Here is a 288,358-nt window from a genome sequence, read left to right as displayed (position 1 = left end):
TTCGTCCGATTCGTAAATCTTTGACTCACAGCAGAACGGCCATAAGGTGCCCGAGGCAGCAATAGACGCATGGAGACAAGTCTGCTGGAGGACGATGTATTGAATCGGGACGAAATTTGAGTGTTCCATCGTCATTAGGAGGCCCTGAACGTTACAATTCACTATCAGTTTTTCATCCCATTCGATAATCTAGACTCACAGCAGAACGGCCATAAGGTGCCCGAGGCAGCAATAGACCCATGGAGTCAAGTCGGCTGGAAGACGATGTATTGAATCGGGACGCAATTTGAGAGATGCATCGTCATTAGGTGGCCCTGAACGTTACAATTCACTATCAGTTTTTCATCCCATTCTATAATCTTGACTCACAGCAGAACGGCCATAAGGTGCCCGAGGCAGCAATAGTCCCATGGAGTCAAGTCGGCTGGGGACGATGTATTGAATCGGGACGCAATTTGAGTGATCCATCGTCATTAGGTGGCCCTGAACGTTACAATTCACTATCAGTTTTTCGTCCCATTCGATAATCTAGATTCACAGCAGAACGGCCATAAGGTGCCCGAGGCAGCAATAGACCCATGAAGTCAAGTCTGCTGGAGGACGATGTATTGAATCGGGACGCAATTTGCGTGGCCCATCGTCATTAGGTGGCCCTGAATGTTACAATTCACTATCAGTTTTTCGTCCGATTCGAAAATCTTTGACTCACAGCAGAACGGCCATTAGGTCCCCGAGGCAGCAATAGACCCATGGAGACAAGTCTACTGGATGACGATGTATTGAATCGGGACGCAATTTGAGTGATCCATCGTCATTAGGAGGCCCTGAACGTTACAATTCACTATCAGTTTTTCGTCCCATTCGATAATCTAGACTCACAGCAGAACGGCCATAAGGTGCCCGAGGCAGCAATAGACCCATGGAGTCAAGTCGGCTGGAGGACGATGTATTGAATCGGGACGCAATTTGAGTGATCCATCGTCATTAGGAGGCCCTGAACGTTACAATTCACTATCAGTTTTTCGTCCCATTCGATAATCTAGACTCACAGCAGAACGGCCATAAGGTGCCCGAGGCAGCAATAGACCCATGGAGTCAAGTCGGCTGGAGGACGATGTATTGAAGCGGGACGCAATTTGAGAGATCCATCGTCATTAGGTGGCCCTGAACGTTACAATTCACTATCAGTTTTTCGTCCCATTCGATAATCTAGACTCACAGCAGAACGGCCATAAGGTGCCCGAGGCAGCAATAGACCCATGGAGACAAGTCTGCTGGAGAACGATGTATTGAATCGGGACGCAATTTGAGTGATCCATCGTCATTAGGTGGCCCTGAACGTTACAATTCACTATCAGTTTTTCATCCCATTCTATAATCTAGACTCACAGCAGAACGGCCATAAGGTGCCCGAGGCAGCAATGGTCCCATGGAGTCAAATCGGCTAGTGGACGATGTACTGAATCGGGACGCAATTTGTGTGGTCCATCGTCATTAGGTGGCCCTGAATGTTACAAATCACTATCAGTTTTTCGTCCGATTCGAAAATCTTTGACTCACAGCAGAACGGTCATAAGGTGCCCAAGGCAGCAATCGACCCATGGAGACAAGTCTGCTGGAGGACGATGTATTGAATCGGGACGCAATTTGAGTGATCCATCGTCATTAGGAGGCCCTGAACGTTACAATTCACTATCAGTTTTTCATCCCATTCTATAATCTTGACTCACAGCAGAACGGCCATAAGGTGCCCGAGGCAGCAATAGTCCCATGGAGTCAAGTCGGCTGGGGACGATGTATTGAATCGGGACGCAATTTGAGTGATCCATCGTCATTAGGTGGCCCTGAACGTTACAATTCACTATCAGTATTTCGTCCCATTCGATAATCTAGATTCACAGCAGAACGGCCATAAGGTGCCCGAGGCAGCAATAGACCCATGGAGTCAACTCGGCTGGAGGACGATGTATTGAATCGGGACGCAATTTGCGTGGCCCATCGTCATTAGGTGGCCCTGAATGTTACAATTCACTATCAGTTTTTCGTCCGATTCGAAAACCTTGACTCACAGCAGAACGGCCATTGGGTGCCCGAGGCAGCAGTCGACCCATGGATACAAGTCTACTGGAGGACGATGTATTGAATCGGGACGCAATTTGAGTGATCCATCGTCATTAGGAGGCCCTGAACGTTACAATTCACTATCAGTTTTTCGTCCCATTCGATAATCTAGACTCACAGCAAAACGGCCATTAGGTGCCCGAGGCAGCAATAGACCCATGAAGTGAAGTCTGCTGGAGGACGATGTATTGAATCAGGACGCAATTTGAGTGATCCATCATCATTAGGTGGCCCTGAACGTTACAATTCACTATCAGTTTTTCGTCCCATTCGATAATCTAGACTCACAGCAGAACGGCCATAAGGTGCCCGAGGCAGCAATAGACCCATGGAGACTAGTCGGCTGGGGACGATGTATTGAAACGGGACACAATTTGAGTGATCCATCGTCATTAGGTGGCCCTGAATGTTACAATTCACTATCAGTTTTTCGTCCGAGTCGAAAATCTTTGACTCACAGCAGAACGGCCATTAGGTGCCCGAGGCAGCAATCGACCCATGGAGACAAGTCTGCTGGAGGACGATGTATTGAATCGGGACGCAATTTGAGTGATCCATCGTCATTAGGAGGCCCTGAACGTTACAATTCACTATCAGTTTTTCATCCCATTCTATAATCTAGACTCAAAGCAGAACGGACATAAGGTGCCCGAGGCAGCAATAGTCCCATGGAGTCAAGTCGGCTAGTGGACGATGTATTGAATCGGGACGCAATTTGAATGATGCATCGTCATTAGGAGGCCCTGAACGTTACAATTCACTATCAGTTTTTTGTCCCATTCGAGAATCTAGACTCACAGCAGAACGGCCATAAGGTGCCCGAGGCAGCAATAGACCCATGGAGTCAACTCGGCTGGAGGACGATGTATTGAATCGGGACGCAATTTGCGTGGTCCATCGTCATTAGGTGGCCCTGAATGTTACAATTCACAATCAGTTTTTCGTCCGAGTCGAAAATCTTTGACTCACAGCAGAACGGCCATTAGGTGCCCGAGGCAGCAATCGACCCATGGAGACAAGTCGGCTGGGGACGATGTATTGAATCGGGACGCAATTTGAGTGATCCATCGTCATTAGGTGGCCCTTAACGTTACAATTCACTATCAGTTTTTCGTCCCATTCGATAATCTAGATTCACAGCAGAACGGCCATAAGGTGCCCGAGGCAGCAATAGACCCATGGAATCAAGTCGGCTGGAGGACGATGTATTGAATCGGGGCGCAATTTGAGTGATCCATCGTCATTAGGTGGCCCTGAACGTTACAATTCACTATCCGTTTTTCGTCCCATTCGATAATCTAGACTCACAGCAGAACGGCCATAAGGTGCCCGAGGCAGCAATAGACCCATGGAGTCAAGTCGGCTGGAGGACGATGTATTGAATCGGGACGCAATTTGAGTGATCCATCGTCATTAGGTGGCCCTGAACGTTACAATTCACTATAAGTTTTTCGTCCGATTCGTAAATCTTTGACTCACAGCAGAACGGCCATAAGGTGCCCGAGGCAGCAATAGACGCATGGAGACAAGTCTGCTGGAGGACGATGTATTGAATCGGGACGAAATTTGAGTGTTCCATCGTCATTAGGAGGCCCTGAACGTTACAATTCACTATCAGTTTTTCATCCCATTCGATAATCTAGACTCACAGCAGAACGGCCATAAGGTGCCCGAGGCAGCAATAGACCCATGGAGTCAAGTCGGCTGGAGGACGATGTATTGAATCGGGACGCAATTTGAGAGATCCATCGTCATTAGGTGGCCCTGAACGTTACAATTCACTATCAGTTTTTCATCCCATTCTATAATCTTGACTCACAGCAGAACGGCCATAAGGTGCCCGAGGCAGCAATAGTCCCATGGAGTCAAGTCGGCTGGGGACGATGTATTGAATCGGGACGCAATTTGAGTGATCCACCGTCATTAGGTGGCCCTGAACGTTACAATTCACTATCAGTTTTTCGTCCCATTCGATAATCTAGATTCACAGCAGAACGGCCATAAGGTGCCCGAGGCAGCAATAGACCCATGAAGTCAAGTCTGCTGGAGGACGATGTATTGAATCGGGACGCAATTTGCGTGGCCCATCGTCATTAGGTGGCCCTGAATGTTACAATTCACTATCAGTTTTTCGTCCGATTCGAAAATCTTTGACTCACAGCAGAACGGCCATTAGGTCCCCGAGGCAGCAATAGACCCATGGAGACAAGTCTACTGGATGACGATGTATTGAATCGGGACGCAATTTGAGTGATCCATCGTCATTAGGAGGCCCTGAACGTTACAATTCACTATCAGTTTTTCGTCCCATTCGATAATCTAGACTCACAGCAGAACGGCCATAAGGTGCCCGAGGCAGCAATAGACCCATGGAGTCAAGTCGGCTGGAGGACGATGTATTGAATCGGGACGCAATTTGAGTGATCCATCGTCATTAGGAGGCCCTGAACGTTACAATTCACTATCAGTTTTTCGTCCCATTCGATAATCTAGACTCACAGCAGAACGGCCATAAGGTGCCCGAGGCAGCAATAGACCCATGGAGACATTTCTGCTGGAGGACGATGTATTGAATCGGGACGCAATTTGAGTGATCCATCGTCATTAGGTGGCCCTGAACGTTACAATTCACTATCAGTTTTTCATCCCATTCTATAATCTAGACTCACAGCAGAACGGCCATAAGGTGCCCGAGGCAGCAATGGTCCCATGGAGTCAAGTCGGCTGGGGACGATGTATTCAATCGGGACGCAATTTGAGTGATCCATCGTCATTAGGTGGCCCTGAACGTTACAATTCACTATCAGTTTTTCGTCCCATTCGATAATCTAGATTCACAGCAGAACGGCCATAAGGTGCCCGAGGCAGCAATAGACCCATGAAGTCAAGTCTGCTGGAGGACGATGTATTGAATCGGGACGCAATTTGCGTGGCCCATCGTCATTAGGTGGCCCTGAATGTTACAATTCACTATCAGTTTTTCGTCCGATTCGAAAATCTTTGACTCACAGCAGAACGGCCATTAGGTCCCCGAGGCAGCAATAGACCCATGGAGACAAGTCTACTGGATGACGATGTATTGAATCGGGACGCAATTTGAGTGATCCATCGTCATTAGGAGGCCCTGAACGTTACAATTCACTATCAGTTTTTCGTCCCATTCGATAATCTAGACTCACAGCAGAACGGCCATAAGGTGCCCGAGGCAGCAATAGACCCATGGAGTCAAGTCGGCTGGAGGACGATGTATTGAATCGGGACGCAATTTGAGTGATCCATCGTCATTAGGAGGCCCTGAACGTTACAATTCACTATCAGTTTTTCGTCCCATTCGATAATCTAGACTCACAGCAGAACGGCCATAAGGTGCCCGAGGCAGCAATAGACCCATGGAGTCAAGTCGGCTGGAGGACGATGTATTGAAGCGGGACGCAATTTGAGAGATCCATCGTCATTAGGTGGCCCTGAACGTTACAATTCACTATCAGTTTTTCGTCCCATTCGATAATCTAGACTCACAGCAGAACGGCCATAAGGTGCCCGAGGCAGCAATAGACCCATGGAGACAAGTCTGCTGGAGAACGATGTATTGAATCGGGACGCAATTTGAGTGATCCATCGTCATTAGGTGGCCCTGAACGTTACAATTCACTATCAGTTTTTCATCCCATTCTATAATCTAAACTCACAGCAGAACGGCCATAAGGTGCCCGAGGCAGCAATGGTCCCATGGAGTCAAATCGGCTAGTGGACGATGTACTGAATCGGGACGCAATTTGTGTGGTCCATCGTCATTAGGTGGCCCTGAATGTTACAAATCACTATCAGTTTTTCGTCCGATTCGAAAATCTTTGACTCACAGCAGAACGGTCATAAGGTGCCCAAGGCAGCAATCGACCCATGGAGACAAGTCTGCTGGAGGACGATGTATTGAATCGGGACGCAATTTGAGTGATCCATCGTCATTAGGAGGCCCTGAACGTTACAATTCACTATCAGTTTTTCATCCCATTCTATAATCTTGACTCACAGCAGAACGGCCATAAGGTGCCCGAGGCAGCAATAGTCCCATGGAGTCAAGTCGGCTGGGGACGATGTATTGAATCGGGACGCAATTTGAGTGATCCATCGTCATTAGGTGGCCCTGAACGTTACAATTCACTATCAGTATTTCGTCCCATTCGATAATCTAGATTCACAGCAGAACGGCCATAAGGTGCCCGAGGCAGCAATAGACCCATGGAGTCAACTCGGCTGGAGGACGATGTATTGAATCGGGACGCAATTTGCGTGGCCCATCGTCATTAGGTGGCCCTGAATGTTACAATTCACTATCAGTTTTTCGTCCGATTCGAAAACCTTGACTCACAGCAGAACGGCCATTGGGTGCCCGAGGCAGCAGTCGACCCATGGATACAAGTCTACTGGAGGACGATGTATTGAATCGGGACGCAATTTGAGTGATCCATCGTCATTAGGAGGCCCTGAACGTTACAATTCACTATCAGTTTTTCGTCCCATTCGATAATCTAGACTCACAGCAAAACGGCCATTAGGTGCCCGAGGCAGCAATAGACCCATGAAGTGAAGTCTGCTGGAGGACGATGTATTGAATCAGGACGCAATTTGAGTGATCCATCATCATTAGGTGGCCCTGAACGTTACAATTCACTATCAGTTTTTCGTCCCATTCGATAATCTAGACTCACAGCAGAACGGCCATAAGGTGCCCGAGGCAGCAATAGACCCATGGAGACTAGTCGGCTGGGGACGATGTATTAAAACGGGACACAATTTGAGTGATCCATCGTCATTAGGTGGCCCTGAATGTTACAATTCACTATCAGTTTTTCGTCCGAGTCGAAAATCTTTGACTCACAGCAGAACGGCCATTAGGTGCCCGAGGCAGCAATCGACCCATGGAGACAAGTCTGCTGGAGGACGATGTATTGAATCGGGACGCAATTTGAGTGATCCATCGTCATTAGGAGGCCCTGAACGTTACAATTCACTATCAGTTTTTCATCCCATTCTATAATCTAGACTCAAAGCAGAACGGACATAAGGTGCCCGAGGCAGCAATAGTCCCATGGAGTCAAGTCGGCTAGTGGACGATGTATTGAATCGGGACGCAATTTGAATGATGCATCGTCATTAGGAGGCCCTGAACGTTACAATTCACTATCAGTTTTTTGTCCCATTCGAGAATCTAGACTCACAGCAGAACGGCCATAAGGTGCCCGAGGCAGCAATAGACCCATGGAGTCAACTCGGCTGGAGGACGATGTATTGAATCGGGACGCAATTTGCGTGGTCCATCGTCTTTAGGTGGCCCTGAATGTTACAATTCACTATCACTTTTTCGTCCGAGTCGAAAATCTTTGACACACAGCAGAACGGCCATTAGGTGCCCGAGGCAGCAATCGACCCATGGAGACAAGTCTTCAGGAGGACGTTGTATTGAATCGGGACGCAATTTGAGTGATCCATCGTCATTAGGAGGCCCTGAACGTTACAATTCACTATCAGTTTTTCGTCCCGTTCGTTAATCTTGACTCACAGCAGAACGGCCATAAGGTGCCCGAGTCAGCAATAGACCCATGGAGACAAGTCGGCTGGGTACGATGTATTGAATCGGGACGCAATTTGAGTGATCCATCGTCATTAGGTGGCCCTGAACGTTACAATTCACTATCAGTTTTTCGTCCCATTCGATAATCTAGATTCACAGCAGAACGGCCTTAAGGTGCCCGAGGCAGCAATAGACCCATGGAGTCAACTCGGCTGGAGGACGATGTATTGAATCGGGACGCAATTTGCGTGGTCCATCGTCATTAGGTGGCCCTGAATGTTACAATTCACTATCACTTTTTCGTCCGAGTCGAAAATATATGACTCACAGCAGAACGGCCATTAGGTGCCCGAGGCAGCAATCGACCCATGGAGACAAGTCTGCTGGAGGACGATGTACTGAATCGGGACGCAATTTGAGTGATCCATCAACATTAGGAGGTCCTGAAAGTTACAATTCACTATCAGTTTTTCGTCCCATTCGATAATCTAGACTCACAGCAAACCGGCCATAAGGTGCCCGAGGCAGCAATAGACCCATGGAGTCAAGTCGGCTGGAGGACGATGTATTGAATCGGGACGTAATTTGAGAGATCCATCGTCATTAGGAGGCCCTGAACGTTACAATTCACTATCAGTTTTTCGTCCCATTCGATAATCTAGACTTACAGCAGAACGGCCATAAGGTGCCCGAGGCAGCAATAGACCCATGGAGTCAAGTCGGCTGGAGGACGATGTATTGAATCGGGACGCAATTTGAGTGATCCATCGTCATTAGGTGGCCCTGAACGTTACAATTCACTATCAGTTTTTCGTCCGATTCGTAAATCTTTGACTCACAAAAGAACGGCCATTAGGTGCCCGAGGCAGCAATAGACGCATGGAGACAAGTCTGCTGGAGGATTATGTATTGAATCGGGACGCAATTTGAGTGTTCCATCGTCATTAGGAGGCCCTGAACGTTACAATTCACTATCAGTTTTTCGTCCGATTCGAAAATCTTTGAGTCACAGCAGGCCTGCCATAAGGTGCCCGAGGCAGCAATAGACCCATGGAGACAAGTCTGCTGGAGGACGATGTATTGAATCGGGACGCAATTTGAGTGATCCATCGTCATTAGGTGGCACCCAACGTTACAATTCACTATCAGTCTTTCATCCCATTCGATAATCTAGACTCACAGCAGAACGGCCATAAGGTGCCCGAGGCAGCAATAGTCCCATGGAGTCAAGTCGGCTAGTGGACGATGTATTGAATCGGGACGCAATTTGTGTGGTCCATCGTCATTAGGTGGCCCTGAATGTTACAAATCACTATCAGTTTTTCGTCCGATTCGAAAATCTTTGACTCACACCAGAACGGCCATTAGGTGCCCGAGGCAGCAATCGACCCATGGAGACAAGTCTGCTGGAGGACGATGTATTGAATCGGGACGCAATTTGAGTGATCCATCGTCAATAGGAGGCCCTGAACGTTACAATTCACTATCAGTTTTTCGTCCCATTCGATAATCTAGACTCACAGCAGAACGGCCATAAGGTGCCCGAGGCAGCAATAGACCCATGGAGACAAGTCTGCTGGAGGACGATGTATTGAATCGGGACGCAATTTGAATGATCCATCGTCATTAGGAGGCCCTGAACGTTACAATTCACTATCAGTTTTTTGTCCCATTCGAGAATCTAGACTCACAGCAGAACGGCCATAAGGTGCCCGAGGCAGCAATAGACCCATGGAGACATGTCTGCTGGAGGACGATGTATTGAATCGGGACGCAATTTGAGTGATCCATCGTCATTAGGTGGCCCTGAACGTTACAATTCACTATCAGTTTTTCATCCCATTCCATAATCTTGACTCACAGCAGAACGGCCATAAGGTGCCCGAGGCAGCAATAGTCCCATGGAGTCAAGTCGGCTGGGGACGATGTATTGAATCGGGACGCAATTTGAGTGATCCATCGTCATTAGGTGGCCCTGAACGTTACAATTCACTATCAGTTTTTCGTCCCATTCGATAATCTAGACTCACAGCAGAACGGCCATAAGGTGCCCGAGGCAGCAATAGACCCATGGAGTCAAGTCGGCTGGAGGACGATGTATTGAATCGGGACGCAATTTGAGTGATCCATCGTCATTAGGTGGCCCTGAAAGTTACAATTCACTATCAGTTTTTCGTCCGATTCGAAAATCTTTGACTCACAGCAGAACGGCCATAAGGTGCCCGAGGCAGCAATAGACCCATGAAGTGAAGTCTGCTGGAGGACGATGTATTGAATCAGGACGCAATTTGAGTGATCCATCGTCATTAGGTGGCCCTGAACGTTACAATTCACTATCAGTTTTTCGTCCATTCGATAATCTAGATTCACAGCTAAACGGCCATAAGGTGCCCGAGGCAGCAATAGACCCATGGAGTCAAGTCGGCTAGTGGACGATGTATTGAATCGGGACGCAATTTGTCTGGTCCATCGTCAGTAGGTGGCCCTGAATGTTACAAATCACTATCAGTTTTTCGTCCGATTCGAAAATCTTTGACTCACAGCAGAACGGCCATTAGGTGCCCGAGGCAGCAATCGACCCATGGAGACAAGTCTGCTGGAGGACGATGTATTGAATCGGGACGCAATTTGAGTGTTCCATCGTCATTAGGAGGCCCTGAACGTTACAATTCACTATCAGTTTTTCGTCCCATTCGATAATCTAGACTCACAGCAGAACGGCCATAAGGTGCCCGAGGCAGCAATAGACCCATGGAGACAAGTCTGCTGGAGGACGATGTATTGAATCGGGACGCAATTTGAGTGATCCATCGTCATTAGGTGGCCCTGAACGTTACAATTCACTATCAGTTTTTCATCCCATTCTATAATCTAGACTTACAGCAGAACGGCCATAAGGTGCCCGAGGCAGCAATGGTCCCATGGAGTCGAGTCGGCTAGTGGACGATGTACTGAATCGGGACGCAATTTGTGTGGTCCATCGTCATTAGGTGGCCCTGAATGTTACAAATCACTATCAGTTTTTCGTCCGATTCGAAAATCTTTGACTCACAGCAGAACGGTCATAAGGTGCCCAAGGCAGCAATCGACCCATGGAGACAAGTCTGCTGGAGGACGATGTATTGAATCGGGACGCAATTTGAGTGATCCATCGTCATTAGGAGGCCCTGAACGTTACAATTCACTATCAGTTTTTCGTCCCGTTCGATAATCTAGACTCACAGCAGAACGGCCATAAGGTGCCCGAGTCAGCAATAGACCCATGGAGACAAGTCGGCTGGGGACGATGTATTGAATCGGGACGCAATTTGAGTGATCCATCGTCATTAGGTGGCCCTGAACGTTACAATTCACTATCAGTTTTTCGTCCCATTCGATAATCTAGATTCACAGCACAACGGCCATAAGGTGCCCGAGGCAGCAATAGACCCATGGAGTCAACTCGGCTGGAGGACGATGTATTGAATCGGGACGCAATTTGCGTGGTCCATCGTCTTTAGGTGGCCCTGAATGTTACAATTCACTATCACTTTTTCGTCCGAGTCGAAAATCTTTGACACACAGCAGAACGGCCATTAGGTGCCCGAGGCAGCAATCGACCCATGGAGACAAGTCTTCAGGAGGACGTTGTATTGAATCGGGACGCAATTTGAGTGATCCATCGTCATTAGGAGGCCCTGAACGTTACAATTCACTATCAGTTTTTCGTCCCGTTCGTTAATCTTGACTCACAGCAGAACGGCCATAAGGTGCCCGAGTCAGCAATAGACCCATGGAGACAAGTCGGCTGGGTACGATGTATTGAATCGGGACGCAATTTGAGTGATCCATCGTCATTAGGTGGCCCTGAACGTTACAATTCACTATCAGTTTTTCGTCCCATTCGATAATCTAGATTCACAGCAGAACGGCCTTAAGGTGCCCGAGGCAGCAATAGACCCATGGAGTCAACTCGGCTGGAGGACGATGTATTGAATCGGGACGCAATTTGCGTGGTCCATCGTCATTAGGTGGCCCTGAATGTTACAATTCACTATCACTTTTTCGTCCGAGTCGAAAATATATGACTCACAGCAGAACGGCCATTAGGTGCCCGAGGCAGCAATCGACCCATGGAGACAAGTCTGCTGGAGGACGATGTACTGAATCGGGACGCAATTTGAGTGATCCATCAACATTAGGAGGTCCTGAAAGTTACAATTCACTATCAGTTTTTCGTCCCATTCGATAATCTAGACTCATAGCAAACCGGCCATAAGGTGCCCGAGGCAGCAATAGACCCATGGAGTCAAGTCGGCTGGAGGACGATGTATTGAATCGGGACGTAATTTGAGAGATCCATCGTCATTAGGAGGCCCTGAACGTTACAATTCACTATCAGTTTTTCGTCCCATTCGATAATCTAGACTTACAGCAGAACGGCCATAAGGTGCCCGAGGCAGCAATAGACCCATGGAGTCAAGTCGGCTGGAGGACGATGTATTGAATCGGGACGCAATTTGAGTGATCCATCGTCATTAGGTGGCCCTGAACGTTACAATTCACTATCAGTTTTTCGTCCGATTCGTAAATCTTTGACTCACAAAAGAACGGCCATTAGGTGCCCGAGGCAGCAATAGACGCATGGAGACAAGTCTGCTGGAGGATTATGTATTGAATCGGGACGCAATTTGAGTGTTCCATCGTCATTAGGAGGCCCTGAACGTTACAATTCACTATCAGTTTTTCGTCCGATTCGAAAATCTTTGAGTCACAGCAGGCCTGCCATAAGGTGCCCGAGGCAGCAATAGACCCATGGAGACAAGTCTGCTGGAGGACGATGTATTGAATCGGGACGCAATTTGAGTGATCCATCGTCATTAGGTGGCACCCAACGTTACAATTCACTATCAGTTTTTCATCCCATTCGATAATCTAGACTCACAGCAGAACGGCCATAAGGTGCCCGAGGCAGCAATAGTCCCATGGAGTCAAGTCGGCTAGTGGACGATGTATTGAATCGGGACGCAATTTGTGTGGTCCATCGTCATTAGGTGGCCCTGAATGTTACAAATCACTATCAGTTTTTCGTCCGATTCGAAAATCTTTGACTCACACCAGAACGGCCATTAGGTGCCCGAGGCAGCAATCGACCCATGGAGACAAGTCTGCTGGAGGACGATGTATTGAATCGGGACGCAATTTGAGTGATCCATCGTCAATAGGAGGCCCTGAACGTTACAATTCACTATCAGTTTTTCGTCCCATTCGATAATCTAGACTCACAGCAGAACGGCCATAAGGTGCCCGAGGCAGCAATAGACCCATGGAGACAAGTCTGCTGGAGGACGATGTATTGAATCGGGACGCAATTTGAATGATCCATCGTCATTAGGAGGCCCTGAACGTTACAATTCACTATCAGTTTTTTGTCCCATTCGAGAATCTAGACTCACAGCAGAACGGCCATAAGGTGCCCGAGGCAGCAATAGACCCATGGAGACATGTCTGCTGGAGGACGATGTATTGAATCGGGACGCAATTTGAGTGATCCATCGTCATTAGGTGGCCCTGAACGTTACAATTCACTATCAGTTTTTCATCCCATTCCATAATCTTGACTCACAGCAGAACGGCCATAAGGTGCCCGAGGCAGCAATAGTCCCATGGAGTCAAGTCGGCTGGGGACGATGTATTGAATCGGGACGCAATTTGAGTGATCCATCGTCATTAGGTGGCCCTGAACGTTACAATTCACTATCAGTTTTTCGTCCCATTCGATAATCTAGACTCACAGCAGAACGGCCATAAGGTGCCCGAGGCAGCAATAGACCCATGGAGTCAAGTCGGCTGGAGGACGATGTATTGAATCGGGACGCAATTTGAGTGATCCATCGTCATTAGGTGGCCCTGAAAGTTACAATTCACTATCAGTTTTTCGTCCGATTCGAAAATCTTTGACTCACAGCAGAACGGCCATAAGGTGCCCGAGGCAGCAATAGACCCATGGAGACAAGTCTGCTGGAGGACGATGTATTGAATCGGGACGCAATTTGAGTGATCCATCGTCATTAGGTGGCACCCAACGTTACAATTCACTATCAGTCTTTCATCCCATTCGATAATCTAGACTCACAGCAGAACGGCCATAAGGTGCCCGAGGCAGCAATAGTCCCATGGAGTCAAGTCGGCTAGTGGACGATGTATTGAATCGGGACGCAATTTGTGTGGTCCATCGTCATTAGGTGGCCCTGAATGTTACAAATCACTATCAGTTTTTCGTCCGATTCGAAAATCTTTGACTCACACCAGAACGGCCATTAGGTGCCCGAGGCAGCAATCGACCCATGGAGACAAGTCTGCTGGAGGACGATGTATTGAATCGGGACGCAATTTGAGTGATCCATCGTCAATAGGAGGCCCTGAACGTTACAATTCACTATCAGTTTTTCGTCCCATTCGATAATCTAGACTCACAGCAGAACGGCCATAAGGTGCCCGAGGCAGCAATAGACCCATGGAGACAAGTCTGCTGGAGGACGATGTATTGAATCGGGACGCAATTTGAATGATCCATCGTCATTAGGAGGCCCTGAACGTTACAATTCACTATCAGTTTTTTGTCCCATTCGAGAATCTAGACTCACAGCAGAACGGCCATAAGGTGCCCGAGGCAGCAATAGACCCATGGAGACATGTCTGCTGGAGGACGATGTATTGAATCGGGACGCAATTTGAGTGATCCATCGTCATTAGGTGGCCCTGAACGTTACAATTCACTATCAGTTTTTCATCCCATTCCATAATCTTGACTCACAGCAGAACGGCCATAAGGTGCCCGAGGCAGCAATAGTCCCATGGAGTCAAGTCGGCTGGGGACGATGTATTGAATCGGGACGCAATTTGAGTGATCCATCGTCATTAGGTGGCCCTGAACGTTACAATTCACTATCAGTTTTTCGTCCCATTCGATAATCTAGACTCACAGCAGAACGGCCATAAGGTGCCCGAGGCAGCAATAGACCCATGGAGTCAAGTCGGCTGGAGGACGATGTATTGAATCGGGACGCAATTTGAGTGATCCATCGTCATTAGGTGGCCCTGAAAGTTACAATTCACTATCAGTTTTTCGTCCGATTCGAAAATCTTTGACTCACAGCAGAACGGCCATAAGGTGCCCGAGGCAGCAATAGACCCATGAAGTGAAGTCTGCTGGAGGACGATGTATTGAATCAGGACGCAATTTGAGTGATCCATCGTCATTAGGTGGCCCTGAACGTTACAATTCACTATCAGTTTTTCGTCCATTCGATAATCTAGATTCACAGCTAAACGGCCATAAGGTGCCCGAGGCAGCAATAGACCCATGGAGTCAAGTCGGCTAGTGGACGATGTATTGAATCGGGACGCAATTTGTCTGGTCCATCGTCAGTAGGTGGCCCTGAATGTTACAAATCACTATCAGTTTTTCGTCCGATTCGAAAATCTTTGACTCACAGCAGAACGGCCATTAGGTGCCCGAGGCAGCAATCGACCCATGGAGACAAGTCTGCTGGAGGACGATGTATTGAATCGGGACGCAATTTGAGTGTTCCATCGTCATTAGGAGGCCCTGAACGTTACAATTCACTATCAGTTTTTCGTCCCATTCGATAATCTAGACTCACAGCAGAACGGCCATAAGGTGCCCGAGGCAGCAATAGACCCATGGAGACAAGTCTGCTGGAGGACGATGTATTGAATCGGGACGCAATTTGAGTGATCCATCGTCATTAGGTGGCCCTGAACGTTACAATTCACTATCAGTTTTTCATCCCATTCTATAATCTAGACTTACAGCAGAACGGCCATAAGGTGCCCGAGGCAGCAATGGTCCCATGGAGTCGAGTCGGCTAGTGGACGATGTACTGAATCGGGACGCAATTTGTGTGGTCCATCGTCATTAGGTGGCCCTGAATGTTACAAATCACTATCAGTTTTTCGTCCGATTCGAAAATCTTTGACTCACAGCAGAACGGTCATAAGGTGCCCAAGGCAGCAATCGACCCATGGAGACAAGTCTGCTGGAGGACGATGTATTGAATCGGGACGCAATTTGAGTGATCCATCGTCATTAGGAGGCCCTGAACGTTACAATTCACTATCAGTTTTTCGTCCCGTTCGATAATCTAGACTCACAGCAGAACGGCCATAAGGTGCCCGAGTCAGCAATAGACCCATGGAGACAAGTCGGCTGGGGACGATGTATTGAATCGGGACGCAATTTGAGTGATCCATCGTCATTAGGTGGCCCTGAACGTTACAATTCACTATCAGTTTTTCGTCCCATTCGATAATCTAGATTCACAGCACAACGGCCATAAGGTGCCCGAGGCAGCAATAGACCCATGGAGTCAACTCGGCTGGAGGACGATGTATTGAATCGGGACGCAATTTGCGTGGTCCATCGTCTTTAGGTGGCCCTGAATGTTACAATTCACTATCACTTTTTCGTCCGAGTCGAAAATCTTTGACACACAGCAGAACGGCCATTAGGTGCCCGAGGCAGCAATCGACCCATGGAGACAAGTCTTCAGGAGGACGTTGTATTGAATCGGGACGCAATTTGAGTGATCCATCGTCATTAGGAGGCCCTGAACGTTACAATTCACTATCAGTTTTTCGTCCCGTTCGTTAATCTTGACTCACAGCAGAACGGCCATAAGGTGCCCGAGTCAGCAATAGACCCATGGAGACAAGTCGGCTGGGTACGATGTATTGAATCGGGACGCAATTTGAGTGATCCATCGTCATTAGGTGGCCCTGAACGTTACAATTCACTATCAGTTTTTCGTCCCATTCGATAATCTAGATTCACAGCAGAACGGCCTTAAGGTGCCCGAGGCAGCAATAGACCCATGGAGTCAACTCGGCTGGAGGACGATGTATTGAATCGGGACGCAATTTGCGTGGTCCATCGTCATTAGGTGGCCCTGAATGTTACAATTCACTATCACTTTTTCGTCCGAGTCGAAAATATATGACTCACAGCAGAACGGCCATTAGGTGCCCGAGGCAGCAATCGACCAATGGAGACAAGTCTGCTGGAGGACGATGTACTGAATCGGGACGCAATTTGAGTGATCCATCAACATTAGGAGGTCCTGAAAGTTACAATTCACTATCAGTTTTTCGTCCCATTCGATAATCTAGACTCATAGCAAACCGGCCATAAGGTGCCCGAGGCAGCAATAGACCCATGGAGTCAAGTCGGCTGGAGGACGATGTATTGAATCGGGACGTAATTTGAGAGATCCATCGTCATTAGGAGGCCCTGAACGTTACAATTCACTATCAGTTTTTCGTCCCATTCGATAATCTAGACTTACAGCAGAACGGCCATAAGGTGCCCGAGGCAGCAATAGACCCATGGAGTCAAGTCGGCTGGAGGACGATGTATTGAATCGGGACGCAATTTGAGTGATCCATCGTCATTAGGTGGCCCTGAACGTTACAATTCACTATCAGTTTTTCGTCCGATTCGTAAATCTTTGACTCACAAAAGAACGGCCATTAGGTGCCCGAGGCAGCAATAGACGCATGGAGACAAGTCTGCTGGAGGATTATGTATTGAATCGGGACGCAATTTGAGTGTTCCATCGTCATTAGGAGGCCCTGAACGTTACAATTCACTATCAGTTTTTCGTCCGATTCGAAAATCTTTGAGTCACAGCAGGCCTGCCATAAGGTGCCCGAGGCAGCAATAGACCCATGGAGACAAGTCTGCTGGAGGACGATGTATTGAATCGGGACGCAATTTGAGTGATCCATCGTCATTAGGTGGCACCCAACGTTACAATTCACTATCAGTTTTTCATCCCATTCGATAATCTAGACTCACAGCAGAACGGCCATAAGGTGCCCGAGGCAGCAATAGTCCCATGGAGTCAAGTCGGCTAGTGGACGATGTATTGAATCGGGACGCAATTTGTGTGGTCCATCGTCATTAGGTGGCCCTGAATGTTACAAATCACTATCAGTTTTTCGTCCGATTCGAAAATCTTTGACTCACACCAGAACGGCCATTAGGTGCCCGAGGCAGCAATCGACCCATGGAGACAAGTCTGCTGGAGGACGATGTATTGAATCGGGACGCAATTTGAGTGATCCATCGTCAATAGGAGGCCCTGAACGTTACAATTCACTATCAGTTTTTCGTCCCATTCGATAATCTAGACTCACAGCAGAACGGCCATAAGGTGCCCGAGGCAGCAATAGACCCATGGAGACAAGTCTGCTGGAGGACGATGTATTGAATCGGGACGCAATTTGAATGATCCATCGTCATTAGGAGGCCCTGAACGTTACAATTCACTATCAGTTTTTTGTCCCATTCGAGAATCTAGACTCACAGCAGAACGGCCATAAGGTGCCCGAGGCAGCAATAGACCCATGGAGACATGTCTGCTGGAGGACGATGTATTGAATCGGGACGCAATTTGAGTGATCCATCGTCATTAGGTGGCCCTGAACGTTACAATTCACTATCAGTTTTTCATCCCATTCCATAATCTTGACTCACAGCAGAACGGCCATAAGGTGCCCGAGGCAGCAATAGTCCCATGGAGTCAAGTCGGCTGGGGACGATGTATTGAATCGGGACGCAATTTGAGTGATCCATCGTCATTAGGTGGCCCTGAACGTTACAATTCACTATCAGTTTTTCGTCCCATTCGATAATCTAGACTCACAGCAGAACGGCCATAAGGTGCCCGAGGCAGCAATAGACCCATGGAGTCAAGTCGGCTGGAGGACGATGTATTGAATCGGGACGCAATTTGAGTGATCCATCGTCATTAGGTGGCCCTGAAAGTTACAATTCACTATCAGTTTTTCGTCCGATTCGAAAATCTTTGACTCACAGCAGAACGGCCATAAGGTGCCCGAGGCAGCAATAGACCCATGAAGTGAAGTCTGCTGGAGGACGATGTATTGAATCAGGACGCAATTTGAGTGATCCATCGTCATTAGGTGGCCCTGAACGTTACAATTCACTATCAGTTTTTCGTCCATTCGATAATCTAGATTCACAGCTAAACGGCCATAAGGTGCCCGAGGCAGCAATAGACCCATGGAGTCAAGTCGGCTAGTGGACGATGTATTGAATCGGGACGCAATTTGTCTGGTCCATCGTCAGTAGGTGGCCCTGAATGTTACAAATCACTATCAGTTTTTCGTCCGATTCGAAAATCTTTGACTCACAGCAGAACGGCCATTAGGTGCCCGAGGCAGCAATCGACCCATGGAGACAAGTCTGCTGGAGGACGATGTATTGAATCGGGACGCAATTTGAGTGTTCCATCGTCATTAGGAGGCCCTGAACGTTACAATTCACTATCAGTTTTTCGTCCCATTCGATAATCTAGACTCACAGCAGAACGGCCATAAGGTGCCCGAGGCAGCAATAGACCCATGGAGACAAGTCTGCTGGAGGACGATGTATTGAATCGGGACGCAATTTGAGTGATCCATCGTCATTAGGTGGCCCTGAACGTTACAATTCACTATCAGTTTTTCATCCCATTCTATAATCTAGACTTACAGCAGAACGGCCATAAGGTGCCCGAGGCAGCAATGGTCCCATGGAGTCGAGTCGGCTAGTGGACGATGTACTGAATCGGGACGCAATTTGTGTGGTCCATCGTCATTAGGTGGCCCTGAATGTTACAAATCACTATCAGTTTTTCGTCCGATTCGAAAATCTTTGACTCACAGCAGAACGGTCATAAGGTGCCCAAGGCAGCAATCGACCCATGGAGACAAGTCTGCTGGAGGACGATGTATTGAATCGGGACGCAATTTGAGTGATCCATCGTCATTAGGTGGCCCTGAACGTTACAATTCACTATCAGTTTTTCGTCCCATTCGATAATCTAGACGCACAGCAGAACGGCCATAAGGTGCCCGAGGCAGCAATAGACCCATGGAGTCAAGTCGGCTGGAGGACGATGTATTGAATCGGGACGCAATTTGAGTGATCCATCGTCATTAGGTGGCCCTGAACGTTACAATTCACTATCAGTTTTTCGTCCCATTCGATAATCTAGACTCACAGCAGAACGGCCATAAGGTGCCCGAGGCAGCAATAGACTCATGGAGACAAGTCCGCTGGAGGACGATGTATTGAATCGGGACGTAATTTGAGTGATCCATCGTCATTAGGAGGCCCTGAACGTTACAATTCACTACCAGATTTTCGTCCCATTCGATAATCTAGACTCACAGCAGAACGGCCATAAGGTGCCCGAGGCAGCAATAGACCCATGGAGTCAAGTCGGCTGGAGAACGATGTATTGAATCGGGACACAATTTGAGTGATCCATCGTCATTAGGTGGCCCTGAACGTTACAATTCACTATCAGTTTTTCGACCCATTCGATAATCTAGACTCACAGCAGAACGGCCATAAGGTGCCCGAGGCAGCAATAGACCCATGGAGTCAAGTCGGCTGGAGGACGATGTATTGAATCGGGACGCAATTTGAGTGATCCATCGTCATTAGGTGGCCCTGAACGTTACAATTCACTATCAGTTTTTCGTCCGATTCGTAAATGTTTGACTCACAGCAGAACGGCCATTAGGTGCCCGAGGCAGCAATAGACGCATGGAGACAAGTCTGCTGGAGGACTATGTATTGAATCGGGACGCAATTTGAGTGTTCCATCGTCATTAGGAGGCCCTGAACGTTACAATTCACTATCAGTTTTTCGTCCGATTTGAAAATCTTTGAGTCACAGCAGGCCTGCCATAAGGTGCCCGAGGCAGCAATAGACCCATGGAGACAAGTCTGCTGGAGGACGATGTATTGAATCGGGACACAATTTGAGTGATCCATCGTCATTAGGTGGCCCTGAACGTTACAATTCACTATCAGTTTTTCGTCCCATTCGATAATCTAGACTCACAGCAGAACGGCCATAAGGTGCCCGAGGCAGCAATAGACCCATGGAGTCAAGTCGGCTGGAGGACGATGTATTGAATCGGGACGCAATTTGGTCATTAGGTGGCCCTGAAAGTTACAATTCACTATCAGTTTTTCGTCCGATTCGAAAATCTTTGACTCACAGCAGAACGGCCATAAGGTGCCCGAGGCAGCAATAGACCCATGAAGTCAAGTCTGCTGGAGGACGATGTATTGAATCAGGACGCAATTTGAGTGATCCATCGTCATTAGGTGGCCCTGAACGTTACAATTCACTATCAGTTTTTCGTCCATTCGATAATCTAGACTCACAGCAGAACGGCCATAAGGTGTCCGAGGCAGCAATAGACCCATGGAGACAAGTCGGCTGGGGACGATGTATTGAATCGGGACGCAATTTGAGTGATCCATCGTCATTAGGTGGCCCTGAACGTTGCAATTCACTATCAATTTTTCGTCCCATTCGATAATCTAGTATCACAGCTAAACGGCCATAAGGTGCCCGAGGCAGCAATAGACCCATGGAGTCAAGTTGGCTAGTGGACGATGTATTGAATCGGGACGCAATTTGTCTGGTCCATCGTCAGTACGTGGCCCTGAATGTTACAAATCACTATCAGTTTTTCGTCCGATTCGAAAATCTTTGACTCACAGCAGAACGGCCATAAGGTGCCCGAGGCAGCAATAGACCCATGGAGTCAAGTCGGCTGGAGGACGATGTATTGAATCGGGACGCAATTTGAGAGATCCATCGTCATTAGGTGGCCCTGAACGTTACAATTCACTATCAGTTTTTCGTCCCATTCGATAATCTAGACTCACAGCAGAACGGCCATAAGGTGCCCGAGGCAGCAATAGACCCATGGAGACAAGTCTGCTGGAGGACGATGTATTGAATCGGGACGCAATTTGAATGATCCATCGTCATTAGGATGCCCTAAACATTACAATTCACTATCAGTTTTTTGTCCCATTCGAGAATCGATACTCACAGCAGAACGGCCATAAGGTGCCCGAGGCAGCAATAGACCCATGGAGTCAAGTCGTCTGGAGGACGATGTATTGAATCGGGACGCAATTTGAGTGTTCCATCGTCATTAGGAGCCCTGAACGTTACAATTCACTATCAGTTTTTCGTCCGATTCGAAAATCTTTGAGTCACAGCAGGCCTGCCATAAGGTGCCCGAGGCAGCAATAGACCCATGGAGACAAGTCTGCTGGAGGACGATGTATTGAATCGGGACGCAATTTGAGTGATCCATCGTCATTAGGTGGCCCTGAACGTTACAATTCACTATCAGTTTTTCGTCCCATTCGATAATCTAGACTCACAGCAGAACGGCCATAAGGTGCCCGAGGCAGCAATAGACCCATGGAGTCAAGTCGGCTGGAGGACGATGTATTGAATCGGGACGCAATTTGAGTGATCTATCGTCATTAGGTTGCCCTGAACGTTACAATTCACTATCAGTTTTTCGTCCAAATCGTAAATCTTTGACTCACAGCAGAACGGCCATTAGGTGCCCGAGGCAGCAATAGACGCATGGAGACAAGTCTGCTGGAGGACTATGTATTGAATCGGGACGCAATTTGAGTGTTCCATCGTCATTAGGAGGCCCTGAACGTTACAATTCACTATCAGTTTTTCGTCCGATTCGAAAATCTTTGAGTCACAGCAGGCCTGCCATAAGGTGCCCGAGGCAGCAATAGACCCATGGAGACAAGTCTGCTGGAGGACGATGTATTGAATCGGGACGCAATTTGAGTGATCCATCGTCATTAGGTGGCCCTGAACGTTACAATTCACTATCAGTTTTTCATCCCATTCTATAATCTTGACTCACAGCAGAACGGCCATAAGGTGCCCGAGGCAGCAATAGTCCCATGGAGTCAAGTCGGCTGGGGACGATGTATTGAATCGGGACGCAATTTGAGTGATCCATCGTCATTAGGTGGCCCTGAACGTTACAATTCACTATCAGTATTTCGTCCCATTCGATAATCTAGATTCACAGCAGAACGGCCATAAGGTGCCCGAGGCAGCAATAGACCCATGGAGTCAACTCGGCTGGAGGACGATGTATTGAATAGGGACGCAATTTGCGTGGCCCATCGTCATTAGGTGGCCCTGAATGTTACAATTCACTATCAGTTTTTCGTCCGATTCGAAAACCTTGACTGACAGCAGAACGGCCATTGGGTGCCCGAGGCAGCAGTCGACCCATGGAGACAAGTCTACTGGAGGACGATGTATTGAATCGGGACGCAATTTGAGTGATCCATCGCCATTAGGAGGCCCTGAACGTTACAATTCACTATCAGTTTTTCGTCCCATTCGATAATCTAGACTCACAGCAGAACGGCCATAAGGTGCCCGAGGCAGCAATAGACCCACGGAGTCAAGTCGGCTGGAGGACGATGTATTGAATCGGGACGCAATTTGAGTGATCCATCGTCATTAGGAGGCCCTGAACGTTACAATTCACTATCAGTTTTTCGTCCCATTCGATAATCTAGACTCACAGCAGAACGGCCATAAGGTGCCCGAGGCAGCAATAGACCCATGGAGTCAAGTCGGCTGGAGGACGATGTATTGAATCGGGACGCAATTTGAGAGATCCATCGTCATTAGGTGGCCCTGAACGTTACAATTCACTATCAGTTTTTCGTCCCATTCGATAATCTAGACTCACAGCAGAACGGCCATAAGGTGCCCGAGGCAGCAATAGACCCATGGAGACAAGTCTGCTGGAGGACGATGTATTGAATCGGGACGCAATTTGAGTGATCCATCGTCATTAGGTGGCCCTGAACGTTACAATTCACTATCAGTTTTTCATCCCATTCTATAATCTAGACTCACAGCAGAACGGCCATAAGGTGCCCGAAGCAGCAATAGTCCCATTGTGTCAAGTCGGCTAGTACTTAATCGGGACGCAATTTGTGTGGTCCATCGTCATTAGGTGGCCCTGAATGTTACAAATCACTATCAGTTTTTCGTCCGATTCGAAAATCTTTGACTCACAGCAGAACGGCCATAAGGTGCACAAGGCAGCAATCGACCCATAGAGACAAGTCTGCTGGAGGACGATGTATTGAATCGGGACGCAATTTGAGTGATCCATCGTCATTAGGTGGCCCTGAAAGTTACAATTCACTATCAGTTTTTCGTCCGATTCGAAAATCTTTGACACACAGCAAAACGGCCATTAGGTGCCCGAGACAGCAATAGACCCATGAAGTGATGTCTGCTGGAGGACGATGTATTGAATCAGGACGCAATTTGAGTGATCCATCACCATTAGGTGGCCCTGAACGTTACAATTCACTATCAGTTTTTCGTCCCATTCGATAATCTAGACTCACAGCAGAACGGCCATAAGGTGCCCGAGGCAGCAATAGACCCATGGAGACTAGTCGGCTGGGGACGATGTATTGAAACGGGACGCAATTTGAGTGATCCATCGTCATTAGGTGGCCCTGAATGTTACAATTCACTATCAGTTTTTCGTCCGAGTCGAAAATCTTTGACTCACAGCAGAACGGCCATTAGGTGCCCGAGGCAGCAATCGACCCATGGAGACAAGTCTGCTGGAGGACGATGTATTGAATCGGGACGCAATTTGAGTGATCCATCGTCATTAGGAGGCCCTGAACGTTACAATTCACTGTCAGTTTTTCGTCCCGTTCGATAATCTAGACTCACAACAGAACGGCCATAAGGTGCCCGAGTCAGCAATAGACCCATGGAGACAAGTCGGCTGGGGACGGTGTATTGAATCGGGACGCAATTTGAGTGATCCATCGTCATTAGGTGGCCCTGAACGTTACAATTCACTATCAGTTTTTCGTCCCATTCGATAATCTAGATTCACAGCAGAACGGCCTTAAGGTGCCCGAGGCAGCAATAGACCCATGGAGTCAACTCGGCTGGAGGACGATGTATTGAATCGGGACGCAATTTGCGTGGTCCATCGTCATTAGGTGGCCCTGAATGTTACAATTCACTATCACTTTTTCGTCCGAGTCGAAAATCTTTGACTCACAGCAGAACGGCCATAAGGTGCCCGAGGCAGCATTAGACCCATGGAGTCAAGTGGGCTGGAGGACGATGTATTGAATCGGGACGCAATTTGAGTGATCCATCGTCATTAGGAGGCCCTGAACGTTACAATTCACTATCAGTTTTTCGTCCCATTCGATAATCTAGACGCACAGCAGAACGGCCATAAGGTGCCAGAGGCAGCAATAGACCCATGGAGTCAAGTCGGCTGGAGGACGATGTATTGAATCGGGACGCAATTTGAGTGATCCATCGTCATTAGGTGGCCCTGAACGTTACAATTCACTATCAGTTTTTCGTCCCATTCGATAATCTAGACTCACAGCAGAACGGCCATAAGGTGCCCGAGGCAGCAATAGACCCATGGAGACAAGTCCGCTGGAGGACGATGTTTTGAATCGGGACGTAATTTGAGAGATCCATCGTCATTAGGAGGCCCTGAACGTTACAATTCACTATCAGTTTTTCGTCCCATTCGATAATCTAGACTCACAGCAGAACGGCCATAAGGTGCCCGAGGCAGCAATAGACCCATGGAGTCAAGTCGGCTGGAGGACGATGTATTGAATCGGACGCAATTTGAGAGATCCATCGTCATTAGGTGGCCCTGAACGTTACTATTCACTATCAGTTTTTCGTCCCATTCGATAATCTAGACTCACAGCAGAACGGCCATAAGGTGCCCGAGGCAGCAATAGACCCATGGAGACAAGTCTGCTGGAGGACGATGTATTGAATCGGGACGCAATTTGAATGATCCATCGTCATTAGGAGGCCCTGAACGTTACAATTCACTATCAGTTTTTTGTTCCATTCGAGAATCTAGACTCACAGCAGAACGGCCTTAAGGTGCCCGAGGCAGCAATAGACCCATGGAGTCAAGTCGGCTGGAGGACGATGTATTCAATCGGGACGCAATTTGAGTGTTCCATCGTCATTAGGAGGCCCTGAACGTTATAATTCACTATCAGTTTTTCATCCCATTCTATAATCTTGACTCACAGCCGAACGGCCATAAGGTGCCCGAGGCAGCAATTGACCCATGGGGACAAGTCCGCTGGAGGACGATGTATTGAATCGGGACGCAATTTGAGTGATCCATCGTCATTAGGTGGCCCTGAACGTTACAATTCACTATCAGTTTTTCGTCCCGTTCGATAATCTAGACTCACAGCAGAACGGCCATAAGGTGCCCGAGTCAGCAATAGACCCATGGAGACAAGTCGGCTGGGGACGATGTATTGAATCGGGACGCAATTTGAGTGATCCATCGTCATTAGGTGGCCCTGAACGTTACAATTCACTATCAGTTTTTCGTCCCATTCGATAATCTAGATTCACAGCAGAACGGCCTTAAGGTGCCCGAGGCAGCAATAGACCCATGGAGTCAACTCGGCTGGAGGACGATGTATTGAATCGGGACGCAATTTGCGTGGTCCATCGTCATTAGGTGGCCCTGAATGTTACAATTCACTATCACTTTTTCGTCCGAGTCGAAAATCTTTGACTCACAGCAGAACGGCCATAAGGTGCCCGAGGCAGCAATAGACCCATGGAGTCAAGTCGGCTGGAGGACGATGTATTGAATCGGGACGCAATTTGAGTGATCCATCGTCATTAGGAGGCCCTGAACGTTACAATTCACTATCAGTTTTTCGTCCCATTCGATAATCTAGACGCACAGCAGAACGGCCATAAGGTGCCAGAGGCAGCAATAGACCCATGGAGTCAAGTCGGCTGGAGGACGATGTATTGAATCGGGACGCAATTTGAGTGATCCATCGTCATTAGGTGGCCCTGAACGTTACAATTCACTATCAGTTTTTCGTCCCATTCGATAATCTAGACTCACAGCAGAACGGCCATAAGGTGCCCGAGGCAGCAATAGACCCATGGAGTCAAGTCGGCTGGAGGACGATGTATTGAATCGGGACGCAATTTGAGTGATCCATCGTCATTAGGAGGCCCTGAACGTTACAATTCACTATCAGTTTTTCGTCCCATTCGATAATCTAGACGCACAGCAGAACGGCCATAAGGTGCCAGAGGCAGCAATAGACCCATGGAGTCAAGTCGGCTGGAGGACGATGTATTGAATCGGGACGCAATTTGAGTGATCCATCGTCATTAGGTGGCCCTGAACGTTACAATTCACTATCAGTTTTTCGTCCCATTCGATAATCTAGACTCACAGCAGAACGGCCATAAGGTGCCCGAGGCAGCAATAGACCCATGGAGACAAATCCGCTGGAGGACGATGTTTTGAATCGGGACGTAATTTGAGAGATCCATCGTCATTAGGAGGCCCTGAACGTTACAATTCACTATCAGTTTTTCGTCCCATTCGATAATCTAGACTCACAGCAGAACGGCCATAAGGTGCCCGAGGCAGCAATAGACCCATGGAGTCAAGTCGGCTTGAGGACGATGTATTGAATCGGACGCAATTTGAGAGATCCATCGTCATTAGGTGGCCCTGAAAGTTACTATTCACTATCAGTTTTTCGTCCCATTCGATAATCTAGACTCACAGCAGAAGGGCCATAAGGTGCCCGAGGCAGCAATAGACCCATGGAGACAAGTCTGCTGGAGGACGATGTATTGAATCGGGACGCAATTTGAGTGTTCCATCGTCATTAGGAGGCCCTGAACGTTACAATTCACTATCAGTTTTTCATCCCATTCTATAATCTTGACTCACAGCAGAACGGCCATAAGGTGCCCGAGGCAGCAATTGACCCATGGGGACAAGTCCGCTGGAGGACGATGTATTGCATCGGGACGCAATTTGAGTGATCCATCGTCATTAGGTGGCCCTGAACGTTACAATTCACTATCAGTTTTTCGTCCCGTTCGATAATCTAGACTCACAGCAGAACGGCCATAAGGTGCCCGAGTCAGCAATAGACCCATGGAGACAAGTCGGCTGGGGACGATGTATTGAATCGGGACGCAATTTGAGTGATCCATCGTCATTAGGTGGCCCTGAACGTTACAATTCACTATCAGTTTTTCGTCCCATTCGATAATCTAGATTCACAGCAGAACGGCCTTAAGGTGCCCGAGGCAGCAATAGACCCATGGAGTCAACTCGGCTGGAGGACGATGTATTGAATCGCGACGCAATTTGCGTGGTCCATCGTCATTAGGTGGCCCTGAATGTTACAATTCACTATCACTTTTTCGTCCGAGTCGAAAATCTTTGACTCACAGCAGAACGGCCATAAGGTGCCCGAGGCAGCAATAGACCCATGGAGTCAAGTCGGCTGGAGGACGATGTATTGAATCGGGACGCAATTTGAGTGATCCATCGTCATTAGGAGGCCCTGAACGTTACAATTCACTATCACTTTTTCGTCCCATTCGATAATCTAGACGCACAGCAGAACGGCCATAAGGTGCCAGAGGCAGCAATAGACCCATGGACTCAAGTCGGCTGGAGGACGATGTATTGAATCGGGACGCAATTTGAGTGATCCATCGTCATTAGGTGGCCCTGAACGTTACAATTCACTATCAGTTTTTCGTCCCATTCGATAATCTAGACTCACAGCAGAACGGCCATAAGGTGCCCGAGGCAGCAATAGACCCATGGAGACAAGTACGCTGGAGGACGATGTTTTGAATCGGGACGCAATTTGAGTGATCCATCGTCATTAGGAGGCCCTGAACGTTACAATTCACTATCAGTTTTTCGTCCCATTCGATAATCTAGACTCACAGCAGAACGGCCATAAGGTGCCGGAGGCAGCAATAGACCCATGGAGACAAGTCTGCTAGAGGACGATGTATTGAATCGGGACGCAATTTGAGTGTTCCATCGTCATTAGGAGGCCCTGAATGTTACAATTCACTATCACTTTTTCGTCCGAGTCGAAAATCTTTGACTCACAGCAGAACGGCCATAAGGTGCCCGAGGCAGCAATAGTCCCATGGAGTCAAGTCGGCTAGTGGACGATGTATTGAATCGGGACGCAATTTGTCTGGTCCATCGTCAGTAGGTGGCCCTGAATGTTACAAATCACTATCAGTTTTTCGTCCGATTCGAAAATCTTTGACTCACAGCAGAACGGCCATTAGGTGCCCGAGGCAGCAATCGACCCATGGAGACAAGTCTGCTAGAGGACGATGTATTGAATCGGGACGCAATTTGAGTGTTCCATCGTCATTAGGAGGCCCTGAACGTTACAATTCACTATCAGTTTTTCGTCCCATTCGAAAATCTAGACTCACAGCAGAACGGCCATAAGGTGCCCGAGGCAGCAATAGACCCATGGAGTCAAGTCGGCTGGAGGACGATGTATTGAATCGGGACTTAATTTGAGAGATCCATCGTCATTAGGTGGCCCTGAACGTTACAATTCACTATCAGTTTTTCGTCCCATTCAATAATCTAGACTCACAGCAGAACGGCCATAAGGTGCCGGAGGCAGCAATAGACCCATGGAGACAAGTCTGCTGGAGGACGATGTATTGAATCGGGACGCAATTTGAATGATCCATCGTCATTAGGAGGCCCTGAACATTACAATTCACTATCAGTTTTTTGTCCCATTCGAGAATCGAGACTCACAGCAGAACGGCCATAAGGTGCCCGAGGCAGCAATAGTCCCATGGAGTCAAGTCGTCTGGGGACGATGTATTGAATCGGGACGCAATTTGCGTGGCCCATCGTCATTAGGTGGCCCTGAATGTTACAATTCACTATCAGTTTTTCGTCCGATTCGAAAATCTTTGACTCACAGCAGAACGGCCATTAGGTGCCCGAGGCAGCAATCGACCCATGGAGACAAGTCTGCTGGAGGACGATGTATTGAATCGGGACGCAATTTGAGTGATCCATCGTCATTAGGTGACCCTGAACGTTACAATTCACTATCAGTTTTTCGTCCCATTCGATAATCTAGACGCACAGCAGAACGGCCATAAGGTGCCCGAGGCAGCAATAGACCCATGGAGACAAGTCTGCTGGAGGATGATGTATTGAATCGGGACGCAATTTGAGTGATCCATCGTCATTAGGAGGCCCTGAACGTTACAATTCACTATCAGTTTTTCGTCCCATTCGATAATCTAGACTCACTGCAGAACGGCCATAAGGTGCCCGAGGCTGGAGGACGATGTATTGAATCGGGACGCAATTTGAGTGATCCATCGTCATTAGGTAACCCTGAACGTTACAATTCACTATCAGTTTTTCGTCCCATTCGATAATCTAGACTCACAGCAGAACGGCCATAAGGTGCCCGAGGCAGCAATAGACCCATGGAGACAAGTCCGCTGGAGGACGATGTATTGAATCGGGACGCAATTTGAGTGATCCATCGTCATTAGGAGGCCCTGAAAGTTACAATTCACTACCAGTTTTTTGTCCCATTCGACAATCTAGACTCACAGCAGAACGGCCATAAGGTGCCCGAGGCAGCAATAGACCCATGGAGTCAAGTCGGCTGGAGGACGATGTATTGAATCGGGACGCAATTTGAGTGATCCATCGTCATTAGGTGGCCTTGAACGTTACAATTCACTATCAGTTTTTCGTCCGATTCGTAAATCTTTGACTCACAGCAGAACGGCCATAAGGTGCCCGAGGCAGCAATAGACGCATGGAAACAAGTCTGCTGGAGGACGATGTATTAAATCGGTACGCAATTTGAGTGTTCCATCGTCATTAGGAGGCCTTGAACGTTACAATTCACTATCAGTTTTTCGTCCGATTCGAAAATCTTTGAGTCACAGCAGGCCTGCCATAAGGTGCCCGAGGCAGCAATAGACCCATGGAGACAAGTCTGCTGGAGGACGATGTATTGAATCGGGACGCAATTTGAGTGTTCCATCGTCATTAGGTGGCCCTGAACGTTACAATTCACTATCAGTTTTTCATCCCATTCTATAATCTTGACTCAGAGCAGAACGGCCATAAGGTGCCCGAGGCAGCAATTGACCCATGGGGACAAGTCCGCTGGAGGACGATGTATTGAATCGGGACGCAATTTGAGTGATCCATCGTCATTAGGTGGCCCTGAACGTTACAATTCACTATCAGTTTTTCGTCCCGTTCGATAATCTAGACTCACAGCAGAACGGCCATAAGGTGCCCGAGGCAGCAATAGACCCATGGAGTCAAGTCGGCTGGAGGACGATGTATTGAATCGGACGCAATTTGAGAGATCCATCGTCATTAGGTGGCCCTGAACTTTACTATTCACTATCAGTTTTTCGTCCCATTCGATAATCTAGACTCACAGCAGAACGGCCATAAGGTGCCCGAGGCAGCAATAGACCCATGGAGACAAGTCTGCTGGAGGACGATGTATTGAATCGGGACGCAATTTGAATGATCCATCGTCATTAGGAGGCCCTGAACGTTACAATTCACTATCAGTTTTTTGTTCCATTCTATAAACTTGACTCAGAGCAGAACGGCCATAAGGTGCCCGAGGCAGCAATTGACCCATGGGGACAAGTCCGCTGGAGGACGATGTATTGAATCGGGACGCAATTTGAGTGATCCATCGTCATTAGGTGGCCCTGAACGTTACAATTCACTATCAGTTTTTCGTCCCGTTCGATAATCTAGACTCACAGCAGAACGGCCATAAGGTGCCCGAGTCAGCAATAGACCCATGGAGACAAGTCGGCTGGGGACGATGTATTGAATCGGGACGCAATTTGAGTGATCCATCGTCATTAGGTGGCCCTGAACGTTACAATTCACTATCAGTTTTTCGTCCCATTCGATAATCTAGATTCACAGCAGAACGGCCTTAAGGTGCCCGAGGCAGCAATAGACCCATGGAGTCAACTCGGCTGGAGGACGATGTATTGAATCGGGACGCAATTTGCGTGGTCCATCGTCATTAGGTGGCCCTGAATGTTACAATTCACTATCACTTTTTCGTCCGAGTCGAAAATCTTTGACTCACAGCAGAACGGCCATAAGGTGCCCGAGGCAGCAATAGACCCATGGAGTCAAGTCGGCTGGAGGACGATGTATTGAATCGGGACGCAATTTGAGTGATCCATCGTCATTAGGAGGCCCTGAACGTTACAATTCACTATCAGTTTTTCGTCCCATTCGATAATCTAGACGCACAGCAGAACGGCCATAAGGTGCCAGAGGCAGCAATAGACCCATGGAGTCAAGTCGGCTGGAGGACGATGTATTGAATCGGGACGCAATTTGAGTGATCCATCGTCATTAGGTGGCCCTGAACGTTACAATTCACTATCAGTTTTTCGTCCCATTCGATAATCTAGACTCACAGCAGAACGGCCATAAGGTGCCCGAGGCAGCAATAGACCCATGGAGACAAGTCCGCTGGAGGACGATGTTTTGAATCGGGACGTAATTTGAGAGATCCATCGTCATTAGGAGGCCCTGAACGTTACAATTCACTATCAGTTTTTCGTCCCATTCGATAATCTAGACTCACAGCAGAACGGCCATAAGGTGCCCGAGGCAGCAATAGACCCATGGAGTCAAGTCGGCTGGAGGACGATGTATTGAATCGGGACACAATTTGAGTGATCCATCGTCATTAGGTGGCCCTGAACGTTACAATTCACTATCAGTTTTTCGTCCCATTCGATAATCTAGACTCACAGCAGAACGGCCAGAAGGTGCCCGAGGCAGCAATAGACCCATGGAGTCAAGTCGGCTGGAGGACGATGTATTGAATCGGGACGCAATTTGAGAGATCCATCGTTATTAGGTGGCCCTGAACGTTACGATTCACTATCAGTTTTTCGTCCCATTCGATAATCTAGACTCACAGCAGAACTGCCATAAGGTGCCCGAGGCAGCAATAGACCCATGGAGGCATGTCTGCTGGAGGACGATGTATTGAATCGGGACGCAATTTGAGTGATCCATCGTCATTAGGTGGCCCTGAACGTTACAATTCACTATCAGTTTTTCATCCCATTCTATAATCTTGACTCACAGCAGAACGGCCATAAGGTGCCCGAGGCAGCAATAGTCCCATGGAGTCAAGTCGGCTGGGGACGATGTATTGAATCAGGACGCAATTTGAGTGATCCATCGTCATTAGGTGGCCCTGAACGTTACAATTCACTATCAGTTTTCCGTCCCATTCGATAATCTAGACTCACAGCAGAACGGCGATAAGGTGCCCGAGGTAGCAATAGACCCATGGAGACAAGTCGGCTGGGGACGATGTATTGAATCGGGACACAATTTGAGTGATCCATCGTCATTAGGTGGCCCTGAACGTTGCAATTCACTATCAATTTTTCGTCCCATTCGATAATCTAGATTCACAGCTAAACGGCCATAAGGTGCCCGAGGCAGCAATAGACCCATGGAGTCAACTCGGCTGGAGGACGATGTATTGAATCGGGACGGAATTTGCGTGGTCCATCGTCATTAGGTGGCCCTGAATGTAACAATTCAATATCAGTTTTTCGTCCGATTCGAAAATCTTTGACTCACAGCAGAACGGCAATTAGGTGCCCGAGGCAGCAATCGACCCATGGAGACAAGTCTGCTGGAGGACGATGTATTGAATCGGGACGCGTTTTGAGAGATCCATCGTCATTAGGAGGCCCTGAACGTTACAATTCACTATCAGATTTTCGTCCCATTCGATAATCTAGACTCACAGCAGAACGGCCATAAGGTGCCCGAGGCAGCAATAGACCCATGGAGTCAAGTCGGCTGGAGGACGATGTATTGAATCGGGACACAATTTGAGTGATCCATCGTCATTAGGAGGCCCTGAACGTTACAATTCACTATCAGTTTTTCGTCCCATTCGATAATCTAGACTCACAGCAGAACGGCCATAAGGTGCCCGAGGCAGCAATAGACCGATGGAGCCAAGTCGGCTGGAGGACGATGTATTGAATCGGGACGCAATTTGTGTGATCCATCGTCATTAGGTGACCCTGAACGTTACAATTCACTATCAGTTTTTCGTCCCATTCGATAAACTAGACTCACAGCAGAACGGCCATAAGGTGCCCGAGGCAGCAATAGACCCATGGAGTCAAGTCGGCTGGAGGACGATGTATTGAATCGGGACGCAATTTGAGTGTTCCATCGTCATTAGGAGCCCTGAACGTTACAATTCACTATCAGTTTTTCGTCCGATTCGAAAACCTTTGAGTCACAGCAGGCCTGCCATAAGGTGCCCGAGGCAGCAATAGACCCATGGAGACAAGTCTGCTGGAGGACGATGTATTGAATCGGAACGCAATTTGAGTGATCCATCGTCATTAGGTGGCCCTGAACGTTACAATTCACTATGTTTTTCATCCCATTCTATAATCTTGACTCACAGCAGAACGGCCATAAGGTGCCCGAGGCAGCAATAGTCCCATGGAGTCAAGTCGTCTGGGGACGATGTATTGAATCGGGACGCAATTTCAGTGATCCATCGTCATTAGGTGGCCCTGAACGTTACAATTCACTATCAGTTTTTCGTCCCATTCGATAATCTAGATTCACAGCAGAACGGCCATAAGGTGCCCGAGGCAGCAATAGACCCATGGAGTCAACTCGGCTGGAGGACGATGTATTGAATCGGGACGCAATTTGCGTGGCCCATCGTCATTAGGTGGCCCTGAATGTTACAATTCACTATCAGTTTTTCGTCCGATTCGAAAATCTTTGACTCACAGCAGAACGGCCATTAGGTGCCCGAGGCAGCAATCGACCCATGGAGACAAGTCTGCTGGAGGACGATGTATTGAATCGGGACGCAATTTGAGTGATCCATCGTCATTAGGTAACCCTGAACGTTACAATTCACTATCAGTTTTTCGTCCCATTCGATAATCTAGACTCACAGCAGAACGGCCATAAGGTGCCCGAGGCAGCAATAGACCCATGGAGACAAGTCCGCTGGAGGACGATGTATTGAATCGGGACGCAATTTGAGTGATCCATCGTCATTAGGAGGCCCTGAAAGTTTACAATTCACTACCAGTTTTTTGTCCCATTCGACAATCTAGACTCACAGCAGAACGGCCATAAGGTGCCCGAGGCAGCAATAGACCCATGGAGTCAAGTCGGCTGGAGGACGATGTATTGAATCGGGACGCAATTTGAGTGATCCATCGTCATTAGGTGGCCTTGAACGTTACAATTCACTATCAGTTGTTCGTCCGATTCGTAAATCTTTGACTCACAGCAGAACGGCCATAAGGTGCCCGAGGCAGCAAAAGACGCATGGAAACAAGTCTGCTGGAGGACGATGTATTAAATCGGGACGCAATTTGGGTGTTCCATCGTCATTAGGAGGCCTTGAACGTTACAATTCACTATCAGTTTTTCGTCCGATTCGAAAATCTTTGAGTCACAGCAGGCCTGCCATAAGGTGCCCGAGGCAGCAATAGACCCATGGAGTCAACTCGGCTGGAGGTCGATGTATTGAATCGGGACGCAATTTGCGTGGCCCATCGTCATTAGGTGGCCCTGAATGTTACAATTCACTATCAGTTTTTCGTCCGATTCGAAAATCTTTGACTCACAGCAGAACGGCCATTAGGTGCCCGAGGCAGCAATCGACCCATGGAGACAAGTCTGCTGGAGGACGATGTATTGAATCGGGACGCAATTTGAGTGATCCATCGTCATTAGGTAACCCTGAACGTTACAATTCACTATCAGTTTTTCGTCCCATTCGATAATCTAGACTCACAGCAGAACGGCCATAAGGTGCCCGAGGCAGCAATAGACCCATGGAGACAAGTCCGCTGGAGGACGATGTATTGAATCGGGACGCAATTTGAGTGATCCATCGTCATTAGGAGGCCCTGAAAGTTTACAATTCACTACCAGTTTTTTGTCCCATTCGACAATCTAGACTCACAGCAGAACGGCCATAAGGTGCCCGAGGCAGCAATAGACCCATGGAGTCAACTCGGCTGGAGGACGATGTATTGAATCGGGACGCAATTTGCGTGGTCCATCGTCATTAGGTGGCCCTGAATGTTACAATTCACTATCACTTTTTCGTCCGAGTCGAAAATCTTTGACTCACAGCAGAACGGCCATAAGGTGCCCGAGGCAGCAATAGACCCATGGAGTCAAGTCGGCTGGAGGACGATGTATTGAATCAGGACGCAATTTGAGTGATCCATCGTCATTAGGTGGCCCTGAACGTTACAATTCACTATCAGTTTTTCGTCCCATTCGATAATCTAGACTCACAGCAGAACGGCCATAAGGTGCCCGAGGTAGCAATAGATCCATGGAGACAAGTCGGCTGGGGACGATGTATTGAATCGGGACGCAATTTGAGTGATCCATCGTCATTAGGTGGCCCTGAACGTTGCAATTCACTATCAATTTTTCGTCCCATTCGATAATCTAGATTCACAGCTAAACGGCCATAAGGTGCACGAGGCAGCAATAGACCCATGGAGTCAACTCGGCTGGAGGACGATGTATTGAATCGGGACGCAATTTGCGTGGTCCATCGTCATTAGGTGGCCCTGGATGTAACAATTCAATATCAGTTTTTCGTCCGATTCGAAAATCTTTGACTCACAGCAGAACGGCCATTAGGTGCCCGAGGCAGCAATCGACCCATGGAGACAAGTCTGCTGGAGGACGATGTATTGAATCGGGACGCAATTTGAGTGATCCATCGTCATTAGGTAACCCTGAACGTTACAATTCACTATCAGTTTTTCGTCCCATTCGATAATCTAGACTCACAGCAGAACGGCCATAAGGTGCCCGAGGCAGCAATAGACCCATGGAGACAAGTCCGCTGGAGGACGATGTATTGAATCGGGACGCAATTTGAGTGATCCATCGTCATTAGGAGGCCCTGAAAGTTTACAATTCACTACCAGTTTTTTGTCCCATTCGACAATCTAGACTCACAGCAGAACGGCCATAAGGTGCCCGAGGCAGCAATAGACCCATGGAGTCAAGTCGGCTGGAGGACGATGTATTGAATCGGGACGCAATTTGAGTGATCCATCGTCATTAGGTGGCCTTGAACGTTACAATTCACTATCAGTTGTTCGTCCGATTCGTAAATCTTTGACTCACAGCAGAACGGCCATAAGGTGCCCGAGGCAGCAAAAGACGCATGGAAACAAGTCTGCTGGAGGACGATGTATTAAATCGGGACGCAATTTGGGTGTTCCATCGTCATTAGGAGGCCTTGAACGTTACAATTCACTATCAGTTTTTCGTCCGATTCGAAAATCTTTGAGTCACAGCAGGCCTGCCATAAGGTGCCCGAGGCAGCAATAGACCCATGGAGTCAACTCGGCTGGAGGACGATGTATTGAATCGGGACGCAATTTGCGTGGCCCATCGTCATTAGGTGGCCCTGAATGTTACAATTCACTATCAGTTTTTCGTCCGATTCGAAAATCTTTGACTCACAGCAGAACGGCCATTAGGTGCCCGAGGCAGCAATCGACCCATGGAGACAAGTCTGCTGGAGGACGATGTATTGAATCGGGACGCAATTTGAGTGATCCATCGTCATTAGGTAACCCTGAACGTTACAATTCACTATCAGTTTTTCGTCCCATTCGATAATCTAGACTCACAGCAGAACGGCCATAAGGTGCCCGAGGCAGCAATAGACCCATGGAGACAAGTCCGCTGGAGGACGATGTATTGAATCGGGACGCAATTTGAGTGATCCATCGTCATTAGGAGGCCCTGAAAGTTTACAATTCACTACCAGTTTTTTGTCCCATTCGACAATCTAGACTCACAGCAGAACGGCCATAAGGTGCCCGAGGCAGCAATAGACCCATGGAGTCAACTCGGCTGGAGGACGATGTATTGAATCGGGACGCAATTTGCGTGGTCCATCGTCATTAGGTGGCCCTGAATGTTACAATTCACTATCACTTTTTCGTCCGAGTCGAAAATCTTTGACTCACAGCAGAACGGCCATAAGGTGCCCGAGGCAGCAATAGACCCATGGAGTCAAGTCGGCTGGAGGACGATGTATTGAATCAGGACGCAATTTGAGTGATCCATCGTCATTAGGAGGCCCTGAACGTTACAATTCACTATCAGATTTTCGTCCCATTCGATAATCTAGACTCACAGCAGAACGGCCATAAGGTGCCCGAGGCAGCAATAGACCCATGGAGTCAAGTCGGCTGGAGGACGATGTATTGAATCGGGACACAATTTGAGTGATCCATCGTCATTAGGAGGCCCTGAACGTTACAATTCACTATCAGTTTTTCGTCCCATTCGATAATCTAGACTCACAGCAGAACGGCCATAAGGTGCCCGAGGCAGCAATAGACCGATGGAGCCAAGTCGGCTGGAGGACGATGTATTGAATCGGGACGCAATTTGTGTGATCCATCGTCAATAGGTGACCCTGAACGTTACAATTCACTATCAGTTTTTCGTCCCATTCGATAATCTAGACTCACAGCAGAACGGCCATAAGGTGCCCGAGGCAGCAATTGACCCATGGGGACAAGTCCGCTGGAGGACGATGTATTGAATCGGGACGCAATTTGAGTGATCCATCGTCATTAGGAGGCCCTGAAAGTTACAATTCACTATCAGTTTTTTGTCCCATTCGATAATCTAGACTCACAGCAGAACGGCCATAAGGTGCCCGAGGCAGCAATAGTCCCATGGAGTCAAGTCGGCTAGTGGACGATGTATTGAATCGGGACGCAATTCGTCTGGTCCATCGTCAGTAGGTGGCCCTGAATGTTACAAATCACTATCAGTTTTTCGTCCGATTCGAAAATCTTTGACTCACAGCAGAACGGCCATTAGGTGCCCGAGGCAGCAATCGACCCATGGAGACAAGTCTGCTAGAGGACGATGTATTGAATCGGGACGCAATTTGAGTGTTCCATCGTCATTAGGAGGCCCTGAACGTTACAATTCACTATCAGTTTTTCGTCCCATTCGATAATCTAGACTCACAGCAGAACGGCCATAAGGTGCCCGAGGCAGCAATAGACGCATGGAGTCAAGTCGGCTGGAGGACGATGTATTGAATCGGGACGCAATTTGAGAGATCCATCGTCATTAGGTGGCCCTGAATGTTACAATTCACTATCAGTTTTTCGTCCCATTCGATAATCTAGACTCACAGCAGAACGGCCATAAGGTGCCCGAGGCAGCAATAGACCCATGGAGACAAGTCTGCTGGAGGACGATGTATTGAATCGGGAAGCAATTTGAATGATCCATCGTCATTAGGAGGCCCTGAACATTACAATTCACTATCAGTTTTTTGTCCCATTCGAGAATCGAGACTCACAGCAGAACGGCCATAAGGTGCCCGAGGCAGCAATAGACCCATGGAGTCAAGTCGGCTGGAGGACGATGTATTGAATCGGGACGCAATTTGAGTGTTCCATCGTCATTAGGAGCCCTGAACGTTACAATTCACTATCAGTTTTTCGTCCGATTCGAAAATCTTTGACTCACAGCAGAACGGCCATTAGGTGCCCGAGGCAGCAATCGACCCATGGAGACAAGTCTGCTGGAGGACGATGTATTGAATCGGGACGCAATTTGAGTGATCCATCGTCATTAGGTGACCCTGAACGTTACAATTCACTATCAGTTTTTCGTCCCATTCGATAATCTAGACGCACAGCAGAACGGCCATAAGGTGCCCGAGGCAGCAATCGACCCATGGAGACAAGTCTGCTGGAGGATGATGTATTGAATCGGGACGCAATTTGAGTGATCCATCGTCATTAGGAGGCCCTGAACGTTACAATTCACTATCAGTTTTTCGTCCGATTCGAAAATCTTTGACTCACAGCAGAACGGCCATAAGGTGCCCGAGGCAGCAATAGACCCATGGAGTCAAGTCGGCTGGAGTACGATGTATTGAATCGGGACGCAATTTGAGTGATCCATCGTCATTAGGAGGCCCTGAACGTTACAATTCACTATCAGTTTTTCGTCCCATTCGATAATCTAGACTCACTGCAGAACGGCCATAAGGTGCCCGAGGCTGGAGGACGATGTATTGAATCGGGACGCAATTTGAGTGATCCATCGTCATTAGGTAACCATGAACGTTACAATTCACTATCAGTTTTTCGTCCCATTCGATAATCTAGACTCACAGCAGAACGGCCATAAGGTGCCCGAGGCAGCAATAGACCCATGGAGACAAGTCCGCTGGAGGACGATGTATTGAATCGGGACGCAATTTGAGTGATCCATCGTCATTAGGAGGCCCTGAAAGTTACAATTCACTACCAGTTTTTTGTCCCATTCGATAATCTAGACTCACAGCAGAACGGCCATAAGGTGCCCGAGGCAGCAATAGACCCATGGAGTCAAGTCGGCTGGAGGACGATGTATTGAATCGGGACGCAATTTGAGTGATCCATCGTCATTAGGTGGCCTTGAACGTTACAATTCACTATCAGTTTTTCGTCCGATTCGTAAATCTTTGACTCACAGCAGAACGGCCATAAGGTGCCCGAGGCAGCAATAGACGCATGGAAACAAGTCTGCTGGAGGACGATGTATTAAATCGGGACGCAATTTGAGTGTTCCATCGTCATTAGGAGGCCTTGAACGTTACAATTCACTATCAGTTTTTCGTCCGATTCGAAAATCTTTGAGTCACAGCAGGCCTGCCATAAGGTGCCCGAGGCAGCAATAGACCCATGGAGACAAGTCTGCTGGAGGACGATGTATTGAATCGGGACGCAATTTGCGTGGTCCATCGTCATTAGGTGGCCCTGAATGTTACAATTCACTATCAGTTTTTCGTCCGAGTCGAAAATCTTTGACTCACAGCAGAACGGCCATTAGGTGCCCGAGGCAGCAATCGACCCATGGAGACAAGTCTGCTATAGGACGATGTATTGAATCGGGACGCAATTTGAGTGATCCATCGTCATTAGGTGGCCCTATCAGTTTTTCGTCCCATTCGATAATCTAGATTCACAGCAGAACGGCCATAAGGTGCCCGAGGCAGCAATAGACCCATGGAGACATGTCTGCTGGAGGACGATGTATTGAATCGGGACGCAATTTGAGTGATCCATCGTCATTAGGTGGCCCTGAACGTTACAATTCACTATCAGTTTTTCATCCCATTCTATAATCTTGACTCACAGCAGAACGGCCATAAGGTGCCCGAGGCAGCAATAGTCCCATGGAGTCAAGTCGGCTGGGGACGATGTATTGAATCGGGACGCAATTTTAGTGATCCATCGTCATTAGGTGGCCCTGAACGTTACAATTCACTATCAGTTTTTCGTCCCATTCGATAATCTAGATTCACAGCAGAACGGCCATAAGGTGCCCGAGGCAGCAATAGACCCATGGAGTCAACTCGGCTGGAGGACGATGTATTGAATCGGGACGCAATTTGCGTGGCCCATCGTCATTAGGTGGCCCTGAATGTTACAATTCACTATCAGGTTTTCGTCCGATTCGAAAATCTTTGACTCACAGCAGAACGGCCATTAGGTGCCCGAGGCAGCAATCGACCCATGGAGACAAGTCTGCTGGAGGACGATGTATTGAATCGGGATGCAATTTGAGTGATCCATCGTCATTAGGAGGCCCTGAACGTTACAATTCACTATCAGTTTTTCGTCCCATTCGATAATCTAGACTCACAGCAGAACGGCCATAAGGTGCCCGAGGCAGCAATAGACCCATGGAGTCAAGTCGGCTGGAGGACGATGTATTGAATCGGGACGCAATTTGAGTGATCCATCGTCATTAGGTGGCCCTGTAAGTTACAATTCACTATCAGTTTTTCGTCCGATTCGAAAATCTTTGACTCACAGCAGAACGGCCATAAGGTGCCCGAGGCAGCAATAGACCCATGAAGTCAAGTCTGCTGGAGGACGATGTATTGAATCAGGACGCAATTTGAGTGATCCATCGTCATTAGGTGGCCCTGAACGTTGCAATTCACTATCAATTTTTCGTCCCATTCGATAATCTAGATTCACAGCTAAACGGCCATAAGGTGCCCGAGGCAGCACTAGACCCATGGAGTCAACTCGGCTGGAGGACGATGTATTGAATCGGGACGCAATTTGCGTGGTCCATCGTCATTAGGTGGCCCTGAATGTAACAATTCAATATCAGTTTTTCGTCCGATTCGAAAATCTTTGACTCACAGCAGAACGGCAATTAGGTGCCCGAGGCAGCAATCGACCCATGGAGACAAGTCTGCTGGAGGACGATGTATTGAATCGGGACGCGTTTTGAGAGATCCATCGTCATTAGGAGGCCCTGAACGTTACAATTCACTATCAGATTTTCGTCCCATTCGATAATCTAGACTCACAGCAGAACGGCCATAAGGTGCCCGAGGCAGCAATAGACCCATGGAGTCAAGTCGGCATGAGGACGATGTATTGAATCGGGACACAATTTGAGTGATCCATCGTCATTAGGAGGCCCTGAACGTTACAATTCACTATCAGTTTTTCGTCCCATTCGATAATCTAGACTCACAGCAGATCGGCCATAAGGTGCCCGAGGCAGCAATAGACCGATGGAGCCAAGTCGGCTGGAGGACGATGTATTGAATCGGGACGCAATTTGTGTGATCCATCGTCATTAGGTGACCCTGAACGTTACAATTCACTATCAGTTTTTCGTCCCATTCGATAATCTAGACTCACAGCAGAACGGCCATAAGGTGCCCGAGGCAGCAATAGTCCCATGGAGTCAAGTCGGCTAGTGGACGATGTATTGGATCGGGACGCAATTTGTCTGGTCCATCGTCAGTAGGTGGCCCTGAATGTTTCAAATCACTATCAGTTTTTCGTCCGATTCGAAAATCTTTGACTCACAGCAGAACGGCCATTAGGTGCCCGAGGCAGCAATCGACCCATGGAGACAAGTCTGCTAGAGGACGATGTATTGAATCGGGACGCAATTTGAGTGTTCCATCGTCATTAGGAGGCCCTGAACGTTACAATTCACTATCAGTTTTTCGTCCCATTCGATAATCTAGACTCACAGCAGAACGGCCATAAGGTGCCCGCGGCAGCAATAGACCCATGGAGTCAAGTCGGCTGGAGGACGATGTATTGAATCGGGACGCAATTTGAGAGATCCATCGTCATTAGGTGGCCCTGAACGTTACAATTCACTATCAGTTTTTCGTCCCATTCGATAATCTAGACTCACAGCAGAACGGCCATAAGGTGCCCGAGGCAGCAATAGACCCATGGAGACAAGTCTGCTGGAGGACGATGTATTGAATCGGGACGCAATTTGAATGATCCATCGTCATTAGGAGGCCCTGAACATTACAATTCACTATCAGTTTTTTGTCCCATTCGAGAATCGAGACTCACAGCAGAACGGCCATAAGGTGCCCGAGGCAGCAATAGACCCATGGAGTCAAGTCAGCTGGAGGACGATGTATTGAATCGGGACGCAATTTGAATGTTCCATCGTCATTAGGAGCCCTGAACGTTACAATTCACTATCAGTTTTTCGTCCGATTCGAAAACCTTTGAGTCACAGCAGGCCTGCCATAAGGTGCCCGAGGCAGCAATAGACCCATGGAGACAAGTCTGCTGGAGGACGATGTATTGAATCGGGACGCAATTTGAGTGATCCATCGTCATTAGGTGGCCCTGAATGTTACAATTCACTATCAGTTTTTCGTCCGATTCGAAAATCTTTGACTCACAGCAGAACGGCCATTAGGTGCCCGAGGCAGCAATCGACCCATGGAGACAAGTCTGCTGGAGGACGATGTATTGAATCGGGACGCAATTTGAGTGATCCATCGTCATTAGGTGACCCTGAACGTTACAATTCACTATCAGTTTTTCGTCCCATTCGATAATCTAGACGCACAGCAGAACGGCCATAAGGTGCCCGAGGCAGCAATAGACCCATGGAGACAAGTCTGCTGGAGGATGATGTATTGAATCGGGACGCAATTTGAGTGATCCATCGTCATTAGGAGGCCCTGAACGTTACAATTCACTATCAGTTTTTCGTCCCATTCGATAATCTAGACTCACAGCAGAACGGTCATAAGTTGCCCGAGGCAGCAATCGACCCATGGAGACAAGTCTGCTGGAGGACGATGTATTGAATCGGGACGCAATTTGAGTGATCCATCGTCATTAGGTGGCCCTGAAAGTTACAATTCACTATCAGTTTTTCGTCCGATTCGAAAATCTTTGACTCACAGCAGAACGGCCATTAGGTGCCCGAGGCAGCAATCGACCCATGGAGACAAGTCTGCTGGAGGACGATATATTGAATCGGGACGCAATTTGAGTGATCCATCGTCATTAGGAGGCCCTGAACGTTACAATTCACTATCAGTTTTTCGTCCCATTCGATAATCTAGACTCACAGCAGAACGGCCATAAGGTGCCCGAGGCAGCAATAGACCCATGGAGTCAAGTCGGCTGGAGGACGATGTATTGAATCGGGACGCAATTTGAGTGATCCATCGTCATTAGGTGGCCCTGTAAGTTACAATTCACTATCAGTTTTTCGTCCGATTCGAAAATCTTTGACTCACAGCAGAATGGCCATAAGGTGCCCGAGGCAGCAATAGACCCATGAAGTCAAGTCTGCTGGAGGACGATGTATTGAATCAGGACGCAATTTGAGTGATCCATCGTCATTAGGTGGCCCTGAACGTTGCAATTCACTATCAATTTTTCGTCCCATTCGATAATCTAGATTCACAGCTAAACGGCCATAAGGTGCCCGAGGCAGCACTAGACCCATGGAGTCAACTCGGCTGGAGGACGATGTATTGAATCGGGACGCAATTTGCGTGGTCCATCGTCATTAGGTGGCCCTGATTGTAACAATTCAATATCAGTTTTTCGTCCGATTCGAAAATCTTTGACTCACAGCAGAACGGCAATTAGGTGCCCGAGGCAGCAATCGACCCATGGAGATAAGTCTGCTGGAGGACGATGTATTGAATCGGGACGCGTTTTGAGAGATCCATCGTCATTAGGAGGCCCTGAACGTTACAATTCACTATCAGATTTTCGTCCCATTCGATAATCTAGACTCACAGCAGAACGGCCATAAGGTGCCCGAGGCAGCAATAGACCCATGGAGTCAAGTCGGCATGAGGACGATGTATTGAATCGGGACACAATTTGAGTGATCCATCGTCATTAGGAGGCCCTGAACGTTACAATTCACTATCAGTTTTTCGTCCCATTCGATAATCTAGACTCACAGCAGATCGGCCATAAGGTGCCCGAGGCAGCAATAGACCGATGGAGCCAAGTCGGCTGGAGGACGATGTATTGAATCGGGACGCAATTTGTGTGATCCATCGTCATTAGGTGACCCTGAACGTTACAATTCACTATCAGTTTTTCGTCCCATTCGATAATCTAGACTCACAGCAGAACGGCCATAAGGTGCCCGAGGCAGCAATTGACCCATGGGGACAAGTCCGCTGGAGGACGATGTATTGAATCGGGACGCAATTTGAGTGATCCATCGTCATTAGGAGGCCCTGAACGTTACAATTCACTATCAGTTTTTCGTCCCATTCGATAATCTAGACTCACAGCAGAACGGCCATAAGGTGCCCGCGGCAGCAATAGACCCATGGAGTCAAGTCGGCTGGAGGACGATGTATTGAATCGGGACGCAATTTGAGAGATCCATCGTCATTAGGTGGCCCTGAACGTTACAATTCACTATCAGTTTTTCGTCCCATTCGATAATCTAGACTCACAGCAGAACGGCCATAAGGTGCCCGAGGCAGCAATAGACCCATGGAGACAAGTCTGCTGGAGGACGATGTATTGAATCGGGACGCAATTTGAATGATCCATCGTCATTAGGAGGCCCTGAACATTACAATTCACTATCAGTTTTTTGTCCCATTCGAGAATCGAGACTCACAGCAGAACGGCCATAAGGTGCCCGAGGCAGCAATAGACCCATGGAGTCAAGTCGGCTGGAGGACGATGTATTGAATCGGGACGCAATTTGAATGTTCCATCGTCATTAGGAGCCCTGAACGTTACAATTCACTATCAGTTTTTCGTCCGATTCGAAAACCTTTGAGTCACAGCAGGCCTGCCATAAGGTGCCCGAGGCAGCAATAGACCCATGGAGACAAGTCTGCTGGAGGACGATGTATTGAATCGGGACGCAATTTGAGTGATCCATCGTCATTAGGTGGCCCTGAATGTTACAATTCACTATCAGTTTTTCGTGCGATTCGAAAATCTTTGACTCACAGCAGAACGGCCATTAGGTGCCCGAGGCAGCAATCGACCCATGGAGACAAGTCTGCTGGAGGACGATGTATTGAATCGGGACGCAATTTGAGTGATCCATCGTCATTAGGTGACCCTGAACGTTACAATTCACTATCAGTTTTTCGTCCGATTCGAAAATCTTTGACTCACAGCAGAACGGCCATAAGGTGCCCGAGGCAGCAATAGACCCATGGAGTCAAGTCGGCTGGAGTACGATGTATTGAATCGGGACGCAATTTGAGTGATCCATCGTCATTAGGAGGCCCTGAACGTTACAATTCACTATCAGTTTTTCGTCCCATTCGATAATCTAGACTCACTGCAGAACGGCCATAAGGTGCCCGAGGCTGGAGGACGATGTATTGAATCGGGACGCAATTTGAGTGATCCATCGTCATTAGGTAGCCCTGAACGTTACAATTCACTATCAGTTTTTCGTCCCATTCGATAATCTAGACTCACAGCAGAACGGCCATAAGGTGCCCGAGGCAGCAATAGACCCATGGAGACAAGTCCGCTGGAGGACGATGTATTGAATCGGGACGCAATTTGAGTGATCCATCGTCATTAGGAGGCCCTGAAAGTTACAATTCACTATCAGTTTTTTGTCCCATTCGATAATCTAGACTCACAGCAGAACGGCCATAAGGTGCCCGAGGCAGCAATAGACCCATGGAGTCAAGTCGGCTGGAGGACGATGTATTGAATCGGGACGCAATTTGAGTGATCCATCGTCATTAGGTGGCCTTGAACGTTACAATTCACTATCAGTTTTTCGTCCGATTCGTAAATCTTTGACTCACAGCAGAACGGCCATAAGGTGCCCGAGGCAGCAATAGACGCATGGAGACAAGTCTGCTGGAGGACGATGTATTAATTCGGGACGCAATTTGAGTGTTCCATCGTCATTACGAGGCCTTGAACGTTACAATTCACTATCAGTTTTTCGTCCGATTCGAAAATCTTTGAGTCACAGCAGGCCTGCCATAAGGTGCCCGAGGCAGCAATAGACCCATGGAGACAAGTCTGCTGGAGGACGATGTATTGAATCGGGACGCAATTTGAGTGATCCATCGTCATTAGGTGGCCCTGAACGTTACAATTCACTATCAGTTTTTCATCCCATTCAATAATCTAGACTCACAGCAGAACGGCCATAAGGTGCCCGAGGCAGCAATAGTCCCATGGAGTCAAGTCGGCTAGTGGACGATGTACTGAATCGGGACGCAATTTGTGTGGTCCATCGTCATTAGGTGGCCCTGAATGTTACAAATGAATATCAGTTTTTCGTCCGATTCGAAAAAGTTTGACTCACTGCAGAACGGCCATAAGGTGCCCGAGGCAGCATTCGACCCATGGAGACAAGTCTGCTGGAGGACGATGTATTGAATCGGGACGCAATTTGAGTGATCCATCGTCATTAGGTGCCCTGAAAAAGACAATTCACTATCAGTTTTTCGTCCGATTCGAAAATCTTTGACTCACAGCAGAACGGCCATTAGGTGCCCGAGGCAGCAATCGACCCATGGAGACAAGTCTGCTATAGGACGATGTATTGAATCGGGACGCAATTTGAGTGATCCATCGTCATTAGGTGGCCCTGAACGTTACAATTCACTATCAGTTTTTCGTCCGATTCGAAAATCTTTGACTCACAGCAGAACGGTCATTAGGTGCCCGAGGCAGCAATAGACCCATGGAGACAAGTCTGCTGGAGGACGATGTATTGAATCGGGAGGCAATTTGAGTGTTCCATCGTCATTAGGACGCCCTGAACGTTACAATTCACTATCAGTTTTTCGTCCGATTCGATAATCTTTGACTCACAGCACTACTGCCATAAGGTGCCCGAGGCAGCAATAGACCCATGGAGACAAGTCTGCTGGAGGACGATGTATTGAATCGGGACGCAATTTGAGTGATCCATCGTCATTAGGTGGCCCTGAACGTTACAATTCACTATCAGTTTTTCATCCCATTCGATAATCTAGACTCACAGCAGAACGGCCATAAGGTGCCCGAGGCAGCAATAGTCCCATGGAGTCAAGTCGGCTAATGGACGATGTACTGAATCGGGACGCAATTTGTGTGGTCCATCGTCATTAGGTGGCACTGAATGTTACAAATCACTATCAGGTTTTTCATCCGATTCGAAAATCTTTGACTCACAGCAGAACGGCCATAAGGTGCCCGAGGCAGCAATCGACCCATGGAGACAAGTCTGCTGGAGGACGATGTATTGAATCGGGACGCAATTTGAGTGATCCATCGTCATTAGGTGGCCCTGAAAGTTACAATTCACTATCAGTTTTTCGTCCCATTCGATAATCTAGACTCACAGCAGAACGGCCATAAGGTGCCCGAGGCAGCAATAGACCCATGGAGACAAGTCGGCTGGAGGACGATGTATTGAATCGGGACGCAATTTGAGTGACCCATCGGCATTAGGTGGCCCTGAACGTTACAATTCACTACCAGTTTTTCGTCCCATTCGATAATCTAGATTCACAGCAGAACGGCCATAAGGTGCCCGAGGCAGCAATAGACCCATGGAGTCAACTCGGCTGGAGGACGATGTATTGAATCGGGACGCAATTTGAGTGATCCATCGTCATTAGGTGGCCCTGAATGTTACAATTCACTATCAGTTTTTCGTCCGATTCGAAAGTCTTTGACTCACAGCAGAACGGCCATTAGGTGCCCGAGGCAGCAATAGACCAATGGAGACAAGTCCGCTGGAGGACGATGTATTGAATCGGGATGCAATTTGAGTGTCCCATCGTCATTAGGAGGCCCTGAACGTTCCAATTTACTATCAGTTTTTCGTCCGATTCGAAAATCTTTGACTCACAGCAGAACGGCCATAAGGTGCCCGAGGCAGCAATAGACCCATGGAGACAAGTCGGCTGGAGGACGATGTATTGAATCGGGACGCAATTTGAGTGATCCATCGTCATTAGGTTGCCCTGAAAGTTACAATTCACTATCAGTTTTTCGTCCGATTCGAAAATCTTTGACTCACAGCAGAACGGCCAACAGGTGCCCGAGGCAACAATAGACCCATGGAAACAAGTCTGCTGGAGGACGATGTATTGAATCGGGACGCAATTTGAGTGATCCATCGTCATTAGGAGGCCCTGAACGTTACAATTCACTATCAGTTTTTCGTCCCATTCGATAATCTAGACTCACAGCAGAACGGCCATAAGGTGCCCGAGGCAGCAATAGACCCATGGAGTCAGGTCGCCTGGAGGACGATGTACTGAATCGGGACGCAATTTGTGTGGTCCATCGTAATTAGGTGGCCCTGAATGTTACAATTCACTATCAGTTTTTCGTCCGATTCGAAAATCTTTGACTCACAGCAGAACGGCCATAAGGTGCCCGAGGCAGCAATAGACCCATGGAGACAAGTCTGCTGGAGGACGATGTATTGAATCGGGACGCAATTTGAGTGTTCCATCGTCATTAGGAGGCCCTGAACGTTACAATTCACTATCAGTTTTTCGTCCGATTCGAAAATCTTTGAGTCACAGCAGGCCTGCCATAAGGTGCCCGAGGCAGCAATAGACCCATGGAGATAAGTCTGCTGGAGGACGATGTATTGAATCGGGACGCAATTTGAGTGATCCATCGTCATTAGGTGGCCCTGAACGTTACAATTCACTATCAGTTTTTCATCCCATTCTATAATCTAGACTCACAGCAGAACGGCCATAAGGTGCCCGAGACAGCAGTAGTCCCCTGGAGTCAAGTCGGCTAGTGGACGATGTACTGAATCGGGACGCAATTTTTGTGGTCCATCGTCATTAGGTGGCCCTGAATGTTACAAATCACTATCAGTTTTTCGTCCGATTCGAAAATCTTTGACTCACAGCAGAACGGCCATAATGTGCCCGAGGCAGCAACCGACCCATGTAAACAAGTCTGCTGGAGGACGATATATTGAATCGGGACGCAATTTGAGTTATCCATCGTCATTAGGTGGCCCTGAACGTTACAATTCACTATCAGTTTTTCGTCCCATTCGATAATCTAGACTCACAGCAGAACGGCCATAAGGTGCCTGACGCAGCAATAGACCCATGGAGTCAGGTCGCCTGGAGGACGATGTACTGAATCGGGACGCAATTTGTGTGGTCCATCGTCATTAGGTGGCCCTGAATGTTACAATTCACTATCAGTTTTTCGTCCGATTCGAAAATCTTTGACTCACAGCAGAACGGCCATAAGGTGCCCGAGGCAGCAATAGACCCATGGTGACAAGTCTGCTGGAGGACGATGTATTGAATCGGGACGCAATTTGAGTGTTCCATCGTCATTAGGAGGCCCTGAACGTTACAATTCACTATCAGTTTTTCGTCCGATTCGAAAATCTTTGAGTCACAGCAGGCCTGCCATAAGGTGCCCGAGGCAGCAATAACCCATGGAGATAAGTCTGCTGGAGGACGATGTATTGAATCGGGACGCAATTTGAGTGATCCATCGTCATTAGGTGGCCCTGAACGTTACAATTCACTATCAGTTTTTCATCCCATTCTATAATCTAGACTCACAGCAGAACGGCCATAAGGTGCCCGAGACAGCAGTAGTCCCCTGGAGTCAAGTCGGCTAGTGGACGATGTACTGAATCGGGACGCAATTTTTGTGGTCCATCGTCATTAGGTGGCCCTGAATGTTACAAATCACTATCAGTTTTTCGTCCGATTCGAAAATCTTTGACTCACAGCAGAACGGCCATAATGTGCCCGAGGCAGCAACCGACCCATGTAAACAAGTCTGCTGGAGGACGATGTATTGAATCGGGACGCAATTTGAGTGATCCATCGTCATTAGGTGGCCCTGAACGTTACAATTCACTACCAGTTTTTCGTCCCATTCGATAATCTAGATTCACAGCAGAACGGCCATAAGGTGCCCGAGGCAGCAATAGACCCATGGAGACAAGTCGGCTGGAGGACGATGTATTGAATCGGGAAGCAATTTGAGTGATCCATCGTCATTAGGTGGCCCTGAATGTTACAAATCACTATCAGTTTTTCGTCCGATTCGAAAATCTTTGAGTCACAGCTGAACGGCCATAAGGTGCCCGAGGCTGCAATAGACCCATGGAGACAGTCTGCTGGAGGACAACGTATTGAATCGGGACGCAATTTGAGTGATCCATCGTCATTAGGTGGCCCTGAACGTTACAATTCACTATCAGTTCTTCGTCCGATTCCAAAATCTTTGACTCACAGCAGAACGGCCATTAGGTGCCAAGGCAGCAATAGCCCCATGGAGACATGTCGGCTGGAGGACGATGTATTGAATCGGGAAGCAATTTGAGTGATCCATCGTCATTAGGTGGCCCTGAACGTTACAATTCACTATCAGTTTTTCGTCCGATTCGAAAATCTTTGACTCACAGCAGAACGGCCATAAGGTGCCCGAGGCAGCAATAGACCCATGGAGACAAGTCTGCTGGAGGACGATGTATTGAATCGTACGCAATTTGAGTGTTCCATCGTCATTAGGAGGCCCTGAAAGTTACAATTCACTATCAGTTTTTCGTCCGATTCGAAAATCTTTGACTCACAGCAGAACGGCCATAAGGTGCCCGAGGCAGCAATAGACCCATGGAGTCAAGTCGGCTGGAGGACGATGTATTGAATCGGGACGCAATTTGAGTGATCCATCGTCATTAGGTGGCCCTGAACGTTACAATTCACTACCAGTTTTTCGTCCCATTCGATAATCTAGATTCATAGCAGAACGGCCATAAGGTGCTTGAGGCAGCAATAGACCCATGGAGTCAACTCGGCTGGAGGACGATGTATTGAATCGGGACGCAATTTGCGTGGTCCATCGTCATTAGGTGGTCCTCAATGTTACAATTCACTTTCAGTTTTTCGTCCGATTCGAAAGTCTTTGACTCACAGCAGAACGGCCATTAGGTGCCAGAGGCAGCAATAGACCAATGGAGACAAGTCCGCTGGAGGACGATGTATTGAATCGGGACGCAATTTGAGTGTTCCATCGTCATTAGGAGGCCCTGAACGTTCCAATTAACTATCAGTTTTTCGTCCGATTCAAAAATCTTTGACTCACAGCAGAACGGCCATAAGGTGCCCGAGGCAGCAATAGACCCATGGAGACAAGTCGGCTGGAGGACGATGTATTGAATCGGGACGCAATTTGAGTGATCCATCGTCATTAGGTGGCCCTGAATGTTACAATTCACTATCAGTTTTTCGTCCGATTCGAAAATCTTTGACTCACAGCAGAACGGCCATAAGGTGCCCGAGGCAGCAATAGACCCATGGAGACAAGTCTGCTGGAGGACGATGTATTGAACCGGGACGCAATTTGAGTGTTCCATCGTCATTAGGAGGCCCTGAACGTTACAATTCACTATCAGTTTTTCGTCCGATTCGAAAATCTTTGAGTCACAGCAGGCCTGCCATAAGGTCCGATTCAAAAATCTTTGACTCACAGCAGAACGGCCATAAGGTGCCCGAGGCAGCAATAGACCCATGGAGACAAGTCGGCTGGGGACGATGTATTGAATCGGGACGCAATTTGAGTGATCCATCGTCATTAGGTGGCCCTGAATGTTACAATTCACTATCAGTTTTTCATCCCATTCGATAATCTAGACTCACAGCAGAACGGCCATATGGTGCCCGAGACAGCAATTGTCCCATGGAGTCAAGTCGGCTAGTGGACGATGTACTGAATCGGGACGCAATTTGTGTGGTCCATCGTCATTAGGTGGCCCTGAATGTTACAATTCGTCCGATTCGAAAATCTTTGACTCACAGCAGAACGGCCATAATGTGCCCGAGGCAGCAATCGACCCATGGAGACAAGTCTGCTGGAGGACGATGTATTGAATCAAGACGCAATTTGAGTGATCCATCGTAATTAGGTGGCCCTCAACGTTACAATTCACTATCAGTTTTTCGTCCGATTCGAAAATCTTTGAGTCACAGCTGAACGGCCATAAGGTGCCCGAGGCTGCAATAGACCCATGGAGACAGTCTGCTGGAGGACAACGTATTGAATCGGGACGCAATTTGAGTGATCCATCGTCATTAGGTGGCCCTGAACGTTACAATTCACTATCAGTTCTTCGTCCGATTCCAAAATCTTTGACTCACAGCAGAACGGCCATTAGGTGCCAAGGCAGCAATAGCCCCATGGAGACATGTCGGCTGGAGGACGATGTATTGAATCGGGAAGCAATTTGAGTGATCCATCGTCATTAGGTGGCCCTGAACGTTACAATTCACTATCAGTTTTTCGTCCGATTCGAAAATCTTTGACTCACAGCAGAACGGCCATAAGGTGCCCGAGGCAGCAATAGACCCATGGAGACAAGTCTGCTGGAGGACGATGTATTGAATCGTACGCAATTTGAGTGTTCCATCGTCATTAGGAGGCCCTGAAAGTTACAATTCACTATCAGTTTTTCGTCCGATTCGAAAATCTTTGACTCACAGCAGAACGGCCATAAGGTGCCCGAGGCAGCAATAGACCCATGGAGTCAAGTCGGCTGGAGGACGATGTATTGAATCGGGACGCAATTTGAGTGATCCATCGTCATTAGGTGGCCCTGAACGTTACAATTCACTACCAGTTTTTCGTCCCATTCGATAATCTAGATTCATAGCAGAACGGCCATAAGGTGCTTGAGGCAGCAATAGACCCATGGAGTCAACTCGGCTGGAGGACGATGTATTGAATCGGGACGCAATTTGCGTGGTCCATCGTCATTAGGTGGTCCTCAATGTTACAATTCACTTTCAGTTTTTCGTCCGATTCGAAAGTCTTTGACTCACAGCAGAACGGCCATTAGGTGCCAGAGGCAGCAATAGACCAATGGGGACAAGTCCGCTGGAGGACGATGTATTGAATCGGGACGCAATTTGAGTGTTCCATCGTCATTAGGAGGCCCTGAACGTTCCAATTAACTATCAGTTTTTCGTCCGATTCAAAAATCTTTGACTCACAGCAGAACGGCCATAAGGTGCCCGAGGCAGCAATAGACCCATGGAGACAAGTCGGCTGGAGGACGATGTATTGAATCGGGACGCAATTTGAGTGATCCATCGTCATTAGGTTGCCCTGAAAGTTACAATTCACTATCAGTTTTTCGTCCGATTCGAAAATCTTTGACTCACAGCAGAACGGCCATAAGGTGCCCGAGGCAACAATAGACCCATGGAAACAAGTCTGCTGGAGGACGATATATTGAATCGGGACGCAGTTTGAGTGATCCATCGTCATTAGGTGGCCCTGAACGTTACAATTCACTATCAGTTTTTCGTCCCATTCGATAATCTAGACTCACAGCAGAACGGCCATAAGGTGCCTGAGGCAGCAATAGACCCATGGAGTCAGGTCAACTGGAGGACGATGTACTGAATCGCGACGCAATTTGTGTGGTCCATCGACATTAGGTGGCCCTGAATGTTACAATTCACTATCAGTTTTTCGTCCGATTCGAAAATCTTTGACTCACAGCAGAACGGCCATAAGGTGCCCGAGGCAGCAATAGACCCATGGAGACAAGTCTGCTGGAGGACGATGTATTGAACCGGGACGCAATTTGAGTGTTCCATCGTCATTAGGAGGCCCTGAACGTTACAATTCACTATCAGTTTTTCGTCCGATTCGAAAATCTTTGAGTCACAGCAGGCCTGCCATAAGGTCCGATTCAAAAATCTTTGACTCACAGCAGAACGGCCATAAGGTGCCCGAGGCAGCAATAGACCCATGGAGACAAGTCGGCTGGGGACGATGTATTGAATCGGGACGCAATTTGAGTGATCCATCGTCATTAGGTGGCCCTGAATGTTACAATTCACTATCAGTTTTTCATCCCATTCGATAATCTAGACTCACAGCAGAACGGCCATATGGTGCCCGAGACAGCAATTGTCCCATGGAGTCAAGTCGGCTAGTGGACGATGTACTGAATCGGGACGCAATTTGTGTGGTCCATCGTCATTAGGTGGCCCTGAATGTTACAATTCGTCCGATTCGAAAATCTTTGACTCACAGCAGAACGGCCATAATGTGCCCGAGGCAGCAATCGACCCATGGAGACAAGTCTGCTGGAGGACGATGTATTGAATCAAGACGCAATTTGAGTGATCCATCGTAATTAGGTGGCCCTCAACGTTACAATTCACTATCAGTTTTTCGTCCCATTCGATAATCTAGACTCACAGCAGAACGGCCATAAGGTGCCCGAGGCAGCAATAGACCCATGGAGACAAGTCGGCTGGGGACGATGTATTGAATCGGGACGCAATTTGAGTGATCCATCGTCATTAGGTGGCCCTGAACGTTACAATTCACTATCAGTTTTTCGTCCCATTCGATAATCTAGATTCACAGCAGAACGGCCATTAGTTGCCAAGGCAGCAATAGACCCATGGAGACATGTTGGCTGGAGGACGATGTATTGAATCGGGAAGCAATTTGAATGATCCATCGTCATTAGGTGGCCCTGAACGTTACAATTCACTATCAGTTTTTCGTCCGATTCGAAAATCTTTGACTCACAGCAGAACGGCCATAAGGTGCCCGAGGCAGCAATAGACCCATGGAGACAAGTCTGCTGGAGGACGATGTATTGAATCGGGACGCAATTTGAGTGTTCCATCGTCATTAGGAGGCCCTGAAAGTTACAATTCACTATCAGTTTTTCGTCCGATTCGAAAATCTTTGAGTCACAGCAGAACGGCCATAAGGTGCCCGAGGCAGCAATAGACCCATGGAGACAAGTGTGCTGGAGGACGATGTATTGAATCGGGACGCAATTTGAGTGATCCATCGTCATTAGGTGGCCCTGAACGTTACAATTCACTATCAGTTTTTCATCCCATTCGATAATCTAGACTCACAGCAGAACGGCCATAAGGTGCCCGAGGCAGCAATAGTCCCATGGAGTCAAGTCGGCTAGTGGACGATGTACTGAATCGGGACGCAATTTGTGTTGTCCATCGTCATTAGGTGGCACTGAATGTTACAAATCACTATCAGGTTTTTCGTCCGATTCGAAAATCTTTGACTCACAGCAGAACGGCCGTAAGGTGCCCGAGGCAGCAATCGACCCATGGAGACAAGTCTGCTGGAGGACGATGTATTGAATCGGGACGCAATTTGAGTGATCCATCGTCATTAGGTGGCCCTGAACGTTAGAATTCACTACCAGTTTTTCGTCCCATTCTATAATCTAGATTCACAGCAGACCGGCCATAAGGTGCCCGAGGCAGCAATAGACCCATGGAGTCAACTCGGCTGGAGGACGATGTATTGAATCGGGACGCAATTTGCGTGGTCCATCGTCATTAGATGGCCCTGAATGTTACAATTCACTATCAGTTTTTCGTCCGATTCGAAAGTCTTTGACTCACAGCAGAACGGCGGTTAGGTGCCCGAGGCAGCAATAGACCAATGGAGACAAGTCCACTGGAGGACGATGTATTGAATCGGGACGCAATTTGAGTGTTCCATCGTCATTAGGAGGCCCTGAACGTTCCAATTTACTATCAGTTTTTCGTCCGATTCGAAAATCTTTGACTCACAGCAGAACGGCCATAAGGTGCCCGAGGCAGCAATAGACCCATGGAGACAAGTCGGCTGGAGGACGATGTATTGAATCGGGACGCAATTTGAGTGATCCATCGTCATTAGGTTGCCCTGAAAGTTACAATTCACTATCAGTTTTTCGTCCGATTCGAAAATCTTTGACTCACAGCTGAACGGCCATAAAGTGCCCGAGGCAACAATAGACCCATGGAAACAAGTCTGCTGGATGCCGATATATTGAATCGGGACGCAATTTGAGTGATCCATCGTCATTAGGTGGCCCTGAACTATCAGTTTTTCTTCCCATTCGATAATCTAGACTCGCAGCAGAACGGCCATAAGGTGCCTGAGGCAGCAATAGACCCATGGAGTCAGGTCGGCTGGAGGACGATGTACTGAATCGGGACGCAATTTGTGTGGTCCATCGTCATTAGGTGGCCCTGAATGTTACAATTCACTATCAGTTTTTCGTCCGATTCGAAAATCTGTGACTCACAGCAGAACGGCCATAAGGTGCCCGAGGCAGCAATAGACCCATGGAGACAAGTCTGCTGGAGGACGATGTATTGAATCGGGACGCAATTTGAGTGTTCCATCGTCATTAGGAGGCCCTGAACGTTACAATTCACTATCAGTTTTTCGCCCGATTCGAAAATCTTTGAGTCACAGCAGGCCTGCCATAAGGTGCCCGAGGCAGCAATAGACCCATGGAGATAAGTCTGCTGGAGGACGATGTATTGAATCGGGACGCAATTTGAGTGATCCATCGTCATTAGGTGGCCCTGAACGTTACAATTCACTATCAGTTTTTCATCCCATTCTATAATCTAGACTCACAGCAGAACGGCCATAAGGTGCCCGAGACAGCAATAGTCCCATGGAGTCAAGTCGGCTAGTGGACGATGTACTGAATCGGGACGCAATTAGTGTGGTCCATCGTCATTAGGTGGCCCTGAATGTTACAAATCACTATCAGTTTTTCGTCCGATTCGAAAATCTTTGACTCACAGCAGAACGGCCATAATGTGCCCGAGGCAGCAACCGACCCATGTAAACAAGTCTGCTGGAGGACGATATATTGAATCGGGACGCAATTTGAGTTATCCATCGTCATTAGGTGGCCCTGAACGTTACAATTCACTATCAGTTTTTCGTCCCATTCGATAATCTAGACTCACAGCAGAACGGCCATAAGGTGCCTGAGGCAGCAATAGACCCATGGAGTCAGGTCGCCTGGAGGACGATGTACTGAATCGGGACGCAATTTGTGTGGTCCATCGTCATTAGGTGGCCCTGAATGTTACAATTCACTATCAGTTTTTCGTCCGATTCGAAAATCTTTGACTCACAGCAGAACGGCCATAAGGTGCCCGAGGCAGCAATAGACCCATGGTGACAAGTCTGCTGGAGGACGATGTATTGAATCGGGACGCAATTTGAGTGTTCCATCGTCATTAGGAGGCCCTGAACGTTACAATTCACTATCAGTTTTTCGTCCGATTCGAAAATCTTTGAGTCACAGCAGGCCTGCCATAAGGTGCCCGAGGCAGCAATAACCCATGGAGATAAGTCTGCTGGAGGACGATGTATTGAATCGGGACGCAATTTGAGTGATCCATCGTCATTAGGTGGCCCTGAACGTTACAATTCACTATCAGTTTTTCATCCCATTCTATAATCTAGACTCACAGCAGAACGGCCATAAGGTGCCCGAGACAGCAGTAGTCCCCTGGAGTCAAGTCGGCTAGTGGACGATGTACTGAATCGGGACGCAATTTTTGTGGTCCATCGTCATTAGGTGGCCCTGAATGTTACAAATCACTATCAGTTTTTCGTCCGATTCGAAAATCTTTGACTCACAGCAGAACGGCCATAAGGTGCCCGAGGCAGCAATAGACCCATGGAGACAAGTCTGCTGGAGGACGATGTATTGAATCGGGACGCAATTTGAGTGTTCCATCGTCATTAGGAGGCCCTGAACGTTACAATTCACTATCAGTTTTTCGCCCGATTCGAAAATCTTTGAGTCACAGCAGGCCTGCCATAAGGTGCCCGAGGCAGCAATAGACCCATGGAGATAAGTCTGCTGGAGGACGATGTGTTGAATCGGGACGCAATTTGAGTGATCCATCGTCATTAGGTGGCCCTGAACGTTACAATTCACTATCAGTTTTTCATCCCATTCTATAATCTAGACTCACAGCAGAACGGCCATAAGGTGCCCGAGACAGCAATAGTCCCATGGAGTCAAGTCGGCTAGTGGACGATGTACTGAATCGGGACGCAATTAGTGTGGTCCATCGTCATTAGGTGGCCCTGAATGTTACAAATCACTATCAGTTTTTCGTCCGATTCGAAAATCTTTGACTCACAGCAGAACGGCCATAATGTGCCCGAGGCAGCAACCGACCCATGTAAACAAGTCTGCTGGAGGACGATATATTGAATCGGGACGCAATTTGAGTTATCCATCGTCATTAGGTGGCCCTGAACGTTACAATTCACTATCAGTTTTTCGTCCCATTCGATAATCTAGACTCACAGCAGAACGGCCATAAGGTGCCTGAGGCAGCAATAGACCCATGGAGTCAGGTCGCCTGGAGGACGATGTACTGAATCGGGACGCAATTTGTGTGGTCCATCGTCATTAGGTGGCCCTGAATGTTACAATTCACTATCAGTTTTTCGTCCGATTCGAAAATCTTTGACTCACAGCAGAACGGCCATAAGGTGCCCGAGGCAGCAATAGACCCATGGTGACAAGTCTGCTGGAGGACGATGTATTGAATCGGGACGCAATTTGAGTGTTCCATCGTCATTAGGAGGCCCTGAACGTTACAATTCACTATCAGTTTTTCGTCCGATTCGAAAATCTTTGAGTCACAGCAGGCCTGCCATAAGGTGCCCGAGGCAGCAATAACCCATGGAGATAAGTCTGCTGGAGGACGATGTATTGAATCGGGACGCAATTTGAGTGATCCATCGTCATTAGGTGGCCCTGAACGTTACAATTCACTATCAGTTTTTCATCCCATTCTATAATCTAGACTCACAGCAGAACGGCCATAAGGTGCCCGAGACAGCAGTAGTCCCCTGGAGTCAAGTCGGCTAGTGGACGATGTACTGAATCGGGACGCAATTTTTGTGGTCCATCGTCATTAGGTGGCCCTGAATGTTACAAATCACTATCAGTTTTTCGTCCGATTCGAAAATCTTTGACTCACAGCAGAACGGCCATAATGTGCCCGAGGCAGCAACCGACCCATGTAAACAAGTCTGCTGGAGGACGATGTATTGAATCGGGACGCAATTTGAGTGATCCATCGTCATTAGGTGGCCCTGAACGTTACAATTCACTACCAGTTTTTCGTCCCATTCGATAATCTAGATTCACAGCAGAACGGCCATAAGGTGCCCGAGGCAGCAATAGACCCATGGAGACAAGTCGGCTGGAGGACGATGTATTGAATCGGGAAGCAATTTGAGTGATCCATCGTCATTAGGTGGCCCTGAATGTTACAAATCACTATCAGTTTTTCGTCCGATTCGAAAATCTTTGAGTCACAGCTGAACGGCCATAAGGTGCCCGAGGCTGCAATAGACCCATGGAGACAGTCTGCTGGAGGACAACGTATTGAATCGGGACGCAATTTGAGTGATCCATCGTCATTAGGTGGCCCTGAACGTTACAATTCACTATCAGTTCTTCGTCCGATTCCAAAATCTTTGACTCACAGCAGAACGGCCATTAGGTGCCAAGGCAGCAATAGCCCCATGGAGACATGTCGGCTGGAGGACGATGTATTGAATCGGGAAGCAATTTGAGTGATCCATCGTCATTAGGTGGCCCTGAACGTTACAATTCACTATCAGTTTTTCGTCCGATTCGAAAATCTTTGACTCACAGCAGAACGGCCATAAGGTGCCCGAGGCAGCAATAGACCCATGGAGACAAGTCTGCTGGAGGACGATGTATTGAATCGTACGCAATTTGAGTGTTCCATCGTCATTAGGAGGCCCTGAAAGTTACAATTCACTATCAGTTTTTCGTCCGATTCGAAAATCTTTGACTCACAGCAGAACGGCCATAAGGTGCCCGAGGCAGCAATAGACCCATGGAGTCAAGTCGGCTGGAGGACGATGTATTGAATCGGGACGCAATTTGAGTGATCCATCGTCATTAGGTGGCCCTGAACGTTACAATTCACTACCAGTTTTTCGTCCCATTCGATAATCTAGATTCATAGCAGAACGGCCATAAGGTGCTTGAGGCAGCAATAGACCCATGGAGTCAACTCGGCTGGAGGACGATGTATTAAATCGGGACGCAATTTGCGTGGTCCATCGTCATTAGGTGGTCCTCAATGTTACAATTCACTTTCAGTTTTTCGTCCGATTCGAAAGTCTTTGACTCACAGCAGAACGGCCATTAGGTGCCAGAGGCAGCAATAGACCAATGGAGACAAGTCCGCTGGAGGACGATGTATTGAATCGGGACGCAATTTGAGTGTTCCATCGTCATTAGGAGGCCCTGAACGTTCCAATTAACTATCAGTTTTTCGTCCGATTCAAAAATCTTTGACTCACAGCAGAACGGCCATAAGGTGCCCGAGGCAGCAATAGACCCATGGAGACAAGTCGGCTGGAGGACGATGTATTGAATCGGGACGCAATTTGAGTGATCCATCGTCATTAGGTTGCCCTGAAAGTTACAATTCACTATCAGTTTTTCGTCCGATTCGAAAATCTTTGACTCACAGCAGAACGGCCATAAGGTGCCCGAGGCAACAATAGACCCATGGAAACAAGTCTGCTGGAGGACGATATATTGAATCGGGTCGCAATTTGAGTGATCCATCGTCATTAGGTGGCCCTGAACGTTACAATTCACTATCAGTTTTTCGTCCCATTCGATAATCTAGACTCACAGCAGAACGGCCATAAGGTGCCTGAGGCAGCAATAGACCCATGGAGTCAGGTCAACTGGAGGACGATGTACTGAATCGCGACGCAATTTGTGTGGTCCATCGTCATTAGGTGGCCCTGAATGTTACAATTCACTATCAGTTTTTCGTCCGATTCGAAAATCTTTGACTCACAGCAGAACGGCCATAAGGTGCCCGAGGCAGCAATAGACCCATGGAGACAAGTCTGCTGGAGGACGATGTATTGAACCGGGACGCAATTTGAGTGTTCCATCGTCATTAGGAGGCCCTGAACGTTACAATTCACTATCAGTTTTTCGTCCGATTCGAAAATCTTTGAGTCACAGCAGGCCTGCCATAAGGTCCGATTCAAAAATCTTTGACTCACAGCAGAACGGCCATAAGGTGCCCGAGGCAGCAATAGACCCATGGAGACAAGTCGGCTGGGGACGATGTATTGAATCGGGACGCAATTTGAGTGATCCATCGTCATTAGGTGGGCCTGAATGTTACAATTCACTATCAGTTTTTCATCCCATTCGATAATCTAGACTCACAGCAGAACGGCCGTATGGTGCCCGAGACAGCAATTGTCCCATGGAGTCAAGTCGGCTAGTGGACGATGTACTGAATCGGGACGCAATTTGTGTGGTCCATCGTCATTAGGTGGCCCTGAATGTTACAATTCGTCCGATTCGAAAATCTTTGACTCACAGCAGAACGGCCATAATGTGCCCGAGGCAGCAATCGACCCATGGAGACAAGTCTGCTGGAGGACGATGTATTGAATCAAGACGCAATTTGAGTGATCCATCGTAATTAGGTGGCCCTCAACGTTACAATTCACTATCAGTTTTTCGTCCCATTCGATAATCTAGACTCACAGCAGAACGGCCATAGGTGCCCGAGGCAGCAATAGACCCATGGAGACAAGTCGGCTGGGGACGATGTATTGAATCGGGACGCAATTTGAGTGATCCATCGTCATTAGGTGGCCCTGAACGTTACAATTCACTATCAGTTTTTCGTCCCATTCGATAATCTAGATTCACAGCAGAACGGCCATTAGTTGCCAAGGCAGCAATAGACCCATGGAGACATGTCGGCTGGAGGACGATGTATTGAATCGGGAAGCAATTTGAATGATCCATCGTCATTAGGTGGCCCTGAACGTTACAATTCACTATCAGTTTTTCGTCCGATTCGAAAATCTTTGACTCACAGCAGAACGGCCATAAGGTGCCCGAGGCAGCAATAGACCCATGGAGACAAGTCTGCTGGAGGACGATGTATTGAATCGGGACGCAATTTGAGTGTTCCATCGTCATTAGGAGGCCCTGAAAGTTACAATTCACTATCAGTTTTTCGTCCGATTCGAAAATCTTTGAGTCACAGCAGAACGGCCATAAGGTGCCCGAGGCAGCAATAGACCCATGGAGACAAGTGTGCTGGAGGACGATGTATTGAATCGGGACGCAATTTGAGTGATCCATCGTCATTAGGTGGCCCTGAATGTTACAATTCACTATCAGTTTTTCATCCCATTCGATAATCTAGACTCACAGCAGAACGGCCATAAGGTGCCCCGAGGCAGCAATAGTCCCATGGAGTCAAGTCGGCTAGTGGACGATGTACTGAATCGGGACGCAATTTGTGTGGTCCATCGTCATTAGGTGGCACTGAATGTTACAAATCACTATCAGGTTTTTCGTCCGATTCGAAAATCTTTGACTCACAGCAGAACGGCCGTAAGGTGCCCGAGGCAGCAATCGACCCATGGAGACAAGTCTGCTGGAGGACGATGTATTGAATCGGGACGCAATTTGAGTGATCCATCGTCATTAGGTGGCCCTGAACGTTAGAATTCACTACCAGTTTTTCGTCCCATTCGATAATCTAGATTCACAGCAGACCGGCCATAAGGTGCCCGAGGCAGCAATAGACCCATGGAGTCAACTCGGCTGGAGGACGATGTATTGAATCGGGACGCAATTTGCGTGGTCCATCGTCATTAGATGGCCCTGAATGTTACAATTCACTATCAGTTTTTCGTCCGATTCGAAAGTCTTTGACTCACAGCAGAACGGCGGTTAGGTGCCCGAGGCAGCAATAGACCAATGGAGACAAGTCCACTGGAGGACGATGTATTGAATCGGGACGCAATTTGAGTGTTCCAATGTCATTAGGAGGCCCTGAACGTTCCAATTTACTATCAGTTTTTCGTCCGATTCGAAAATCTTTGACTCACAGCAGAACGGCCATAAGGTGCCCGAGGCAGCAATAGACCCATGGAGACAAGTCGGCTGGAGGACGATGTATTGAATCGGGACGCAATTTGAGTGATCCATCGTCATTAGGTTGCCCTGAAAGTTACAATTCACTATCAGTTTTTCGTCCGATTCGAAAATCTTTGACTCACAGCAGAACGGCCATAAAGTGCCCGAGGCAACAATAGACCCATGGAAACAAGTCTGCTGGATGCCGATATATTGAATCGGGACGCAATTTGAGTGATCCATCGTCATTAGGTGGCCCTGAACTATCAGTTTTTCTTCCCATTCGATAATCTAGACTCGCAGCAGAACGGCCATAAGGTGCCTGAGGCAGCAATAGACCCATGGAGTCAGGTCGGCTGGAGGACGATGTACTGAATCGGGACGCAATTTGTGTGGTCCATCGTCATTAGGTGGCCCTGAATGTTACAATTCACTATCAGTTTTTCGTCCGATTCGAAAATCTTTGACTCACAGCAGAACGGCCATAAGGTGCCCGAGGCAGCAATAGACCCATGGAGACAAGTCTGCTGGAGGACGATGTATTGAATCGGGACGCAATTTGAGTGTTCCATCGTCATTAGGAGGCCCTGAACGTTACAATTCACTATCAGTTTTTCGCCCGATTCGAAAATCTTTGAGTCACAGCAGGCCTGCCATAAGGTGCCCGAGGCAGCAATAGACCCATGGAGATAAGTCTGCTGGAGGACGATGTATTGAATCGGGACGCAATTTGAGTGATCCATCGTCATTAGGTGGCCCTGAACGTTACAATTCACTATCAGTTTTTCATCCCATTCTATAATCTAGACTCACAGCAGAACGGCCATAAGGTGCCCGAGACAGCAATAGTCCCATGGAGTCAAGTCGGCTAGTGGACGATGTACTGAATCGGGACGCAATTAGTGTGGTCCATCGTCATTAGGTGGCCCTGAATGTTACAAATCACTATCAGTTTTTCGTCCGATTCGAAAATCTTTGACTCACAGCAGAACGGCCATAATGTGTCCGAGGCAGCAATCGACCCATGGAGACAAGTCTGCTAGAGGACGATGTATTGAATCAGGACGCATTTTGAGTGATCCATCGTCATTAGGTGGCCCTCAACGTTACAATTCACTATCAGTTTTTCGTCCCATTCCATAATCTAGACTCACAGCAGAACGGCCATAAGGTGCCCGAGGCAGCAATAGACCCATGGAGACAAGTCGGCTGGGGACGATGTATTGAATCGGGACGCAATTTGAGTGATCCATCGTCATTAGGTGGCACTGAACGTTACAATTCACTATCAGTTTTTCGTCCCATTCGATAATCTAGATTCACAGCAGAACGGCCATAAGGTGCCCGAGGCAGCAATAGACCCATGGAGTCAACTCGGCTGGAGGACGATGTATTGAATCGGGACGCAATTTGCGTGGTCCATCGTCATTAGGTGGCCCTGAATGTTACAATTCACTATCAGTTTTTCGTCCGATTCGAAAATCTTTGACTCACAGCAGAAAGGCCATTAGGTGCCCGAGGCAGCAATCGACCCATGGAGACAAGTCGGCTGGAGGACGATGTATTGAATCGGGACGCAATTTGAGTGATCCATCGTCATTAGGAGACCCTGAACGTTACAATTCACTATCAGTTTTTCGTCCCATTCGATAATCTAGACTCACAGCAGGACGGCCATAAGGTGCCCGAGGCAGCAATAGACCCATGGAGTCAAGTCGGCTGGAGGACGATGTATTGAATCGGGACGCAATTTGAGTGATCCATCGTCATTAGGTGACCCTGAACGTTACAATTCACTATCAGTTTTTCGTCCCATTCGATAATCTAGACTCACAGCAGAACGGCCATAAGGTGCCCGAGGCAGCAATAGACCCATGGAGTCAGGTCGGCTGGAGGACGATGTACTGAATCGGGACGCAATTTGTGTGGTCCATCGTCATTAGGTGGCCCTGAATGTTACAATTCACTATCAGTTTTTTGTCCGATTCGAAAATCTTTGACTCACAGCAGAACGGCCATAAGGTGCCCGAGGCAGCAATAGACCCATGGAGACAAGTCTGCTGGAGGACGATGTATTGAATCGGGACGCAATTTGAGTGTTCCATCGTCATTAGGAGGCCCTGAACGTTACAATTCACTATCAGTTTTTCGTCCGATTCGAAAATCTTTGAGTCACAGCAGGGCTGCCATAAGGTGCCCGAGGCAGCAATAGACCCATGGAGACAAGTCGGCTGGAGGACGATGTATTGAATTGGGACGCAATTTGAGTGATCCATCGTCATTAGGAGGCCCTGAACGTTACAATTCACTATCAGTTTTTCGTCCCATTCGATAATCTAGACTCACAGCAGAACGGCCATAAGGTGCCCGAGGCAGCATTAGACCCATGGAGTCAGGTCGGCTGGAGGACGATGTACTGAATCGGGACGCAATTTGTGTGGTCCATCGTCATTAGGTGGCCCTGAATGTTACACTTCACTATCAGTTTTTTGTCCGATTCGAAAATCTTTGACTCACAGCAGAACGGCCATAAGGTGCCCGAAGCAGCAATAGACCCATGGAGACAAGTCTGCTGGAGGACGATGTATTGAATCGGGACGCAATTTGAGTGTTCCATCGTCATTAGGAGGCCCTGAACGTTACAATTCACTATCAGTTTTTCGTCCGATTCGAAAATCTTTGAGTCACAGCAGGCCTGCCATAAGGTGCCCGAGGCATCAATAGACCCATGGAGACAAGTCTGCTGGAGGACGATGTATTGAATCGGGACGCAATTTGAGTGATCCATCGTCATTAGGTGGCCCTGAACGTTACAATTAACTATCAGTTTTTCATCCCATTCTATAATCTAGACTCACAGCAGAACGGCCATAAGGTGCCCGAGACAGCAATAGTCCCATGGAGTCAAGTCGGCTAGTGGACGATGTACTGAATCGGGACGCAATTTGTGTGGTCCATCGTCATTAGGTGGCCCTGAATGTTACAAATCACTATCAGTTTTTCGTCCGATTCGAAAATCTTTGACTCACAGCAGAACGGCCATAAGGTGCCCGAGGCAGCAATCGACCCATGGAGACAAGTCTGCTGGAGGACGATGTATTGAATCGGGACGCAATTTGAGTGATCCATCGTCATTAGGTGGCCCTGAACGTTAGAATTCACTACCAGTTTTTCGTCCCATTCGATAATCTAGATTCACAGCAGAACGGCCATAAGGTGCCCGAGGCAGCAATAGACCCATGGAGTCAACTCGGCTGGAGGACGATGTATTGAATCGGGACGCAATTTGCGTGGTCCATCGTCATTAGGTGGCCCTGAATGTTACAATTCACTATCAGTTTTTCGTCCGATTCGAAAGTCTTTGACTCACAGCAGAACGGCGGTAAGGTGCCCGAGGCAGCAATAGACCAATGGGGACAAGTCCACTGGAGGACGATGTATTGAATCGGGACGCAATTTGAGTGTTCCATCGTCATTAGGAGGCCCTGAACGTTCCAATTTACTATCAGTTTTTCGTCCGATTCGAAAATCTTTGACTCACAGCAGAACGGCCATAAGGTGCCCGAGGCAGCAATAGACCCATGGAGACAAGTCGGCTGGAGGACGATGTATTGAATCGGGACGCAATTTGAGTGATCCATCGTCATTAGGAGACCCTGAACGTTACAATTCACTATCAGTTTTTCGTCCCATTCGATAATCTAGACTCACAGCAGAACGGCCATAAGGTGCCCGAGGCAGCAATAGACCCATGGAGTCAAGTCGGCTGGAGGACGATGTATTGAATCGGGACGCAATTTGAGTGATCCATCGTCATTAGGTGGCCCTGAACGTTACAATTCACTATCAGTTTTTCGTCCCATTCGATAATCTAGACTCACAGCAGAACGGCCATAAGGTGCCCGAGGCAGCAATAGACCCATGGAGTCAGGTCGGCTGGAGGACGATGTACTGTATCGGGACGCAATTTGTGTGGTCCATCGTCATTAGGTGGCCCTGAATGTTACAATTCACTATCAGTTTTTTGTCCGATTCGAAAATCTTTGACTCACAGCAGAACGGCCATAAGGTGCCCGAGGCAGCAATAGACCCATGGAGACAAGTCTGCTGGAGGACGATGTATTGAATCGGGACGCAATTTGAGTGTTCCATCGTCATTAGGAGGCCCTGAACGTTACAATTCACTATCAGTTTTTCGTCCGATTCGAAAATCTTTGAGTCACAGCAGGGCTGCCATAAGGTGCCCGAGGCAGCAATAGACCCATGGAGACAGTCTGCTGGAGGACGATGTATTGAATCGGGACGCAATTTGAGTGATCCATCGTCATTAGGTGGCCCTGAACGTTACAATTCACTATCAGTTTTTCATCCCATTCGATAATCTAGACTCACAGCAGAACGGCCATAAGGTGCCCCAGGCAGCAATAGCCCCATGGAGTCAAGTCGGCTAGTGGACGATGTACTGAATCGGGATGCAATTTGAGTGGTCCATCGTCATTAGGTGGCACTGAATGTTACAAATCACTATCAGGTTTTTCGTCCGATTCGAAAATCTTTGACTCACAGCAGAACGGCCATAAGGTGCCCGAGGCAGCAATAGACCCATGGAGACAAGTCGGCTGGAGGACGATGTATTGAATTGGGACGCAATTTGAGTGATCCATCGTCATTAGGAGGCCCTGAACGTTACAATTCACTATCAGTTTTTCGTCCCTTTCGATAATCTAGACTCACAGCAGAACGGCCATAAGGTGCCCGAGGCAGCATTAGACCCATGGAGTCAGGTCGGCTGGAGGACGATGTACTGAATCGGGACGCAATTTGTGTGGTCCATCGTCATTAGGTGGCCCTGAATGTTACACTTCACTATCAGTTTTTTGTCCGATTCGAAAATCTTTGACTCACAGCAGAACGGCCATAAGGTGCCCGAAGCAGCAATAGACCCATGGAGACAAGTCTGCTGGAGGACGATGTATTGAATCGGGACGCAATTTGAGTGTTCCATCGTCATTAGGAGGCCCTGAACGTTACAATTCACTATCAGTTTTTCGTCCGATTCGAAAATCTTTGAGTCACAGCAGGCCTGCCATAAGGTGCCCGAGGCATCAATAGACCCATGGAGACAAGTCTGCTGGAGGACGATGTATTGAATCGGGACGCAATTTGAGTGATCCATCGTCATTAGGTGGCCCTGAACGTTACAATTAACTATCAGTTTTTCATCCCATTCTATAATCTAGACTCACAGCAGAACGGCCATAAGGTGCCCGAGACAGCAATAGTCCCATGGAGTCAAGTCGGCTAGTGGACGATGTACTGAATCGGGACGCAATTTGTGTGGTCCATCGTCATTAGGTGGCCCTGAATGTTACAAATCACTATCAGTTTTTCGTCCGATTCGAAAATCTTTGACTCACAGCAGAACGGCCATAATGTGCCCGAGGCAGCAATCGACCCATGGAGACAAGTCTGCTGGAGGACGATGTATTGAATCAGGACGCAATTTGAGTGATCCATCGTCATTAGGTGGCCCTCAACGTTACAATTCACTACCAGTTTTCGTCGCATTCGATAATCTAGATTCAGAGCAGAACGGCCATAAGGTGCCCGAGGCAGCAATAGACCCATGGAGTCAACTCGGCTGGAGGACGATGTATTGAATCGGGACGCAATTTGCGTGGTCCATCGTCATTAGGTGGCCCTGAATGTTACAAATCACTATCAGTTTTTCGTCCGATTCGAAAGTCTTTGACTCACAGCAGAACGGCCATTAGGTGCCCGAGGCAGCAATAGACCAATGGAGACAAGTCCACTGGAGGACGATGTATTGAATCGGGACGCAATTTGAGTGTTCCATCGTCATTAGGAAGCCCTGAACGTTCCAATTTACTATCAGTTTTTCGTCCGATTTGAAAATCTTTGACTCACAGCAGAACGGCCATAAGGTGCCCGAGGCAGCAATAGACCCATGGAGACAAGTCGGCTGGAGGACGATGTATTGAATCGGGACGCAATTTGAGTGATCCATCGTCATTAGGTTGCCCTGAAAGTTACAATTCACTATCAGTTTTTCGTCCGATTCGAAAATCTTTGACTCACAGCAGAACGGCCATAAAGTGCCCGAGGCAACAATAGACCCATGGAAACAAGTCTGCTGGAGGCCGATATATTGAATCGGGACGCAATTTGAGTGATCCATCGTCATTAGGTGGCCCTGAACGTTACAATTCACTATCAGTTTTTCTTCCCATTCGATAATCTAGACTCACAGCAGAACGGCCATAAGGTGCCTGAGGCAGCAATAGACCCATGGAGTCAGGTCGGCTGGAGGACGATGTACTGAATCGGGACGCAATTTGTGTGGTCCATCGTCATTAGGTGGCCCTGAATGTTACAATTCACTATCAGTTTTTCGTCCGATTCGAAAATCTTTGACTCACAGCAGAACGGCCATAAGGTGCCCGAAGCAGCAATAGACCCATGGAAACAAGTCTGCTGGAGGACGATGTATTGAATCGGGACGCAATTTGAGTGTTCCATCGTCATTAGGAGGCCCTGAACGTTACAATTCACTATCAGTTTTTTGTCCGATTCGAAAATCTTTGACTCACAGGAGAACGGCCATAAGGTGCCCGAGGCAGCAATAGACCCATGGAGACAAGTCTGCTGGAGGACGATGTATTGAATCGGGACGCAATTTGAGTGTTCCATCGTCATTAGGAGGCCCTGAACGTTACAATTCACTATCAGTTTTTCGTCCGATTCGAAAATCTTTGAGTCACAGCAGGGCTGCCATAAGGTGCCCGAGGCAGCAATAGACCCATGGAGACAAGTCTGCTGGAGGACGATGTATTGAATCCGGACGCAATTTGAGTGTTCCATCGTCATTAGGAGGCCCTGAACGTTACAATTCACTATCAGTTTTTCGCCCGATTCGAAAATCTTTGAGTCACAGCAGGCCTGCCATAAGGTGCCCCAGGCAGCAATAGTCCCATGGAGTCAAGTCGGCTAGTGGACGATGTACTGAATCGGGACGCAATTTGAGTGGTCCATCGTCATTAGGTGGCACTGAATGTTACAAATCACTATCAGGTTTTTCGTCCGATTCGAAAATTTTTGACTCACAGCAGAACGGCCATAAGGTGCCCGAGGCAGCAATAGACCCATGGAGACAAGTCGGCTGGGGACGATGTATTGAATCGGGACGCAATTTGAGAGATCCATCGTCATTAGGTGGCCCTGAACGTTACAATTCACTATCAGTTTTTCGTCCCATTCGATAATCTAGATTCACAGCAGAACGGCCATAAGGTGCCCGAGGCAGCAATAGTCCCATGGAGTCAAGTCGGCTAGTGGACGATGTACTGCATCGGGACGCAATTTGTGTGGTCCATCGTCATTAGGTGGCCCTGAATGTTACAAATCACTATCAGTTTTTCGTCCGATTCGAAAATCTTTGACTCACAGCAGAACGGCCATAATGTGCCCGAGGCAGCAATCGACCCATGGAGACAAGTCTGCTGGAGGACGATGTATTGAATCAGGACGCAATTTGAATGATCCATCGTCATTAGGTGACCCTGAACGTTACAATTCACTATCAGTTTTTCGTCCGATTCGAAAATCTTTGAGTCACAGCAGGACTGCCATAAGGTGCCCGAGGCAGCAATAGACCCATGGAGACAAGTCTGTTGGAGGACGATGTATTGAATCGGGACGCAAATTGAGTGATCCATCGTCATTAGGTGGCCCTGAACGTTACAATTCACTATCAGTTTTTCATCCCATTCGATAATCTAGACTCACAGCAGAACGGCCATAAGGTGCCCGAGGCAGCATTAGACCCATGGAGTCAGGTCGGCTGGAGGACGATGTACTGAATCGGGACGCAATTTGTGTGGTCCATCGTCATTAGGTGGCCCTGAATGTTACACTTCACTATCAGTTTTTTGTCCGATTCGAAAATCTTTGACTCACAGCAGAACGGCCATAAGGTGCCCGAAGCAGCAATAGACCCATGGAGACAAGTCTGCTGGAGGACGATGTATTGAATCGGGACGCAATTTGAGTGTTCCATCGTCATTAGGAGGCCCTGAACGTTACAATTCACTATCAGTTTTTCGTCCGATTCGAAAATCTTTGAGTCACAGCAGGCCTGCCATAAGGTGCCCGAGGCATCAATAGACCCATGGAGACAAGTCTGCTGGAGGACGATGTATTGAATCGGGACGCAATTTGAGTGATCCATCGTCATTAGGTGGCCCTGAACGTTACAATTCACTATCAGTTTTTCATCCCATTCGATAATCTAGACTCACAGCAGAACGGCCATAAGGTGCCCCAGGCAGCAATAGCCCCATGGAGTCAAGTCGGCTAGTGGACGATGTACTGAATCGGGATGCAATTTGAGTGGTCCATCGTCATTAGGTGGCACTGAATGTTACAAATCACTATCAGGTTTTTCGTCCGATTCGAAAATCTTTGACTCACAGCAGAACGGCCATAAGGTGCCCGAGGCAGCAATAGACCCATGGAGACAAGTCGGCTGGAGGACGATGTATTGAATTGGGACGCAATTTGAGTGATCCATCGTCATTAGGAGGCCCTGAACGTTACAATTCACTATCAGTTTTTCGTCCCTTTCGATAATCTAGACTCACAGCAGAACGGCCATAAGGTGCCCGAGGCAGCATTAGACCCATGGAGTCAGGTCGGCTGGAGGACGATGTACTGAATCGGGACGCAATTTGTGTGGTCCATCGTCATTAGGTGGCCCTGAATGTTACACTTCACTATCAGTTTTTTGTCCGATTCGAAAATCTTTGACTCACAGCAGAACGGCCATAAGGTGCCCGAAGCAGCAATAGACCCATGGAGACAAGTCTGCTGGAGGACGATGTATTGAATCGGGACGCAATTTGAGTGTTCCATCGTCATTAGGAGGCCCTGAACGTTACAATTCACTATCAGTTTTTCGTCCGATTCGAAAATCTTTGAGTCACAGCAGGCCTGCCATAAGGTGCCCGAGGCATCAATAGACCCATGGAGACAAGTCTGCTGGAGGACGATGTATTGAATCGGGACGCAATTTGAGTGATCCATCGTCATTAGGTGGCCCTGAACGTTACAATTAACTATCAGTTTTTCATCCCATTCTATAATCTAGACTCACAGCAGAACGGCCATAAGGTGCCCGAGACAGCAATAGTCCCATGGAGTCAAGTCGGCTAGTGGACGATGTACTGAATCGGGACGCAATTTGTGTGGTCCATCGTCATTAGGTGGCCCTGAATGTTACAAATCACTATCAGTTTTTCGTCCGATTCGAAAATCTTTGACTCACAGCAGAACGGCCATAATGTGCCCGAGGCAGCAATCGACCCATGGAGACAAGTCTGCTGGAGGACGATGTATTGAATCAGGACGCAATTTGAGTGATCCATCGTCATTAGGTGGCCCTCAACGTTACAATTCACTACCAGTTTTCGTCGCATTCGATAATCTAGATTCAGAGCAGAACGGCCATAAGGTGCCCGAGGCAGCAATAGACCCATGGAGTCAACTCGGCTGGAGGACGATGTATTGAATCGGGACGCAATTTGCGTGGTCCATCGTCATTAGGTGGCCCTGAATGTTACAAATCACTATCAGTTTTTCGTCCGATTCGAAAGTCTTTGACTCACAGCAGAACGGCCATTAGGTGCCCGAGGCAGCAATAGACCAATGGAGACAAGTCCACTGGAGGACGATGTATTGAATCGGGACGCAATTTGAGTGTTCCATCGTCATTAGGAAGCCCTGAACGTTCCAATTTACTATCAGTTTTTCGTCCGATTTGAAAATCTTTGACTCACAGCAGAACGGCCATAAGGTGCCCGAGGCAGCAATAGACCCATGGAGACAAGTCGGCTGGAGGACGATGTATTGAATCGGGACGCAATTTGAGTGATCCATCGTCATTAGGTTGCCCTGAAAGTTACAATTCACTATCAGTTTTTCGTCCGATTCGAAAATCTTTGACTCACAGCAGAACGGCCATAAAGTGCCCGAGGCAACAATAGACCCATGGAAACAAGTCTGCTGGAGGCCGATATATTGAATCGGGACGCAATTTGAGTGATCCATCGTCATTAGGTGGCCCTGAACGTTACAATTCACTATCAGTTTTTCTTCCCATTCGATAATCTAGACTCACAGCAGAACGGCCATAAGGTGCCTGAGGCAGCAATAGACCCATGGAGTCAGGTCGGCTGGAGGACGATGTACTGAATCGGGACGCAATTTGTGTGGTCCATCGTCATTAGGTGGCCCTGAATGTTACAATTCACTATCAGTTTTTCGTCCGATTCGAAAATCTTTGACTCACAGCAGAACGGCCATAAGGTGCCCGAAGCAGCAATAGACCCATGGAAACAAGTCTGCTGGAGGACGATGTATTGAATCGGGACGCAATTTGAGTGTTCCATCGTCATTAGGAGGCCCTGAACGTTACAATTCACTATCAGTTTTTTGTCCGATTCGAAAATCTTTGACTCACAGGAGAACGGCCATAAGGTGCCCGAGGCAGCAATAGACCCATGGAGACAAGTCTGCTGGAGGACGATGTATTGAATCGGGACGCAATTTGAGTGTTCCATCGTCATTAGGAGGCCCTGAACGTTACAATTCACTATCAGTTTTTCGTCCGATTCGAAAATCTTTGAGTCACAGCAGGGCTGCCATAAGGTGCCCGAGGCAGCAATAGACCCATGGAGACAAGTCTGCTGGAGGACGATGTATTGAATCCGGACGCAATTTGAGTGTTCCATCGTCATTAGGAGGCCCTGAACGTTACAATTCACTATCAGTTTTTCGCCCGATTCGAAAATCTTTGAGTCACAGCAGGCCTGCCATAAGGTGCCCCAGGCAGCAATAGTCCCATGGAGTCAAGTCGGCTAGTGGACGATGTACTGAATCGGGACGCAATTTGAGTGGTCCATCGTCATTAGGTGGCACTGAATGTTACAAATCACTATCAGGTTTTTCGTCCGATTCGAAAATTTTTGACTCACAGCAGAACGGCCATAAGGTGCCCGAGGCAGCAATAGACCCATGGAGACAAGTCGGCTGGGGACGATGTATTGAATCGGGACGCAATTTGAGAGATCCATCGTCATTAGGTGGCCCTGAACGTTACAATTCACTATCAGTTTTTCGTCCCATTCGATAATCTAGATTCACAGCAGAACGGCCATAAGGTGCCCGAGGCAGCAATAGTCCCATGGAGTCAAGTCGGCTAGTGGACGATGTACTGCATCGGGACGCAATTTGTGTGGTCCATCGTCATTAGGTGGCCCTGAATGTTACAAATCACTATCAGTTTTTCGTCCGATTCGAAAATCTTTGACTCACAGCAGAACGGCCATAATGTGCCCGAGGCAGCAATCGACCCATGGAGACAAGTCTGCTGGAGGACGATGTATTGAATCAGGACGCAATTTGAATGATCCATCGTCATTAGGTGACCCTGAACGTTACAATTCACTATCAGTTTTTCGTCCGATTCGAAAATCTTTGAGTCACAGCAGGACTGCCATAAGGTGCCCGAGGCAGCAATAGACCCATGGAGACAAGTCTGTTGGAGGACGATGTATTGAATCGGGACGCAAATTGAGTGATCCATCGTCATTAGGTGGCCCTGAACGTTACAATTCACTATCAGTTTTTCATCCCATTCGATAATCTAGACTCACAGCAGAACGGCCATAAGGTGCCCGAGGCAGCATTAGACCCATGGAGTCAGGTCGGCTGGAGGACGATGTACTGAATCGGGACGCAATTTGTGTGGTCCATCGTCATTAGGTGGCCCTGAATGTTACACTTCACTATCAGTTTTTCGTCCGATTCGAAAATCTTTGACTCACAGCAGAACGGCCATAAAGTGCCCGAGGCAACAATAGACCCATGGAAACAAGTCTGCTGGAGGCCGATATATTGAATCGGGACGCAATTTGAGTGATCCATCGTCATTAGGTGGCCCTGAACGTTACAATTCACTATCAGTTTTTCTTCCCATTCGATAATCTAGACTCACAGCAGAACGGCCATAAGGTGCCTGAGGCAGCAATAGACCCATGGAGTCAGGTCGGCTGGAGGACGATGTACTGAATCGGGACGCAATTTGTGTGGTCCATCGTCATTAGGTGGCCCTGAATGTTACAATTCACTATCAGTTTTTCGTCCGATTCGAAAATCTTTGACTCACAGCAGAACGGCCATAAGGTGCCCGAAGCAGCAATAGACCCATGGAAACAAGTCTGCTGGAGGACGATGTATTGAATCGGGACGCAATTTGAGTGTTCCATCGTCATTAGGAGGCCCTGAACGTTACAATTCACTATCAGTTTTTTGTCCGATTCGAAAATCTTTGACTCACAGGAGAACGGCCATAAGGTGCCCGAGGCAGCAATAGACCCATGGAGACAAGTCTGCTGGAGGACGATGTATTGAATCGGGACGCAATTTGAGTGTTCCATCGTCATTAGGAGGCCCTGAACGTTACAATTCACTATCAGTTTTTCGTCCGATTCGAAAATCTTTGAGTCACAGCAGGGCTGCCATAAGGTGCCCGAGGCAGCAATAGACCCATGGAGACAAGTCTGCTGGAGGACGATGTATTGAATCCGGACGCAATTTGAGTGTTCCATCGTCATTAGGAGGCCCTGAACGTTACAATTCACTATCAGTTTTTCGCCCGATTCGAAAATCTTTGAGTCACAGCAGGCCTGCCATAAGGTGCCCCAGGCAGCAATAGTCCCATGGAGTCAAGTCGGCTAGTGGACGATGTACTGAATCGGGACGCAATTTGAGTGGTCCATCGTCATTAGGTGGCACTGAATGTTACAAATCACTATCAGGTTTTTCGTCCGATTCGAAAATTTTTGACTCACAGCAGAACGGCCATAAGGTGCCCGAGGCAGCAATAGACCCATGGAGACAAGTCGGCTGGGGACGATGTATTGAATCGGGACGCAATTTGAGAGATCCATCGTCATTAGGTGGCCCTGAACGTTACAATTCACTATCAGTTTTTCGTCCCATTCGATAATCTAGATTCACAGCAGAACGGCCATAAGGTGCCCGAGGCAGCAATAGTCCCATGGAGTCAAGTCGGCTAGTGGACGATGTACTGCATCGGGACGCAATTTGTGTGGTCCATCGTCATTAGGTGGCCCTGAATGTTACAAATCACTATCAGTTTTTCGTCCGATTCGAAAATCTTTGACTCACAGCAGAACGGCCATAATGTGCCCGAGGCAGCAATCGACCCATGGAGACAAGTCTGCTGGAGGACGATGTATTGAATCAGGACGCAATTTGAATGATCCATCGTCATTAGGTGACCCTGAACGTTACAATTCACTATCAGTTTTTCGTCCGATTCGAAAATCTTTGAGTCACAGCAGGACTGCCATAAGGTGCCCGAGGCAGCAATAGACCCATGGAGACAAGTCTGTTGGAGGACGATGTATTGAATCGGGACGCAAATTGAGTGATCCATCGTCATTAGGTGGCCCTGAACGTTACAATTCACTATCAGTTTTTCATCCCATTCGATAATCTAGACTCACAGCAGAACGGCCATAAGGTGCCCGAGGCAGCATTAGACCCATGGAGTCAGGTCGGCTGGAGGACGATGTACTGAATCGGGACGCAATTTGTGTGGTCCATCGTCATTAGGTGGCCCTGAATGTTACACTTCACTATCAGTTTTTTGTCCGATTCGAAAATCTTTGACTCACAGCTGAACGGCCATAAGGTGCCCGAAGCAGCAATAGACCCATGGAGACAAGTCTGCTGGAGGACGATGTATTGAATCGGGACGCAATTTGAGTGTTCCATCGTCATTAGGAGGCCCTGAACGTTACAATTCACTATCAGTTTTTCGTCCGATTCGAAAATCTTTGAGTCACAGCAGGCCTGCCATAAGGTGCCCGAGGCATCAATAGACCCATGGAGACAAGTCTGCTGGAGGACGATGTATTGAATCGGGACGCAATTTGAGTGATCCATCGTCATTAGGTGGCCCTGAACGTTACAATTAACTATCAGTTTTTCATCCCATTCTATAATCTAGACTCACAGCAGAACGGCCATAAGGTGCCCGAGACAGCAATAGTCCCATGGAGTCAAGTCGGCTAGTGGACGATGTACTGAATCGGGACGCAATTTGTGTGGTCCATCGTCATTAGGTGGCCCTGAATGTTACAAATCACTATCAGTTTTTCGTCCGATTCGAAAATCTTTGACTCACAGCAGAACGGCCATAATGTGCCCGAGGCAGCAATCGACCCATGGAGACAAGTCTGCTGGAGGACGATGTATTGAATCAGGACGCAATTTGAGTGATCCATCGTCATTAGGTGGCCCTCAACGTTACAATTCACTACCAGTTTTCGTCGCATTCGATAATCTAGATTCACAGAAGAACGGCCATAAGGTGCCCGAGGCAGCAATAGACCCATGGAGTCAACTCGGCTGGAGGACGATGTATTGAATCGGGACGCAATTTGCGTGGTCCATCGTCATTAGGTGGCCCTGAATGTTACAAATCACTATCAGTTTTTCGTCCGATTCGAAAGTCTTTGACTCACAGCAGAACGGCCATTAGGTGCCCGAGGCAGCAATAGACCAATGGAGACAAGTCCACTGGAGGACGATGTATTGAATCGGGACGCAATTTGAGTGTTCCATCGTCATTAGGAAGCCCTGAACGTTCCAATTTACTATCAGTTTTTCGTCCGATTCGAAAATCTTTGACTCACAGCAGAACGGCCATAAGGTGCCCGAGGCAGCAATAGACCCATGGAGACAAGTCGGCTGGAGGACGATGTATTGAATCGGGACGCAATTTGAGTGATCCATCGTCATTAGGTTGCCCTGAAAGTTACAATTCACTATCAGTTTTTCGTCCGATTCGAAAATCTTTGACTCACAGCAGAACGGCCATAAAGTGCCCGAGGCAACAATAGACCCATGGAAACAAGTCTGCTGGAGGCCGATATATTGAATCGGGACGCAATTTGAGTGATCCATCGTCATTAGGTGGCCCTGAACGTTACAATTCACTATCAGTTTTTCTTCCCATTCGATAATCTAGACTCACAGCAGAACGGCCATAAGGTGCCTGAGGCAGCAATAGACCCATGGAGTCAGGTCGGCTGGAGGACGATGTACTGAATCGGGACGCAATTTGTGTGGTCCATCGTCATTAGGTGGCCCTGAATGTTACAATTTACTATCAGTTTTTCGTCCGATTCGAAAATCTTTGACTCACAGCAGAACGGCCATAAGGTGCCCGAAGCAGCAATAGACCCATGGAAACAAGTCTGCTGGAGGACGATGTATTGAATCGGGACGCAATTTGAGTGTTCCATCGTCATTAGGAGGCCCTGAACGTTACAATTCACTATCAGTTTTTTGTCCGATTCGAAAATCTTTGACTCACAGGAGAACGGCCATAAGGTGCCCGAGGCAGCAATAGACCCATGGAGACAAGTCTGCTGGAGGACGATGTATTGAATCGGGACGCAATTTGAGTGTTCCATCGTCATTAGGAGGCCCTGAACGTTACAATTCACTATCAGTTTTTCGTCCGATTCGAAAATCTTTGAGTCACAGCAGGGCTGCCATAAGGTGCCCGAGGCAGCAATAGACCCATGGAGACAAGTCTGCTGGAGGACGATGTATTGAATCCGGACGCAATTTGAGTGTTCCATCGTCATTAGGAGGCCCTGAACGTTACAATTCACTATCAGTTTTTCGCCCGATTCGAAAATCTTTGAGTCACAGCAGGCCTGCCATAAGGTGCCCCAGGCAGCAATAGTCCCATGGAGTCAAGTCGGCTAGTGGACGATGTACTGAATCGGGACGCAATTTGAGTGGTCCATCGTCATTAGGTGGCACTGAATGTTACAAATCACTATCAGGTTTTTCGTCCGATTCGAAAATTTTTGACTCACAGCAGAACGGCCATAAGGTGCCCGAGGCAGCAATAGACCCATGGAGACAAGTCGGCTGGGGACGATGTATTGAATCGGGACGCAATTTGAGAGATCCATCGTCATTAGGTGGCCCTGAACGTTACAATTCACTATCAGTTTTTCGTCCCATTCGATAATCTAGATTCACAGCAGAACGGCCATAAGGTGCCCGAGGCAGCAATAGTCCCATGGAGTCAAGTCGGCTAGTGGACGATGTACTGCATCGGGACGCAATTTGTGTGGTCCATCGTCATTAGGTGGCCCTGAATGTTACAAATCACTATCAGTTTTTCGTCCGATTCGAAAATCTTTGACTCACAGCAGAACGGCCATAATGTGCCCGAGGCAGCAATCGACCCATGGAGACAAGTCAGCTGGAGGACGATGTATTGAATCAGGACGCAATTTGAGTGATGCATCGTCATTAGGTGGCCCTCAACGTTACAATTCACTATCAGTTTTTCGTCGCATTCGATAATCTAGACTCACAGCAGATCGGCCATAAGGTGCCCGAGGCAGCAATAGACCCATGGAGACAAGTCGGCTGGGGACGATGTATTGAATCGGGACGCAATTTGAGTGATCCATCGTCATTAGGTGGCCCTGAACGTTACAATTCACTATCAGTTTTTCGTCCCATTCGATAATCTAGATTCACAGCAGAACGGCCATAAGGTGCCCGAGGCAGCAATAGACCCATGGAGTCAACACGGCTGGAGGACGATGTATTGAATCGGGACGCAATTTGCGTGGTCCATCGTCATTAGGTGGCCCTGAATGTTACAATTCACTATCAGTTTTTCGTCCTATTCGAAAATCTTTGACTCACAGCAGAAAGGCCATTAGGTGCCCGAGGCAGCAATCGACCCATGGAGACAAGTCGGCTGGAGGACGATGAATTGAATCGGGACGCAATTTGAGTGATCCATCGTCATTAGGAGGCCCTGAACGTTACAATTCACTATCAGTTTTTCGTCCCATTCGATAATCTAGACTCACAGCAGAACGGCCATAAGGTGCCCGAGGCAGCAATAGACCCATGGAGACAAGTCTGCTGGAGGACGATGTATTGAATCGGGACGCAATTTGTGTGATCCATCGTCATTAGGTGGCCCTGAAAGTTACAATTCACTATCAGTTTTTCGTCCCATTCGATAATCTAGACTCACAGCAGAACGGCCACAAGGTGCCCGAGGCAGCAATAGACCCATGGAGACAAGTCTGCTGGAGGACGATGTATTGAATCGGGACGCAATTTGAGTGTTCCATCGTCATTAGGAGGCCCTGAACGTTACAATTCACTATCAGTTTTTCGTCCGATTCGAAAATATTTGAGTCACAGCAGGCCTGCCATAAGGTGCCCGAGGCAGCAATAGACCCATGGAGACAAGTCTGCTGGAGGACGATGTATTGAATCGGGACGCAATTTGAGTGATCCATCGTCATTAGGTGGCCCTGAACGTTACAATTCACTATCAGTTTTTCATCCCATTCGATAATCTAGACTCACAGCAGAACGGCCATAAGGTGCCCGAGACAGCAATAGTCCCATGGAGTCAAGTCGGCTAGTGGACGATGTACTGAATCGGGACGCAATTTGTGTGGTCCATCGTCATTAGGTGGCCCTGAATGTTACAAATCACTATCAGTTTTTCGTCCGATTCGAAAATCTTTGACTCACAGCAGAACGGCCATAATGTGCCCGAGGCAGCAATCGACCCATGGAGACAGGTCTGCTGGAGGACGATGTATTGAATCAGGACGCAATTTGAGTGATCCATCGTCATTACGTGGCCCTCAACGTTACAATTCACTATCAGTTTTTCGTCGCATTCCATAATCTAGACTCACAGCAGAACGGCCATAAGGTGCCCGAGGCAGCAATAGACCCATGGAGACAAGTCGGCTGGGGACGATGTATTGAATCGGGACGCAATTTGAGTGATCCATCGTCATTAGGTGGCCCTGAACGTTACAATTCACTATCAGTTTTTCGTCCCATTCGATAATCTAGATTCACAGCAGAACGGCCATAAGGTGCCCGAGGCAGCAATAGACCCATGGAGTCAACTCGGCTGGAGGACGATGTATTGAATCGGGACGCAATTTGCGTGGTCCATTGTCATTAGGTGGCCCTGAATGTTACAATTCACTATCAGTTTTTCGTCCTATTCGAAAATCTTTGACTCACAGCAGAAAGGCCATTAGGTCCCCGAGGCAGCAATCGACCCATGGAGACAAGTCGGCTGGAGGACGATGTATTGAATCGGGACGCAATTTGAGTGATCCATCGTCATTAGGAGGCCCTGAACGTTACAATTCACTATCAGTTTTTCGTCCCATTCGATAATCTAGACTCACAGCAGAACGGCCATAAGGTGCCCGAGGCAGCAATAGACCCATGGAGTCAAGTCGGCTGGAGGACGATGTATTGAATCAGGACGCAATTTGAGTGATCCATCGTCATTAGGTGACCCTGAACGTTACAATTCACTATCAGTTTTTCGACCGATTAGAAAATCTTTGAGTCACAGCAGGACTGCCATAAGGTGCCCGAGGCAGCAATAGACCCGTGGAGACAAGTCTGCTGGAGGACGATGTATTGAATCGGGACGCAATTTGAGTGATCCATCGTCATTAGGTGGCCCTGAACGTTACAATTCACTATCAGTTTTTCATCCCATTCGATAATCTAGACTCACAGCAGAACGGCCATAAGGTGCCCCAGGCAGCAATAGTCCCATGGAGTCAAGACGGCTACTGGACGATGTACTGAATCGGGACGCAATTTGTGTGGTCCATCGTCATTAGGTGGCACTGAATGTTACAAATCACTATCAGGTTTTTCGTCCGATTCGAAAATCTTTGACTCACAGCAGAACGGCCATAAGGTGCCCGAGGCAGCAATCGACCCATGGAGACAAGTCTGCTGGAGGACGATGTATTGAATCGGGACGCAATTTGAGTGATCCATCGTCATTAGGTGGCCCTGAAAGTTACAATTCACTATCAGTTTTTCGTCCCATTCGATAATCTAGACTCAGCAGAACGGCCACAAGGTGCCCGAGGCGTCAATAGACCCATGGAGACAAGTCTGCTGGAGGACGATGTATTGAATCGGGACGCAATTTGAGTGTTCCATCGTCATTAGGAGGCCCTGAACGTTACAATTCACTATCAGTTTTTCGTCCGATTCGAAAATCTTTGAGTCACAGCAGGCCTGCCATAAGGTGCCCGAGGCAGCAATAGACCCATGGAGACAAGTCTGCTGGAGGACGATGTATTGAATCGGGACGCAATTTGAGTGATCCATCGTCATTAGGTGGCCCTGAACGTTACAATTCACTATCAGTTTTTCATCCCATGCTATAATCTAGACTCACAGCAGAACGGCCATAAGGTGCCCGAGACAGCAATAGTCCCATGGAGTCAAGTCGGCTAGTGGACGATGTACTGAATCGGGACGCAATTTGTGTGGTCCATCGTCATTAGGTGGCCCTGAAAGTTACAATTCACTATCAGTTTTTCGTCCGATTCGAAAATCTTTGACTCACAACAGAACGGCCATAAGGTGCCCGAGGCAGCAATAGATCCATGAAGTCAAGTCTGCTGGAGGACGATGTATTGAATCAGGACGCAATTTGAGTGATCCATCGTCATTAGGTGGCCCTGAACTTTACAATTCACTATCAGTTTTTCGTCCCATTCGATAATCTAGACTCACAGCAGAACGGCCATAAGGTGCCCGAGGCAGCAATAGACCCATGGACACAAGTCGGCTGGGGACGATGTATTGAATCGGGACGCAATTTGAGTGATCCATCGTCATTAGGAGGCCCTGAACGTTACAATTCACTATCAGTTTTTCGTCCCATTCGATAATCTAGACTCACAGCAGAACGGCCATTAGGTGCCCGAGGCAGCAATAGACCCATGGAGTCAAGTCGGCTGGAGGACGATGTATTGAATCGGGACGCAATTTGAGTGATCCATCGTCATTAGGTGACCCTGAACGTTACAATTCACTATCAGTTTTTCGTCCGATTCGAAATTCTTTGACTCACAGCAGAACGGCCATTAGGTGCCCGAGGCAGCAATCGACCCATGGAGACAAGTCTGCTGGAGGACGATGTATTGAATCGGGACGCAATTTGAGTGATCCATCGTCATTAGGAGGCCCTGAACGTTACAATTCACTATCAGTTTTTCGTCCCATTCGATAATCTAGACTCACAGCAGAACGGCCATAAGGTGCCAGAGGCAGCGATAGACCCATGGAGTCAAGTCGGCTGGAGGACGGTGTATTGAATCGGGACGCAATTTGAGTGATCCATCGTCATTAGGAGGCCCTGAACGTTACAATTCACTATCAGTTTTTCGTCCCATTCGATAATCTAGACTCACAGCAGAACGACCATAAGGTGCCCGAGGCAGCAATAGACCCATGGAGACAAGTCGGCTGGGGACGATGTATTGAATCGGGACGCAATTTGAGTGATCCTTCGTCATTAGGTGGCCCTGAACGTTACAATTCACTATCAGTTTTTCGTCCCATTCGATAATCTAGATTCACAGCAGAACGGCCATAAGGTGCCCGAGGCAGCAATAGACCCATGGAGTCAACTCGGCTGGAGGACGATGTATTGAATCGGGACGCAATTTGCGTGGTCCATCGTCATTAGGTGGCCCTGAATGTTACAATTCACTATCAGTTTTTCGTCCGATTCGAAAATCTTTGACTCACAGCAGAACGGCCATTAGGTGCCCGAGGCAGCAATCGACCCATGGAGACAAGTCTGCTGGAGGACAATGTATTGAATCGGGACGCAATTTGAGTGATCCATCGTCATTAGGAGGCCCTGAACGTTACAATTCACTATCAGTTTTTCGTCCCATTCGATAATCTAGACTCACAGCAGAACGGCCATTAGGTGCCCGAGGCAGCAATCGACCCATGGAGACAAGTCTGCTGGAGGACGATGTATTGAATCGGGACGCAATTTGAGTGTTCCATCGTCATTAGGAGGCCCTAAACGTTGCAATTCACTATCAGTTTTTCGTCCGATTCGAAAATCTTTGAGTCACAGCAGGCCTGCCATAAGGTGCCCGAGGCAGCAATAGACCCATGGAGACAAGTCTGCTGGAGGACGATGTATTGAATCGGGACGCAATTTGAGAGATCCATCGTCATTAGGTGGCCCTGAACGTTACAATTCACTATCAGTTTTTCGTCCCATTCGATAATCTAGATTCACAGCAGAACGGCCATAAGGTGCCCGAGGCAGCAATAGACCCATGGAGTCAACTCGGCTGGAGGACGATGTATTGAATCGGGACGCAATTTGCGTGGTCCATCGTCATTAGGTGGCCCTGAATGTTACAATTCACTATCAGTTTTTCGTCCGATTCGAAAATCTTTGACTCACAGCAGAACGGCCATAATGTGCCCGAGGCAGCAATCGACCCATGGAGGCAAGTCTGCTGGAGGACGATGTATTGAATCAGGACGCAATTTGAGTGATCCATCGTCATTAGGTGGCCCTCAACGTTACAATTCACTATCAGTTTTTCGTCGCATTCCATAATCTAGACTCACAGCAGAACGGCCATAAGGTGCCCGAGGCAGCAATAGACCCATGGAGACAAGTCGGCTGGGGACGATGTATTGAATCGGGACGCAATTTGAGTGATCCATCGTCATTAGGTGGCCCTGAACGTTACAATTCACTATCAGTTTTTCGTCCCATTCGATAATCTAGATTCACAGCAGAACGGCCATAAGGTGCCCGAGGCAGCAATAGACCCATGGAGTCAACTCGGCTGGAGGACGATGTATTGAATCGGGACGCAATTTGCGTGGTCCAACGTCATTAGGTGGCCCTGAATGTTACAATTCACTATCAGTTTTTCGTCCTATTCGAAAATCTTTGACTCACAGCAGAAAGGCCATTAGGTGCCCGAGGCAGCAATCGACCCATGGAGACAAGTCGGCTGGAGGACGATGTATTGAATCGGGACGCAATTTGAGTGATCCATCGTCATTAGGAGGCCCTGAACGTTACAATTCACTATCAGTTTTTCGTCCCATTCGATAATCGAGACTCACAGCAGAACGGCCATAAGGTGCCCGAGGCAGCAATAGACCCATGGAGTCAGGTCGGCTGGAGGACGATGTACTGAATCGGGACGCAATTTGTGTGGTCCATCGTCATTAGGTGGCCCTGAATGTTACACTTCACTATCAGTTTTTTGTCCGATTCGAAAATCTTTGACTCACAGCAGAACGGCCATAAGGTGCCCGAGGCAGCAATAGACCCATGGAGACAAGTCTGCTGGAGGACGATGTATTGAATCGGGACGCAATTTGAGTGTTCCATCGTCATTAGGTGGCCCTGTATGTTACAATTCACTATCAGTTTTTCGTCCGATTCGAAAATCTTTGAGTCACAGCAGGCCTGCCATAAGGTGCCCGAGGCAGCAATAGACCCATGGAGACAAGTCTGCTGGAGGACGATGTATTGAATCGGGACGCAATTTGAGTGATCCATCGTCAATAGGTGGCCCTGAACGTTACAATTAACTATCAGTTTTTCATCCTATTCTATAATCTAGACTCACAGCAGAACGGCCATAAGGTGCCCGAGACAGCAATAGTCCCATGGAGTCAAGTCGGCTAGTGGACGATGTACTGAATCGGGACGCAAATTGTGTGGTCCATCGTCATTAGGTGGCCCTGGATGTTACAAATCACTATCAGTTTTTCGTCCGATTCGAAAATCTTTGACTCACAGCAGAACGGCCATAATGTGCCCGAGGCAGCAATCGACCCATGGAGGCAAGTCTGCTGGAGGACGATGTATTGAATCAGGACGCAATTTGAGTGATCCATCGTCATTAGGTGGCCCTCAACGTTACAATTCACTATCAGTTTTTCGTCGCATTCCATAATCTAGACTCACAGCAGAACGGCCATAAGGTGCCCGAGGCAGCAATAGACCCATGGAGACAAGTCGGCTGGGGACGATGTATTGAATCGGGACGCAATTTGAGTGATCCATCGTCATTAGGTGGCCCTGAACGTTACAATTCACTATCAGTTTTTCGTCCCATTCGATAATCTAGATTCACAGCAGAACGACCATAAGGTGCCCGAGGCAGCAATAGACCCATGGAGTCAACTCGGCTGGAGGACGATGTATTGAATCGGGACGCAATTTGCGTGGTCCAACGTCATTAGGTGGCCCTGAATGTTACAATTCACTATCAGTTTTTCGTCCTATTCGAAAATCTTTGACTCACAGCAGAAAGGCCATTAGGTGCCCGAGGCAGCAATCGACCCATGGAGACAAGTCGGCTGGAGGACGATGTATTGAATCGGGACGCAATTTGAGTGATCCATCGTCATTAGGAGGCCCTGAACGTTACAATTCACTATCAGTTTTTCGTCCCATTCGATAATCTACACTCACAGCAGAACGGCCATAAGGTGCCCGAGGCAGCAATAGACCCATGGAGTCAAGTCGGCTGGAGGACGATGTATTGAATCGGGACGCAATTTGAGTGATCCATCGTCATTAGGTGACCCTGAACGTTACAATTCACTATCAGTTTTTCGTCCGATTCGAAAATCTTTGAGTCACAGCAGGACTGCCATAAGTTGCCCGAGGCAGCAATAGACCCATGGAGACAAGTCTGCTGGAGGACGATGTATTGAATCGGGACGCAATTTGAGAGATCCATCGTCATTAGGTGACCCTGAACGTTACAATTCACTATCAGTTTTTCGTCCGATTCGAAAATCTTTGAGTCACAGCAGGACTGCCATAAGTTGCCCGAGGCAGCAATAGACCCATGGAGACAAGTCGGCTGGAGGACGATGAATTGAATCGGGACGCAATTTGAGTGATCCATCGTCATTAGGAGGCCCTGAACGTTACAATTCACTATCAGTTTTTCGTCCCATTCGATAATCTAGACTCACAGCAGAACGGCCATAAGGTGCCCGAGGCAGCAATAGACCCATGGAGTCAAGTCGGCTGGAGGACGATGTATTGAATCGGGACGCAATTTGAGTGATCCATCGTCATTAGGTGACCCTGAACGTTACAATTCACTATCAGTTTTTCGTCCGATTCGAAAATCTTTGAGTCACAGCAGGACTGCCATAAGGTGCCCGAGGCAGCAATAGACCCATGGAGACAAGTCTGCTGGAGGACGATGTATTGAATCGGGACGCAAATTGAGTGATCCATCGTCATTAGGTGGCCCTGAACGTTACAATTCACTATCAGTTTTTCATCCCATTCGATAATCTAGACTCACAGCAGAACGGCCATAAGGTGCCCCAGGCAGCAATAGTCCCATGGAGTCAAGTCGGCTACTGGACGATGTACTGAATCGGGACACAATTTGTGTGGTCCATCGTCATTAGGTGGCACTGAATGTTACAAATCACTATCAGGTTTTTCGTCCGATTCGAAAATCTTTGACTCACAGCAGAACGGCCATAAGGTGCCCGAGGCAGCAATCGACCCATGGAGAAAAGTCTGCTGGAGGACGATGTATTGAATCGGGACGCAATTTGTGTGATCCATCGTCATTAGGTGGCCCTGAAAGTTACAATTCACTATCAGTTTTTCGTCCCATTCGATAATCTAGACTCACAGCAGAACGGCCACAAGGTGCCCGAGGCAGCAATAGACCCATGGAGACAAGTCTGCTGGAGGACGATGTATTGAATCGGGACGCAATTTGAGTGTTCCATCGTCATTAGGAGGCCCTGAACGTTACAATTCACTATCAGTTTTTCGTCCGATTCGAAAATATTTGAGTCACAGCAGGCCTGCCATAAGGTGCCCGAGGCAGCAATAGACCCATGGAGACAAGTCTGCTGGAGGACGATGTACTGAATCGGGACGCAATTTGAGTGATCCATCGTTATTAGGTGGCCCTGAACGTTACAATTCACTATCAGTTTTTCATCCCATTCGATAATCTAGACTCACAGCAGAACGGCCATAAGGTGCCCGAGACAGCAATAGTCCCATGGAGTCAAGTCGGCTAGTGGACGATGTACTGAATCGGGACGCAATTTGTGTGGTCCATCGTCATTAGGTGGCCCTGAATGTTACAAATCACTATCAGTTTTTCGTCCGATTCGAAAATCTTTGACTCACAGCAGAACGGCCATAATGTGCCCGAGGCAGCAATCGACCCATGGAGACAGGTCTGCTGGAGGACGATGTATTGAATCAGGACGCAATTTGAGTGATCCATCGTCATTACGTGGCCCTCAACGTTACAATTCACTATCAGTTTTTCGTCGCATTCCATAATCTAGACTCACAGCAGAACGGCCAAAAGGTGCCCGAGGCAGCAATAGACCCATGGAGACAAGTCGGCTGGGGACGATGTATTGAATCGGGACGCAATTTGAGTGATCCATCGTCATTAGGTGGCCCTGAACGTTACAATTCACTATCAGTTTTTCGTCCCATTCGATAATCTAGATTCACAGCAGAACGGCCATAAGGTGCCCGAGGCAGCAATAGACCCATGGAGTCAACTCGGCTGGAGGACGATGTATTGAATCGGGACGCAATTTGCGTGGTCCATTGTCATTAGGTGGCCCTGAATGTTACAATTCACTATCAGTTTTTCGTCCTATTCGAAAATCTTTGACTCACAGCAGAAAGGCCATTAGGTGCCCGAGGCAGCAATCGACCCATGGAGACAAGTCGGCTGGAGGACGATGTATTGAATCGGGACGCAATTTGAGTGATCCATCGTCATTAGGAGGCCCTGAACGTTACAATTCACTATCAGTTTTTCGTCCCATTCGATAATCTAGACTCACAGCAGAACGGCCATAAGGTGCCCGAGGCAGCAATAGACCCATGGAGTCAAGTCGGCTGGAGGACGATGTATTGAATCAGGACGCAATTTGAGTGATCCATCGTCATTAGGTGACCCTGAACGTTACAATTCACTATCAGTTTTTCGTCCGATTAGAAAATCTTTGAGTCACAGCAGGACTGCCATAAGGTGCCCGAGGCAGCAATAGACCCATGGAGACAAGTCTGCTGGAGGACGATGTATTGAATCGGGACGCAATTTGAGTGATCCATCGTCATTAGGTGGCCCTGAACGTTACAATTCACTATCAGTTTTTCATCCCATTCGATAATCTAGACTCACAGCAGAACGGCCATAAGGTGCCCCAGGCAGCAATAGTCCCATGGAGTCAAGACGGCTACTGGACGATGTACTGAATCGGGACGCAATTTGTGTGGTCCATCGTCATTAGGTGGCACTGAATGTTACAAATCACTATCAGGTTTTTCGTCCGATTCGAAAATCTTTGAATCACAGCAGAACGGCCATAAGGTGCCCGAGGCAGCAATCGACCCATGGAGACAAGTCTGCTGGAGGACGATGTATTGAATCGGGACGCAATTTGAGTGATCCATCGTCATTAGGTGGCCCTGAAAGTTACAATTCACTATCAGTTTTTCGTCCCATTCGATAATCTAGACTCACAGCAGAACGGCCACAAGGTGCCCGAGGCAGCAATAGACCCATGGAGACAAGTCTGCTGGAGGACGATGTATTGAATCGGGACGCAATTTGAGTGTTCCATCGTCATTAGGAGGCCCTGAACGTTACAATTCACTATCAGTTTTTCGTCCGATTCGAAAATCTTTGAGTCACAGCAGGCCTGCCATAAGGTGCCCGAGGCAGCAATAGACCCATGGAGACAAGTCTGCTGGAGGACGATGTATTGAATCGGGACGCAATTTGAGTGATCCATCGTCATTAGGTGGCCCTGAACGTTACAATTCACTATCAGTTTTTCATCCCATGCTATAATCTAGACTCACAGCAGAACGGCCATAAGGTGCCCGAGACAGCAATAGTCCCATGGAGTCAAGTCGGCTAGTGGACGATGTACTGAATCGGGACGCAATTTGTGTGGTCCATCGTCATTAGGTGGCCCTGAAAGTTACAATTCACTATCAGTTTTTCGTCCGATTCGAAAATCTTTGACTCACAACAGAACGGCCATAAGGTGCCCGAGGCAGCAATAGATCCATGAAGTCAAGTCTGCTGGAGGACGATGTATTGAATCAGGACGCAATTTGAGTGATCCATCGTCATTAGGTGGCCCTGAACTTTACAATTCACTATCAGTTTTTCGTCCCATTCGATAATCTAGACTCACAGCAGAACGGCCATAAGGTGCCCGAGGCAGCAATAGACCCATGGACACAAGTCGGCTGGGGACGATGTATTGAATCGGGACGCAATTTGAGTGATCCATCGTCATTAGGAGGCCCTGAACGTTACAATTCACTATCAGTTTTTCGTCCCATTCGATAATCTAGACTCACAGCAGAACGGCCATTAGGTGCCCGAGGCAGCAATAGACCCATGGAGTCAAGTCGGCTGGAGGACGATGTATTGAATCGGGACGCAATTTGAGTGATCCATCGTCATTAGGTGACCCTGAACGTTACAATTCACTATCAGTTTTTCGTCCGATTCGAAAATCTTTGACTCACAGCAGAACGGCCATTAGGTGCCCGAGGCAGCAATCGACCCATGGAGACAAGTCTGCTGGAGGACGATGTATTGAATCGGGACGCAATTTGAGTGATCCATCGTCATTAGGAGGCCCTGAACGTTACAATTCACTATCAGTTTTTCGTCCCATTCGATAATCTAGACTCACAGCAGAACGGCCATAAGGTGCCAGAGGCAGCGATAGACCCATGGAGTCAAGTCGGCTGGAGGACGGTGTATTGAATCGGGACGCAATTTGAGTGATCCATCGTCATTAGGAGGCCCTGAACGTTACAATTCACTATCAGTTTTTTGTCCCATTCGATAATCTAGACTCACAACAGAACGGCCATAAGGTGCACGAGGCAGCAATAGACCCATGGAGTCAAGTCGGCTGGAGGACGATGTATTGAATCGGGACGCAATTTGAGTGATCCATCGTCATTAGGTGGCCCTGAACGTTACAATTCACTATCAGTTTTTCGTCCGACTCGAAAATCTTTGACTCACAGCAGAACGGCCATAAGGTGCCCGAGGCAGCAATAGACGCATGGAGACATGTCTGCTGGAGGACGATGTATTGAATTTGAGTGTTCCATCGTCATTAGGAGGCCCTGAACGTTACAATTCGCTATCAGTTTTTCGTCCGATTCGAAAATCTTTGAGTCACAGTAGGCCTGCCATAAGGTGCCCGAGGCAGCAATAGACCCATGGAGACAAGTCGGCTGGAGGACGATGTATTGAATCGGGACGCAATTTGAGTGATCCATCGTCACTAGGTGGCCCTCAACGTTACAATTCACTATCAGTTTTTCATCCCATTCTATAATCTAGACTCACAGCAGAACGGCCATAAGGTGCCCGAGGCAGCAATAGTCCCATGGAGTCAAGTCGGCTAGTGGACGATGTACTGAATCGGGACGCAATTTGTGTGGTCCATCGTCATTAGGTGGCCCTGAATGTTACAAATCACTATCAGTTTTTCGTTCGATTCGAAAATCTTTGACTCACAGCAGAACGGCCATAAGGTGCCCGAGGCAGCAATAGACCCATGGAGACAAGTCTGCTGGAGGACGATGTATTGAATCGGGACGCAATTTGAGTGCTCCATCGTCATTAGGTGGCCCTGAAAGTTACAATTCACTATCAGTTTTTCGTCCGATTCGAAAATCTTTGACTCACAGCAGAACGGCCATTAGGTGCCCGAGGCAACAATAGACCCATGAAGTCAAGTCTGCTGGAGGACGATGTATTGAATGAAGACGCAATTTGAGTGATCCATCGTCATTAGGTGGCCTTGAACGTTACAATTCACTATCAGTTTTTCGTCCCATTCGATAATCTAGACTCACAGCAGAACGACCATAAGGTGCCCGAGGCAGCAATAGACCCATGGAGACAAGTCGGCTGGGGACGATGTATTGAATCGGGACGCAATTTGAGTGATCCTTCGTCATTAGGTGGCCCTGAACGTTACAATTCACTATCAGTTTTTCGTCCCATTCGATAATCTAGATTCACAGCAGAACGGCCATAAGGTGCCCGAGGCAGCAATAGACCCATGGAGTCAACTCGGCTGGAGGACGATGTATTGAATCGGGACGCAATTTGCGTGGTCCATCGTCATTAGGTGGCCCTGAATGTTACAATTCACTATCAGTTTTTCGTCCGATTCGAAAATCTTTGACTCACAGCAGAACGGCCATTAGGTGCCCGAGGCAGCAATCGACCCATGGAGACAAGTCTGCTGGAGGACGATGTATTGAATCGGGACGCAATTTGAGTGATCCATCGTCATTAGGAGGCCCTGAACGTTACAATTCACTATCAGTTTTTCGTCCCATTCGATAATCTAGACTCACAGCAGAACGGCCATTAGGTGCCCGAGGCAGCAATCGACCCATGGAGACAAGTCGGCTGGTGGACGATGTATGGAATCGGGACGCAATTTGAGTGATCCATCGTCATTAGGTGGCCCTGGAAGTTACAATTCACTATCAGTTTTTCGTCCCATTCGATAATCTAGATTCACAGCAGAACGGCCATAAGGTGCCCGAGGCAGCAATAGACCCATGGAGTCAACTCGGCTGGAGGACGATGTATTGAATCGGGACGCAATTTGCGTGGTCCATCGTCATTAGGTGGCCCTGAATGTTACAATTCACTATCAGTTTTTCGTCCGATTCGAAAATCTTTGACTCACATCAGAACGGCCATTAGGTGCCCGAGGCAGCAATAGACCCATGGAGACAAGTCTGCTGGAGGACGATGTATTGAATCGGGACGCAATTTGAGTGATCCATCGTCATTAGGTGGCCCTGAAAGTTACAATTCACTATCAGTTTTTCGTCCCATTCGATAATCTAGACTCACAGCAGAACGGCCACAAGGTGCCCGAGGCAGCAATAGACCCATGGAGACAAGTCTGCTGGAGGACGATGTATTGAATCGGGACGCAATTTGAGTGTTCCATCGTCATTAGGAGGCCCTAAACGTTGCAATTCACTATCAGTTTTTCGTCCGATTCGAAAATCTTTGAGTCACAGCAGGCCTGCCATAAGGTGCCCGAGGCAGCAATAGACCCATGGAGACAAGTCTGCTGGAGGACGATGTATTGAATCGGGACGCAATTTGAGAGATCCATCGTCATTAGGTGGCCCTGAACGTTACAATTCACTATCAGTTTTTCGTCCCATTCGATAATCTAGATTCACAGCAGAACGGCCATAAGGTGCCCGAGGCAGCAATAGACCCATGGAGTCAACTCGGCTGGAGGACGATGTATTGAATCGGGACGCAATTTGCGTGGTCCATCGTCATTAGGTGGCCCTGAATGTTACAATTCACTATCAGTTTTTCGTCCGATTCGAAAATCTTTGACTCACAGCAGAAAGGCCATTAGGTGCCCGAGGCAGCAATCGACCCATGGAGACAAGTCGGCTGGAGGACGATGTATTGAATTGGGACGCAATTTGAGTGATCCATCGTCATTAGGAGGCCCTGAACGTTACAATTCACTATCAGTTTTTCGTCCCATTCGATAATCGAGACTCACAGCAGAACGGCCATAAGGTGCCCGAGGCAGCAATAGACCCATGGAGTCAGGTCGGCTGGAGGACGATGTACTGAATCGGGACGCAATTTGTGTGGTGCATCGTCATTAGGTGGCCCTGAATGTTACACTTCACTATCAGTTTTTTGTCCGATTCGAAAATCTTTGACTCACAGCAGAACGGCCATAAGGTGCCCGAGGCAGCAATAGACCCATGGAGACAAGTCTGCTGGAGGACGATGTATTGAATCGGGACGCAATTTGAGTGTTCCATCGTCATTAGGTGGCCCTGTATGTTACAATTCACTATCAGTTTTTCGTCCGATTCGAAAATCTTTGAGTCACAGCAGGCCTGCCATAAGGTGCCCGAGGCAGCAATAGACCCATGGAGACAAGTCTGCTGGAGGACGATGTATTGAATCGGGACGCAATTTGAGTGATCCATCGTCATTAGGTGGCCCTGAACGTTACAATTAACTATCAGTTTTTCATCCTATTCTATAATCTAGACTCACAGCAGAACGGCCATAAGGTGCCCGAGACAGCAATAGTCCCATGGAATCAAGTCGGCTAGTGGACGATGTACTGAATCGGGACGCAAATTGTGTGGTCCATCGTCATTAGGTGGCCCTGGATGTTACAAATCACTATCAGTTTTTCGTCCGATTCGAAAATCTTTGACTCACAGCAGAACGGCCATAATGTGCCCGAGGCAGCAATCGACCCATGGAGACAAGTCTGCTGGAGGACGATGTATTGAATCAGGACGCAATTTGAGTGATCCATCGTCATTAGGTGGCCCTCAACGTTACAATTCACTATCAGTTTTTCGTCGCATTCCATAATCTAGACTCACAGCAGAACGGCCATAAGGTGCCCGAGGCAGCAATAGACCCATGGAGACAAGTCGGCTGGGGACGATGTATTGAATCGGGACGCAATTTGAGTGATCCATCGTCATTAGGTGGCCCTGAACGTTACAATTCACTATCAGTTTTTCGTCCCATTCGATAATCTAGATTCACAGCAGAACGGCCATAAGGTGCCCGAGGCAGCAATAGACCCATGGAGTCAACTCGGCTGGAGGACGATGTATTGAATCGGGACGCAATTTGCGTGGTCCATCGTCATTAGGTGGCCCTGAATGTTACAATTCACTATCAGTTTTTCGTCCGATTCGAAAATCTTTCACTCACAGCAGAACGGCCATAAGGTGACCGAGGCAGCAATAGACCCATGGAGACAAGCCTGCTGGAGGACGATGTATTGAATCGGGACGTAATTTGAGAGATCCATCGTCATTAGGTGGCCCTGAACGTTACAATTCACTATCAGTTTTTCGTCCGATTCGAAAATCTTTGACTCACAGCAGAACGGCCATAAGGTGCCCGAGGCAGCAATAGACCCATTGAGACAAGTCGGCTGGAGGACGATGTATTGAATCGGGACGTAATTTGAGTGATCCATTGTCATTAGGTGGCCCAGAATGTTACAATTCACTATCAGTTTCTCGTCAGATTTGAAAATCTTTGAGTCACAGCAGAACGGCCATAAGGTGCCCGAGGCAGCAATAGACCCATGGAGACAAGTCTGCTGGAGGACGATGTATTGAATCGGGACGCAATTTGAGTGATCCATCGTCATTAGGTGGCCCTGAACGTTACAATTCACTATCAGTTCTTCGTCCGATTCGAAAATCTTTGACCCACAGCAGAACGGCCATAAGGTGCCCAAGGCAGCAATAGACCCATGGAGACAAGTCGGCTGGAGGACGATGTATTGAATCGGGACGCAATTTGAGTGATCCATCGTCATTAGGTGGCCCTGAAAGTTACAATTCACTATCAGTTTTTCGTCCGATTCGAAAATCTATGACTCACAGAAGAACGGCCATAAGGTGCCCGATGCAGCAATAGACCCATGGAGACAAGTCGGCTGGAGGACGATGTATTGAAACGGGACGCAATTTGAGTGATCCATCGTTTTAGGTGGCCATGAATGTTACAATTCACTATCTGTTTTTCGTCCGATTCGAAAATCTTTGACTCACAGCAGAACGGCCATATGGTGCCCGAGGCAGCAATAGGCCCATGGAGACAAGTCTGCTGGAGGACGATGTATTGAATCGGGACGCAATTTGAGTGATCAATCGTCATTAGGTGGCCCTGAACGGTACAATTCACTATCAGTTTTTCGTCCGATTCGAAAATCTTTGACTCACAGCAGAACGGCCATAAGGTGCCCAAGGCAGCAATAGACCCATGGAGACAAGTCTGCTGGAGGACGATGTATTGAATCGGGACGCAATTTGAGAGATCCATCGTCATTAGGTGGCCCTGAACGTTACAATTCACTATCAGTTTTTCGTCCGATTCGAAAATCTTTGACTCACAGCAGAACGGCCATAAGGTGCCCGAGGCAGCAATAGACCCATTGAGACAAGTCGGCTGGAGGACGATGTATTGAATCGGGACGTAATTTGAGTGGTCCATCGTCATTAGGTGGCCCTGAATGTTACAATTCACTATCAGTTTCTCGTCAGATTTGAAAATCTTTGAGTCACAGCAGAACGGCCATAAGGTGCCCGAGGCAGCAATAGACCCATGGAGACAAGTCGGCTGGAGGACGATGTATTGAAACGGGACCCAATTTGAGTGGTCCATCGTTTTAGGTGGCCATGAATGTTACAATTCACTATCTGTTTTTCGTCCGATTCGAAAATCTTTGACTCACAGCAGAACGGCCATATGGTGCCCGAGGCAGCAATAGGCCCATGGAGACAAGTCTGCTGGAGGACGATGTATTGAATCGGGACGCAATTTGAGTGATCAATCGTCATTAGGTGGCCCTGAACGGTACAATTCACTATCAGTTTTTCGTCCGATTCGAAAATCTTTGACTCACAGCAGAACGGCCATAAGGTGCCCGAGGCAGCAATAGACCCATGGAGACAAGTCTGCTGGAGGACGATGTATTGAATCGGGACGCAATTTGAGTGATCCATCGTCATTAGGTGGCCCTGAACGTTACAATTCACTATCAGTTTTTCGTCGCATTCGATAATCTAGACTCACAGCAGAACGGCCATAAGGTGCCCGAGGCAGCAAGAGACCCATGCAGTCAAGTCGGCTGGAGGACGATGTATTGAATCGGGACGCAATTTGAGTGATCCATCGTCATTAAGTGGCCCTGAACGTTACAATTCACTATCAGTTTTTCGTCCGATTCGAAAATCTTTGACTCACAGCAGAACGGCCATAATGTGCCCGAGGCAGCAATAGACCCATGGAGACTATTCGGCTGGAGGACGATGTATTGAATCGGGACGCAATTTGAGTGATCCATCGTCATTAGGTGGCCCTGAAAGTTACAATTCACTACCAGTTTTTCGTCAGATTTGAAAATCTTTGACTCACAGCAGAACGACCATAAGGTGCCGGAGGCAGCAATAGACCCATGGAGTCAAGTCGGCTGGAGGACGATGTATTGAATCGGGACGCAATTTGTGTGGTCCATCCTCATTAGGTGGCCCTGAATGTTACAATTCACTATCAGTTTTTCGTCCGATTCGAAAATCTTTGACTCACAGCAGAACGGCCATAAGGTGCCCGAGGCAGCAATAGAACCATGGAGACAAGCCTGCTGGAGGACGATGTATTGAATCGGGACGCAATTTGAGTGATCCATCGTCATTAGGTGGCCCTGAACGTTACAATTCACTATCAGTTTTTGTCCGATTCGAAAATCTTTGACTCACAGCAGAACGGCCATAAGGTGCACGAGGCAGCAATAGACCCATGGAGACAAGTCGGCTGGAGGACGATGTATTGAATCGGGACGCAATTTGAGTGATCCATCGTCATTAGGAGGCCCTGAATGTTACAATTCACTATCAGTTTTTCGTCCGATTCTAAAATCTTTGACTCACAGCAGAACGGCCATAAGGTGCCCGAGGCAGCAATAGGCCCATGGAGACAAGTCTGCTGGAGGACGATGTATTGAATCGGGACGCAATTTGAGTGATTCATCGTCATTAGGTGGCCCCGAACGTTACAATTCACTATCAGTTCTTCGTCAGATTCGAAAATCTTTGAGTCACAGCAGAACGGCCATAAGGTGCCCGAGGCAGCAATAGACCCATGGAGACAAGTCTGCTGGAGGACGATGTATTGAATCGGGACGCAATTTGAGTGATTCATCGTCATTAGGTGGCCCTGAACGTTACAATTCACTATCAGTTCATCGTCCGATTCGAAAATCTTTGACCCACAGCAGAACGGCCATAAGGTGCCCGAGGCAGCAATAGACCCATGGAGACAAGTCGGCTGGAGGACGATGTTTTGAATCGGTACGCAATTTGAGTGATCCATCGTCATTAGGTGGCCCTGAACGTTACAATTCACTATCAGTTCTTCGTCCGATTCGAAAATCTTTGACCCACAGCAGAACGGCCATAAGGTGCCCAAGGCAGCAATAGACCCATGGAGACAAGTCGGCTGGAGGACGATGTATTGAATCGGGACGCAATTTGAGTGATCCATCTTCATTAGGTGGCCCTGAAAGTTACAATTCACTATCAGTTTTTCGTCCGATTCGAAAATCTTTGACTCACAGGAGAACGGCCATAAGGTGCCCGATGCAGCAATAGACCCATGGAGACAAGTCTGCTGGAGGACGATGTATTGAATCGGGACGCAATTTGAGTGATCCATCGTCATTAGGTGGCCCTGAACGTTACAATTCACTATCAGTTTTTCGTCCCATTCGATAATCTACACTCACAGCAGAACGGCCATAAGGTGCCCGAGGCAGCAATAGACCCATGGAGTCAAGTCGGCTGGAGGACGATGTATTGAATCGGGACGCAATTTGAGTGATCCATCGTCATTAGGTGACCCTGAACGTTACAATTCACTATCAGTTTTTCGTCCGATTCGAAAATCTTTGAGTCACAGCAGGACTGCCATAAGTTGCCCGAGGCAGCAATAGACCCATGGAGACAAGTCTGCTGGAGGACGATGTATTGAATCGGGACGCAATTTGAGAGATCCATCGTCATTAGGTGACCCTGAACGTTACAATTCACTATCAGTTTTTCGTCCGATTCGAAAATCTTTGAGTCACAGCAGGACTGCCATAAGTTGCCCGAGGCAGCAATAGACCCATGGAGACAAGTCGGCTGGAGGACGATGAATTGAATCGGGACGCAATTTGAGTGATCCATCGTCATTAGGAGGCCCTGAACGTTACAATTCACTATCAGTTTTTCGTCCCATTCGATAATCTAGACTCACAGCAGAACGGCCATAAGGTGCCCGAGGCAGCAATAGACCCATGGTGTCAAGTCGGCTGGAGGACGATGTATTGAATCGGGACGCAATTTGAGTGATCCATCGTCATTAGGTGACCCTGAACGTTACAATTCACTATCAGTTTTTCGTCCGATTCGAAAATCTTTGAGTCACAGCAGGACTGCCATAAGGTGCCCGAGGCAGCAATAGACCCATGGAGACAAGTCTGCTGGAGGACGATGTATTGAATCGGGACGCAAATTGAGTGATCCATCGTCATTAGGTGGCCCTGAACGTTACAATTCACTATCAGTTTTTCATCCCATTCGATAATCTAGACTCACAGCAGAACGGCCATAAGGTGCCCCAGGCAGCAATAGTCCCATGGAGTCAAGTCGGCTACTGGACGATGTACTGAATCGGGACACAATTTGTGTGGTCCATCGTCATTAGGTGGCACTGAATGTTACAAATCACTATCAGGTTTTTCGTCCGATTCGAAAATCTTTGACTCACAGCAGAACGGCCATAAGGTGCCCGAGGCAGCAATCGACCCATGGAGAAAAGTCTGCTGGAGGACGATGTATTGAATCGGGACGCAATTTGTGTGATCCATCGTCATTAGGTGGCCCTGAAAGTTACAATTCACTATCAGTTTTTCGTCCCATTCGATAATCTAGACTCACAGCAGAACGGCCACAAGGTGCCCGAGGCAGCAATAGACCCATGGAGACAAGTCTGCTGGAGGACGATGTATTGAATCGGGACGCAATTTGAGTGTTCCATCGTCATTAGGAGGCCCTGAACGTTACAATTCACTATCAGTTTTTCGTCCGATTCGAAAATATTTGAGTCACAGCAGGCCTGCCATAAGGTGCCCGAGGCAGCAATAGACCCATGGAGACAAGTCTGCTGGAGGACGATGTACTGAATCGGGACGCAATTTGAGTGATCCATCGTTATTAGGTGGCCCTGAACGTTACAATTCACTATCAGTTTTTCATCCCATTCGATAATCTAGACTCACAGCAGAACGGCCATAAGGTGCCCGAGACAGCAATAGTCCCATGGAGTCAAGTCGGCTAGTGGACGATGTACTGAATCGGGACGCAATTTGTGTGGTCCATCGTCATTAGGTGGCCCTGAATGTTACAAATCACTATCAGTTTTTCGTCCGATTCGAAAATCTTTGACTCACAGCAGAACGGCCATAATGTGCCCGAGGCAGCAATCGACCCATGGAGACAGGTCTGCTGGAGGACGATGTATTGAATCAGGACGCAATTTGAGTGATCCATCGTCATTACGTGGCCCTCAACGTTACAATTCACTATCAGTTTTTCGTCGCATTCCATAATCTAGACTCACAGCAGAACGGCCATAAGGTGCCCGAGGCAGCAATAGACCCATGGAGACAAGTCGGCTGGGGACGATGTATTGAATCGGGACGCAATTTGAGTGATCCATCGTCATTAGGTGGCCCTGAACGTTACAATTCACTATCAGTTTTTCGTCCCATTCGATAATCTAGATTCACAGCAGAACGGCCATAAGGTGCCCGAGGCAGCAATAGACCCATGGAGTCAACTCGGCTGGAGGACGATGTATTGAATCGGGACGCAATTTGCGTGGTCCATTGTCATTAGGTGGCCCTGAATGTTACAATTCACTATCAGTTTTTCGTCCTATTCGAAAATCTTTGACTCACAGCAGAAAGGCCATTAGGTGCCCGAGGCAGCAATCGACCCATGGAGACAAGTCGGCTGGAGGACGATGTATTGAATCGGGACGCAATTTGAGTGATCCATCGTCATTAGGAGGCCCTGAACGTTACAATTCACTATCAGTTTTTCGTCCCATTCGATAATCTAGACTCACAGCAGAACGGCCATATGGTGCCCGAGGCAGCAATAGGCCCATGGAGACAAGTCTGCTGGAGGACGATGTATTGAATCGGGACGCAATTTGAGTGATCAATCGTCATTAGGTGGCCCTGAACGGTACAATTCACTATCAGTTTTTCGTCCGATTCGAAAATCTTTGACTCACAGCAGAACGGCCATAAGGTGCCCAAGGCAGCAATAGACCCATGGAGACAAGTCTGCTGGAGGACGATGTATTGAATCGGGACGCAATTTGAGAGATCCATCGTCATTAGGTGGCCCTGAACGTTACAATTCACTATCAGTTTTTCGTCCGATTCGAAAATCTTTGACTCACAGCAGAACGGCCATAAGGTGCCCGAGGCAGCAATAGACCCATTGAGACAAGTCGGCTGGAGGACGATGTATTGAATCGGGACGTAATTTGAGTGGTCCATCGTCATTAGGTGGCCCTGAATGTTACAATTCACTATCAGTTTCTCGTCAGATTTGAAAATCTTTGAGTCACAGCAGAACGGCCATAAGGTGCCCGAGGCAGCAATAGACCCATGGAGACAAGTCGGCTGGAGGACGATGTATTGAAACGGGACCCAATTTGAGTGGTCCATCGTTTTAGGTGGCCATGAATGTTACAATTCACTATCTGTTTTTCGTCCGATTCGAAAATCTTTGACTCACAGCAGAACGGCCATATGGTGCCCGAGGCAGCAATAGGCCCATGGAGACAAGTCTGCTGGAGGACGATGTATTGAATCGGGACGCAATTTGAGTGATCAATCGTCATTAGGTGGCCCTGAACGGTACAATTCACTATCAGTTTTTCGTCCGATTCGAAAATCTTTGACTCACAGCAGAACGGCCATAAGGTGCCCGAGGCAGCAATAGACCCATGGAGACAAGTCTGCTGGAGGACGATGTATTGAATCGGGACGCAATTTGAGTGATCCATCGTCATTAGGTGGCCCTGAACGTTACAATTCACTATCAGTTTTTCGTCGCATTCGATAATCTAGACTCACAGCAGAACGGCCATAAGGTGCCCGAGGCAGCAAGAGACCCATGCAGTCAAGTCGGCTGGAGGACGATGTATTGAATCGGGACGCAATTTGAGTGATCCATCGTCATTAAGTGGCCCTGAACGTTACAATTCACTATCAGTTTTTCGTCCGATTCGAAAATCTTTGACTCACAGCAGAACGGCCATAATGTGCCCGAGGCAGCAATAGACCCATGGAGACTATTCGGCTGGAGGACGATGTATTGAATCGGGACGCAATTTGAGTGATCCATCGTCATTAGGTGGCCCTGAAAGTTACAATTCACTACCAGTTTTTCGTCAGATTTGAAAATCTTTGACTCACAGCAGAACGACCATAAGGTGCCGGAGGCAGCAATAGACCCATGGAGTCAAGTCGGCTGGAGGACGATGTATTGAATCGGGACGCAATTTGTGTGGTCCATCCTCATTAGGTGGCCCTGAATGTTACAATTCACTATCAGTTTTTCGTCCGATTCGAAAATCTTTGACTCACAGCAGAACGGCCATAAGGTGCCCGAGGCAGCAATAGAACCATGGAGACAAGCCTGCTGGAGGACGATGTATTGAATCGGGACGCAATTTGAGTGATCCATCGTCATTAGGTGGCCCTGAACGTTACAATTCACTATCAGTTTTTGTCCGATTCGAAAATCTTTGACTCACAGCAGAACGGCCATAAGGTGCACGAGGCAGCAATAGACCCATGGAGACAAGTCGGCTGGAGGACGATGTATTGAATCGGGACGCAATTTGAGTGATCCATCGTCATTAGGAGGCCCTGAATGTTACAATTCACTATCAGTTTTTCGTCCGATTCTAAAATCTTTGACTCACAGCAGAACGGCCATAAGGTGCCCGAGGCAGCAATAGGCCCATGGAGACAAGTCTGCTGGAGGACGATGTATTGAATCGGGACGCAATTTGAGTGATTCATCGTCATTAGGTGGCCCCGAACGTTACAATTCACTATCAGTTCTTCGTCAGATTCGAAAATCTTTGAGTCACAGCAGAACGGCCATAAGGTGCCCGAGGCAGCAATAGACCCATGGAGACAAGTCTGCTGGAGGACGATGTATTGAATCGGGACGCAATTTGAGTGATTCATCGTCATTAGGTGGCCCTGAACGTTACAATTCACTATCAGTTCATCGTCCGATTCGAAAATCTTTGACCCACAGCAGAACGGCCATAAGGTGCCCGAGGCAGCAATAGACCCATGGAGACAAGTCGGCTGGAGGACGATGTTTTGAATCGGTACGCAATTTGAGTGATCCATCGTCATTAGGTGGCCCTGAACGTTACAATTCACTATCAGTTCTTCGTCCGATTCGAAAATCTTTGACCCACAACAGAACGGCCATAAGGTGCCCAAGGCAGCAATAGACCCATGGAGACAAGTCGGCTGGAGGACGATGTATTGAATCGGGACGCAATTTGAGTGATCCATCTTCATTAGGTGGCCCTGAAAGTTACAATTCACTATCAGTTTTTCGTCCGATTCGAAAATCTTTGACTCACAGGAGAACGGCCATAAGGTGCCCGATGCAGCAATAGACCCATGGAGACAAGTCTGCTGGAGGACGATGTATTGAATCGGGACGCAATTTGAGTGATCCATCGTCATTAGGTGGCCCTGAACGTTACAATTCACTATCAGTTTTTCGTCCCATTCGATAATCTACACTCACAGCAGAACGGCCATAAGGTGCCCGAGGCAGCAATAGACCCATGGAGTCAAGTCGGCTGGAGGACGATGTATTGAATCGGGACGCAATTTGAGTGATCCATCGTCATTAGGTGACCCTGAACGTTACAATTCACTATCAGTTTTTCGTCCGATTCGAAAATCTTTGAGTCACAGCAGGACTGCCATAAGTTGCCCGAGGCAGCAATAGACCCATGGAGACAAGTCTGCTGGAGGACGATGTATTGAATCGGGACGCAATTTGAGAGATCCATCGTCATTAGGTGACCCTGAACGTTACAATTCACTATCAGTTTTTCGTCCGATTCGAAAATCTTTGAGTCACAGCAGGACTGCCATAAGTTGCCCGAGGCAGCAATAGACCCATGGAGACAAGTCGGCTGGAGGACGATGAATTGAATCGGGACGCAATTTGAGTGATCCATCGTCATTAGGAGGCCCTGAACGTTACAATTCACTATCAGTTTTTCGTCCCATTCGATAATCTAGACTCACAGCAGAACGGCCATAAGGTGCCCGAGGCAGCAATAGACCCATGGTGTCAAGTCGGCTGGAGGACGATGTATTGAATCGGGACGCAATTTGAGTGATCCATCGTCATTAGGTGACCCTGAACGTTACAATTCACTATCAGTTTTTCGTCCGATTCGAAAATCTTTGAGTCACAGCAGGACTGCCATAAGGTGCCCGAGGCAGCAATAGACCCATGGAGACAAGTCTGCTGGAGGACGATGTATTGAATCGGGACGCAAATTGAGTGATCCATCGTCATTAGGTGGCCCTGAACGTTACAATTCACTATCAGTTTTTCATCCCATTCGATAATCTAGACTCACAGCAGAACGGCCATAAGGTGCCCCAGGCAGCAATAGTCCCATGGAGTCAAGTCGGCTACTGGACGATGTACTGAATCGGGACACAATTTGTGTGGTCCATCGTCATTAGGTGGCACTGAATGTTACAAATCACTATCAGGTTTTTCGTCCGATTCGAAAATCTTTGACTCACAGCAGAACGGCCATAAGGTGCCCGAGGCAGCAATCGACCCATGGAGAAAAGTCTGCTGGAGGACGATGTATTGAATCGGGACGCAATTTGTGTGATCCATCGTCATTAGGTGGCCCTGAAAGTTACAATTCACTATCAGTTTTTCGTCCCATTCGATAATCTAGACTCACAGCAGAACGGCCACAAGGTGCCCGAGGCAGCAATAGACCCATGGAGACAAGTCTGCTGGAGGACGATGTATTGAATCGGGACGCAATTTGAGTGTTCCATCGTCATTAGGAGGCCCTGAACGTTACAATTCACTATCAGTTTTTCGTCCGATTCGAAAATATTTGAGTCACAGCAGGCCTGCCATAAGGTGCCCGAGGCAGCAATAGACCCATGGAGACAAGTCTGCTGGAGGACGATGTACTGAATCGGGACGCAATTTGAGTGATCCATCGTTATTAGGTGGCCCTGAACGTTACAATTCACTATCAGTTTTTCATCCCATTCGATAATCTAGACTCACAGCAGAACGGCCATAAGGTGCCCGAGACAGCAATAGTCCCATGGAGTCAAGTCGGCTAGTGGACGATGTACTGAATCGGGACGCAATTTGTGTGGTCCATCGTCATTAGGTGGCCCTGAATGTTACAAATCACTATCAGTTTTTCGTCCGATTCGAAAATCTTTGACTCACAGCAGAACGGCCATAATGTGCCCGAGGCAGCAATCGACCCATGGAGACAGGTCTGCTGGAGGACGATGTATTGAATCAGGACGCAATTTGAGTGATCCATCGTCATTACGTGGCCCTCAACGTTACAATTCACTATCAGTTTTTCGTCGCATTCCATAATCTAGACTCACAGCAGAACGGCCATAAGGTGCCCGAGGCAGCAATAGACCCATGGAGACAAGTCGGCTGGGGACGATGTATTGAATCGGGACGCAATTTGAGTGATCCATCGTCATTAGGTGGCCCTGAACGTTACAATTCACTATCAGTTTTTCGTCCCATTCGATAATCTAGATTCACAGCAGAACGGCCATAAGGTGCCCGAGGCAGCAATAGACCCATGGAGTCAACTCGGCTGGAGGACGATGTATTGAATCGGGACGCAATTTGCGTGGTCCATTGTCATTAGGTGGCCCTGAATGTTACAATTCACTATCAGTTTTTCGTCCTATTCGAAAATCTTTGACTCACAGCAGAAAGGCCATTAGGTGCCCGAGGCAGCAATCGACCCATGGAGACAAGTCGGCTGGAGGACGATGTATTGAATCGGGACGCAATTTGAGTGATCCATCGTCATTAGGAGGCCCTGAACGTTACAATTCACTATCAGTTTTTCGTCCCATTCGATAATCTAGACTCACAGCAGAACGGCCATAAGGTGCCCGAGGCAGCAATAGACCCATGGAGTCAAGTCGGCTGGAGGACGATGTATTGAATCAGGACGCAATTTGAGTGATCCATCGTCATTAGGTGACCCTGAACGTTACAATTCACTATCAGTTTTTCGTCCGATTAGAAAATCTTTGAGTCACAGCAGGACTGCCATAAGGTGCCCGAGGCAGCAATAGACCCATGGAGACAAGTCTGCTGGAGGACGATGTATTGAATCGGGACGCAATTTGAGTGATCCATCGTCATTAGGTGGCCCTGAACGTTACAATTCACTATCAGTTTTTCATCCCATTCGATAATCTAGACTCACAGCAGAACGGCCATAAGGTGCCCCAGGCAGCAATAGTCCCATGGAGTCAAGACGGCTACTGGACGATGTACTGAATCGGGACGCAATTTGTGTGGTCCATCGTCATTAGGTGGCACTGAATGTTACAAATCACTATCAGGTTTTTCGTCCGATTCGAAAATCTTTGAATCACAGCAGAACGGCCATAAGGTGCCCGAGGCAGCAATCGACCCATGGAGACAAGTCTGCTGGAGGACGATGTATTGAATCGGGACGCAATTTGAGTGATCCATCGTCATTAGGTGGCCCTGAAAGTTACAATTCACTATCAGTTTTTCGTCCCATTCGATAATCTAGACTCACAGCAGAACGGCCACAAGGTGCCCGAGGCAGCAATAGACCCATGGAGACAAGTCTGCTGGAGGACGATGTATTGAATCGGGACGCAATTTGAGTGTTCCATCGTCATTAGGAGGCCCTGAACGTTACAATTCACTATCAGTTTTTCGTCCGATTCGAAAATCTTTGAGTCACAGCAGGCCTGCCATAAGGTGCCCGAGGCAGCAATAGACCCATGGAGACAAGTCTGCTGGAGGACGATGTATTGAATCGGGACGCAATTTGAGTGATCCATCGTCATTAGGTGGCCCTGAACGTTACAATTCACTATCAGTTTTTCATCCCATGCTATAATCTAGACTCACAGCAGAACGGCCATAAGGTGCCCGAGACAGCAATAGTCCCATGGAGTCAAGTCGGCTAGTGGACGATGTACTGAATCGGGACGCAATTTGTGTGGTCCATCGTCATTAGGTGGCCCTGAAAGTTACAATTCACTATCAGTTTTTCGTCCGATTCGAAAATCTTTGACTCACAACAGAACGGCCATAAGGTGCCCGAGGCAGCAATAGATCCATGAAGTCAAGTCTGCTGGAGGACGATGTATTGAATCAGGACGCAATTTGAGTGATCCATCGTCATTAGGTGGCCCTGAACTTTACAATTCACTATCAGTTTTTCGTCCCATTCGATAATCTAGACTCACAGCAGAACGGCCATAAGGTGCCCGAGGCAGCAATAGACCCATGGACACAAGTCGGCTGGGGACGATGTATTGAATCGGGACGCAATTTGAGTGATCCATCGTCATTAGGAGGCCCTGAACGTTACAATTCACTATCAGTTTTTCGTCCCATTCGATAATCTAGACTCACAGCAGAACGGCCATTAGGTGCCCGAGGCAGCAATAGACCCATGGAGTCAAGTCGGCTGGAGGACGATGTATTGAATCGGGACGCAATTTGAGTGATCCATCGTCATTAGGTGACCCTGAACGTTACAATTCACTATCAGTTTTTCGTCCGATTCGAAAATCTTTGACTCACAGCAGAACGGCCATTAGGTGCCCGAGGCAGCAATCGACCCATGGAGACAAGTCTGCTGGAGGACGATGTATTGAATCGGGACGCAATTTGAGTGATCCATCGTCATTAGGAGGCCCTGAACGTTACAATTCACTATCAGTTTTTCGTCCCATTCGATAATCTAGACTCACAGCAGAACGGCCATAAGGTGCCAGAGGCAGCGATAGACCCATGGAGTCAAGTCGGCTGGAGGACGGTGTATTGAATCGGGACGCAATTTGAGTGATCCATCGTCATTAGGAGGCCCTGAACGTTACAATTCACTATCAGTTTTTTGTCCCATTCGATAATCTAGACTCACAACAGAACGGCCATAAGGTGCACGAGGCAGCAATAGACCCATGGAGTCAAGTCGGCTGGAGGACGATGTATTGAATCGGGACGCAATTTGAGTGATCCATCGTCATTAGGTGGCCCTGAACGTTACAATTCACTATCAGTTTTTCGTCCGACTCGAAAATCTTTGTCTCACAGCAGAACGGCCATAAGGTGCCCGAGGCAGCAATAGACGCATGGAGACATGTCTGCTGGAGGACGATGTATTGAATTTGAGTGTTCCATCGTCATTAGGAGGCCCTGAACGTTACAATTCGCTATCAGTTTTTCGTCCGATTCGAAAATCTTTGAGTCACAGTAGGCCTGCCATAAGGTGCCCGAGGCAGCAATAGACCCATGGAGACAAGTCGGCTGGAGGACGATGTATTGAATCGGGACGCAATTTGAGTGATCCATCGTCACTAGGTGGCCCTCAACGTTACAATTCACTATCAGTTTTTCATCCCATTCTATAATCTAGACTCACAGCAGAACGGCCATAAGGTGCCCGAGGCAGCAATAGTCCCATGGAGTCAAGTCGGCTAGTGGACGATGTACTGAATCGGGACGCAATTTGTGTGGTCCATCGTCATTAGGTGGCCCTGAATGTTACAAATCACTATCAGTTTTTCGTTCGATTCGAAAATCTTTGACTCACAGCAGAACGGCCATAAGGTGCCCGAGGCAGCAATAGACCCATGGAGACAAGTCTGCTGGAGGACGATGTATTGAATCGGGACGCAATTTGAGTGCTCCATCGTCATTAGGTGGCCCTGAAAGTTACAATTCACTATCAGTTTTTCGTCCGATTCGAAAATCTTTGACTCACAGCAGAACGGCCATTAGGTGCCCGAGGCAACAATAGACCCATGAAGTCAAGTCTGCTGGAGGACGATGTATTGAATGAAGACGCAATTTGAGTGATCCATCGTCATTAGGTGGCCTTGAACGTTACAATTCACTATCAGTTTTTCGTCCCATTCGATAATCTAGACTCACAGCAGAACGACCATAAGGTGCCCGAGGCAGCAATAGACCCATGGAGACAAGTCGGCTGGGGACGATGTATTGAATCGGGACGCAATTTGAGTGATCCTTCGTCATTAGGTGGCCCTGAACGTTACAATTCACTATCAGTTTTTCGTCCCATTCGATAATCTAGATTCACAGCAGAACGGCCATAAGGTGCCCGAGGCAGCAATAGACCCATGGAGTCAACTCGGCTGGAGGACGATGTATTGAATCGGGACGCAATTTGCGTGGTCCATCGTCATTAGGTGGCCCTGAATGTTACAATTCACTATCAGTTTTTCGTCCGATTCGAAAATCTTTGACTCACAGCAGAACGGCCATTAGGTGCCCGAGGCAGCAATCGACCCATGGAGACAAGTCTGCTGGAGGACGATGTATTGAATCGGGACGCAATTTGAGTGATCCATCGTCATTAGGAGGCCCTGAACGTTACAATTCACTATCAGTTTTTCGTCCCATTCGATAATCTAGACTCACAGCAGAACGGCCATTAGGTGCCCGAGGCAGCAATCGACCCATGGAGACAAGTCGGCTGGTGGACGATGTATGGAATCGGGACGCAATTTGAGTGATCCATCGTCATTAGGTGGCCCTGGAAGTTACAATTCACTATCAGTTTTTCGTCCCATTCGATAATCTAGATTCACAGCAGAACGGCCATAAGGTGCCCGAGGCAGCAATAGACCCATGGAGTCAACTCGGCTGGAGGACGATGTATTGAATCGGGACGCAATTTGCGTGGTCCATCGTCATTAGGTGGCCCTGAATGTTACAATTCACTATCAGTTTTTCGTCCGATTCGAAAATCTTTGACTCACATCAGAACGGCCATTAGGTGCCCGAGGCAGCAATAGACCCATGGAGACAAGTCTGCTGGAGGACGATGTATTGAATCGGGACGCAATTTGAGTGATCCATCGTCATTAGGTGGCCCTGAAAGTTACAATTCACTATCAGTTTTTCGTCCCATTCGATAATCTAGACTCACAGCAGAACGGCCACAAGGTGCCCGAGGCAGCAATAGACCCATGGAGACAAGTCTGCTGGAGGACGATGTATTGAATCGGGACGCAATTTGAGTGTTCCATCGTCATTAGGAGGCCCTAAACGTTGCAATTCACTATCAGTTTTTCGTCCGATTCGAAAATCTTTGAGTCACAGCAGGCCTGCCATAAGGTGCCCGAGGCAGCAATAGACCCATGGAGACAAGTCTGCTGGAGGACGATGTATTGAATCGGGACGCAATTTGAGAGATCCATCGTCATTAGGTGGCCCTGAACGTTACAATTCACTATCAGTTTTTCGTCCCATTCGATAATCTAGATTCACAGCAGAACGGCCATAAGGTGCCCGAGGCAGCAATAGACCCATGGAGTCAACTCGGCTGGAGGACGATGTATTGAATCGGGACGCAATTTGCGTGGTCCATCGTCATTAGGTGGCCCTGAATGTTACAATTCACTATCAGTTTTTCGTCCGATTCGAAAATCTTTGACTCACAGCAGAAAGGCCATTAGGTGCCCGAGGCAGCAATCGACCCATGGAGACAAGTCGGCTGGAGGACGATGTATTGAATTGGGACGCAATTTGAGTGATCCATCGTCATTAGGAGGCCCTGAACGTTACAATTCACTATCAGTTTTTCGTCCCATTCGATAATCGAGACTCACAGCAGAACGGCCATAAGGTGCCCGAGGCAGCAATAGACCCATGGAGTCAGGTCGGCTGGAGGACGATGTACTGAATCGGGACGCAATTTGTGTGGTGCATCGTCATTAGGTGGCCCTGAATGTTACACTTCACTATCAGTTTTTTGTCCGATTCGAAAATCTTTGACTCACAGCAGAACGGCCATAAGGTGCCCGAGGCAGCAAAAGACCCATGGAGACAAGTCTGCTGGAGGACGATGTATTGAATCGGGACGCAATTTGAGTGTTCCATCGTCATTAGGTGGCCCTGTATGTTACAATTCACTATCAGTTTTTCGTCCGATTCGAAAATCTTTGAGTCACAGCAGGCCTGCCATAAGGTGCCCGAGGCAGCAATAGACCCATGGAGACAAGTCTGCTGGAGGACGATGTATTGAATCGGGACGCAATTTGAGTGATCCATCGTCATTAGGTGGCCCTGAACGTTACAATTAACTATCAGTTTTTCATCCTATTCTATAATCTAGACTCACAGCAGAACGGCCATAAGGTGCCCGAGACAGCAATAGTCCCATGGAGTCAAGTCGGCTAGTGGACGATGTACTGAATCGGGACGCAAATTGTGTGGTCCATCGTCATTAGGTGGCCCTGGATGTTACAAATCACTATCAGTTTTTCGTCCGATTCGAAAATCTTTGACTCACAGCAGAACGGCCATAATGTGCCCGAGGCAGCAATCGACCCATGGAGACAAGTCTGCTGGAGGACGATGTATTGAATCAGGACGCAATTTGAGTGATCCATCGTCATTAGGTGGCCCTCAACGTTACAATTCACTATCAGTTTTTCGTCGCATTCCATAATCTAGACTCACAGCAGAACGGCCATAAGGTGCCCGAGGCAGCAATAGACCCATGGAGACAAGTCGGCTGGGGACGATGTATTGAATCGGGACGCAATTTGAGTGATCCATCGTCATTAGGTGGCCCTGAACGTTACAATTCACTATCAGTTTTTCGTCCCATTCGATAATCTAGATTCACAGCAGAACGGCCATAAGGTGCCCGAGGCAGCAATAGACCCATGGAGTCAACTCGGCTGGAGGACGATGTATTGAATCGGGACGCAATTTGCGTGGTCCATCGTCATTAGGTGGCCCTGAATGTTACAATTCACTATCAGTTTTTCGTCCGATTCGAAAATCTTTGACTCACAGCAGAACGGCCATAAGGTGACCGAGGCAGCAATAGACCCATGGAGACAAGCCTGCTGGAGGACGATGTATTGAATCGGGACGTAATTTGAGAGATCCATCGTCATTAGGTGGCCCTGAACGTTACAATTCACTATCAGTTTTTCGTCCGATTCGAAAATCTTTGACTCACAGCAGAACGACCATAAGGTGCCCGAGGCAGCAATAGACCCATTGAGACAAGTCGGCTGGAGGACGATGTATTGAATCGGGACGTAATTTGAGTGATCCATTGTCATTAGGTGGCCCTGAATGTTACAATTCACTATCAGTTTCTCGTCAGATTTGAAAATCTTTGAGTCACAGCAGAACGGCCATAAGGTGCCCGAGGCAGCAATAGACCCATGGAGACAAGTCTGCTGGAGGACGATGTATTGAATCGGGACGCAATTTGAGTGATCCATCGTCATTAGGTGGCCCTGAACGTTACAATTCACTATCAGTTCTTCGTCCGATTCGAAAATCTTTGACCCACAGCAGAACGGCCATAAGGTGCCCAAGGCAGCAATAGACCCATGGAGACAAGTCGGCTGGAGGACGATGTATTGAATCGGGACGCAATTTGAGTGATCCATCGTCATTAGGTGGCCCTGAAAGTTACAATTCACTATCAGTTTTTCGTCCGATTCGAAAATCTATGACTCACAGAAGAACGGCCATAAGGTGCCCGATGCAGCAATAGACCCATGGAGACAAGTCGGCTGGAGGACGATGTATTGAAACGGGACGCAATTTGAGTGATCCATCGTTTTAGGTGGCCATGAATGTTACAATTCACTATCTGTTTTTCGTCCGATTCGAAAATCTTTGACTCACAGCAGAACGGCCATATGGTGCCCGAGGCAGCAATAGGCCCATGGAGACAAGTCTGCTGGAGGACGATGTATTGAATCGGGACGCAATTTGAGTGATCAATCGTCATTAGGTGGCCCTGAACGGTACAATTCACTATCAGTTTTTCGTCCGATTCGAAAATCTTTGACTCACAGCAGAACGGCCATAAGGTGCCCAAGGCAGCAATAGACCCATGGAGACAAGTCTGCTGGAGGACGATGTATTGAATCGGGACGCAATTTGAGAGATCCATCGTCATTAGGTGGCCCTGAACGTTACAATTCACTATCAGTTTTTCGTCCGATTCGAAAATCTTTGACTCACAGCAGAACGGCCATAAGGTGCCCGAGGCAGCAATAGACCCATTGAGACAAGTCGGCTGGAGGACGATGTATTGAATCGGGACGTAATTTGAGTGGTCCATCGTCATTAGGTGGCCCTGAATGTTACAATTCACTATCAGTTTCTCGTCAGATTTGAAAATCTTTGAGTCACAGCAGAACGGCCATAAGGTGCCCGAGGCAGCAATAGACCCATGGAGACAAGTCGGCTGGAGGACGATGTATTGAAACGGGACCCAATTTGAGTGGTCCATCGTTTTAGGTGGCCATGAATGTTACAATTCACTATCTGTTTTTCGTCCGATTCGAAAATCTTTGACTCACAGCAGAACGGCCATATGGTGCCCGAGGCAGCAATAGGCCCATGGAGACAAGTCTGCTGGAGGACGATGTATTGAATCGGGACGCAATTTGAGTGATCAATCGTCATTAGGTGGCCCTGAACGGTACAATTCACTATCAGTTTTTCGTCCGATTCGAAAATCTTTGACTCACAGCAGAACGGCCATAAGGTGCCCGAGGCAGCAATAGACCCATGGAGACAAGTCTGCTGGAGGACGATGTATTGAATCGGGACGCAATTTGAGTGATCCATCGTCATTAGGTGGCCCTGAACGTTACAATTCACTATCAGTTTTTCGTCGCATTCGATAATCTAGACTCACAGCAGAACGGCCATAAGGTGCCCGAGGCAGCAAGAGACCCATGCAGTCAAGTCGGCTGGAGGACGATGTATTGAATCGGGACGCAATTTGAGTGATCCATCGTCATTAAGTGGCCCTGAACGTTACAATTCACTATCAGTTTTTCGTCCGATTCGAAAATCTTTGACTCACAGCAGAACGGCCATAATGTGCCCGAGGCAGCAATAGACCCATGGAGACTATTCGGCTGGAGGACGATGTATTGAATCGGGACGCAATTTGAGTGATCCATCGTCATTAGGTGGCCCTGAAAGTTACAATTCACTACCAGTTTTTCGTCAGATTTGAAAATCTTTGACTCACAGCAGAACGACCATAAGGTGCCGGAGGCAGCAATAGACCCATGGAGTCAAGTCGGCTGGAGGACGATGTATTGAATCGGGACGCAATTTGTGTGGTCCATCCTCATTAGGTGGCCCTGAATGTTACAATTCACTATCAGTTTTTCGTCCGATTCGAAAATCTTTGACTCACAGCAGAACGGCCATAAGGTGCCCGAGGCAGCAATAGAACCATGGAGACAAGCCTGCTGGAGGACGATGTATTGAATCGGGACGCAATTTGAGTGATCCATCGTCATTAGGTGGCCCTGAACGTTACAATTCACTATCAGTTTTTGTCCGATTCGAAAATCTTTGACTCACAGCAGAACGGCCATAAGGTGCACGAGGCAGCAATAGACCCATGGAGACAAGTCGGCTGGAGGACGATGTATTGAATCGGGACGCAATTTGAGTGATCCATCGTCATTAGGAGGCCCTGAATGTTACAATTCACTATCAGTTTTTCGTCCGATTCTAAAATCTTTGACTCACAGCAGAACGGCCATAAGGTGCCCGAGGCAGCAATAGGCCCATGGAGACAAGTCTGCTGGAGGACGATGTATTGAATCGGGACGCAATTTGAGTGATTCATCGTCATTAGGTGGCCCCGAACGTTACAATTCACTATCAGTTCTTCGTCAGATTCGAAAATCTTTGAGTCACAGCAGAACGGCCATAAGGTGCCCGAGGCAGCAATAGACCCATGGAGACAAGTCTGCTGGAGGACGATGTATTGAATCGGGACGCAATTTGAGTGATTCATCGTCATTAGGTGGCCCTGAACGTTACAATTCACTATCAGTTCATCGTCCGATTCGAAAATCTTTGACCCACAGCAGAACGGCCATAAGGTGCCCGAGGCAGCAATAGACCCATGGAGACAAGTCGGCTGGAGGACGATGTTTTGAATCGGTACGCAATTTGAGTGATCCATCGTCATTAGGTGGCCCTGAACGTTACAATTCACTATCAGTTCTTCGTCCGATTCGAAAATCTTTGACCCACAGCAGAACGGCCATAAGGTGCCCAAGGCAGCAATAGACCCATGGAGACAAGTCGGCTGGAGGACGATGTATTGAATCGGGACGCAATTTGAGTGATCCATCTTCATTAGGTGGCCCTGAAAGTTACAATTCACTATCAGTTTTTCGTCCGATTCGAAAATCTTTGACTCACAGGAGAACGGCCATAAGGTGCCCGATGCAGCAATAGACCCATGGAGACAAGTCTGCTGGAGGACGATGTATTGAATCGGGACGCAATTTGAGTGATCCATCGTCATTAGGTGGCCCTGAACGTTACAATTCACTATCAGTTTTTCGGCCCATTCGATAATCTAGACTCACAGCAGAACGGCCATAAGGTGCCGGAGGCAGCAATAGACCCATGGAGTCAAGTCGGCTGGAGGACGATGTGTTGAATCGGGACGCAATTTGTGTGGTCCATCCTCATTAGGTGGCCCTGAATGTTACAATTCACTATCAGTTTTTCGTCCGATTCGAAAATCTTTGACTCACAGCAGAACGGCCATAAGGTGCCCGAGGCAGCAATAGACCCATGGAGACAAGCCTGCTGGAGGACGATGTATTGAATCGGGACGCAATTTGAGAGATCCATCGCCATTAGGTGGCCCTGAACGTTACAATTCACTATCAGTTTTTCGTCCGATTCGAAAATCTTTGACTCACAGCAGAACGGCCATAAGGTGCCCGAGGCAGCAATAGACCCATTGAGACAAGTCGGCTGGAGGACGATGTATTGAATCGGGACGTAATTTGAGTGATCCATTGTCATTAGGTGGCCCTGAATGTTACAATTCACTATCAGTTTCTCGTCAGATTTGAAAATCTTTGAGTCACAGCAGAACGGCCATAAGGTGCCCGAGGCAGCAATAGACCCATGGAGACAAGTCTGCTGGAGGACGATGTATTGAATCGGGACGCAATTTGAGTGATCCATCGTCATTAGGTGGCCCTGAACGTTACAATTCACTATCAGTTCTTCGTCCGATTCGAAAATCTTTGACCCACAGCAGAACGGCCATAAGGTGCCCAAGGCAGCAATAGACCCATGGAGACAAGTCGGCTGGAGGACGATGTATTGAATCGGGACGCAATTTGAGTGATCCATCGTCATTAGGTGGCCCTGAAAGTTACAATTCACTATCAGTTTTTCGTCCGATTCGAAAATCTATGACTCACAGAAGAACGGCCATAAGGTGCCCGATGCAGCAATAGACCCATGGAGACAAGTCGGCTGGAGGACGATGTATTGAAACGGGACGCAATTTGAGTGATCCATCGTTTTAGGTGGCCATCAATGTTACAATTCACTATCTGTTTTTCGTCCGATTCGAAAATCTTTGACTCACAGCAGAACGGCCATATGGTGCCCGAGGCAGCAATAGGCCCATGGAGACAAGTCTGCTGGAGGACGATGTATTGAATCGGGACGCAATTTGAGTGATCAATCGTCATTAGGTGGCCCTGAACGGTACAATTCACTATCAGTTTTTCGTCCGATTCGAAAATCTTTGACTCACAGCAGAACGGCCATAAGGTGCCCAAGGCAGCAATAGACCCATGGAGACAAGTCTGCTGGAGGACGATGTATTGAATCGGGACGCAATTTGAGTGATCCATCGTCATTAGGTGGCCCTGAACGTTACAATTCACTATCAGTTTTTCGTCGCATTCGATAATCTAGACTCACAGCAGAACGGCCATAAGGTGCCCGAGGCAGCAAGAGACCCATGCAGTCAAGTCGGCTGGAGGACGATGTATTGAATCGGGACGCAATTTGAGTGATCCATCGTCATTAGGTGGCCCTGAACGTTACAATTCACTATCAGTTTTTCGTCCGATTCGAAAATCTTTGACTCACAGCAGAACGGCCATAATGTGCCCGAGGCAGCAATAGACCCATGGAGACTATTCGGCTGGAGGACGATGTATTGAATCGGGACGCAATTTGAGTGATCCATCGTCATTAGGTGGCCCTGAAAGTTACAATTCACTACCAGTTTTTCGTCAGATTTGAAAATCTTTGACTCACAGCAGAACGACCATAAGGTGCCGGAGGCAGCAATAGACCCATGGAGTCAAGGCGGCTGGAGGACGATGTATTGAATCGGGACGCAATTTGTGTGGTCCATCCTCATTAGGTGGCCCTGAATGTTACAATTCACTATCAGTTTTTCGTCCGATTCGAAAATCTTTGACTCACAGCAGAACGGCCATAAGGTGCCCGAGGCAGCAATAGACCCATGGAGACAAGCCTGCTGGAGGACGATGTATTGAATCGGGACGCAATTTGAGTGATCCATCGTCATTAGGTGGCCCTGAACGTTACAATTCACTATCAGTTTTTCGTCCGATTCGAAAATCTTTGACTCACAGCAGAACGGCCATAAGGTGCACGAGGCAGCAATAGACCCATGGAGACAAGTCGGCTGGAGGACGATGTATTGAATCGGGACGCAATTTGAGTGATCCATCGTCATTAGGAGGCCCTGAATGTTACAATTCACTATCAGTTTTTCGTCCGATTCGAAAATCTTTGACTCACAGCAGAACGGCCATAAGGTGCCCGAGGCAGCAATAGGCCCATGGAGACAAGTCTGCTGGAGGACGATGTATTGAATCGGGACGCAATTTGAGTGATCCATCGTCATTAGGTGGCCCTGAACGATACAATTCACTATCAGTTTTTCGTCCGATTCGAAAATCTTTGACTCACAGCAGAACGGCCATAAGGTGCCCGAGGCAGCAATAGACCCATGGAGATAAGTCTGCTGGAGGACGATGTATTGAATCGGGACGCAATTTGAGTGATCCATCGTCATTAGGTGGCCCTGAACGTTACAATTCACTATCAGTCTTTCGTCGCATTCGATAATCTAGACTCACAGCAGAACGGCCATAAGGTGCCCGAGGCAGCAAAATTCCCATGCAGTCAAGTCGGCTGGAGGACGATGTATTGAATCGGGACGCAATTTGAGTGATCCATCGTCATTAGGTGGCCCTGAATGTTACAATTCTCTATTAGTTTTTCGTCCGATTCGAAAATCTATGACTCACAGCAGAACGGCCATAAGGTGCCCGAGGCAGCAATAGACCCACGGAGACAAGTCTGCAGGATGACGATGTATTGAATCGCGACGCAATTTTAGTGTTCCATCGTCATTAGGGGGCCCTGAATGTTAGAATTAACTATCAGTTTTTCGTCCCATTCGATAATCTAGACTCACAGCAGAACGGCCATAAGGTGCCCGAGGCAGCAATAGACCCATGGAGTCAAGTCGGCTGGAGGACGATGTATTGAATCGGGACGCAATTTGTGTGGTCCATCCTCATTAGGTGGCCCTGAATGTTACAATTCACTATCAGTTTTTCGTCCGATTCGAAATTCATTGACCCACAGCAGAACGGCCGTAAGGTGCCCGAGGCAGCAATAGACCCATGGAGACAAGTCGGCTGGAGGACGATGTATTGAATCGGGACGCAATTTGAGTGATCCATCGTCATTAGGTGGCCCTGAAAGTTACAATTCACTATCAGTTTTTCGTCCGATTAGAAAATCTTTGACTCACAGGAGAACGGCCATAAGGTGCCCGATGCAGCAATAGACCCATGGAGACAAGTCGGCTGGAGGACGATGTATTGAAACGGGACGCAATTTGAGTGATCCTTCGTTATTAGGTGGCCATGAATGTTACAATTCACTATCTGTTTTTCGTCCGATTCGAAAATATTTGACTCACAGCAGAACGGCCATAAGGTGCCCGAGGCAGCTATAGGCCCATGGAGACAAGTCTGCTGGAGGACGATGTATTGAATCGGGACGCAATTTGAGAGATCCATCGTCATTAGGTGGCCCTGAACGATACAATTCACTATCAGTTTTTCGTCCGATTCGAAAATCTTTGACTCACAGCAGAACGGCCATAAGGTGCCCGAGGCAGCAATAGACCCATGGAGACAAGTCTGCTGGAGGACGATGTATTGAATCGGGAGCAATTTGAGTGATCCATCGTCACTAGGTGGCCATGAACGTTACAATTCACTATCAGTTTTTCGTCGCATTCGATAATCTAGACTCACAGCAGAACGGCCATAAGGTGCCCGAGGCAGCAAAATTCCCATGCAGTCAAGTCGGCTGGAGGACGATGTATTGAATCGGGACGCAATTTGAGTGATTCATCGTCATTAGGTGGCCCCGAACGTTACAATTCACTATCAGTTCTTCGTCAGATTCGAAAATCTTTGAGTCACAGCAGAACGGCCATAAGGTGCCCGAGGCAGCAATAGACCCATGGAGACAAGTCTGCTGGAGGACGATGTATTGAATCGGGACGCAATTTGAGTGATTCATCGTCATTAGGTGGCCCTGAACGTTACAATTCACTATCAGTTCATCGTCCGATTCGAAAATCTTTGACCCACAGCAGAACGGCCATAAGGTGCCCGAGGCAGCAATAGACCCATGGAGACAAGTCGGCTGGAGGACGATGTTTTGAATCGGTACGCAATTTGAGTGATCCATCGTCATTAGGTGGCCCTGAACGTTACAATTCACTATCAGTTCTTCGTCCGATTCGAAAATCTTTGACCCACAGCAGAACGGCCATAAGGTGCCCAAGGCAGCAATAGACCCATGGAGACAAGTCGGCTGGAGGACGATGTATTGAATCGGGACGCAATTTGAGTGATCCATCGTCATTAGGTGGCCCTGAAAGTTACAATTCACTATCAGTTTTTCGTCCGATTCGAAAATCTTTGACTCACAGGAGAACGGCCATAAGGTGCCCGATGCAGCAATAGACCCATGGAGACAAGTCTGCTGGAGGACGATGTATTGAATCGGGACGCAATTTGAGTGATCCATCGTCATTAGGTGGCCCTGAACGTTACAATTCGCTATCAGTTTTTCGGCCCATTCGATAATCTAGACTCACAGCGGAACGGCCATAAGGTGCCGGAGGCAGCAATAGACCCATGGAGTCAAGTCGGCTGGAGGACGATGTATTGAATCGGGAGCAATTTGAGTGATCCATCGTCATTAGGTGGCCATGAACGTTACAATTCACTATCAGTTTTTCGTCGCATTCGATAATCTAGACTCACAGCAGAACGGCCATAAGGTGCCCGAGGCAGCAAAATTCCCATGCAGTCAAGTCGGCTGGAGGACGATGTATTGAATCGGGACGCAATTTGAGTGATCCATCGTCATTAGGTGGCCCTGAATGTTACAATTCTCTATTAGTTTTTCGTCCGATTCGAAAATCTATGACTCACAGCAGAACGGCCATAAGGTGCCCGAGGCAGCAATAGACCCACGGAGACAAGTCTGCAGGATGACGATGTATTGAATCGCGACGCAATTTTAGTGTTCCATCGTCATTAGGAGGCCCTGAATGTTAGAATTAACTATCAGTTTTTCGTCCCATTCGATAATCTAGACTCACAGCAGAACGGCCATAAGGTGCCCGAGGCAGCAATAGACCCATGGAGTCAAGTCGGCTGGAGGACGATGTATTGAATCGGGACGCAATTTGAGTGATCCATCGTCATTAGGTGGCCCTGAACGATACAATTCACTATCAGTTTTTCGTCCGATTCGAAAATCTTTGACTCACAGCAGAACGGCCATAAGGTGCCCGAGGCAGCAATAGACCCATGGAGACAAGTCTGCTGGAGGACGATGTATTGAATCGGGAGCAATTTGAGTGATCCATCGTCATTAGGTGGCCATGAACGTTACAATTCACTATCAGTTTTTCGTCGCATTCGATAATCTAGACTCACAGCAGAACGGCCATAAGGTGCCCGAGGCAGCAAAATTCCCATGCAGTCAAGTCGGCTGGAGGACGATGTATTGAATCGGGACGCAATTTGAGTGATTCATCGTCATTAGGTGGCCCCGAACGTTACAATTCACTATCAGTTCTTCGTCAGATTCGAAAATCTTTGAGTCACAGCAGAACGGCCATAAGGTGCCCGAGGCAGCAATAGACCCATGGAGACAAGTCTGCTGGAGGACGATGTATTGAATCGGGACGCAATTTGAGTGATTCATCGTCATTAGGTGGCCCTGAACGTTACAATTCACTATCAGTTCATCGTCCGATTCGAAAATCTTTGACCCACAGCAGAACGGCCATAAGGTGCCCGAGGCAGCAATAGACCCATGGAGACAAGTCGGCTGGAGGACGATGTTTTGAATCGGTACGCAATTTGAGTGATCCATCGTCATTAGGTGGCCCTGAACGTTACAATTCACTATCAGTTCTTCGTCCGATTCGAAAATCTTTGACCCACAGCAGAACGGCCATAAGGTGCCCAAGGCAGCAATAGACCCATGGAGACAAGTCGGCTGGAGGACGATGTATTGAATCGGGACGCAATTTGAGTGATCCATCGTCATTAGGTGGCCCTGAAAGTTACAATTCACTATCAGTTTTTCGTCCGATTCGAAACTCTTTGACTCACAGGAGAACGGCCATAAGGTGCCCGATGCAGCAATAGACCCATGGAGACAAGTCTGCTGGAGGACGATGTATTGAATCGGGACGCAATTTGAGTGATCCATCGTCATTAGGTGGCCCTGAACGTTACAATTCACTATCAGTTTTTCGGCCCATTCGATAATCTAGACTCACAGCAAAACGGCCATAAGGTGCCGGAGGCAGCAATAGACCCATGGAGTCAAGTCGGCTGGAGGACGATGTATTGAATCGGGAGCAATTTGAGTGATCCATCGTCATTAGGTGGCCATGAACGTTACAATTCACTATCAGTTTTTCGTCGCATTCGATAATCTAGACTCACAGCAGAACGGCCATAAGGTGCCCGAGGCAGCAAAATTCCCATGCAGTCAAGTCGGCTGGAGGACGATGTATTGAATCGGGACGCAATTTGAGTGATCCATCGTCATTAGGTGGCCCTGAATGTTACAATTCTCTATTAGTTTTTCGTCCGATTCGAAAATCTATGACTCACAGCAGAACGGCCATAAGGTGCCCGAGGCAGCAATAGACCCACGGAGACAAGTCTGCAGGATGACGATGTATTGAATCGCGACGCAATTTTAGTGTTCCATCGTCATTAGGAGGCCCTGAATGTTAGAATTAACTATCAGTTTTTCGTCCCATTCGATAATCTAGACTCACAGCAGAACGGCCATAAGGTGCCCGAGGCAGCAATAGACCCATGGAGTCAAGTCGGCTGGAGGACGATGTATTGAATCGGGACGCAATTTGTGTGGTCCATCCTCATTAGGTGGCCCTGAATGTTACAATTCACTATCAGTTTTTCGTCCGATTCGAAATTCATTGACCCACAGCAGAACGGCCGTAAGGTGCCCGAGGCAGCAATAGACCCATGGAGACAAGTCGGCTGGAGGACGATGTATTGAATCGGGACGCAATTTGAGTGATCCATCGTCATTAGGTGGCCCTGAAAGTTACAATTCACTATCAGTTTTTCGTCCGATTAGAAAATCTTTGACTCACAGGAGAACGGCCATAAGGTGCCCGATGCAGCAATAGACCCATGAGACAAGTCGGCTGGAGGACGATGTATTGAAACGGGACGCAATTTGAGTGATCCTTCGTTATTAGGTGGCCATGAATGTTACAATTCACTATCTGTTTTTCGTCCGATTCGAAAATATTTGACTCACAGCAGAACGGCCATAAGGTGCCCGAGGCAGCTATAGGCCCATGGAGACAAGTCTGCTGGAGGACGATGTATTGAATCGGGACGCAATTTGAGTGATCCATCGTCATTAGGTGGCCCTGAACGATACAATTCACTATCAGTTTTTCGTCCGATTCGAAAATCTTTGACTCACAGCAGAACGGCCATAAGGTGCCCGAGGCAGCAATAGACCCATGGAGACAAGTCTGCTGGAGGACGATGTATTGAATCGGGAGCAATTTGAGTGATCCATCGTCATTAGGTGGCCATGAACGTTACAATTCACTATCAGTTTTTCGTCGCATTCGATAATCTAGACTCACAGCAGAACGGCCATAAGGTGCCCGAGGCAGCAAAATTCCCATGCAGTCAAGTCGGCTGGAGGACGATGTATTGAATCGGGACGCAATTTGAGTGATTCATCGTCATTAGGTGGCCCCGAACTTTACAATTCACTATCAGTTCTTCGTCAGATTCGAAAATCTTTGAGTCACAGCAGAACGGCCATAAGGTGCCCGAGGCAGCAATAGACCCATGGAGACAAGTCTGCTGGAGGACGATGTATTGAATCGGGACGCAATTTGAGTGATTCATCGTCATTAGGTGGCCCTGAAAGTTACAATTCACTATCAGTTTTTCGTCCGATTCGAAAATCTTTGACTCACAGGAGAACGGCCATAAGGTGCCCGATGCAGCAATAGACCCATGGAGACAAGTCTGCTGGAGGACGATGTATTGAATCGGGACGCAATTTGAGTGATCCATCGTCATTAGGTGGCCCTGAACGTTACAATTCGCTATCAGTTTTTCGGCCCATTCGATAATCTAGACTCACAGCGGAACGGCCATAAGGTGCCGGAGGCAGCAATAGACCCATGGAGTCAAGTCGGCTGGAGGACGATGTATTGAATCGGGAGCAATTTGAGTGATCCATCGTCATTAGGTGGCCATGAACGTTACAATTCACTATCAGTTTTTCGTCGCATTCGATAATCTAGACTCACAGCAGAACGGCCATAAGGTGCCCGAGGCAGCAAAATTCCCATGCAGTCAAGTCGGCTGGAGGACGATGTATTGAATCGGGACGCAATTTGAGTGATCCATCGTCATTAGGTGGCCCTGAATGTTACAATTCTCTATTAGTTTTTCGTCCGATTCGAAAATCTATGACTCACAGCAGAACGGCCATAAGGTGCCCGAGGCAGCAATAGACCCACGGAGACAAGTCTGCAGGATGACGATGTATTGAATCGCGACGCAATTTTAGTGTTCCATCGTCATTAGGAGGCCCTGAATGTTAGAATTAACTATCAGTTTTTCGTCCCATTCGATAATCTAGACTCACAGCAGAACGGCCATAAGGTGCCCGAGGCAGCAATAGACCCATGGAGTCAAGTCGGCTGGAGGACGATGTATTGAATCGGGACGCAATTTGAGTGATCCATCGTCATTAGGTGGCCCTGAACGATACAATTCACTATCAGTTTTTCGTCCGATTCGAAAATCTTTGACTCACAGCAGAACGGCCATAAGGTGCCCGAGGCAGCAATAGACCCATGGAGACAAGTCTGCTGGAGGACGATGTATTGAATCGGGAGCAATTTGAGTGATCCATCGTCATTAGGTGGCCATGAACGTTACAATTCACTATCAGTTTTTCGTCGCATTCGATAATCTAGACTCACAGCAGAACGGCCATAAGGTGCCCGAGGCAGCAAAATTCCCATGCAGTCAAGTCGGCTGGAGGACGATGTATTGAATCGGGACGCAATTTGAGTGATTCATCGTCATTAGGTGGCCCCGAACGTTACAATTCACTATCAGTTCTTCGTCAGATTCGAAAATCTTTGAGTCACAGCAGAACGGCCATAAGGTGCCCGAGGCAGCAATAGACCCATGGAGACAAGTCTGCTGGAGGACGATGTATTGAATCGGGACGCAATTTGAGTGATTCATCGTCATTAGGTGGCCCTGAACGTTACAATTCACTATCAGTTCATCGTCCGATTCGAAAATCTTTGACCCACAGCAGAACGGCCATAAGGTGCCCGAGGCAGCAATAGACCCATGGAGACAAGTCGGCTGGAGGACGATGTTTTGAATCGGTACGCAATTTGAGTGATCCATCGTCATTAGGTGGCCCTGAACGTTACAATTCACTATCAGTTCTTCGTCCGATTCGAAAATCTTTGACCCACAGCAGAACGGCCATAAGGTGCCCAAGGCAGCAATAGACCCATGGAGACAAGTCGGCTGGAGGACGATGTATTGAATCGGGACGCAATTTGAGTGATCCATCGTCATTAGGTGGCCCTGAAAGTTACAATTCACTATCAGTTTTTCGTCCGATTCGAAAATCTTTGACTCACAGGAGAACGGCCATAAGGTGCCCGATGCAGCAATAGACCCATGGAGACAAGTCTGCTGGAGGACGATGTATTGAATCGGGACGCAATTTGAGTGATCCATCGTCATTAGGTGGCCCTGAACGTTACAATTCACTATCAGTTTTTCGGCCCATTCGATAATCTAGACTCACAGCGGAACGGCCATAAGGTGCCGGAGGCAGCAATAGACCCATGGAGTCAAGTCGGCTGGAGGACGATGTATTGAATCGGGAGCAATTTGAGTGATCCATCGTCATTAGGTGGCCATGAACGTTACAATTCACTATCAGTTTTTCGTCGCATTCGATAATCTAGACTCACAGCAGAACGGCCATAAGGTGCCCGAGGCAGCAAAATTCCCATGCAGTCAAGTCGGCTGGAGGACGATGTATTGAATCGGGACGCAATTTGAGTGATCCATCGTCATTAGGTGGCCCTGAATGTTACAATTCTCTATTAGTTTTTCGTCCGATTCGAAAATCTATGACTCACAGCAGAACGGCCATAAGGTGCCCGAGGCAGCAATAGACCCACGGAGACAAGTCTGCAGGATGACGATGTATTGAATCGCGACGCAATTTTAGTGTTCCATCGTCATTAGGAGGCCCTGAATGTTAGAATTAACTATCAGTTTTTCGTCCCATTCGATAATCTAGACTCACAGCAGAACGGCCATAAGGTGCCCGAGGCAGCAATAGACCCATGGAGTCAAGTCGGCTGGAGGACGATGTATTGAATCGGGACGCAATTTGTGTGGTCCATCCTCATTAGGTGGCCCTGAATGTTACAATTCACTATCAGTTTTTCGTCCGATTCGAAATTCATTGACCCACAGCAGAACGGCCGTAAGGTGCCCGAGGCAGCAATAGACCCATGGAGACAAGTCGGCTGGAGGACGATGTATTGAATCGGGACGCAATTTGAGTGATCCATCGTCATTAGGTGGCCCTGAAAGTTACAATTCACTATCAGTTTTTCGTCCGATTAGAAAATCTTTGACTCACAGGAGAACGGCCATAAGGTGCCCGATGCAGCAATAGACCCATGAGACAAGTCGGCTGGAGGACGATGTATTGAAACGGGACGCAATTTGAGTGATCCTTCGTTATTAGGTGGCCATGAATGTTACAATTCACTATCTGTTTTTCGTCCGATTCGAAAATATTTGACTCACAGCAGAACGGCCATAAGGTGCCCGAGGCAGCTATAGGCCCATGGAGACAAGTCTGCTGGAGGACGATGTATTGAATCGGGACGCAATTTGAGTGATCCATCGTCATTAGGTGGCCCTGAACGATACAATTCACTATCAGTTTTTCGTCCGATTCGAAAATCTTTGACTCACAGCAGAACGGCCATAAGGTGCCCGAGGCAGCAATAGACCCATGGAGACAAGTCTGCTGGAGGACGATGTATTGAATCGGGAGCAATTTGAGTGATCCATCGTCATTAGGTGGCCATGAACGTTACAATTCACTATCAGTTTTTCGTCGCATTCGATAATCTAGACTCACAGCAGAACGGCCATAAGGTGCCCGAGGCAGCAAAATTCCCATGCAGTCAAGTCGGCTGGAGGACGATGTATTGAATCGGGACGCAATTTGAGTGATTCATCGTCATTAGGTGGCCCCGAACTTTACAATTCACTATCAGTTCTTCGTCAGATTCGAAAATCTTTGAGTCACAGCAGAACGGCCATAAGGTGCCCGAGGCAGCAATAGACCCATGGAGACAAGTCTGCTGGAGGACGATGTATTGAATCGGGACGCAATTTGAGTGATTCATCGTCATTAGGTGGCCCTGAACGTTACAATTCACTATCAGTTCATCGTCCGATTCGAAAATCTTTGACCCACAGCAGAACGGCCATAAGGTGCCCGAGGCAGCAATAGACCCATGGAGACAAGTCGGCTGGAGGACGATGTTTTGAATCGGTACGCAATTTGAGTGATCCATCGTCATTAGGTGGCCCTGAACGTTACAATTCACTATCAGTTCTTCGTCCGATTCGAAAATCTTTGACCCACAGCAGAACGGCCATAAGGTGCCCAAGGCTGCAATAGACCCATGGAGACAAGTCGGCTGGAGGACGATGTATTGAATCGGGACGCAATTTGAGTGATCCATCGTCATTAGGTGGCCCTGAAAGTTACAATTCACTATCAGTTTTTCGTCCGATTCGAAAATCTTTGACTCACAGGAGAACGGCCATAAGGTGCCCGATGCAGCAATAGACCCATGGAGACAAGTCTGCTGGAGGACGATGTATTGAATCGGGACGCAATTTGAGTGATCCATCGTCATTAGGTGGCCCTGAACGTTACAATTCACTATCAGTTTTTCGGCCCATTCGATAATCTAGACTCACAGCAGAACGGCCATAAGGTGCCGGAGGCAGCAATAGACCCATGGAGTCAAGTCGGCTGGAGGACGATGTATTGAATCGGGAGCAATTTGAGTGATCCATCGTCATTAGGTGGCCATGAACGTTACAATTCACTATCAGTTTTTCGTCGCATTCGATAATCTAGACTCACAGCAGAACGGCCATAAGGTGCCAGAGGCAGCAAAATTCCCATGCAGTCAAGTCGGCTGGAGGACGATGTATTGAATCGGGACGCAATTTGAGTGATTCATCGTCATTAGGTGGCCCCGAACGTTACAATTCACTATCAGTTCTTCGTCAGATTCGAAAATCTTTGAGTCACAGCAGAACGGCCATAAGGTGCCCGAGGCAGCAATAGACCCATGGAGACAAGTCTGCTGGAGGACGATGTATTGAATCGGGACGCAATTTGAGTGATTCATCGTCATTAGGTGGCCCTGAACGTTACAATTCACTATCAGTTCATCGTCCGATTCGAAAATCTTTGACCCACAGCAGAACGGCCATAAGGTGCCCGAGGCAGCAATAGACCCATGGAGACAAGTCGGCTGGAGGACGATGTTTTGAATCGGTACGCAATTTGAGTGATCCATCGTCATTAGGTGGCCCTGAACGTTACAATTCACTATCAGTTCTTCGTCCGATTCGAAAATCTTTGACCCACAGCAGAACGGCCATAAGGTGCCCAAGGCAGCAATAGACCCATGGAGACAAGTCGGCTGGAGGACGATGTATTGAATCGGGACGCAATTTGAGTGATCCATCGTCATTAGGTGGCCCTGAAAGTTACAATTCACTATCAGTTTTTCGTCCGATTCGAAAATCTTTGACTCACAGGAGAACGGCCATAAGGTGCCCGATGCAGCAATAGACCCATGGAGACAAGTCTGCTGGAGGACGATGTATTGAATCGGGACGCAATTTGAGTGATCAATCGTCATTAGGTGGCCCTGAACAGTACAATTCACTATCAGTTTTTCGTCCGATTCGAAAATCTTTGACTCACAGCAGAACGGCCATAAGGTGCCCAAGGCAGCAATAGACCCATGGAGACAAGTCTGCTGGAGGACGATGTATTGAATCGGGACGCAATTTGAGTGATCTATCGTCATTAGGTGGCCCTGAACGTTACAATTCACTATCAGTTTTTCGTCGCATTCGATAATCTAGACTCACAGCAGAACGGCCATAAGGTGCCCGAGGCAGCAAGAGACCCATGCAGTCAAGTCGGCTGGAGGACGATGTATTGAATCGGGACGCAATTTGAGTGATCCATCGTCATTAGGTGGCCCTGAACGTTACAATTCACTATCAGTTTTTCGTCCGATTCGAAAATCTTTGACTCACAGCAGAACGGCCATAATGTGCCCGAGGCAGCAATAGACCCATGGAGACTATTCGGCTGGAGGACGATGTATTGAATCGGGACGCAATTTGAGTGATCCATCGTCATTAGGTGGCCCTGAAAGTTACAATTCACTACCAGTTTTTCGTCAGATTTGAAAATCTTTGACTCACAGCAGAACGACCATAAGGTGCCGGAGGCAGCAATAGACCCATGGAGTCAAGTCGGCTGGAGGACGATGTATTGAATCGGGACGCAATTTGTGTGGTCCATCCTCATTAGGTGGCCCTGAATGTTAGAATTCACTATCAGTTTTTCGTCCGATTCGAAAATCTTTGACTCACAGCAGAACGGCCATAAGGTGCCCGAGGCAGCAATAGACCCATGGAGACAAGCCTGCTGGAGGACGATGTATTGAATCGGGACGCAATTTGAGTGATCCATCGTCATTAGGTGGCCCTGAACGTTACAATTCACTATCAGTTTTTCGTCCGATTCGAAAATCTTTGACTCACAGCAGAACGGCCATAAGGTGCACGAGGCAGCAATAGACCCATGGAGACAAGTCGGCTGGAGGACGATGTATTGAATCGGGACGCAATTTGAGTGATCCATCGTCATTAGGAGGCCCTGAATGTTACAATTCACTATCAGTTTTTCGTCCGATTCGAAAATCTTTGACTCACAGCAGAACGGCCATAAGGTGCCCGAGGCAGCAATAGGCCCATGGAGACAAGTCTGCTGGAGGACGATGTATTGAATCGGGACGCAATTTGAGTGATCCATCGTCATTAGGTGGCCCTGAACGATACAATTCACTATCAGTTTTTCGTCCGATTCGAAAATCTTTGACTCACAGCAGAACGGCCATAAGGTGCCCGAGGCAGCAATAGACCCATGGAGATAAGTCTGCTGGAGGACGATGTATTGAATCGGGACGCAATTTGAGTGATCCATCGTCATTAGGTGGCCCTGAACGTTACAATTCACTATCAGTCTTTCGTCGCATTCGATAATCTAGACTCACAGCAGAACGGCCATAAGGTGCCCGAGGCAGCAAAATTCCCATGCAGTCAAGTCGGCTGGAGGACGATGTATTGAATCGGGACGCAATTTGAGTGATCCATCGTCATTAGGTGGCCTTGAATGTTACAATTCTCTATTAGTTTTTCGTCCGATTCGAAAATCTATGACTCACAGCAGAACGGCCATAAGGTGCCCGAGGCAGCAATAGACCCACGGAGACAAGTCTGCAGGATGACGATGTATTGAATCGCGACGCAATTTTAGTGTTCCATCGTCATTAGGAGGCCCTGAATGTTAGAATTAACTATCAGTTTTTTGTCCCATTCGATAATCTAGACTCACAGCAGAACGGCCATAAGGTGCCCGAGGCAGCAATAGACCCATGGAGTCAAGTCGGCTGGAGGACGATGTATTGAATCGGGACGCAATTTGTGTGGTCCATCCTCATTAGGTGGCACTGAATGTTACAATTCACTATCAGTTTTTCGTCCGATTCGAAATTCATTGACCCACAGCAGAACGGCCGTAAGGTGCCCGAGGCAGCAATAGACCCATGGAGACAAGTCGGCTGGAGGACGATGTATTGAATCGGGACGCAATTTGACTGATCCATCGTCATTAGGTGGCCCTGAAAGTTACAATTCACTATCAGTTTTTCGTCCGATTAGAAAATCTTTGACTCACAGGAGAACGGCCATAAGGTGCCCGATGCAGCAATAGACACATGGAGACAAGTCGGCTGGAGGACGATGTATTGAAACGGGACGCAATTTGAGTGATCCTTCGTCATTAGGTGGCCCTGAAAGTTACAATTCACTATCAGTTTTTCGTCCGATTCGAAAATCTTTGACTCACAGGAGAACGGCCATAAGGTGCCCGATGCAGCAATAGACCCATGGAGACAAGTCTGCTGGAGGACGATGTATTGAATCGGGACGCAATTTGAGTGATCCATCGTCATTAGGTGGCCCTGAACGTTACAATTCACTATCAGTTTTTCGGCCCATTCGATAATCTAGACTCACAGCAGAACGGCCATAAGGTGCCGGAGGCAGCAATAGACCCATGGAGTCAAGTCGGCTGGAGGACGATGTATTGAATCGGGAGCAATTTGAGTGATCCATCGTCATTAGGTGGCCATGAACGTTACAATTCACTATCAGTTTTTCGTCGCATTCGATAATCTAGACTCACAGCAGAACGGCCATAAGGTGCCCGAGGCAGCAAAATTCCCATGCAGTCAAGTCGGCTGGAGGACGATGTATTGAATCGGGACGCAATTTGAGTGATTCATCGTCATTAGGTGGCCCCGAACGTTACAATTCACTATCAGTTCTTCGTCAGATTCGAAAATCTTTGAGTCACAGGAGAACGGCCATAAGGTGCCCGATGCAGCAATAGACCCATGGAGACAAGTCTGCTGGAGGACGATGTATTGAATCGGGACGCAATTTGAGTGATTCATCGTCATTAGGTGGCCCTGAACGTTACAATTCACTATCAGTTCATCGTCCGATTCGAAAATCTTTGACCCACAGCAGAACGGCCATAAGGTGCCCGAGGCAGCAATAGACCCATGGAGACAAGTCGGCTGGAGGACGATGTTTTGAATCGGTACGCAATTTGAGTGATCCATCGTCATTAGGTGGCGCTGAACGTTACAATTCACTATCAGTTCTTCGTCCGATTCGAAAATCTTTGACCCACAGCAGAACGGCAATAAGGTGCCCAAGGCAGCAATAGACCCATGGAGACAAGTCGGCTGGAGGACGATGTATTGAATCGGGACGCAATTTGAGTGATCCATCGTCATTAGGTGGCCCTGAAAGTTACAATTCACTATCAGTTTTTCGTCCGATTCGAAAATCTTTGACTCACAGGAGAACGGCCATAAGGTGCCCGATGCAGCAATAGACCCATGGAGACAAGTCTGCTGGAGGACGATGTATTGAATCGGGACGCAATTTGAGTGATCCATCGTCATTAGGTGGCCCTGAACGTTACAATTCACTATCAGTTTTTCGGCCCATTCGATAATCTAGACTCACAGCAGAACGGCCATAAGGTGCCGGAGGCAGCAATAGACCCATGGAGTCAAGTCGGCTGGAGGACGATGTATTGAATCGGGAGCAATTTGAGTGATCCATCGTCATTAGGTGGCCATGAACGTTACAATTCACTATCAGTTTTTCGTCGCATTCGATAATCTAGACTCACAGCAGAACGGCCATAAGGTGCCCGAGGCAGCAAAATTCCCATGCAGTCAAGTCGGCTGGAGGACGATGTATTGAATCGGGACGCAATTTGAGTGATTCATCGTCATTAGGTGGCCCCGAACGTTACAATTCACTATCAGTTCTTCGTCAGATTCGAAAATCTTTGAGTCACAGCAGAACGGCCATAAGGTGCCCGAGGCAGCAATAGACCCATGGAGACAAGTCTGCTGGAGGACGATGTATTGAATCGGGACGCAATTTGAGTGATTCATCGTCATTAGGTGGCCCTGAACGTTACAATTCACTATCAGTTCATCGTCCGATTCGAAAATCTTTGACCCACAGCAGAACGGCCATAAGGTGCCCGAGGCAGCAATAGACCCATGGAGACAAGTCGGCTGGAGGACGATGTTTTGAATCGGTACGCAATTTGAGTGATCCATCGTCATTAGGTGGCCCTGAACGTTACAATTCACTATCAGTTCTTCGTCCGATTCGAAAATCTTTGACCCACAGCAGAACGGCCATAAGGTGCCCAAGGCAGCAATAGACCCATGGAGACAAGTCGGCTGGAGGACGATGTATTGAATCGGGACGCAATTTGAGTGATCCATCGTCATTAGGTGGCCCTGAAAGTTACAATTCACTATCAGTTTTTCGTCCGATTCGAAAATCTTTGACTCACAGGAGAACGGCCATAAGGTGCCCGATGCAGCAATAGACCCATGGAGACAAGTCTGCTGGAGGACGATGTATTGAATCGGGACGCAATTTGAGTGATCCATCGTCATTAGGTGGCCCTGAACGTTACAATTCACTATCAGTTTTTCGGCCCATTCGATAATCTAGACTCACAGCAGAACGGCCATAAGGTGCCGGAGGCAGCAATAGACCCATGGAAAGTCGGCTGGAGGACGATGTATTGAATCGGGACGCAATTTGTGTGGTCCATCCTCATTAGGTGGCCCTGAATGTTACAATTCACTATCAGTTTTTCGTCCGATTCGAAAATCTTTGACTCACAGCAGAACGGCCATAAGGTGCCCGAGGCAGCAATAGACCCATGGAGACAAGCCTGCTGGAGGACGATGTATTGAATCGGGACGCAATTTGAGAGATCCATCGTCATTAGGTGGCCCTGAACGTTACAATTCACTATCAGTTTTTCGTCCGATTCGAAAATCTTTGACTCACAGCAGAACGGCCATAAGGTGCCCGAGGCAGCAATAGACCCATTGAGACAAGTCGGCTGGAGGACGATGTATTGAATCGGGACGTAATTTGAGTGATCTATCGTCATTAGGTGGCCCTGAATGTTACAATTCACTATCAGTTTCTCGTCAGATTTGAAAATCTTTGAGTCACAGCAGAACGGCCATAAGGTGCCCGAGGCAGCAATAGACCCATGGAGACAAGTCTGCTGGAGGACGATGTATTGCATCGGGACGCAATTTGAGTGATCCATCGTCATTAGGTGGCCCTGAACGTTACAATTCACTATCAGTTCTTCGTCCGATTCGAAAATCTTTGACCCACAGCAGAACGGCCATAAGGTGCCCAAGGCAGCAATAGACCCATGGAGACAAGTCGGCTGGAGGACGATGTATTGAATCGGGACGCAATTTGAGTGATCCATCGTCATTAGGTGGCCCTGAAAGTTACAATTCACTATCAGTTTTTCGTCCGATTCGAAAATCTATGACTCACAGAAGAACGGCCATAAGGTGCCCGATGCAGCAATAGACCCATGGAGACAAGTCGGCTGGAGGACGATGTATTGAAACGGGACGCAATTTGAGTGATCCATCGTCATTAGGTGGCCCTGAACGATACAATTCACTATCAGTTTTTCGTCCGATTCGAAAATCTTTGACTCACAGCAGAACGGCCATAAGGTGCCCGAGGCAGCAATAGACCCACGGAGACAAGTCTGCAGGATGACGATGTATTGAATCGCGACGCAATTTTAGTGTTCCATCGTCATTAGGAGGCCCTGAATGTTAGAATTAACTATCAGTTTTTCGTCCCATTCGATAATCTAGACTCACAGCAGAACGGCCATAAGGTGCCCGAGGCAGCAATAGACCCATGGAGTCAAGTCGGCTGGAGGACGATGTATTGAATCGGGACGCAATTTGTGTGGTCCATCCTCATTAGGTGGCCCTGAATGTTACAATTCACTATCAGTTTTTCGTCCGATTCGAAATTCATTGACCCACAGCAGAACGGCCGTAAGGTGCCCGAGGCAGCAATAGACCCATGGAGACAAGTCGGCTGGAGGACGATGTATTGAATCGGGACGCAATTTGAGTGATCCATCGTCATTAGGTGGCCTTGAAAGTTACAATTCACTATCAGTTTTTCGTCCGATTAGAAAATCTTTGACTCACAGGAGAACGGCCATAAGGTGCCCGATGCAGCAATAGACCCATGGAGACAAGTCGGCTGGAGGACGATGTATTGAAACGGGACGCAATTTCAGTGATCCATCGTTAGTAGGTGGCCATGAATGTTACAATTCAATATCTGTTTTTCGTCCGATTCGAAAATATTTGACTCACAGCAGAACGGCCATAAGGTGCCCGAGGCAGCTCTAGGCCCATGGAGACAAGTCTGCTGGAGGACGATGTATTGAATCGGGACGCAATTTGAGTGATCCATCGTCATTAGGTGGCCCTGAACGATACAATTCACTATCAGTTTTTCGTCCGATTCGAAAATCTTTGACTCACAGCAGAACGGCCATAAGGTGCCCGAGGCAGCAATAGACCCATGGAGACAAGTCTGCTGGAGGACGATGTATTGAATCGGGAGCAATTTGAGTGATCCATCGTCATTAGGTGGCCATGAACGTTACAATTCACTATCAGTTTTTCGTCGCATTCGATAATCTAGACTCACAGCAGAACGGCCATAAGGTGCCCGAGGCAGCAAAATTCCCATGCAGTCAAGTCGGCTGGAGGACGATGTATTGAATCGGGACGCAATTTGAGTGATTCATCGTCATTAGGTGGCCCCGAACGTTACAATTCACTATCAGTTCTTCGTCAGATTCGAAAATCTTTGAGTCACAGCAGAACGGCCATAAGGTGCCCGAGGCAGCAATAGACCCATGGAGACAAGTCTGCTGGAGGACGATGTATTGAATCGGGACGCAATTTGAGTGATTCATCGTCATTAGGTGGCCCTGAACGTTACAATTCACTATCAGTTCATCGTCCGATTCGAAAATCTTTGACCCACAGCAGAACGGCCATAAGGTGCCCGAGGCAGCAAAAGACCCATGGAGACAAGTCGGCTGGAGGACGATGTTTTGAATCGGTACGCAATTTGAGTGATCCATCGTCATTAGGTGGCCCTGAACGTTACAATTCACTATCAGTTCTTCGTCCGATTCGAAAATCTTTGACCCACAGCAGAACGGCCATAAGGTGCCCAAGGCAGCAATAGACCCATGGAGACAAGTCGGCTGGAGGACGATGTATTGAATCGGGACGCAATTTGAGTGATCCATCGTCATTAGGTGGCCCTGAAAGTTACAATTCACTATCAGTTTTTCGTCCGATTCGAAAATCTTTGACTCACAGGAGAACGGCCATAAGGCGCCCGATGCAGCAATAGACCCATGGAGTCAAGTCTGCTGGAGGACGATGTATTGAATCGGGACGCAATTTGAGTGATCCATCGTCATTAGGTGGCCCTGAACGTTACAATTCACTATCAGTTTTTCGGCCCATTCGATAATCTAGACTCACAGCAGAACGGCCATAAGGTGCCGGAGGCAGCAATAGACCCATGGAGTCAAGTCGGCTGGAGGACGATGTATTGAATCGGGACGCAATTTGTGTGGTCCATCCTCATTAGGTGGCCCTGATTGTTACAATTCACTATCAGTTTTTCGTCCGATTCGAAAATCTTTGACTCACAGCAGAACGGCCATAAGGTGCCCGAGGCAGCAATAGACCCATGGAGACAAGCCTGCTGGAGGACGATGTATTGAATCGGGACGCAATTTGAGAGATCCATCGTCATTAGGTGGCCCTGAACGTTACAATTCACTATCAGTTTTTCGTCCGATTCGAAAATCTTTGACTCACAGCAGAACGGCCATAAGGTGCCCGAGGCAGCAATAGACCCATTGAGACAAGTCGGCTGGAGGACGATGTATTGAATCGGGACGTAATTTGAGTGATCTATCGTCATTAGGTGGCCCTGAAAGTTACAATTCACTATCAGTTTCTCGTCAGATTTGAAAATCTTTGAGTCACAGCAGAACGGCCATAAGGTGCCCGAGGCAGCAATAGACCCATGGAGACAAGTCTGCTGGAGGACGATGTATTGCATCGGGACGCAATTTGAGTGATCCATCGTCATTAGGTGGCCCTGAACGTTACAATTCACTATCAGTTCTTCGTCCGATTCGAAAATCTTTGACCCACAGCAGAACGGCCATAAGGTGCCCAAGGCAGCAATAGACCCATGGAGACAAGTCGGCTGGAGGACGATGTATTGAATCGGGACGCAATTTGAGTGATCCATCGTCATTAGGTGGCCCTGAAAGTTACAATTCACTATCAGTTTTTCGTCCGATTCGAAAATCTATGACTCACAGAAGAACGGCCATAAGGTGCCCGATGCAGCAATAGACCCATGGAGACAAGTCGGCTGGAGGACGATGTATTGAAACGGGACGCAATTTGAGTGATCCATCGTCATTAGGTGGCCCTGAACGATACAATTCACTATCAGTTTTTCGTCCGATTCGAAAATCTTTGACTCACAGCAGAACGGCCATAAGGTGCCCGAGGCAGCAATAGACCCATGGAGACTAGTCTGCTGGAGGACGATGTATTGAATCGGGACGCAATTTGAGTGATCCATCGTCATTAGGTGGCCCTGAACGTTACAATTCACTATCAGTCTTTCGTCGCATTCGATAATCTAGACTCACAGCAGAACGGCCATAAGGTGCCCGAGGCAGCAAAATTCCCATGCAGTCAAGTCGGCTGGAGGACGATGTATTGAATCGGGACGCAATTTGAGTGATCCATCGTCATTAGGTGGCCCTGAATCTTACAATTCTCTATTAGTTTTTCGTCCGCTTCGAAAATCTTTGACTCACAGCAGAACGGCCATAAGGTGCCCGAGGCAGCAATAGACCCACGGAGACAAGTCTGCAGGATGACGATGTATTGAATCGCGACGCAATTTTAGTGTTCCATCGTCATTAGGAGGCCCTGAATGTTAGAATTAACTATCACTTTTTCGTCCCATTCGATAATCTAGACTCACAGCAGAACGGCCATAAGGTGCCCGAGGCAGCAATAGACCCATGGAGTCAAGTCGGCTGGAGGACGATGTATTGAATCGGGACGCAATTTGTGTGGTCCATCCTCATTAGGTGGCCCTGAATGTTACAATTCACTATCAGTTTTTCGTCCGATTCGAAATTCATTGACCCACAGCAGAACGGCCGTAAGGTGCCCGAGGCAGCAATAGACCCATGGAGACAAGTCGGCTGGAGGACGATGTATTGAATCGGGACGCAATTTGAGTGATCCATCGTCATTAGGTGGCCTTGAAAGTTACAATTCACTATCAGTTTTTCGTCCGATTAGAAAATCTTTGACTCACAGGAGAACGGCCATAAGGTGCCCGATGCAGCAATAGACCCATGGAGACAAGTCGGCTGGAGGACGATGTATTGAAACGGGACGCAATTTCAGTGATCCATCGTTATTAGGTGGCCATGAATGTTACAATTCACTATCTGTTTTTCGTCCGATTCGAAAATATTTGACTCACAGCAGAACGGCCATAAGGTGCCCGAGGCAGCTCTAGGCCCATGGAGACAAGTCTGCTGGAGGACGATGTATTGAATCGGGACGCAATTTGAGTGATCCATCGTCATTAGGTGGCCCTGAACGATACAATTCACTATCAGTTTTTCGTCCGATTCGAAAATCTTTGACTCACAGCAGAACGGCCATAAGGTGCCCGAGGCAGCAATAGACCCATGGAGACAAGTCTGCTGGAGGACGATGTATTGAATCGGGAGCAATTTGAGTGATCCATCGTCATTAGGTGGCCATGAACGTTACAATTCACTATCAGTTTTTCGTCGCATTCGATAATCTAGACTCACAGCAGAACGGCCATAAGGTGCCCGAGGCAGCAAAATTCCCATGCAGTCAAGTCGGCTGGAGGACGATGTATTGAATCGGGACGCAATTTGAGTGATTCATCGTCATTAGGTGGCCCCGAACGTTACAATTCACTATCAGTTCTTCGTCAGATTCGAAAATCTTTGAGTCACAGCAGAACGGCCATAAGGTGCCCGAGGCAGCAATAGACCCATGGAGACAAGTCTGCTGGAGGACGATGTATTGAATCGGGACGCAATTTGAGTGATTCATCGTCATTAGGTGGCCCTGAACGTTACAATTCACTATCAGTTCATCGTCCGATTCGAAAATCTTTGACCCACAGCAGAACGGCCATAAGGTGCCCGAGGCAGCAAAAGACCCATGGAGACAAGTCGGCTGGAGGACGATGTTTTGAATCGGTACGCAATTTGAGTGATCCATCGTCATTAGGTGGCCCTGAACGTTACAATTCACTATCAGTTCTTCGTCCGATTCGAAAATCTTTGACCCACAGCAGAACGGCCATAAGGTGCCCAAGGCAGCAATAGACCCATGGAGACAAGTCGGCTGGAGGACGATGTATTGAATCGGGACGCAATTTGAGTGATCCATCGTCATTAGGTGGCCCTGAAAGTTACAATTCACTATCAGTTTTTCGTCCGATTCGAAAATCTTTGACTCACAGGAGAACGGCCATAAGGCGCCCGATGCAGCAATAGACCCATGGAGTCAAGTCTGCTGGAGGACGATGTATTGAATCGGGACGCAATTTGAGTGATCCATCGTCATTAGGTGGCCCTGAACGTTACAATTCACTATCAGTTTTTCGGCCCATTCGATAATCTAGACTCACAGCAGAACGGCCATAAGGTGCCGGAGGCAGCAATAGACCCATGGAGTCAAGTCGGCTGGAGGACGATGTATTGAATCGGGACGCAATTTGTGTGGTCCATCCTCATTAGGTGGCCCTGAATGTTACAATTCACTATCAGTTTTTCGTCCGATTCGAAAATCTTTGACTCACAGCAGAACGGCCATAAGGTGCCCGAGGCAGCAATAGACCCATGGAGACAAGCCTGCTGGAGGACGATGTATTGAATCGGGACGCAATTTGAGAGATCTATCGTCATTAGGTGGCCCTGAACGTTACAATTCACTATCAGTTTTTCGTCCGATTCGAAAATCTTTGACTCACAGCAGAACGGCCATAAGGTGCCCGAGGCAGCAATAGACCCATTGAGACAAGTCGGCTGGAGGACGATGTATTGAATCGGGACGTAATTTGAGTGATCCATTGTCATTAGGTGGCCCTGAATGTTACAATTCACTATCAGTTTCTCGTCAGATTTGAAAATCTTTGAGTCACAGCAGAACGGCCATAAGGTGCCCGAGGCAGCAATAGACCCATGGAGACAAGTCTGCTGGAGGACGATGTATTGAATCGGGACGCAATTTGAGTGATCCATCGTCATTAGGTGGCCCTGAACGTTACAATTCACTATCAGTTCTTCGTCCGATTCGAAAATCTTTGACCCACAGCAGAACGGCCATAAGGTGCCCAAGGCAGCAATAGACCCATGGAGACAAGTCGGCTGGAGGACGATGTATTGAATCGGGACGCAATTTGAGTGATCCATCGTCATTAGGTGGCCCTGAAAGTTACAATTCACTATCAGTTTTTCGTCCGATTCGAAAATCTATGACTCACAGAAGAACGGCCATAAGGTGCCCGATGCAGCAATAGACCCATGGAGACAAGTCGGCTGGAGGACGATGTATTGAAACGGGACGCAATTTGAGTGATCCATCGTTTTAGGTGGCCATGAATGTTACAATTCACTATCTGTTTTTCGTCCGATTCGAAAATCTTTGACTCACAGCAGAACGGCCATATGGTGCCCGAGGCAGCAATAGGCCCATGGAGACAAGTCTGCTGGAGGACGATGTATTGAATCGGGACGCAATTTGAGTGATCAATCGTCATTAGGTGGCCCTGAACGGTACAATTCACTATCAGTTTTTCGTCCGATTCGAAAATCTTTGACTCACAGCAGAACGGCCATAAGGTGCCCGAGGCAGCAATAGACCCATGGAGACAAGTCTGCTGGAGGACGATGTATTGAATCGGGACGCAATTTGAGTGATCCATCGTCATTAGGTGGCCCTGAACGTTACAATTCACTATCAGTTTTTCGTCGCATTCGATAATCTAGACTCACAGCAGAACGGCCATAAGGTGCCCGAGGCAGCAAAATTCCCATGCAGTCAAGTCGGCTGGAGGACGATGTATTGAATCGGGACGCAATTTGAGTGATCCATCGTCATTAGGTGGCCCTGAACGTTACAATTCACTATCAGTTTTTCGTCCGATTCGAAAATCTTTGACTCACAGCAGAACGGCCATAATGTGCCCGAGGCAGCAATAGACCCATGGAGACTATTCGGCTGGAGGACGATGTATTGAATCGGGACGCAATTTGAGTGATCCATCGTCATTAGGTGGCCCTGAAAGTTACAATTCACTACCAGTTTTTCGTCAGATTTGAAAATCTTTGACTCACAGCAGAACGACCATAAGGTGCCGGAGGCAGCAATAGACCCATGGAGTCAAGTCGGCTGGAGGACGATGTATTGAATCGGGACGCAATTTGTGTGGTCCATCCTCATTAGGTGGCCCTGAATGTTACAATTCACTATCAGTTTTTCGTCCGATACGAAAATCTTTGACTCACAGCAGAACGGCCATAAGGTGCCCGAGGCAGCAATAGACCCATGGAGACAAGCCTGCTGGAGGACGATGTATTGAATCGGGACGCAATTTGAGTGATCCATCGTCATTAGGTGGCCCTGAACGTTACAATTCACTATCAGTTTTTCGTCCGATTCGAAAATCTTTGACTCACAGCAGAACGGCCATAAGGTGCACGAGGCAGCAATAGACCCATGGAGACAAGTCGGCTGGAGGACGATGTATTGAATCGGGACGCAATTTGAGTGATCCATCGTCATTAGGAGGCCCTGAATGTTACAATACACTATCAGTTTTTCGTCCGATTCGAAAATCTTTGACTCACAGCAGAACGGCCATAAGGTGCCCGAGGCAGCAATAGGCCCATGGAGACAAGTCTGCTGGAGGACGATGTATTGAATCGGGACGCAATTTGAGTGATCCATCGTCATTAGGTGGCCCTGAACGATACAATTCACTATCAGTTTTTCGTCCGATTCGAAAATCTTTGACTAACAGCAGAACGGCCATAAGGTGCCCGAGGCAGCAATAGACCCATGGAGATAAGTCTGCTGGAGGACGATGTATTGAATCGGGACGCAATTTGAGTGATCCATCGTCATTAGGTGGCCCTGAACGTTACAATTCACTATCAGTCTTTCGTCGCATTCGATAATCTAGACTCACAGCAGAACGGCCATAAGGTGCCCGAGGCAGCAAAATTCCCATGCAGTCAAGTCGGCTGGAGGACGATGTATTGAATCGGGACGCAATTTGAGTGATCCATCGTCATTAGGTGGCCCTGAATGTTACAATTCTCTATTAGCTTTTCGTCCGATTCGAAAATCTATGACTCACAGCAGAACGGCCATAAGGTGCCCGAGGCAGCAATAGACCCACGGAGACAAGTCTGCAGGATGACGATGTATTGAATCGCGACGCAATTTTAGTGTTCCATCGTCATTAGGAGGCCCTGAATGTTAGAATTAACTATCAGTTTTTCGTCCCATTCGATAATCTAAACTCACAGCAGAACGGCCATAAGGTGCCCGAGGCAGCAATAGACCCATGGAGTCAAGTCGGCTGGAGGACGATGTATTGAATCGGGACGCAATTTGTGTGGTCCATCCTCATTAGGTGGCCCTGAATGTTACAATTCACTATCAGTTTTTCGTCCGATTCGAAATTCATTGACCCACAGCAGAACGGCCGTAAGGTGCCCGAGGCAGCAATAGACCCATGGAGACAAGTCGGCTGGAGGACGATGTATTGAATCGGGACGCAATTTGAGTGATCCATCGTCATTAGGTGGCCCTGAAAGTTACAATTCACTATCAGTTTTTCGTCCGATTAGAAAATCTTTGACTCACAGGAGAACGGCCATAAGGTGCCCGATGCAGCAATAGACCCATGGAGACAAGTCGGCTGGAGGACGATGTATTGAAACGGGACGCAATTTGAGTGATCCTTCGTTATTAGGTGGCCATGAATGTTACAATTCACTATCTGTTTTTCGTCCGATTCGAAAATATTTGACTCACAGCAGAACGGCCATAAGGTGCCCGAGGCAGCTATAGGCCCATGGAGACAAGTCTGCTGGAGGTCGATGTATTGAATCGGGACGCAATTTGAGTGATCCATCGTCATTAGGTGGCCCTGAACGATACAATTCACTATCAGTTTTTCGTCCGATTCCAAAATCTTTGACTCACAGCAGAACGGCCATAAGGTGCCCGAGGCAGCAATAGACCCATGGAGACAAGTCTGCTGGAGGACGATGTATTGAATCGGGAGCAATTTGAGTGATCCATCGTCATTAGGTGGCCATGAACGTTACAATTCACTATCAGTTTTCCGTCGCATTCGATAATCTAGACTCACAGCAGAACGGCCATAAGGTGCCCGAGGCAGCAAAATTCCCATGCAGTCAAGTCGGCTGGAGGACGATGTATTGAATCGGGACGCAATTTGAGTGATTCATCGTCATTAGGTGGCCCCGAACGTTACAATTCACTATCAGTTCTTCGTCAGATTCGAAAATCTTTGAGTCACAGCAGAACGGCCATAAGGTGCCCGAGGCAGCAATAGACCCATGGAGACAAGTCTGCTGGAGGACGATGTATTGAATCGGGACGCAATTTGAGTGATTCATCGTCATTAGGTGGCCCTGAACGTTACAATTCACTATCAGTTCATCGTCCGATTCGAAAATCTTTGACCCACAGCAGAACGGCCATAAGGTGCCCGAGGCAGCAATAGACCCATGGAGACAAGTCGGCTGGAGGACGATGTTTTGAATCGGTACGCAATTTGAGTGATCCATCGTCATTAGGTGGCCCTGAACGTTACAATTCACTATCAGTTCTTCGTCCGATTCGAAAATCTTTGACCCACAGCAGAACGGCCATAAGGTGCCCAAGGCAGCAATAGACCCATGGAGACAAGTCGGCTGGAGGACGATGTATTGAATCGGGACGCAATTTGAGTGATCCATCGTCATTAGGTGGCCCTGAAAGTTACAATTCACTATCAGTTTTTCGTCCGATTCGAAAATCTTTGACTCACAGGAGAACGGCCATAAGGTGCCCGATGCAGCAATAGACCCATGGAGACAAGTCTGCTGCAGGACGATGTATTGAATCGGGACGCAATTTGAGTGATCCATCGTCATTAGGTGGCCCTGAACGTTACAATTCACTATCAGTTTTTCGGCCCATTCGATAATCTAGACTCACAGCAGAACGGCCATAAGGTGCCGGAGGCAGCAATAGACCCATGGAGTCAAGTCGGCTGGAGGACGATGTATTGAATCGGGAGCAATTTGAGTGATCCATCGTCATTAGGTGGCCATGAACGTTACAATTCACTATTAGTTTTTCGTCGCATTCGATAATCTAGACTCACAGAAGAACGGCCATAAGGTGCCCGAGGCAGCAAAATTCCCATGCAGTCAAGTCGGCTGGAGGACGATGTATTGAATCGGGACGCAATTTGAGTGATTCATCGTCATTAGGTGGCCCCGAACGTTACAATTCACTATCAGTTCTTCGTCAGATTCGAAAATCTTTGAGTCACAGCAGAACGGCCATAAGGTGCCCGAGGCAGCAATAGACCCATGGAGACAAGTCTGCTGGAGGACGATGTATTGAATCGGGACGCAATTTGAGTGATTCATCGTCATTAGGTGGCCCTGAACGTTACAATTCACTATCAGTTCATCGTCCGATTCGAAAATCTTTGACCCACAGCAGAACGGCCATAAGGTGCCCGAGGCAGCAATAGACCCATGGAGACAAGTCGGCTGGAGGACGATGTTTTGAATCGGTACGCAATTTGAGTGATCCATCGTCATTAGGTGGCCCTGAACGTTACAATTCACTATCAGTTCTTCGTCCGATTCGAAAATCTTTGACCCACAGCAGAACGGCCATAAGGTGCCCAAGGCAGCAATAGACCCATGGAGACAAGTCGGCTGGAGGACGATGTATTGAATCGGGACGCAATTTTGGTGATCCATCGTCATTAGGTGGCCCTGAAAGTTACAATTCACTATCAGTTTTTCGTCCGATTCGAAAATCTTTGACTCACAGGAGAACGGCCATAAGGTGCCCGATGCAGCAATAGACCCATGGAGACAAGTCTGCTGGAGGACGATGTATTGAATCGGGACGCAATTTGAGTGATCCATCGTCATTAGGTGGCCCTGAACGTTACAATTCACTATCAGTTTTTCGGCCCATTCGATAATCTAGACTCACAGCAGAACGGCCATAAGGTGCCGGAGGCAGCAATAGACCCATGGAGTCAAGTCGGCTGGAGGACGATGTATTGAATCGGGAGCAATTTGAGTGATCCATCGTCATTAGGTGGCCATGAACGTTACAATTCACTATCAGTTTTTCGTCGCATTCGATAATCTAGACTCACAGCAGAACGGCCATAAGGTGCCCGAGGCAGCAAAATTCCCATGCAGTCAAGTCGGCTGGAGGACGATGTATTGAATCGGGACGCAATTTGAGTGATTCATCGTCATTAGGTGGCCCCGAACGTTACAATTCACTATCAGTTCTTCGTCAGATTCGAAAATCTTTGAGTCACAGCAGAACGGCCATAAGGTGCCCGAGGCAGCAATAGACCCATGGAGACAAGTCTGCTGGAGGACGATGTATTGAATCGGGACGCAATTTGAGTGATTCATCGTCATTAGGTGGCCCTGAACGTTACAATTCACTATCAGTTCATCGTCCGATTCGAAAATCTTTGACCCACAGCAGAACGGCCATAAGGTGCCCGAGCCAGCAATAGACCCATGGAGACAAGTCGGCTGGAGGACGATGTTTTGAATCGGTACGCAATTTGAGTGATCCATCGTCATTAGGTGGCCCTGAACGTTACAATTCACTATCAGTTCTTCGTCCGATTCGAAAATCTTTGACCCACAGCAGAACGGCCATAAGGTGCCCAAGGCAGCAATAGACCCATGGAGACAAGTCGGCTGGAGGACGATGTATTGAATCGGGACGCAATTTGAGTGATCCATCGTCATTAGGTGGCCCTGAAAGTTACAATTCACTATCAGTTTTTCGTCCGATTCGAAAATCTTTGACTCACAGGAGAACGGCCATAAGGTGCCCGATGCAGCAATAGACCCATGGAGACAAGTCTGCTGGAGGACGATGTATTGAATCGGGACGCAATTTGAGTGATCCATCGTCATTAGGTGGCCCTGAACGTTACAATTCACTATCAGTTTTTCGGCCCATTCGATAATCTAGACTCACAGCAGAACGGCCATAAGGTGCCGGAGGCAGCAATAGACCCATGGAAAGTCGGCTGGAGGACGATGTATTGAATCGGGACGCAATTTGTGTGGTCCATCCTCATTAGGTGGCCCTGAATGTTACAATTCACTATCAGTTTTTCGTCCGATTCGAAAATCTTTGACTCACAACAGAACGGCCATAAGGTGCCCGAGGCAGCAATAGACCCATGGAGACAAGCCTGCTGGAGGACGATGTATTGAATCGGGACGCAATTTGAGAGATCCATCGTCATTAGGTGGCCCTGAACGTTACAATTCACTATCAGTTTTTCGTCCGATTCGAAAATCTTTGACTCACAGCAGAACGGCCATAAGGTGCCCGAGGCAGCAATAGACCCATTGGGACAAGTCGGCTGGAGGACGATGTATTGAATCGGGACGTAATTTGAGTGATCTATCGTCATTAGGTGGCCCTGAATGTTACAATTCACTATCAGTTTCTCGTCAGATTTGAAAATCTTTGAGTCACAGCAGAACGGCCATAAGGTGCCCGAGGCAGCAATAGACCCATGGAGACAAGTCTGCTGGAGGACGATGTATTGAATCGGGACGCAATTTGAGTGATCCATCGTCATTAGGTGGCCCTGAACGTTACAATTCACTATCAGTTCTTCGTCCGATTCGAAAATCTTTGACCCACAGCAGAACGGCCATAAGGTGCCCAAGGCAGCAATAGACCCATGGAGACAAGTCGGCTGGAGGACGATGTATTGAATCGGGACGCAATTTGAGTGATCCATCGTCATTAGGTGGCCCTGAAAGTTACAATTCACTATCAGTTTTTCGTCCGATTCGAAAATCTATGACTCACAGAAGAACGGCCATAAGGTGCCCGATGCAGCAATAGACCCATGGAGACAAGTCGGCTGGAGGACGATGTATTGAAACGGGACGCAATTTGAGTGATCCATCGTCATTAGGTGGCCCTGAACGATACAATTCACTATCAGTTTTTCGTCCGATTCGAAAATCTTTGACTCACAGCAGAACGGCCATAAGGTGCCCGAGGCAGCAATAGACCCATGGAGACTAGTCTGCTGGAGGACGATGTATTGAATCGGGACGCAATTTGAGTGATCCATCGTCATTAGGTGGCCCTGAACGTTACAATTCACTATCAGTCTTTCGTCGCATTCGATAATCTAGACTCACAGCAGAACGGCCATAAGGTGCCCGAGGCAGCAATAGACCCATGGAGTCAAGTCGGCTGGAGGACGATGTATTGAATCGGGACGCAATTTGTGTGGTCCATCCTCATTAGGTGGCCCTGAATGTTACAATTCACTATCAGTTTTTCGTCCGATTCGAAATTCATTGACCCACAGCAGAACGGCCGTAAGGTGCCCGAGGCAGCAATAGACCCATGGAGACAAGTCTGCTGGAGGACGATGTATTGAATCGGGACGCAATTTGAGTGATCCATCGTCATTAGGTGGCCCTGAAAGTTACAATTCCCTATCAGTTTTTCGTCCGATTAGAAAATCTTTGACTCACAGGAGAACGGCCATAAGGTGCCGGATGCAGCAATAGACCCATGGAGACAAGTCGGCTGGAGGACGATGTATTGAAACGGGACTCAATTTGAGTGATCCATCGTTATTAGGTGGCCATGATTGTTACAATTCACTATCTGTTTTTCGTCCGATTCGAAAATATTTGACTCACAGCAGAACGGCCATAAGGTGCCCGAGGCAGCTATAGGCCCATGGAGACAAGTCTGCTGGAGGACGATGTATTGAATCGGGACGCAATTTGAGTGATCCATCGTCATTAGGTGGCCCTGAACGATACAATTCACTATCAGTTTTTCGTCCGATTCGAAAATCTTTGACTCACAGCAGAACGGCCATAAGGTGCCCGAGGCAGCAATAGACCCATGGAGACAAGTCTGCTGGAGGACGATGTATTGAATCGGGAGCAATTTGAGTGATCCATCGTCATTAGGTGGCCATGAACGTTACAATTCACTATCAGTTTTTCGTCGCATTCGATAATCTAGACTCACAGCAGAACGGCCATAAGGTGCCCGAGGCAGCAAAATTCCCATGCAGTCAAGTCGGCTGGAGGACGATGTATTGAATCGGGACGCAATTTGAGTGATACATCGTCATTAGGTGGCCCTGAACGATACAATCACTATCAGTTTTTCGTCCGATTCGAAAATCTTTGACTCACAGCAGAACGGCCATAAGGTGCCTGAGGCAGCAATAGACCCATGGAGACTAGTCTGCTGGAGGACGATGTATTGAATCGGGACGCAATTTGAGTGATCCATCGTCATTAGGTGGCCCTGAACGTTACAATTCACTATCAGTCTTTCGTCGCATTCGATAATCTAGACTCACAGCAGAACGGCCATAAGGTGCCCGAGGCAGCAATAGACCCATGCAGTCAAGTCGGCTGGAGGACGATGTATTGAATCGGGACGCAATTTGAGTGATCCATCGTCATTAGGTGGCCCTGAATGTTACAATTCACTATCAGTTTTTCGTCCGATTCGTAAATCTTTGACTCACAGCAGAACGGCCATAAGGTGCCCGAGGCAGCAATAGACCCACGGAGACAAGTCTGCAGGATGACGATGTATTGAATCGCGACACAATTTTAGTGTTCCATCGTCATTAGGAGGCCCTGAATGTTAGAATTAACTATCAGTGTTTCGTCCCATTCGATAATCTAGACTCACGGGAGAACGACCATAATGTGCCCGAGGCAGCAATAGACCCATGGAGACAAGTCGGCTGGAGGACGATGTATTGAATCGGGACGGAATTTGAGTGATCCATCGTCATTAGGTGGCCCTTAACGTTACAATTCACTATCAGTTTTTCGTCCGATTCGAAAATCTTTGACTCACAGCAGAACGGCCATAATGTGCCCGAGGCAGCAATAGACCCATGGAGACTAGTCGGCTGGAGGACGATGTACTGAATCGGGACGCAATTTGAGTGATCCATCGTCATTAGGTGGCCCTGAACGTTACAATTCACTACCAGTTTTTCGACCGATTCGAAAATCTTTGACTCACAGCAGAACGGCCATAAGGTGCCCGAGGCAGCAATAGACCCATGGAGACAAGTCTGCTGGAGGACGATGTATTGAATCGGGACGCAATTTGAGTGTTCCATCGTCATTAGGTGTCCCTGAACGTTACAATTCACTATCAGTTTTTCGTCCCATTCGATAATCTAGACTCACAGCAGAACGGCCATAAGGTGCCCGAGGCAGCAAAATTCCCATGCAGTCAAGTCGGCTGGAGGACGATGTATTGAATCGGGACGCAATTTGAGTGATTCATCGTCATTAGGTGGCCCCGAACGTTACAATTCACTATCAGTTCTTCGTCAGATTCGAAAATCTTTGAGTCACAGCAGAACGGCCATAAGGTGCCCGAGGCAGCAATAGACCCATGGAGACAAGTCTGCTGGAGGACGATGTATTGAATCGGGACGCAATTTGAGTGATTCATCGTCATTAGGTGGCCCTGAACGTTACAATTCACTATCAGTTCATCGTCCGATTCGAAAATCTTTGACCCACAGCAGAACGGCCATAAGGTGCCCAAGGCAGCAATAGACCCATGGAGACAAGTCGGCTGGAGGACGATGTATTGAATCGGGACGCAATTTTGGTGATCCATCGTCATTAGGTGGCCCTGAAAGTTACAATTCACTATCAGTTTTTCGTCCGATTCGAAAATCTTTGACTCACAGGAGAACGGCCATAAGGTGCCCGATGCAGCAATAGACCCATGGAGACAAGTCTGCTGGAGGACGATGTATTGAATCGGGACGCAATTTGAGTGATCCATCGTCATTAGGTGGCCCTGAACGTTACAATTCACTATCAGTTTTTCGGCCCATTCGATAATCTAGACTCACAGCAGAACGGCCATAAGGTGCCGGAGGCAGCAATAGACCCATGGAGTCAAGTCGGCTGGAGGACGATGTATTGAATCGGGAGCAATTTGAGTGATCCATCGTCATTAGGTGGCCATGAACGTTACAATTCACTATCAGTTTTTCGTCGCATTCGATAATCTAGACTCACAGCAGAACGGCCATAAGGTGCCCGAGGCAGCAAAATTCCCATGCAGTCAAGTCGGCTGGAGGACGATGTATTGAATCGGGACGCAATTTGAGTGATTCATCGTCATTAGGTGGCCCCGAACGTTACAATTCACTATCAGTTCTTCGTCAGATTCGAAAATCTTTGAGTCACAGCAGAACGGCCATAAGGTGCCCGAGGCAGCAATAGACCCATTGAGACAAGTCGGCTGGAGGACGATGTATTGAATCGGGACGTAATTTGAGTGATCCATTGTCATTAGGTGGCCCTGAATGTTACAATTCACTATCAGTTTCTCGTCAGATTTGAAAATCTTTGAGTCACAGCAGAACGGCCATAAGGTGCCCGAGGCAGCAATAGACCCATGGAGACAAGTCTGCTGGAGGACGATGTATTGAATCGGGACGCAATTTGAGTGATCCATCGTCATTAGGTGGCCCTGAACGTTACAATTCACTATCAGTTCTTCGTCCGATTCGAAAATCTTTGACCCACAGCAGAACGGCCATAAGGTGCCCAAGGCAGCAATAGACCCATGGAGACAAGTCGGCTGGAGGACGATGTATTGAATCGGGACGCAATTTGAGTGATCCATCGTCATTAGGTGGCCCTGAAAGTTACAATTCACTATCAGTTTTTCGTCCGATTCGAAAATCTATGACTCACAGAAGAACGGCCATAAGGTGCCCGATGCAGCAATAGACCCATGGAGACAAGTCGGCTGGAGGACGATGTATTGAAACGGGACGCAATTTGAGTGATCCATCGTTTTAGGTGGCCATGAATGTTACAATTCACTATCTGTTTTTCGTCCGATTCGAAAATCTTTGACTCACAGCAGAACGGCCATATGGTGCCCGAGGCAGCAATAGACCCATGGAGACTATTCGGCTGGAGGACGATGTATTGAATCGGGACGCAATTTGAGTGATCCATCGTCATTAGGTGGCTCTGAAAGTTACAATTCACTACCAGTTTTTCGTCAGATTTGAAAATCTTTGACTCACAGCAGAACGACCATAAGGTGCCGGAGGCAGCAATAGACCCATGGAGTCAAGTCGGCTGGAGGACGATGTATTGAATCGGGACGCAATTTGTGTGGTCCATCCTCATTAGGTGGCCCTGAATGTTACAATTCACTATCAGTTTTTCGTCCGATTCGAAAATCTTTGACTCACAGCAGAACGGCCATAAGGTGCCCGAGGCAGCAATAGACCCATGGAGATAAGTCTGCTGGAGGACGATGTATTGAATCGGGACGCAATTTGAGTGATCCATCGTCATTAGGTGGCCCTGAACGTTACAATTCACTATCAGTCTTTCGTCGCATTCGATAATCTAGACTCACAGCAGAACGGCCATAAGGTGCCCGAGGCAGCAAAATTCCCATGCAGTCAAGTCGGCTGGAGGACGATGTATTGAATCGGGACGCAATTTGAGTGATCCATCGTCATTAGGTGGCCCTGAATGTTACAATTCTCTATTAGTTTTTCGTCCGATTCGAAAATCTATGACTCACAGCAGAACGGCCATAAGGTGCCCGAGGCAGCAATAGACCCATGGAGTCAAGTCGGCTGGAGGACGATGTATTGAATCGGGACGCAATTTGTGTGTTCCATCCTCATTAGGTGGCCCTGAATGTTACAATTCACTATCAGTTTTTCGTCCGATTCGAAATTCATTGACCCACAGCAGAACGGCCGTAAGGTGCCCGAGGCAGCAATAGACCCATGGAGACAAGTCGGCTGGAGGACGATGTATTGAATCGGGACGCAATTTGAGTGATCCATCGTCATTAGGTGGCCCTGAAAGTTACAATTCACTATCAGTTTTTCGTCCGATTAGAAAATCTTTGACTCACAGGAGAACGGCCATAAGGTGCCCGATGCAGCAATAGACCCATGGAGACAAGTCGGCTGGAGGACGATGTATTGAAACGGGACGCAATTTGAGTGATCCTTCGTTATTAGGTGGCCATGAATGTTACAATTCACTATCTGTTTTTCGTCCGATTCGAAAATATTTGACTCACAGCAGAACGGCCATAAGGTGCCCGAGGCAGCTATAGGCCCATGGAGACAAGTCTGCTGGAGGACGATGTATTGAATCGGGACGCAATTTGAGTGATCCATCGTCATTAGGTGGCCCTGAACGATACAATTCACTATCAGTTTTTCGTCCGATTCGAAAATCTTTGACTCACAGCAGAACGGCCATAAGGTGCCCGAGGCAGCAATAGACCCATGGAGACAAGTCTGCTGGAGGACGATGTATTGAATCGGGAGCAATTTGAGTGATCCATCGTCATTAGGTGGCCATGAACGTTACAATTCACTATTAGTTTTTCGTCGCATTCGATAATCTAGACTCACAGCAGAACGGCCATAAGGTGCCCGAGGCAGCAAAATTCCCATGCAGTCAAGTCGGCTGGAGGACGATGTATTGAATCGGGACGCAATTTGAGTGATTCATCGTCATTAGGTGGCCCCGAACGTTACAATTCACTATCAGTTCTTCGTCAGATTCGAAAATCTTTGAGTCACAGCAGAACGGCCATAAGGTGCCCGAGGCAGCAATAGACCCATGGAGACAAGTCTGCTGGAGGACGATGTATTGAATCGGGACGCAATTTGAGTGATTCATCGTCATTAGGTGGCCCTGAACGTTACAATTCACTATCAGTTCATCGTCCGATTCGAAAATCTTTGACCCACAGCGAACGGCCATAAGGTGCCCGAGGCAGCAATAGACCCATGGAGTCAACTCGGCTGGAGGACGATGTATTGAATCGGTACGCAATTTGAGTGATCCATCGTCATTAGATGGCCCTGAACGTTACAATTCACTATCAGTTCTTCGTCCGATTCGAAAATCTTTGACCCACAGCAGAACGGCCATAAGGTGCCCAAGGCAGCAATAGACCCATGGAGACAAGTCGGCTGGAGGACGATGTATTGAATCGGGACGCAATTTGAGTGATCCATCGTCATTAGGTGGCCCTGAAAGTTACAATTCACTATCAGTTTTTCGTCCGATTCGAAAATCTTTGACTCACAGGAGAACGGCCATAAGGTGCCCGATGCAGCAATAGACCCATGGAGACAAGTCTGCTGGAGGACGATGTATTGAATCGGGACGCAATTTGAGTGATCCATCGTCATTAGGTGGCCCTGAACGTTACAATTCACTATCAGTTTTTCGGCCCATTCGATAATCTAGACTCACAGCAGAACGGCCATAAGGTGCCGGAGGCAGCAATAGACCCATGGAAAGTCGGCTGGAGGACGATGTATTGAATCGGGACGCAATTTGTGTGGTCCATCCTCATTAGGTGGCCCTGAATGTTACAATTCACTATCAGTTTTTCGTCCGATTCGAAAATCTTTGACTCACAACAGAACGGCCATAAGGTGCCCGAGGCAGCAATAGACCCATGGAGACAAGCCTGCTGGAGGACGATGTATTGAATCGGGACGCAATTTGAGAGATCCATCGTCATTAGGTGGCCCTGAACGTTACAATTCACTATCAGTTTTTCGTCCGATTCGAAAATCTTTGACTCACAGCAGAACGGCCATAAGGTGCCCGAGGCAGCAATAGACCCATTGAGACAAGTCGGCTGGAGGACGATGTATTGAATCGGGACGTAATTTGAGTGATCTATCGTCATTAGGTGGCCCTGAATGTTACAATTCACTATCAGTTTCTCGTCAGATTTGAAAATCTTTGAGTCACAGCAGAACGGCCATAAGGTGCCCGAGGCAGCAATAGACCCATGGAGACAAGTCTGCTGGAGGACGATGTATTGAATCGGGACGCAATTTGAGTGATCCATCGTCATTAGGTGGCCCTGAACGTTACAATTCACTATCAGTTCTTCGTCCGATTCGAAAATCTTTGACCCACAGCAGAACGGCCATAAGGTGCCCAAGGCAGCAATAGACCCATGGAGACAAGTCGGCTGGAGGACGATGTATTGAATCGGGACGCAATTTGAGTGATCCATCGTCATTAGGTGGCCCTGAAAGTTACAATTCACTATCAGTTTTTCGTCCGATTCGAAAATCTATGACTCACAGAAGAACGGCCATAAGGTGCCCGATGCAGCAATAGACCCATGGAGACAAGTCGGCTGGAGGACGATGTATTGAAACGGGACGCAATTTGAGTGATCCATCGTCATTAGGTGGCCCTGAACGATACAATTCACTATCAGTTTTTCGTCCGATTCGAAAATCTTTGACTCACAGCAGAACGGCCATAAGGTGCCCGAGGCAGCAATAGACCCATGGAGACTAGTCTGCTGGAGGACGATGTATTGAATCGGGACGCAATTTGAGTGATCCATCGTCATTAGGTGGCCCTGAACGTTACAATTCACTATCAGTCTTTCGTCGCATTCGATAATCTAGACTCACAGCAGAACGGCCATAAGGTGCCCGAGGCAGCAATAGACCCATGGAGTCAAGTCGGCTGGAGGACGATGTATTGAATCGGGACGCAATTTGTGTGGTCCATCCTCATTAGGTGGCCCTGAATGTTACAATTCACTATCAGTTTTTCGTCCGATTCGAAATTCATTGACCCACAGCAGAACGGCCGTAAGGTGCCCGAGGCAGCAATAGACCCATGGAGACAAGTCTGCTGGAGGACGATGTATTGAATCGGGACGCAATTTGAGTGATCCATCGTCATTAGGTGGCCCTGAAAGTTACAATTCCCTATCAGTTTTTCGTCCGATTAGAAAATCTTTGACTCACAGGAGAACGGCCATAAGGTGCCGGATGCAGCAATAGACCCATGGAGACAAGTCGGCTGGAGGACGATGTATTGAAACGGGACTCAATTTGAGTGATCCATCGTTATTAGGTGGCCATGATTGTTACAATTCACTATCTGTTTTTCGTCCGATTCGAAAATATTTGACTCACAGCAGAACGGCCATAAGGTGCCCGAGGCAGCTATAGGCCCATGGAGACAAGTCTGCTGGAGGACGATGTATTGAATCGGGACGCAATTTGAGTGATCCATCGTCATTAGGTGGCCCTGAACGATACAATTCACTATCAGTTTTTCGTCCGTTTCGAAAATCTTTGACTCACAGCAGAACGGCCATAAGGTGCCCGAGGCAGCAATAGACCCATGGAGACAAGTCTGCTGGAGGACGATGTATTGAATCGGGAGCAATTTGAGTGATCCATCGTCATTAGGTGGCCATGAACGTTACAATTCACTATCAGTTTTTCGAGGCATTCGATAATCTAGACTCACAGCAGAACGGCCATAAGGTGCCCGAGGCAGCAAAATTCCCATGCAGTCAAGTCGGCTGGAGGACGATGTATTGAATCGGGACGCAATTTGAGTGATACATCGTCATTAGGTGGCCCTGAACGATACAATCACTATCAGTTTTTCGTCCGATTCGAAAATCTTTGACTCACAGCAGAACGGCCATAAGGTGCCTGAGGCAGCAATAGACCCATGGAGACTAGTCTGCTGGAGGACGATGTATTGAATCGGGACGCAATTTGAGTGATCCATCGTCATTAGGTGGCCCTGAACGTTACAATTCACTATCAGTCTTTCGTCGCATTCGATAATCTAGACTCACAGCAGAACGGCCATAAGGTGCCCGAGGCAGCAATAGACCCATGCAGTCAAGTCGGCTGGAGGACGATGTATTGAATCGGGACGCAATTTGAGTGATCCATCGTCATTAGGTGGCCCTGAATGTTACAATTCACTATCAGTTTTTCGTCCGATTCGTAAATCTTTGACTCACAGCAGAACGGCCATAAGGTGCCCGAGGCAGCAATAGACCCACGGAGACAAGTCTGCAGGATGACGATGTATTGAATCGCGACACAATTTTAGTGTTCCATCGTCATTAGGAGGCCCTGAATGTTAGAATTAACTATCAGTGTTTCGTCCCATTCGATAATCTAGACTCACGGGAGAACGACCATAATGTGCCCGAGGCAGCAATAGACCCATGGAGACAAGTCGGCTGGAGGACGATGTATTGAATCGGGACGGAATTTGAGTGATCCATCGTCATTAGGTGGCCCTTAACGTTACAATTCACTATCAGTTTTTCGTCCGATTCGAAAATCTTTGACTCACAGCAGAACGGCCATAATGTGCCCGAGGCAGCAATAGACCCATGGAGACTAGTCGGCTGGAGGACGATGTACTGAATCGGGACGCAATTTGAGTGATCCATCGTCATTAGGTGGCCCTGAACGTTACAATTCACTACCAGTTTTTCGACCGATTCGAAAATCTTTGACTCACAGCAGAACGGCCATAAGGTGCCCGAGGCAGCAATAGACCCATGGAGACAAGTCTGCTGGAGGACGATGTATTGAATCGGGACGCAATTTGAGTATCCATCGTCATTAGGTGTCCCTGAACGTTACAATTCACTATCAGTTTTTCGTCCCATTCGATAATCTAGACTCACAGCAGAACGGCCATAAGGTGCCCGAGGCAGCAAAATTCCCATGCAGTCAAGTCGGCTGGAGGACGATGTATTGAATCGGGACGCAATTTGAGTGATTCATCGTCATTAGGTGGCCCCGAACGTTACAATTCACTATCAGTTCTTCGTCAGATTCGAAAATCTTTGAGTCACAGCAGAACGGCCATAAGGTGCCCGAGGCAGCAATAGACCCATGGAGACAAGTCTGCTGGAGGACGATGTATTGAATCGGGACGCAATTTGAGTGATTCATCGTCATTAGGTGGCCCTGAACGTTACAATTCACTATCAGTTCATCGTCCGATTCGAAAATCTTTGACCCACAGCAGAACGGCCATAAGGTGCCCGAGGCAGCAATAGACCCATGGAGACAAGTCGGCTGGAGGACGATGTTTTGAATCGGTACGCAATTTGAGTGATCCATCGTCATTAGGTGGCCCTGAACGTTACAATTCACTATCAGTTCTTCGTCCGATTCGAAAATCTTTGACCCACAGCAGAACGGCCATAAGGTGCCCAAGGCAGCAATAGACCCATGGAGACAAGTCGGCTGGAGGACGATGTATTGAATCGGGACGCAATTTTGGTGATCCATCGTCATTAGGTGGCCCTGAAAGTTACAATTCACTATCAGTTTTTCGTCCGATTCGAAAATCTTTGACTCACAGGAGAACGGCCATAAGGTGCCCGATGCAGCAATAGACCCATGGAGACAAGTCTGCTGGAGGACGATGTATTGAATCGGGACGCAATTTGAGTGATCCATCGTCATTAGGTGGCCCTGAACGTTACAATTCACTATCAGTTTTTCGGCCCATTCGATAATCTAGACTCACAGCAGAACGGCCATAAGGTGCCGGAGGCAGCAATAGACCCATGGAGTCAAGTCGGCTGGAGGACGATGTATTGAATCGGGAGCAATTTGAGTGATCCATCGTCATTAGGTGGCCATGAACGTCACAATTCACTATCAGTTTTTCGTCGCATTCGATAATCTAGACTCACAGCAGAACGGCCATAAGGTGCCCGAGGCAGCAAAATTCCCATGCAGTCAAGTCGGCTGGAGGACGATGTATTGAATCGGGACGCAATTTGAGTGATTCATCGTCATTAGGTGGCCCCGAACGTTACAATTCACTATCAGTTCTTCGTCAGATTCGAAAATCTTTGAGTCACAGCAGAACGGCCATAAGGTGCCCGAGGCAGCAATAGACCCATTGAGACAAGTCGGCTGGAGGACGATGTATTGAATCGGGACGTAATTTGAGTGATCCATTGTCATTAGGTGGCCCTGAATGTTACAAATCACTATCAGTTTCTCGTCAGATTTGAAAATCTTTGAGTCACAGCAGAACGGCCATAAGGTGCCCGAGGCAGCAATAGACCCATGGAGACAAGTCTGCTGGAGGACGATGTATTGAATCGGGACGCAATTTGAGTGATCCATCGTCATTAGGTGGCCCTGAACGTTACAATTCACTATCAGTTCTTCGTCCGATTCGAAAATCTTTGACCCACAGCAGAACGGCCATAAGGTGCCCAAGGCAGCAATAGACCCATGGAGACAAGTCGGCTGGAGGACGATGTATTGAATCGGGACGCAATTTGAGTGATCCATCGTCATTAGGTGGCCCTGAAAGTTACAATTCACTATCAGTTTTTCGTCCGATTCGAAAATCTATGACTCACAGAAGAACGGCCATAAGGTGCCCGATGCAGCAATAGACCCATGGAGACAAGTCGGCTGGAGGACGATGTATTGAAACGGGACGCAATTTGAGTGATCCATCGTTTTAGGTGGCCATGAATGTTACAATTCACTATCTGTTTTTCGTCCGATTCGAAAATCTTTGACTCACAGCAGAACGGCCATATGGTGCCCGAGGCAGCAATAGACCCATGGAGACTATTCGGCTGGAGGACGATGTATTGAATCGGGACGCAATTTGAGTGATCCATCGTCATTAGGTGGCTCTGAAAGTTACAATTCACTACCAGTTTTTCGTCAGATTTGAAAATCTTTGACTCACAGCAGAACGACCATAAGGTGCCGGAGGCAGCAATAGACCCATGGAGTCAAGTCGGCTGGAGGACGATGTATTGAATCGGGACGCAATTTGTGTGGTCCATCCTCATTAGGTGGCCCTGAATGTTACAATTCAGTATCAGTTTTTCGTCCGATTCGAAAATCTTTGACTCACAGCAGAACGGCCATAAGGTGCCCGAGGCAGCAATAGACCCATGGAGATAAGTCTGCTGGAGGACGATGTATTGAATCGGGACGCAATTTGAGTGATCCATCGTCATTAGGTGGCCCTGAACGTTACAATTCACTATCAGTCTTTCGTCGCATTCGATAATCTAGACTCACAGCAGAACGGCCATAAGGTGCCCGAGGCAGCAAAATTCCCCTGCAGTCAAGTCGGCTGGAGGACGATGTATTGAATCGGGACGCAATTTGAGTGATCCATCGTCATTAGGTGGCCCTGAATGTTACAATTCTCTATTAGTTTTTCGTCCGTTTCGAAAATCTATGACTCACAGCAGAACGGCCATAAGGTGCCCGAGGCAGCAATAGACCCATGGAGTCATGTCGGCTGGAGGACGATGTATTGAATCGGGACGCAATTTGTGTGGTCCATCCTCATTAGGTGGCCCTGAATGTTACAATTCACTATCAGTTTTTCGTCCGATTCGAAATTCATTGACCCACAGCAGAACGGCCGTAAGGTGCCCGAGGCAGCAATAGACCCATGGAGACAAGTCGGCTGGAGGACGATGTATTGAATCGGGACGCAATTTGAGTGATCCATCGTCATTAGGTGGCCCTGAAAGTTACAATTCACTATCAGTTTTTCGTCCGATTAGAAAATCTTTGACTCACAGGAGAACGGCCATAAGGTGCCCGATGCAGCAATAGACCCATGGAGACAAGTCGGCTGGAGGACGATGTATTGAAACGGGACGCAATTTGAGTGATCCTTCGTTATTAGGTGGCCATGAATGTTACAATTCACTATCTGTATTTCGTCCGATTCGAAAATATTTGACTCACAGCAGAACGGCCATAAGGTGCCCGAGGCAGCTATAGGCCCATGGAGACAAGTCTGCTGGAGGACGATGTATTGAATCGGGACGCAATTTGAGTGATCCATCGTCATTAGGTGGCCCTGAACGATACAATTCACTATCAGTTTTTCGTCCGATTCGAAAATCTTTGACTCACAGCAGAACTGCCATAAGGTGCCCGAGGCAGCAATAGACCCATGGAGACAAGTCTGCTGGAGGACGATGTATTGAATCGGGAGCAATTTGAGTGATCCATCGTCATTAGGTGGCCATGAACGTTACAATTCACTATTAGTTTTTCGTCGCATTCGATAATCTAGACTCACAGCAGAACGGCCATAAGGTGCCCGAGGCAGCAAAATTCCCATGCAGTCAAGTCGGCTGGAGGACGATGTATTGAATCGGGACGCAATTTGAGTGATTCATCGTCATTAGGTGGCCCCGAACGTTACAATTCACTATCAGTTCTTCGTCAGATTCGAAAATCTTTGAGTCACAGCAGAACGGCCATAAGGTGCCCGAGGCAGCAATAGACCCATGGAGACAAGTCTGCTGGAGGACGATGTATTGAATCGGGACGCAATTTGAGTGATTCATCGTCATTAGGTGGCCCTGAACGTTACAATTCACTATCAGTTCATCGTCCGATTCGAAAATCTTTGACCCACAGCGAACGGCCATAAGGTGCCCGAGGCAGCAATAGACCCAAGGAGACAAGTCGGCTGGAGGACGATGTTTTGAATCGGTACGCAATTTGAGTGATCCATCGTCATTAGGTGGCCCTGAACGTTACAATTCACTATCAGTTCTTCGTCCGATTCGAAAATCTTTGACCCACAGCAGAACGGCCATAAGGTGCCCAAGGCAGCAATAGACCCATGGAGACAAGTCGGCTGGAGGACGATGTATTGAATCGGGACGCAATTTGAGTGATCCATCGTCATTAGGTGGCCCTGAAAGTTACAATTCACTATCAGTTTTTCGTCCGATTCGAAAATCTTTGACTCACAGGAGAACGGCCATAAGGTGCCCGATGCAGCAATAGACCCATGGAGACAAGTCTGCTGGAGGACGATGTATTGAATCGGGACGCAATTTGAGTGATCCATCGTCATTAGGTGGCCCTGAACGTTACAATTCACTATCAGTTTTTCGGCCCATTCGATAATCTAGACTCACAGCAGAACGGCCATAAGGTGCCGGAGGCAGCAATAGACCCATGGAGTCAAGTCGGCTGGAGGACGATGTATTGAATCGGGAGCAATTTGAGTGATCCATCGTCATTAGGTGGCCATGAACGTTACAATTCACTATCAGTTTTTCGTCGCATTCGATAATCTAGACTCACAGCAGAACGGCCATAAGGTGCCCGAGGCAGCAAAATTCCCATGCAGTCAAGTCGGCTGGAGGACGATGTATTGAATCGGGACGCAATTTGAGTGATCCATCGTCATTAGGTGGCCCTGAACGTTACAATTCACTATCAGTTTTTCGGCCCATTCGATAATCTAGACTCACAGCAGAACGGCCATAAGGTGCCGGAGGCAGCAATAGACCCATGGAGTCAAGTCGGCTGGAGGACGATGTATTGAATCGGGACGCAATTTGTGTGGTCCATCCTCATTAGGTGGCCCTGAATGTTACAATTCACTATCAGTTTTTCGTCCGATTCGAAAATCTATGACTCACAGCAGAACGGCCATAAGGTGCCCGAGGCAGCAATAGACCCATGGAGACAAGCCTGCTGGAGGACGATGTATTGAATCGGGACGCAATTTGAGAGATCCATCGTCATTAGGTGGCCCTGAACGTTACAATTCACTATCAGTTTTTCGTCCGATTCGAAAATCTTTTACTCACAGCAGAACGGCCATAAGGTGCCCGAGGCAGCAATAGACCCATTGAGACAAGTCGGCTGGAGGACGATGTATTGAATCGGGAAGTAATTTGAGTGATCTATCGTCATTAGGTGGCCCTGAATGTTACAATTCACTATCAGTTTCTCGTCAGATTTGAAAATCTTTGAGTCACAGCAGAACGGCCATAAGGTGCCCGAGGCAGCAATAGACACATGGAGACAAGTCTGCTGGAGGACGATGTATTGAATCGGGACGCAATTTGAGTGATCCATCGTCATTAGGTGGCCCTGAACGTTACAATTCACTATCAGTTCTTCGTCCGATTCGAAAATCTTTGACCCACAGCAGAACGGCCATAAGGTGCCCAAGGCAGCAATAGACCCATGGAGACAAGTCGGCTGGAGGACGATGTATTGAATCGGGACGCAATTTGAGTGATCCATCGTCATTAGGTGGCCCTGAAAGTTACAATTCACTATCAGTTTTTCGTCCGATTCGAAAATCTATGACTCACAGAAGAACGGCCATAAGGTGCCCGATGCAGCAATAGACCCATGGAGACAAGTCGGCTGGAGGACGATGTATTGAAACGGGACGCAATTTGAGTGATCCATCGTCATTAGGTGGCCCTGAATGTTACAATTCACTATCAGTTTTTCGTCCGATTCGAAAATCTTTGACTCACAGCAGAACGGCCATAAGGTGCCCGAGGCAGCAATAGACCCATGGAGACTAGTCTGCTGGAGGACGATGGATTGAATCGGGACGCAATTTGAGTGATCCATCGTCATTAGGTGGCCCTGAACGTTACAATTCACTATCAGTCTTTCGTCGCATTCGATAATCTAGACTCACAGCAGAACGGCCATAAGGTGCCCGAGGCAGCAATAGACCCATGGAGTCAAGTCGGCTGGAGGACGATGTATTGAATCGGGACGCAATTTGTGTGGTCCATCCTCATTAGGTGGCCCTGAATGTTACAATTCACTATCAGTTTTTCGTCCGATTCGAAATTCATTGACCCACAGCAGAACGGCCGTAAGGTGCCCGAGGCAGCAATAGACCCATGGAGACAAGTCGGCTGGAGGACGATGTATTGAATCGGGACGCAATTTGAGTGATCTATCGTCATTAGGTGGCCCTGAAAGTTACAATTCCCTATCAGTTTTTCGTCCGATTAGAAAATCTTTGACTCACAGGAGAACGGCCATAAGGTGCCGGATGCAGCAATAGACCCATGGAGACAAGTCGGCTGGAGGACGATGTATTGAAACGGGACGCAATTTGAGTGATCCATCGTTATTAGGTGGCCATGATTGTTACAATTCACTATCTGTTTTTCGTCCGATTCGAAAATATTTGACTCACAGCAGAACGGCCATAAGGTGCCCGAGGCAGCTATAGGCCCATGGAGACAAGTCTGCTGGAGGACGATGTATTGAATCGGGACGCAATTTGAGTGATCCATCGTCATTAGGTGGCCCTGAACGATACAATTCACTATCAGTTTTTCGTCCGATTCGAAAATCTTTGACTCACAGCAGAACGGCCATAAGGTGCCCGAGGCAGCAATAGACCCATGGAGACAAGTCTGCTGGAGGACGATGTATTGAATCGGGAGCAATTTGAGTGATCCATCGTCATTAGGTGGCCATGAACGTTACAATTCACTATCAGTTTTTCGTCGCATTCGATAATCTAGACTCACAGCAGAACGGCCATAAGGTGCCCGAGGCAGCAAAATTCCCATGCAGTCAAGTCGGCTGGAGGACGATGTATTGAATCGGGACGCAATTTGAGTGATCCATCGTCATTAGGTGGCCCTGAAAGATACAATTCACTACCAGTTTTTCGACCGATTCGAAAATCTTTGACTCACAGCAGAACGGCCATAAGGTGCCCGAGGCAGCAATAGACCCATGGAGACAAGTCTGCTGGAGGACGATGTATTGAATCGGGACGCAATTTGAGTGATCCATCGTCATTAGGTGGCCCTGAACGTTACAATTCACTATCAGTTTTTCGTCCCATTCGATAATCTAGACTCACAGCATACGGCCATAAGGTGCCCGAGGCAGCAATAGACCCATGGAGTCAAGTCGGCTGGAGGACGATGTATTGAATCGGGACGCAATTTGTGTGGTCCATCCTCATTAGGTGGCCCTGAACGTTACAATTCACTATCAGTTTTTCGTCCGATTCGAAAATCTTTGACTCACAGCAGAACGGCCATAAGGTGCCCGAGGCAGCAATAGACCCATGGAGACAAGCCTGCTGGAGGACGATGTATTGAATCGGGACGCAATTTTAGTGATCCATCGTCATTAGGTGGCCCTGAACGTTACAATTCACTATCAGTTCTTCGTCCGATTCGAAAATCTTTGACCCACAGCAGAACGGCCATAAGGTGCCCGAGGCAGCAATAGACCCATGGAAACAAGTCGGCTGGAGGACGATGTTTTGAATCGGGACGCAATTTGAGTGATCCATCGTCATTAGGTGGCCCTGAAAGTTACAATTCACTATCATTTTTTCGTCCGATTACAAAATCTTTGACTCACAGGAGAACGGCCATAAGATGCCCGATGCAGCAATAGGCCCATGGAGACAAGTCTGCTGGAGGACGATGTATTGAATCGGGACGCAATTTGAGTGATCCATCGTCATTAGGTGGCCCTGAACGATACAATCACTATCAGTTTTTCGTCCGATTCGAAAATCTTTGACTCACAGCAGAACGGCCATAAGGTGCCCGAGGCAGCAATAGACCCATGGAGACTAGTCTGCTGGAGGACCATGTATTGAATCGGGACGCAATTTGAGTGATCCATCGTCATTAGGTGGCCCTGAACGTTACAATTCACTATCAGTCTTTCTTCGCATTCGATAATCTAGACTCACAGCAGAACGGCCATAAGGTGCCCGAGGCAGCAATAGACCCATGCAGTCAAGTCGGCTGGAGGACGATGTATTGAATCGGGACGCAATTTGTGTGGTCCATCCTCATTAGGTGGCCCTGAATGTTACAATTCACTATCAGTTTTTCGTCCGATTCGAAATTCATTGACCCACAGCAGAACGGCCGTAAGGTGCCCGAGGCAGCAATAGACCCATGGAGACAAGTCGGCTGGAGGACGATGTATTGAATCGGGACGCAATTTGAGTGATCTATCGTCATTAGGTGGCCCTGAAAGTTACAATTCCCTATCAGTTTTTCGTCCGATTAGAAAATCTTTGACTCACAGGAGAACGGCCATAAGGTGCTGGATGCAGCAATAGACCCATGGAAACAAGTCGGCTGGAGGACGATGTATTGAAACGGGACGCAATTTGAGTGATCCATCGTTATTAGGTGGCCATGATTGTTACAATTCACTATCTGTTTTTCGTCCGATTCGAAAATATTTGACTCACAGCAGAACGGCCATAAGGTGCCCGAGGCAGCTATAGGCCCATGGAGACAAGTCTGCTGGAGGACGATGTATTGAATCGGGACGCAATTTGAGTGATCCATCGTCATTAGGTGGCCCTGAACGATACAATTCACTATCAGTTTTTCGTCCGATTCGAAAATCTTTGACTCACAGCAGAACGGCCATAAGGTGCCCGAGGCAGCAATAGACCCATGGAGACAAGTCTGCTGGAGGACGATGTATTGAATCGGGAGCAATTTGAGTGATCCATCGTCATTAGGTGGCCATGAACGTTACAATTCACTATCAGTTTTTCGTCGCATTCGATAATCTAGACTCACAGCAGAACGGCCATAAGGTGCCCGAGGCAGCAAAATTCCCATGCAGTCAAGTCGGCTGGAGGACGATGTATTGAATCGGGACGCAATTTGAGTGATCCATCGTCATTAGGTGGCCCTGAAAGATACAATTCACTACCAGTTTTTCGACCGATTCGAAAATCTTTGACTCACAGCAGAACGGCCATAAGGTGCCCGAGGCAGCAATAGACCCATGGAGACAAGTCTGCTGGAGGACGATGTATTGAATCGGGACGCAATTTGAGTGATCCATCGTCATTAGGTGGCTCTGAACGTTACAATTCACTATCAGTTTTTCGTCCCATTCGATAATCCAGACTCACAGCAGAACGGCCATAAGGTGCCCGAGGCAGCAATAGACCCATGGAGTCAAGTCGGCTGGAGGACGATGTATTGAATCGGGACGCAATTTGTGTGGTCCATCCTCATTAGGTGGCCCTGAACGTTACAATTCACTATCAGTTCTTCGTCCGATTCGAAAATCTTTGACTCACAGCAGAACGGCCATAAGGTGCCCGAGGCAGCAATAGACCCATGGAGACAAGCCTGCTGGAGGACGATGTATTGAATCGGGACGCAATTTTAGTGATCCATCGTCATTAGGTGGCCCTGAACGTTACAATTCACTATCAGTTCTTCGTCCGATTCGAAAATCTTTGACCCACAGCAGAACGGCCATAAGGTGCCCGAGGCAGCAATAGACCCATGGAAACATGTCGGCTGGAATACGATGTATTGAATCGAGACGCAATTTGAGTGATCCATCGTCATTAGGTGGCCCTGAAAGTTACAATTCACTACCAGTTTTTCGACCGATTCGAAAATCTTTGACACACAGCAGAACGGCCATAAGGTGCCCGAGGCAGCAATAGACCCATGGAGACAAGCCTGCTGGAGGACGATGTATTGAATCGGGACGCAATTTGAGTGATTCATCGTCATTAGGTGGCCCCGAACGTTACAATTCACTATCAGTTCTTCGTCAGATTCGAAAATCTTTGAGTCACAGCAGAACGGCCATAAGGTGCCCGAGGCAGCAATAGACCCATGGAGACAAGTCTGCTGGAGGACGATGTATTGAATCGGGACGCAATTTGAGTGATTCATCGTCATTAGGTGGCCCTGAACGTTACAATTCACTATCAGTTCTTCGTCCGATTGGAAAATCTTTGACCCACAGCAGAACGGCCATAAGGTGCCCGAGGCAGCAATAGACCCATGGAGACAAGTCGGCTGGAGGACGATGTTTTGAATCGGGACGCAATTTGAGTGATCCATCGTCATTAGGTGGCCCTGAAAGTTACAATTCACTATCATTTTTTCGTCCGATTACAAAATCTTTGACTCACAGGAGAACGGCCATAAGATGCCCGATGCAGCAATAGGCCCATGGAGACAAGTCTGCTGGAGGACGATGTATTGAATCGGGACGCAATTTGAGTGATCCATCGTCATTAGGTGGCCCTGAACGATACAATCACTATCAGTTTTTCGTCCGATTCGAAAATCTTTGACTCACAGCAGAACGGCCATAAGGTGCCCGAGGCAGCAATAGACCTATGGAGACTAGTCTGCTGGAGGACGATGTATTGAATCGGGACGCAATTTGAGTGATCCATCGTCATTAGGTGGCCCTGAACGTTACAATTCACTATCAGTCTTTCGTCGCATTCGATAATCTAGACTCACAGCAGAACGTCATAAGGTGCCCGAGGCAGCAATAGACCCATGCAGTCAAGTCGGCTGGAGGACGATGTATTGAATCGGGACGCAATTTGAGTGATCCATCGTCATTAGGTGGCCCTGAATGTTACAATTCACTATCAGTTTTTCGTCCGATTCGTAAATCTTTGACTCACAGCAGAACGGCCATAAGGTGCCCGAGGCAGCAATAGACCCACGGAGACAAGTCTGCAGGATGACGATGTATTGAATCGCGACACAATTTTAGTGTTCCATCGTCATTAGGAGGCCCTGAATGTTAGAATTAACTATCAGTGTTTCGTCCCATTCGATAATCTAGACTCACGGTAGAACGACCATAATGTGCCCGAGGCAGCAATAGACCCATGGAGACAAGTCGGCTGGAGGACGATGTATTGAATCGGGACGGAATTTGAGTGATCCATCGTCATTAGGTGGCCCTTAACGTTACAATTCACTATCAGTTTTTCGTCCGATTCGAAAATCTTTGACTCACAGCAGAACGGCCATAATGTGCCCGAGGCAGCAATAGACCCATGGAGACTAGTCGGCTGGAGGACGATGTACTGAATCGGGACGCAATTTGAGTGATCCATCGTCATTAGGTGGCCCTGAAAGTTACAATTCACTACCAGTTTTTCGACCGATTCGAAAATCTTTGACTCACAGCAGAACGGCCGTAAGGTGCCCGAGGCAGCAATAGACCCATGGAGACAAGTCTGCTGGAGGACGATGTATTGAATCGGGACGCAATTTGAGTATCCATCGTCATTAGGTGTCCCTGAACGTTACAATTCACTATCAGTTTTTCGTCCCATTCGATAATCTAGACTCACAGCAGAACGGCCATAAGGTGCCCGAGGCAGCAATAGACCCATGGAGTCAAGTCGGCTGGAGGACGATGTATTGAATCGGGACGCAATTTGTGTGGTCCATCCTCATTAGGTGGCCCTGAATGTTACAATTCACTATCAGTTTTTCGTCCGATTCGAAAATCTTTGACTCACAGCAGAACGGCCATAAGGTGCCCGAGGCAGCAATAGACCCATGGAGACAAGCCTGCTGGAGGACGATGTATTGAATCGGGACGCAATTTGAGTGATTCATCGTCATTAGGTGGCCCTGAACGTTACAATTCACTATCAGTTCTTCGTCCGAATCGAAAATCTTTGACCCACAGCAGAACAGCCATAAGGTGCCCGAGGCAGCAATAGACCCATGGAGACAAGTCGGCTGGAGGACGATGTATTGAATCGGGACGCAATTTGAGTGATCCATCGTCATTAGGTGGCCCTGAATGTTACAATTCACTATCAGTTTATCGTCCGATTCGAAAATCTTTGACTCACAGCAGAACGGCCATAATGTGCCCGAGGCAGCAATAGACCCATGGAGACTAGTCGGCTGGAGGACGATGTATTGAATCGAGACGCAATTTGAGTGATCCATCGTCATTAGGTGGTCCTGAAAGTTACAATTCACTACCAGTTTTTCGACCGATTCGAAAATCTTTGACTCACAGCAGAACGGCCATAAGGTGCCCGAGGCAGCAATAGACCCATGGAGACAAGTCTGCTGGAGGACGATGTATTGAATCGGGAGCAATTTGAGTGATCCATCGTCATTAGGTGGCCCTGAACGTTACAATTCACTATCAGTTTTTCGTCGCATTCGATAAACTAGACACTCAGCAGAACGGCCATAAGGTGCCCGATGCAGCAAAATTCCCATGCAGTCAAGTCGGCTGGAGGACGATGTATTGAATCGGGACGCAATTTGAGTGATCCATCGTCATTAGGTGGCCCTGAATGTTACAATTCACTATCAGTTTTTCGTCCGATTCGAAAATCTTTGACTCACAGCAGAACGGCCATAAGGTGCCCGAGGCAGCAATAGACCCACGGAGACAAGTCTGCAGGATGACGATGTATTGAATCGCAACGCAATTTTAGTGTTCCATCGTCATTAGGAGGCCCTGAATGTTAGAATTAACTATCAGTTTTTCGTCCCATTCGATAATCTAGACTCACGGGAGAACGACCATAAGGTGCCCGAGGCAGCAATAGACCCATGGAGACTAGTCGGCTACAGGACGATGTATTGAATCGGGACGCAATTTGAGTGATCCATCATCATTAGGTGGCCCTGAAAGATACAATTCACTACCAGTTTTTCGACCGATTCGAAAATCTTTGACTCACAGCAGAACGGCCATAAGGTGCCCGAGGCAGCAATAGACCCATGGAGACAAGCCTGCTGGAGGACGATGTATTGAATCGGGACGCAATTTGAGTGATCCATCGTCATTAGGTGGCCCTGAACGTTACAATTCACTATCAGTTCTTCGTCCGATTCGAAAATCTTTGACCCACAGCAGAACGGCCATAAGGTGCCCGAGGCAGCAATAGACCCATGGAGACAAGTCGGCTGGAATACGATGTATTGAATCGGGACGCAATTTGAGTGATCCATCGTCATTAGGTGGCCCTGAACGTTACAATTCACTACCAGGTTTTCGACCGATTCGAAAATCTTTGACTCACAGCAGAACGGCCATAAGGTGCCCGAGGCAGCAATAGACCCATGGAGACAAGCCTGCTGGAGGACGATGTATTGAATCGGGACGCAATTTGAGTGATTCATCGTCATTAGGTGGCCCCGAACGTTACAATTCACTATCAGTTCTTCGTCAGATTCGAAAATCTTTGAGTCACAGCAGAACGGCCATAAGGTGCCCGAGGCAGCAATAGACCCATGGAGACAAGTCTGCTGGAGGACGATGTATTGAATCGGGACGCAATTTGAGTGATTCATCGTCATTAGGTGGCCCTGAACGTTACAATTCACTATCAGTTCTTCTTCCGATTCGAAAATCTTTGACCCACAGCAGAACGGCCATAAGGTGCCCGAGGCAGCAATAGACCCATGGAGACAAGTCGGCTGGAGGACGATGTATTGAATCGGGTCGCAATTTGAGTGATCCATCGTCATTAGGTGGCCCTGAAAGTTACAATTCACTATCAGTTTTTCGTCCGATTACAAAATCTTTGACTCACAGGAGAACGACCATAAGGTGCCCGATGCAGCAATAGACCCATGGAGACAAGTCGGCTGGAGGACGATATATTGAAACGGGACGCAATTTGAGTGATGCATCGTTACTAGGTGGCCATGAATGTTACAATTCACTATTTGTTTTTCGTCCGATTCGAAAATCTTTGACTCACAGCAGAACGGCCATAAGGTGCCCGAGGCAGCAATAGGCCCATGGAGACATGTCTGCTGGAGGACGATGTATTGAATCGGGACGCAATTTGAGTGATCCATCGTCATTAGGTGGCCCTGAACGATACAATTCACTATCAGTTTTTCGTCCGATTCGAAAATCTTTGACTCACAGCAGAACGGCCATAAGGTGCCCGAGGCAGCAATAGACCCATGGAGACTAGTCTGCTGGAGGACGATGTATTGAATCGGGACGCAATTTGAGTGATCCATCGTCATTAGGTGGCCCTGAACGTTACAATTCACTATCAGTCTTTCGTCGCATTCGATAATCTAGACTCACAGCAGAACGGCCATAAGGTGCCCGAGGCAGCAATAGACCCATGCAGTCAAGTCGGCTGGAGGACGATGTATTGAATCGGGACGCAATTTGAGTGATCCATCGTCATTAGGTGGCCCTGAATGTTACAATTCACTATCAGTTTTTCGTCCGATTCGTAAATCTTTGACTCACAGCAGAACGGCCATAAGGTGCCCGAGGCAGCAATAGACCCACGGAGACAAGTCGGCTGGAGGACGATGTATTGAATCGGGACGGAATTTGAGTGATCCATCGTCATTAGGTGGCCCTGAAAGTTACAATTCACTACCAGTTTTTCGACCGATTCGAAAATCTTTGAGTTACAGCAGGCCTGCCATAAGGTGCCCGAGGCAGCAATAGACCCATGGAGACAAGTCGGCTGGAGGACGATGTATTGAATCGGGACGCAATTTGAGTGATCTATCGTCATTAGGTTGCCCTGAACGTTACAATTCACTATCAGTTTTTCATCCCATTCTATAATCTAGACTCACAGCAGAACGGCCATAAGGTGCCCGAGGTAGCAATAGTCCCATGGAGTCAAGTCGGCTAGTGGACGATGTACTGAATCGGGACGCAATTTGAGTGATCCATCGTCATTAGGAGGACCTGAACGTTACAATTCACTATCAGTTTTTCGTCCCATTCGATAATCTAGATTCACAGCAGAACGGCCATAAGGTGCCCGAGGCAGCAATAGACCCATGGAGTCAACTCGGCTGGAGGACGATGTATTGAATCGGGACGCAATTTGCGTGGTCCATCGTCATTAGGTGGCCCTGAATGTTACAATTCACTATCAGTTTTTCGTCCGATTCGAAAATCTTTGACTCACAGCAGAACGGCCATTAGGTGCCCGAGGCAGCTATTGACCCTTGGAGACAAGTCTGCTGGAGGACGATGTATTGAATCGGGACGCAATTTGAGTGATCCATCGTCATTAGGTGGCCCTGAATGTTACAATTCACTATCAGTTTTTCGTCCGATTCGAAAATCTTTGACTCACAGCAGAACGGCCATAAGGTGCCCGAGGCAGCAAAATTCCCATGCAGTCAAGTCGGCTGGAGGACGATGTATTGAATCGGGACGCAATTTGAGTGATCCATCGTCATTAGGTGGCCCTGAACGTTACAATTCACTATCAGTTTTTCGGCCCATTCGATAATCTAGACTCACAGCAGAACGGCCATAAGGTGCCGGAGGCAGCAATAGACCCATGGAGTCAAGTCGGCTGGAGGACGATGTATTGAATCGGGACGCAATTTGTGTGGTCCATCCTCATTAGGTGGCCCTGAATGTTACAATTCACTATCAGTTTTTCGTCCGATTCGAAAATCTATGACTCACAGCAGAACGGCCATAAGGTGCCCGAGGCAGCAATAGACCCATGGAGACAAGCCTGCTGGAGGACGATGTATTGAATCGGGACGCAATTTGAGAGATCCATCGTCATTAGGTGGCCCTGAACGTTACAATTCACTATCAGTTTTTCGTCCGATTCGAAAATCTTTTACTCACAGCAGAACGGCCATAAGGTGCCCGAGGCAGCAATAGACCCATTGAGACAAGTCGGCTGGAGGACGATGTATTGAATCGGGAAGTAATTTGAGTGATCTATCGTCATTAGGTGGCCCTGAATGTTACAATTCACTATCAGTTTCTCGTCAGATTTGAAAATCTTTGAGTCACAGCAGAACGGCCATAAGGTGCCCGAGGCAGCAATAGACACATGGAGACAAGTCTGCTGGAGGACGATGTATTGAATCGGGACGCAATTTGAGTGATCCATCGTCATTAGGTGGCCCTGAACGTTACAATTCACTATCAGTTCTTCGTCCGATTCGAAAATCTTTGACCCACAGCAGAACGGCCATAAGGTGCCCAAGGCAGCAATAGACCCATGGAGACAAGTCGGCTGGAGGACGATGTATTGAATCGGGACGCAATTTGAGTGATCCATCGTCATTAGGTGGCCCTGAAAGTTACAATTCACTATCAGTTTTTCGTCCGATTCGAAAATCTATGACTCACAGAAGAACGGCCATAAGGTGCCCGATGCAGCAATAGACCCATGGAGACAAGTCGGCTGGAGGACGATGTATTGAAACGGGACGCAATTTGAGTGATCCATCGTCATTAGGTGGCCCTGAATGTTACAATTCACTATCAGTTTTTCGTCCGATTCGAAAATCTTTGACTCACAGCAGAACGGCCATAAGGTGCCCGAGGCAGCAATAGACCCATGGAGACTAGTCTGCTGGAGGACGATGGATTGAATCGGGACGCAATTTGAGTGATCCATCGTCATTAGGTGGCCCTGAACGTTACAATTCACTATCAGTCTTTCGTCGCATTCGATAATCTAGACTCACAGCAGAACGGCCATAAGGTGCCCGAGGCAGCAATAGACCCATGGAGTCAAGTCGGCTGGAGGACGATGTATTGAATCGGGACGCAATTTGTGTGGTCCATCCTCATTAGGTGGCCCTGAATGTTACAATTCACTATCAGTTTTTCGTCCGATTCGAAATTCATTGACCCACAGCAGAACGGCCGTAAGGTGCCCGAGGCAGCAATAGACCCATGGAGACAAGTCGGCTGGAGGACGATGTATTGAATCGGGACGCAATTTGAGTGATCTATCGTCATTAGGTGGCCCTGAAAGTTACAATTCCCTATCAGTTTTTCGTCCGATTAGAAAATCTTTGACTCACAGGAGAACGGCCATAAGGTGCCGGATGCAGCAATAGACCCATGGAGACAAGTCGGCTGGAGGACGATGTATTGAAACGGGACGCAATTTGAGTGATCCATCGTTATTAGGTGGCCATGATTGTTACAATTCACTATCTGTTTTTCGTCCGATTCGAAAATATTTGACTCACAGCAGAACGGCCATAAGGTGCCCGAGGCAGCTATAGGCCCATGGAGACAAGTCTGCTGGAGGACGATGTATTGAATCGGGACGCAATTTGAGTGATCCATCGTCATTAGGTGGCCCTGAACGATACAATTCACTATCAGTTTTTCGTCCGATTCGAAAATCTTTGACTCACAGCAGAACGGCCATAAGGTGCCCGAGGCAGCAATAGACCCATGGAGACAAGTCTGCTGGAGGACGATGTATTGAATCGGGAGCAATTTGAGTGATCCATCGTCATTAGGTGGCCATGAACGTTACAATTCACTATCAGTTTTTCGTCGCATTCGATAATCTAGACTCACAGCAGAACGGCCATAAGGTGCCCGAGGCAGCAAAATTCCCATGCAGTCAAGTCGGCTGGAGGACGATGTATTGAATCGGGACGCAATTTGAGTGATCCATCGTCATTAGGTGGCCCTGAAAGATACAATTCACTACCAGTTTTTCGACCGATTCGAAAATCTTTGACTCACAGCAGAACGGCCATAAGGTGCCCGAGGCAGCAATAGACCCATGGAGACAAGTCTGCTGGAGGACGATGTATTGAATCGGGACGCAATTTGAGTGATCCATCGTCATTAGGTGGCCCTGAACGTTACAATTCACTATCAGTTTTTCGTCCCATTCGATAATCTAGACTCACAGCATACGGCCATAAGGTGCCCGAGGCAGCAATAGACCCATGGAGTCAAGTCGGCTGGAGGACGATGTATTGAATCGGGACGCAATTTGTGTGGTCCATCCTCATTAGGTGGCCCTGAACGTTACAATTCACTATCAGTTTTTCGTCCGATTCGAAAATCTTTGACTCACAGCAGAACGGCCATAAGGTGCCCGAGGCAGCAATAGACCCATGGAGACAAGCCTGCTGGAGGACGATGTATTGAATCGGGACGCAATTTTAGTGATCCATCGTCATTAGGTGGCCCTGAACGTTACAATTCACTATCAGTTCTTCGTCCGATTCGAAAATCTTTGACCCACAGCAGAACGGCCATAAGGTGCCCGAGGCAGCAATAGACCCATGGAAACAAGTCGGCTGGAGGACGATGTTTTGAATCGGGACGCAATTTGAGTGATCCATCGTCATTAGGTGGCCCTGAAAGTTACAATTCACTATCATTTTTTCGTCCGATTACAAAATCTTTGACTCACAGGAGAACGGCCATAAGATGCCCGATGCAGCAATAGGCCCATGGAGACAAGTCTGCTGGAGGACGATGTATTGAATCGGGACGCAATTTGAGTGATCCATCGTCATTAGGTGGCCCTGAACGATACAATCACTATCAGTTTTTCGTCCGATTCGAAAATCTTTGACTCACAGCAGAACGGCCATAAGGTGCCCGAGGCAGCAATAGACCCATGGAGACTAGTCTGCTGGAGGACGATGTATTGAATCGGGACGCAATTTGAGTGATCCATCGTCATTAGGTGGCCCTGAACGTTACAATTCACTATCAGTCTTTCTTCGCATTCGATAATCTAGACTCACAGCAGAACGGCCATAAGGTGCCCGAGGCAGCAATAGACCCATGCAGTCAAGTCGGCTGGAGGACGATGTATTGAATCGGGACGCAATTTGTGTGGTCCATCCTCATTAGGTGGCCCTGAATGTTACAATTCACTATCAGTTTTTCGTCCGATTCGAAATTCATTGACCCACAGCAGAACGGCCGTAAGGTGCCCGAGGCAGCAATAGACCCATGGAGACAAGTCGGCTGGAGGACGATGTATTGAATCGGGACGCAATTTGAGTGATCTATCGTCATTAGGTGGCCCTGAAAGTTACAATTCCCTATCAGTTTTTCGTCCGATTAGAAAATCTTTGACTCACAGGAGAACGGCCATAAGGTGCTGGATGCAGCAATAGACCCATGGAGACAAGTCGGCTGGAGGACGATGTATTGAAACGGGACGCAATTTGAGTGATCCATCGTTATTAGGTGGCCATGATTGTTACAATTCACTATCTGTTTTTCGTCCGATTCGAAAATATTTGACTCACAGCAGAACGGCCATAAGGTGCCCGAGGCAGCTATAGGCCCATGGAGACAAGTCTGCTGGAGGACGATGTATTGAATCGGGACGCAATTTGAGTGATCCATCGTCATTAGGTGGCCCTGAACGATACAATTCACTATCAGTTTTTCGTCCGATTCGAAAATCTTTGACTCACAGCAGAACGGCCATAAGGTGCCCGAGGCAGCAATAGACCCATGGAGACAAGTCTGCTGGAGGACGATGTATTGAATCGGGAGCAATTTGAGTGATCCATCGTCATTAGGTGGCCATGAACGTTACAATTCACTATCAGTTTTTCGTCGCATTCGATAATCTAGACTCACAGCAGAACGGCCATAAGGTGCCCGAGGCAGCAAAATTCCCATGCAGTCAAGTCGGCTGGAGGACGATGTATTGAATCGGGACGCAATTTGAGTGATCCATCGTCATTAGGTGGCCCTGAAAGATACAATTCACTACCAGTTTTTCGACCGATTCGAAAATCTTTGACTCACAGCAGAACGGCCATAAGGTGCCCGAGGCAGCAATAGACCCATGGAGACAAGTCTGCTGGAGGACGATGTATTGAATCGGGACGCAATTTGAGTGATCCATCGTCATTAGGTGGCTCTGAACGTTACAATTCACCATCAGTTTTTCGTCCCATTCGATAATCCAGACTCACAGCAGAACGGCCATAAGGTGCCCGAGGCAGCAATAGACCCATGGAGTCAAGTCGGCTGGAGGACGATGTATTGAATCGGGACGCAATTTGTGTGGTCCATCCTCATTAGGTGGCCCTGAACGTTACAATTCACTATCAGTTCTTCGTCCGATTCGAAAATCTTTGACTCACAGCAGAACGGCCATAAGGTGCCCGAGGCAGCAATAGACCCATGGAGACAAGCCTGCTGGAGGACGATGTATTGAATCGGGACGCAATTTTAGTGATCCATCGTCATTAGGTGGCCCTGAACGTTACAATTCACTATCAGTTCTTCGTCCGATTCGAAAATCTTTGACCCACAGCAGAACGGCCATAAGGTGCCCGAGGCAGCAATAGACCCATGGAAACATGTCGGCTGGAATACGATGTATTGAATCGAGACGCAATTTGAGTGATCCATCGTCATTAGGTGGCCCTGAAAGTTACAATTCACTACCAGTTTTTCGACCGATTCGAAAATCTTTGACACACAGCAGAACGGCCATAAGGTGCCCGAGGCAGCAATAGACCCATGGAGACAAGCCTGCTGGAGGACGATGTATTGAATCGGGACGCAATTTGAGTGATTCATCGTCATTAGGTGGCCCCGAACGTTACAATTCACTATCAGTTCTTCGTCAGATTCGAAAATCTTTGAGTCACAGCAGAACGGCCATAAGGTGCCCGAGGCAGCAATAGACCCATGGAGACAAGTCTGCTGGAGGACGATGTATTGAATCGGGACGCAATTTGAGTGATTCATCGTCATTAGGTGGCCCTGAACGTTACAATTCACTATCAGTTCTTCGTCCGATTGGAAAATCTTTGACCCACAGCAGAACGGCCATAAGGTGCCCGAGGCAGCAATAGACCCATGGAGACAAGTCGGCTGGAGGACGATGTTTTGAATCGGGACGCAATTTGAGTGATCCATCGTCATTAGGTGGCCCTGAAAGTTACAATTCACTATCATTTTTTCGTCCGATTACAAAATCTTTGACTCACAGGAGAACGGCCATAAGATGCCCGATGCAGCAATAGGCCCATGGAGACAAGTCTGCTGGAGGACGATGTATTGAATCGGGACGCAATTTGAGTGATCCATCGTCATTAGGTGGCCCTGAACGATACAATCACTATCAGTTTTTCGTCCGATTCGAAAATCTTTGACTCACAGCAGAACGGCCATAAGGTGCCCGAGGCAGCAATAGACCTATGGAGACTAGTCTGCTGGAGGACGATGTATTGAATCGGGACGCAATTTGAGTGATCCATCGTCATTAGGTGGCCCTGAACGTTACAATTCACTATCAGTCTTTCGTCGCATTCGATAATCTAGACTCACAGCAGAACGGCCATAAGGTGCCCGAGGCAGCAATAGACCCATGCAGTCAAGTCGGCTGGAGGACGATGTATTGAATCGGGACGCAATTTGAGTGATCCATCGTCATTAGGTGGCCCTGAATGTTACAATTCACTATCAGTTTTTCGTCCGATTCGTAAATCTTTGACTCACAGCAGAACGGCCATAAGGTGCCCGAGGCAGCAATAGACCCACGGAGACAAGTCTGCAGGATGACGATGTATTGAATCGCGACACAATTTTAGTGTTCCATCGTCATTAGGAGGCCCTGAATGTTAGAATTAACTATCAGTGTTTCGTCCCATTCGATAATCTAGACTCACGGTAGAACGACCATAATGTGCCCGAGGCAGCAATAGACCCATGGAGACAAGTCGGCTGGAGGACGATGTATTGAATCGGGACGGAATTTGAGTGATCCATCGTCATTAGGTGGCCCTTAACGTTACAATTCACTATCAGTTTTTCGTCCGATTCGAAAATCTTTGACTCACAGCAGAACGGCCATAATGTGCCCGAGGCAGCAATAGACCCATGGAGACTAGTCGGCTGGAGGACGATGTACTGAATCGGGACGCAATTTGAGTGATCCATCGTCATTAGGTGGCCCTGAAAGTTACAATTCACTACCAGTTTTTCGACCGATTCGAAAATCTTTGACTCACAGCAGAACGGCCGTAAGGTGCCCGAGGCAGCAATAGACCCATGGAGACAAGTCTGCTGGAGGACGATGTATTGAATCGGGACGCAATTTGAGTATCCATCGTCATTAGGTGTCCCTGAACGTTACAATTCACTATCAGTTTTTCGTCCCATTCGATAATCTAGACTCACAGCAGAACGGCCATAAGGTGCCCGAGGCAGCAATAGACCCATGGAGTCAAGTCGGCTGGAGGACGATGTATTGAATCGGGACGCAATTTGTGTGGTCCATCCTCATTAGGTGGCCCTGAATGTTACAATTCACTATCAGTTTTTCGTCCGATTCGAAAATCTTTGACTCACAGCAGAACGGCCATAAGGTGCCCGAGGCAGCAATAGACCCATGGAGACAAGCCTGCTGGAGGACGATGTATTGAATCGGGACGCAATTTGAGTGATTCATCGTCATTAGGTGGCCCTGAACGTTACAATTCACTATCAGTTCTTCGTCCGAATCGAAAATCTTTGACCCACAGCAGAACAGCCATAAGGTGCCCGAGGCAGCAATAGACCCATGGAGACAAGTCGGCTGGAGGACGATGTATTGAATCGGGACGCAATTTGAGTGATCCATCGTCATTAGGTGGCCCTGAATGTTACAATTCACTATCAGTTTATCGTCCGATTCGAAAATCTTTGACTCACAGCAGAACGGCCATAATGTGCCCGAGGCAGCAATAGACCCATGGAGACTAGTCGGCTGGAGGACGATGTATTGAATCGAGACGCAATTTGAGTGATCCATCGTCATTAGGTGGTCCTGAAAGTTACAATTCACTACCAGTTTTTCGACCGATTCGAAAATCTTTGACTCACAGCAGAACGGCCATAAGGTGCCCGAGGCAGCAATAGACCCATGGAGACAAGTCTGCTGGAGGACGATGTATTGAATCGGGAGCAATTTGAGTGATCCATCGTCATTAGGTGGCCCTGAACGTTACAATTCACTATCAGTTTTTCGTCGCATTCGATAAACTAGACACTCAGCAGAACGGCCATAAGGTGCCCGATGCAGCAAAATTCCCATGCAGTCAAGTCGGCTGGAGGACGATGTATTGAATCGGGACGCAATTTGAGTGATCCATCGTCATTAGGTGGCCCTGAATGTTACAATTCACTATCAGTTTTTCGTCCGATTCGAAAATCTTTGACTCACAGCAGAACGGCCATAAGGTGCCCGAGGCAGCAATAGACCCACGGAGACAAGTCTGCAGGATGACGATGTATTGAATCGCAACGCAATTTTAGTGTTCCATCGTCATTAGGAGGCCCTGAATGTTAGAATTAACTATCAGTTTTTCGTCCCATTCGATAATCTAGACTCACGGGAGAACGACCATAAGGTGCCCGAGGCAGCAATAGACCCATGGAGACTAGTCGGCTACAGGACGATGTATTGAATCGGGACGCAATTTGAGTGATCCATCATCATTAGGTGGCCCTGAAAGATACAATTCACTACCAGTTTTTCGACCGATTCGAAAATCTTTGACTCACAGCAGAACGGCCATAAGGTGCCCGAGGCAGCAATAGACCCATGGAGACAAGCCTGCTGGAGGACGATGTATTGAATCGGGACGCAATTTGAGTGATCCATCGTCATTAGGTGGCCCTGAACGTTACAATTCACTATCAGTTCTTCGTCCGATTCGAAAATCTTTGACCCACAGCAGAACGGCCATAAGGTGCCCGAGGCAGCAATAGACCCATGGAGACAAGTCGGCTGGAATACGATGTATTGAATCGGGACGCAATTTGAGTGATCCATCGTCATTAGGTGGCCCTGAACGTTACAATTCACTACCAGGTTTTCGACCGATTCGAAAATCTTTGACTCACAGCAGAACGGCCATAAGGTGCCCGAGGCAGCAATAGACCCATGGAGACAAGCCTGCTGGAGGACGATGTATTGAATCGGGACGCAATTTGAGTGATTCATCGTCATTAGGTGGCCCCGAACGTTACAATTCACTATCAGTTCTTCGTCAGATTCGAAAATCTTTGAGTCACAGCAGAACGGCCATAAGGTGCCCGAGGCAGCAATAGACCCATGGAGACAAGTCTGCTGGAGGACGATGTATTGAATCGGGACGCAATTTGAGTGATTCATCGTCATTAGGTGGCCCTGAACGTTACAATTCACTATCAGTTCTTCTTCCGATTCGAAAATCTTTGACCCACAGCAGAACGGCCATAAGGTGCCCGAGGCAGCAATAGACCCATGGAGACAAGTCGGCTGGAGGACGATGTATTGAATCGGGTCGCAATTTGAGTGATCCATCGTCATTAGGTGGCCCTGAAAGTTACAATTCACTATCAGTTTTTCGTCCGATTACAAAATCTTTGACTCACAGGAGAACGACCATAAGGTGCCCGATGCAGCAATAGACCCATGGAGACAAGTCGGCTGGAGGACGATATATTGAAACGGGACGCAATTTGAGTGATGCATCGTTACTAGGTGGCCATGAATGTTACAATTCACTATTTGTTTTTCGTCCGATTCGAAAATCTTTGACTCACAGCAGAACGGCCATAAGGTGCCCGAGGCAGCAATAGGCCCATGGAGACATGTCTGCTGGAGGACGATGTATTGAATCGGGACGCAATTTGAGTGATCCATCGTCATTAGGTGGCCCTGAACGATACAATTCACTATCAGTTTTTCGTCCGATTCGAAAATCTTTGACTCACAGCAGAACGGCCATAAGGTGCCCGAGGCAGCAATAGACCCATGGAGACTAGTCTGCTGGAGGACGATGTATTGAATCGGGACGCAATTTGAGTGATCCATCGTCATTAGGTGGCCCTGAACGTTACAATTCACTATCAGTCTTTCGTCGCATTCGATAATCTAGACTCACAGCAGAACGGCCATAAGGTGCCCGAGGCAGCAATAGACCCATGCAGTCAAGTCGGCTGGAGGACGATGTATTGAATCGGGACGCAATTTGAGTGATCCATCGTCATTAGGTGGCCCTGAATGTTACAATTCACTATCAGTTTTTCGTCCGATTCGTAAATCTTTGACTCACAGCAGAACGGCCATAAGGTGCCCGAGGCAGCAATAGACCCACGGAGACAAGTCGGCTGGAGGACGATGTATTGAATCGGGACGGAATTTGAGTGATCCATCGTCATTAGGTGGCCCTGAAAGTTACAATTCACTACCAGTTTTTCGACCGATTCGAAAATCTTTGAGTTACAGCAGGCCTGCCATAAGGTGCCCGAGGCAGCAATAGACCCATGGAGACAAGTCGGCTGGAGGACGATGTATTGAATCGGGACGCAATTTGAGTGATCTATCGTCATTAGGTTGCCCTGAACGTTACAATTCACTATCAGTTTTTCGTCCCATTCGATAATCTAGATTCACAGCAGAACGGCCATAAGGTGCCCGAGGTAGCAATAGTCCCATGGAGTCAAGTCGGCTAGTGGACGATGTACTGAATCGGGACGCAATTTGAGTGATCCATCGTCATTAGGAGGACCTGAACGTTACAATTCACTATCAGTTTTTCGTCCCATTCGATAATCTAGATTCACAGCAGAACGGCCATAAGGTGCCCGAGGCAGCAATAGACCCATGGAGTCAACTCGGCTGGAGGACGATGTATTGAATCGGGACGCAATTTGCGTGGTCCATCGTCATTAGGTGGCCCTGAATGTTACAATTCACTATCAGTTTTTCGTCCGATTCGAAAATCTTTGACTCACAGCAGAACGGCCATTAGGTGCCCGAGGCAGCTATTGACCCTTGGAGACAAGTCTGCTGGAGGACGATGTATTGAATCGGGTCGCAATTTGAGTGATCCATCGTCATTAGGAGGCCCTGAACAACACAATTCACTATCAGTTTTTCGTCCCATTCCATAATCTAGACTCACAGCAGAACGGCCATAAGGTGCCCGAGGCAGCAATAGACCCATGGAGTCAAGTCGGCTGGAGGACGATGTATTGAATCGGAACGCAATTTGAGAGATCCATCGTCATTAGGAGGCCCTGAACGTTACAATTCACTATCAGTCTTTCGTCGCATTCGATAATCTAGACTCACAGCAGAACGGCCATAAGGTGCCCGAGGCAGCAATAGTCCCATGGAGTCAAGTCGGCTAGTGGACGATGTACTGAATCGGGACGCAATTTGTGTGGTCCATCGTCATTAGGTGGCCCTGAATGTTACAAATCACTATCAGATTTTCGTCCGATTCGAAAACCTTTGACTCACAGCAGAACGGCCATAAGTGCCCGAGGCAGCAATCGACCCATGGAGACAAGTCTGCTGGAGGACGATGTATTGAATCGGGACGCAATTTGAGTGATCCACCGTCATTAGGTGGCCCTGAACGTTACAATTCACTATCAGTTTTTCGTCCGATTCGAAAATCTTTGACTCACAGCAGATCGGCCATAAGGTGCCCGAGGCAGCAATAGACCCATGAAGTCAAGTCTGCTGGAGGACGATGTATTGAATCAGGACGCAATTTGAGTGATCCATCGTCATTAGGTGGCCCTGAACGTTACAATTCACTATCAGTTTTTCGTCCCATTCGATAATCTAGATTCACAGCAGAACGGCCATAAAGTGCCCGAGGTGACCCATGGAGTCATCTCGGCTGGAGGACGATGTATTGAATCGGGACGCAATTTGCGTGGTCCATCGTCATTAGGTGGCCCTGAATGTTACAATTCACTATCAGTTTTTCATCCGATTCGAAAATCTTTGACTCACAGCAGAACGGCCATTAGGTGCCCGAGGCAGCAATCGACCCATGGAGACAAGTCTGCTGGAGGACGATGTATTGAATCGGGACGCAATTTGCGTGGTCCATCGTCATTAGGTGGCCCTGAATGTTACAATTCACTATCAGTTTTTCGTCCCATTCGATAATCTAGACTCACAGCAGAACGGCCGTAAGGTGCCCGAGGCAGCAATAGACCCATGGAGTCAAGTCGGCTGGAGGACGATGTATTGAATCGGGACGCAATTTGGGAGATCCATCGTCATTAGGAGGCCCTGAACGTTACAATTCATTATCAGTTTTTCGTCCCATTCGATAATCTAGACTCACAGCAGAAGGGCCATAAGGTGCCCGTGGCAGCAATCGACCCATGGAGACAAGTCTGCTGGAGGACGATGTATTGAATCGGGACGCAATTTGAGAGATCCATCGCCATTAGGTGGCCCTGTAAGTTACAATTCACTATCAGTTTTTCGTCCGATTCGAAAATCTTTGACTCACAGCAGAACGGCCATAAGGTGCCCGAGGCAGCAATAGACCCATGGAGACAAGCCTGCTGGAGGACGATGTATTGAATCGGGACGCAATTTGAGTGATCCATCGTCATTAGGTGGCCCTGAACGTTACAATTCACTATCAGTTCTTCGTCCGATTCGAAAATCTTTGACCCACAGCAGAACGGCCATAAGGTGCCCGAGGCAGCAATAGACCCATGGAGACAAGTCGGCTGGAATACGATGTATTGAATCGGGACGCAATTTGAGTGATCCATCGTCATTAGGTGGCCCTGAACGTTACAATTCACTACCAGGTTTTCGACCGATTCGAAAATCTTTGACTCACAGCAGAACGGCCATAAGGTGCCCGAGGCAGCAATAGACCCATGGAGACAAGCCTGCTGGAGGACGATGTATTGAATCGGGACGCAATTTGAGTGATTCATCGTCATTAGGTGGCCCCGAACGTTACAATTCACTATCAGTTCTTCGTCAGATTCGAAAATCTTTGAGTCACAGCAGAACGGCCATAAGGTGCCCGAGGCAGCAATAGACCCATGGAGACAAGTCTGCTGGAGGACGATGTATTGAATCGGGACGCAATTTGAGTGATTCATCGTCATTAGGTGGCCCTGAACGTTACAATTCACTATCAGTTCTTCTTCCGATTCGAAAATCTTTGACCCACAGCAGAACGGCCATAAGGTGCCCGAGGCAGCAATAGACCCATGGAGACAAGTCGGCTGGAGGACGATGTATTGAATCGGGTCGCAATTTGAGTGATCCATCGTCATTAGGTGGCCCTGAAAGTTACAATTCACTATCAGTTTTTCGTCCGATTACAAAATCTTTGACTCACAGGAGAACGACCATAAGGTGCCCGATGCAGCAATAGACCCATGGAGACAAGTCGGCTGGAGGACGATATATTGAAACGGGACGCAATTTGAGTGATGCATCGTTACTAGGTGGCCATGAATGTTACAATTCACTATTTGTTTTTCGTCCGATTCGAAAATCTTTGACTCACAGCAGAACGGCCATAAGGTGCCCGAGGCAGCAATAGGCCCATGGAGACATGTCTGCTGGAGGACGATGTATTGAATCGGGACGCAATTTGAGTGATCCATCGTCATTAGGTGGCCCTGAACGATACAATTCACTATCAGTTTTTCGTCCGATTCGAAAATCTTTGACTCACAGCAGAACGGCCATAAGGTGCCCGAGGCAGCAATAGACCCATGGAGACTAGTCTGCTGGAGGACGATGTATTGAATCGGGACGCAATTTGAGTGATCCATCGTCATTAGGTGGCCCTGAACGTTACAATTCACTATCAGTCTTTCGTCGCATTCGATAATCTAGACTCACAGCAGAACGGCCATAAGGTGCCCGAGGCAGCAATAGACCCATGCAGTCAAGTCGGCTGGAGGACGATGTATTGAATCGGGACGCAATTTGAGTGATCCATCGTCATTAGGTGGCCCTGAATGTTACAATTCACTATCAGTTTTTCGTCCGATTCGTAAATCTTTGACTCACAGCAGAACGGCCATAAGGTGCCCGAGGCAGCAATAGACCCACGGAGATAAGTCGGCTGGAGGACGATGTATTGAATCGGGACGGAATTTGAGTGATCCATCGTCATTAGGTGGCCCTGAAAGTTACAATTCACTACCAGTTTTTCGACCGATTCGAAAATCTTTGAGTTACAGCAGGCCTGCCATAAGGTGCCCGAGGCAGCAATAGACCCATGGAGACAAGTCGGCTGGAGGACGATGTATTGAATCGGGACGTAATTTGAGTGATCTATCGTCATTAGGTTGCCCTGAACGTTACAATTCACTATCAGTTTTTCATCCCATTCTATAATCTAGACTCACAGCAGAACGGCCATAAGGTGCCCGAGGTAGCAATAGTCCCATGGAGTCAAGTCGGCTAGTGGACGATGTACTGAATCGGGACGCAATTTGAGTGATCCATCGTCATTAGGAGGACCTGAACGTTACAATTCACTATCAGTTTTTCGTCCCATTCGATAATCTAGATTCACAGCAGAACGGCCATAAGGTGCCCGAGGCAGCAATAGACCCATGGAGTCAACTCGGCTGGAGGACGATGTATTGAATCGGGACGCAATTTGCGTGGTCCATCGTCATTAGGTGGCCCTGAATGTTACAATTCACTATCAGTTTTTCGTCCGATTCGAAAATCTTTGACTCACAGCAGAACGGCCATTAGGTGCCCGAGGCAGCTATTGACCCTTGGAGACAAGTCTGCTGGAGGACGATGTATTGAATCGGGTCGCAATTTGAGTGATCCATCGTCATTAGGAGGCCCTGAACAACACAATTCACTATCAGTTTTTCGTCCCATTCCATAATCTAGACTCACAGCAGAACGGCCATAAGGTGCCCGAGGCAGCAATAGACCCATGGAGTCAAGTCGGCTGGAGGACGATGTATTGAATCGGAACGCAATTTGAGAGATCCATCGTCATTAGGAGGCCCTGAACGTTACAATTCACTATCAGTCTTTCGTCGCATTCGATAATCTAGACTCACAGCAGAACGGCCATAAGGTGCCCGAGGCAGCAATAGTCCCATGGAGTCAAGTCGGCTAGTGGACGATGTACTGAATCGGGACGCAATTTGTGTGGTCCATCGTCATTAGGTGGCCCTGAATGTTACAAATCACTATCAGATTTTCGTCCGATTCGAAAACCTTTGACTCACAGCAGAACGGCCATAAGTGCCCGAGGCAGCAATCGACCCATGGAGACAAGTCTGCTGGAGGACGATGTATTGAATCGGGACGCAATTTGAGTGATCCACCGTCATTAGGTGGCCCTGAACGTTACAATTCACTATCAGTTTTTCGTCCGATTCGAAAATCTTTGACTCACAGCAGAACGGCCATAAGGTGCCCGAGGCAGCAATAGACCCATGAAGTCAAGTCTGCTGGAGGACGATGTATTGAATCAGGACGCAATTTGAGTGATCCATCGTCATTAGGTGGCCCTGAACGTTACAATTCACTATCAGTTTTTCGTCCCATTCGATAATCTAGATTCACAGCAGAACGGCCATAAGGTGCCCGAGGTGACCCATGGAGTCATCTCGGCTGGAGGACGATGTATTGAATCGGGACGCAATTTGCGTGGTCCATCGTCATTAGGTGGCCCTGAATGTTACAATTCACTATCAGTTTTTCGTCCGATTCGAAAATCTTTGACTCACAGCAGAACGGCCATTAGGTGCCCGAGGCAGCAATCGACCCATGGAGACAAGTCTGCTGGAGGACGATGTATTGAATCGGGACGCAATTTGAGTGATCCATCGTCATTAGGAGGCCCTGAACGTTACAATTCACTATCAGTTTTTCGTCCCATTCGATAATCTAGACTCACAGCAGAACGGCCGTAAGGTGCCCGAGGCAGCAATAGACCCATGGAGTCAAGTCGGCTGGAGGACGATGTATTGAATCGGGACGCAATTTGGGAGATCCATCGTCATTAGGAGGCCCTGAACGTTACAATTCATTATCAGTTTTTCGTCCCATTCGATAATCTAGACTCACAGCAGAAGGGCCATAAGGTGCCCGTGGCAGCAATCGACCCATGGAGACAAGTCTGCTGGAGGACGATGTATTGAATCGGGACGCAATTTGAGAGATCCATCGCCATTAGGTGGCCCTGTAAGTTACAATTCACTATCAGTTTTTCGTCCGATTCGAAAATCTTTGACTCACAGCAGAACGGCCATAAGGTGCCCGTGGCAGCAATAGACCCATGAAGTCAAGTCTGCTGGAGGACGATGTATTGAATCAGGACGCAATTTGAGTGATCCATCGTCATTAGGTGGCCCTGAACGTTACAATTCACTATCAGTTTTTCGTCCGATTCGAAAATCTTTGAGTTACAGCAGGCCTGCCATAAGGTGCCCGAGGCAGCAATAGACCCATGGAGACAAGTCGGCTGGAGGACGATGTATTGAATCGGGACGCAATTTGAGTGATCTATCGTCATTAGGTGGCCCTGAACGTTACAATTCACTATCAGTTTTTCATCCCATTCTATAATCTATACTCACAGCAGAACGGCCATAAGGTGCCCGAGGTAGCAATAGTCCCATGGAGTCAAGTCGGCTAGTGGACGATGTACTGAATCGGGACGCAATTTGAGTGATCCATCGTCATTAGGAGGCCCTGAACGTTACAATTCACTATCAGTTTTTCGTCCCATTCGAAAATCTTTGACTCACAGCAGAACGGCTATAAGGTGCCCGAGGCAGCAATAGACCCATGAAGTCAAGTCTGCTGGAGGACGATGTATTGAATCAGGACGCAATTTGAGTGATCCATCGTCATTAGGTGGCCCTGAATGTTACAATTCACTATCAGTTTTTCGTCCGATTCGAAAATCTTTGACTCACAGCAGAACGGCCATTGGGTGCCCGAGGCAGCTATCGACCCTTGGAGACAAGTCTGCTGGAGGACGATGTATTGAATCGGGACGCAATTTGAGTGATCCATCGTCATTAGGAGGCCCTGAACAACACAATTCACTATCAGTTTTTCGTCCCATTCCATAATCTAGACTCACAGCAGAACGGCCATAAGGTGCCCGAGGCAGCAATAGACCCATGGAGTCAAGTCGGCTGGAGGACGATGTATTGAATCGGAACGCAATTTGAGAGATCCATCGTCATTAGGAGGCCCTGAACGTTACAATTCACTATCAGTTTTTCGTCCCATTCGATAATCTAGACTCACAGCAGAACGGCCATAAGGTGCCTGAGGCTGCAATAGACCTATGGAGTCAAGTCGGCTGGAGGACGATGTATTGAATCGGGACGCAATTTGAGTGATCCATCGTCATTAGGTGGCCCTGAACGTTACAATTCACTATCAGTTTTTCGTCCCATTCGATAATCTAGACTCACAGCAGAACGGCCATAAGGTGCCCGTGGCAGCAATCGACCCATGGAGACAAATCTGCTGGCGGACGATGTATTGAATCGGGACGCAATTTGAGTGATCCATCGTCATTAGGTGGCCCTGAAAGTTACAATTCACTATCAGTTTTTCGTCCGATTCGAAAATCTTTGACTCACAGCAGAACGGCTATAAGGTGCCCGAGGCAGCAATAGACCCATGAAGTCAAGTCTGCTGGAGGACGATGTATTGAATCAGGACGCAATTTGAGTGATCCATCGTCATTAGGTGGCCCTGAACGTTACAATTCACTATCAGTTTTTCGTCCCATTCGATAATCTAGACTCACAGCAGAACGGCCATAAGGTGCCCGAGGCTGCAATAGACCCATGGAGACAGTCGGCTGGGGACGATGTATTGAATCGGGACGCAATTTGAGTGATCGATCGTCATTAGGTGGCCCTGAACGTTACAATTCACTATCAGTTTTTCGTCCCATTCGATAATCTAGATTCACAGCAGAACGGCCATAAGGTGCCCGAGGCAGCAATAGACCCATGGAGTCAACTCGGCTGGAGGACGATGTATTGAATCGGGACGCAATTTGCGTGGACCATCGTCATTAGGTGGCCCTGAATGTTACAATTCACTATCAGTTTTTCGTCCGATTCGAAAATCTTTGACTCACAGCAGAACGGCCATTAGGTGCCCGAGGCAGCAATCGACCCATGGAGACAAGTCTGCTGGAGGACGATGTATTGAATCGGGACGCAATTTGAGTGTTCCATCGTCATTAGGAGGCCCTGAGCGATACAATTCACTATCAGTTTTTCGTCCGATTCGAAAATCTTTGACTCACAGCCGAACGGCCATAAGGTGCCAAGGCAGCAATAGACCCATGGAGACATGTCCGCTGGAGGACGATGTATTGAATCGGGATGCAATTTGAGTGATCCATCGTCATTAGGTGGCCCTGAACGTTACAATTCACTATCAGTTTTTCATCCCATTCGATAATCTAGACTCACAGCAGAACGGCCATAAGGTGCCCGAGGCAGCAATAGACCCATGGAGTCAAGTCGGCTGGAGGACGATGTATTGAATCGGGACGCAATTTGAGTGATCCATCGTCATTAGGTGGCCCTGAACGTTACAATTCACTATCAGTTTTTCGTCCCATTCTATAATCTAGACTCACAGCAGAACGGCCATAAAGTGCCCGAGGCTGCAATAGACCGATGGAGTCAACTCGGCTGGAGGACGATGTATTGAATCGGGACGCAATTTGCGTGGTCCATCGTCATTAGGTGGCCCTGAATGTTACAATTCACTATCAGTTTTTCGTCCGATTCGAAAATCTTTGACTCACAGCAGAACGGCCATTAGGTGCCCGAGGCAGCAATCGACCCATGGAGACAAGTCTGCTGGAGGACGATGTATTGAATCGGGACGCAATTTGAGTGACCCATTGTCATTAGGAGGCTCTGAACGTTACAATTCACTATCAGTTTTTCGTCCGATTCGAAAATCTTTGAGTCACAGCAGGCCTGCCATAAGGTGCCCGAGGTAGCAATAGACCCATGGAGACAAGTCTGCTGGAGGACGATGTATTGAATCGGGACGCAATTTGAGTGATCCATCGTCATTAGGTGGCCCTGAACGTTACAATTCACTATCACTTTTTCATCCCATTCTATAATCTAGACTATCAGCAGAACGGCCATAAGGTGCCCGAGGCGGCAATAGTCCCATGGAGTCAAGTCGGCTGGGGACGATGTATTGAATCGGGACGCAATTTGAGTGATCCATCGTCATTAGGTGGCCCTGAACGTTACAATTCACTATCAGTTTATCGTCCCATTCGATAATCTAGATTCACAGCAGAACGGCCATAAGGTGCCCGAGGCAGCAATACGCCCATGGAGTCAACTCGGCTGGAGGACGATGTATTGAATCGGGACGCAATTTGCGTGGTCCATCGTCAATAGGTGGCCCTGAACGTTACAATTCACTATCAGTTTTTCGTCCGATTCGAAAATCTTTGACTCACAGCAGAACGGCCATAAGGTGCCCGAGGCAGCAATAGACCCATGAAGTCAAGTCTGCTGGAGGACGATGTATTGAATCAGGACGCAATTTGAGTGATCCATCGTCATTAGGTGGCCCTGAACGTTACAATTCACTATCGGTTTTTCGTCCCATTCGATAATCTAGACTCACAGCAGAACGGCCATAAGGTGCCCGAGGCAGCAATACACCCATGGAGTCAACTCGGCTGGAGGACGATGTATTGAATCGGGACGCAATTTGCGTGGTCCATCGTCAATAGGTGGCCCTGAATGTTACAATTCACTATCAGTTTTTCGTCCGATTCGAAAATCTTAGACTCACAGCAGAACGGCCATTAGGTGCCCGAGGCAGCAATCGACCCATGGAGACAAGTCTGCTGGAGGACGATGTATTGAATCGGGACGCAATTTGAGTGATCCATCGTCATTAGGTTGCCCTGAACGTTACAATTCACTATCAGTTTTTCGTCCCATTCTATAATCTAGACTCACAGCAGAACGGCCATAAAGTGCCCGAGGCTGCAATAGACCCATGGAGACAAGTCGGCTGGGGACGATGTATTGAATCGAGACGCAATTTGAGTGATCCATCGTCATTAGGTGGCCCTGAACGTTACAATTCACTATCAGTTTATCGTCCCATTCGATAATCTAGATTCACAGCAGAACGGCCATAAGGTGCCCGAGGCAGCAATACACCCATGGAGTCAACTCGGCTGGAGGACGATGTATTGAATCGGGACGCAATTTGCGTGGTCCATCGTCAATAGGTGGCCCTGAATGTTACAATTCACTATCAGTTTTTCGTCCGATTCGAAAATCTTTGACTCACAGCAGAACGGCCATTAGGTGCCCGAGGCAGCAATCGACCCATGGAGACAAGTCTGCTGGAGGACGATGTATTGAATCGGGACGCAATTTGAGTGATCCATCGTCATTAGGTGGCCCTGAACGTTACAATTCACTATCAGTTTTTCGTCCCATTCTATATCTAGACTCACAGCAGAACGGCCATAAAGTGCCCGAGGCTGCAATAGACCCATGGAGACAAGTCGGCTGGGGACGATGTATTGAATCGAGACGCAATTTGAGTGATCCATCGTCATTAGGTGGCCCTGAACGTTACAATTCACTATCAGTTTTTCGTCCCATTCGATAATCTAGATTCACAGCAGAACGGCCATAAGGTGCCCGAGGCAGCAATAGACCGATGGAGTCAACTCGGCTGGAGGACGATGTATTGAATCGGGACGCAATTTGCGTGGTCCATCGTCATTAGGTGGCCCTGAATGTTACAATTCACTATCAGTTTTTCGTCCGATTCGAAAATCTTTGACTCACAGCAGAACGGCCATTTGGTGCCCGAGGCAGCAATCGACCCATGGAGACAAGTCTGCTGGAGGACGATGTATTGAATCGGGACGCAATTTGAGTGACCCATTGTCATTAGGAGGCTCTGAACGTTACAATTCACTATCAGTTTTTCGTCCGATTCGAAAATCTTTTAGTCACAGCTGAACGGCCATAAGGTGCCCGAGGCTGCAATAGACCCATGGAGACAGTCTGCTGGAGGACAATGTATTGAATCGGGACGCAATTTGAGTGTTCCATCGTCATTAAGAGGCCCTGAACGTTACAATTCACTATCAGTTTTTCGTCCGATTCGAAAATCTTTGAGTCACAGCAGAACGGCCATAAGGTGCCCGAGGTAGCAATAGACCCATGGAGACAAGTCTGCTGGAGGACGATGTATTGAATCGGGACGCAATTTGAGTGATCCATCGTCATTAGGTGGCCCTGAACGTTACAATTCACTATCACTTTTTCATCCCATTCTATAATCTAGACTATCAGCAGAACGGCCATAAGGTGCCCGAGGCAGCAATAGTCCCATGGAGTCAAGTCGGCTGGGGACGATGTATTGAATCGGGACGCAATTTGAGTGATCCATCGTCATTAGGTGGCCCTGAACGTTACAATTCACTATCAGTTTATCGTCCCATTCGATAATCTAGATTCACAGCAGAACGGCCATAAGGTGCCCGAGGCAGCAATACACCCATGGAGTCAACTCGGCTGGAGGACGATGTATTGAATCGGGACGCAATTTGCGTGGTCCATCGTCAATAGGTGGCCCTGAATGTTACAATTCACTATCAGTTTTTCGTCCGATTCGAAAATCTTTGACTCACAGCAGAACGGCCATTAGGTGCCCGAGGCAGCAATCGACCCATGGAGACAAGTCTGCTGGAGGACGATGTATTGAATCGGGACGCAATTTGAGTGATCCATCGTCATTAGGAGGCCCTGAACGTTACAATTCACTATCAGTTTTTCGTCCGATTCGATAATCTAGACTCACAGCAGAACGGCCATAAGGTGCCCGAGGCAGCAATAGACCCATGAAGTCAAGTCTGCTGGAGTACGATGTATTGAATCAGGACGCAATTTGAGTGATCCATCGTCATTAGGTGGCCCTGACCGTTACAATTCACTATCGGTTTTTCGTCCCATTCGATAATCTAGACTCACAGCAGAACGGCCATAAGGTGCCCGAGGCAGCAATAGACCCATGGAGACAAGTCGGCTGGGGACGATGTATTGAATCGGGACGCAATTTGAGTGATCCATCGTCATTAGGTGGCCCTGAACGTTACAATTCACTATCAGTTTTTCGTCCCATTCGATAATCTAGATTCACAGCAGAACGGCCATAAGGTGCCCGAGGCAGCAATAGACCCATGGAGTCAACTCGGCTGGAGGACGATGTATTGAATCGGGACGCAATTTGCGTGGTCCATCGTCATTAGGTGGCCCTGAATGTTACAATTCACTATCAGTTTTTCGTCCGATTCGAAAATCTTTGACTCACAGCAGAACGGCCATTAGGTGCCCGAGGCAGCAATCGACCCATGGAGACAAGTCTGCTGGAGGACGATGTATTGAATCGGGACGCAATTTAGTGATCCATCGTCATTAGGAGGCCCTGAACGTTACAATTCACTATCAGTTTTTCGTTCCATTCGATAATCTAGACTCACAGCGGAACGGCCATAAGGTGCCCGAGGCAGCAATAGACCCATGGAGTCAACTCGGCTGGAGGACGATGTATTGAATCGGGACGCAATTTGCGTGGTCCATCGTCATTATGTGGCCCTGAATGTAACAATTCACTATCAGTTTTTCGTCCGATTCGAAAATCTTTGACTCACAGCAGAACGGCCATTAGGTGCCCGAGGCAGCAATCGACCCATGGAGACAAGTCTGCTGGTGGACGATGTATTGAATCGGGACGCAATTTGAGTGATCTATCGTCATTAGGAGGCTCTGAACGTTACAATTCACTATCAGTTTTTCGTCCCATTCGATAATCTAGACTCACAGCAGAACGGCCATAAGGTGCCTGAGGCAGCAATATACCCATGGAGTCAAGTCGGCTGGAGGACGATGTATTGAATCGGGACGCAATTTGAGTGATCCATCGTCATTAGGAGGCCCTGAACGTTACAATTCACTATCAGTTTTTCGTCCCATTCGATAATCTAGACTCACAGCTGAACGGCCATAAGGTGCCCGAGGCTGCAATAGACCCATGGAGACAAGTCTGCTGGAGGACGATGTATTGAATCGGGACGCAATTTGAGTGATCCATCGTCATTAGGAGGCCCTGAACGTTACAATTCACTATCAGTTTTTCGTCCGATTCGATAATCTAGACTCACAGCAGAACGGCCATAAGGTGCCCGAGGCAGCAATAGACCCATGAAGTCAAGTCGGCTGGGGACGATGTATTGAATCGGGACGCAATTTGAGTGATCCATCGTCATTAGGTGGCCCTGAACGTTACAATTCACTATCAGTTTATCGTCCCATTCGATAATCTAGATTCACAGCAGAACGGCCATAAGGTGCCCGAGGCAGCAATACACCCATGGAGTCAACTCGGCTGGAGGACGATGTATTGAATCGGGACGCAATTTGCGTGGTCCATCGTCAATAGGTGGCCCTGAATGTTACAATTCACTATCAGTTTTTCGTCCGATTCGAAAATCTTTGACTCACAGCAGAACGGCCATTAGGTGCCCGAGGCAGCAATCGACCCATGGAGACAAGTCTGCTGGAGGACGATGTATTGAATCGGGACGCAATTTGAGTGATCCATCGTCATTAGGAGGCCCTGAACGTTACAATTCACTATCAGTTTTTCGTCCGATTCGATAATCTAGACTCACAGCAGAACGGCCATAAGGTGCCCGAGGCAGCAATAGACCCATGAAGTCAAGTCTGCTGGAGTACGATGTATTGAATCAGGACGCAATTTGAGTGATCCATCGTCATTAGGTGGCCCTGACCGTTACAATTCACTATCGGTTTTTCGTCCCATTCGATAATCTAGACTCACAGCAGAACGGCCATAAGGTGCCCGAGGCAGCAATAGACCCATGGAGACAAGTCGGCTGGGGACGATGTATTGAATCGGGACGCAATTTGAGTGATCCATCGTCATTAGGTGGCCCTGAACGTTACAATTCACTATCAGTTTTTCGTCCCATTCGATAATCTAGATTCACAGCAGAACGGCCATAAGGTGCCCGAGGCAGCAATAGACCCATGGAGTCAACTCGGCTGGAGGACGATGTATTGAATCGGGACGCAATTTGCGTGGTCCATCGTCATTAGGTGGCCCTGAATGTTACAATTCACTATCAGTTTTTCGTCCGATTCGAAAATCTTTGACTCACAGCAGAACGGCCATTAGGTGCCCGAGGCAGCAATCGACCCATGGAGACAAGTCTGCTGGAGGACGATGTATTGAATCGGGACGCAATTTGAGTGATCCATCGTCATTAGGAGGCCCTGAACGTTACAATTCACTATCAGTTTTTCGTCCGATTCGATAATCTAGACTCACAGCAGAACGGCCATAAGGTGCCCGAGGCAGCAATAGACCCATGAAGTCAAGTCTGCTGGAGTACGATGTATTGAATCAGGACGCAATTTGAGTGATCCATCGTCATTAGGTGGCCCTGACCGTTACAATTCACTATCGGTTTTTCGTCCCATTCGATAATCTAGACTCACAGCAGAACGGCCATAAGGTGCCCGAGGCAGCAATAGACCCATGGAGACAAGTCGGCTGGGGACGATGTATTGAATCGGGACGCAATTTGAGTGATCCATCGTCATTAGGTGGCCCTGAACGTTACAATTCACTATCAGTTTTTCGTCCCATTCGATAATCTAGATTCACAGCAGAACGGCCATAAGGTGCCCGAGGCAGCAATAGACCCATGGAGTCAACTCGGCTGGAGGACGATGTATTGAATCGGGACGCAATTTGCGTGGTCCATCGTCATTAGGTGGCCCTGAATGTTACAATTCACTATCAGTTTTTCGTCCGATTCGAAAATCTTTGACTCACAGCAGAACGGCCATTAGGTGCCCGAGGCAGCAATCGACCCATGGAGACAAGTCTGCTGGAGGACGATGTATTGAATCGGGACGCAATTTAGTGATCCATCGTCATTAGGAGGCCCTGAACGTTACAATTCACTATCAGTTTTTCGTTCCATTCGATAATCTAGACTCACAGCGGAACGGCCATAAGGTGCCCGAGGCAGCAATAGACCCATGGAGTCAACTCGGCTGGAGGACGATGTATTGAATCGGGACGCAATTTGCGTGGTCCATCGTCATTATGTGGCCCTGAATGTAACAATTCACTATCAGTTTTTCGTCCGATTCGAAAATCTTTGACTCACAGCAGAACGGCCATTAGGTGCCCGAGGCAGCAATCGACCCATGGAGACAAGTCTGCTGGTGGACGATGTATTGAATCGGGACGCAATTTGAGTGATCTATCGTCATTAGGAGGCTCTGAACGTTACAATTCACTATCAGTTTTTCGTCCCATTCGATAATCTAGACTCACAGCAGAACGGCCATAAGGTGCCTGAGGCAGCAATATACCCATGGAGTCAAGTCGGCTGGAGGACGATGTATTGAATCGGGACGCAATTTGAGTGATCCATCGTCATTAGGAGGCCCTGAACGTTACAATTCACTATCAGTTTTTCGTCCCATTCGATAATCTAGACTCACAGCTGAACGGCCATAAGGTGCCCGAGGCTGCAATAGACCCATGGAGACAAGTCTGCTGGAGGACGATGTTTTGAATCGGGACGCAATTTGAATGTTCCATCGTCATTAGGTGGCCCTGAACGATACAATTCACTATCACTTTTTCGTCTGATTCGAAAATCTTTGACTCACAGCAGAACGGCCATGAGGTGCCAAGGCAATATAGACCCATGGAGACATGTCGGCTGGAGGACGATGTATTGAATCGGGACGCAATTTGAGTCATCCATCGTCATTAGGTGGCCCTGAACGTTACAATTCACTATCAGTTTTTCGTCCGATTCGAAAATCTTTGACTCACAGCAGAACGGCCATAAGGTGCCCGAGGCAGCAATAGACCCATGGAGACAAGTCAGCTGGAGGACGATGTATTGAATCGGGACGCAATTTGAGTGTTCCATCGTCATTAAGAGTCCCTGAACGTTACAATTCACTATCAGTTTTTCGTCCGATTCGAAAATCTTTGAGTCACAGCAGGCCTGCCATAAGGTGCCCGAGGCAGCAATAGACCCATGGAGACAAGTCTGCTGGAGGACGATGTATTGAATCGGGACGCAAATTGAGTGATCCATCGTTATTAGGAGGCCATGAACGTTACAATTCACTATCAGTTTTTCGTCCCATTCGATATTCTAGACTCACAGCAGAACGGCCATAAGGTGCCCGAGTCAGCAATAGACCCATGGAGTCAAGTCGGCTGGAGGACGATGTATTGAATCGGGACGCAATTTGAGTGATCCATCGTCATTAGGAGGCCCTGAACGTTACAATTCACTATCAGTTTTTCGTCCCATTCGATAATCTAGACTCACAGCAGAACGGCCATAAGGTGCCCGAGGCAGCAATAGACCCATGGAGTCAAGTCGGCTGGAGGACGACGTATTGAATCGGGACGCAATTTGAGTGATCCATCGTCATTAGGTGGCCCTGAACGTTACAATTCACTATCAGTTTTTCGTCCCATTCGATAATCTAGACTCACAGCAGAACGGCCATAAGGTGCCCGTGGCAGCAATCGACCCATGGAGACAAGTCTGCTGGAGGACGATGTATTGAATCGGGACGCAATTTGAGTGATCCATCGTCATTAGGAGGCCCTGAACGTTACAATTCACTATCAGTTTTTCGTCCGATTCGAAAATCTTTGACTCACAGCAGAACGGCCATAAGGTGCCCGAGGCAGCAATAGACCCATGGAGACAAGTCGGCTGGTGGACGATGTATTGAATCGGGACGCAATTTGAGTGATCCATCGTCATTAGTTTGCCCTGAAAGTTACAATTCACTATCAGTTTTTCGTCCGATTCGAAAATCTTTGACTCACAGCAGAACGGCCATAAGGTGCCCGAGGCAACAATAGACCCATGGAAACAAGTCTGCTGGAGGACGATATATTGAATCGGGACGCAATTTGAGTGATCCATCGTCATTAGGTGGCCCTGAACGTTACAATTCACTATCAGTTTTTCGTCCCATTCGATAATCTAGACTCACAGCAGAACGGCCATAAGGTGCCCGAGGTAGCAATAGTCCCATGGAGTCAAGTCGGCTAGTGGACGATGTACTGAATCGGGACGCAATTTGTGTGGTCCATCGTCTTTAGGTGGCCCTGAATCTTACAAATCACTATCAGGTTTTTCGTCCGATTCGAAAATCTTTGACTCACAGCAGAACGGCCATAAGGTGCCCGAGGCAGCAATCGACCCATGGAGACACGTCTGCTGGAGGACGATGTATTAAATCGGGACGCTATTTGAGTGATCCATCGTCATTAGGTGGCCCTGAACGTTTCAATTCACTATCAGTTTTTCGTCCCATTCGATAATCTAGACTCACAGCAGTACGGCCATAAGGTGCCCGAGGCAGCAATAGACCCATGGAGTCAGGTCGGCTGGAGGACGATGTACTGAATCGGGACGCAATTTCTGTGGTCCATCGTCATTAGGTGGCCCTGAATGTTACAATTCACTATCAGTTTTTCGTCCCATTCGATAATCTAGACTCACAGCAGAACGGCCATAAGGTGCCCGAGGCAGCAATAGACCCATGGCGTCAACTCGCCTGGAGGACGATGTATTGAATCGGGACGCAATTTGCGTGGTCCATCGTCACTAGGTGGCCCTGAATGTTACAATTCACCATCAGTTTTTCGTACGATTCGAAAGTCTTTGACTCACAGCAGAACGGCCATTACGTGCCCGAGGCAGCAATAGACCAATGGAGACAAGTTGGCTGGAGGACGATGTATTGAATCGGGACGCAATTTGAGTGATCCATCGTCATTAGGTGGCCCTGAACGTTACAATTCACTATGAGTTTTTCGTCCCATTCGATAATCTAGACTCAGAGCAGAACGGCCATAAGGTGCCTGAGGCAGCAATAGACCCATGGAGTCAGGTCGGCTGGAGGACGATGTACTGAATCGGGACGCAATTTGTGTGGTCCATCGTCATTAGGTGGCCCTGAATGTTTCAATTCACTATCAGTTTTTCGTCCGATTCGAAAATCTTTGACTCACAGCAGAACGGCCATAAGGTGCCCGAGGCAGCAATAGACCCATGGAGACAAGTCAGCTGGAGGACGATGTATTGAATCGGGACGCAATTTGAGTGTTCCATCGTCATTAAGAGTCCCTGAACGTTACAATTCACTATCAGTTTTTCGTCCGATTCGAAAATCTTTGAGTCACAGCAGGCCTGCCATAAGGTGCCCGAGGCAGCAATAGACCCATGGAGACAAGTCTGCTGGAGGACGATGTATTGAATCGGGACGCAAATTGAGTGATCCATCGTTATTAGGAGGCCATGAACGTTACAATTCACTATCAGTTTTTCGTCCCATTCGATAATCTAGACTCACAGCAGAACGGCCATAAGGTGCCCGAGTCAGCAATAGACCCATGGAGTCAAGTCGGCTGGAGGACGATGTATTGAATCGGGACGCAATTTGAGTGATCCATCGTCATTAGGAGGCCCTGAACGTTACAATTCACTATCAGTTTTTCGTCCCATTCGATAATCTAGACTCACAGCAGAACGGCCATAAGGTGCCCGAGGCAGCAATAGACCCATGGAGTCAAGTCGGCTGGAGGACGACGTATTGAATCGGGACGCAATTTGAGTGATCCATCGTCATTAGGTGGCCCTGAATGTTACAATTCACTATCAGTTTTTCGTCCCATTCGATAATCTAGACTCACAGCAGAACGGCCATAAGGTGCCCGTGGCAGCAATCGACCCATGGAGACAAGTCTGCTGGAGGACGATGTATTGAATCGGGACGCAATTTGAGTGATCCATCGTCATTAGGAGGCCCTGAACGTTACAATTCACTATCAGTTTTTCGTCCGATTCGAAAATCTTTGACTCACAGCAGAACGGCCATAAGGTGCCCGAGGCAGCAATAGACCCATGGAGACAAGTCGGCTGGTGGACGATGTATTGAATCGGGACGCAATTTGAGTGATCCATCGTCATTAGTTTGCCCTGAAAGTTACAATTCACTATCAGTTTTTCGTCCGATTCGAAAATCTTTGACTCACAGCAGAACGGCCATAAGGTGCCCGAGGCAACAATAGACCCATGGAAACAAGTCTGCTGGAGGACGATATATTGAATCGGGACGCAATTTGAGTGATCCATCGTCATTAGGTGGTCCTGAACGTTACAATTCACTATCAGTTTTTCGTCCCATTCGATAATCTAGACTCACAGCAGAACGGCCATAAGGTGCCTGAGGCAGCAATAGACCCATGGAGTCAGGTCGGCTGGAGGACGATGTACTGAATCGGGACGCAATTTGTGTGGTCCATCGTCATTAGGTGGCCCTGAATGTTACAATTCACTATCAGTTTTTCGTCCGATTGGAAAATCTTTGACTCACAGCAGAACGGCCATAAGGTGCCCGAGGCAGCAATAGACGCATGGAGACAAGTCTGCTGGAGGACGATGTATTGAATCGGGACGCAATTTGAGTGTTCAATCGTCAGTAGGAGGCCCTGAACGTTACAATTCACTATCAGTTTTTCGTCCGATTCGAAAATCTTTGCCTCACAGCAGAACGGCCATAAGGTGCCCGAGGCAGCAATAGACCCATGGAGACAAGTCTGCTGGAGGACGATGTATTGAATCGGGACGCAATTTGAGTGATCCATCGTCATTAGGTGGCCCTGTACGTTACAATTCACTATCAGTTCTTCATCCCATTCGATAATCTAGACTCACAGCAGAACGGCCATAAGGTGCCCGAGGTAGCAATAGTCCCATGGAGTCAAGTCGGCTAGTGGACGATGTACTGAATCGGGACGCAATTTGTGTGGTCCATCGTCTTTAGGTGGCCCTGAATCTTACAAATCACTATCAGGTTTTTCGTCCGATTCGAAAATCTTTGACTCACAGCAGAACGGCCATAAGGTGCCCGAGGCAGCAATCGACCCATGGAGACACGTCTGCTGGAGGACGATGTATTAAATCGGGACGCTATTTGAGTGATCCATCGTCATTAGGTGGCCCTGAACGTTTCAATTCACTATCAGTTTTTCGTCCCATTCGATAATCTAGACTCACAGCAGTACGGCCATAAGGTGCCCGAGGCAGCAATAGACCCATGGAGTCAGGTCGGCTGGAGGACGATGTACTGAATCGGGACGCAATTTCTGTGGTCCATCGTCATTAGGTGGCCCTGAATGTTACAATTCACTATCAGTTTTTCGTCCCATTCGATAATCTAGACTCACAGCAGAACGGCCATAAGGTGCCCGAGGCAGCAATAGACCCATGGAGTCAACTCGCCTGGAGGACGATGTATTGAATCGGGACGCAATTTGCGTGGTCCATCGTCACTAGGTGGCCCTGAATGTTACACTTCACCATCAGTTTTTCGTACGATTCGAAAGTCTTTGACTCACAGCATAACGGCCATTACGTGCCCGAGGCAGCAATAGACCAATGGAGACAAGTTGGCTGGAGGACGATGTATTGAATCGGGACGCAATTTGAGTGATCCATCGTCATTAGGTGGCCCTGAACGTTACAATTCACTATGAGTTTTTCGTCCCATTCGATAATCTAGACTCAGAGCAGAACGGCCATAAGGTGCCTGAGGCAGCAATAGACCCATGGAGTCAGGTCGGCTGGAGGACGATGTACTGAATCGGGACGCAATTTGTGTGGTCCATCGTCATTAGGTGGCCCTGAATGTTACAATTCACTATCAGTTTTTCGTCCGATTCGAAAATCTTTGACTCACAGCAGAACGGCCATAAGGTGCCCGAGGCAGCAATAGACCCATGGAGACAAGTCAGCTGGAGGACGATGTATTGAATCGGGACGCAATTTGAGTGTTCCATCGTCATTAAGAGTCCCTGAACGTTACAATTCACTATCAGTTTTTCGTCCGATTCGAAAATCTTTGAGTCACAGCAGGCCTGCCATAAGGTGCCCGAGGCAGCAATAGACCCATGGAGACAAGTCTGCTGGAGGACGATGTATTGAATCGGGACGCAAATTGAGTGATCCATCGTTATTAGGAGGCCATGAACGTTACAATTCACTATCAGTTTTTCGTCCCATTCGATAATCTAGACTCACAGCAGAACGGCCATAAGGTGCCCGAGTCAGCAATAGACCCATGGAGTCAAGTCGGCTGGAGGACGATGTATTGAATCGGGACGCAATTTGAGTGATCCATCGTCATTAGGAGGCCCTGAACGTTACAATTCACTATCAGTTTTTCGTCCCATTCGATAATCTAGACTCACAGCAGAACGGCCATAAGGTGCCCGAGGCAGCAATAGACCCATGGAGTCAAGTCGGCTGGAGGACGACGTATTGAATCGGGACGCAATTTGAGTGATCCATCGTCATTAGGTGGCCCTGAACGTTACAATTCACTATCAGTTTTTCGTCCCATTCGATAATCTAGACTCACAGCAGAACGGCCATAAGGTGCCCGTGGCAGCAATCGACCCATGGAGACAAGTCTGCTGGAGGACGATGTATTGAATCGGGACGCAATTTGAGTGATCCATCGTCATTAGGAGGCCCTGAACGTTACAATTCACTATCAGTTTTTCGTCCGATTCGAAAATCTTTGACTCACAGCAGAACGGCCATAAGGTGCCCGAGGCAGCAATAGACCCATGGAGACAAGTCGGCTGGTGGACGATGTATTGAATCGGGACGCAATTTGAGTGATCCATCGTCATTAGTTTGCCCTGAAAGTTACAATTCACTATCAGTTTTTCGTCCGATTCGAAAATCTTTGACTCACAGCAGAACGGCCATAAGGTGCCCGAGGCAACAATAGACCCATGGAAACAAGTCTGCTGGAGGACGATATATTGAATCGGGACGCAATTTGAGTGATCCATCGTCATTAGGTGGTCCTGAACGTTACAATTCACTATCAGTTTTTCGTCCCATTCGATAATCTAGACTCACAGCAGAACGGCCATAAGGTGCCTGAGGCAGCAATAGACCCATGGAGTCAGGTCGGCTGGAGGACGATGTACTGAATCGGGACGCAATTTGTGTGGTCCATCGTCATTAGGTGGCCCTGAATGTTACAATTCACTATCAGTTTTTCGTCCGATTCGAAAATCTTTGACTCACAGCAGAACGGCCATAAGGTGCCCGAGGCAGCAATAGACGCATGGAGACAAGTCTGCTGGAGGACGATGTATTGAATCGGGACGCAATTTGAGTGTTCAATCGTCATTAGGAGGCCCTGAACGTTACAATTCACTATCAGTTTTTCGTCCGATTCGAAAATCTTTGACTCACAGCAGAACGGCCATAAGGTGCCCGAGGCAGCAATAGACCCATGGAGACAAGTCTGCTGGAGGACGATGTATTGAATCGGGACGCAATTTGAGTGATCCATCGTCATTAGGTGGCCCCGTACGTTACAATTCACTATCAGTTTTTCATCCCATTCGATAATCTAGACTCACAGCAGAACGGCCATAAGGTGCCCGAGGTAGCAATAGTCCCATGGAGTCAAGTCGGCTAGTGGACGATGTACTGAATCGGGACGCAATTTGAGTGGTCCATCGTCTTTAGGTGGCCCTGAATCTTACAAATCACTATCAGGTTTTTCGTCCGATTCGAAAATCTTTGACTCACAGCAGAACGGCCATAAGGTGCCCGAGGCAGCAATCGACCCATGGAGACACGTCTGCTGGAGGACGATGTATTAAATCGGGACGCTATTTGAGTGATCCATCGTCATTAGGTGGCCCTGAACGTTTCAATTCACTATCAGTTTTTCGTCCCATTCGATAATCTAGACTCACAGCAGTACGGCCATAAGGTGCCCGAGGCAGCAATAGACCCATGGAGTCAGGTCGGCTGGAGGACGATGTACTGAATCGGGACGCAATTTCTGTGGTCCATCGTCATTAGGTGGCCCTGAATGTTACAATTCACTATCAGTTTTTCGTCCCATTCGATAATCTAGACTCACAGCAGAACGGCCATAAGGTGCCCGAGGCAGCAATAGACCCATGGAGTCAACTCGCCTGGAGGACGATGTATTGAATCGGGACGCAATTTGCGTGGTCCATCGTCACTAGGTGGCCCTGAATGTTACAATTCACCATCAGTTTTTCGTACGATTCGAAAGTCTTTGACTCACAGCAGAACGGCCATAAGGTGCCCGAGGCAGCAATAGACCAATGGAGACAAGTTGGCTGGAGGACGATGTATTGAATCGGGACGCAATTTGAGTGATCCATCGTCATTAGGTGGCCCTGAACGTTACAATTCACTATGAGTTTTTCGTCCCATTCGATAATCTAGACTCAGAGCAGAACGGCCATAAGGTGCCTGAGGCAGCAATAGACCCATGGAGTCAGGTCGGCTGGAGGACGATGTACTGAATCGGGACGCAATTTGTGTGGTCCATCGTCATTAGGTGGCCCAGAATGTTACAATTCACTATCAGTTTTTCGTCCGATTCGAAAATCTTTGACTCACAGCAGAACGGCCATAAGGTGCCCGAGGCAGCAATAGACCCATGGAGACAAGTCTGCCGGAGGACGATGTATTGAATCAGGACGCAATTTGAGTGTTCCATCGTCATTAGGAGGCCCTGAACGTTACAAATCACTATCAGTTTTTCGTCCGATTCGAAAATCTTTGAGTCACAGCAGGCCTGCCATAAGGTGCCCGAGGCAGCAATAGACCCATGGAGACAAGTCTGCTGGAGGACGATGTATTGAATCGGGACGCAATTTGAGTGATCCATCGTCATTAGGTGGCCCTGAACGTTACAATTCACTGTCAGTTTTTCATCCCATTCTATAATCTAGACTCACAGCAGAACGGCCATAAGGTGCCCGAGGCAGCAATAGTCCCATGGAGTCAAGTCGGCTAGTGGACGATGTACTGTATCGGGACGCAATTTGTGTGGTCCATCGTCATTAGGTGGCCCTGAATGTTACAAATCACTATCAGTTTTTCGTCCGATTCGAAAATCTTTGACTCACAGCAGAACGGCCATAAGGTGCCCGAGGCAGCAATCGACCCATGGAGACAAGTCTGCTGGAGGACGATGTATTGAATCGGGACGCAATTTGAGTGATCCATCGTCATTAGGTGGCCCTGAACGTTACAATTCACTATCAGTTTTTCGTCCCATTCGATAATCTAGACTCACAGCAGAACGGCCATAAGGTGCCCGTGGCAGCAATCGACCCATGGAGACAAGTCTGCTGGAGGACGATGTATTGAATCGGGACGCAAATTGAGTGATCCATCGTTATTAGGAGGCCATGAACGTTACAATTCACTATCAGTTTTTCGTCCCATTCGATAATCTAGACTCACAGCAGAACGGCCATAAGGTGCCCGAGTCAGCAATAGACCCATGGAGTCAAGTCGGCTGGAGGACGATGTATTGAATCGGGACGCAATTTGAGTGATCCATCGTCATTAGGAGGCCCTGAACGTTACAATTCACTATCAGTTTTTCGTCCCATTCGATAATCTAGACTCACAGCAGAACGGCCATAAGGTGCCCGAGGCAGCAATAGACCCATGGAGTCAAGTCGGCTGGAGGACGACGTATTGAATCGGGACGCAATTTGAGTGATCCATCGTCATTAGGTGGCCCTGAACGTTACAATTCACTATCAGTTTTTCGTCCCATTCGATAATCTAGACTCACAGCAGAACGGCCATAAGGTGCCCGTGGCAGCAATCGACCCATGGAGACAAGTCTGCTGGAGGACGATGTATTGAATCGGGACGCAATTTGAGTGATCCATCGTCATTAGGAGGCCCTGAACGTTACAATTCACTATCAGTTTTTCGTCCGATTCGAAAATCTTTGACTCACAGCAGAACGGCCATAAGGTGCCCGAGGCAGCAATAGACCCATGGAGACAAGTCGGCTGGTGGACGATGTATTGAATCGGGACGCAATTTGAGTGATCCATCGTCATTAGTTTGCCCTGAAAGTTACAATTCACTATCAGTTTTTCGTCCGATTCGAAAATCTTTGACTCACAGCAGAACGGCCATAAGGTGCCCGAGGCAACAATAGACCCATGGAAACAAGTCTGCTGGAGGACGATATATTGAATCGGGACGCAATTTGAGTGATCCATCGTCATTAGGTGGTCCTGAACGTTACAATTCACTATCAGTTTTTCGTCCCATTCGATAATCTAGACTCACAGCAGAACGGCCATAAGGTGCCTGAGGCAGCAATAGACCCATGGAGACAAGTCTGCTGGAGGACGATGTATTGAATCGGGACGCAATTTGAGTGATCCATCGTCATTAGGTGGCCCTGTACGTTACAATTCACTATCAGTTTTTCATCCCATTCGATAATCTAGACTCACAGCAGAACGGCCATAAGGTGCCCGAGGTAGCAATAGTCCCATGGAGTCAAGTCGGCTAGTGGACGATGTACTGAATCGGGACGCAATTTGTGTGGTCCATCGTCTTTAGGTGGCCCTGAATCTTACAAATCACTATCAGGTTTTTCGTCCGATTCGAAAATCTTTGACTCACAGCAGAACGGCCATAAGGTGCCCGAGGCAGCAATCGACCCATGGAGACACGTCTGCTGGAGGACGATGTATTAAATCGGGACGCTATTTGAGTGATCCATCGTCATTAGGTGGCCCTGAACGTTTCAATTCACTATCAGTTTTTCGTCCCATTCGATAATCTAGACTCACAGCAGTACGGCCATAAGGTGCCCGAGGCAGCAATAGACCCATGGAGTCATGTCGGCTGGAGGACGATGTACTGAATCGGGACGCAATTTCTGTGGTCCATCGTCATTAGGTGGCCCTGAATGTTACAATTCACTATCAGTTTTTCGTCCCATTCGATAATCTAGACTCACAGCAGAACGGCCATAAGGTGCCCGAGGCAGCAATAGACCCATGGAGTCAACTCGCCTGGAGGACGATGTATTGAATCGGGACGCAATTTGCGTGGTCCATCGTCACTAGGTGGCCCTGAATGTTACACTTCACCATCAGTTTTTCGTACGATTCGAAAGTCTTTGACTCACAGCAGAACGGCCATTACGTGCCCGAGGCAGCAATAGACCAATGGAGACAAGTTGGCTGGAGGACGATGTATTGAATCGGGACGCAATTTGAGTGATCCATCGTCATTAGGTGGACCTGAACGTTACAATTCACTATGAGTTTTTCGTCCCATTCGATAATCTAGACTCAGAGCAGAACGGCCATAAGGTGCCTGAGGCAGCAATAGACCCATGGAGTCAGGTCGGCTGGAGGACGATGTACTGAATCGGGACGCAATTTGTGTGGTCCATCGTCATTAGGTGGCCCTGAATGTTACAATTCACTATCAGTTTTTCGTCCGATTCGAAAATCTTTGACTCACAGCAGAACGGCCATAAGGTGCCCGAGGCAGCAATAGACCCATGGAGACAAGTCAGCTGGAGGACGATGTATTGAATCGGGACGCAATTTGAGTGTTCCATCGTCATTAAGAGTCCCTGAACGTTACAATTCACTATCAGTTTTTCGTCCGATTCGAAAATCTTTGAGTCACAGCAGGCCTGCCATAAGGTGCCCGAGGCAGCAATAGACCCATGGAGACAAGTCTGCTGGAGGACGATGTATTGAATCGGGACGCAAATTGAGTGATCCATCGTTATTAGGAGGCCATGAACGTTACAATTCACTATCAGTTTTTCGTCCCATTCGATAATCTAGACTCACAGCAGAACGGCCATAAGGTGCTCGAGTCAGCAATAGACCCATGGAGTCAAGTCGGCTGGAGGACGATGTATTGAATCGGGACGCAATTTGAGTGATCCATCGTCATTAGGAGGCCCTGAACGTTACAATTCACTATCAGTTTTTCGTCCCATTCGATAATCTAGACTCACAGCAGAACGGCCATAAGGTGCCCGAGGCAGCAATAGACCCATGGAGTCAAGTCGGCTGGAAGACGACGTATTGAATCGGGACGCAACTTGAGTGATCCATCGTCATTAGGTGGCCCTGAACGTTACAATTCACTATCAGTTTTTCGTCCCATTCGATAATCTAGACTCACAGCAGAACGGCCATAAGGTGCCCGTGGCAGCAATCGACCCATGGAGACAATTCTGCTGGAGGACGATGTATTGAATCGGGACGCAATTTGAGTGATCCATCGTCATTAGGAGGCCCTGAACGTTACAATTCACTATCAGTTTTTCGTCCGATTCGAAAATCTTTGACTCACAGCAGAACGGCCATAAGGTGCCCGAGGCAGCAATAGACCCATGGAGACAAGTCGGCTGGTGGACGATGTATTGAATCGGGACGCAATTTGAGTGATCCATCGTCATTAGTTTGCCCTGAAAGTTACAATTCACTATCAGTTTTTCGTCCGATTCGAAAATCTTTGACTCACAGCAGAACGGCCATAAGGTGCCCGAGGCAACAATAGACCCATGGAAACAAGTCTGCTGGAGGACGATATATTGAATCGGGACGCAATTTGAGTGATCCATCGTCATTAGGTGGTCCTGAACGTTACAATTCACTATCAGTTTTTCGTCCCATTCGATAATCTAGACTCACAGCAGAACGGCCATAAGGTGCCTGAGGCAGCAATAGACCCATGGAGTCAGGTCGGCTGGAGGACGATGTACTGAATCGGGACGCAATTTGTGTGGTCCATCGTCATTAGGTGGCCCTGAATGTTACAATTCACTATCAGTTTTTCGTCCGATTCGAAAATCTTTGACTCACAGCAGAACGGCCATAAGGTGCCCGAGGCAGCAATAGACGCATGGAGACAAGTCTGCTGGAGGACGATGTATTGAATCGGGACGCAATTTGAGTGTTCAATCGTCATTAGGAGGCCCTGAACGTTACAATTCACTATCAGTTTTTCGTCCGATTCGAAAATCTTTGACTCACAGCAGAACGGCCATAAGGTGCCCGAGGCAGCAATAGACCCATGGAGACAAGTCTGCTGGAGGACGATGTATTGAATCGGGACGCAATTTGAGTGATCCATCGTCATTAGGTGGCCCCGTACGTTACAATTCACTATCAGTTTTTCATCCCATTCGATAATCTAGACTCACAGCAGAACGGCCATAAGGTGCCCGAGGTAGCAATAGTCCCATGGAGTCAAGTCGGCTAGTGGACGATGTACTGAATCGGGACGCAATTTGTGTGGTCCATCGTCTTTAGGTGGCCCTGAATCTTACAAATCACTATCAGGTTTTTCGTCCGATTCGAAAATCTTTGACTCACAGCAGAACGGCCATAAGGTGCCCGAGGCAGCAATCGACCCATGGAGACACGTCTGCTGGAGGACGATGTATTAAATCGGGACGCTATTTGAGTGATCCATCGTCATTAGGTGGCCCTGAACGTTTCAATTCACTATCAGTTTTTCGTCCCATTCGATAATCTAGACTCACAGCAGTACGGCCATAAGGTGCCCGAGGCAGCAATAGACCCATGGAGTCAGGTCGGCTGGAGGACGATGTACTGAATCGGGACGCAATTTCTGTGGTCCATCGTCATTAGGTGGCCCTGAATGTTACAATTCACTATCAGTTTTTCGTCCCATTCGATAATCTAGACTCACAGCAGAACGGCCATAAGGTGCCCGAGGCAGCAATAGACCCATGGAGACAAGTCTGCCGGAGGACGATGTATTGAATCAGGACGCAATTTGAGTGTTCCATCGTCATTAGGAGGCCCTGAACGTTACAAATCACTATCAGTTTTTCGTCCGATTCGAAAATCTTTGAGTCACAGCAGGCCTGCCATAAGGTGCCCGAGGCAGCAATAGACCCATGGAGACAAGTCTGCTGGAGGACGATGTATTGAATCGGGACGCAATTTGAGTGATCCATCGTCATTAGGTGGCCCTGAACGTTACAATTCACTGTCAGTTTTTCATCCCATTCTATAATCTAGACTCACAGCAGAACGGCCATAAGGTGCCCGAGGCAGCAATAGTCCCATGGAGTCAAGTCGGCTAGTGGACGATGTACTGTATCGGGACGCAATTTGTGTGGTCCATCGTCATTAGGTGGCCCTGAACGTTACAAATCACTATCAGTTTTTCGTCCGATTCGAAAATCTTTGACTCACAGCAGAACGGCCATAAGGTGCCCGAGGCAGCAATCGACCCATGGAGACAAGTCTGCTGGAGGACGATGTATTGAATCGGGACGCAATTTGAGTGATCCATCGTCATTAGGTGGCCCTGAAAGTTACAATTCACTATCAGTTTTTCGTCCGATTCGAAAATTTTTGACTCACAGCAGAACGGCCATAAGGTGCCCGAGGCAGCAATAGACCATGAAGTCAAGTCTGCTGGAGGACGATGTATTGAATCGGGACGCAATTTGAGTGATCCATCGTCATTAGGTGGCCCTGAACGTTACAATTCACTATCAGTTTTTCGTCCGATTCGAAAATCTTTGACTCACAGCAGAACGGCCATTAGGTGCCCGAGGCAGCAATCGACCCATGGAGACAAGTCTGCTGGAGGACGATGTATTGAATCGGGACGCAATTTGAGTGATCCATCGTCATTAGGAGGCCCTGAACGTTACAATTCACTATCAGTTTTTCGTCCCATTCGATAATCTAGACTCACAGCAGAACGGCCATAAGGTGCCAGAGGCAGCGATAGACCCATGGAGTCAAGTCGGCTGGAGGACGGTGTATTGAATCGGGACGCAATTTGAGTGATCCATCGTCATTAGGAGGCCCTGAACGTTACAATTCACCATCAGTTTTTTGTCCCATTCGATAATCTAGACTCACAACAGAACGGCCATAAGGTGCCCGAGGCAGCAATAGACCCATGGAGTCAAGTCGGCTGGAGGACGATGTATTGAATCGGGACGCAATTTGAGTGATCCATCGTCATTAGGTGGCCCTGAACGTTACAATTCACTATCAGTTTTCCGTCCGACTCGAAAATCTTTGACTCACAGCAGAACGGCCATAAGGTGCCCGAGGCAGCAATAGACGCATGGAGACATGTCTGCTGGAGGACGATGTATTGAATTTGAGTGTTCCATCGTCATTAGGAGGCCCTGAACGTTACAATTCACTATCAGTTTTTCGTCCGATTCGAAAATCTTTGAGTCACAGTAGGCCTGCCATAAGGTGCCCGAGGCAGCAATAGACCCATGGAGACAAGTCGGCTGGAGGACGATGTATTGAATCGGGACGCAATTTGAGTGATCCATCGTCACTAGGTGGCCCTGAACGTTACAATTCACTATCAGTTTTTCATCCCATTCTATAATCTAGACTCACAGCAGAACGGCCATAAGGTGCCCGAGGCAGCAATAGTCCCATGGAGTCAAGTCGGCTAGTGGACGATGTACTGAATCGGGACGCAATTTGTGTGGTCCATCGTCATTAGGTGGCCCTGAATGTTACAAATCACTATCAGTTTTTCGTTCGATTCGAAAATCTTTGACTCACAGCAGAACGGCCATAAGGTGCCCGAGGCAGCAATAGACCCATGGAGACAAGTCTGCTGGAGGACGATGTATTGAATCGGGACGCAATTTGAGTGCTCCATCGTCATTAGGTGGCCCTGAAAGTTACAATTCACTATCAGTTTTTCGTCCGATTCGAAAATCTTTGACTCACAGCAGAACGGCCATTAGGTGCCCGAGGCAACAATAGACCCATGAAGTCAAGTCTGCTGGAGGACGATGTATTGAATGAAGACGCAATTTGAGTGATCCATCGTCATTAGGTGGCCTTGAACGTTACAATTCACTATCAGTTTTTCGTCCCATTCGATAATCTAGACTCACAGCAGAACGACCATAAGGTGCCCGAGGCAGCAATAGACCCATGGAGACAAGTCGGCTGGTGACGATGTATTGAATCGGGACGCAATTTGAGTGATCCTTCGTCATTAGGTGGCCCTGAACGTTACAATTCACTATCAGTTTTTCGTCCCATTCGATAATCTAGATTCACAGCAGAACGGCCATAAGGTGCCCGAGGCAGCAATAGACCCATGGAGTCAACTCGGCTGGAGGACGATGTATTGAATCGGGACGCAATTTGCGTGGTCCATCGTCATTAGGTGGCCCTGAATGTTACAATTCACTATCAGTTTTTCGTCCGATTCGAAAATCTTTGACTCACAGCAGAACGGCCATTAGGTGCCCGAGGCAGCAATCGACCCATGGAGACAAGTCTGCTGGAGGACGATGTATTGAATCGGGACGCAATTTGAGTGATCCATCGTCATTAGGAGGCCCTGAACGTTACAATTCACTATCAGTTTTTCGTCCCATTCGATAATCTAGACTCACAGCAGAACGGCCATTAGATGCCCGAGGCAGCAATCGACCCATGGAGACAAGTCGGCTGGTGGACGATGTATGGAATCGGGACGCAATTTGAGTGATCCATCGTCATTAGGAGGCCCTAAACGTTACAATTCACTATCAGTTTTTCGTCCGATTCGAAAATCTTTGAGTCACAGCAGGCCTGCCATAAGGTGCCCGAGGCAGCAATAGACCCATGGAGACAAGTCTGCTGGAGGACGATGTATTGAATCGGGACGCAATTTGAGAGATCCATCGTCATTAGGTGGCCCTGAACGTTACAATTCACTATCAGTTTTTCGTCCCATTCGATAATCTAGACTCACAGCAGAACGGCCATAAGGTGCCCGAGGCAGCAATAGTCCCATGGAGTCAAGTCGGCTAGTGGACGATGTACTGAATCGGGACGCAATTTGTGTGGTCCATCGTCATTAGGTGGCCCTGAATGTTACAAATCACTATCAGTTTTTCGTTCGATTCGAAAATCTTTGACTCACAGCAGAACGGCCATAAGATGCCCGAGGCAGCAATAGACCCATGGAGACAAGTCTGCTGGAGGACGATGTATTGAATCGGGACGCAATTTGAGTGCTCCATCGTCATTAGGTGGCCCTGAAAGTTACAATTCACTATCAGTTTTTCGTCCGATTCGAAAATCTTTGACTCACAGCAGAACGGCCATTAGGTGCCCGAGGCAACAATAGACCCATGAAGTCAAGTCTGCTGGAGGACGATGTATTGAATGAAGACGCAATTTGAGTGATCCATCGTCATTAGGTGGCCTTGAACGTTACAATTCACTATCAGTTTTTCGTCCCATTCGATAATCTAGACTCACAGCAGAACGACCATAAGGTGCCCGAGGCAGCAATAGACCCATGGAGACAAGTCGGCTGGTGACGATGTATTGAATCGGGACGCAATTTGAGTGATCCTTCGTCATTAGGTGGCCCTGAACGTTACAATTCACTATCAGTTTTTCGTCCCATTCGATAATCTAGATTCACAGCAGAACGGCCATAAGGTGCCCGAGGCAGCAATAGACCCATGGAGTCAACTCGGCTGGAGGACGATGTATTGAATCGGGACGCAATTTGCGTGGTCCATCGTCATTAGGTGGCCCTGAATGTTACAATTCACTATCAGTTTTTCGTCCGATTCGAAAATCTTTGACTCACAGCAGAACGGCCATTAGGTGCCCGAGGCAGCAATCGACCCATGGAGACAAGTCTGCTGGAGGACGATGTATTGAATCGGGACGCAATTTGAGTGATCCATCGTCATTAGGAGGCCCTGAACGTTACAATTCACTATCAGTTTTTCGTCCCATTCGATAATCTAGACTCACAGCAGAACGGCCATTAGGTGCCCGAGGCAGCAATCGACCCATGGAGACAAGTCGGCTGGTGGACGATGTATGGAATCGGGACGCAATTTGAGTGATCCATCGTCATTAGGAGGCCCTAAACGTTACAATTCACTATCAGTTTTTCGTCCGATTCGAAAATCTTTGACTCACAGCAGAACGGCCATTAGGTGCCCGAGGCAACAATAGACCCATGAAGTCAAGTCTGCTGGAGGACGATGTATTGAATGAAGACGCAATTTGAGTGATCCATCGTCATTAGGTGGCCTTGAACGTTACAATTCACTATCAGTTTTTCGTCCCATTCGATAATCTAGACTCACAGCAGAACGGCCATAAGGTGCCCGAGACAGCAATAGTCCCATGGAGTCAAGTCGGCTAGTGGACGATGTACTGAATCGGGACGCAATTTGTGTGGTCCATCGTCATTAGGTGGCCCTGAAAGTTACAATTCACTATCAGTTTTTCGTCCGATTCGAAAATCTTTGACTCACAACAGAACGGCCATAAGGTGCCCGAGGCAGCAATAGATCCATGAAGTCAAGTCTGCTGGAGGACGATGTATTGAATCAGGACGCAATTTGAGTGATCCATCGTCATTACGTGGCCCTCAACGTTACAATTCACTATCAGTTTTTCGTCGCATTCCATAATCTAGACTCACAGCAGAACGGCCATAAGGTGCCCGAGGCAGCAATAGACCCATGGAGACAAGTCGGCTGGGGACGATGTATTGAATCGGGACGCAATTTGAGTGATCCATCGTCATTAGGTGGCCCTGAACGTTACAATTCACTATCAGTTTTTCGTCCCATTCGATAATCTAGATTCACAGCAGAACGGCCATAAGGTGCCCGAGGCAGCAATAGACCCATGGAGTCAACTCGGCTGGAGGACGATGTATTGAATCAGGACGCAATTTGCGTGGTCCATTGTCATTAGGTGGCCCTGAACGTTACAATTCACTATCAGTTTTTCATCCCATTCGATAATCTAGACTCACAGCAGAACGGCCATAAGGTGCCCCAGGCAGCAATAGTCCCATGGAGTCAAGACGGCTACTGGACGATGTACTGAATCGGGACGCAATTTGTGTGGTCCATCGTCATTAGGTGGCACTGAATGTTACAAATCACTATCAGGTTTTTCGTCCGATTCGAAAATCTTTGACTCACAGCAGAACGGCCATAAGGTGCCCGAGGCAGCAATAGACCCATGGAGACAATTCTGCTGGAGGACGATGTATTGAATCGGGACGCAATTTGAGTGATCCATCGTCATTAGGTGGCCCTGAAAGTTACAATTCACTATCAGTTTTTCGTCCCATTCGATAATCTAGACTCACAGCGGAACGGCCACAAGGTGCCCGAGGCAGCAATAGACCCATGGAGACAAGTCTGCTGGAGGACGATGTATTGAATCGGGACGCAATTTGAGTGTTCCATCGTCATTAGGAGGCCCTGAACGTTACAATTCACTATCAGTTTTTCGTCCGATTCGAAAATCTTTGACTCACAACAGAACGGCCATAAGGTGCCCGAGGCAGCAATCGACCCATGGAGACAAGTCTGCTGGAGGACGATGTATTGAATCAGGACGCAATTTGAGTGAACCATCGTCATTAGGTGGCCCTGAACTTTACAATTCACTATCAGTTTTTCGTCCCATTCGATAATCTAGACTCACAGCAGAACGGCCATAAGGTGCCCGAGGCAGCAATAGACCCATGGAGACAAGTCGGCTGGGGACGATGTATTGAATCGGGACGCAATTTGAGTGATCCATCGTCATTAGGAGGCCCTGAACGTTACAATTCACTATCAGTTTTTCGTCCCATTCGATAATCTAGACTCACAGCAGAACGGCCATAAGGTGCCCGAGGCAGCAATAGACCCATGGAGTCAAGTCGGCTGGAGGACGATGTATTGAATCGGGACGCAATTTGAGTGATCCATCGTCATTAGGTGACCCTGAACGTTACAATTCACTATCAGTTTTTCGTCCGATTCGAAAATCTTTGACTCACAGCAGAACGGCCATTAGGTGCCGAGGCAGCAATCGACCCATGGAGACAAGTCTGCTGGAGGACGATGTATTGAATCGGGACGCAATTTGAGTGATCCATCGTCATTAGGAGGCCCTGAACGTTACAATTCACTATCAGTTTTTCGTCCCATTCGATAATCTAGACTCACAGCAGAACGGCCATAAGGTGCCAGAGGCAGCGATAGACCCATGGAGTCAAGTCGGCTGGAGGACGGTGTATTGAATCGGGACGCAATTTGAGTGATCCATCGTCATTAGGAGGCCCTGAACGTTACAATTCACCATCAGTTTTTTGTCCCATTCGATAATCTAGACTCACAACAGAACGGCCATAAGGTGCCCGAGGCAGCAATAGACCCATGGAGTCAAGTCGGCTGGAGGACGATGTATTGAATCGGGACGCAATTTGAGTGATCCATCGTCATTAGGTGGCCCTGAACGTTACAATTCACTATCAGTTTTCCGTCCGACTCGAAAATCTTTGACTCACAGCAGAACGGCCATAAGGTGCCCGAGGCAGCAATAGACGCATGGAGACATGTCTGCTGGAGGACGATGTATTGAATTTGAGTGTTCCATCGTCATTAGGAGGCCCTGAACGTTACAATTCACTATCAGTTTTTCGTCCGATTCGAAAATCTTTGAGTCACAGTAGGCCTGCCATAAGGTGCCCGAGGCAGCAATAGACCCATGGAGACAAGTCGGCTGGAGGACGATGTATTGAATCGGGACGCAATTTGAGTGATCCATCGTCACTAGGTGGCCCTGAACGTTACAATTCACTATCAGTTTTTCATCCCATTCTATAATCTAGACTCACAGCAGAACGGCCATAAGGTGCCCGAGGCAGCAATAGTCCCATGGAGTCAAGTCGGCTAGTGGACGATGTACTGAATCGGGACGCAATTTGTGTGGTCCATCGTCATTAGGTGGCCCTGAATGTTACAAATCACTATCAGTTTTTCGTTCGATTCGAAAATCTTTGACTCACAGCAGAACGGCCATAAGGTGCCCGAGGCAGCAATAGACCCATGGAGACAAGTCTGCTGGAGGACGATGTATTGAATCGGGACGCAATTTGAGTGCTCCATCGTCATTAGGTGGCCCTGAAAGTTACAATTCACTATCAGTTTTTCGTCCGATTCGAAAATCTTTGACTCACAGCAGAACGGCCATTAGGTGCCCGAGGCAACAATAGACCCATGAAGTCAAGTCTGCTGGAGGACGATGTATTGAATGAAGACGCAATTTGAGTGATCCATCGTCATTAGGTGGCCTTGAACGTTACAATTCACTATCAGTTTTTCGTCCCATTCGATAATCTTTGACTCACAACAGAACGGCCATAAGGTGCCCGAGGCAGCAATCGACCCATGGAGACAAGTCTGCTGGAGGACGATGTATTGAATCAGGACGCAATTTGAGTGAACCATCGTCATTAGGTGGCCCTGAACTTTACAATTCACTATCAGTTTTTCGTCCCATTCGATAATCTAGACTCACAGCAGAACGGCCATAAGGTGCCCGAGGCAGCAATAGACCCATGGAGACAAGTCGGCTGGGGACGATGTATTGAATCGGGACGCAATTTGAGTGATCCATCGTCATTAGGAGGCCCTGTACGTTACAATTCACTATCAGTTTTTCATCCCATTCTATAATCTAGACTCACAGCAGAACGGCCATAAGGTGCCCGAGACAGCAATAGTCCCATGGAGTCAAGTCGGCTAGTGGACGATGTACTGAATCGGGACGCAATTTGTGTGGTCCATTGTCATTAGGTGGCCCTGAACGTTACAATTCACTATCAGTTTTTCATCCCATTCGATAATCTAGACTCACAGCAGAACGGCCATAAGGTGCCCCAGGCAGCAATAGTCCCATGGAGTCAAGACGGCTACTGGACGATGTACTGAATCGGGACGCAATTTGTGTGGTCCATCGTCATTAGGTGGCACTGAATGTTACAAATCACTATCAGGTTTTTCGTCCGATTCGAAAATCTTTGACTCACAGCAGAACGGCCATAAGGTGCCCGAGGCAGCAATAGACCCATGGAGACAAGTCTGCTGGAGGACGATGTATTGAATCGGGACGCAATTTGAGTGATCCATCGTCATTAGGTGGCCCTGAAAGTTACAATTCACTATCAGTTTTTCGTCCCATTCGATAATCTAGACTCACAGCGGAACGGCCACAAGGTGCCCGAGGCAGCAATAGACCCATGGAGACAAGTCTGCTGGAGGACGATGTATTGAATCGGGACGCAATTTGAGTGTTCCATCGTCATTAGGAGGCCCTGAACGTTACAATTCACTATCAGTTTTTCGTCCGATTCGAAAATCTTTGACTCACAACAGAACGGCCATAAGGTGCCCGAGGCAGCAATCGACCCATGGAGACAAGTCTGCTGGAGGACGATGTATTGAATCAGGACGCAATTTGAGTGAACCATCGTCATTAGGTGGCCCTGAACTTTACAATTCACTATCAGTTTTTCGTCCCATTCGATAATCTAGACTCACAGCAGAACGGCCATAAGGTGCCCGAGGCAGCAATAGACCCATGGAGACAAGTCGGCTGGGGTCGATGTATTGAATCGGGACGCAATTTGAGTGATCCATCGTCATTAGGAGGCCCTGAACGTTACAATTCACTATCAGTTTTTCGTCCCATTCGATAATCTAGACTCACAGCAGAACGGCCATAAGGTGCCCGAGGCAGCAATAGACCCATGGAGTCAAGTCGGCTGGAGGACGATGTATTGAATCGGGACGCAATTTGAGTGATCCATCGTCATTAGGTGACCCTGAACGTTACAATTCACTATCAGTTTTTCGTCCGATTCGAAAATCTTTGACTCACAGCAGAACGGCCATTAGGTGCCCGAGGCAGCAATCGACCCATGGAGACAAGTCTGCTGGAGGACGATGTATTGAATCGGGACGCAATTTGAGTGATCCATCGTCATTAGGAGGCCCTGAACGTTACAATTCACTATCAGTTTTTCGTCCCATTCGATAATCTAGACTCACAGCAGAACGGCCATAAGGTGCCAGAGGCAGCGATAGACCCATGGAGTCAAGTCGGCTGGAGGACGGTGTATTGAATCGGGACGCAATTTGAGTGATCCATCGTCATTAGGAGGCCCTGAACGTTACAATTCACCATCAGTTTTTTGTCCCATTCGATAATCTAGACTCACAACAGAACGGCCATAAGGTGCCCGAGGCAGCAATAGACCCATGGAGTCAAGTCGGCTGGAGGACGATGTATTGAATCGGGACGCAATTTGAGTGATCCATCGTCATTAGGTGGCCCTGAACGTTACAATTCACTATCAGTTTTCCGTCCGACTCGAAAATCTTTGACTCACAGCAGAACGGCCATAAGGTGCCCGAGGCAGCAATAGACGCATGGAGACATGTCTGCTGGAGGACGATGTATTGAATTTGAGTGTTCCATCGTCATTAGGAGGCCATGAACGTTACAATTCACTATCAGTTTTTCGTCCGATTCGAAAATCTTTGAGTCACAGTAGGCCTGCCATAAGGTGCCCGAGGCAGCAATAGACCCATGGAGACAAGTCGGCTGGAGGACGATGTATTGTATCGGGACGCAATTTGAGTGATCCATCGTCACTAGGTGGCCCTGAACGTTACAATTCACTATCAGTTTTTCATCCCATTCTATAATCTAGACTCACAGCAGAACGGCCATAAGGTGCCCGAGGCAGCAATAGTCCCATGGAGTCAAGTCGGCTAGTGGACGATGTACTGAATCGGGACGCAATTTGTGTGGTCCATCGTCATTAGGTGGCCCTGAATGTTACAAATCACTATCAGTTTTTCGTTCGATTCGAAAATCTTTGACTCACAGCAGAACGGCCATAAGGTGCCCGAGGCAGCAATAGACCCATGGAGACAAGTCTGCTGGAGGACGATGTATTGAATCGGGACGCAATTTGAGTGCTCCATCGTCATTAGGTGGCCCTGAAAGTTACAATTCACTATCAGTTTTTCGTCCGATTCGAAAATCTTTGACTCACAGCAGAACGGCCATTAGGTGCCCGAGGCAACAATAGACCCATGAAGTCAAGTCTGCTGGAGGACGATGTATTGAATGAAGACGCAATTTGAGTGATCCATCGTCATTAGGTGGCCTTGAACGTTACAATTCACTATCAGTTTTTCGTCCCATTCGATAATCTAGACTCACAGCAGAACGACCATAAGGTGCCCGAGGCAGCAATAGACCCATGGAGACAAGTCGGCTGGTGACGATGTATTGAATCGGGACGCAATTTGAGTGATCCTTCGTCATTAGGTGGCCCTGAACGTTACAATTCACTATCAGTTTTTCGTCCCATTCGATAATCTAGATTCACAGCAGAACGGCCATAAGGTGCCCGAGGCAGCAATAGACCCATGGAGTCAACTCGGCTGGAGGACGATGTATTGAATCGGGACGCAATTTGCGTGGTCCATCGTCATTAGGTGGCCCTGAATGTTACAATTCACTATCAGTTTTTCGTCCGATTCGAAAATCTTTGACTCACAGCAGAACGGCCATTAGGTGCCCGAGGCAGCAATCGACCCATGGAGACAAGTCTGCTGGAGGACGATGTATTGAATCGGGACGCAATTTGAGTGATCCATCGTCATTAGGAGGCCCTGAACGTTACAATTCACTATCAGTTTTTCGTCCCATTCGATAATCTAGACTCACAGCAGAACGGCCATTAGGTGCCCGAGGCAGCAATCGACCCATGGAGACAAGTCGGCTGGTGGACGATGTATGGAATCGGGACGCAATTTGAGTGATCCATCGTCATTAGGAGGCCCTAAACGTTACAATTCACTATCAGTTTTTCGTCCGATTCGAAAATCTTTGAGTCACAGCAGGCCTGCCATAAGGTGCCCGAGGCAGCAATAGACCCATGGAGACAAGTCTGCTGGAGGACGATGTATTGAATCGGGACGCAATTTGAGAGATCCATCGTCATTAGGTGGCCCTGAACGTTACAATTCACTATCAGTTTTTCGTCCCATTCGATAATCTAGACTCACAGCAGAACGGCCATAAGGTGCCCGAGGCAGCAATAGTCCCATGGAGTCAAGTCGGCTAGTGGACGATGTACTGAATCGGGACGCAATTTGTGTGGTCCATCGTCATTAGGTGGCCCTGAATGTTACAAATCACTATCAGTTTTTCGTTCGATTCGAAAATCTTTGACTCACAGCAGAACGGCCATAAGATGCCCGAGGCAGCAATAGACCCATGGAGACAAGTCTGCTGGAGGACGATGTATTGAATCGGGACGCAATTTGAGTGCTCCATCGTCATTAGGTGGCCCTGAAAGTTACAATTCACTATCAGTTTTTCGTCCGATTCGAAAATCTTTGACTCACAGCAGAACGGCCATTAGGTGCCCGAGGCAACAATAGACCCATGAAGTCAAGTCTGCTGGAGGACGATGTATTGAATGAAGACGCAATTTGAGTGATCCATCGTCATTAGGTGGCCTTGAACGTTACAATTCACTATCAGTTTTTCGTCCCATTCGATAATCTAGACTCACAGCAGAACGGCCATAAGGTGCCCCAGGCAGCAATAGTCCCATGGAGTCAAGTCGGCTAGTGGACGATGTACTGAATCGGGACGCAATTTGTGTGGTCCATCGTCATTAGGTGGCCCTGAATGTTACAAATCACTATCAGTTTTTCGTCCGATTCGAAAATCTTTGACCCACAACAGAACGGCCATAAGGTGCCCGAGGCAGCAATAGATCCATGAAGTCAAGTCTGCTGGAGGACGATGTATTGAATCAGGACGCAATTTGAGTGATCCATCGTCATTACGTGGCCCTCAACGTTACAATTCACTATCAGTTTTTCGTCGCATTCCATAATCTAGACTCACAGCAGAACGGCCATAAGGTGCCCGAGGCAGCAATAGACCCATGGAGACAAGTCGGCTGGGGACGATGTATTGAATCGGGACGCAATTTGAGTGATCCATCGTCATTAGGTGGCCCTGAACGTTACAATTCACTATCAGTTTTTCGTCCCATTCGATAATCTAGATTCACAGCAGAACGGCCATAAGGTGCCCGAGGCAGCAATAGACCCATGGAGTCAACTCGGCTGGAGGACGATGTATTGAATCAGGACGCAATTTGCGTGGTCCATTGTCATTAGGTGGCCCTGAACGTTACAATTCACTATCAGTTTTTCATCCCATTCGATAATCTAGACTCACAGCAGAACGGCCATAAGGTGCCCCAGGCAGCAATAGTCCCATGGAGTCAAGACGGCTACTGGACGATGTACTGAATCGGGACGCAATTTGTGTGGTCCATCGTCATTAGGTGGCACTGAATGTTACAAATCACTATCAGGTTTTTCGTCCGATTCGAAAATCTTTGACTCACAGCAGAACGGCCATAAGGTGCCCGAGGCAGCAATAGACCCATGGAGACAAGTCTGCTGGAGGACGATGTATTGAATCGGGACGCAATTTGAGTGATCCATCGTCATTAGGTGGCCCTGAAAGTTACAATTCACTATCAGTTTTTCGTCCCATTCGATAATCTAGACTCACAGCGGAACGGCCACAAGGTGCCCGAGGCAGCAATAGACCCATGGAGACAAGTCTGCTGGAGGACGATGTATTGAATCGGGACGCAATTTGAGTGTTCCATCGTCATTAGGAGGCCCTGAACGTTACAATTCACTATCAGTTTTTCGTCCGATTCGAAAATCTTTGACTCACAACAGAACGGCCATAAGGTGCCCGAGGCAGCAATCGACCCATGGAGACAAGTCTGCTGGAGGACGATGTATTGAATCAGGACGCAATTTGAGTGAACCATCGTCATTAGGTGGCCCTGAACTTTACAATTCACTATCAGTTTTTCGTCCCATTCGATAATCTAGACTCACAGCAGAACGGCCATAAGGTGCCCGAGGCAGCAATAGACCCATGGAGACAAGTCGGCTGGGGACGATGTATTGAATCGGGACGCAATTTGAGTGATCCATCGTCATTAGGAGGCCCTGAACGTTACAATTCACTATCAGTTTTTCGTCCCATTCGATAATCTAGACTCACAGCAGAACGGCCATAAGGTGCCCGAGGCAGCAATAGACCCATGGAGTCAAGTCGGCTGGAGGACGATGTATTGAATCGGGACGCAATTTGAGTGATCCATCGTCATTAGGTGACCCTGAACGTTACAATTCACTATCAGTTTTTCGTCCGATTCGAAAATCTTTGACTCACAGCAGAACGGCCATTAGGTGCCCGAGGCAGCAATCGACCCATGGAGACAAGTCTGCTGGAGGACGATGTATTGAATCGGGACGCAATTTGAGTGATCCATCGTCATTAGGAGGCCCTGAACGTTACAATTCACTATCAGTTTTTCGTCCCATTCGATAATCTAGACTCACAGCAGAACGGCCATAAGGTGCCAGAGGCAGCGATAGACCCATGGAGTCAAGTCGGCTGGAGGACGGTGTATTGAATCGGGACGCAATTTGAGTGATCCATCGTCATTAGGAGGCCCTGAACGTTACAATTCACCATCAGTTTTTTGTCCCATTCGATAATCTAGACTCACAACAGAACGGCCATAAGGTGCCCGAGGCAGTAATAGACCCATGGAGTCAAGTCGGCTGGAGGACGATGTATTGAATCGGGACGCAATTTGAGTGATCCATCGTCATTAGGTGGCCCTGAACGTTACAATTCACTATCAGTTTTCCGTCCGACTCGAAAATCTTTGACTCACAGCAGAACGGCCATAAGGTGCCCGAGGCAGCAATAGACGCATGGAGACATGTCTGCTGGAGGACGATGTATTGAATTTGAGTGTTCCATCGTCATTAGGAGGCCCTGAACGTTACAATTCACTATCAGTTTTTCGTCCGATTCGAAAATCTTTGAGTCACAGTAGGCCTGCCATAAGGTGCCCGAGGCAGCAATAGACCCATGGAGACAAGTCGGCTGGAGGACGATGTATTGAATCGGGACGCAATTTGAGTGATCCATCGTCACTAGGTGGCCCTGAACGTTACAATTCACTATCAGTTTTTCATCCCATTCTATAATCTAGACTCACAGCAGAACGGCCATAAAGTGCCCGAGGCAGCAATAGTCCCATGGAGTCAAGTCGGCTAGTGGACGATGTACTGAATCGAGACGCAATTTGTGTGGTCCATCGTCATTAGGTGGCCCTGAATGTTACAAATCACTATCAGTTTTTCGTTCGATTCGAAAATCTTTGACTCACAGCAGAACGGCCATAAGGTGCCCGAGGCAGCAATAGACCCATGGAGACAAGTCTGCTGGAGGACGATGTATTGAATCGGGACGCAATTTGAGTGCTCCATCGTCATTAGGTGGCCCTGAAAGTTACAATTCACTATCAGTTTTTCGTCCGATTCGAAAATCTTTGACTCACAGCAGAACGGCCATTAGGTGCCCGAGGCAACAATAGACCCATGAAGTCAAGTCTGCTGGAGGACGATGTATTGAATGAAGACGCAATTTGAGTGATCCATCGTCATTAGGTGGCCTTGAACGTTACAATTCACTATCAGTTTTTCGTCCGATTCGAAAATCTTTGACTCACAGCAGAACGGCCATTAGGTGCCCGAGGCAGCAATCGACCCATGGAGACAAGTCTGCTGGAGGACGATGTATTGAATCGGGACGCAATTTGAGTGATCCATCGTCATTAGGAGGCCCTGAACGTTACAATTCACTATCAGTTTTTCGTCCCATTCGATAATCTAGACTCACAGCAGAACGGCCATTAGGTGCCCGAGGCAGCAATCGACCCATGGAGACAAGTCGGCTGGTGGACGATGTATGGAATCGGGACGCAATTTGAGTGATCCATCGTCATTAGGAGGCCCTAAACGTTACAATTCACTATCAGTTTTTCGTCCGATTCGAAAATCTTTGAGTCACAGCAGGCCTGCCATAAGGTGCCCGAGGCAGCAATAGACCCATGGAGACAAGTCTGCTGGAGGACGATGTATTGAATCGGGACGCAATTTGAGAGATCCATCGTCATTAGGTGGCCCTGAACGTTACAATTCACTATCAGTTTTTCGTCCCATTCGATAATCTAGACTCACAGCAGAACGGCCATAAGGTGCCCGAGGCAGCAATAGTCCCATGGAGTCAAGTCGGCTAGTGGACGATGTACTGAATCGGGACGCAATTTGTGTGGTCCATCGTCATTAGGTGGCCCTGAATGTTACAAATCACTATCAGTTTTTCGTTCGATTCGAAAATCTTTGACTCACAGCAGAACGGCCATAAGATGCCCGAGGCAGCAATAGACCCATGGAGACAAGTCTGCTGGAGGACGATGTATTGAATCGGGACGCAATTTGAGTGCTCCATCGTCATTAGGTGGCCCTGAAAGTTACAATTCACTATCAGTTTTTCGTCCGATTCGAAAATCTTTGACTCACAGCAGAACGGCCATTAGGTGCCCGAGGCAACAATAGACCCATGAAGTCAAGTCTGCTGGAGGACGATGTATTGAATGAAGACGCAATTTGAGTGATCCATCGTCATTAGGTGGCCTTGAACGTTACAATTCACTATCAGTTTTTCGTCCCATTCGATAATCTAGACTCACAGCAGAACGACCATAAGGTGCCCGAGGCAGCAATAGACCCATGGAGACAAGTCGGCTGGTGACGATGTATTGAATCGGGACGCAATTTGAGTGATCCTTCGTCATTAGGTGGCCCTGAACGTTACAATTCACTATCAGTTTTTCGTCCCATTCGATAATCTAGATTCACAGCAGAACGGCCATAAGGTGCCCGAGGCAGCAATAGACCCATGGAGTCAACTCGGCTGGAGGACGATGTATTGAATCGGGACGCAATTTGCGTGGTCCATCGTCATTAGGTGGCCCTGAAAGTTACAATTCACTATCAGTTTTTCGTCCGATTCGAAACTCTTTGACTCACAGCAGAACGGCCATTAGGTGCCCGAGGCAGCAATCGACCCATGGAGACAAGTCTGCTGGAGGACGATGTATTGAATCGGGACGCAATTTGAGTGATCCATCGTCATTAGGAGGCCCTGAACGTTACAATTCACTATCAGTTTTTCGTCCCATTCGACAATCTAGACTCACAGCAGAACGGCCATAAGGTGCCAGAGGCAGCGATAGACCCATGGAGTCAAGTCGGCTGGAGGACGGTGTATTGATTCGGGACGCAATTTGAGTGATCCATCGTCATTAGGAGGCCCTGAACGTTACAATTCACCATCAGTTTTTTGTCCCATTCGATAATCTAGACTCACAACAGAACGGCCATAAGGTGCCCGAGGCAGCAATAGACCCATGGAGTCAAGTCGGCTGGAGGACGATGTATTGAATCGGGACGCAATTTGAGTGATCCATCGTCATTAGGTGGCCCTGAACGTTACAATTCACTATCAGTTTTCCGTCCGACTCGAAAATCTTTGACTCACAGCAGAACGGCCATAAGGTGCCCGAGGCAGCAATAGACGCATGGAGACATGTCTGCTGGAGGACGATGTATTGAATTTGAGTGTTCCATCGTCATTAGGAGGCCCTGAACGTTACAATTCACTATCAGTTTTTCGTCCGATTCGAAAATCTTTGAGTCACAGTAGGCCTGCCATAAGGTGCCCGAGGCAGCAATAGACCCATGGAGACAAGTCGGCTGGAGGACGATGTATTGAATCGGGACGCAATTTGAGTGATCCATCGTCACTAGGTGGCCCTGAACGTTACAATTCACTATCAGTTTTTCATCCCATTCTATAATCTAGACTCACAGCAGAACGGCCATAAGGTGCCCGAGGCAGCAATAGTCCCATGGAGTCAAGTCGGCTAGTGGACGATGTACTGAATCGGGACGCAATTTGTGTGGTCCATCGTCATTAGGTGGCCCTGAATGTTACAAATCACTATCAGTTTTTCGTTCGATTCGAAAATCTTTGACTCACAGCAGAACGGCCATAAGGTGCCCGAGGCAGCAATAGACCCATGGAGACAAGTCTGCTGGAGGACGATGTATTGAATCGGGACGCAATTTGAGTGCTCCATCGTCATTAGGTGGCCCTGAAAGTTACAATTCACTATCAGTTTTTCGTCCGATTCGAAAATCTTTGACTCACAGCAGAACGGCCATTAGGTGCCCGAGGCAACAATAGACCCATGAAGTCAAGTCTGCTGGAGGACGATGTATTGAATGAAGACGCAATTTGAGTGATCCATCGTCATTAGGTGGCCTTGAACGTTACAATTCACTATCAGTTTTTCGTCCCATTCGATAATCTAGACTCACAGCAGAACGACCATAAGGTGCCCGAGGCAGCAATAGACCCATGGAGACAAGTCGGCTGGTGACGATGTATTGAATCGGGACGCAATTTGAGTGATCCTTCGTCATTAGGTGGCCCTGAACGTTACAATTCACTATCAGTTTTTCGTCCCATTCGATAATCTAGATTCACAGCAGAACGGCCATAAGGTGCCCGAGGCAGCAATAGACCCATGGAGTCAACTCGGCTGGAGGACGATGTATTGAATCGGGACGCAATTTGAGTGATCCATCGTCATTAGGAGGCCCTGAACGTTACAATTCACTATCAGTTTTTCGTCCCATTCGATAATCTAGACTCACAGCAGAACGGCCATTAGGTGCCCGAGGCAGCAATCGACCCATGGAGACAAGTCGGCTGGTGGACGATGTATGGAATCGGGACGCAATTTGAGTGATCCATCGTCATTAGGAGGCCCTAAACGTTACAATTCACTATCAGTTTTTCGTCCGATTCGAAAATCTTTGAGTCACAGCAGGCCTGCCATAAGGTGCCCGAGGCAGCAATAGACCCATGGAGACAAGTCGGCTGGAGGACGATGTATTGAATCGGGACGCAATTTGAGTGATCCATCGTCACTAGGTGGCCCTGAACGTTACAATTCACTATCAGTTTTTCATCCCATTCTATAATCTAGACTCACAGCAGAACGGCCATAAGGTGCCCGAGGCAGCAATAGTCCCATGGAGTCAAGTCGGCTAGTGGACGATGTACTGAATCGGGACGCAATTTGTGTGGTCCATCGTCATTAGGTGGCCCTGAATGTTACAAATCACTATCAGTTTTTCGTTCGATTCGAAAATCTTTGACTCACAGCAGAACGGCCATAAGATGCCCGAGGCAGCAATAGACCCATGGAGACAAGTCTGCTGGAGGACGATGTATTGAATCGGGACGCAATTTGAGTGCTCCATCGTCATTAGGTGGCCCTGAAAGTTACAATTCACTATCAGTTTTTCGTCCGATTCGAAAATCTTTGACTCACAGCAGAACGGCCATTAGGTGCCCGAGGCAACAATAGACCCATGAAGTCAAGTCTGCTGGAGGACGATGTATTGAATGAAGACGCAATTTGAGTGATCCATCGTCATTAGGTGGCCTTGAACGTTACAATTCACTATCAGTTTTTCGTCCCATTCGATAATCTAGACTCACAGCAGAACGACCATAAGGTGCCCGAGGCAGCAATAGACCCATGGAGACAAGTCGGCTGGTGACGATGTATTGAATCGGGACGCAATTTGAGTGATCCTTCGTCATTAGGTGGCCCTGAACGTTACAATTCACTATCAGTTTTTCGTCCCATTCGATAATCTAGATTCACAGCAGAACGGCCATAAGGTGCCCGAGGCAGCAATAGACCCATGGAGTCAACTCGGCTGGAGGACGATGTATTGAATCGGGACGCAATTTGCGTGGTCCATCGTCATTAGGTGGCCCTGAAAGTTACAATTCACTATCAGTTTTTCGTCCGATTCGAAAATCTTTGACTCACAGCAGAACGGCCATTAGGTGCCCGAGGCAGCAATCGACCCATGGAGACAAGTCTGCTGGAGGACGATGTATTGAATCGGGACGCAATTTGAGTGATCCATCGTCATTAGGAGGCCCTGAACGTTACAATTCACTATCAGTTTTTCGTCCCATTCGATAATCTAGACTCACAGCAGAACGGCCATTAGGTGCCCGAGGCAGCAATCGACCCATGGAGACAAGTCGGCTGGTGGACGATGTATGGAATCGGGACGCAATTTGAGTGATCCATCGTCATTAGGAGGCCCTAAACGTTACAATTCACTATCAGTTTTTCGTCCGATTCGAAAATCTTTGAGTCACAGCAGGCCTGCCATAAGGTGCCCGAGGCAGCAATAGACCCATGGAGACAAGTCTGCTGGAGGACGATGTATTGAATCGGGACGCAATTTGAGAGATCCATCGTCATTAGGTGGCCCTGAACGTTACAATTCACTATCAGTTTTTCGTCCCATTCGATAATCTAGATTCACAGCAGAACGGCCATAAGGTGCCCGAGGCAGCAATAGACCCATGGAGTCAACTCGGCTGGAGGACGATGTATTGAATCGGGACGCAATTTGCGTGGTCCATCGTCATTAGGTGGCCCTGAATGTTACAATTCACTATCAGTTTTTCGTCCGATTCGAAAATCTTTGACTCACAGCAGAAAGGCCATTAGGTGTCCGAGGCAGCAATCGACCCATGGAGACAAGTCGGCTGGAGGACGATGTATTGAATTGGGACGCAATTTGAGTGATCCATCGTCATTAGGAGGCCCTGAACGTTACAATTCACTATCAGTTTTTCGTCCCATTCGATAATCTAGACTCACAGCAGAACGGCCATAAGGTGCCCGAGGCAGCAATAGACCCATGGAGTCAGGTCGGCTGGAGGACGATGTACTGAATCGGGACGCAATTTGTGTGGTCCATCGTCATTAGGTGGCCCTGAATGTTACACTTCACTATCAGTTTTTTGTCCGATTCGAAAATCTTTGACTCACAGCAGAACGGCCATAAGGTGCCCGAGGCAGCAATAGACCCATGGAGACAAGACTGCTGGAGGACGATGTATTGAATCGGGACGCAATTTGAGTGATCCATCGTCATTAGGTGGCCCTGTATGTTACAATTCACTATCAGTTTTTCGTCCGATTCGAAAATCTTTGAGTCACAGCAGGCCTGCCATAAGGTGCCCGAGGCAGCAATAGACCCATGGAGACAAGTCTGCTGGAGGACGATGTATTGAATCGGGACGCAATTTGAGTGATCCATCGTCATTAGGTGGCCCTGAACGTTACAATTAACTATCAGTTTTTCATCCTATTCTATAATCTAGACTCACAGCAGAACGGCCATAAGGTGCCCGAGACAGCAATAGTCCCATGGAGTCAAGTCGGCTAGTGGACGATGTACTGAATCGGGACGCAAATTGTGTGGTCCATCGTCATTAGGTGGCCCTGAATGTTACAAATCACTATCAGTTTTTCGTCCGATTCGAAAATCTTTGACTCACAGCAGAACGGCCATAATGTGCCCGAGGCAGCAATCGGCCCATGGAGACAAGTCTGCTGGAGGACGATGTATTGAATCAGGACGCAATTTGAGTGATCCATCGTCATTAGGTGGCCCTCAACGTTACAATTCACTATCAGTTTTTCGTCGCATTCCATAATCTAGACTCACAGCAGAACGGCCATAAGGTGCCCGAGGCAGCAATAGACCCATGGAGACAAGTCGGCTGGGGACGATGTATTGAATCGGGACGCAATTTGAGTGATCCATCGTCATTAGGTGGCCCTGAACGTTACAATTCACTATCAGTTTTTCGTCCCATTCGATAATCTAGATTCACAGCAGAACGGCCATAAGTTGCCCGAGGCAGCAATAGACCCATGGAGTCAACTCGGCTGGAGGACGATGTATTGAATCGGGACGCAATTTGCGTGGTCCATCGTCATTACGTGGCCCTGAATGTTACAATTCACTATCAGTTTTTCGTCCCATTCGAAAATCTTTGACTCACAGCAGAACGGCCATAAGGTGCCCGAGGCAGCAATAGACCCATGGAGTCAAGTCGGCTGGAGGACGATGTATTGAATCGGGACGCAATTTGAGTGATCCATCGTCATTAGGTGACCCTGAACGTTACAATTCACTATCAGTTTTTCGTCCGATTCGAAAATCTTTGAGTCACAGCAGGCCTGCCATAAGGTGCCCGTGGCAGCAATAGACCCATGGAGACAAGTCTGCTGGAGGACGATGTATTGAATCGGGACGCAATTTGAGTGATCCATCGTCATTAGGTGGCCCTGAACGTTACAATTCACTATCAGTTTTTCATCCCATTCTATAATCTAGACTCACAGCAGAACGGCCATAAGGTGCCCGAGACAGCAATAGTCCCATGGAGTCAAGTCGGCTAGTGGACGATGTACTGAATCGGGACGCAATTTGTGTGGTCCATCGTCATTAGGTGGCCCTGAAAGTTACAATTCACTATCAGTTTTTCGTCCGATTCGAAAATCTTTGACTCACAGCAGAAAGGCCATTAGGTGTCCGAGGCAGCAATCGACCCATGGAGACAAGTCGGCTGGAGGACGATGTATTGAATTGGGACGCAATTTGAGTGATCCATCGTCATTAGGAGGCCCTGAACGTTACAATTCACTATCAGTTTTTCGTCCCATTCGATAATCTAGACTCACAGCAGAACGGCCATAAGGTGCCCGAGGCAGCAATAGACCCATGGAGTCTGGTCGGCTGGAGGACGATGTACTGAATCGGCACGCAATTTGTGTGGTCCATCGTCATTAGGTGGCCCTGAATGTTACACTTCACTATCAGTTTTTTGTCCGATTCGAAAATCTTTGACTCACAGCAGAACGGCCATAAGGTGCCCGAGGCAGCAATAGACCCATGGAGACAAGTCTGCTGGAGGACGATGTATTGAATCGGGACGCAATTTGAGTGTTCCATCGTCATTAGGTGGCCCTGTATGTTACAATTCACTATCAGTTTTTCGTCCGATTCGAAAATCTTTGAGTCACAGCAGGCCTGCCATAAGGTGCCCGAGGCAGCAATAGACCCATGGAGACAAGTCTGCTGGAGGACGATGTATTGAATCGGGACGCAATTTGAGTGATCCATCGTCATTAGGTGGCCCTGAACGTTACAATTAACTATCAGTTTTTCATCCTATTCTATAATCTAGACTCACAGCAGAACGGCCATAATGTGCCCGAGGCAGCAATCGACCCATGGAGACAAGTCTGCTGGAGGACGATGTATTGAATCAGGACGCAATTTGAGTGATCCATCGTCATTAGGTGGCCCTCAACGTTACAATTCACTATCAGTTTTTCGTCGCATTCCATAATCTAGACTCACAGCTGAACGGCCATAAGGTGCCCGAGGCAGCAATAGACCCATGGAGACAAGTCGGCTGGGGACGATGTATTGAATCGGGACGCAATTTGAGTGATCCATCGTCATTAGGTGGCCCTGAACGTTACAATTCACTATCAGTTTTTCGTCCCATTCGATAATCTAGATTCACAGCAGAACGGCCATAAGGTGCCCGAGGCAGCAATAGACCCATGGAGTCAACTCGGCTGGAGGACGATGTATTGAATCGGGACGCAATTTGCGTGGTCCATCGTCATTAGGTGGCCCTGAATGTTACAATTCACTATCAGTTTTTCGTCCTATTCGAAAATCTTTGACTCACAGCAGAAAGGCCATTAGGTGCCCGAGGCAGCAATCGACCCATGGAGGCAAGTCGGCTGGAGGACGATGTATTGAATCGGGACGCAATTTGAGTGATCCATCGTCATTAGGAGGCCCTGAACGTTACAATTCACTATCAGTTTTTCGTCCCATTCGATAATCTAGACTCACAGCAGAACGGCCATAAGGTGCCCGAGGCAGCAATAGACCCATGGAGTCAAGTCGGCTGGAGGACGATGTATTGAATCGGGACGCAATTTGAGTGATCCATCGTCATTAGGTGACGCTGAACGTTACAATTCACTATCAGTTTTTCGTCCGATTCGAAAATCTTTGAGTCACAGCAGGACTGCCATAAGGTGCCCGAGGCAGCAATCGACCCATGGAGACAAGTCTGCTGGAGGACGATGTATTGAATCGGGACGCAATTTGAGTGATCCATCGTCATTAGGTGGCCCTGAACGTTACAATTCACTATCAGTTTTTCATCCCATTCGATAATCTAGACTCACAGCAGAACGGCCATAAGGTGCCCCAGGCAGCAATAGTCCCATGGAGTCAAGTCGGCTACTGGACGATGTACTGAATCGGGACGCAATTTGTGTGTTCCATCGTGATTAGGTGGCACTGAATGTTACAAATCACTATCAGGTTTTTCGTCCGATTCGAAAATCTTTGACTCACAGCAGAACGGCCATAAGGTGCCCGAGGCAGCAATCGACCCATGGAGTCAAGTCTGCTGGAGGACGATGTATTGAATCGGGACGCAATTTGAGTGATCCATCGTCATTAGGTGGCCCTGAAAGTTACAATTCACTATCAGTTTTTCGTCCCATTCGATAATCTAGACTCACAGCAGAACGGCCACAACGTGCCCGAGGCAGCAATAGACCCATGGAGACAAGTCTGCTGGAGGACGATGTATTGAATCGGGACGCAATTTGAGTGTTCCATCGTCATTAGGAGGCCCTGAACGTTACAATTCACTATCAGTTTTTCGTCCGATTCGAAAATCTTTGAGTCACAGCAGGCCTGCCATAAGGTGCCCGTGGCAGCAATAGACCCATGGAGACAAGTCTGCTGGAGGACGATGTATTGAATCGGGACGCAATTTGAGTGATCCATCGTCATTAGGTGGCCCTGAACGTTACAATTCACTATCAGTTTTTCATCCCATTCTATAATCTAGACTCACAGCAGAACGGCCATAAGGTGCCCGAGACAGCAATAGTCCCATGGAGTCAAGTCGGCTAGTGGACGATGTACTGAATCGGGACGCAATTTGTGTGGTCCATCGTCATTAGGTGGCCCTGAAAGTTACAATTCACTATCAGTTTTTCGTCCGATTCGAAAATCTTTGACTCACAACAGAACGGCCATAAGGTGCCCGAGGCAGCAATAGATCCATGAAGTCAAGTCTGCTGGAGGACGATGTATTGAATCAGGACGCAATTTGAGTGATCCATCGTCATTAGGTGGCCTTGAACTTTACAATTCACTATCAGTTTTTCGTCCCATTCGATAATCTAGACTCACAGCAGAACGGCCATAAGGTGCCCGAGGCAGCAATAGACCCATGGAGACAAGTCGGCTGGGGACGATGTATTGAATCGGGACGCAATTTGAGTGATCCAACGTCATTAGGTGGCCCTGAACGTTACAATTCACTATCAGTTTTTCGTCCCATTCGATAATCTAGATTCACAGCAGAACGGCCATAAGGTGCCCGAGGCAGCAATATACCCATGGAGTCAACTCGGCTGGAGGACGATGTATTGAATCGGGACGCAATTTGCGTGGTCCATCGTCATTAGGTGGCCCTGAATGTTACAATTCACTATCAGTTTTTCGTCCGATTCGAAAATCTTTGACTCACAGCAGAACGGCCATTAGGTGCCCGAGGCAGCAATCGACCCATGGAGACAAGTCTGCTGGAGGACGATGTATTGAATCGGGACGCAATTTGAGTGATCCATCGTCATTAGGAGGCCCTGAACGTTACAATTCACTATCAGTTTTTCGTCCCATTCGATAATCTAGACTCACAGCAGAACGGCCATAAGGTGCCAGAGGCAGCGATAGACCCATGGAGTCAAGTCGGCTGGAGGACGGTGTATTGAATCGATACGCAATTTGAGTGATCCATCGTCATTAGGAGGCCCTGAACGTTACAATTCACTATCAGTTTTTTGTCCCATTCGATAATCTAGACTCACAACAGAACGGCCATAAGGTGCCCGAGGCAGCAATAGACCCATGGAGTCAAGTCGGCTGGAGGACGATGTATTGAATCGGGACGCAATTTGAGTGATCCATCGTCATTAGGTGGCCCTGAACGTTACAATTCACTATCAGTTTTTCGTCCGACTCGAAAATCTTTGACTCACAGCAGAACGGCCATAAGGTGCCCGAGGCAGCAATAGACGCATGGAGACATGTCTGCTGGAGGACGATGTATTGAATTTGAGTGTTCCATCGTCATTAGGAGGCCCTGAACGTTACAATTCACTATCAGTTTTTCGTCCGATTCGAAAATCTTTGAGTCACAGTAGGCCTGCCATATGGTGCCCGAGGCAGCAATAGACCCATGGAGACAAGTCGGCTGGAGGACGATGTATTGAATCGGGACGCAATTTGAGTGATCCATCGTCACTAGGTGGCCCTGAACGTTACAATTCACTATCAGTTTTTCATCCCATTCTATAATCTAGACTCACAGCAGAACGGCCATAAGGTGCCCGAGGCAGCAATAGTCCCATGGAGTCAAGTCGGCTAGTGGACGATGTACTGAATCGGGACGCAATTTGTGTGGTCCATCGTCATTAGGTGGCCCTGAATGTTACAAATCACTATCAGTTTTTCGTTCGATTCGAAAATCTTTGACTCACAGCAGAACGGCCATAAGGTGCCCGAGGCAGCAATAGACCCATGGAGACAAGTCTGCTGGAGGACGATGTATTGAATCGGGACGCAATTTGAGTGCTCCATCGTCATTAGGTGGCCCTGAAAGTTACAATTCACTATCAGTTTTTCGTCCGATTCGAAAATCTTTGACTCACAGCAGAACGGCCATTAGGTGCCCGAGGCAGCAATAGACCCATGAAGTCAAGTCTGCTGGAGGACGATGTATTGAATGAAGACGCAATTTGAGTGATCCATCGTCATTAGGTGGCCTTGAACGTTACAATTCACTATCAGTTTTTCGTCCCATTCGATAATCTAGACTCACAGCAGAACGACCATAAGGTGCCCGAGGCAGCAATAGACCCATGGAGACAAGTCGGCTGGGGACGATGTATTGAATCGGGACGCAATTTGAGTGATCCATCGTCATTAGGAGGCCCTGAACGTTACAATTCACTATCAGTTTTTCGTCCCATTCGATAATCTAGACTCACAGCAGAACGGCCATAAGGTGCCAGAGGCAGCGATAGACCCATGGAGTCAAGTCGGCTGGAGGACGGTGTATTGAAACGATACGCAATTTGAGTGATCCATCGTCATTAGGAGGCCCTGAACGTTACAATTCACTATCAGTTTTTTGTCCCATTCGATAATCTAGACTCACAACAGAACGGCCATAAGGTGCCCGAGGCAGCAATAGACCCATGGAGTCAAGTCGGCTGGAGGACGATGTATTGAATCGGGAAGCAATTTGAGTGATCCATCGTCATTAGGTGGCCCTGAACGTTACAATTCACTATCAGTTTTTCGTCCGACTCGAAAATCTTTGACTCACAGCAGAACGGCCATAAGGTGCCCGAGGCAGCAATAGACGCATGGAGACATGTCTGCTGGAGGACGATGTATTGAATTTGAGTGTTCCATCGTCATTAGGAGGCCCTGAACGTTACAATTCACTATCAGTTTTTCGTCCGATTCGAAAATCTTTGAGTCACAGTAGGCCTGCCATATGGTGCCCGAGGCAGCAATAGACCCATGGAGACAAGTCGGCTGGAGGACGATGTATTGAATCGGGACGCAATTTGAGTGATCCATCGTCACTAGGTGGCCCTGAACGTTACAATTCACTATCAGTTTTTCATCCCATTCTATAATCTAGACTCACAGCAGAACGGCCATAAGGTGCCCGAGGCAGCAATAGTCCCATGGAGTCAAGTCGGCTAGTGGACGATGTACTGAATCGGGACGCAATTTGTGTGGTCCATCGTCATTAGGTGGCCCTGAATGTTACAAATCACTATCAGTTTTTCGTTCGATTCGAAAATCTTTGACTCACAGCAGAACGGCCATAAGGTGCCCGAGGCAGCAATAGACCCATGGAGACAAGTCTGCTGGAGGACGATGTATTGAATCGGGACGCAATTTGAGTGCTCCATCGTCATTAGGTGGCCCTGAAAGTTACAATTCACTATCAGTTTTTCGTCCGATTCGAAAATCTTTGACTCACAGCAGAACGGCCATTAGGTGCCCGAGGCAGCAATAGACCCATGAAGTCAAGTCTGCTGGAGGACGATGTATTGAATGAAGACGCAATTTGAGTGATCCATCGTCATTAGGTGGCCTTGAACGTTACAATTCACTATCAGTTTTTCGTCCCATTCGATAATCTAGACTCACAGCAGAACGACCATAAGGTGCCCGAGGCAGCAATAGACCCATGGAGACAAGTCGGCTGGGGACGATGTATTGAATCGGGACGCAATTTGAGTGATCCATCGTCATTAGGTGGCCCTGAACGTTACAATTCACTATCAGTTTTTCGTCCCATTCGATAATCTAGATTCACAGCAGAACGGCCATAAGGTGCCCGAGGCAGCAATAGACCCATGGAGTCAACTCGGCTGGAGGACGATGTATTGAATCGGGACGCAATTTGCGTGGTCCATCGTCATTAGGTGGCCCTGAATGTTACAATTCACTATCAGTTTTTCGTCCGATTCGAAAATCTTTGACTCACAGCAGAACGGCCATTAGGTGCCCGAGGCAGCAATCGACCCATGGAGACAAGTCTGCTGGAGGACGATGTATTGAATCGGGACGCAATTTGAGTGATCCATCGTCATTAGGAGGCCCTGAACGTTACAATTCACTATCAGTTTTTCGTCCCATTCGATAATCTAGACTCACAGCAGAACGGCCATTAGGTGCCCGAGGCAGCAATCGACCCATGGAGACAAGTCGGCTGGTGGACGATGTATGGAATCGGGACGCAATTTGAGTGATCCATCGTCATTAGGTGGCCCTGGAAGTTACAATTCACTATCAGTTTTTCGTCCCATTCGATAATCTAGATTCACAGCAGAACGGCCATAAGGTGCCCGAGGCAGCAATAGACCCATGGAGTCAACTCGGCTGGAGGACGATGTATTGAATCGGGACGCAATTTGCGTGGTCCATCGTCATTAGGTGGCCCTGAATGTTACAATTCACTATCAGTTTTTCGTCCGATTCGAAAATCTTTGACTCACAGCAGAACGGCCATTAGGTGCCCGAGGCAGCAATAGACCCATGGAGACAAGTCTGCTGGAGGACGATGTATTGAATCGGGACGCAATTTGAGTGATCCATCGTCATTAGGTGGCCCTGAACGTTACAATTCACTATCAGTTTTTCATCCCATTCGATAATCTAGACTCACAGCAGAACGGCCATAAGGTGCCCCAGGCAGCAATAGTCCCATGGAGTCAAGTCGGCTACTGGACGATGTACTGAATCGGGACGCAATTTGTGTGGTCCATCGTCATTAGGTGGCACTGAATGTTACAAATCACTATCAGGTTTTTCGTCCGATTCGAAAATCTTTGACTCACAGCAGAACGGCCATAAGGTGCCCGAGGCATCAATCGACCCATGGAGACAAGTCGGCTGGGGACGATGTATTGAATCGGGACGCAATTTGAGTGATCCAACGTCATTAGGTGGCCCTGAACGTTACAATTCACTATCAGTTTTTCGTCCCATTCGATAATCTAGATTCACAGCAGAACGGCCATAAGGTGCCCGAGGCAGCAATATACCCATGGAGTCAACTCGGCTGGAGGACGATGTATTGAATCGGGACGCAATTTGCGTGGTCCATCGTCATTAGGTGGCCCTGAATGTTACAATTCACTATCAGTTTTTCGTCCGATTCGAAAATCTTTGACTCACAGCAGAACGGCCATTAGGTGCCCGAGGCAGCAATCGACCCATGGAGACAAGTCTGCTGGAGGACGATGTATTGAATCGGGACGCAATTTGAGTGATCCATCGTCATTAGGAGGCCCTGAACGTTACAATTCACTATCAGTTTTTCGTCCCATTCGATAATCTAGACTCACAGCAGAACGGCCATAAGGTGCCAGAGGCAGCGATAGACCCATGGAGTCAAGTCGGCTGGAGGACGGTGTATTGAATCGATACGCAATTTGAGTGATCCATCGTCATTAGGAGGCCCTGAACGTTACAATTCACTATCAGTTTTTTGTCCCATTCGATAATCTAGACTCACAACAGAACGGCCATAAGGTGCCCGAGGCAGCAATAGACCCATGGAGTCAAGTCGGCTGGAGGACGATGTATTGAATCGGGACGCAATTTGAGTGATCCATCGTCATTAGGTGGCCCTGAACGTTACAATTCACTATCAGTTTTTCGTCCGACTCGAAAATCTTTGACTCACAGCAGAACGGCCATAAGGTGCCCGAGGCAGCAATAGACGCATGGAGACATGTCTGCTGGAGGACGATGTATTGAATTTGAGTGTTCCATCGTCATTAGGAGGCCCTGAACGTTACAATTCACTATCAGTTTTTCGTCCGATTCGAAAATCTTTGAGTCACAGTAGGCCTGCCATATGGTGCCCGAGGCAGCAATAGACCCATGGAGACAAGTCGGCTGGAGGACGATGTATTGAATCGGGACGCAATTTGAGTGATCCATCGTCACTAGGTGGCCCTGAACGTTACAATTCACTATCAGTTTTTCATCCCATTCTATAATCTAGACTCACAGCAGAACGGCCATAAGGTGCCCGAGGCAGCAATAGTCCCATGGAGTCAAGTCGGCTAGTGGACGATGTACTGAATCGGGACGCAATTTGTGTGGTCCATCGTCATTAGGTGGCCCTGAATGTTACAAATCACTATCAGTTTTTCGTTCGATTCGAAAATCTTTGACTCACAGCAGAACGGCCATAAGGTGCCCGAGGCAGCAATAGACCCATGGAGACAAGTCTGCTGGAGGACGATGTATTGAATCGGGACGCAATTTGAGTGCTCCATCGTCATTAGGTGGCCCTGAAAGTTACAATTCACTATCAGTTTTTCGTCCGATTCGAAAATCTTTGACTCACAGCAGAACGGCCATTAGGTGCCCGAGGCAGCAATAGACCCATGAAGTCAAGTCTGCTGGAGGACGATGTATTGAATGAAGACGCAATTTGAGTGATCCATCGTCATTAGGTGGCCTTGAACGTTACAATTCACTATCAGTTTTTCGTCCCATTCGATAATCTAGACTCACAGCAGAACGACCATAAGGTGCCCGAGGCAGCAATAGACCCATGGAGACAAGTCGGCTGGGGACGATGTATTGAATCGGGACGCAATTTGAGTGATCCATCGTCATTAGGTGGCCCTGAACGTTACAATTCACTATCAGTTTTTCGTCCCATTCGATAATCTAGATTCACAGCAGAACGGCCATAAGGTGCCCGAGGCAGCAATAGACCCATGGAGTCAACTCGGCTGGAGGACGATGTATTGAATCGGGACGCAATTTGCGTGGTCCATCGTCATTAGGTGGCCCTGAATGTTACAATTCACTATCAGTTTTTCGTCCGATTCGAAAATCTTTGACTCACAGCAGAACGGCCATTAGGTGCCCGAGGCAGCAATCGACCCATGGAGACAAGTCTGCTGGAGGACGATGTATTGAATCGGGACGCAATTTGAGTGATCCATCGTCATTAGGAGGCCCTGAACGTTACAATTCACTATCAGTTTTTCGTCCCATTCGATAATCTAGACTCACAGCAGAACGGCCATTAGGTGCCCGAGGCAGCAATCGACCCATGGAGACAAGTCGGCTGGTGGACGATGTATGGAATCGGGACGCAATTTGAGTGATCCATCGTCATTAGGTGGCCCTGGAAGTTACAATTCACTATCAGTTTTTCGTCCCATTCGATAATCTAGATTCACAGCAGAACGGCCATAAGGTGCCCGAGGCAGCAATAGACCCATGGAGTCAACTCGGCTGGAGGACGATGTATTGAATCGGGACGCAATTTGCGTGGTCCATCGTCATTAGGTGGCCCTGAATGTTACAATTCACTATCAGTTTTTCGTCCGATTCGAAAATCTTTGACTCACAGCAGAACGGCCATTAGGTGCCCGAGGCAGCAATAGACCCATGGAGACAAGTCTGCTGGAGGACGATGTATTGAATCGGGACGCAATTTGAGTGATCCATCGTCATTAGGTGGCCCTGAACGTTACAATTCACTATCAGTTTTTCATCCCATTCGATAATCTAGACTCACAGCAGAACGGCCATAAGGTGCCCCAGGCAGCAATAGTCCCATGGAGTCAAGTCGGCTACTGGACGATGTACTGAATCGGGACGCAATTTGTGTGGTCCATCGTCATTAGGTGGCACTGAATGTTACAAATCACTATCAGGTTTTTCGTCCGATTCGAAAATCTTTGACTCACAGCAGAACGGCCATAAGGTGCCCGAGGCATCAATCGACCCATGGAGACACGTCTGCTGGAGGACGATGTATTGAATCGGGACGCAATTTGAGTGATCCATCGTCATTAGGTGGCCTGAAAGTTACAATTCACTATCAGTTTTTCGTCCCATTCGATAATCTAGACTCACAGCAGAACGGCCACAAGGTGCCCGAGGCAGCAATAGACCCATGGAGACAAGTCTGCTGGAGGACGATGTATAGAATCGGGACGCAATTTGAGTGTTCCATCGTCATTAGGAGGCCCTGAACGTTACAATTCACTATCAGATTTTCGTCCGATTCGAAAATCTTTGACTCACAACAGAACGGCCATAAGGTGCCCGAGGCAGCAATAGATCCATGAAGTCAAGTCTGCTGGAGGACGATGTATTGAATCAGGACGCAATTTGAGTGATCCATCGTCATTAGGTGCCCCTGAACTTTACAATTCACTATCAGTTTTTCGTCCCATTCGATAATCTAGACTCACAGCAGAACGGCCATAAGGTGCCCGAGGCAGCAATAGACCCATGGAGTCAAGTCGGCTGGAGGACGATGTATTGAATCGGGACGCAATTTGAGTGATCCATCGTCATTAGGTGACGCTGAACGTTACAATTCACTATCAGTTTTTCGTCCGATTCGAAAATCTTTGAGTCACAGCAGGACTGCCATAAGGTGCCCGAGGCAGCAATCGACCCATGGAGACAAGTCTGCTGGAGGACGATGTATTGAATCGGGACGCAATTTGAGTGATCCATCGTCATTAGGTGGCCCTGAACGTTACAATTCACTATCAGTTTTTCATCCCATTCGATAATCTAGACTCACAGCAGAACGGCCATAAGGTGCCCCAGGCAGCAATAGTCCCATGGAGTCAAGTCGGCTACTGGACGATGTACCGAATCGGGACGCAATTTGTGTGTTCCATCGTCATTAGGTGGCACTGAATGTTACAAATCACTATCAGGTTTTTCGTCCGATTCGAAAATCTTTGACTCACAGCAGAACGGCCATAAGGTGCCCGAGGCAGCAATCGACCCATGGAGTCAAGTCTGCTGGAGGACGATGTATTGAATCGGGACGCAATTTGAGTGATCCATCGTCATTAGGTGGCCCTGAAAGTTACAATTCACTATCAGTTTTTCGTCCCATTCGATAATCTAGACTCACAGCAGAACGGCCACAACGTGCCCGAGGCAGCAATAGACCCATGGAGACAAGTCTGCTGGAGGACGATGTATTGAATCGGGACGCAATTTGAGTGTTCCATCGTCATTAGGAGGCCCTGAAGGTTACAATTCACTATCAGTTTTTCGTCCGATTCGAAAATCTTTGAGTCACAGCAGGCCTGCCATAAGGTGCCCGTGGCAGCAATAGACCCATGGAGACAAGTCTGCTGGAGGACGATGTATTGAATCGGGACGCAATTTGAGTGATCCATCGTCATTAGGTGGCCCTGAACGTTACAATTCACTATCAGTTTTTCATCCCATTCTATAATCTAGACTCACAGCAGAACGGCCATAAGGTGCCCGAGACAGCAATAGTCCCATGGAGTCAAGTCGGCTAGTGGACGATGTACTGAATCGGGACGCAATTTGTGTGGTCCATCGTCATTAGGTGGCCCTGAAAGTTACAATTCACTATCAGTTTTTCGTCCGATTCGAAAATCTTTGACTCACAGCAGAACGGCCATTAGGTGCCCGAGGCAGCAATCGACCCATGGAGACAAGTCTGCTGGAGGACGATGTATTGAATCGGGACGCAATTTGAGTGATCCATCGTCATTAGGAGGCCCTGAACGTTACAATTCACTATCAGTTTTTCGTCCCATTCGATAATCTAGACTCACAGCAGAACGGCCATAAGGTGCCAGAGGCAGCGATAGACCCATGGAGTCAAGTCGGCTGGAGGACGGTGTATTGAATCGATACGCAATTTGAGTGATCCATCGTCATTAGGAGGCCCTGAACGTTACAATTCACTATCAGTTTTTTGTCCCATTCGATAATCTAGACTCACAACAGAACGGCCATAAGGTGCCCGAGGCAGCAATCGACCCATGGAGTCAAGTCGGCTGGAGGACGATGTATTGAATCGGGACGCAATTTGAGTGATCCATCGTCATTAGGTGGCCCTGAACGTTACAATTCACTATCAGTTTTTCGTCCGACTCGAAAATCTTTGACTCACAGCAGAACGGCCATAAGGTGCCCGAGGCAGCAATAGACGCATGGAGACATGTCTGCTGGAGGACGATGTATTGAATTTGAGTGTTCCATCGTCATTAGGAGGCCCTGAACGTTACAATTCACTATCAGTTTTTCGTCCGATTCGAAAATCTTTGAGTCACAGTAGGCCTGCCATATGGTGCCCGAGGCAGCAATAGACCCATGGAGACAAGTCGGCTGGAGGACGATGTATTGAATCGGGACGCAATTTGAGTGATCCATCGTCACTAGGTGGCCCTGAACGTTACAATTCACTATCAGTTTTTCATCCCATTCTATAATCTAGACTCACAGCAGAACGGCCATAAGGTGCCCGAGGCAGCAATAGTCCCATGGAGTCAAGTCGGCTAGTGGACGATGTACTGAATCGGGACGCAATTTGTGTGGTCCATCGTCATTAGGTGGCCCTGAATGTTACAAATCACTATCAGTTTTTCGTTCGATTCGAAAATCTTTGACTCACAGCAGAACGGCCATAAGGTGCCCGAGGCAGCAATAGACCCATGGAGACAAGTCTGCTGGAGGACGATGTATTGAATCGGGACGCAATTTGAGTGCTCCATCGTCATTAGGTGGCCCTGAAAGTTACAATTCACTATCAGTTTTTCGTCCGATTCGAAAATCTTTGACTCACAGCAGAACGGCCATTAGGTGCCCGAGGCAGCAATAGACCCATGAAGTCAAGTCTGCTGGAGGACGATGTATTGAATGAAGACGCAATTTGAGTGATCCATCGTCATTAGGTGGCCTTGAACGTTACAATTCACTATCAGTTTTTCGTCCCATTCGATAATCTAGACTCACAGCAGAACGACCATAAGGTGCCCGAGGCAGCAATAGACCCATGGAGACAAGTCGGCTGGGGACGATGTATTGAATCGGGACGCAATTTGAGTGATCCATCGTCATTAGGTTGCCCTGAACGTTACAATTCACTATCAGTTTTTCGTCCCATTCGATTATCTAGACTCACAGCAGAACGGCCATTAGGTGCCCGAGGCAGCAATCGACCCATGGAGACAAGTCGGCTGGTGGACGATGTATGGAATCGGGACGCAATTTGAGTGATCCATCGTCATTAGGTGGCCCTGGAAGTTACAATTCACTATCAGTTTCTCGTCCCATTCGATAATCTAGATTCACAGCAGAACGGCCATAAGGTGCCCGAGGCAGCAATAGACCCATGGAGTCAACTCGGCTGGAGGACGATGTATTGAATCGGGACGCAATTTGCGTGGTCCATCGTCATTAGGTGGCCCTGAATGTTACAATTCACTATCAGTTTTTCGTCCGATTCGAAAATCTTTGACTCACAGCAGAACGGCCATTAGGTGCCCGAGGCAGCAATAGACCCATGGAGACAAGTCTGCTGGAGGACGATGTATTGAATCGGGACGCAATTTGAGTGATCCATCGTCATTAGGTGGCCCTGAACGTTACAATTCACTATCAGTTTTTCATCCCATTCGATAATCTAGACTCACAGCAGAACGGCCATAAGGTGCCCCAGGCAGCAATAGTCCCATGGAGTCAAGTCGGCTACTGGACGATGTACTGAATCGGGACGCAATTTGTGTGGTCCATCGTCATTAGGTGGCACTGAATGTTACAAATCACTATCAGGTTTTTCGTCCGATTCGAAAATCTTTGACTCACAGCAGAACGGCCATAAGGTGCCCGAGGCATCAATCGACCCATGGAGACAAGTCTGCTGGAGGACGATGTATTGAATCGGGACGCAATTTGAGTGATCCATCGTCATTAGGTGGCCTGAAAGTTACAATTCACTATCAGTTTTTCGTCCCATTCGATAATCTAGACTCACAGCAGAACGGCCACAAGGTGCCCGAGGCTGCAATAGACCCATGGAGACAAGTCTGCTGGAGGACGATGTATAGAATCGGGACGCAATTTGAGTGTTCCATCGTCATTAGGAGGCCCTGAACGTTACAATTCACTATCAGTTTTTCGTCCGATTCGAAAATCTTTGAGTCACAGCAGGCCTTCCATAAGGTGCCCGAGGCAGCAATAGACCCATGGAGACAAGTCTGCTGGAGGACGATGTATTGAATCGGGACGCAATTTGAGTGATCCATCGTCATTAGGTGGCCCTGAACGTTACAATTCACTATCAGTTTTTCATCCCATTCTATAATCTAGACTCACAGCAGAACGGCCATAAGGTGCCCGAGACAGCAATAGTCCCATGGAGTCAAGTCGGCTAGTGGACGATGTACTGAATCGGGACGCAATTTGTGTGGTCCATCGTCATTAGGTGGCCCTGAAAGTTACAATTCACTATCAGTTTTTCGTCCGATTCGAAAATCTTTGACTCACAACAGAACGGCCATAAGGTGCCCGAGGCAGCAATAGATCCATGAAGTCAAGTCTGCTGGAGGACGATGTATTGAATCAGGACGCAATTTGAGTGATCCATCGTCATTAAGTGCCCCTGAACTTTACAATTCACTATCAGTTTTTCGTCCCATTCGATAATCTAGACTCACAGCAGAACGGCTATAAGGTGCCCGAGGCAGCAATAGACCCATGGAGACAAGTCGGCTGGGGACGATGTATTGAATCGGGACGCAATTTGAGTGATCCAACGTCATTAGGTGGCCCTGAACGTTACAATTCACTATCAGCTTTTCGTCCCATTCGATAATCTAGATTCACAGCAGAACGGCCATAAGGTGCCCGAGGCAGCAATATACCCATGGAGTCAACTCGGCTGGAGGACGATGTATTGAATCGGGACGCAATTTGCGTGGTCCATCGTCATTAGGTGGCCCTGAATGTTACAATTCACTATCAGTTTTTCGTCCGATTCGAAAATCTTTGACTCACAGCAGAACGGCCATTAGGTGCCCGAGGCAGCAATAGACCCATGAAGTCAATTCTGCTGGAGGACGATGTATTGAATGAGGACGCAATTTGAGTGATCCATCGTCATTAGGTGGCCCTGAACGTTACAATTCACAATCAGTATTTCGTCCCATTCGATAATCTAGACTCACAGCAGAACGGCCATAAGGTGCCCGAGGCAGCAATAGACCCATGGAGTCAAGTCGGCTGGAGGACGATGTATTGAATCGGGACGCAATTTGAGTGATCCATCGTCACTAGGTGGCCCTGAACGTTACAATTCACTATCAGTTTTTCATCCCATTCTATAATATAGACTCACAGCAGAACGGCCATAAGGTGCCCGAGGCAGCAATAGTCCCATGGAGTCAAGTCGGCTAGTGGACGATGTACTGAATCGGGACGCAATTTGTGTGGTCCATCGTCATTAGGTGGCCCTGAATGTTACAAATCACTATCAGTTTTTCGTCCGATTCGAAAATCTTTGACTCACAGCAGAACGGCCATAAGGTGCCCGAGGCAGCAATAGACCCATGGAGACAAGTCTGCTGGAGGACGATGTATTGAATCGGGACGCAATTTGAGTGATCCATCGTCATTAGGTGGCCCTGAAAGTTACAGTTCACTATCAGTTTTTCGTCCGATTCGAAAATCTTTGACTCACACGGCCATTAGGTGCCCGAGGCAGCAATAGACCCATGAAGTCAAGTCTCCTGGAGGACGATGTATTGAATGAGGACGCAATTTGAGTGATCCATCGTCATTAGGTGGCCCTGAACGTTACAATTCACAATCAGTTTTTCGTCCCATTCGATAATCTAGACTCACAGCAGAACGGCCATAAGGTGCCCGAGGCAGCAATAGACCCATGGAGTCAAGTCGGCTGGAGGACGATGTATTGATTCGGGACGCAATTTGAGTGATCCATCGACACTAGGTGGCCCTGAACGTTACAATTCACTATCAGTTTTTCATCCCATTCGATAATCTAGACTCACAGCAGAACGGCCATAAGGTGCCCGAGGCAGCAATAGTCCCATGGAGTCAAGTCGGCTAGTGGACGATGTACTGAATCGGGACGCAATTTGTGTGGTCCATCGTCATTAGGTGGCCCTGAATGTTACAAATCACTATCAGTTTTTCGTCCGATTCGAAAATCTTTGACTCACAGCAGAACGGCCATAAGGTGCAAGAGGCAGCAATAGACCCATGGAGACAAGTCTGCTGGAGGACGATGTATTGAATCGGGACGCAATTTGAGTGCTCCATCGTCATTAGGTGGCCCTGAAAGTTACAATTCACTCTCAGTTTTTCGTCCGATTCGAAAATCTTTGACTCACAGCAGAACGGCCATTAGGTGCCCGAGGCAGCAATAGACCCTTGAAGTCAAGTCTGCTGGAGGACGATGTATTGAATGAGGACGCAATTTGAGTGATCCATCGTCATTAGGTGGCCTTGAACGTTACAATTCACTATCAGTTTTTCGTCCCATTCGATAATCTAGAGCCGGTCGCGGTGGTCTAGCGGTTCTGGCGCTGCAGTCCGGAACCGCAGGACTGCTACGATCGCAGGTTCGAATCCTGCCTCGGGCATGGGTGTGTGTGTGATGTCCTTAGGTTAGTTAGGTTTAAGTAGTTCTAAGTTCTAGGGGACTTATGACCTAAGATGTTGAGTCCCATAGTGCTCAGAGCCATTTGAACCATTTGATAATCTAGACTCACAGCAGAACGGCCATAAGGTGCCCGAGGCAGCAATAGACCCATGGAGACAAGTCGGCTGGGGACGATGTATTGAATCGGGACGCAATTTGAGTGATCCATCTTCATTAGGTGGCCCTGAACGTTACAATTCACTATCAGTTTTTCGTCCCATTCGATAATCTAGATTCACAGCAGAACGGCCATAAGGTGCCCGAGGCAGCAATAGACCCATGGAGTCAACTCGGCTGGAGGACGATGTATTGAATCGGGACGCAATTTGCGTGGTCCATCGTCATTAGGTGGCCCTGAATGATACAATTCACTATCAGTTTTTCGTCCGATTCGAAAATCTTTGACTCACAGCAGAACGGCCAGTAGGTGCCCGAGGCAGCAATCGACCCATGGAGGCAAGTCTGCTGGAGGACGATGTATTGAATCGGGACGCAATTTGAGTGATCCATCGTCATTAGGAGGCCCTTAACGTTACAATTCACTATCAGTTTTTCGTCCGATTCGATAATCTAGACTAACAGCAGAACGGCCATAAGGTGCCCGAGGCAGCAATAGACCCATGGAGTTAAGTCGGCTGGAGGACGATGTATTGAATCGGGACGCAATTAGAGAGATCCATCGTCATTAGGTGGCCCTGAACGTTACAATTCACTATCAGTTTTTCGTCCCATTCGATAATCTAGACTCACAGCAGAACGGCCATAAGGTGCCCGAGGCAGCAATCGACCCATGGAGACAAGTCGGCTGGTGGACGATGTATGGAATCGGGACGCAATTTGAGTGATCCATCGTCATTAGGTGGCCCTGGAAGTTACAATTCACTATCAGTTTTTCGTCCGATTCGAAAATCTTTGACTCACAGCTGAACGGCCATAAGGTGCCCGAGGCAGCAATAGACCCATGGAGCCAACTCGGCTGGAGGACGATGTATTGAATCTGGACGCAATTTGCGTGGTCCATCGTCATTAGGTGGCCCTGAATGTTACAATTCACTATCAGTTTTTCGTCCGATTCGAAAATCTTTGACTCACAGCAGAACGGCCATTAGGTGCCCGAGGCAGCAATCGACCCATGGAGACAAGTCTGCTGGAGGACGATGTATTGAATCGGGACGCAATTTGAGTGATCCATCGTCATTAGGAGGCCCTGAACGTTACAATTCACTATCAGTTTTTCGTCCCATTCGATAATCTAGACTCACAGCAGAACGGCCATAAGGTGCCCGAGACAGCAATAGACCCATGGAGACAAGTCGGCTGGGGACGATGTATTGAGTCGGGACGCAATTTGAGTGATCCAACGTCATTAGGTGGCCCTGAACGTTACAATTCACTATCAGTTTTTCGTCCCATTCGATAATCTAGATTCACAGCAGAACGGCCATAAGGTGCCCGAGGCAGCAATATACCCATGGAGTCAACTCGGCTGGAGGACGATGTATTGAATCGGGACGCAATTTGCGTGGTCCATCGTCATTAGGTGGCCCTGAATGTTACAATTCACTATCAGTTTTTCGTCCGATTCGAAAATCTTTGACTCACAGCAGAACGGCCATTAGGTGCCCGAGGCAGCAATAGACCCATGAAGTCAAGTCTGCTGGAGGACGATGTATTGAATGAGGACGCAATTTGAGTGATCCATCGTCATTAGGTGGCCCTGAACGTTACAATTCACAATCAGTTTTTCGTCCCATTCGATAATCTAGACTCACAGCAGAACGGCCATAAGGTGCCCGAGGCAGCAATAGACCCATGGAGTCAAGTCGGCTGGAGGACGATGTATTGAATCGGGACGCAATTTGAGTGATCCATCGTCACTAGGTGGCCCTGAACGTTACAATTCACTATCAGTTTTTCATCCCATTCTATAATCTAGACTCACAGCAGAACGGCCATAAGGTGCCCGAGGCAGCAATAGTCCCATGGAGTCAAGTCGGCTAGTGGACGATGTACTGAATCGGGACGCAATTTGTGTGGTCCATCGTCATTAGGTGGCCCTGAATGTTACAAATCACTATCAGTTTTTCGTCCGATTCGAAAATCTTTGACTCACAGCAGAACGGCCATTAGGTGCCCGAGGCAGCAATAGACCCATGGAGACAAGTCTGCTGGAGGACGATGTATTGAATCGGGACGCAATTTGAGTGATCCATCGTCATTAGGTGGCCCTGAAAGTTACAATTCACTATCAGTTTTTCGTCCGATTCGAAAATCTTTGACTCACAGCAGAACGGCCATTAGGTGCCCGAGGCAGCAATAGACCCATGAAGTCAAGTCTGCTGGAGGACGATGTATTGAATGAGGACGCAATTTGAGTGATCCATCGTCATTAGGTGGCCCTGAACGTTACAATTCACAATCAGTTTTTCGTCCCATTCGATAATCTAGACTCACAGCAGAACGGCCATAAGGTGCCCGAGGCAGCAATGGACCCATGGAGTCAAGTCGGCTGGAGGACGATGTATTGATTCGGGACGCAATTTGAGTGATCCATCGTCACTAGGTGGCCCTGAACGTTAAAATTCACTATCAGTTTTTCATCCCATTCTATAATCTAGACTCACAGCAGAACGGCCATAAGGTGCCCGAGGCAGCAATAGACCCATGGAGACAAGTCTGCTGGAGGACGATGTATTGAATCGGGACGCAATTTGAGTGCTCCATCGTCATTAGGTGGCCCTGAAAGTTACAATTCACTATCAGTTTTTCGTCCGATTCGAAAATCTTTGACTCACAGCAGAACGGCCATTAGGTGCCCGAGGCAGCAATAGACCCTTGAAGTCAAGTCTGCTGGAGGACGATGTATTGAATGAGGACGCAATTTGAGTGATCCATCGACATTAGGTGGCCTTGAACGTTACAATTCACTATCAGTCTTTCGTCCCATTCGATAATCTAGACTCACAGCAGAACGGCCATAAGGTGCCCGAGGCAGCAATAGACCCATGGAGACAAGTCGGCTGGGGACGATGTATTGAATCGGGACGCAATTTGAGTGATCCATCTTCATTAGGTGGCCCTGAACGTTACAATTCACTATCAGTTTTTCGTCCCATTCGATAATCTAGATTCACAGCAGAACGGCCATAGGGTGCCCGAGGCAGCAATAGACCCATGGAGTCAACTCGGCTGGAGGACGATGTATTGAATCGGGACGCAATTTGCGTGGTCCATCGTCATTAGGTGGCCCTGAATGTTACAATTCACTATCAGTTTTTCGTCCGATTCGAAAATCTTTGACTCACAGCAGAACGGCCATTAGGTGCCCGAGGCAGCAATCGACCCATGGAGGCAAGTCTGCTGGAGGACGATGTATTGAATCGGGACGCAATTTGAGTGATCCATCGTCATTAGGAGGCCCTGAACGTTACAATTCACTATCAGTTTTTCGTCCCATTCGATAATCTAGACTAACAGCAGAACGGCCATAAGGTGCCCGAGGCAGCAATAGACCCATGGAGTTAAGTCGGCTGGAGGACGATGTATTGAATCGTGACGCAATTTGAGAGATCCATCGTCATTAGGTGGCCCTGAACGTTACAATTCACTATCAGTTTTTCGTCCCATTCGATAATCTAGACTCACAGCAGAACGGCCATAAGGTGCCCGAGGCAGCAATCGACCCATGGAGACAAGTCGGCTGGTGGACGATGTATGGAATCGGGACGCAATTTGAGTGATCCATCGTCATTATGTGGCCCTGGAAGTTACAATTCACTATCAGTTTTTCGTCCGATTCGAAAATCTTTGAGTCACAGCAGGCCTGCCATAAGATGCCCGAGGCAGCAATAGACCCATGGAGACAAGTCTGCTGGAGGACGATGTATTGAATCGGGACGCAATTTGAGTGATCCATCGTCATTAGGAGGCCCTGAACGTTACAATTCACTATCAGTTTTTCGTCCCATTCGATAATCTAGACTCACAGCAGAACGGCCATAAGGTGCCCGAGGCAGCAATCGACCCATGGAGACAAGTCGGCTGGTGGACGATGTATGGAATCGGGACGCAATTTGAGTGATCCATCGTCATTAGGTGCCCTGGAAGTTACAATTCACTATCAGTTTTTCGTCCGATTCGAAAATCTTTGACTCACAGCAGAACGGCCATAAGGTGCCCGAGGCAGCAATAGACCCATGGAGTCAACTCGGCTGGAGGACGATGTATTGAATCGGGACGCAATTTGCGTGGTCCATCGTCATTAGGTGGCCCTGAATGTTACAATTCACTATCAGTTTTTCGTCCGATTCGAAAATCTTTGACTCACAGCAGAACGGCCATTAGGTGCCCGAGGCAGCAATCGACCCATGGAGACAAGTCTGCTGGAGGACGATGTATTGAATCGGGACGCAATTTGAGTGATCCATCGTCATTAGGAGGCCCTGAACGTTACAATTCACTATCAGTTTTTCGTCCCATTCGATAATCTAGACTCACAGCAGAACGGCCATAAGGTGCCCGAGGCAGCAATCGACCCATGGAGACAAGTCTGCTGGAGGACGATGTACTGAATCGGGACGCAATTTGTGTGGTCCATCGTCATTAGGTGGCCCTGAAAGTTACAATTCACTATCAGTTTTTCGTCCGATTCGAAAATCTTTGACTCACAACAGAACGGCCATAAGGTGCCCGAGGCAGCAATAGATCCATGAAGTCAAGTCTGCTGGAGGACGATGTATTGAATCAGGACGCAATTTGAGTGATCCATCGTCATTAGGTGCCCCTGAACTTTACAATTCACTATCAGTTTTTCGTCCCATTCGATAATCTAGACTCACAGCAGAACGGCCATAAGGTGCCCGAGACAGCAATAGACCCATGGAGACAAGTCGGCTGGGGACGATGTATTGAGTCGGGACGCAATTTGAGTGATCCAACGTCATTAGGTGGCCCTGAACGTTACAATTCACTATCAGTTTTTCGTCCCATTCGATAATCTAGATTCACAGCAGAACGGCCATAAGGTGCCCGAGGCAGCAATATACCCATGGAGTCAACTCGGCTGGAGGACGTTGTATTGAATCGGGACGCAATTTGCGTGGTCCATCGTCATTAGGTGGCCCTGAATGTTACAATTCACAATCAGTTTTTCGTCCCATTCGATAATCTAGACTCACAGCAGAACGGCCATAAGGTGCCCGAGGCAGCAATATCCCCATGGAGTCAAGTCGGCTGGAGGACGATGTATTGAATCGGGACGCAATTTGAGTGATCCATCGTCACTAGGTGGCCCTGAACGTTACAATTCACTATCAGTTTTTCATCCCATTCTATAATCTAGACTCACAGCAGAACGGCCATAAGGTGCCCGAGGCAGCAATAGTCCCATGGAGTCAAGTCGGCTAGTGGACGATGTACTGAATCGGGACGCAATTTGTGTGGTCCATCGTCATTAGGTGGCCCTGAATGTTACAAATCACTATCAGTTTTTCGTCCGATTCGAAAATCTTTGACTCACAGCAGAACGGCCATAAGGTGCCCGAGGCAGCAATAGACCCATGGAGACAAGTCTGCTGGAGGACGATGTATTGAATCGGGACGCAATTTGAGTGATCCATCGTCATTAGGTGGCCCTGAAAGTTACAATTCACTATCAGTTTTTCGTCCGATTCGAAAATCTTTGACTCACAGCAGAACGGCCATTAGGTGCCCGAGGCAGCAATAGACCCATGAAGTCAAGTCTGCTGGAGGACGATGTATTGAATGAGGACGCAATTTGAGTGATCCATCGTCATTAGGTGGCCCTGAACGTTACAATTCACAATCAGTTTTTCGTCCCATTCGATAATCTAGACTCACAGCAGAACGGCCTTAAGGTGCCCGAGGCAGCAATGGACCCATGGAGTCAAGTCGGCTGGAGGACGATGTATTGATTCGGGACGCAATTTGAGTGATCCATCGTCACTAGGTGGCCCTGAACGTTAAAATTCACTATCAGTTTTTCATCCCATTCTATAATCTAGACTCACAACAGAACGGCCATAAGGTGCCCGAGGCAGCAATAGACCCATGGAGACAAGTCTGCTGGAGGACGATGTATTGAATCGGGACGCAATTTGAGTGCTCCATCGTCATTAGGTGGCCCTGAAAGTTACAATTCACTATCAGTTTTTCGTCCGATTCGAAAATCTTTGACTCACAGCAGAACGGCCATTAGGTGCCCGAGGCAGCAATAGACCCTTGAAGTCAAGTCTGCTGGAGGACGATGTATTGAATGAGGACGCAATTTGAGTGATCCATCGTCATTAGGTGGCCTTGAACGTTACAATTCACTATCAGTTTTTCGTCCCATTCGATAATCTAGACTCACAGCAGAACGGCCATAAGGTGCCCGAGGCAGCAATAGACCCATGGAGACAAGTCGGCTGGGGACGATGTATTGAATCGGGACGCAATTTGAGTGATCCATCTTCATTAGGTGGCCCTGAACGTTACAATTCACTATCAGTTTTTCGTCCCATTCGATAATCTAGATTCACAGCAGAACGGCCATAGGGTGCCCGAGGCAGCAATAGACCCATGGAGTCAACTCGGCTGGAGGACGATGTATTGAATCGGGACGCAATTTGCGTGGTCCATCGTCATTAGGTGGCCCTGAATGTTACAATTCACTATCAGTTTTTCGTCCGATTCGAAAATCTTTGACTCACAGCAGAACGGCCATTAGGTGCCCGAGGCAGCAATCGACCCATGGAGGCAAGTCTGCTGGAGGACGATGTATTGAATCGGGACGCAATTTGAGTGATCCATCGTCATTACGAGGCCCTGAACGTTACAATTCACTATCAGTTTCTCGTCCCATTCGATAATCTAGACTAACAGCAGAACGGCCATAAGGTGCCCGAGGCAGCAATAGACCCATGGAGTTAAGTCGGCTGGAGGACGATGTATTGAATCGTGACGCAATTTGAGAGATCCATCGTCATTAGGTGGCCCTGAACGTTACAATTCACTATCAGTTTTTCGTCCCATTCGATAATCTAGACTCACAGCAGAACGGCCATAAGGTGCCCGAGGCAGCAATCGACCCATGGAGACAAGTCGGCTGGTGGACGATGTATGGAATCGGGACGCAATTTGAGTGATCCATCGTCATTATGTGGCCCTGGAAGTTACAATTCACTATCAGTTTTTCGTCCGATTCGAAAATCTTTGAGTCACAGCAGGCCTGCCATAAGATGCCCGAGGCAGCAATAGACCCATGGAGACAAGTCTGCTGGAGGACGATGTATTGAATCGGGACGCAATTTGAGTGATCCATCGTCATTAGGAGGCCCTGAACGTTACAATTCACTATCAGTTTTTCGTCCCATTCGATAATCTAGACTCACAGCAGAACGGCCATAAGGTGCCCGAGGCAGCAATCGACCCATGGAGACAAGTCGGCTGGTGGACGATGTATGGAATCGGGACGCAATTTGAGTGATCCATCGTCATTAGGTGCCCTGGAAGTTACAATTCACTATCAGTTTTTCGTCCGATTCGAAAATCTTTGACTCACAGCAGAACGGACATAAGGTGCCCGAGGCAGCAATAGACCCATGGAGTCAACTCGGCTGGAGGACGATGTATTGAATCGGGACGCAATTTGCGTGGTCCATCGTCATTAGGTGGCCCTGAATGTTACAATTCACTATCAGTTTTTCGTCCGATTCGAAAATCTTTGACTCACAGCAGCACGGCCATTAGGTGCCCGAGGCAGCAATCGACCCATGGAGACAAGTCTGCTGGAGGACGATGTATTGAATCGGGACGCAATTTGAGTGATCCATCGTCATTAGGAGGCCCTGAACGTTACAATTCACTATCAGTTTTTCGTCCCATTCGATAATCTAGACTCACAGCAGAACGGCCATAAGGTGCCCGAGGCAGCAATCGACCCATGGAGACAAGTCTGCTGGAGGACGATGTACTGAATCGGGACGCAATTTGTGTGGTCCATCGTCATTAGGTGGCCCTGAAAGTTACAATTCACTATCAGTTTTTCGTCCGATTCGAAAATCTTTGACTCACAACAGAACGGCCATAAGGTGCCCGAGGCAGCAATAGATCCATGAAGTCAAGTCTGCTGGAGGACGATGTATTGAATCAGGACGCAATTTGAGTGATCCATCGTCATTAGGTGCCCCTGAACTTTACAATTCACTATCAGTTTTTCGTCCCATTCGATAATCTAGACTCACAGCAGAACGGCCATAAGGTGCCCGAGACAGCAATAGACCCATGGAGACAAGTCGGCTGGGGACGATGTATTGAGTCGGGACGCAATTTGAGTGATCCAACGTCATTAGGTGGCCCTGAACGTTACAATTCACTATCAGTTTTTCGTCCCATTCGATAATCTAGATTCACAGCAGAACGGCCATAAGGTGCCCGAGGCAGCAATATACCCATGGAGTCAACTCGGCTGGAGGACGATGTATTGAATCGGGACGCAATTTGCGTGGTCCATCGTCATTAGGTGGCCCTGAATGTTACAATTCACAATCAGTTTTTCGTCCCATTCGATAATCTAGACTCACAGCAGAACGGCCATAAGGTGCCCGAGGCAGCAATAGACCCATGGAGTCAAGTCGGCTGGAGGACGATGTATTGAATCGGGACGCAATTTGAGTGATCCATCGTCACTAGGTGGCCCTGAACGTTACAATTCACTATCAGTTTTTCATCCCATTCTATAATCTAGACTCACAGCAGAACGGCCATAAGGTGCCCGAGGCAGCAATAGTCCCATGGAGTCAAGTCGGCTAGTGGACGATGTACTGAATCGGGACGCAATTTGTGTGGTCCATCGTCATTAGGTGGCCCTGAATGTTACAAATCACTATCAGTTTTTCGTCCGATTCGAAAATCTTTGACTCACAGCAGAACGGCCATAAGGTGTCCGAGGCAGCAATAGACCCATGGAGACAAGTCTGCTGGAGGACGATGTATTGAATCGGGACGCAATTTGAGTGATCCATCGTCATTAGGTGGCCCTGAAAGTTACAATTCACTATCAGTTTTTCGTCCGATTCGAAAATCTTTGACTCACAGCAGAACGGCCATTAGGTGCCCGAGGCAGCAATAGACCCATGAAGTCAAGTCTGCTGGAGGACGATGTATTGAATGAGGACGCAATTTGAGTGATCCATCGTCATTAGGTGGCCCTGAACGTTACAATTCACAATCAGTTTTTCGTCCCATTCGATAATCTAGACTCACAGCAGAACGGCCATAAGGTGCCCGAGGCAGCAATAGACCCATGGAGTCAAGTCGGCTGGAGGACGATGTATTGATTCGGGACGCAATTTGAGTGATCCATCGTCACTAGGTGGCCCTGAACGTTACAATTCACTATCAGTTTTTCATCCCATTCTATAATCTAGACTCACAGCAGAACGGCCATAAGGTGCCCGAGGCAGCAATAGTCCCATGGAGTCAAGTCGGCTAGTGGACGATGCACTGAATCAGGACGCAATTTGTGTGGTCCATCGTCATTAGGTGGCCCTGAATGTTACAAATCACTATCAGTTTTTCGTCCGATTCGAAAATCTTTGACTCACAGCAGAACGGCCATAAGGTGCCCGAGGCAGCAATAGACCCATGGAGACAAGTCTGCTGGAGGACGATGTATTGAATCGGGACGCAATTTGAGTGATCCATCGTCATTAGGTGGCCCTGAAAGTTACAATTCACTATCAGTTTTTCGTCCGATTCGAAAATCTTTGACTCACAGCAGAACGGCCATTAGGTGCCCGAGGCAGCAATAGACCCATGAAGTCAAGTCTGCTGGAGGACGATGTATTGAATGAGGACGCAATTTGAGTGATCCATCGTCATTAGGTGGCCCTGAACGTTACAATTCACAATCAGTTTTTCGTCCCATTCGATAATCTAGACTCACAGCAGAACGGCCATAAGGTGCCCGAGGCAGCAATAGACCCATGGAGTCAAGTCGGCTGGAGGACGATGTATTGATTCGGGACGCAATTTGAGTGATCCATCGTCACTAGGTGGCCCTGAACGTTACAATTCACTATCAGTTTTTCATCCCATTCTATAATCTAGACTCACAGCAGAACGGCCATAAGGTGCCCGAGGCAGCAATAGTCCCATGGAGTCAAGTCGGCTAGTGGACGATGTACTGAATCGGGACGCAATTTGAGTGCTCCATCGTCATTAGGTGGCCCTGAAAGTTACAATTCACTATCAGTTTTTCGTCCGATTCGAAAATCTTTGACTCACAGCAGAACGGCCATTAGGTGCCCGAGGCAGCAATAGACCCTTGAAGTCAAGTCTGCTGGAGGACGATGTATTGAATGAGGACGCAATTTGAGTGATCCATCGTCATTAGGTGGCCTTGAACGTTACAATTCACTATCAGTTTTTCGTCCCATTCGATAATCTAGACTCACAGCAGAACGGCCATAAGGTGCCCGAGGCAGCAATAGACCCATGGAGACAAGTTGGCTGGGGACGATGTATTGAATCGGGACGCAATTTGAGTGATCCATCTTCATTAGGTGGCCCTGAACGTTACAATTCACTATCAGTTTTTCGTCCCATTCGATAATCTAGATTCACAGCAGAACGGCCATAGGGTGCCCGAGGCAGCAATAGACCCATGGAGTCAACTCGGCTGGAGGACGATGTATTGAATCGGGACGCAATTTGCGTGGTCCATCGTCATTAGGTGGCCCTGAATGTTACAATTCACTATCAGTTTTTCGTCCGATTCGAAAATCTTTGACTCACAGCAGAACGGCCATTAGGTGCCCGAGGCAGCAATCGACCCATGGAGGCAAGTCTGCTGGAGGACGATGTATTGAATCGGGACGCAATTTGAGTGATCCATCGTCATTAGGAGGCCCTGAACGTTACAATTCACTATCAGTTTTTCGTCCCATTCGATAATCTAGACTAACAGCAGAACGGCCATAAGGTGCCCGAGGCAGCAATAGACCCATGGAGTTAAGTCGGCTGGAGGACGATGTATTGAATCGTGACGCAATTTGAGAGATCCATCGTCATTAGGTGGCCCTGAACGTTACAATTCACTATCAGTTTTTCGTCCCATTCGATAATCTAGACTCACAGCAGAACGGCCATAAGGTGCCCGAGGCAGCAATCGACCCATGGAGACAAGTCGGCTGGTGGACGATGTATGGAATCGGGACGCAATTTGAGTGATCTATCGTCATTATGTGGCCCTGGAAGTTACAATTCACTATCAGTTTTTCGTCCCATTCGAAAATCTTTGAGTCACAGCAGGCCTGCCATAAGATGCCCGAGGCAGCAATAGACCCATGGAGACAAGTCTGCTGGAGGACGATGTATTGAATCGGGACGCAATTTGAGTGATCCATCGTCATTAGGAGGCCCTGAACGTTACAATTCACTATCAGTTTTTCGTCCCATTCGATAATCTAGACTCACAGCAGAACGGCCATAAGGTGCCCGAGGCAGCAATCGACCCATGGAGACAAGTCGGCTGGTGGACGATGTATGGAATCGGGACGCAATTTGAGTGATCCATCGTCATTAGGTGCCCTGGAAGTTACAATTCACTATCAGTTTTTCGTCCGATTCGAAAGTCTTTGACTCACAGCAGAACGGACATAAGGTGCCCGAGGCAGCAATAGACCCATGGAGTCAACTCGGCTGGAGGACGATGTATTGAATCGGGACGCAATTTGCGTGGTCCATCGTCATTAGGTGGCCCTGAATGTTACAATTCACTATCAGTTTTTCGTCCGATTCGAAAATCTTTGACTCACAGCAGAACGGCCATTAGGTGCCCGAGGCAGCAATCGACCCATGGAGACAAGTCTGCTGGAGGACGATGTATTGAATCGGGATGCAATTTGAGTGATCCATCGTCATTAGGAGGCCCTGAACGTTACAATTCACTATCAGTTTTTCGTCCCATTCGATAATCTAGACTCACAGCAGAACGGCCATAAGGTGCCCGAGGCAGCAATCGACCCATGGAGACAAGTCTGCTGGAGGACGATGTACTGAATCGGGACGCAATTTGTGTGGTCCATCGTCATTAGGTGGCCCTGAAAGTTACAATTCACTATCAGTTTTTCGTCCGATTCGAAAATCTTTGACTCACAACAGAACGGCCATAAGGTGCCCGAGGCAGCAATAGATCCATGAAGTCAAGTCTGCTGGAGGACGATGTATTGAATCAGGACGCAATTTGAGTGATCCATCGTCATTAGGTGCCCCTGAACTTTACAATTCACTATCAGTTTTTCGTCCCATTCGATAATCTAGACTCACAGCAGAACGGCCATAAGGTGCCCGAGACAGCAATAGACCCATGGAGACAAGTCGGCTGGGGACGATGTATTGAGTCGGGACGCAATTTGAGTGATCCAACGTCATTAGGTGGCCCTGAACGTTACAATTCACTATCAGTTTTTCGTCCCATTCGATAATCTAGATTCACAGCAGAACGGCCATAAGGTGCCCGAGGCAGCAATATACCCATGGAGTCAACTCGGCTGGAGGACGATGTATTGAATCGGGACGCAATTTGCGTGGTCCATCGTCATTAGGTGGCCCTGAATGTTACAATTCACAATCAGTTTTTCGTCCCATTCGATAATCTAGACTCACAGCAGAACGGCCATAAGGTGCCCGAGGCAGCAATAGACCCATGGAGTCAAGTCGGCTGGAGGACGATGTATTGAATCGGGACGCAATTTGAGTGATCCATCGTCACTAGGTGGCCCTGAACGTTACAATTCACTATCAGTTTTTCATCCCATTCTATAATCTAGACTCACAGCAGAACGGCCATAAGGTGCCCGAGGCAGCAATAGTCCCATGGAGTCAAGTCGGCTAGTGGACGATGTACTGAATCGGGACGCAATTTGTGTGGTCCATCGTCATTAGGTGGCCCTGAATGTTACAAATCACTATCAGTTTTTCGTCCGATTCGAAAATCTTTGACTCACAGCAGAACGGCCATAAGGTGCCCGAGGCAGCAATAGACCCATGGAGACAAGTCTGCTGGAGGACGATGTATTGAATCGGGACGCAATTTGAGTGATCCATCGTCATTAGGTGGCCCTGAAAGTTACAATTCACTATCAGTTTTTCGTCCGATTCGAAAATCTTTGACTCACAGCAGAACGGCCATTAGGTGCCCGAGGCAGCAATAGACCCATGAAGTCAAGTCTGCTGGAGGACGATGTATTGAATGAGGACGCAATTTGAGTGATCCATCGTCATTAGGTGGCCCTGAACGTTACAATTCACAATCAGTTTTTCGTCCCATTCGATAATCTAGACTCACAGCAGAACGGCCATAAGGTGCCCGAGGCAGCAATAGACCCATGGAGTCAAGTCGGCTGGAGGACGATGTATTGATTCGGGACGCAATTTGAGTGATCCATCGTCACTAGGTGGCCCTGAACGTTACAATTCACTATCAGTTTTTCATCCCATTCTATAATCTAGACTCACAGCAGAACGGCCATAAGGTGCCCGAGGCAGCAATAGTCCCATGGAGTCAAGTCGGCTAGTGGACGATGCACTGAATCAGGACGCAATTTGTGTGGTCCATCGTCATTAGGTGGCCCTGAATGTTACAAATCACTATCAGTTTTTCGTCCGATTCGAAAATCTTTGACTCACAGCAGAACGGCCATTAGGTGCCCGAGGCAGCAATCGACCCATGGAGGCAAGTCTGCTGGAGGACGATGTATTGAATCGGGACGCAATTTGAGTGATCCATCGTCATTAGGAGGCCCTGAACGTTACAATTCACTATCAGTTTTTCGTCCCATTCGATAATCTAGACTAACAGCAGAACGGCCATAAGGTGCCCGAGGCAGCAATAGACCCATGGAGTTAAGTCGGCTGGAGGACGATGTATTGAATCGTGACGCAATTTGAGAGATCCATCGTCATTAGGTGGCCCTGAACGTTACAATTCACTATCAGTTTTTCGTCCCATTCGATAATCTAGACTCACAGCAGAACGGCCATAAGGTGCCCGAGGCAGCAATCGACCCATGGAGACAAGTCTGCTGGAGGACGATGTATTGAATCGGGACGCAATTTGAGTGATCCATCGTCATTAGGTGGCCTGAAAGTTACAATTCACTATCAGTTTTTCGTCCCATTCGATAATCTAGACTCACAGCAGAACGGCCACAAGGTGCCCGAGGCAGCAATAGACCCATGGAGACAAGTCTGCTGGAGGACGATGTATAGAATCGGGACGCAATTTGAGTGTTCCATCGTCATTAGGAGGCCCTGAACGTTGCAATTCACTATTAGTTTTTCGTCCGATTCGAAAATCTTTGAGTCACAGCAGGCCTTCCATAAGGTGCCCGAGGCAGCAATAGACCCATGGAGACAAGTCTGCTGGAGGACGATGTATTGAATCGGGACGCAATTTGAGTGATCCATCGTCATTAGGTGGCCCTGAACGTTACAATTCACTATCAGTTTTTCATCCCATTCTATAATCTAGACCCACAGCAGAACGGCCATAAGGTGCCCGAGACAGCAATAGTCCCATGGAGTCAAGTCGGCTAGTGGACGATGTACTGAATCGGGACGCAATTTGTGTGGTCCATCGTCATTAGGTGGCCCTGAAAGTTACAATTCACTATCAGTTTTTCGTCCGATTCGAAAATCTTTGACTCACAACAGAACGGTCATAAGGTGCCCGAGGCAGCAATAGATCCATGAAGTCAAGTCTGCTGGAGGACGATGTATTGAATCAGGACGCAATTTGAGTGATCCATCGTCATTAGGTGCCCCTGAACTTTACAATTCACTATCAGTTTTTCGTCCCATTCGATAATCTAGACTCACAGCAGAACGGCTATAAGGTGCCCGAGGCAGCAATAGACCCATGGAGACAAGTCGGCTGGGGACGATGTATTGAATCGGGACGCAATTTGAGTGATCCAACGTCATTAGGTGGCCCTGAACGTTACAATTCACTATCAGTTTTTCGTCCCATTCGATAATCTAGATTCACAGCAGAACGGCCATAAGGTGCCCGAGGCAGCAATATACCCATGGAGTCAACTCGGCTGGAGGACGATGTATTGAATCGGGACGCAATTTGCGTGGTCCATCGTCATTAGGTGGCCCTGAATGTTACAATTCACTATCAGTTTTTCGTCCGATTCGAAAATCTTTGACTCACAGCAGAACGGCCATTAGGTGCCCGAGGCAGCAATAGACCCATGAAGTCAATTCTGCTGGAGGACGATGTATTGAATGAGGACGCAATTTGAGTGATCCATCGTCATTAGGTGGCCCTGAACGTTACAATTCACAATCAGTATTTCGTCCCATTCGATAATCTAGACTCACAGCAGAACGGCCATAAGGTGCCCGAGGCAGCAATAGACCCATGGAGTCAAGTCGGCTGGAGGACGATGTATTGAATCGGGACGCAATTTGAGTGATCCATCGTCACTAGGTGGCCCTGAACGTTACAATTCACTATCAGTTTTTCATCCCATTCTATAATGTAGACTCACAGCAGAACGGCCATAAGGTGCCCGAGGCAGCAATAGTCCCATGGAGTCAAGTCGGCTAGTGGACGATGTACTGAATCGGGACGCAATTTGTGTGGTCCATCGTCATTAGGTGGCCCTGAATGTTACAAATCACTATCAGTTTTTCGTCCGATTCGAAAATCTTTGACTCACAGCAGAACGGCCATAAGGTGCCCGAGGCAGCAATAGACCCATGGAGACAAGTCTGCTGGAGGACGATGTATTGAATCGGGACGCAATTTGAGTGATCCATCGTCATTAGGTGGCCCTGAAAGTTACAGTTCACTATCAGTTTTTCGTCCGATTCGAAAATCTTTGACTCACAGCAGAACGGCCATTAGGTGCCCGAGGCAGCAATAGACCCATGAAGTCAAGTCTGCTGGAGGACGATGTATTGAATGAGGACTCAATTTGAGTGATCCATCGTCATTAGGTGGCCCTGAACGTTACAATTCACAATCAGTTTTTCGTCCCATTCGATAATCTAGACTCACAGCAGAACGGCCATAAGGTGCCCGAGGCAGCAATAGACCCATGGAGTCAAGTCGGCTGGAGGACGATGTATTGATTCGGGACGCAATTTGAGTGATCCATCGTCACTAGGTGGCCCTGAACGTTACAATTCACTATCAGTTTTTCATCCCATTCTATAATCTAGACTCACAGCAGAACGGCCATAAGGTGCCCGAGGCAGCAATAGTCCCATGGAGTCAAGTCGGCTAGTGGACGATGTACTGAATCGGGACGCAATTTGTGTGGTCCATCGTCATTAGGTGGCCCTGAATGTTACAAATCACTATCAGTTTTTCGTCCGATTCGAAAATCTTTGACTCACAGCAGAACGGCCATAAGGTGCCCGAGGCAGCAATAGACCCATGGAGACAAGTCTGCTGGAGGACGATGTATTGAATCGGGACGCAATTTGAGTGCTCCATCGTCATTAGGTGGCCCTGAAAGTTACAATTCACTATCAGTTTTTCGTCCGATTCGAAAATCTTTGACTCACAGCAGAACGGCCATTAGGTGCCCGAGGCAGCAATAGACCCTTGAAGTCAAGTCTGCTGGAGGACGATGTATTGAATGAGGACGCAATTTGAGTGATCCATCGTCATTAGGTGGCCTTGAACGTTACAATTCACTATCAGTTTTTCGTCCCATTCGATAATCTAGAGCCGGTCGCGGTGGTCTAGCGGTTCTGGCACTGCAGTCCGGAACCGCAGGACTGCTACGGTCGCAGTTTCGAATCCTGCCTCGGGCATGGGTGTGTGTGTGATGTCCTTAGGTTAGTTAGGTTTAAGTAGTTCTAAGTTCTAGGGGATTTATGACCTAAGATGTTGAGTCCCATAGTGCTCAGAGCCATTTGAACCATTTGATAATCTAGACTCACAGCAGAACGGCCATAAGGTGCCCGAGGCAGCAATAGACCCATGGAGACAAGTCGGCTGGGGACGATGTATTGAATCGGGACGCAATTTGAGTGATCCATCTTCATTAGGTGGCCCTGAACGTTACAATTCACTATCAGTTTTTCGTCCCATTCGATAATCTAGATTCACAGCAGAACGGCCATAAGGTGCCCGAGGCAGCAATAGACCCATGGAGTCAACTCGGCTGGAGGACGATGTATTGAATCGGGACGCAATTTGCGTGGTCCATCGTCATTAGGTGGCCCTGAATGTTACAATTCACTATCAGTTTTTCGTCCGATTCGAAAATCTTTGACTCACAGCAGAACGGCCATTAGGTGCCCGAGGCAGCAATCGACCCATGGAGGCAAGTCTGCTGGAGGACGATGTATTGAATCGGGACGCAATTTGAGTGATCCATCGTCATTAGGAGGCCCTGAACGTTACAATTCACTATCAGTTTTTCGTCCCATTCGATAATCTAGACTCACAGCAGAACGGCCATAAGGTGCCCGAGGCAGCAATCGACCCATGGAGACAAGTCGGCTGGTGGACGATGTATGGAATCGGGACGCAATTTGAGTGATCCATCGTCATTAGGTGGCCCTGGAAGTTACAATTCACTATCAGTTTTTCGTCCGATTCGAAAATCTTTGACTCACAGCTGAACGGCCATAAGGTGCCCGAGGCAGCAATAGACCCATGGAGTCAACTCGGCTGGAGGACGATGTATTGAATCTGGACGCAATTTGCGTGGTCCATCGTCATTAGGTGGCCCTGAATGTTACAATTCACTATCAGTTTTTCGTCCGATTCGAAAATCTTTGACTCACAGCAGAACGGCCATTAGGTGCCCGAGGCAGCAATCGACCCATGGAGACAAGTCTGCTGGAGGACGATGTATTGAATCGGGACGCAATTTGAGTGATCCATCGTCATTAGGAGGCCCTGAACGTTACAATTCACTATCAGTTTTTCGTCCCATTCGATAATCTAGACTCACAGCAGAACGGCCATAAGGTGCCCGAGGCAGCAATCGACCCATGGAGACAAGTCTGCTGGAGGACGATGTACTGAATCGGGACGCAATTTGTGTGGTCCATCGTCATTAGGTGGCCCTGAAAGTTACAATTCACTATCAGTTTTTCGTCCGATTCGAAAATCTTTTGACTCACAACAGAACGGCCATAAGGTGCCCGAGGCAGCAATAGATCCATGAAGTCAAGTCTGCTGGAGGACGATGTATTGAATCAGGACGCAATTTGAGTGATCCATCGTCATTAGGTGCCCCTGAACTTTACAATTCACTATCAGTTTTTCGTCCCATTCGATAATCTAGACTCACAGCAGAACGGCCATAAGGTGGAGACAAGTCGGCTGGGGACGATGTATTGAGTCGGGACGCAATTTGAGTGATCCAACGTCATTAGGTGGCCCTGAACGTTACAATTCACTATCAGTTTTTCGTCCCATTCGATAATCTAGATTCACAGCAGAACGGCCATAAGGTGCCCGAGGCAGCAATATACCCATGGAGTCAACTCGGCTGGAGGACGATGTATTGAATCGGGACGCAATTTGCGTGGTCCATCGTCATTAGGTGGCCCTGAATGTTACAATTCACTATCAGTTTTTCGTCCGATTCGAAAATCTTTGACTCACAGCAGAACGGCCATTAGGTGCCCGAGGCAGCAATAGACCCATGAAGTCAAGTCTGCTGGAGGACGATGTATTGAATGAGGACGCAATTTGAGTGATCCATCGTCATTAGGTGGCCCTGAACGTTACAATTCACAATCAGTTTTTCGTCCCATTCGATAATCTAGACTCACAGCAGAACGGCCATAAGGTGCCCGAGGCAGCAATAGACCCATGGAGTCAAGTCGGCTGGAGGACGATGTATTGAATCGGGACGCAATTTGAGTGATCCATCGTCACTAGGTGGCCCTGAACGTTACAATTCACTATCAGTTTTTTATCCCATTTTATAATCTAGACTCACAGCAGAACGGCCATAAGGTGCCCGAGGCAGCAATAGTCCCATGGAGGCAAGTCGGCTAGTGGACGATGTACTGAATCGGGACGCAATTTGTGTGGTCCATCGTCATTAGGTGGCCCTGAATGTTACAAATCACTATCAGTTTTTCGTCCGATTCGAAAATCTTTGACTCACAGCAGAACGGCCATTAGGTGCCCGAGGCAGCAATAGACCCATGGAGACAAGTCTGCTGGAGGACGATGTATTGAATCGGGAGACGCAATTTGAGTGATCCATCGTCATTAGGTGGCCCTGAAAGTTACAATTCACTATCAGTTTTTCGTCCGATTCGAAAATCTTTGACTCACAGCAGAACGGCCATTAGGTGCCCGAGGCAGCAATAGACCCATGAAGTCAAGTCTGCTGGAGGACGATGTATTGAATGAGGACGCAATTTGAGTGATCCATCGTCATTAGGTGGCCCTGAACGTTACAATTCACAATCAGTTTTTCGTCCCATTCGATAATCTAGACTCACAGCAGAACGGCCATAAGGTGCCCGAGGCAGCAATGGACCCATGGAGTCAAGTCGGCTGGAGGACGATGTATTGATTCGGGACGCAATTTGAGTGATCCATCGTCACTAGGTGGCCCTGAACGTTAAAATTCACTATCAGTTTTTCATCCCATTCTATAATCTAGACTCACAGCAGAACGGCCATAAGGTGCCCGAGGCAGCAATAGTCCCATGGAGTCAAGTCGGCTAGTGGACGATGTACTGAATCAGGACGCAATTTGTGTGGTCCATCGTCATTAGGTGGCCCTGAATGTTACAAATCACTATCAGTTTTTCGTCCGATTCGAAAATCTTTGACTCACAGCAGAACGGCCATAAGGTGCCCGAGGCAGCAATAGACCCATGGAGACAAGTCTGCTGGAGGACGATGTATTGAATCGGGACGCAATTTGAGTGCTGCATCGTCATTAGGTGGCCCTGAATGTTACAATTCACTATCAGTTTTTCGTCCGATTCGAAAATCTTTGACTCACAGCAGAATGGCCATTAGGTGACCGAGGCAGCAATCGACCCATGGAGGCAAGTCTGCTGGAGGACGATGTATTGAATCGGGACGCAATTTGAGTGATCCATCGTCATTAGGAGGCCCTGAACGTTACAATTCACTATCAGTTTTTCGTCCCATTCGATAATCTAGACTAACAGCACAACGGCCATAAGGTGCCCGAGGCAGCAATAGACCCATGGAGTTAAGTCGGCTGGAGGACGATGTATTGAATCGTGACGCAATTTGAGAGATCCATCGTCATTAGGTGGCCCTGAACGTTACAATTCACTATCAGTTTTTCGTCCCATTCGATAATCTAGACTCACAGCAGAACGGCCATTAGGTGCCCGAGGCAGCAATAGACCCATGGAGACAAGTCGGCTGGGGACGATGTATTGAATCGGGACGCAATTTGAGTGATCCATCTTCATTAGGTGGCCCTGAACGTTACAATTCACTATCAGTTTTTCGTCCCATTCGATAATCTAGATTCACAGCAGAACGGCCATAGGGTGCCCGAGGCAGCAATAGACCCATGGAGTCAACTCGGCTGGAGGACGATGTATTGAATCGGGACGCAATTTGAGTGATCCATCGTCATTAGGTGGCCTTGAACGTTACAATTCACTATCAGTTTTTCGTCCGATTCGAAAATTTTTGACTCACAGCAGAACGGCCATAAGGTGCCCGAGGCAGCAATCGACCCATGGAGACAAGTCGGCTGGTGGACGATGTATGGAATCGGGACGCAATTTGAGTGATCCATCGTCATTAGGTGGCCCTGGAAGTTACAATTCACTATCAGTTTTTCGTCCGATTCGAAAATCTTTAAGTCACAGCAGGCCTGCCATAAGATGCCCGAGGCAGCAATAGACCCATGGAGACAAGTCTGCTGGAGGACGATGTATTGAATCGGGACGCAATTTGAGTGATCCATCGTCATTAGGAGGCCCTGAACGTTACAATTCACTATCAGTTTTTCGTCCCATTCGATAATCTAGACTTACAGCAGAACGGCCATAAGGTGCCCGAGGCAGCAATCGACCCATGGAGACAAGTCGGCTAGTGGACGATGTACTGAATCAGGACGCAATTTGTGTGGTCCATCGTCATTAGGTGGCCCTGAATGTTACAAATCACTATCAGTTTTTCGTCCGATTCGAAAATCTTTGACTCACAGCAGAACGGCCATAAGGTGCCCGAGGCAGCAATAGACCCATGGAGACAAGTCTGCTGGATGACGATGTATTGAATCGGGACGCAATTTGAGTGCTCCATCGTCATTAGGTGGCCCTGAAAGTTACAATTCACTATCAGTTTTTCGTCCGATTCGAAAATCTTTGACTCACAGCAGAACGGCCATTAGGTGCCCGAGGCAGCAATAGACCCTTGAAGTCAAGTCTGCTGGAGGACGATGTATTGAATGAGGACGCAATTTGAGTGATCCATCGTCATTAGGTGGCCTTGAACGTTACAATTCACTATCAGTTTTTCGTCCCATTCGATAATCTAGACTCACAGCAGAACGGCCATAAGGTGCCCGAGGCAGCAATAGACCCATGGAGACAAGTCGGCTGGGGACGATGTATTGAATCGGGACGCAATTTGAGTGATCCATCTTCATTAGGTGGCCCTGAACGTTACAATTCACTATCAGTTTTTCGTCCCATTCGATAATCTAGATTCACAGCAGAACGGCCATAGGGTGCCCGAGGCAGCAATAGACCCATGGAGTCAACTCGGCTGGAGGACGATGTATTGAATCGGGACGCAATTTGCGTGGTCCATCGTCATTCGGTGGCCCTGAATGTTACAATTCACTATCAGTTTTTCGTCCGATTCGAAAATCTTTGACTCACAGCAGAACGGCCATTAGGTGCCCGAGGCAGCAATCGACCCATGGAGGCAAGTCTGCTGGAGGACGATGTATTGAATCGGGACGCAATTTGAGTGATCCATCGTCATTAGGAGGCCCTGAACGTTACAATTCACTATCAGTTTTTCGTCCCATTCGATAATCTAGACTAACAGCAGAACGGCCATAAGGTGCCCGAGGCAGCAATAGACCCATGGAGTTAAGTCGGCTGGAGGACGATGTATTGAATCGGGACGCAATTTGAGAGATCCATCGTCATTAGGTGGCCCTGAATGTTACAATTCACTATCAGTTTTTCGTCCCATTCGATAATCTAGACTCACAGCAGAACGGCCATAAGGTGCCCGAGGCAGCAATCGACCCATGGAGACAAGTCGGCTGGTGGACGATGTATGGAATCGGGACGCAATTTGAGTGATCCATCGTCATTAGGTGGCCCTGGAAGACACAATTCACTATCAGTTTTTCGTCCGATTCGAAAATCTTTGAGTCACAGCAGGCCTGCCATAAGGTGCCCGAGGCAGCAATAGACCCATGGAGACAAGTCTGCTGGAGGACGATGTATTGAATCGGGACGCAATTTGAGTGATCCATCGTCATTAGGAGGCCCTGAACGTTACAATTCACTATCAGTTTTTCGTCCCATTCGATAATCTAGACTCACAGCAGAACGGCCATAAGGTGCCCGAGGCAGCAATCGACCCATGGAGACAAGTCGGCTGGTGGACGATGTATGGAATCGGGACGCAATTTGAGTGATCCATCGTCATTAGGTGGCCCTGGAAGTTACAATTCACTATCAGTTTTTCGTCCGATTCGAAAATCTTTGACTCACAGCTGAACGGCCATAAGGTGCCCGAGGCAGCAATAGACCCATGGAGTCAACTCGGCTGGAGGACGATGTATTGAATCTGGACGCAATTTGCGTGGTCCATCGTCATTAGGTGGCCCTGAATGTTACAATTCACTATCAGTTTTTCGTCCGATTCGAAAATCTTTGACTCACAGCAGAACGGCCATTAGGTGCCCGAGGCAGCAATCGACCCATGGAGACAAGTCTGCTGGAGGACGATGTATTGAATCGGGACGCAATTTGAGTGATCCATCGTCATTAGGAGGCCCTGAACGTTACAATTCACTATCAGTTTTTCGTCCCATTCGATAATCTAGACTCACAGCAGAACGGCCATAAGGTGCCCGAGGCAGCAATCGACCCATGGAGACAAGTCTGCTGGAGGACGATGTACTGAATCGGGACGCAATTTGTGTGGTCCATCGTCATTAGGTGGCCCTGAAAGTTACAATTCACTATCAGTTTTTCGTCCGATTCGAAAATCTTTTGACTCACAACAGAACGGCCATAAGGTGCCCGAGGCAGCAATAGATCCATGAAGTCAAGTCTGCTGGAGGACGATGTATTGAATCAGGACGCAATTTGAGTGATCCATCGTCATTAGGTGCCCCTGAACTTAACAATTCACTATCAGTTTTTCGTCCCATTCGATAATCTAGACTCACAGCAGAACGGCCATAAGGTGGAGACAAGTCGGCTGGGGACGATGTATTGAGTCGGGACGCAATTTGAGTGATCCAACGTCATTAGGTGGCCCTGAACGTTACAATTCACTATCAGTTTTTCGTCCCATTCGATAATCTAGATTCACAGCAGAACGGCCATAAGGTGCACGAGGCAGCAATATACCCATGGAGTCAACTCGGCTGGAGGACGATGTATTGAATCGGGACGCAATTTGCGTGGTCCATCGTCATTAGGTGGCCCTGAATGTTACAATTCACTATCAGTTTTTCGTCCGATTCGAAAATCTTTGACTCACAGCAGATCGGCCAATAGGTGCCCGAGGCAGCAATAGACCCATGAAGTCAAGTCGGCTGGAGGACGATGTATTGAATCGGGACGCAATTTGAGTGATCCATCGTCATTAGGTGGCCCTGAAAGTTACAATTCACTATCAGTTTTTCGTCCGATTCGAAAATCTTTGACTCACAGCAGAACGGCCATTAGGTGCCCGAGGCAGCAATAGACCCATGAAGTCAAGTCTGCTGGAGGACGATGTATTGAATGAGGACGCAATTTGAGTGATCCATCGTCATTAGGTGGCCCTGAACGTTACAATTCACAATCAGTTTTTCGTCCCATTCGATAATCTAGACTCACAGCAGAACGGCCATAAGGTGCCCGAGGCAGCAATGGACCCATGGAGTCAAGTCGGCTGGAGGACGATGTATTGATTCGGGACGCAATTTGAGTGATCCATCGTCACTAGGTGGCCCTGAACGTTAAAATTCACTATCAGTTTTTCATCCCATTCTATAATCTAGACTCACAGCAGAACGGCCATAAGGTGCCCGAGGCAGCAATAGTCCCATGGAGTCAAGTCGGCTAGTGGACGATGTACTGAATCAGGACGCAATTTGTGTGGTCCATCGTCATTAGGTGGCCCTGAATGTTACAAATCACTATCAGTTTTTCGTCCGATTCGAAAATCTTTGACTCACAGCAGAACGGCCATAAGGTGCCCGAGGCAGCAATAGACCCATGGAGACAAGTCTGCTGGAGGACGATGTATTGAATCGGGACGCAATTTGAGTGCTCCATCGTCATTAGGTGGCCCTGAATGTTACAATTCACTATCAGTTTTTCGTCCGATTCGAAAATCTTTGACTCACAGCAGAACGGCCATTAGGTGACCGAGGCAGCAATCGACCCATGGAGGCAAGTCTGCTGGAGGACGATGTATTGAATCGGGACGCAATTTGAGTGATCCATCGTCATTAGGAGGCCCTGAACGTTACAATTCAGTATCAGTTTTTCGTCCGATTCGAAAATCTTTGAGTCACAGCAGGCCTGCCATAAGATGCCCGAGGCAGCAATAGACCCATGGAGACAAGTCTGCTGGAGGACGATGTATTGAATCGGGACGCAATTTGAGTGATCCATCGTCATTAGGAGGCCCTGAACGTTACAATTCACTATCAGTTTTTCGTCCCATTCGATAATCTAGACTTACAGCAGAACGGCCATAAGGTGCCCGAGGCAGCAATCGACCCATGGAGACAAGTCGGCTAGTGGACGATGTACTGAATCAGGACGCAATTTGTGTGGTCCATCGTCATTAGGTGGCCCTGAATGTTACAAATCACTATCAGTTTTTCGTCCGATTCGAAAATCTTTGACTCACAGCAGAACGGCCATAAGGTGCCCGAGGCAGCAATAGACCCATGGAGACAAGTCTGCTGGATGACGATGTATTGAATCGGGACGCAATTTGAGTGCTCCATCGTCATTAGGTGGCCCTGAAAGTTACAATTCACTATCAGTTTTTCGTCCGATTCGAAAATCTTTGACTCACAGCAGAACGGCCATTAGGTGCCCGAGGCAGCAATAGACCCTTGAAGTCAAGTCTGCTGGAGGACGATGTATTGAATGAGGACGCAATTTGAGTGATCCATCGTCATTAGGTGGCCTTGAACGTTACAATTCACTATCAGTTTTTCGTCCCATTCGATAATCTAGACTCACAGCAGAACGGCCATAAGGTGCCCGAGGCAGCAATAGACCCATGGAGACAAGTCGGCTGGGGACGATGTATTGAATCGGGACGCAATTTGAGTGATCCATCTTCATTAGGTGGCCCTGAACGTTACAATTCACTATCAGTTTTTCGTCCCATTCGATAATCTAGATTCACAGCAGAACGGCCATAGGGTGCCCGAGGCAGCAATAGACCCATGGAGTCAACTCGGCTGGAGGACGATGTATTGAATCGGGACTCAATTTGCGTGGTCCATCGTCATTAGGTGGCCCTGAATGTTACAATTCACTATCAGTTTTTCGTCCGATTCGAAAATCTTTGACTCACAGCAGAACGGCCATTAGGTGCCCGAGGCAGCAATCGACCCATGGAGGCAAGTCTGCTGGAGGACGATGTATTGAATCGGGACGCAATTTGAGTGATCCATCGTCATTAGGAGGCCCTGAACGTTACAATTCACTATCAGTTTTTCGTCCCATTCGATAATCTAGACTAACAGCAGAACGGCCATAAGGTGCCCGAGGCAGCAATAGACCCATGGAGTTAAGTCGGCTGGAGGACGATGTATTGAATCGTGACGCAATTTGAGAGATCCATCGTCATTAGGTGGCCCTGAACGTTACAATTCACTATCAGTTTTTCGTCCCATTCGATAATCTAGACTCACAGTAGAACGGCCATAAGGTGCCCGAGGCAGCAATCGACCCATGGAGACAAGTCGGCTGGTGGACGATGTATGGAATCGGGACGCAATTTGAGTGATCCATCGTCATTAGGTGGCCCTGGAAGTTACAATTCACTATCAGTTTTTCGTCCGATTCGAAAATCTTTGAGTCACAGCAGGCCTGCCATAAGGTGCCCGAGGCAGCAATAGACCCATGGAGACAAGTCTGCTGGAGGACGATGTATTGAATCGGGACGCAATTTGAGTGATCCATCGTCATTAGGAGGCCCTGAACGTTACAATTCACTATCAGTTTTTCGTCCCATTCGATAATCTAGACTCACAGCAGAACGGCCATAAGGTGCCCGAGGCAGCAATCGACCCATGGAGACAAGTCGGCTGGTGGACGATGTATGGAATCGGGACGCAATTTGAGTGATCCATCGTCATTAGGTGGCCCTGGAAGTTACAATTCACTATCAGTTTTTCGTCCGATTCGAAAATCTTTGACTCACAGCAGAACGGCCATAAGGTGCCCGAGGCAGCAATAGTCCCATGGAGTCAACTCGGCTGGAGGACGATGTATTGAATCGGGACGCAATTTGCGTGGTCCATCGTCATTAGGTGGCCCTGAATGTTACAATTCACTATCAGTTTTTCGTCCGATTCGAAAATCTTTGACTCACAGCAGAACGGCCATAAGGTGCCCGAGGCAGCAATCGACCCATGGAGACAAGTCGGCTGGTGGACGATGTATGGAATCGGGACGCAATTTGAGTGATCCATCGTCATTAGGTGGCCCTGGAAGTTACAATTCACTATCAGTTTTTCGTCCCATTCGATAATCTAGATTCACAGCAGAACGGCCATAAGGTGCCCGAGGCAGCAATAGACCCATGGAGTCAACTCGGCTGGAGGACGATGTATTGAATCGGGACGCAATTTGCGTGGTCCATCGTCATTAGGTGGCCCTGAATGTTACAATTCACTATCAGTTTTTCGTCCGATTCGAAAATCTTTGAGTCACAGCAGAACGGCCATTAGGTGCCCGAGGCAGCAATAGACCCATGGAGACAAGTCTGCTGGAGGACGATGTATTGAATCGGGACGCAATTTGAGTGATCCATCGTCATTAGGTGGCCCTGAACGTTACAATTCACTATCAGTTTTTCATCCCATTCTATAATCTAGACTCACAGCAGAACGGAAATAAGGTGCCCGAGACAGCAATAGTCCCATGGAGTCAAGTCGGCTACTGGACGATGTATTGAATCGGGACGCAATTTGCGTGGTCCATCATCATTACGTGGCCCTGAATGTTACAATTCACTATCAGTTTTTCGTCCGATTCGAAAATCTTTGAGTCACAGCAGAACGGCCATTAGGTGCCCGAGGCAGCAATAGACCCATGGAGACAAGTCTGCTGGAGGACGATGTATTGAATGAGGACGCAATTTGAGTGATCCATCGTCATTAGGTGGCCCTGAACGTTACAATTCACAATCAGTTTTTCGTCCCATTCGATAATCTAGACTCACAGCAGAACGGCCATAAGGTGCCCGAGGCAGCAATAGACCCATGGAGTCAAGACGGCTGGAGGACGATGTATTGAATCGGGACGCAATTTGAGTGATCCATCGTCACTAGGTGGCCCTGAACGTTACAATTCACTATCAGTTTTTCATCCCATTCTATAATCTAGACTCACAGCAGAACGGCCATAAGGTGCCCGAGGCAGCAATAGTCCCATGGAGTCAAGTCGGCTAGTGGACGATGTACTGAATCGGGACGCAATTTGTGTGGTCCATCGTCATTAGGTGGCCCTGAATGTTACAAATCACTATCAGTTTTTCGTCCGATTCGAAAATCTTTGACTCACAGCAGAACGGCCATAAGGTGCCAGAGGCAGCAATAGACCCATGGAGACAAGTCTGCTGGAGGACGATGTATTGAATCGGGACGCAATTTGAGTGATCCATCGTCATTAGGTGGCCCTGAAAGTTACAATTCACTATCAGTTTTTCGTCCGATTCGAAAATCTTTGACTCACAGCAGAACGGCCATTAGGTGCCCGAGGCAGCAATAGACCCATGAAGTCAAGTCTGCTGGAGGACGATGTATTGAATGAGGACGCAATTTGAGTGATCCATCGTCATTAGGTGGCCCTGAACGTTACAATTCACAATCAGTTTTTCGTCCCATTCGATAATCTAGACTCACAGCAGAACGGCCATAAGGTGCCCGAGGCAGCAATAGACCCATGGAGTCAAGTCGGCTGGAGGACGATGTATTGATTCGGGACGCAATTTGAGTGATCCATCGTCACTAGGTGGCCCTGAACGTTACAATTCACTATCAGTTTTTCATCCCATTCTATAATCTAGACTCACAGCAGAACGGCCATAAGGTGCCCGAGGCAGCAATAGTCCCATGGAGTCAAGTCGGCTAGTGGACGATGTACTGAATCAGGACGCAATTTGTGTGGTCCATCGTCATTAGGTGGCCCTGAATGTTACAAATCACTATCAGTTTTTCGTCCGATTCGAAAATCTTTGACTCACAGCAGAACGGCCATAAGGTGCCCGAGGCAGCAATAGACCCATGGAGACAAGTCTGCTGGAGGACGATGTATTGAATCGGGACGCAATTTGAGTGCTCCATCGTCATTAGGTGGCCCTGAAAGTTACAATTCACTATCAGTATTTCGTCCGATTCGAAAATCTTTGACTCACAGCAGAACGGCCATTAGGTGCCCGAGGCAGCAATAGACCCTTGAAGTCAAGTCTGCTGGAGGACGATGTATTGAATGAGGACGCAATTTGAGTGATCCATCGTCATTAGGTGGCCTTGAACGTTACAATTCACTATCAGTTTTTCGTCCCATTCGATAATCTAGACTCACAGCAGAACGGCCATAAGGTGCCCGAGGCAGCAATAGACCCATGGAGACAAGTCGGCTGGGGACGATGTATTGAATCGGGACGCAATTTGAGTGATCCATCTTCATTAGGTGGCCCTGAACGTTACAATTCACTATCAGTTTTTCGTCCCATTCGATAATCTAGATTCACAGCAGAACGGCCATAGGGTGCCCGAGGCAGCAATAGACCCATGGAGTCAACTCGGCTGGAGGACGATGTATTGAATCGGGACGCAATTTGCGTGGTCCATCGTCATTAGGTGGCCCTGAATGTTACAATTCACTATCAGTTTTTCGTCCGATTCGAAAATCTTTGACTCACAGCAGAACGGCCATTAGGTGCCCGAGGCAGCAATCGACCCATGGAGGCAAGTCTGCTGGAGGACGATGTATTGAATCGGGACGCAATTTGAGTGATCCATCGTCATTAGGAGGCCCTGAACGTTACAATTCACTATCAGTTTTTCGTCCCATTCGATAATCTAGACTAACAGCAGAACGGCCATAAGGTGCCCGAGGCAGCAATAGACCCATGGAGTTAAGTCGGCTGGAGGACGATGTATTGAATCGTGACGCAATTTGAGAGATCCATCGTCATTAGGTGGCCCTGAACGTTACAATTCACTATCAGTTTTTCGTCCCATTCGATAATCTAGACTCACAGCAGAACGGCCATAAGGTGCCCGAGGCAGCAATCGACCCATGGAGACAAGTCGGCTGGTGGACGATGTATGGAATCGGGACGCAATTTGAGTGATCCATCGTCATTAGGTGGCCCTGGAAGTTACAATTCACTATCAGTTTTTCGTCCGATTCGAAAATCTTTGACTCACAGCAGAACGGCCATAAGGTGCCCGAGGCAGCAATAGTCCCATGGAGTCAACTGGGCTGGAGGACGATGTATTGAATCGGGACGCAATTTGCGTGGTCCATCGTCATTAGGTGGCCCTGAATGTTACAATTCACTATCAGTTTTTCGTCCGATTCGAAAATCTTTGACTCACAGCAGAACGGCCATTAGGTGCCCGAGGCAGCAATCGACCCATGGAGACAAGTCTGCTGGAGGACGATGTATTGAATCGGGACGCAATTTGAGTGATCCATTGTCATTAGGAGGCCCTGAACGTTACAATTCACTATCAGTTTTTCGTCCCATTCGATAATCTAGACTCACAGCAGAACGGCCATAAGGTGCCCGAGGCAGCAATCGACCCATGGAGACAAGTCGGCTGGTGGACGATGTATGGAATCGGGACGCAATTTGAGTGATCCATCGTCATTAGGTGGCCCTGGAAGTTACAATTCACTATCAGTTTTTCGTCCGATTCGAAAATCTTTGACTCACAGCAGAACGGCCATAAGGTGCCCGAGGCAGCAATAGTCCCATGGAGTCAACTGGGCTGGAGGACGATGTATTGAATCGGGACGCAATTTGCGTGGTCCATCGTCATTAGGTGGCCCTGAATGTTACAATTCACTATCAGTTTTTCGTCCGATTCGAAAATCTTTGACTCACAGCAGAACGGCCATTAGGTGCCCGAGGCAGCAATCGACCCATGGAGACAAGTCTGCTGGAGGACGATGTATTGAATCGGGACGCAATTTGAGTGATCCATCGTCATTAGGAGGCCCTGAACGTTACAATTCACTATCAGTTTTTCGTCCCATTCGATAATCTAGACTCACAGCAGAACGGCCATAAGGTGCCCGAGGCAGCAATCGACCCATGGAGACAAGTCGGCTGGTGGACGATGTATGGAATCGGGACGCAATTTGAGTGATCCATCGTCATTAGGTGGCCCTGGAAGTTACAATTCACTATCAGTTTTTCGTCCCATTCGATAATCTAGATTCACAGCAGAACGGCCATAAGGTGCCCGAGGCAGCAATAGACCCATGGAGTCAACTCGGCTGGAGGACGATGTATTGAATCGGGACGCAATTTGCGTGGTCCATCGTCATTAGGTGGCCCTGAATGTTACAATTCACTATCAGTTTTTCGTCCGATTCGAAAATCTTTGAGTCACAGCAGAACGGCCATTAGGTGCCCGAGGCAGCAATAGACCCATGGAGACAAGTCTGCTGGAGGACGATGTATTGAATCGGGACGCAATTTGAGTGATCCATCGTCATTAGGTGGCCCTGAACGTTACAATTCACTATCAGTTTTTCATCCCATTCTATAATCTAGACTCACAGCAGAACGGCCATAAGGTGCCCGAGACAGCAATAGTCCCATGGAGTCAAGTCGGCTAGTGGACGATGTACTGAATCGGGACGCAATTTGTGTGGTCCATCGTCATTAGGTGGCCCTGAAAGTTACAATTCACTATCAGTTTTTCGTCCGATTCGAAAATCTTTGACTCACAACAGAACGGCCATAAGGTGCCCGAGGCAGCAATAGATCCATGAAGTCAAGTCTGCTGGAGGACGATGTATTGAATCAGGACGCAATTTGAGTGATCCATCGTCATTAGGTGCCCCTGAACTTTACAATTCACTATCAGTTTTTCGTCCCATTCGATAATCTAGACTCACAGCAGAACGGCCATAAGGTGCCCGAGACAGCAATAGACCCATGGAGACAAGTCGGCTGGGGACGATGTATTGAGTCGGGACGCAATTTGAGTGATCCAACGTCATTAGGTGGCCCTGAACGTTACAATTCACTATCAGTTTTTCGTCCCATTCGATAATCTAGATTCACAGCAGAACGGCCATAAGGTGCCCGAGGCAGCAATAGACCCATGGAGTCAACTCGGCTGGAGGACGATGTGATGAATCGGGACGCAATTTGCGTGGTCCATCGTCATTAGGTGGCCCTGAATGTTACAAATCACTATCAGTTTTTCGTCCGATTCGAAAATCTTTGACTCACAGCAGAACGGCCATAAGGTGCCCGAGGCAGCAATAGACCAATGGAGACAAGTCTGCTGGAGGACGATGTATTGAATCGGGACGCAATTTGAGTGATCCATCGTCATTAGGTGGCCCTGAAAGTTACAATTCACTATCAGTTTTTCGTCCGATTCGAAAATCTTTGACTCACAGCAGAACGGCCATTAGGTGCCCGAGGCAGCTATAGACCCATGAAGTCAAGTCTGCTGGAGGACGATGTATTGAATGAGGACGCAATTTGAGTGATCCATCGTCATTAGGTGGCCCTGAACGTTACAATTCACAATCAGTTTTTCGTCCCATTCGATAATCTAGACTCACAGCAGAACGGCCATAAGGTGCCCGAGGCAGCAATAGACCCATGGAGTCAAGTCGGCTGGAGGACGATGTATTGAATCGGGACGCAATTTGAGTGATCCATCGTCACTAGGTGGCCCTGAACGTTACAATTCACTATCAGTTTATCATCCCATTCTATAATCTAGACTCACAGCAGAACGGCCATAAGGTGCCCGAGGCAGCAATAGTCCCATGGAGTCAAGTCGGCTAGTGGACGATGTACTGAATCGGGACGCAATTTGTGTGGTCTATCGTCAATAGGTGGCCCTGAATGTTACAAATCACTATCAGTTTTTCGTCCGATTCGAAAATCTTTGACTCACAGCAGAGGCAGCAATAGACCCATGGAGACAAGTCTGCTGGATGACGATTTGTGTGGTCTATCGTCAATAGGTGGCCCTGAATGTTACAAATCACTATCAGTTTTTCGTCCGATTCGAAAATCTTTGACTCACAGCAGAGGCAGCAATAGACCCATGGAGACAAGTCTGCTGGATGACGATGACGATGACGCAATTTGAGTGATCCATCGTCATTAGGTGGCCCTGAACGTTACAATTCACTATCAGTTTTTCGTCCCATTCGATAACCTAGATTCACAGCAGAACGGCCATAAGGTGCCCGAGGCAGCAATAGACCCATGGAGTCAACTCGGCTGGAGGACGATGTATTGAATCGGGACGTAATTTGCGTGGTCCATCGTCATTAGGTGGCCCTGAATGTTACAATTCACTATCAGTTTTTCGTCCGATTCGAAAATCTTTGACTCACAGCAGAACGGCCATTATGTGCCCGAGGCAGCAATCGACCCATGGAGGCAAGTCTGCTGGAGGACGATGTATTGAATCGGGACGCAATTTGAGTGATCCATCGTCATTAGGAGGCCCTGAACGTTACAATTCACTATCAGTTTTTCGTCCCATTCGATAATCTAGACTAACAGCAGAACGGCCATAAGGTGCCCGAGGCAGCAATAGACCCATGGAGTTAAGTCGGCTGGAGGACGATGTATTGATTCGGGACGCAATTTGAGAGATCCATCGTCATTAGGTGGCCCTGAACGTTACAATTCACTATCAGTTTTTCGTCCCATTCGATAATCTAGACTCACAGCAGAACGGCCATAAGGTGCCCGAGGCAGCAATCGACCCATGGAGACAAGTCGGCTGGTGGACGATGTATGGAATCGGGACGCAATTTGAGTGATCCATCGTCATTAGGTGGCCCTGGAAGTTACAATTCACTATCAGTTTTTCGTCCGATTCGAAAATCTTTGAGTCACAGCAGGCCTGCCATAAGGTGCCCGAGGCAGCAATAGACCCATGGAGACAAGTCTGCTGGAGGACGATGTATTGAATCGGGACGCAATTTGAGTGATCCATCGTCATTAGGAGGCCCTGAACGTTACAATTCACTATCAGTTTTTCGTCCCATTCGATAATCTAGACTCACAGCAGAACGGCCATAAGGTGCCCGAGGCAGCAATCGACCCATGGAGACAAGTCGGCTGGTGGACGATGTATGGAATCGGGACGCAATTTGAGTGATCCATCGTCATTAGGTGGCCCTGGAAGTTACAATTCACTATCAGTTTTTCGTCCCATTCGATAATCTAGATTCACAGCAGAACGGCCATAAGGTGCCCGAGGCAGCAATAGACCCATGGAGACAAGTCTGCTGGAGGACGATGTATTGAATCGGGACGCAATTTGAGTGATCCATCGTCATTAGGTGGCCCTGAACGTTACAATTCACTATCAGTTTTTCATCCCATTCTATAATCTAGACTCACAGCAGAACGGCCATAAGGTGCCCGAGACAGCAATAGTCCCATGGAGTCAAGTCGGCTAGTGGACGATGTACTGAATCGGGACGCAATTTGTGTGGTCCATCGTCATTAGGTGGCCCTGAAAGTTACAATTCACTATCAGTTTTTCGTCCGATTCGAAAATCTTTGACTCACAACAGAACGGCCATAAGGTGCCCGAGGCAGCAATAGATCCATGAAGTCAAGTCTGCTGGAGGACGATGTATTGAATCAGGACGCAATTTGAGTGATCCATCGTCATTAGGTGCCCCTGAACTTTACAATTCACTATCAGTTTTTCGTCCCATTCGATAATCTAGACTCACAGCAGAACGGCCATAAGGTGCCCGAGACAGCAATAGACCCATGGAGACAAGTCGGCTGGGGACGATGTATTGAGTCGGGACGCAATTTGAGTGATCCAACGTCATTAGGTGGCCCTGAACGTTACAATTCACTATCAGTTTTTCGTCCCATTCGATAATCTAGATTCACAGCAGAACGGCCATAAGGTGCCCGAGGCAGCAATAGACCCATGGAGTCAACTCGGCTGGAGGACGATGTGATGAATCGGGACGCAATTTGCGTGGTCCATCGTCATTAGGTGGCCCTGAATGTTACAAATCACTATCAGTTTTTCGTCCGATTCGAAAATCTTTGACTCACAGCAGAACGGCCATAAGGTGCCCGAGGCAGCAATAGACCCATGGAGACAAGTCTGCTGGAGGACGATGTATTGAATCGGGACGCAATTTGAGTGATCCATCGTCATTAGGTGGCCCTGAAAGTTACAATTCACTATCAGTTTTTCGTCCGATTCGAAAATCTTTGACTCACAGCAGAACGGCCATTAGGTGCCCGAGGCAGCTATAGACCCATGAAGTCAAGTCTGCTGGAGGACGATGTATTGAATGAGGACGCAATTTGAGTGATCCATCGTCATTAGGTGGCCCTGAACGTTACAATTCACAATCAGTTTTTCGTCCCATTCGATAATCTAGACTCACAGCAGAACGGCCATAAGGTGCCCGAGGCAGCAATAGACCCATGGAGTCAAGTCGGCTGGAGGACGATGTATTGAATCGGGACGCAATTTGAGTGATCCATCGTCACTAGGTGGCCCTGAACGTTACAATTCACTATCAGTTTATCATCCCATTCTATAATCTAGACTCACAGCAGAACGGCCATAAGGTGCCCGAGGCAGCAATAGTCCCATGGAGTCAAGTCGGCTAGTGGACGATGTACTGAATCGGGACGCAATTTGTGTGGTCTATCGTCAATAGGTGGCCCTGAATGTTACAAATCACTATCAGTTTTTCGTCCGATTCGAAAATCTTTGACTCACAGCAGAGGCAGCAATAGACCCATGGAGACAAGTCTGCTGGATGACGATTTGTGTGGTCTATCGTCAATAGGTGGCCCTGAATGTTACAAATCACTATCAGTTTTTCGTCCGATTCGAAAATCTTTGACTCACAGCAGAGGCAGCAATAGACCCATGGAGACAAGTCTGCTGGATGACGATGACGATGACGCAATTTGAGTGATCCATCGTCATTAGGTGGCCCTGAACGTTACAATTCACTATCAGTTTTTCGTCCCATTCGATAATCTAGATTCACAGCAGAACGGCCATAAGGTGCCCGAGGCAGCAATAGACCCATGGAGTCAACTCGGCTGGAGGACGATGTATTGAATCGGGACGTAATTTGCGTGGTCCATCGTCATTAGGTGGCCCTGAATGTTACAATTCACTATCAGTTTTTCGTCCGATTCGAAAATCTTTGACTCACAGCAGAACGGCCATTATGTGCCCGAGGCAGCAATCGACCCATGGAGGCAAGTCTGCTGGAGGACGATGTATTGAATCGGGACGCAATTTGAGTGATCCATCGTCATTAGGAGGCCCTGAACGTTACAATTCACTATCAGTTTTTCGTCCCATTCGATAATCTAGACTAACAGCAGAACGGCCATAAGGTGCCCGAGGCAGCAATAGACCCATGGAGTTAAGTCGGCTGGAGGACGATGTATTGATTCGGGACGCAATTTGAGAGATCCATCGTCATTAGGTGGCCCTGAACGTTACAATTCACTATCAGTTTTTCGTCCCATTCGATAATCTAGACTCACAGCAGAACGGCCATAAGGTGCCCGAGGCAGCAATCGACCCATGGAGACAAGTCGGCTGGTGGACGATGTATGGAATCGGGACGCAATTTGAGTGATCCATCGTCATTAGGTGGCCCTGGAAGTTACAATTCACTATCAGTTTTTCGTCCGATTCGAAAATCTTTGAGTCACAGCAGGCCTGCCATAAGGTGCCCGAGGCAGCAATAGACCCATGGAGACAAGTCTGCTGGAGGACGATGTATTGAATCGGGACGCAATTTGAGTGATCCATCGTCATTAGGAGGCCCTGAACGTTACAATTCACTATCAGTTTTTCGTCCCATTCGATAATCTAGACTCACAGCAGAACGGCCATAAGGTGCCCGAGGCAGCAATCGACCCATGGAGACAAGTCGGCTGGTGGACGATGTATGGAATCGGGACGCAATTTGAGTGATCCATCGTCATTAGGTGGCCCTGGAAGTTACAATTCACTATCAGTTTTTCGTCCCATTCGATAATCTAGATTCACAGCAGAACGGCCATAAGGTGCCCGAGGCAGCAATAGACCCATGGAGTCAACTCGGCTGGAGGACGATGTATTGAATCGGGACGCAATTTGCGTGGTCCATCGTCATTAGGTGGCCCTGTATGTTACAATTCACTATCAGTTTTTCGTCCGATTCGAAAATCTTTGAGTCACAGCAGAACGGCCATTAGGTGCCCGAGGCAGCAATAGACCCATGGAGACAAGTCTGCTGGAGGACGATGTATTGAATCGGGACGCAATTTGAGTGATCCATCGTCATTAGGTGGCCCTGAACGTTACAATTCACTATCAGTTTTTCATCCCATTCTATAATCTAGACTCACAGCAGAACGGCCATAAGGTGCCCGAGACAGCAATAGTCCCATGGAGTCAAGTCGGCTAGTGGACGATGTACTGAATCGGGACGCAATTTGTGTGGTCCATCGTCATTAGGTGGCCCTGAAAGTTACAATTCACTATCAGTTTTTCGTCCGATTCGAAAATCTTTGACTCACAACAGAACGGCCATAAGGTGCCCGAGGCAGCAATAGATCCATGAAGTCAAGTCTGCTGGAGGACGATGTATTGAATCAGGACGCAATTTGAGTGATCCATCGTCATTAGGTGCCCCTGAACTTTACAATTCACTATCAGTTTTTCGTCCCATTCGATAATCTAGACTCACAGCAGAACGGCCATAAGGTGCCCGAGGCAGCAATAGACCCATGGAGTCAAGTCGGCTGGAGGACGATGTATTGAATCGGGACGCAATTTGAGTGATCCATCGTCACTAGGTGGCCCTGAACGTTACAATTCACTATCAGTTTATCATCCCATTCTATAATCTAGACTCACAGCAGAACGGCCATAAGGTGCCCGAGGCAGCAATAGTCCCATGGAGTCAAGTCGGCTAGTGGACGATGTACTGAATCGGGACGCAATTTGTGTGGTCCATCGTCATTAGGTGGCCCTGAATGTTACAAATCACTATCAGTTTTTCGTCCGATTCGAAAATCTTTGACTCACAGCAGAACGGCCATAAGGTGCCCGAGGCAGCAATAGACCCATGGAGACAAGTCTGCTGGATGACGATGTATTGAATCGGGACGCAATTTGAGTGCTCCATCGTCATTAGGTGGCCCTGAAAGTTACAATTCACTATCAGTTTTTCGTCCGATTCGAAAATCTTTGACTCACAGCAGAACGGCCATTAGGTGCCCGAGGCAGCAATAGACCCTTGAAGTCAAGTCTGCTGGAGGACGATGTATTGAATGAGGACGCAATTTGAGTGATCCATCGTCATTAGGTGGCCTTGAACGTTACAATTCACTATCAGTTTTTCGTCCCATTCGATAATCTAGACTCACAGCAGAACGGCCATAAGGTGCCCGAGGCAGCAATAGACCCATGGAGTCAACTCGGCTGGAGGACGATGTATTGAATCGGGACGCAATTTGCGTGGTCCATCGTCATTAGGTGGCCCTGAATGTTACAATTCACTATCAGTTTTTCGTCCGATTCGAAAATCTTTGAGTCACAGCAGAACGGCCATTAGGTGCCCGAGGCAGCAATAGACCCATGGAGACAAGTCTGCTGGAGGACGATGTATTGAATCGGGACGCAATTTGAGTGATCCATCGTCATTAGGTGGCCCTGAACGTTACAATTCACTATCAGTTTTTCATCCCATTCTATAATCTAGACTCACAGCAGAACGGCCATAAGGTGCCCGAGACAGCAATAGTCCCATGGAGTCAAGTCGGCTAGTGGACGATGTACTGAATCGGGACGCAATTTGTGTGGTCCATCGTCATTAGGTGGCCCTGAAAGTTACAATTCACTATCAGTTTTTCGTCCGATTCGAAAATCTTTGACTCACAACAGAACGGCCATAAGGTGCCCGAGGCAGCAATAGATCCATGAAGTCAAGTCTGCTGGAGGACGATGTATTGAATCAGGACGCAATTTGAGTGATCCATCGTCATTAGGTGCCCCTGAACTTTACAATTCACTATCAGTTTTTCGTCCCATTCGATAATCTAGACTCACAGCAGAACGGCCATAAGGTGCCCGAGACAGCAATAGACCCATGGAGACAAGTCGGCTGGGGACGATGTATTGAGTCGGGACGCAATTTGAGTGATCCAACGTCATTAGGTGGCCCTGAACGTTACAATTCACTATCAGTTTTTCGTCCCATTCGATAATCTAGATTCACAGCAGAACGGCCATAAGGTGCCCGAGGCAGCAATAGACCCATGGAGTCAACTCGGCTGGAGGACGATGTGATGAATCGGGACGCAATTTGCGTGGTCCATCGTCATTAGGTGGCCCTGAATGTTACAAATCACTATCAGTTTTTCGTCCGATTCGAAAATCTTTGACTCACAGCAGAACGGCCATAAGGTGCCCGAGGCAGCAATAGACCCATGGAGACAAGTCTGCTGGAGGACGATGTATTGAATCGGGACGCAATTTGAGTGATCCATCGTCATTAGGTGGCCCTGAAAGTTACAATTCACTATCAGTTTTTCGTCCGATTCGAAAATCTTTGACTCACAGCAGAACGGCCATTAGGTGCCCGAGGCAGCTATAGACCCATGAAGTCAAGTCTGCTGGAGGACGATGTATTGAATGAGGACGCAATTTGAGTGATCCATCGTCATTAGGTGGCCCTGAACGTTACAATTCACAATCAGTTTTTCGTCCCATTCGATAATCTAGACTCACAGCAGAACGGCCATAAGGTGCCCGAGGCAGCAATAGACCCATGGAGTCAAGTCGGCTGGAGGACGATGTATTGAATCGGGACGCAATTTGAGTGATCCATCGTCACTAGGTGGCCCTGAACGTTACAATTCACTATCAGTTTATCATCCCATTCTATAATCTAGACTCACAGCAGAACGGCCATAAGGTGCCCGAGGCAGCAATAGTCCCATGGAGTCAAGTCGGCTAGTGGACGATGTACTGAATCGGGACGCAATTTGTGTGGTCTATCGTCAATAGGTGGCCCTGAATGTTACAAATCACTATCAGTTTTTCGTCCGATTCGAAAATCTTTGACTCACAGCAGAGGCAGCAATAGACCCATGGAGACAAGTCTGCTGGATGACGATTTGTGTGGTCTATCGTCAATAGGTGGCCCTG

Source organism: Schistocerca cancellata, chromosome 12 (assembly GCF_023864275.1).
Source record: "Schistocerca cancellata isolate TAMUIC-IGC-003103 chromosome 12, iqSchCanc2.1, whole genome shotgun sequence".
Taxonomy (NCBI): Eukaryota; Metazoa; Arthropoda; class Insecta; order Orthoptera; family Acrididae; genus Schistocerca; species Schistocerca cancellata.
Note: the sequence above shows the minus strand (reverse complement) of the source record.